Consider the following 251,874-nt stretch of genomic DNA (forward strand, 5'->3'; position numbering starts at 1 on the left):
CTGGAAAAACAACCCTCATTTTATGAACCAATCCTTTCCTAAAGAAGGAAACTAAGGCCCAAGGTCACCCAGAGTTAACTGTCTAGGGCTCCCCGCCCAGCCCCCTTACTGCCCTCGTACATCGCCGTCTTCTCCTCTATAAGCTGTTATAAATACTATTGTGAGAAAAGGGGTGGAAAGGCAGGCTGCGTGGATTATTAGCCGTAGCCTCAGGAGAAATAACTTATTTGGTTGTTACCGGAAAACCTAGATTTAAAACAGGAGACAGACAGCTGATGAGAAACACATGTGCGTCTTGGATCTGCCATACACCTGTTAGTCTTGCATTTGTTATTTGCAAAAAACGGCTGCTTCGGCACATGTGAAAAGTTTTACATCACATTTGTGGGAGAAAGTAAACATGGGCAAAATATTTCGTTCAGTTACTCTCCTTAGAACAAGGTGCTTTGTGCACATGGTCCAAGTTGGAAAATTGCCCACTCGGAAATATTCTTTATCTCACTTACGATAAGCAAAATAAACAAACCCTCAAAAAGAACTAAAGAAAAAGCTCTCCCCCGAGCATAATCTAGTCCTGCCTCTTTTAATTTCTAGATGTATATATACAGTTATCTTTTGATCAAGGATTGTACAAAAATAATGTTTTGCATGGATCAGGTTATTTAAGAAAACTGGAAAGCACTCACCTACTCTTTATTTTTGTGTTTTTTAATATTTTAAAGGTTTTTTCCCCATCATTAACCCCTCTAAGCCCTCTTCCCCCATCAGTTGTCCAAGCCCATCAGTTTGTGTTTTTTTTGTCTTTTTTTGCCCAAACCCTCCACCCCCCTAATCACCTTCCCCAGTTGTTTGCCTGCCCTCTATCTGCCAGTCTGTCTCTATTTTGGGAGTTCAGATTGTTCATTAAATTCCACCTAAGGTCCAGCCAGAGTGAGTCAGTGGTTGAGTGTGGACCAATGAACCAGCAGGTCATGGTCCGATTCCCTCTGGGCACATGCCAGAGTCGTGGGCTCCATAGTAGGGGGCATGCAGGAGGCAGCCGATCAATGATTCTCATCATTGATGTTTCTCTCCCTCTCCCTAAAATCAATAACATTTTTTAAAAATTGCACATATGGGTGAAATCATATGCTACTTGTCTTTCTCTGAATTATTTCACTTACCGGTAGCATAAAGTTCTCCAGGTCCATCCATGCTATTGCAAAGGGTGACATTTCCTTCCTTTTTACAACACAGTTGTATTCCATTGTGTAAGTTTACCACAGCTTTTTTATCCACTCAATCTACTGATGGAATACTTGGTCTATTTCCAAATCTTGGCTATGGTAAATAACACTGCAATGAATATAGGGGTACATATATTCTTTTGAATTAGTGTTTCCGGTTTCTTTGGATAAATTCCCTGAAGTGGAATCACTGGGTTAAACGGCAGTTCCATATTTAATTTTTTTCAGTTAACTCCATACTGCTTTCTACAGTGAGTCCACCAATTTACATCTAACCAAAAATTCCCTTTTCTCTCACTTGTTTGTTGATTTATTGATAGCCATTCTGATAGGTGTGAAGTGATATCTCATAGGTTTAATTTGGATTTTTTGGTGATTAGAGACAGCATTTTTCATACATCTATTGGCAATCTGCAGATTCTCTTAAGTGTCTATTCAAGTCTTTTGCCCATTTTTTTTAAATTGGATTGTTTTTGTGGTGTTGAGTTTCATAAGTTCATTAATTTTGGATAGTAACCCCTTATCAGACATATCGTTACCTACTTTTTTTAAACTAAGAAGAAACAAGCTTGGCTGGTGTGGCTCAGTGGTTGAGCATCAACCCAGGAGCCAAGAGGTCACTGGCTCAATCCCAGTTAGGGCACATGCTTGGGTTGTGGGCTCAATCCCCAGTAGGGGGCAGGCAAGAGGCAGCCAATCAATGTTCCTCTCTCATCTATGTTTCTATTTCTCTATCCCTCTCGAATGAAAAAATAATATACACATGAGGATGCACATGAACACACACATAGTTTTATTCCACATTTAACATACAGCAGGTCCTTGAGTAATGTTAGAATGAAAATGTTTTTGTCATATGTCATAGGAACTTAACTCTTGTTTATATCAGTTAACCTGTGGTAAGACTGGTTATACGTTGTTGCTTTTAAAGTTGAAGAACCTGCCCTAGCCAGTACCACTTGGTTGAGCTTTGTCCTGTGCACCAAAAGGTCACCAGTTCTACTCCAGGTCAGGGTACATGCCCAGGTTTCCGGTCCAGTGGGGGTGTTTACAAGGGGCAACCAATCAATGTTTATCTCATATTGATGTGTTTCTCTCCCTCTCCCTTTTTCTAAAATCAATAAAAACATATTTAAAGTTGCAGAACCTATCCACAACATTGAGGACTTGCTGATATACAACAAATGCTTGTCATGGTAAAGATCAACTCTGAACAGAATCTTGAAAATTATAGCAGCCTCTCTTAATAGGTAGATACTGTAGTTCACCTGGCCAACTTTCTGCTTTAAAGAAGAGATATTTGAAATGTTACCCAAAAGTGGGGCTCAAGGTAAATCCTCTTGTTGTAATATCCTTGGAGATATATCCCTTAAATTATTTAGATAGAGCACTGGCCTCACTATTCTGAGAGGACAAGATCTTTTGTGTTTGGAATGTCCTTGAATAAACTCTAATCTTTTAGCAAGGTGGTCCTCAAAGATTAGGGAGAGGAATGGCTAGGCCCATGACTTGCTCTTGCCATGGAAGTGGCTGGGAAGATAGTTTCAGGACCTTGAGGGCAGAGCATACCCAGGCAATCTTGCCAGTGAGGGAGTGGCCGTCTCCTTCCTTGCCAGACAAGCAAAGGGATCACAGAAGGAAGCCATGGGCAGGTCAGCTACCACAACTGCACAGGACCAGTCTTCAACAGCGACACCATGTGGTGGCAAGGAGCAGCAACAGGAACGCGCTGGGCAGATTCCTGAAGTGAAAGCAGCTGTGCGTTTAGACACAAACCCCTTAAAAGTGGGCAATTTATTTTAGTTCTTTCTGGCACCGGAGTTTAGGGATTTTAATTTGTCCCAAAGTTGCTGAAGCCAAATCATGATAAAACATTCTGCTTTCCTTTATACCCCAACACACAAAAAGTCTACTTGTAGGGAAAAAAATTGGTTTTATACATGGGAAGAAACAATATAAATTCACAACTTACAGATAACGGTTAGCTCTATCACTCATTTCTTTAAAAAGTTTATATGGATATCCAGTCAAAACTAACATGGTGTCTTCTTTGAAATGCTCTCTAAACTGATTTCTAAGTAGACCACAGGACTGTATCCTGTCTTGAAATGTTCTTGCAGGGTTCTGTCAAATGGAAGAGGGAAAGAGAGATGGAAAAAATTATTCAAAAACTTCAACTTTCCTCGTGGCTTAGTCTCCTCCTCCTCTGCCTCCTAGAAGGAGAGGTGGGCAATATAAAGAAGAGGAAATTACTGGACTTTGGCCAATAATGTATGTGAGCACTCCAGTAATTAATAGGAAAAACAAATGTAAGCAAATCTACCACCCCACTTTGACCCATATGTTAGCTCTGAGTTTAACAGTCTGGTGGACGTTTTAAAGAAACATTTTCTCATATTAACTCATTCAACCATATCAATGATCTCAGAAGTACCTACAGATGGGTTTCAGAGTTCTGCTTGGCTTTGCAGCAAGTCCTGTTTACTGTAAAACTGAAACCAATTTCAACTGTTTTTGAAAAGCCCTGATATGTCATTGCTTTTAGAAAGGGCTTCAAAGATAGAGGGGAGAACTCAACTTTTTCAAATAATATATTTTTATTGATTTCAGAGAGGAAGGAAGAGGGAGAGAGAGATAGAAACATCAATGATAAGAAAATCATTGATTGGCTGCCTCCTGCATGCTCCCACTGGGGATCGAGCCTGCTACCCGGTTAAGTGCTCCAATTGGGAATCGAACCGTGACCTCTTGGTTCATAGGTTGATGCTCAATCACTGAACCACACCAGCTTGGCAGAGAACTCAATTTTATTGTGCCTCCAAGTAGGGGTATATAAAGATGAACAAAGCCTGCTTCTGAGGATCTAGTTTTGAAGCCAAGCACTGGAATCGGGTTGGGGTCCATTAACACAATATTCTAATTGTACTGTCCAAAAAAGGGCAGCAGGAGTACCAAGGTGGGAAAAAGCCCTTCTGGAAAGGTGTTTGATAGGGAGGCATTTCAACTGAGAGCACTCATACCCTCTGACCCAGTGTTTCCAAAGGAAGCAACCAGATACAAATGTGTATGTTCAAGAGTGTTCACAGAAGCATCATTTATAAGAAGAGTGGAAGCAACTTAAGTATTGGGAATATATAACCACACTTGGGGTCAATTCGTGAAAATGGAAAGATTATGTATTAGGAGAGACCACAGGATTTTACAACTCCAACTGGGGTAGTAGTCTTGTCTTATGGATGTGTATGCATATGCAGAAATTTATCAAGCTGTATGCTATTGTATAAACTTGGAAAATAAAGAACATATAGTTTTAGATGGAGAAATAGTAGCTAATCTAGCCATTAGAAACCAGTACTAAAAATCCAATTTCATATTAAGTGATAAAATGCAACATACACTATATACTTTACCTTAATTTTAGTTTTATTAAATATATATATAATAATAAAAGTATAATATGCTAATTAGACCAGATAGCCTAATGACTTTCCGGACATCCTTCAGGATGAAGCTGTGGCTGCGAGGGCCGAGCCCCTTGCACAAATTTCGTGCATCGGGCCTGTAGTATGTGTGGTGTGTGTGTGTGTGTGTGTGTGTGTGTGTGTGTGTGTATGTTGCATAGGAAAAATATTGGAAGGAAAGAAACCAAAATATTCACAGTAATTGTCTCTGACAGAACTACACAGGTGATTTTTCTTCTGACACATTTTTGTTGTTAATCCTCACCTAAGGGTATTTTTTCCATTGCTTTTTCAGAGAGTGAAAGGGAGGGAGGGGAAGACAGAAAGAGAAAGATGTGAGAGAGCTACATTGCCTGGTTGCCTCCAACCCATCTCTCGGGGGGAGGGGGTTGGAATCCACCTGAGACCCTTTGATGCATGGGCCAACGCTCTCATCACTGAGCCACTAGCCAGGGCTCTTCTGACACTATTGCCTGCAGTTCCACATTTTCTAAAATGAACATGTGGTGCCTCCTGGTCATCTCGTCCAGTACCAGGGTTATTCTGACCTCTAGCAGTCTCTAATTCTCACCTTCTGACTCAGGTAATGCTAATCTCAAGTGTGCTCATTTTCTCCCAATTCCTGAAGATGGATTTGCTACCAGGATGACTGATGAATGTCTATCTAAGTCCTAACAGTTTGTGTTTTCCCTACTACCCCAGTTTTGTATTACTAAGAATAATAACTACAGGGAGTAACATTTATTGAGTATCTACTACGTGTCAGGTTCTCTGTTAAGGGCTTTACATGAGGACCCTGATGAAACCCTCCTTCACAGTCTTTGTTCTTCCAACTTTGAGTGAATGTTGGATGTTTTGCAACAGAAATATCACTGATGAGCACGTGCTAGCCCAGACACCCTGAGGTGTCCCGTCACACGCAGGGCATGCAGCTGGAAAGTGGGAGAAGTTCACAACTTCCAGAAATGTTTCCAAAGGAACATTTTGGGAACTGGCTCTGGTGCCCAGGCTTTGGGACAGGCCACAGCAGTGAAGACCTACTGTGTGCTGGGCACATGCCACCTGGCTTGCACCAGGAATGAAGGGGCCATAAAGCAAGGAACTGGCAGCCTAAAGGCTGGAAAAGGCAAGGAATTCTGATTCTTCACTACAGCCTTCAGAAGGATCCAGCTCTGCCATCCCTTGATTGCAGCCCAGTGACACCCATTTTACTAGATTTCGGGGTTCCAAACTGATGAGGGTAAATTCATGCTGTGTTAAACTGTGAAGTTGGTGGCCATTTGTTACAGCTGAAACTAAGCAGGTCCTTAACTAAAAAGGCATATCCCTTCTCCTTTATATGTAGTGTTGCCCAGTTAGGGCTTTCTGCAATGAAATGTACTTGAACTGTAGCTACTCTGACTGAGAGATGGGGTTTTAGTTTTAGTTAATTGAGATGGAAACCAAAATAGCCACACATGGCTTATGGATGAAATAGGCTAGTAACCCAGGACAAGTGGAATAGGGAAACAGAGTTTGCAGCCATCTAGTAAAGTGGACGAGGGTATAAGGGGGGATAAATAAAGGGCAAAAAAAGAGCCTTGGCCAGTGTGTTCAGTGGTTAGAGCATCGACCCATATATTGAAGGGTTGCAGGTTCAAGATTCTTGGGCAAGGATACACACCTGAGTTGCAGGTTCCATCCCTGGCTCCGGTCAGGGTGCATGGGGGAGGCAACTGGATGGATGTGTTTCTCTCATACACGTTCTCCCCTCTGCCCTCCTCTCCCCTCTTTTCTACCTCCCACTAGCTCTAAATATACTGGGGTGAGAACAACAAAAACAGTACGTGGTTTGCATTTCTCCTCCCCAATCAGAGGGTAAATAGCTTAAATCACTTTACCCAGGGAGACAGCAGAAACCCAATTAATGCCAATTGTGCCAACCACACCAAGGATGAAATTAAGGGAATAAATCTCATTCTGGCACATCAACATAAAACTGATGACTATTCTATTGATCCTCTCCTAAACTTCCAGCTTTTAAAAACCTTCAAAACAAAGTTCCCAGGTTGTGTTCCCCCTCCCAGGAGCATGCCCAAGCTCAAGACTCTCCAATCCCCTCTTCTTTCCCCACAGTCCTGCATCTCCTAAACTCTAAGAGACCCCAGGAGACTCCCAACCAGGGAGCAGTGGGCAGTGGCAGCTCATCTGGGCAAATCCCCAGAACCTGACCCCAAGATCCCATTTTTCTCTGACTTCTTAGTGAGCCAAAGTAGCCCAGTCTGAGCTCATTTTCTCACTTACACTCCCTCTCCTGTTGCTTCTTCTTTCTTGCTTCACCGTCCCCAGTTTTAATAAAGGTCTGTAGTCCTGGCTTGTGTGGTTCAGTGAGTTGGAGCATCTGCCCACATACCAAAAGGTGGTGGGTTCAATTCCCAGTCAGGGCACATACCCAGGTTTTGGGTTCGATCCCTGGTTGGGGTGTATGCAGGAGGCAACTGATCAATGTTCCTCACATTGATGTCCCTTCCTCCCTCCCTCCCTCCTTTTCTCTCTAAAAATCCATTAAAAAAGAAAATACTTGTCCTCTAAAAAGTTACCTGGACTTATATTATGAAACCTTTTCTGAACGAAATCAAGAACCTGCACACTACCAGCCAGCCTTAGGCAGACCATGGGAACCAGCAGCATGGACAATCCCTGGGAGCTGGTTAGACATACAGAATCACAACTCTGCCTCCAACTTGCTAAGTCAACCCATACTTCACCAAGACCGCCAGGGAATTCATGGGGTCATTAAAGTCAGACGCCAGGGTGGAAGCCACCATCCAATCCACACAAATACTTTACTATGGAACATCAGGAGGCAAATTCCTTTGTTAGCAGTTCTCAGGGTTAGTTTTTTGGACCACATGGAGTTTTAAAAAACTGTAATGCCTCGAAGCCTACTATTGGCCAAGGAGATGAACTAACAGCTGCTGAATAGGTCAGAACCTTGGCCATCTGTTATAGACTGAATATGTCCTCTCAAAACTCATATGCTGGGAGTCCTAACACCCAATGGACTGTACTTGGAGACAGAGCCTTTAAAAGGGTAACTAAGGTTAAATGAGGTCATCAGAGTGGGCCCTGATCCAACATCGCTGGTACCCTCTTAACAGAAACACCAGGAAAACACACACACAGGCAGAGGAAGGACACATAAGGACACAGTGAGAAGGTAGCTGTTTACAAACTGAGGAGCGAGGCCTCACCTTAAACCTGCTGGCTCCTGGATCTTGTACTTTCAGCCTCCAGATGTGAAAAAATAAATGTCTTGTGTAAGCCACTGAATCGGTGACATCTGGTTATGGCAGCCCCAGCTGCCTAAGACATTGTCTCATTTAAGCCTCATAAAACCCTGTCAAGAGTGTCTTTTAATAAAAGTAATGACATCGATGAAAATAATACCACTTATTGAGCACCTGTCCCACGTCAGGCAGGTTAGAGGCACATGTCAAAGCTTCCTCCTTCACTGTCCCATATCACAGATGAGGATGTGGAGGTGCAGAGAGGCCAGTCGATGCTGCACTCTGTAAAGGACAGAATCCATTCTGTCTAGGCCAGGCCTCCATCTGTGGTAGGCAGGCAGATGTGAGCAGAGCAAGGGCGATGGGCCAGGTTAAAAAGGTCACCAGGGTAAAAAGCAAAAGCTTAGCGAAGGACAACTGTAGGGTGGGACCTCGTCCTCAGGGTGACATTTTCTCCCCTGGCATAACTCTGATCTTTCCTCCCTATAGTTCAGCTCCAGGCCCAGAAACACAGCAAACCCAGACAGTAACACCACCGCTGACCACAGGACCAGATGCATCGAATAATGACCCCTGCCCTGGCACCAACCAATCAGTGGAGACCCGGGCCCTGAAAGGACACACCTGGAAAACTGCTGAATATTCTACTGAGATCTTCCCCTGGAACCTCCCCTAAAATCTCCACCCTTAAAACCCTTAGGAATGAGGACTCGTACACAGTACACAGTCCCTCCGGGAGCACACCCACACCTTTCCCTTCCCCTTCCCTCCCAGGCACAGCACCTTTGCCTTCCTCACTTCTAAGCTCCAAGGGCCTTCTTTGCCTTTATCACTTGTTTCCTCAGCCCATTTCTTCCCGGAATTACTTTGTGTACCTCTAAGATTTTCTAAATGTTCTCTTATAGCTTGAGTCTTGGCTCTGAATTCTTTCCTAGCCAGAACTCAAGTACAGAGGTTGCTGAAGCCAGGTCTGGTCCAACCACACTGGTATTAACACAGTGGTTCTCAACCTTTCTAATGCCTTGACCCTTCAATACAGTTCCTCATGTTGTGGTGACCCCCAACCATAAAATTATTTTTGTTGCTACTTCATAACTGCAATTTTGCTAGTTATGAATCGTAATGTAAATATCTGTGTTTTCCAATGGTCTTAGGTAACCCTGCTAGCAGTTCTCAACCTGTGGGTTCTCAGGTGTCCTGACCAGGAATCGAACCTTTGACCTCTTGATTCATAGGTCAATGCCCAACCACTGAGCAACACCGGCCGGACCTTTTAAACTGTCTATTCCAGGGGTTGGTAAACCAATCTGTAAAGGGTCAATAGTAAATGTTCAGCTTTGCAAGCTAGATAGTCTCTGACCCGTGGATGAGAAAGGGCCCACATACTAAACATGCAAGCTCCAGGGAAGCCTTCATGGTGGGCATTTACAAGCTCAGACACTGAAATTAACCACATAGGATGGTCTGAAATGCAAATTAAATCTTTAGGTTAACTGAAGATTTAATCTTTTATAGTCTTTCTGCATCTAAGATAACATACCTTTGGAATTTCCTTTTTCCAGGCACATCAAGACAGAATCTCCCAACAGAGCAGGAGATAACAGAGCCTCTCATTATTATTGTTATAGTTATTGATATAACTACCCGATACCCACCTATGTAAAAGTGTGTCCATTCCTTTCACTTTTTAGTCAATCCCAGAGATTCACCTCCCAACCCCCACATCCAGCTTTGCTTTCTCTCACCTCCCTCATCTATCACTAATGAATTTCATGGAATCCCCTTACATCTTCTCCTTTGATTCTAATGTATAAAATAAGATGCAAAAGAGCCATTCTCTAGAACATTTCTTCAATCCTCTGAGCTTTTGTTTCCCAGCAGTTGTCATCAGTTTGGTTTAAACTCATAAAAAAATTCTTGCAGAATCCGGTTTGGTTCAGTGGATAGAGCGTCAGCCTGTGGACTGAAGGGTCCCAGGTTCGATTCCGGTCAAGGGCACATCTCCAGTAGGGGGTGTGCAAGAGACAGCTGATGGATGTTTCTCTCTCATCGATGTTTCTAACCCTCTGTCGCGCTCTCTTCCTCTCTGTGAAAAATCAATAAATATATTTTTAAAATTTAAAAAAAAAACAAAGTTTTTCTCTTTTTTTAAAAGAGAAAACTTATTTTAAAAAAATTCTTACAGGTTTGGACATTTCTTCTGCTGACACTCACAAGGGCTCAGTTATGCCCTTGCAGCTCCAAAGCAGCCATTGATGATACATTAATGGCAGCATTCCAATAAAACTTTATTTATGAACAAAGAAACTTTGATTTCCTTTCATTTTCTTAAATTCCCTTCCAACCATTTACAAAAGTAAAAAACATCCTTTCTTATGGGCCGTGAAAAGGTAGGTGGTGGGCCACTCCTGGGCAGCTGTTTGCTGACATCTGGTAGAAGTCAAAAAGCCACATAGGTGGAGGTGGAAGAGGACACAGGAGGGATAAATGGTGATGGAAGAAATAAAAGAAAAATAAAGCAAGCCAAGAGCCACACACTGAACTAATTCTTGCCATTCTTCTATTGAAAAACATGGACTTTGAATTTCTGATTTGCTACACACACTTTTGCTTGATTTCTCATCCAGGAACACTTGCCAGTACCAAACTCTTACTTCAGGGATGCTCAAGTGCCAGAGAGGGGCTAAAAGCAGGTTCAGGGCTTTCCTCTGCATAATAATGAAAGTAAGTGAAGGGAATGGTGAAAACCCCCAAATCAAATTTACATTTAAAAAAATAACATGCTTTTGGTTTATTCACAAATACCTTACGTCTTTCATCAACACAGGAAAACATCAGGAGGTTTGTCAATATTTCATAAACTTAAATTTGATTAAGGAAATAATGAAATGGTTGAAATGAAAAGAAAATGCTTCACTAATGAGTTTCTGGCTTTTTAGATCTAAACACTTCAGAGGAGAGCCAATCTCATTATCACACTGAGCTGCTGCTCAGAAGAATCACAGGAGTCCAGGAGGGACCTCTTTCCTAGCTAATGAAAGACATAAAACCGGGTTTTGGTCTATTAACCACATCACCTGAAAATGGCTGGCTCGAGTTCCAGCAAGGCTGAAAGACATGTTTGCAAATGTCTTTATTAAAATCTAGATCACAAGGCACGCAAATGATTCCACCTGAGTGGCACTGGAGGAAAGGGGCACCTTGATTCTCCATCATCCCCATGATCAGGGGCTGGCAAATCTGTCCTATAAAGGGGCCAGATACCCAGCATTTTCAGCTCTGTGGGCCAGATGATCTGTCAGCAACTCTCCCATTGTAGCAGGAAAACAGACAAAATAGCCATAGACAACACATTCTCAAAGAGGGGTGGCTGAATGCCAATAAAACTTTATTTATAAAAAGCAGCAGCAGGACTTGGTGATTTCCAGTTTGTACTCTAGAGCAGCTGTAACTGAAATACAATGAGAAACTCACACAGAGGAACATGTTCCATTGTTAAGATGGTAAGGGTGGAGGAAGCAAAAGGTTTCCTTTCTATCAGTCCAGAAAATATGAAGTGATGCAGAAACGAAAAGCAGAGCGGAACTGCCTAACCCACTATCAGAACTATGTGGTATATACCGACAGGCAGAGGAAAGCACTGGAAAGGGAATGGGAAGACGGGAAAAGATTTTCCACGCTGGAAATTGTTTCCAAATTTTAAAATTGTTGTGATCGCCCTCTCATGGTGCAGGTCTAGACTGAACGAATGAATGTAGGCAAGAGATAAAATGCGGCAGTGAGGAAACTCACGGTATCGAGGGTTTACCAGGTGTCAGGCATTCAGTCAAGCACTCAGCCCAAATGCAAGTGCACGAAACCTTCCAACAAATCCAGGTAGGTAAGACTTTTAAGCCCCTTTTAGAGATATGGAAACTGAGGCTTAGGGAGGAGAAGCAATCAGCTAAGGTCTCCCCAGCAAGGAATGGAGATGGGATTTGAATCCATACCTAAATGACACTGAACATGAGCACTTAAATGCTATGGGATCCTATGATCCAAAATCCAAACTCTGATAAGCTTTGATGCCAGTGAGGGTTCTTTTTTTAAATATATTTTTTTATTAATTTCAGAGAGGAAGGGAGGCGGAGAGACAGAAACATCCATGAGAATCATTGATCAGCTGCCTCCTGCACGTCCTCTAGTGGGGATGAGCCTGCAACCTGGGGATGTGCCCTTGACCAGGAATTGAACCTGGTACCACAGGCTGACACTCTATCCACTGAGCCAAACCAGCTAAGGTTCTTGAAAAGCTTCCTAAAGATGCATGATATGCGATTTAAAAAACACACACATACAGCCCCCTTACTCTTTGAGATCAATAAATATATTTTTAAAAAGGGAACATCATTTCTTTTTGAAAGGCTCCAAAATAAATCCTAAGTGTTTTCCACAGCCTAATTCTAAACGACTCAAGCTGGGAAAGCAACTTCTTATTTAAAAAATGTGTAACAAAATGTCCTTGTAGGAAATGAGCTTTATTTTCAATGCTATTTAGTTCGAAAAGCCTGATTGTTTGCTTTTTCCTCCCACCCACAACAAACAAACAAACACCTATGGGATGCAATTACTGACCACCAGCGTTTCATTTTGGCAATTAAATCAGGACTTTCTTTTAAAGAAGCTTCTATACAAAATGCTCAAAGGAAGCTCACTGTTGTTCCAACCTTGAAATCACCCATTTGAAAAACAGACCCCCAAACCCCAAGCTTTCAGAACTAGGTCCCAACATGACCACACAAATCACTCTCACTCTAAAAATTGTACAATTAACGGTCCTTTTAACAGAGGGCTTTCAAGGCAAGGCATAATTTCTCATAAGACACCTGCCTGCCCCTGTCAGCTCTTCTGCACATTTCTCCCGTAGGAACCAATAAGACTTCACCCTTAAAGTCCCAGGGACGATAGCTACACTGATGGCCAAGCAGCGCCTGCTGGGACAGAGGAGGAACTGAACGCAGACCAGCAACAATGAATTTGCTATTCACCGAGTCTAATAAAGAGGCTGCATCAAACTTAAAAGCCAACCTTTCTGGGTCAGATCCTTGGAAATAAATGACTTCTAAAAATGTGTAATTCAAACCAAAAGGGATGGTTATTAAAAATAAACCAAGAAATAGCCAATAGAAACGTTTCTAATGAAAGCTTACTGGAAGAGGGATTCTGATCCAATAACACTACCCAGACATGTTCTCTTTTCTATAAGGAAGGCAAAGTGATCACAGCCCCTTACATAAACCCCCGAAACTCCTTAAGTAGACAACATTTCAATGCAGAGGCCATATGAAAATATCTTTTTAAAAACAACAGCGATGTGGCCAGGAAACCAAGTGTATCTTGGTGAACGTTTTTTTCACCCACCACAAGCTTGGGCTTTCTGGGAAGGTCACCGGTTTTCCAGTCAAAAACATTCTTGAAGTTGTCAGGAACAGAGGGAGGCTTGGCATCTGAGGTGTGTTGCTGGTTCAGTAACTGGAGCTCACGAGCCGAATAGCCTGGAAGATTCAGAGGGCAGAAATGTCCGTGAGAATGGGAAGCTGTCACTCTGAAAACAGTTTTAGAAAATACTTTATGTTGCTTTTAAGATTATTTTATATCATTTTCTGATCTTATAAGTAACTCTTCTGTTACACAACACTGTGAACACTACCGAACTATACACTTAAGAGAAAATGTAACTTTAAAGAATTATCCACTTCATACAAATTTGCAACATTTTATTTTCACATATTCTCCATTATTGCAAGTCAGTGGTAACTTTCATATCAAAAAGACCTTTGAATAAACAAATGATTACAGTTAACTCTGTTCACGGAAGAAAATCTGGAATGGGAAAGGCCTGGAAACTGTAATAAATATTTCTGAAGTTTGGGAATGGGTATGTAGGTTACAACACAGGCCTACTGGGGGAAAAAAGATACATGTTAAAAAGATATATGGCCCAGCGGTAGCATGTTTGGCTCAGTGGATACAACATTGGCCTGTGGACCGAAGGGTCCCAGGTTCGATTCTGGTCAAGGTATATACCTTGGTTGCAGGCTCCTCCCCAATTTGGGCCCTGGTCGGGGTGCATGCAGGAGGCAACCAATCAATGTATTTCTCTCACATCAATATTTCTCTTTCTCTTTCCCTCCCTCTAAGAAAATCAATGGAAAAATATTCTCAGGTAAGGATTAAAAAAAAACAACCTAAGTATGTGAACTAAAAAAATCAGTTAAAAAATAAAAAATATATAGCCCAGCCGGCATGGCTCAGTGGTTGAGCATCAACCTATGAACCAGAAGATCACAGTTGATTCCCAGTCAGGGCACATGCAGGGTTGCAGGCTCCATCCCCAGTGTGGGGCGTGCAGGAGGCAGCCAATAAATGATTCTCATCATTGATGTTTCTATCTCTCTCTCTCTCTCCCCATTACTCTCTGAAATCAATAAAAATATTATACACACACACACACACGTGTGTGTGTGTGTATATAACATTTACATATATGTACACTTATGTGTATGTATATAACATTTATATATATGCACACATATGTGTATGTATGTATATATGTGTGTATATATATATGAATTCTCTGTATAATCTTTACAACATTTTTATAAACCTAAATTTTTTCCAAAATAAAAAGATTATTAAAAACAAAACAATGGTAGTTTAGAAACAATTGGATTGCCACATACCAAAGAATAAAGTTGGATCTCTATCCACACCACATACAAAAATTAACTCAAACTGGACATAGGCCTAATTATAAAATTAAAACTATAAAATTCTTAGTGACAAAAGAAAAAAAGATACTGGACTTCATCAAAACTAAAAATTTTTGTGCTTCAAATGATACCATCAAGAAATTGAAAAGACAACCCAAAAAATTGGGAAAATACTTGCAAATCATGTATCTGATAAGGGACTGGTAGCTAGAATATAAAAAGAACTTATGGTACAACTTAGTGAAACCCAATTTAAAAATGAGCAAAAGGCTCCTGAGGGAGGTGGCGAACTGGAAAAGAACGCTATGACAGTCTCGGGCACATTCTGAGAGCACAAGGTAGTGGGGTGCTGCCTGCCCACCCCTAAGTGCCACACTGCTCCTCAACCACACGAACATCTTGCCACCTAACCATGTTGGTGCCAAGTCCCACATCTGGTACTTTATTTTGCAACTGAAAAAGATGAAGAAATCTACAGGGGAAATTGTTCACTGTAGGCAGGTGTTTGAAAACCCTCTCTTGGGGGGGGGGGGGGGGAGAACGGCGACTGGCATCTGGCTGAGTTAAAAATCCCACAGTGGTACCCACGACATGTACCAAGAGCACCAGCACCGTCACCCAGCGCTACTGAGACATGGGAACCCAGCACTGTGCCCAAACCCACCCACTCAATCCAGATCGTGAAGATGGAGATCATGGCCAGCAAGTGCTGCCAACCAGCAGTCAAGGACTCCAAGACCAAGTTCCCTCTGCCCCATCAGGTCCTTCCTTGCCAGCACAGTCACGCTTCACAACTGAGAGGTCCAACACCTTCATATAATTCTTCTTTAAAAAAAAAAAAAAATCCTCACCTATTTGATTTTACTGATTTTAGAGAGAGAAGAAGGGGAAGAGAGAAAAAGAAACAACTCTGTGAGAGAGAAACATTGACTGGTTGCCTCCCCTATATGCCCCAACCAGGGAGTGAAACCGAAACCTAGGTGTGTGCCCTGACCTGGAATTGAACTCACGACCTTTTGGTGTACAGGACAATGCTCCAACCAACTGAGCCACCTGGCCAGGGCCCAACACCTCCTTTTACATGCAGGCCTCCTTGTCCCCTCTCCCCTGGGAAAACCAGGTTGCTCAGGAGGAAAAACAAAGGATCTCAACAGACAGCTCTCCAGAGATACACAGATGGCCAATCGCTAAAGAGATGCTCAACGTCATTACCCATCAGGAAGTGCAAACCAACCTTCACATCTACTAGGATGGTCATAATAAAAAAGTCCGACCATAACAAGCCTCGGCGAGGAGGTGGGGAAATTGAAACCATCACACACTGCTGGTGGGAATGTAAATCGCTGCAGCTACTTTGTAAAATAGCCTGGCGTTTCCTCAAAAGGATTAATACAGAGTTACGAGTTACTGTATAACCCAGCAATTTCACTCATGAGTATATACCAGAGAACTGAAAACAAATGTTCGTGCCAGCATTATTCATAATAGCCAAAAAATGGAAACATCCAAATATCCACCAACTGATGAGTGAATGAACAAACTGTGGCATATCCATACAATAACCTATTATTCAGCCATAGAAAGGAATGAAGTCTTGATTCACATACAACATTGAAGAAACCAGAAGACATTATGCTCGTGAAAAAAGCCAGACACAAAAGGCCACATATTATAGGATTCCATTTATATAAAATATCAATAACAGACAATTAACAAAATAAACTGTTGAACAGAGTGGATCCAGAAACATGGAAGCATGGAACAGAGTGCAGAATCTGAGGAAAGGTGGGGAAGGGTAGGTGGGTGGGAGGTAATCAACCAAAGACCTTGTATGTATAGATGCATAACCTATGGACACAGACAATAGGATGGTGAAGGCCTGGAGTGGGAGGCAAGGGAGGGGTTGGAGGGAGACAACAGGGAGGGGGGAGGGGACATGTAATACTTTCGACAATAAAGATTTAAAAAAAACAGACAAATCGGTAGAGACATAAAGTATATCAGTGGGTACCAGAGGCTGGGGAGAAGAAAGAACGGGAGCGACTCCTTAATGGGTATGGAGTGTCCCTTTGGGGTTGCTGAACTTATTCTAGAATGAGACCATAGTGATGGTTGCACAACTTTGTGAATGCACTAAAAAATCTTGAACTGTGAAAACCAACTTCCACTTTTTACTTATTTATCTTTCCCTGTGGTTTGACACCTTCATTTTCTTCTTATCTTCCTTCCAATATTTTGTTATGAAGATTTCAAAAAAGAGTAAAAAAAAAAACAGTTCAGTGAACACCCACATACACACCACTTACATCTGCAATTAATACTCTGCTTTATTGTGCATCAATCTATTCGTCTGTCTACCTTACTTTTGATGGGTTTCAAAATAAGATGCAGATATCAGTACCTTGGTCCCTAAAAATTCAGGCACCTTTGTCCACATTTAAAGTTTTCCACGACTTTTTAAAATTTCCAAAGTAACCCAGTTCAAACAATACAGAAGTGGGTGCATGGAATAGCAAATCATCCCTCTGATCCTGCTACAGTCACAACCATAGAAAAGTCTGGAGCAGATTCTTACAACTCCCTTGCTGGAAGTATTTCCATCACAGACTTCAGCATGCACTCAACATTTATTCAATGTTTACTGGGTGCAAGTCACAACTGAAGCCAGAGTATGCATGCAGGTGACATAAGCCTTCTTTACCCTCAAAACATTTCCCCAGTGTAGACAGACCCTTCTAGCACATTATCACTGATGACATCGTGACAGCTGGTCACATGGGTGTCCTTTAAGTTACCTGATTCTCCCCCCTTTCTTGGACATTTAGGTGATTTCCAGTGTTTAATATCCTGGGAAAGCCAGTCACTGTCTCCCTGACACCTCATTCTGGAGGGAATCTTCCCTCACCCGTGACCCCTGCAGGAAGAACTGGTCTAGGTCAGGGTTCAGCACACTCTGTAAAAGGCCACACAGTAAGCAGTTCAGGCTTTGTGGGTCCAGGCAGTCTGTCACAAATGTGGGCATGGCTGTGCGACAATAAAACTTCATTCATGAAACAGGGAGCATGATCCATGAGCTGTTTGCTAACCCCTGACCTCAGTTGTTAGGCTAGAATCAGGAACCTCCAACCCAACTAGAACTGAATGACCTACATAGGTCAACTAGACTTTGCTCCCAGGAAATGAAATCAGGACACTGGGCTACTGACTAGCTTGCCTTGAGCTGAGCTGCGAGATCACGGAGCCTAAGGCTAAACCTTCTGCTCACTGTCAGATGAGTGAAGGATGCTAGCCAGACAAGAGAGGACAATAAAGCCAATGACAGAAAAGAACAGAATGATAAAAACACACCAAGTTCTTCCCTGCCCCAGGACCTTTGTTCATGCTGCTCCTAGTGCTGAACCCTACCATGTCTCTCCCTAGCTCCGCAAATTGGACTTCCTGTTGCTCATGATTTATTTATTTTTTACCAATTTTATTTTCACTTTTATTGATTTTAGAGAGAGAATAAGGGAGAGAGAAACACTGACTTGTTCTACCCATCTATGCATTCATTGGTTGACTCCTATACTTGCCTTGACTGGGGATCGAACACGCAACCTTGGAGTATCAGAATGATGCTATAACCAGCTGAGCTACCTGGCCAGGTCCCTGTGTTCTTGATTTAAACAGCATACTATCAAAGAGCCTCTTCCTGACTACCTTCTCCAGTGCTCTTTTCCCATGAGTCCTAGTTACACCTCCTGTACCCTCTGCAAATTCCTTCTCTCTTCAGGAGCCTCTCTGTACCTGAGCAGGCCTCATCCAAGCCTCTCTGTATATCTATCAAGGTCCTCATTCTGGGCTCTAAAATCTTTCCTAGTGGCACAGGGAGCCCCCCTGATCCTCCGATCCCCTAAGTCAGGGGCGGGGAAACTTTTTTCTGCCAAGGGCCATTTGGATATTTATAACATAATTCAAGGGCCATACAAAATTATCAATTTAAAAACTTTGTTATTGAACAAAGCCATGACCATTCATTTACATATGCCCATGGCTGCTCTCCTGTTTCAATTATTCTGCTTTTGGCAAACATTTAATTAACTCATCGCTAATGCCTTGGCAGGCCCAGACGAGATGATTTTGGGGCCCTTATCTGGCCCACGGGCCAGACATTCCCCACCCCTGCCTAAGTTCTAGAAACATCTCCTGAAAGTCATCAGCGATGAGGAACTTCAAATTCAGCATTTCAATCAGTCATTCTCTTCTTTGGGGGAAACATACAACATGGGCCCAGGATGGCCTAGAACTACAGATTCTTCTACTGTTTGAATCCTGAGTCTGTTTACTCTGCGTCTCCCAATTCATTGAGAGCAGTATTAGACTTACAGCCTGAGGCTGGGAGGAAAACCAAACATACTGGATTTTTTTAGCCTAGGAAGAAAATAAAGAAGGGCATAAAAACAAACAAAAGCTTCTTTAAGTGAACAAAAACAGAAGTCAAGTCTGAATAGACACTTCTGCTGGGTTTCAGTAGGCAGGAGCAGAAGCCAGAAGCACACTGGCTGTCCGACCACATTTTCACCTTGACAGATGCCAGATGTACACTAAGCACAGCAGAGCTGGCAAGAGTGAGCAGGCCACAGGCTCAGGGAAAGCATCTCCTGGCAGCTCCCGGTGACACAGCAGGCACCGCCAGGACTTGGAGAATGCCACATTTCAACCCAATCTCCAGCCTGGACCATGGGGACATAGCTTAAACCTGTTTTCTCCCTAGCTTGGAGAGTTCTTATCTTGAAAGCAGAAAGCATGACACCAAAGCATAGACTGAGCCCAGCTGGTGTGACCGAGCATCGACCTATGAACCAGGAGGTCAAGGTTTGATTCCGAGTCAGGGCACATGCCCAGGTTGCCAGCTCAATCCCAGTGTGGGGCATGCAGGAGACAGCTAAGCAAGTATTCTCTCATTACTTAATGTCTGTCTCTGTCTCTCTCTGTCTCTCTGTCTCTCTCTGTCTCTCACCCTCCCCCCTCCCTTCTTCTCTAATATCAATAAAAATTTATTTTTTAAAAACAAGTATAGACTGAGATGACAGAGAATGACCATCAGGCGGGTCATTTTGGAGAATGCTGCAGAGGATGACAATGAAAGAGACAGGCAGGCCAGACTTACACGATCATGCAGAACATCATGAAAACATTCCACAGGGCGATGAAGATTCGGAAGTACCTGAGGCTCAATAGGAATTCCCGGATGTTGTCACCTGGAAAGTCAGAAAGCATGTTTACAAGCACTGCTAACATTTCTGCTGTCACAGCTGCAGGTGCTTGTGCAGTTTCTGCCCACCCCAAGCCCCCTGCCCTCATGCTCCACAGTGGCAGCTGTTTTTCCTTTGGGTCTCTTCTGCTCCCTAACCCTCAGCACTCAGGCTGCTACTGACCAATCTCCCAGCCTCTGATTGGTCAGGAAAGAGTAAGTGACCCATGTATAGTCCAATGAGAGTCAGCCCTGGGACATCCAGAAAACAAAACAGACTATTGTTTTCTGCCGGGCTTCCTGGCTGGGCTGAAAGATAATAGCAGAGTCCTCTAGGACAGGCATTGGCAATGTAGGCTCAGGAACTGAAACCAGCCCCTGCCACCTGTTTCTGTGTGACCTAGGAGACAATGTTTTTCATATTTCTTAATGGTTAAAATGAAAAAGTAATAGAGTATTTGGTGAGATAGAAAACTTACATGAAATTCAAATTTCAGTGTCAAAAAATAAAGTTTTATTAAACAAAGCCATGACCATTCATTTACATATTGCCCATGGCTGCTCTCCTGTTTCAATGGCAGAGTGGAATTGTTGCACCAGAGATGGCATGGCCTGCAAAGCCAAGAACATTTATAATCTGGCCCTTTACAGAAAAATATGCCAAGCCCTGCTCTAGGGTCATCTTTGCCCACACATGCCAGCCTGATAGTAAAACCACCTAAAAGGGAAAAGAGAGCTAGAGACAGCTACATGCTGGGGGGGGAGGGGGGGGCCCTGCTTTGAGTCCTACATCAAGGGTGCCTGAAGACAATTCTATCCTTGAGTGTTTCACTTTGCTTTAACCACTCTGAGATGGGATTTTAGGGTTTGCAACGAAAAGCATACTAATTTGGGCAAGTATAACAGCAGTTCTGCTTTGGTGACAAGTTACCCTAGTTCCCTCTATTGCCAAAAAACAGAAACCACTCCAAGAGGAGGCCATTTGGTACATTAAGATTCCAGAGACCTGTGTTCCAGAACCTTCCTCTTGGGTTTTGAGTCATTTTCCCCTACCTACCCCCAACCCCAGCCTCCGGAATGAAATTAACTGGTCCAGGTTAGCAGACCTACAGGGGTGCTACCCAAAGTGTCATCTAGAGATCACAGCTCTCTGGTGAGTACAAAATTCTGGGGAGGAGCTCTTTTCGCAGCAACCCAGGACAACAGTCACCTGTTAGTGGTACTGCTGTGCCATCCTAGTGCATGATCAGCACAGTCTTGTTGGCCAGTATTACCCACCACATGTAGTTGGCCGTGTGTGGCACAGCCTATATGACTTAGCATGGGCTTCAATGGTCAGAGACGGGTCTGTCCAAAGGATGTCTGAGTGGCACTGCTTGGCAAGGCCCTTCTCTAAACTGAGGATCATGTAAATGGGCTCTCCTGCCATCAACACATGCTGATTAAGGCCACTGGCTCCAGGCAGGAGCCTAGTGTGAGAGACACAGGGAAGAACAGACAGGTGTCCCTAAGGAGCTGGCGGGGGGGGGGGGGGGGGGGGGGGGGACCCACAAATACTAAACAAGCACCCAGCAGGAAAGAGCTAAATACATGGAGTCTCTTCTCTGGTGCTTAAGGTCAAGTATGAGGGGTAGAAATTATCCAGATGACAAAATACATATAAAGAAAAATAATAACTGTAGGGAGTTATGAGTGCTAACCTATGCACGGAGAACTGCCAGGAAAAAGAAGTGGGTGACAAGTGGGCAAGAGGAACATCACATCCTTGTGCCCCTGCCTCTTTCTCTCTCCCTCTCTCCCTCTCTCTCTCTCTCTCTCTCTCTCTCTCTCTCTCTCTCACACACACACACACACACAGGCAAAAAACGGAGACACACACACACACACACACACACACACAGGCAGAAAACGGGTAGGACCTGAGAAAGAACTGTCCTCTCTGGACCAATTCCCGAGTCCAGAAAGGAGGCTTTACCTGTGCTAGGCTCCCTGGACTCCTCCCCAAAGCCATGCGTATCCTTCTTTTTCCTACAAAGAGAAGCAGTCAGTGTCCACTTTCGATAGGCTCCAAGGACCGCTCAGTCCCTGGCATCGGGGCCACACTCAGCTCTATCGCTGACTTGCAGTGAGACATCGGCGGTTCATTGACCCTCTCTAGGCGCCCACCTGCCCCACCAATTATAGCCACCGACCAAGTGGAGAAGGTAACCCGTGGATACAGGTTAGGACTAAGAGTTTCCTGGGGGGTGGTCTTGGGGTTTTCGGGGTGGAGCAGAGGGATGCCCGGAGAACGGAGAGCCAAGATTTCAAGCCGCGGTGGCGCCAAAAATCACAGGGGCAAGGACCAGGCTGCAAACCGGTTCAGAGGGTTGGCTGGGACTTGGGTGCAGGGCCTGCGGCGCGGGGCTGGCTCACGCTCGCGGGGGCGGGCTACGGGTGCCCGGGTGGAGCAGCGGTACTTCGCGGCCTACTCACAGTTTAAAGTTGAGCACCGCTCCGGCGTTCATCAGCAGGGTTCTGCGGAGGAAGAATGCAGTTACCTAGGCCGCCCCCAACCCTGTCGGGCTCTACTTCCCCGGCCTCTAGTCCCCTTAATTACCCAAAGAGCAGGATGTCTCCGATCATCTTCGCGGCCGCAGCGTCCGACAGAACCGGAAGCGGAAGTCTAGGGAGGGCGGGGAGAGGAACACGAGACGACCAATTGTGAAGCAGCGCTGGCGAGGGCTGAGCCAATCGAAGGCCAAGGCGGGCAGGGTCCCGCCCTTGGCAGGCCCGCCCCTCTCAGGGAAGAGGAAGCGCCCGTACCAGCTGGAGAGGGCGGAGCGCGGCGGAGAGGGGCAGGGCTGCCGTGTGACGCCATCTGCGGGCGGGGCCACCTGGGATGGGATTAGGTCACTCGGGAGGCGTGCCGCACAGGGGGGACCCGCGCGCTGGGCACTCGGCTCCCGGCTTTATCTTCTGGAACGGAATCTCGGATGGGGCTTCTGGAGAAACGGCGCCAAGACCACGGAGCAGCACAGAGAAATGGGTCCTGACGCAGTGGGCTGTGCTGGCACGGACTCCCCGACTGACTGGGGAGGGTCCTCCCGGGCCCCATGAGAGACGCGGATCCCCACTACCTGTGGCGGGGGATCCCTCCTGAGCGGTCCTTTGGAGGACGGAGGTCCCTGTGTGGGACGGAGGGCATAATGTACGGAGTCACATGGAAGCTGCATAGAGGACGAAGTCCTGACTACAGGGACCCTCTGAGGCACCGGGGAATGGGGTTCTCCACTGATCAGGCCCCACGAGGGTTGGAGGTCCCGACCCGAGGGCGCCACAGAGGACGTGGGTCCTCATCAGCACCACCTGGACGCGGTTCTGACGGGTCCGTCCCACCTAGGTGGGCTCCGTGCGTGAGGGACCCCTCTCCCCGAATGGACCGCTCCCCTGCCCAGCTCTACAGAGACCAGCACCCGCCTCGCTGGGCTGAATGGAGTGGTGAAGGCTCAGAGGAGGGACAGATTGGGGACACCTGACCGGCCGGGCTGCCTGGGCCAGGACGGCCCGGGTCAGCTGTCGCCCCTCCTTTCGGATTGGGGGCGGTGCCTGGCGGGGTGGGCGGGCCCGGCAGCGGGAGAGGGGGGGCCGCAGTGGCGGGTTCGTGGGCGGCGGGACGCACCGGGCCGGGGGCTGGGGTGGGACCCGGCGTGCGCCATGGAGCTGCTGTCGGCGCTGAGCCTGGGCGAGCTGGCGCTCAGCTTCTCCCGGGTGCCGCTCTTCCCCGTCTTCGACCTCAGCTACTTCATCGTCTCCATCCTCTACCTCAAGTATGAGCCAGGTGAGCGCGGCGGAGGCTGGAGGGGGCTGGCGGCGGGGCGGGGGCCAGAAGGGGCAGTGAGTCCGGGGTCGTGGCGGGGGACGGGAGCCGGGAGCCGGGTTCGGGAGCGCAGGCAGGCGCTGGGATCACGGGGTTCTCCCATACCGGGTGGGAGAACCGTGGAGAAACGGGAGGGAGGATGAGGAGGTGTTAGGGCTGGGGAGGGGCAGAGATGGGGGCAGGAGGGAAGTTCGGAGGAACAGGTGTTGGGAGTTTGCAGGAGAGAGGTCGGGGCAGGGTCTAGTAGGGCAGGGTCGCATGAAGTTGGGTCAGGGGCGCAGTCGTGGTGAGGGGGCCGTGGGGTGGGCGCTGCGGGCTAGGCCAGATGTCTTGGCCGCCCGCAGCGGTGACCTCCCTCCTTGCCCTTGGCTCGGGAGCCGGAGCGGCAGCTGAGTGTCTATATTAGGGCCGGTCGTGCCGGGGTCAGTTTCAGAGAAAGTGACACCGGTGCCCCCTCCCCGCTGCCGCTCTGGGGCTCCCTGCCCTGCCTGCCCCCCAGGGAGGCTGCGCTGGATCTCTGCTCCCTGCGGAATTCTCCCAGCTCCGGCCCTCATCCTTCCCACAGACTGAGCGCCCCCGGCCCTGGGGTGGGGTAATTTGGGGTCAGCCTTCTCCCACCAGCTCCAGCCCATGGAGAATTGCAGAGGGGAAGACCCAGCTTCTCATATTTAAACATACATACACACACACACACACACACACACACACACACACACCATTTTTGAAATGAGGATAAATGGCCTCCACAGAATGTGTTCTATTTTTATCCAAGGCTCAGGGACTAGTTATTGTTCTCCTAGTATTTTAATTATTTTGGTTACACCGGCAAACTAAATGGACGGTGGAATTTAGCTTTAGAAAAAGGATTAATCACCCAAAACTTTGTGACCCTTTCTCCCAATTAGATGTAAATTGCCCCATAGTCTCTCTTGGAATGGAAATAGTGTGGGGTTTTTTTTTTGTTTTTTTTTTGGTTTTTTTTTTAATGATAAAAATAGGTGCTCCTGTTTATTTTAAAATCAAGCCGAAAAGCACAAAGGAAAAAAGAGGGAATTACAGTTGATGTGGTGGCCACCCTTCCAGACCTCCCTTCTCTGCACTTATAACCCTCAGTTATGAACGTAAACCCCCCCACAATCTTATGCAAAGAGTGTCGCACTCTGCTTGCCAAATGTTTTTGTTCCGTTTTATTGTTGCCAGTCCAAAGGCCAGAGACTATTTTTTTAAAAGCTTTTCTATAGAGTAGTTACTTTGAAAGCAAAATAAGCTTTGTGTTGTCATAGCATGACCACGGGACTGTATTTCCTAAATAGGACTGAATTCCTGGAGGCTCAAGCCAGTCTCAAGGTGAGTACAGAACCCAGCACACCTAAGGGAATCTCAGAAATGTAGGACACAGGTGTCTGGAGGAAAGGGGGTCTCCAAGTTGGCTGGGAGGATGCAGGAGGAGTCAGGACATTCCTACTGGAGTCACAGTGTAAGTCGTCTGAACTATGAAGGTTGAAGTTTGAAGGTTCCTGAAGGTTGAGAGGGTCCAATGGTTCTCAGCTCTAGCTGCACCTTTGAGCTTCCTGGGGGCTCTCAAACCCTCCAATTGACTCAGAAGATCTGGGAGGGGCTCTGTATCCTCCTGTTTGAAGTTCCCCTCCCCCAGTGATTGCTGTCTACTGTCAAGGTTGAGAACACATACCCCTCCCCCAGTACAACTTCCTCCTTTGGTAACTGGGGAAATAGGAAAGGGGCGAAGCTAATTTACATACGCCATGAGCCTCTTGTCCTATGGCTGGTAGATGCTGGTGCTGCTTCCCCTTGGAAAAGCAAGGTGTTGGACTTTGCTGTTAGTCTTACCCCCTTCCCTCATGATCCCCGTCCCCGATTTGGTGGTTCTGCTGAGCCTTTGTAAAGAGCTCTCCTCAGAATCCATGTACAGTTTGCAGGAGCAGGTTAGAATTTGCAGAATCCCTTCAGAAATTAAGAATCTCCAGACAGTGACACCAGAACATGAAACTGAATGCAGGTCCTCTGAGCACCAGGTCCTGGGCAATTGCAGAGGGAGCGCTCTCAAAGATGAGAGCTGGCCACCTTTAAGGAAACAATCTCCAAATCGGGAGTGGTTCTGCCTCTAGCACAGGCTGCTCTTAGTCTCCATGAGCTTCAGTTTGTTCATCTGTGAAATGGGTGCATTGGTAAAATAATCCTGGACTCCCTTTCCCAGCTGTTGTAGGATCTATTGAGAACTTTGCCAATGGCAGGGTCTAAGGCACTGGAAAAAGGTACTTACAGTTGTTTTTGAGGCGGTGAGGGAATGGGTTTCTGGGGTGCAGGCATTTTCTGGGTCAGGCTTTCCTGAGAATGAAGATGAAGCTGGCAGTGTGGTCCTCAAGTGAACAGCATCTGTGTCCCCTGGGAGCTGGTTTAGAAATGCAGAATGCCAGGCGCACCTCTGACCCAGACATGCATTTGAATAAGATCTCCTTAAGCACACTAACGTTTGAGAAGTGATAGGAACTGTAAGAGGCTGGAGCTCCTTTTTTTAAAAAAAAAAAAAAAAAAAAAAAAGGTTTTGTTTTGTTTTTTATTGACTTCAAAGAGAGGAAGGGAGAAGGAGAAAGAGATAGAAGCATTAATGATGAGAGAGAATCATTGCTCAGCTGCCTTCTACATGCCTCCACTGGGGTAGGGCATGTGTCTTGACTCGGAATTGAACTGTGACCTCTTGGTTCATAGGCCAACACTTAACCACTGAGCAACACTGGCTTGACTGAGGCTCCTTATTAAACCAAGACTTGCTTCCTTGGGCTGGGGGTGTGGGCAATGTTAAAATATGTACCACTCCCTTAGGGCATGCTTGTGAGTCCCAGAAAGGTGTGTCCCCGTCTGGACCCCTGTACCTATGACTGTGGCCTTGTTGGGGAACAGGTCTTTGCAGATTTAACATGAGTTCATGCTGGAGGAGGTGGTCCCTAACCCAGTAGCAGGCGTTTTATTAATAATTTAATTAAAAAAAAAAATATATATATATATATATATATATATATATATATATACACACAGAAAAAAAATAAAATAAAAATAAAAATCATCTAGGCAGCATCTTACCATCATTTAAATCAGAATCTCTGGGGGTAACACCAGCATCAGTATTTTACTTTCTATAGAGCAGTTACTTATCACACCATTTAAATATTTTTTAAAATGTATTTTTCAGTTATTATATTAGTTTCGGGTGTTTTAAGGTTCCCCACATGAGACCTGGGTCCCTCCACCAATTTTCCCACCCTCGGCACTATTGATGGTGAGAACCAGACCATTCTCTGAAGTGAGGGCAGTTCTGTATTTCAGGGTGTTTTACAGCATCCCTGGCCTCTGCCCACTAGCTGCTGATCTTTTTTTTTTTTTTTTTTAATTTATTGATTTTTTACAAAGAGGAAGAGAGTTAAAAACATCGATGAGAGAGAAACATCGATCAGCTGCCTCCTGCACACCGCCCACTCTATGGGACCTCTCAGTCCGCAGGCCAACACTCTATTCACTGAGCCAAACCGGTCAGGGCACTGCTGATCATTTTACTGCCTCCATAGTTCTATCCACTGTGACAACCAACACTGTCCCCATATATTGCCAATGTCCCAGATATTTGCTCTCAGTTGAGAACCATTGATCTAGACCGAATCTCAACCTCCAGTGCTATCGAGGACCAGGCAGGTGACAGATGGGAAGCAATAAACCAGCTGTGAGGACCGAGCCCAGGTGAGATCCAGCCAGGCCCTTCTCCACCTGGTTGGGGCTGGAACCATCAGAACTGGTTTTTCCAGGGAAGCTGGAAATGTGATTTGGCTATTGGAACACTTTTTTTTTCTTCTTGTTTTCTTTTATTTAAAGTAATAGACTATTTCTAGAGCCATTTTAGATCTAGATAAAAATTAATCTGAAATGACAGTTTCTATATATTACTGACCACCCCCATCACATACACATAGCCTTTCCCACCATCTGCATTCTCCACCAGAGTGGTACATTTGTTACAATTAATAAACCAACATAATTACCAACATTGTTATTATCATGTAATTATTATCGTAGGTTGACAACATTGTTATCAATCAGTCTATAGTTTACATTAGGAGTCTTTGGTGGTGTACATTTATGAATTTTGGCAAATGTATAAGGACATGTACTCACCATTATAGTATCTTACGGAATCGTTTTACTGCCTTAAAAATCCCCTGTGTTCCACCTATTCATTACACTCCCCTACCCTCATCCTGGAACCCCCACCAATCTCTGATCTTTTTTCTTTTTTAAATATGTTTTTGTTGATTTCAGAGAAAGGAAGGGAGAGGGAGAGAGCGATAGAAACATCAATGATGAGAATCATTGCTCGGCTGCCTCCTGCACGTCCCCTACTGGGGATGGAGCCAAATCTCGGGCATTTGCCCTGACTGAGAATCGAACAGTGACCTTCTGGTTCATGGGTTGATGCTCAACCTCTAAGCCACACCAGCCAGGTCTTTTTACTGTCTCCATAGTTCTACCTTCCCCAGATTGTTAGACTCGTGCAATCTGTATCCTTTTCAGACTGGCTTCTTTCACTCAGTAATATGTATTTAGGGTTCCTCCACATCTTTTTGTGGCTTGATAGGTCATTTCTTTTTACTGTTAAATAATATTCCATGGTATGGATATACTACAGTTTAGTTATTAAATTATTGAAGGACATCTTGGCTACAGTTTGAACATTTAAAAAATTCTGTGTAGGTACCAAGCCAGTGTGGCTCAGTGGTTGAGCATCAACCCATGAACCAGGAGATTGAAGTTCCATTCCTCATCAGGGCACATGCTCAGGTTTCAGGCTCAATCCCCAGTAGGGGGCATGCAGGAGGCAGCCAAGCAATGGTTCTCTCTCATCATTGATGTTTTTCTCTCTCTTTCTCCCTCTCCTTTCCTCTTTCTGAACTCAATAAAAGCATATTTAAAAAAACAATTCTGCGTGAGCTAAGAGAACACTTTCTTGATCTCTGGTTTGAATTGTAAGCTTTTTGAGTGCAGAGGGGTTGCTCATCTCCAACCTTGCAAGGCAGGGACTACCAACTCCTATAAGAAAGGAAACTGAGGCAGAGAGCTTTGCTCGAAGGCTCTAAAAAAGAGGATTTAGAGTTGCTGAGAGATTCTGTCAGTATTCTTCATATGTTTAAATATATATTTTATTGATTTTTTACAGAGAGGAAGGGAGAGAGATAGAGAGCTAGAAACGTCGATGAGAGAGAAACATCGACCAGCTGCCTCTTGCACACCCCCTACCGGGGATGTGCCCGCAACCAAGGTACATGCCCTTGACCGGAATCAAACCCGGGACCTTTCAGTCTGCAGACTGATGGTCTACCACTGAGCCAAACCGGTTTTGGCAATATTCTTCATATGTTTAGACCTCAGAATAAATAGCACCAATGAGGGGCAGTGCTGAAAATGCCCGGGGGACCTGCTAGCACTTCCCTGCCATGGGACTGTCATGGAGCCCATCAGGGAGACCTGACCGGGTCTCCTCCTCCCTCTAAGGCAGAGCTGATTTTTATAAATCCGTCCACTAGAATTTCCACCCACAGGTACTCTCCATTTCAGTTCAGTTCCAGGAATAACTCACGTAGTTACTAGGCACTAAGCAATTCTTCTCCTCCTCCCAGGCACACTGGGGTGACCAACTCAGCCAGGTTTGCCCAAGATAAGGATCCAAAGTCCCATGTCCCCGGAACTCTTAGGTCCCAGGCAAACTGGGATAACCTAAACAAATTGAAGCCAGGAGAGGGGAGAACTCTGGTGGCAAACCTGGGGTTGAAACCTATACTTTGCTGCTTCTGGGTGCTATCCCCAAACCAAGGAGTGTGGCAAAGGGAAGGACAAGGGTCTTCAGGGCAGGTTGTCTCCATCAGCCTCAGTCTTCTCATCTGTAGCAATGGGAAGACTGTTCCTGTCCTTCCAGATTGCCAGGAGGGTATTGATAATGATAAGAAACATGATGATTATAATGCACACTGCATTGATTAATCAATACATCTCCAGGAATGGGGCACTCTCATTCTCTCTATCTCTCTATCTCTCTTTTTGTTAATCCTCACCCAAGAACATGCTTAGAGAGAGGGAGGGAGGGAGGGAGGGAGGGAGAGAGAGAGAGAGAGAGAGAGAGAGAGAGAGAGAGAGAGAATATTCATGGGAGAGAGAAATATCTATTGGTTGTCTTCCATACGCTCCCCAACTAGGGATCAAACCCGAAAACCAGGTATGTGCACTGACTAGGACTCAAACTTGCAACCTTTCTGTGCACAGAACGAAGGCTCAATCAAATGAACCTCCTCAACAGATTGGGGAGGGAGCAGTCATTTGCTCAAGGCCATGCCTGAGTGAGCAGCAGAGTAAAAACCCAGGCATGTGACTTTATTTTAATTAGGACTCACCGTGGTACAAACATGGAACCTGCTTTACTCCTGCGAAACCCAGGTCCTCACCCCTACTCCCCAGTCTCAGTCCCTGGGGTAGCCCAGAGGGCACCCAAAAGACCCTGGGAAGAATTCAACCGGGGGGGGGGGGGCTATTTTTAAACGCAGAGGTATCCATTTCTGCAAAACATGGGTGCCTCACCTGACGTGGTCCCTGCAGGCCCCACCAGCTGCTCTGAAGGATTAGCGCTCAGCTGGCAGGGTTTTAAATAGACACTCCCGAGAAGAGAACTCTGCTTTCTTAAATCCTATAACTAAATCCTTAACTACTGAGACTTTGGGATACTCTGGCAGGGAAACGGTGCATATGGTGCAAGTAACTACATGGTGGGATTGAGGAGGGAAAATTTGGTTCCAATCATCATTAGGAGTTGAGCAAAGAAGGGATTAAGGGGTGGCACCTGACAGAAGGAAAGGGACACACAGAGAAAAAATAGTTTGTCCAAGACCACATGGTTAGTTGGTGAGGATGGCAAAGAGGAAGGGGAGGGTGCTGATGACTTACTCTAAGACATCTTTTATTAGGCATGCTTTCTCATAAAATGTAGTGCATGCAAGGGAATGGTTAAATAACTTGTGATCTAGTTCTATGATGGAACATTATACAATGGTAAAAAATGAATATTACTTTTAAAAATATTGTGCTCAGTGAAAAAGACACATGCAAAAGGCCATGTCATATACAAGGGTAGGCAAAAGCAGATTTACATTGCTAATGCAAATAAACAATACAATGATTGATAAATAACAGTACAAGAATAAACTGTTTTGTGTACTAATATCTCTAAACCTACTTTGCCCACCTCTGTATTTCCATCTATACATGTAATATATAACTTTTAGGACACTTTCATCACCCCAAAAGGAAGTCCCATTGCTACTAGCTGCCACTCCCCATAACCCCGCCCCCAGCCCCTGCCAAGCACTAATTTGCTTTCTGTCTCTATGGATTTGCCTGCTCTGGACATCTATTTATATAAACAGGGAATATGCTAATTAGCTGGGCATCACAACCTCAGGAGGAGGCCTAGGGGAGGCTAGGTGGGGGTGGGCCAGAGTGGAGACACAACACACAGGAGTGCCTGCCCCCACCCCAGCAGACACAACAAACAGTTGGTGATACACAGGTCTGGCACAGGTCTCGCACCTCCCTCTTCCCCCCTCCCCCCCCCCCCCCCCCCCAGCCCAGGAGTGCCTCCTCATGCGATTTCAATCCCACCCTGGGCCTCTAGTTTCATATAAATGTTATCATACAATATATGGTCTTGTGGCTTTTTGTGTCTGGCTACTTTCACTTAGCATGTTTTGAAGACTTATCTATGTTGTAGTATCTATCAAGACTTCATTCCTGCCAATGTGCCCAGTGGTTAGAGCATTGGCCTGCACACCGAAGGGTTGAAGATTTGATTCCCGGTCAAAGGGCACGTCACATACCTGCATTGCTGGTTCAGTCACCAGGCGATCAGGACGAGTGCAGGAGGCAGCCAATCAATGTGTCTCACATCAGTGTTTCTCTCTCTCCCCCACCCACCCCCCAAAAAAACTTCATTCCTTTTTTAAAATTAATTTATTTTCCAATTACAGTTGACATACAATATTATATTACTTTCATGTGTACAATATGGTGACTAGACATTTATCTACCTTGCAAAGTAATCACTCCAATAAGAACTTCATTTCTTTTCAAGGCTGAATAATGTTCCATCGTATGGGTATGTCACATTTTGTATCTATATATCATTTGATGGACACTGAGGATGTTTCCACCTTTTGATGATTATGCTGCTATGAATATGGACTTCAAAAAAAATGTTTTTATTGATGTTTAGAGAGAGGAAGAGAGAGGGAGAGAAATATCAATGTGAGAAACATTGATCAGCTGCCTCCTGCACATCCCCTACTGAGGATCAAGGCCACAACCTGGGCTTGTGTCCTAACCAGGAATCGAACTGGTGACCTTTTGGCGCCCGGGACAATACTCAACCAACTGAGCCACTCTGACTGGGCAATATATCTTTCCGAGGTCCACAGTTGAATTCACACACCTTCTCTGTGTCTGTCTGGAATATTATTGAGCCTTAAAAAGAAAGGAAATCCTGACACATGCTACAACATGGATGAACCTTGAGGACATGAAATAAGCCAGTCACAGAAAAAGCCAAATACTTTACGATCCCCCTTTGTCCCCCGGCCTCCCAGGAGCAGTGGAGCTGGCCCGGCGCCACCCCGTGGCCTCCTGGCTGTGCGCCATGCTGCACTGCTTCGGCAGTTACATCCTGGCTGACCTGCTCCTCGGGGAGCCCGTGATCGACTACTTCAGCAACAACTCCAGCGTCCTGCTGGCCTCCGCCGTCTGGTAAGCATTGCCAGGCTGGCAGGGGGTGGGAGAGCAGAGCTGGAGGATCGGGGTGACCCATTCACCAGAGAGGTGGGAGGCTGGAGGGACTGGGATCCAACAGCACAACCTCCACAGTGGCCCTGCAGGCACTGCTCTGTTGCTCAGCTGTGTCCTGAGCCGGGCACTCAAGAAGGACACAACCTCACCTCCCAGGGCCCCCAGAATCTCTCCCCTGATGCGTGGCATTCTCTCCCCGAAGGTACCTGATCTTCTTCTGTCCCCTGGACCTCTTTTACAAGTGTGTCTGCTTCCTACCCGTGAAACTCATCTTCGTGGCCATGAAGGAGGTGGTGAGAGTCCGAAAGATCGCCGTGGGCATCCACCACGCCCATCACCACTACCACCACGGGTGGTTCGTCATGATTGCCACTGGCTGGGTCAAAGGTAAACAGGCCATAATGATGACAACCGAAAACCACCCAGTTGAGAACCCTGGTCCAATGGCACATGTTGGGCAGCCAGGCTGAGGGGTATCAGGACTGCTGCAGAGGTCCAAGCTCCCCATTAGCCCACACCTTTATTTTTATTTTTTTTTAATATATTTTTATTGATTTTGTACAGAGAGGAAGGGAGAGAGATAGAGAGCTAGAAACATCGATGAGAGAGATCAGCTGCCTCCTGCACACCCCCTACCGGGGATGTGCCCACAACCAAGGTACATGCCCTTGATCGGAATCGAACCTGGGATCTTTCAGTCCCCAAGCCGGTCTCAGCTAGCTCATACCTTTAGAGCAAATAAGAAGATTCTTCCAGAAATTGAACTGTCAAAGGTAAATCGGACAAGGATGAAACCATGACAGCTGATCCCCAGAGCAGGGTTTCTCAGTGGTGGCACTGCTGACATTTGATGCTGGGTCATTCTCTGTGGTGGGGGCCATCCTATGAATGGCCAGGGGTTGAGCGGCATCCCTGGCCCCCACCCACCAATAGCACCCCCTCCCCAGTTATGACAACCAAAAATGCATCTAGACATGGCCAAATGCCTCCTCGGGGACAAAGTCACATCAGTTGTGAGCCCCTGGTGCAGAGGTGCAGGTCAGGAACCCCAGCTCACAGCCACTCCTGGAGAGGATTTTTTTTTTTAAGTATATTTTATTGATATTTTTACAGAGAGGAAGGGAGAGGGGAGAGGGTTAGAAATATATATAGAGAAACATCAATCAGCTGCCTCCCACACACTTCCTACTGGGGATGTGCTGCAACCATGGTACATGCCCTTGACCGGAATCAAACCTGGGACCCTTTAGTCCACAGGCTGATGCTCTATCCACTGAGCCAAACCGGTTAGGAGAGTGTATTCTTCCTGGAAATGTAACCATTGTGTCTCCACAAAGCCAGTACTAATTCCCCGGGGATGTAGCGTGCCTCCCCGGGGGCACGTGGTTTGAGAAAGATGGAGAGTCAGGGTCCTGAGGAGAGAGGCTCTGTGAAGGGGGCCCCTGGAAGCCTCCTGCGCAGCTCAGGGTCCTGGATTGGAAGCCTCAGGGCAGACGGCCCAGATGGGTCCAAGCCTTTCAGGTGGGGTATTAGCTCGATTCCTTCATGCTTGTTTTGTTCCAAATGTGCTGCTGTGTGACCTTCCACACGACTCTGCCCGCTCTGAGCATGTTCCTCACCTGCAACTGATCCTCAACACCCAGGCTCCGTGTCCCCTAGAGAGGACTCCGGGAGCGGGGAGCCTGCTTCCTGGGGAAGGCAGCCAAGAAGGAAGCTGGGGCGGCGGGTTCGCTCAGAAGCACCCTGTTTCGCAGGCTCTGGGGTTGCCCTCATGTCCAACTTTGAGCAGCTGCTCCGAGGGGTCTGGAAGCCAGAGGCCAACGAGATCTTGCACATGTCCTTGTGAGTACCCCATCCTCCCCACCCGCCCGTTCCTCCTGTGCCCCCTGGACCTGACCCTGGATTGGATAATCCTGGTAACTCGGAAGTCTAGCTCCTGGTTCTGCCTTCCAAAAGCTTCCTGAGGACACGTCTGGGGCTACCCGGAGAGGGAACCACAACTCTGCCTAGGGGACAGGGGCAGGCAGAGATGCAGGGAAATCAGATATTCAATTTGGGTTTTGAAGAGTGAATAGGAGTTTTCTGGCAAAAAAAAAAAAAAAAAGGAGCCTCTGATTCAGAGGCCTTCACTTCTGCCAAGTCAGAAAAACAATTCTGCCTGGCTCTGCAGGGTAGGCGTGCACAGGCGGGTGGGGAGCGTGGGACACGGAGTGTGGGAATGCGGCTGGAGCTCCGTGGGGAATGGGGGGCAGGGCCGGCCTGCAGCATCCAGGACCCACCCCAGAATTCACACTGCATTTGGCCTAATGCATTTTTTAAAAAGACCTCACAGGGTCAGGCTAGTTCAATTTTCTCCCAATCTACAATAAGTAAGACTATAGCTATTAAAATATGACAAAACTAAAAAGCTTACCCAGAGACCAATGGAAATTGCCTGCTGTTTTACACTTTGGAGAATGTGGCTTTATCTCGTTTCATCTCCACGAGAAATCTGTTCCCGCCTCAGTTCCCTGACAGAGAAATAGGGCCCAGACGGTTGCATCGCCTGCTACTAAGCAGGCAAGTGGCTTCCCCTCTCGGATTCTCATCAGCTGAGGGGAGGATTCCATGTTGTCACAGACACAACCCCCTGGCCCTGGCTCCCGGTGAGCGCTTTGGCCAGATCACTGTGAGGCACAGGCAGTGAGTGACAGTCATCAGGAGCAGAAGTCGTGGGTCTGTCTCTTACAACAAGTTAAAATCTGAGAAACCTGGCCTGCCAGGAAGAAAAAGAAAGCTAAGAAAAGGGTTGGTTGTAACCCCACATCCTGGGGAGTGTGCTGTTTGGGGGTCCCTGACACCACCCTCGGGTTTGATGATGCCCTGGGACTCACAGAACTCAGCAAAGCCCTTTTGCCCGGGGTGACAGTTTGTTACAGGATACAGATGAAAATGAGCAAAGCTAGGTGCACGTGGGGCAGCACCCAGGGGAGACCGGGCTGAGCCTCTGGCTGCCCCTCTCAGCGGAGCCATGTGGACGGCACCTGTGTGACTCTGTGCACCGAATAGTCACAGCGAACTTCCCAACCTCGTGTCCCGGGATTTACTGGGGCTCCGTGACCCAGACATAGCTGACCACCTGCATGTCCAACCTCAGTCTCCAGCTCCCCTAAAAGTTGAGCTGATACCACATGGCCCAAGATCCCCAATGAAATCACACCCTTACTCTCTGGTGTGACCCAAAGTCCCCAAGGAAACCCCCCAGGCTCCAGAGACAAAGGCCAGATGCTCTCTGAGTCAAGTTAACCCTTTACTGCACAGACACCACCTCCTCAGCGCCATTTCACACTCAGCCAAGGGGAGCTGGGGCCGGCTGGGGCAGGCAGGAAGGGGGTCTGGGGCAGAGGTCCAGAGGCCTGAGCCGGGCCATGCCTCCCAGTAACCACGGCTGTCCCCTCCAGCCCCACCAAGGCCAGCCTGTACGGAGCTATCCTCTTCACTCTCCAGCAGACCCGCTGGCTCCCGGTGTCCAAAGCCAGTCTCATCTTTATCTTCACCATGTTCATGGTGTCCTGTAAGGTAAGCCTTCCTGTCCTGACCCACACCCACCTGCCCTTTCCCGTCCAAGAAAGGAGAACCCTAAGTGGGGATGGAGGCCGGGACCTTGCCCGTAGGTCTGTGCATGGAGAGGGGTCTGAGAAGAGCCAGCAGGTGGGCTCGGGAGTGAGGGAACAAGTCTTGCCCAGCCGAGGAAAAGCTGAGGGAGACAGGAGTGTGCAGGAGTGTGGAGAGCAGAGGGACAGGTACCCTCAGGGAAGGTCCCCTCAGGAGGCTGGGCTACACCAAGAATGGTGCTGGTCTGATCATCAGGCCTTGAGTTGGGGTCTCCCCACCCTGCAGGAGGAGTTTTGAGGGGCCACATTCTCCTCCCTCCCTGTGGAGCTGGTACGGAGGTACAAAGGCCTGAGCCGTCAAAAGAGAATCAGTGACTCCAGGCTGGGAGCCCAGGTGTGGGAGTCCTTCTGGGGAGGGAGGGACCAGCTGTCCCCGGAGCCCAGCATTGTCTTGGTTTTAGCATAAGGTGACCAGACGTCGACAGTCCCGATTTCTAACAATTTGTCCCGCGTCCCGATTTTTGGAAAGTCCCGATTTTTGAAAAGAATCTTTTAAATATTTTGGACTTTTTAAAAATGCCGTGGGATGCGGGACAAATTGTTAAAAATCGGGACCGTCCCGCCAAAAGCAGGAGGTCTGGACACCTTATTTTAGCACCAAAAGTTCCTCAGTCCCGGACAGTTGGTCACCCTCCTGAGGGTGAGGGGTTATGCAGCCAGAGGGCTGGGCGTGGCCTACCTCTGACCTTGATTTGGCTCATCTTCTCTTCCCCACCCCCTTGGCTTTCTCTCTCCATCTCTCTCTGTCTCTGCTGTCCCCTGTCCCCCTGCCACCCCTCCTCAGGTGTTCCTGACAGCCACCCACTCCCACAGCTCCCCTTTCGATGTCCTGGAGGGCTATGTCTGTCCCGTGCTGTTTGGGACGGCCTTGGCGGGTGACCATCACCATGACAACCACGGTGGGGCCCACGGAGGGGCCCACGGTGGCAGTGGGCCCGGCTCCCCGCACGCCGCCATGGCCGCCAAGTCCAAGGAGGAGCTGAGTGAGGGCTCCAGGAAGAAGAAAACCAAGAAGGCAGATTAGTGCAGTGGCCCACGGGGCTTGTGGGGTGCGGGGGAGAAGACCCAGACCCAGAACCTTCAGAGTCCGGGGTGGGGGAGGTGTCCTGGGCTCATTTGTCCCCTCTCCAGGCCTCACCTTCCCTGTCCGCAAACTGGGGCCCTTAGCCCACCCTCTGGGGCTGCTGTGAGGGGTTAGATGAGATATGGGGTAAAGGGCGTTTGTAGGAATGGGGTTTCTCTCTGTGGAACCCCTGTCGAGCCAGATTTGGGGGGAGGGGTGTGAGGCACAGAATCATGGCAGTGGCTCCAGAAACACTGGCAGTTATGCTCTTGGCTCTATTATTTCCTTCTAAAATTATGTTTTGACTGTATTTCAAGCATCATTGAGACATTTATTTGACGGACGATTCCTGAGTACCTTCTGCGAGACAGCTGCTGTGATTGCCACATCTTGCTGACTCCTCCTGGGCATCCCGGGGTGAGGGGCCTCCTTCTCTGAGCCTTGCGCTCCCCATCTGTGGAATGGGGGCCCCTGGCCCTGCTCTGCACAAGAGCTGATGTGAGGCTGGACGTGAACCAGCCCTCTGTGCTCAGAAGCATCGTGCAGTCAGGGGGGCCATGGCGGGGTTCCCTGTGCTTGAGAACTGCTTTGTGCTTTAGATCGTTTGTGTCTGTGGGGTGGACACCCCCACAAGGTACCTGGCAGGAAGGAGGCCTTCAGCAGACACATCTGGGCCGGACTTGAGGACGCGGGAGGGTGGGAAAGGCTTGTTCTGACCTTTGGCTTCGGGCTACCCCCAAACCAAAGACATCCAGCTGGCTGAGCGGGGGGTCCCAGGGCCCAGCTATGCCCAGGGGGCCCTGGAAGCATCAGGCCTTCCTCGTGCCGGCCCATTGCTGGTCATTCAGTCACTCAACAAACACATTTCCGCCTACTCTGCCAAGCCTCGTGCTGTTGCTGGGCAGGCTGGGACTTGCTTCTGGGTGAATGAGGAGGATGGTAGCTGAAGGCCCTTCCCAGCCGCCTTCATCTAATCCTAGGTCACCAGGAGGTCTGAGAGAGCTGGGTAGATTGAGTATGGCCATTCGCGGGTGGGAGTTTGGGCCCAGGCCAGCCAGAGGCTGCCCTCTGCACACGGGTGCTCAGTGTGCTCAGGGCATTAGCCTGCAGCTGCTTCCAGGTTGTCTTGGAGTTATTGGGGTCCCAGGTGTTGCCCAGCTGCTGGGAAAGTGCCTTGATCTGGTGACACCTGGGAGTGGGGTGGGTCTTAAGACTGTAAGGCCCTGAATTCACCCTCTTGCATGTCCATCAAGGCTCGGCATGAAGGTTCAGCAAATAAATCTGTTGTGAGAGAATCCTGTTGGCTTGTGTGATTCATTCCTGATTTTTTCTCAGAGATGCTCAGAGTTTCCTGGGGAAGGAGGCTCATGGCAGCTCCTGATCACCAGTGGGACATAGTGGCTGTGGGTGAGGTCTGGGTTCAAATTTTTGCTCTGCCACCAACAGGTCATGGGCCTCCCCTTTTCCAAGCCCGTTTGCTTTTTGGAAAAAGGGGGAGATGATTATCATTGTCCTTCAGAGATAGGTGGGATTAATTGGAGCGTTTGGGATTTGCAATTAAGAGTCTGTGCAAGGCCGAGACCGGTTTGGCTCATTGGATACAGCATCGGCTTGGGGACTGAAGGGTCCCGGGTTCGATTCCGGTCAGGGGCATGTACCTTGGTTGCGGGCATATCCCCAGTAGGGGGTGTGCAAGAGGCAGCTGATCGATGACTCTCTCTCATCGATGTTTCTAGCTCTCTATCTCTCTCCCTTCCTCTCTGTACAAAATCAATAAAATATATATATATTTTTTTAAAAAGAGTCTGTGCAAGGTTCTGTTAATAGAAAAAGACAAGCCACAGACTGGGAGGAAATCTTTGAAAATTATATATCTGATAAAGAATTGTATCCGGAATATATAAAGAATTCTCAACACTCAAATAAAAATAAATAAATAAAAACAGCCCAATTTTAAAATGGGCAAAGGACTTGAATGGGCACTTTGCCATGAAGAATATAGAAATAAGCACACAAAGAGACACTCAACATCCGTGGCCATCGGAGAAATGGGCGGGAGGTACCACTTCACACTCATGCGGACGGCTAACCATAAGACTGACCCTGCCAAGTGCTGGGGAGGATGTGGAGCAACTGGGACTCATACACTGCCGACAGCGTAGCCCCTTTGGAAGGCAGTTGGGCAGTTTCTTAAGAAGTTAAAAGTGCACTTATCATACGACCCTGCATTCCACTCTTGGGTATTCGCCCAAGAGAAGTGCAATGCACACAAAAGTTCATCATAGCTTTTTAAAAAATTGTTGACAATATTACAGATGTCCCCCATTTTCCCCTTTGCCCCCCTCCACCCACCCCCTGCCCCACATAAGGCCGTCCTCACACTATTGTTTATGTCCATGGGCTATGCATATATTCATATATGTTCTTTGGTTAATCTCTTACAGTCCCTCCCACCCCATTCTCTCTGAGAGCTGTCAGTCTGTTCCATGCATCCATGTCCCGGATTTGTTTTGTTCATCACTTTGTTTTGTTCACTAGATTCCACATATAAGTGAGATCTTGTGCTATTTGTCTTTCTATGACTGGCTTATTTCACTTACCTAGCGTAATACTCTCCAGGTCCCTCCATGCTGTCGCAAAGGGTAAAAGATCCTTCTTTTTTATAGGCACATAGTATTCTTTTGTGGAAATGTGCCACAGCTTTTTTTTTTTTTTTTTTTTTTTTTAATATATTGACTTTTTACAGACAGGAAGAGAGAGGGATAGAGAGCTAGAAACATCGATGAGAGAGAAACATCGATCAGCTGCCTCCTGCACACACCACATTGGGGATGTGCCCGAAACCAAGGTACATGCCCTTGACCTGGGACTCTTCAGTCCACAGGCCAATGCTCTATCCACTGAGCCAAACCAGTTTCGGCTGTACCACAGCTTTTTTTTTTTTTTTTTTAATATATATTTTATTGATTTTGTACAGAGAGGAAGGGAGAGAGATAGAGAGTTAGAAACATCGATGAGAGAGAGTCATCCATTAGCTGCCTCTTGCACACCCCCTACTGGGGATATGCCCGCAACCAAGGTACATGCCCTTGACCGGAATCGAACCCGGGACCTTTCAGTCCCCAAGCCGACACTCTATCCATTGAGCCAAACCGGTTTCGGCTGTACCACAGCTTTTTAATCCACTCATCTACTGATGGGCATGCTTAGTTATTGTAAATAACACTGCTATGAACATAGGGGTGCATATATTCTTTCTGAATGGTGTTTCTGGATTCTTAGGATGTATTCCCAGAAGTGGGATCACTGGGTCAAATGGCAGTTCCATTTTTTTGAGGAAACTCCATACTGTTTTTCATAGTGAATGAAAACACCAGTCTGCATTCCCACCAGCAGTGCACCAGGGTTTTGTTAATAATAGCCCCAAGCTGGAAACAAACAAAATGCCCCCAAAAGGTGAATGGATAAATTATTGGACCATCCAAGGGATTGTTGCTCAGCAATAAAATAGAACCAAATGGAATAGCATGAATGAGCTACATATGCCTTGTGATGGGTAAATAAAAGTCATCCAAAAATAATGCATATTGTCTGAGTCCCTTGATATAAAGTTCTAGAAATAGAAAGCTGATTGATGGGTGCTTGGGGAGAGAAGGGGCGGTGGGTGGGAGGGATGGCAAGAAAGCACAAGGGGTCTGAGCGATGGATGTCTTCACCATTGAGTGTGTGGTAATGAGAAGGAAAACCCCTATTTGTAACAAACTGCTGTTTGGAATTTTCTGCTCTTAGATGGCCTCTTATTCTAAAATGTTGCTTTCTAGTGTGCTTTAGCCTGTTTGAATAATGATGAAGATAAACTTAGCTGTATGACCTTGTAGGCCAGAGACTAGATATGCCCATAATCTCAATGCCATGCCAAGTGCATTTTTTAATTGGATAGAACTGTATTGTTTTCAAGGCCACCATCTCGATAACCACTAAATGCACAAAGGTCTGGCTCTTTAATAAAAAGGGAAGTTCTGCTGTAGCCTTGCTTAGAATTTGAATTCATTTTCTCTAGGCTCATGGCGCGATGAATAAAGTGAGTCTCTCCAAACTCTCCTCCTGCATTGTTTGATTGTTTGGGAACTCTGTAACAGTAATGGCTTCACAGGTCTATATTCCTCACAATTTATCAAATTGTTTACTTACTAATATGAACACTTTAGTATATGTCTATGGCACCTCAATCAGGCTGTAAAAAAAAGTATTCAGTAAGAAAAACACACACATTTAAAATTAGGCAAAATATTTGAAAAGATAATTCACCAAAGAAAATGTATGGATGGCAGGTCATCACAAGAAAAACACATTAAAAGCACAATGAAATGCCACTGCATATCCATCATGGGCTGAATTATGTTAGCCTCAACATTTATATGTTAAAGTCCTAAACTCTAGTATCTCGGACTGTAACCATATTTAGAGATGGGGTCTTCAAAGACGTGATTAGATTACAATGAGGTCTTTAGGGTGGACCCTAATTCAATATGACTAGTGACCTTATAAGAGGAAGAAACGAGGACACAGACACTCGCAGAGGAAAGACCAGGGGAGGACACGGAGAAGATGGGTGTCTGTGGGCTGTGGAGAGAGGTCACAGAATAAACCAACCCTGCCAGCACCTCGATCGTGGGCTTCCAGCTGCCAGAACAGTCAGAAAATACATTTCCGTGGGTTAAGCCACTCAGGGCTTTGTTATGGCAGCCCTAGCAAATCAATACACTATTGCTCAGAAAGAATAAAGTAAAAATAACTCACAATACCAGGTGCTGCTAAACATTTGGAGCCTCTGGGACACTCACTCAGTGCTGGTGGGAAACAGCTAGGCAGTTTCCTATGAAATTAAACATCACTTATCATACGAGACAGCGATCCCATTCCTAAGCGAAGCGCACACTCGTGTTCACACAAGAAACGTTGAAAGCAAGCTGATTACGGTAATCCCCGAGAGCTGGACACATCCCCGGTGTCCATCAGCTGGTGAGAGGTGAACATTATACAGCGACCCCATCACACAATGAATACTACCCCGAGATGAAAAAGGAAGAAACTTCTGACACACGCAGCAAAGTGGAAGAATCTCGAGTGCATTTGCTAAGGGAAACATGAAGGACCCTCGTCCTGCGTGGTTCAGGGTTCGGGCTCTGGAACAGGGGCCGCACGCAAATGAAAGAGACAGACAAGAGATAATAATTTGGAGATGTTGGGGGACCAGGCGGGAGCCCAGCTCAAGAGGAAGGACTCTGCCAGGGCTCCGAACTCGCAATCCTTTTATTCCATTTGGGATCCACCTTTAGCCCTCAGGCAGGCAATTTCCAGTAACTGGCAGACTATCTTATCAGGAAGGATTTACATGACTGTCTGGTGGGGACGTTGCTTCAGCTACCAACGTCTGGACTAAACGGTCCTGACCTTTGCCAGACCTCAAGGGTCACTAGCCTTCCAGGATCCCTGTCCACACCTCTCTACTAGTCAAGACCATAGGCGGCTTCCCTCAGGGAAAGAGGCCAGGTTCACTGTACCTGTGCACTCCCATTACAGGGATTTTAGGAAAGGCAAAATTAGAGGCATGGAAAACAGGTCAGTGGGTGCCTGGGGCGGGGGTGGAAGGGGAGATGGTCTGGAGATAGTCAGTGGGTTGTGAGAACAAACAAGTCATCTTTTCTGTCAAAGAACGGTTTAGACAGACGCCATTTTGGACTACGTGAATTGGCAGCCGCCATGCTGGCCACATGGCTTGCTGTTCCCTGAGGGCTACCATGGTGAAACAGCAAAGGCCAACCCCTCCCTTTGAATTAGCCAAACTCAAAAGACTGTGCACCTGAGCTCCAATCAAGAGCAAAGGACAGGTCACGTGCGTCAGGGATTATAAAGCCAAGCAGCCCGCCTGTATGCTTGCCTTCCAGACCGTGTGTGTGTGTGTGTGTGTGTGTGTGTGTGTGTGTGTGTGTGTGTGTGCGTGTGCGCGCGCGCGCGCGCGCGCGCGCGCGCGCGCGCTTCTACGTAGAAGTAAATATGTTTGCGTTGCTGCCTGGCTCCCCCCTGACTTGGCGGGGGGCAAGGGGAGGGGGAGTTGCCTTATTTATAACAGGGTGGAAATGAGAAGGAAAACCCCTATTTTGTAACAAACTGCTATTTGGAATTTTCTGCTCTTAGATGGCCTCTTATTCTAAAATGTTGCTTTCTAGCTGAAACTGGTTTGGCTCAATGGATAGAGCGTTGGCTTGGGGACTGAAGGGTCCCGGGTTCGATTCCGGTCAAGGGCATGTACCTTGGTTGCGGGCATATCCCCAGTAGGGGGTGTAGAAGAGGCAGCTGATCAATGACTCTCATCGATGTTTCTAACTCTCTATCTCTCTCCCTTCCTCTCTGTAAAAAATCAATAAAATATATTTAAAAAATAAAAAATAAATAAAATAAAATGTTGCTTTCTAGTCTGCTTTAGCCTGTTTGAAGATAAACTTAGCTATCTGACCTTGAAGGCCAGAGACTAGATATGCCCATAATCTCAATGCCGTGCCAGGTGCATTTTTTAATTGGATAGAACTGTATTGTTTTCAAGGCCACCATCTCGATAACCACTAAATGCCCATAGGGCTGACTCTTTAATAAAAAGGGAAGTTCTGCTTGTAACCTTGCTTAGAATTTGAATTCATTTTCTCTAAGCCCATTGCACGATGAATAAAGTGAGTCTCCAAACTCTCCTCCTGCGTTGTTTGATTGTTCAGGAACTCTGTAACAGAATGGGGCCAGGGCGTTTGGGAAGGTTGACGGAACTGTTCTGTATCTCGATGTGGTGGGGAATCCATAACCATATTTTTATCAAAACTCATAGAACCGTGCGCTGAGAATTCTACTTTCATCGGCTGACTCAGTCAACAGAGCCAAATATTAACAGTACAACGACTGAAATTCCTTTTGAGAGCCAATTTTTTTTTAAACTTAAACTTCTTCTAACGCCTCTTCTTCAAAATAGACTCGCCCAGGCCGTGGGTGTTCTGTGGAAGAGCCATACTCAAGGGGCCAAAGAGCTGCATGTGGCTCGCAGGCCGCAGTTTGCCGACCACGGATCTACAACAGAAAGGATAAAGCAGAATAGGCCCTAGAAGCTTCCCAGACCAGTTCACATCCTGGCTTTTCACCTGCGAGGTGTGTGGCCAGGGGCGAGGGACTCCCCTCTCCGCTCCTCAGTCTCCCCTGAGGCTGACTAGCAGGAGCGGCTTCCAGCCTTTGGCCCCGGAGAGAGGTCCGGATTGGATTACAAAAGCCACTCTGAGCGTCCAGACGCTTCTGCTTGGCCTCATCCAGCACCTGGCGGGTGTTGACCAGCCACCCGGCTCCCTCCTTCCAGCACGAATGTTCTGAGACCTCATCTTATGAGAGGACAGGCTGTACCAAAATAGCCTCCCGGCCTATTTTGGGAAGAGGGTGGGCGAGCGGCTGGGTGAGCGGCTGGCAGGCCGGTTGGGGATGATTGGTGGGGCAGGCTGACCCCGCGGCCCCGTGCAGGTGTGAGAACTCGGACGGCCGCCTCTCAAGTCCAGCCTAATTTTAGCTGCAGGACTCACACTCAGTAGCTGCTTTGATCATTAGCTGAGAGAAATGATCTTTCATTATTGTTGTAAAATACACAACATAAAATTCACCACCGTAACCATTTCTAAGGATCCACAGTTCGGCGGTGTTAAGTACATTCGCATTGTTGCACAGCCATCCCCACTGCCCAGTGCCAGAACTCTTTCGTCTTGCAAAACTGAAACTCCTTACATTAAACACCAACCTCCCTCACCCTCCCCACCCTCCCCCAGCCCCTGGCACCCACCCTTCCCCTGTCTGTGTCTGTGAACTATTCCAGGAACTTCACGGGAACAAGTGGAATCACACAGTATTTATCCCTTTGTGGCTGACTTATTTCACTCAAGCTGCCTCCATGTTGCTGTATGTGTCAGACCTGCCTTCCCTTTGAAGGCGGAATGACGTTCCATTGTGTGGAGACACACATTTTATTTATCCCTTCGCCTGTCCAGGGACACTTGGGTTGCTTCTACCTTTCAGATGCTGTGACTAACGCTGTGGTGTATGCAAGTGTCTATTGGAGACCCTCACAGTTCGTTGGGATAGATACCGAAAAGGGACATTTCTGAATCATTTGCTAATTCTTTGTTTAAACTTTTGAAGACCCACATCCCATCACTTTTGCTGTTGTGTTCTATTCCTTAGGACCGTGGTTGGCAAACTGTGGCTCGTGAGCCACATGCAGCACTTTGGCCCCTCGAGTGTGGCTCTTCCACAAAATACCACGGCCTACGCGAGTCTATTTGGAAGAGGTGTCATTAGAAGAAGTTTAAGTTTAAAAAGTTTGGCTCTCAAAAGAAATTTCAATCGTTGTCCTGTTGATATTTGGCTCTGTTGACTAATGAGTTTGCCGACCACTACCTTAGGAGCAAATCCCAGGTCCCCTACACTCAAGGGTAAGGGTTATACAAAGGTGTGGTACGGGGTTCACAGGGACCACATTAGAAAGTACCCACCATGCCTCATAAGCAAATCCAAACCACAGCTGACCGTAGAAATTTCTATTAAGTGCTTGCAACATGCCAAGCCCATAAGCATGTATTTTACAAACAGTATGTCTTAGAGGTGGGTTATTTTATGGGGGGAAAAATTAGGCTCAGTGGAGAAGCAACTTGGAGAGCTGATAGTGGGGCAGAATTAAAATCCAAAATCTTATTCCAAAGCTCATGCTTTGCCCTTTGCACTTCACTTCTCTGAGTCTCTTTAGGGAAGCCAGAGACACACACGAGGGCAGAGGTTACCAGAGGCTCAGCCGCTGAGCAGGTGCTCAGCAAAGGTGAGAGGCCACCACCCAATAGTTACCCCAGATGTGGGTGGTGAGAGCTGTGTTTACCTTGGACTTTCTGGTTGGTACCTGCCTGGAGGCTTCTGGAAAAAAAAAAAAATCCCAGCTCAATTAGTGGAGGAAATTAACACCTAATTGAGCCCATAGATGCCAACGGGGAGATCAAAGTAAAAGGCACAAAGGCAGGATGCTGGCAGGCCTGAGCGTGAGTTCTGGTTTTGCTCCGAACTTGCCCAGTGACCCTGGATGAACCCCTCCTTGTCAAATGAAAAATGCTGCACGAGGTCAAGGACAGGACGGCCTGAGGGCCAAATCCCGCCCCCCACCGGTGTTTGTAAATAACGTTTTGTTGGCACACAGCCATACCCATGTGTTTACATATTGTCTGTGGCTTCTTTCAGCCTATAATAATAGAATTGAGTCATCAAAACAGAGACTGTCTGACCTGCACAGCTTAAAATGTTAATGGTGGCTTTTTGTAGAAAAAGTTTGCCAATCCCTGGACTGGATGATTTTTTTTTTTTTTTTTTAATTTATTGATTTCAGAGAAGAAGGGAAGGGAGAGAGAGACAGAAACATCAGTGATGAGAGAGAATTACTGATCAGCTACCTCCTGCATGACCCACAATGGGGATCGAGCCCGAAACCCCGGCATGGAACCTGAACGTAATTGAACCGTAACCTGGTTCATAGGTCGACACTCAACCACTGAGCCTCGCCGGGCTGGACTGGATGATTTTTAAGATTCTTTTTGTTGGCAGCGGTGGAAATGGCACCAGGTTTTAGACCAGTGGGGTCAGACTGGACCTGGGTTCAGCAACCTTGGTACTTGAGATCTGGCTAGGAAAGAATCCTACATAATAAAAGCCTAATATGCAAAATGACCAAACGGCAGAATGACCAGTGGAACAACCAGTTGCTATGACATGCACTGACCACCAGGGGGGCATATGCTCAACACAGGAATTGCCCCAAGCCCGCAGGCCCCAGGCCAGCCAAGGTGGGTGCCAGTGGGGGCCCCCCTGATTGCCCCACTGGTCTCCCTGCAGATCAGCCCTGATTGCTGGCCAGGCCTAGGGACCCTACCCATGCACAAATTTCGTGCACCGGGCCTCTAGTTCAAACTGTAAGAGAACGTTTATTTAGAAAATCACAGAGGTAGAAGAAGTAATTTGTAGAAGAAACGGGCTGAGGAAACAAGTTGTAGAGGCAAAGGAAGAGCCCTTGGAGCTTAGAAGTGAGGAAGGTAAAGTGACGCGCCTGGTGGGAGGGGGAAGGGAAAGGTCTGGTGTGCTCCCAGGAGGAAGCGGGTACTGGGTTCTCAGTCCTAAGGGTTTTTAGGGTAGAGATTTTAAAATATACGTACTTTTTTTTTTATTATTATTATTACTTTCAGAGAGGGAGGGAGAGGGAGCGATAGAAACATCAATGATGAGAATCATTGATTGGCTGCCTCCTGCATGCACCCACTGGAGATGGAGCCTGCAACCTGGGCATGTGCTCTTGACTGGAATGGAGCCCAGGACCCTTCAGTCCGCAGGCTGACGCTCTATTCATTGAGCCACACCAGCTAGGAAAAGGGTGGAGATTTTAGGAGAGGTTCCAGGGGGAAATCTCAGTAGAATATTCAGCCGTTTTCAAGGTGTGTCCTTCCAGGGCCCGGGTCTCCACTGATGGGTTGGTCGGCGCCAGGGCAGGGGTCATCATTCAATGCAGCTGGTCCTGAGGTCAGCGGTGGTGTCACTTGTCTGGGTTTGTTGCTCTTCTGGACCTGGAGCTGAAATACAACTTGAGTCCTGGATGGTATTTCTAGGGAGGAAAGGTCAGGGGTCCAAAGCGCATGACCAGCCATATGTGAGGGGAGGGAAGGTCGCCTGAGGACAAGGCCCCACCCTACGGTTGCCGTTTGCTAGGCGCCCGGGGCTTTCCACACAGTGGCCTCTGCACCTGGCCCCGTGTCCTTGCTCTGATTGTGCCTACCTAACTGCCTACCCCACTTTCAACCCTAAACATAGGATGATTCACAGAAGCAATGAACAGGGCAAATAACTAGGCAAAGCCAAGAGCGCTGTATCTGACTCAGTGCCACATTACAAATGTGTGTCTCACCATCCCTCAAGTCCATGTCTCCTCTCTACAGACAGACCTTCACCGGTCAGGTGTCTTAGTCCCTTCAGGCCGCTGTAACCAATCATCATAGATCGGTGGCTCAAACACCAGGCCTTTCTGAGTTGGGGAGGCTGGGGAGTTCAAGATCAAGGCACCGGCAGATCCGGGGCCTGGTGAGGGTTCTCTTCCTGGTTTGCTGAGCACTGTGCTCTCCTTGTAACCTCACAGGGGGGAGAGCAGAGCGAGATGTTTCATCGCCTCGTCATATTATAAGAGCACCCATCATGAGGGCCCTGCTCATGATCTAATCAAAACACTAATCACTTCCCAAAGGCCCATCTCCAAACACTATCATGTTGGGAGTTAAGATTTTTTAAAAATATATATATTCTTATTAAATTCAGTGAGGAAGGGTGAGAGAGAGAGAGAGAGAGAGAGAGAGAGAGAGAGAGAGAGAGAGAGAGAAACACCTGTGATGAGAGAGAATCATGGATCGGCTGCCTCCTGCACACCCCCTACTGGAGATTGAGTCCATAACCCAGGCATATGCCCTTAACCGGGAATCCAACCTGGGACCCTTCAGTCCGCAGGTCGATGCTCTATCTACTGAGCCAAACCAGCTAGGGCGGGAGTTAGGATTTTAACGTGTGAATGTGAGGGGACACAAACATTGAGCCTACGTGATCAGAGCAGACATAATTCATTCAACAAACACTTGCCGAGGCTTACTGTGTCTGCCCAGGGCTGCGCCCTCGGGAGCCAGAGAGGCGAAGGCCTGTGCTTTGCTGTAGGAGAGCCTGAGTGAGGGAAGGGGGGGGTGCGGAGAGAAAGGGGTCTCAGAGGGGGTGTGGAGTTAAGGAGAGCTTCTTGGCGGAGAGAGATTTGTCCAGGGAGGATTGGGAGAGGTCTTGGAGAATATTCCAGATGAAGAGCGCAGTGTGGACACAAGCTGGGAGGGGTGACTATTTGGAAAACAGGAGGCAGAGATCGTCAGGACCCATCTAGAGGCTGCCTTCCACACCCCTGAAGACTGTACGGCTCTAGGTGGCACCTAACCACCCCAGCCTCAGTTTCCCCATCTGTGCTCCAATCTGAGCCGCAATCACTGCTTCTCATCGTAACTGAGGACTGCCTAACACGTAGCTGGGGAGGGTCCCGCTTCTAACCCATCAGTCTGACCATCTCCGGCGTTGGCTTCAAAGCCCTCCAGAATGTTTCAGCATCTTCTTTTTAAATATATTTTATTGATTTTCTACAGAGAGGAAGAGAGAGGGATAGAGAGTTAGAAACATTGATCAACTGCCTCCTGCACACCCCCTACTGGAGATGTGCCCGCACATGCCCTTGACAGGAATCGAACCTGGGACCTTTCGGACCGCAGGCTGACACTCTATCCACTGAGTCAAACTGGTTTCGGCTGTTTCAGCATCTTCTAACGAAAAAAACAAACAAACATTAAAAACAATGATGCCCGTTGACAAGGAGAATGAACAAATTGCTCTATAATTATATAAGAGAATACCATCTATTCTAATAAAAGGGTAATATGCTAATTAGACTGGACGTCTTCTAGATGACCATCCAGACATCCTTTCTGACAAAGCCGGGCCTGGACGAAGCTGCCTGCCCCACGGTCCTAAGTGCCAGTGCCTGCAGCTGCTGCCCACAAGACGGAGTAGCCATTCACCCACGGTCCCCTGCGACTGCAGCGGCCCGGGGGAAGCTGGCCCAGGTCTGGGTGCCTGTGGCTAGCTAGAGGGAGGGAAGCGTGGGTCCCGGGTGCAGGTCCGAGGGAGAGGTGGTAAGGGACAATCAGGTCAGCAGAGGAGCAGTTAGGGACGATCAGGCAGGCAGGCAGGCAGAGGTGGTTAGGGGTGATCAGGCAGGCAAGCAGAAGGGTTAGGGGTGATCTGGCAGTCAGGCAGGCAGGCAGGCAAGCAGTTAGGAGCCAGCAGTCCTGGATTGCGGAGGCAGTCAGATATCCCCCGTGGGGTCTTGGATTGGAAAGGGAGCAGGCTGGGCTGAGGGAACTACCCCCCGCCCCCCACCTCCCCTACCTCCGTGCACAATTTTTGGGCACCAGGCCTCTAGTACAGCATTGAAAATGAGCAAACTATAGCATGGACAACCTTGAGTACAAAAAGCAAGTTGTGTCAGAATATCTACAGTATGGTTCCCCTTTATATAAAAGCCCAAAACACACAAACTTAACGATATAGTTTTGGAATACATATTTATGCAGTAAAAGCATCACACAAACTAAAAGAATGATGAACCCAATTTTCTCTTTTTTTAAAAATATGTTTTTATTGACTTTTTAGAAAAAGAGGAAAGGAGAGGGGGAGAGAGAGAAACATTAATAAAAGAAAAATTTGTGCAATTAAAATGTCAGTGTTCAGGAACAATGTTATTGGCACATATTCACACTCATTCCTTTATGCCTTTTCTATGGCTGCTTTTGAGCTACAGTGAAAGAGTTGAATAACTGAGCCAGACACTGATTTGAAAAACTGAAAATATTTGCTTTCTGGTCCTTTATGGAAAAAGAAGGCCATGTGGTGGTGGAGGCAAAGACTGGAGTGATGTGTTTCCATGCCAAGGATTGACAGCTATCACCAGAGGACCTGTAGCCTTTTTTCAGACTTCCGCCTTCCAGAACCATGACAGAACACATCTGCGTTGTTTTAAGCCCCTCCGTTGGTGGTACTTTGTTATGGCATTCCCATGAAACTAATGCATCACCCAAATATCCTGAATGGACAGAGACTGCTACATGAAATGGAGAGAACTTTTAAAAATATGCACATTTTTAACTTGCAGATAAATCCCATTTTAAAGTAATATTTTAAAAAAATCCAAGCAATGCAAAATATCCACGATGAGCAAAATAAAAAAAAAATATCCACGATGAGCAAAATAAAAATAAAAACAGGTTCCAGTTCTGGTTTCCATATCCCCTCACTTGCCTCGCTGTATTCAAAATCGTGACATCTCATTTATTGTAAATATTTTCTTCATTGATTTGAATTTTTTAAATATATCTTATTGATTTTTACAGAGAGGAAGGGAGAGGGATAGAAAGCTAGAAACATCGATAAGAGAGAAACATCGATCAGCACATGCCCTTGACTGGAATCGAACCTGAGACCTTTCAGTCCGCAGGCCCATGCTCTATCCACTGAGCCAAACCAGTTTGGGCTGATGATTTTTTTTTAAAATTCATTAAAAGAATTATCCTTTTACCACAATTTAAAATTTGAAGAGAGGTTATTTATCTTTATTGCTGGTTTTGGGGGGGAGTGTTTCTCCCCCGCCCATCCCCCATGCCAATGTCTCAGCTGCCTCCCCCTCCTACACCCTGGTGTTATAGCTGCTTCTGCCCATTCACGAGACAGTTTCTGTGCTGGCCCCCAGGGGGCACTGCTACCCTGCTCATGCTCCTCGCAGGCACCTCGAGGCTGAGACTGCGGTTCCGTTTCTGAACCTCTCCCTGCCTGGATTTCTCCTCCGTAAGGTGGGGACGGTAACATTGGGCGTTTGGGGATGGCAGAGGCATGGAAAGCCCCTGGGCTTAGCACCTATCAACACAGACTAACCATGACCGTTCCCTGAGAACACAGATGGAAGAATAGTTCACACTTTCACTATGGAGAATGTCATACATAAAATAGGCAAAATCATAGAAGGAGGCCCGGGTCCCAGCCCTGATCGCCATCACCCCCTAGCCAACCTCACCCCATCCTCCTTGCCACCTGGGATTATTTCTAAGCAAATCTCAGTCGTTCTATATACCTTATCACTCTATAAATATTTTTGTTATATGTCTCCAAAAGATAGATTCTTTTATAACCTAAAAATACCATAATCACTTAGAATAGAATTCTCTAACACCCATAGATCCCAAGATGGCCAACAAATAGGTTGAACTCTCCATTCAGCTTGGGGAAAATATTATTATTATTATTTATTGAACTCAGAGAGGAAGGGAGCAGGAAAGAGAGATAAAAACATCAATGATGAGAGAGAATCACTCACCGGCTGCCTCCTGCATGTCCTCCACTGGAGATCGAGCCCATAACCCAGGCACATGCCCCTGCCCGGAATCAAACCCAGAACCTTTCAGTCCGCAGGCCAACGCTCTATCCACTGAGCCAAACCGGCTAGGGCTTGGGCAACTTATTGAATTTCTCTGGAGCTGATTTTCATCATGAGTAAACCAGAATAGCAAACTGAAGTCCCCAGGTCGTGGTAGTAGTGGAGAGCATGTATATTTGCACCTGAAATTTAAAAGTTACCCAACATGTGGCAACATGATTATAGTAACATGAGTACATAACAGATGGAGCAGTGGTTGTCACCCTGGGCATGGAGGTGGGACTCTGCCGCCCAGGGAACAGGGAGCAATGTTGGGAGTGGTGGTACTACGTGCATCTAGTGGGGGAGAGGTCAGGACACTGGCCAACATACCCGCCCCGCCCCGCCCCCCCCCCCCCCCACACACACACACACAGGAGGATGAACTGGCCCCAAATGTCAGCAGTGCCAAGGAAACGCTGCTCTAGAGACTTCGGTTTTATTAACACCTGCTGGAACGTGGATCCCCGAGGTGTGGGTTCTGGACTCTGCCACTTGCTGAGCGAGTCTGGTGATAATAGTAATTAATCACGGCCAACATTTGGAGGGCCTTTTGCATGACGCAGGAGTAGCGCTAGGCCCCCTATCCATGTGCATTTCATCCTCTTACCAACTCGGGAGGTGGCTGAGAAGTCTCGCGATCAGAGTGGCCCACACAGGGCTCGCTCTCTCTCTCTCTCTCTCTCTCTCTCTCTCTCTCTCTCGACCTCATTTCTTCATCCGTGGTGCAGGGTCACAGTATTTGCCTCTTGGGTTGTGTGTGGACTGCTGATAGCCAAGGCCAACCGGCTGACCCCTCACGGGCCCTCTGCAGAAGCATCTGCTCTGTTGACTGCATTCGCCTGGCACACAACAGTTAACTGCCAATCCTGGCTACTTGCCCGGCTAAGCCAGGGCCTGAGAACCACATAATTTCTCTCATTCTCCCAGTTGCTGGGGGAATTGGCAGCGAGAGACCTGGGAAATACCTAAGACAAAAAGTGACTGGGATTGCCAGGGACTTGCCTTCCCATCAGTGCTGAGCCCCAGAAAACTTTATTTTCCAACCTCCTTCCCTAGAGGATTGCAGATCGGCCCTCCCGCCACCAGCAGCAGGAGGGAGAGGGAGCTGCAGCCCCAGGACACCCGGGAGGCAGTTGTGGCAGGTCCTCCCCAGGAAAGGCCAGTCCTGCTCCGTGGTCTGCAGAGGAAACGGGAGCTGAGGAGGATGGGTAGCGGTGGGTGAGCCTGCTGGTGTGACCATGATTCACGGAGCACCTACTATGGTCCAGGAACGCCAGTCTTGTCTGAGAAGGTCCTTCACTGGTAGAAGTCACATTCGAGCAGGAGAGACGGCCAGTAAACAAGCAAAGAAGAAGCCCCAGCTGGGGGTGAGTACCATGCAGAGGATTAAAATAGGGTGATGGCGTTAGAGAGACTGGGAGGTCATTGAGTAATGGAAGGGTGAAGGAGGGCCTCTCAGGAGGTGGCATTTAAGCTGAAATGTGGAAGTCATGAAAGGATGAAGAATGGGGTATTTGTGGCATGTGCAAAGGCCCTGAGGTCAAAATAAATCAGCTATGTTAGACCAGGGGTGCTTAACCAGGCATTGTTACAGCGAGCCTAGTCAACATTGGGAATGTCTGGAGATAGTTGGTGTTTTGGGGTTTTTTTTAAATCTCACCATAGGATATGTTTTTATTGATTTTATTTTATTTTTATTTTATTTTTTTAAAGTTGAGGCCAATTTCCTTTTTTAAATTTATATATATATATATATATATATATATATATATATATATATATTATTTTTTATTTATTTTTTTTCTTACAGAGAGAAAGGAAGAGGGATAGAGAGCTAGAAACATCGATGAGAGAGAAACATCGATCAGCTGTCTCCTGCACACGCCCTCCTGGGGATGTGCCCGCAACCAAGGTACATGCCCTTGACCGGAATCGAACCTGGGACCCTTCAGTCTGCAGGCCAACGCTCTACCACTGAGCCAAACCGGCTTTGGTCAGAGCTGTTTTATTTAGAAGAGGCCTGCTGGAGCTCTGAAAGACAACCAAGAATGCATCCTGCCTGTTATTTACTAACATTTAAATGGAAATGAGATATTCCTAATGGCCAGCATTAAGGTGTATAGCAACTTGTGCAGATGGTCCCTGACTTAGGATGGTCTGACAGAGAAACTGTTGACTTTGCGATGGTGGGAGCGTGCTATGCGTTCAGTAGACGTCCGACTTCGAATCCTGAATGTTGATCCTTTTCTGGGCCCAGGATGTGTGGGGCGGACTCTCTCTTGGTGCTGGGCCATGGCGGGGGCCAGCTCCCAGTCGGCCATGGGGTCATGAGGGTGGACAACAGATACTCTACAGTGTGGCATTAAGTGCATTTTTGACTTACAATACGTTCAACGTGTAATGTATTTATTGGGATGTAACCCCATCGTTAAGGCGAGGAGCATCCGTATCATAAAAAGTAAGTTTCCCTTCCGATCCAGGCCTCGAAACTCCCTGTTAATCCACATCCTTTCACTTTAACAAACCATAATTACGAGGAAAACAGCCTTTTCTGAATCCCGTGAGTCCTTTTAGTGAATCCCTGGTACCGAGGTGGTCTTGGGGGCCCCAGAGCAGCAGGGTCTTTCCTGGGTGGACAAGGCAGGGAAGGGAAGTTGAGGCAGAGAAGGAAGAGGTACGGAAAAGCTCACACTGCTCGGTGGAACTGATGCTACCGTTTCTTGAGTGCCCGCAGGTAAAGTGGGGACTTTACTTGCCGTCCCCAAGTGCCTGGTGCACATGCTATTGGTCACGGGTGTTTGGCATTCATCTTGACCTTCAGGCACATCACGCTTCCTCATGCGCTGTCCCCGAGGGGGTGCCTCGCCGTTCACCCCCAGCCCACCCTGAGTGGGCCTCACTCCCGTTTCACAGACCACGCGGCTGATGTCCTGGGAGAGAGGCCACTTGCTTGAATCCTCCGGGAGGTGGTGGAGGAGACGAGGAGACGGCACTCCCGCAGGGCCGTGGACGCAGAGGTGCGGCTCCCTTCTGTCTGTGCTTTGCTAATATTGGCAGGAGGGTGGGTGGGCAGGCCTTAGATCTCCAGGGCATTTCCAGTGAGGTCTAATCCTGAGAAGGTCTTGCCCTGGCCACACAGCCTGTGTTTTTTTTATTATGTTTTTCCTCGCTTTATTGTGATGTAATCAACACATACTATTGTTTAAGTTTGTGGACTTGATGCACTTTTATGTCACAAAATGGTTACCGTCGTAGATTATCTAATGCCTTTATCACATAGTTACCATTTGTGTGTGTGTGTGTGTGTGTGTGTGTATGTGTGTATGGTGAGATTTAAGATCCACTCTCTTAGCAAGTTTCAAGAATATAATACAGAGAGAAACCAAGATGGCGGCATAGGGTAGACACCTGAATGCAGCCTACCACAACAAATTTGAATTTAGAACTGAAAAACAGGGGAAACATCACCCTGAAGCACTGGACGGCTGGCTGAGAGGAGGCTCTACCATCTGGGAAGGAGAAAGAAGGCACGCTGAACCTCAGGAACTGTGAAGGTGCGGAGAACTGTGCGCGAGAAAAGGTGGCTGCAGAGTTCACTGCCAGCTTGCTTGTGGAGAGCGGAGAGGGCGGGCTGAGTTCGCTACTGGCTTACGGAGAGGGCGGACAGCTAATGCGTGGCTAGCTTTCTTGTTTGGGAGGAAAACAGAACCACCCTATTGCGCTGATAGACCCCCAGACAGGGAGAGGCCAGACTGTTGGGCAGTGGGCAGAGATCTCTCGGAGGTGTGTGAAGCCAGCAGCCATTACTGCGGGACCCAGAAACCAGACTCTCCTAGGAAGGGGCTGACTAAAGCTTGTCTGCACCACCTGAAACTCCGCCCCATTCAAACAGAGCACAGAAGCCCTTCCAGTGGCTAGCTTTCTCATTTGTAGCGAATGGGACTCTCCTAGGGAGTGACAGACAGGAATCTAAAGCTTGTCTGCGCCTATACCAAAGAGGTGCACACACCTGCAACCAATTGTGCAGGATTCAACAAAGCTTGTCTGTGCCACCCCGAGACTCCGCCCCATTCAAGCAGAATACAGAAACCCTCCTAGCTGAGACACTTCTGATCCTCATAGCCAATTGGCTTGGAGATCAACGCTTTCCAGTGATACCAGCAACAAGCAAGGCTTAACAACAAGACTGCACACACAGCCCACAAAGGGCTACACCAAGACTGTCCACCTCAGGTAACCGGGAGGCTGACTCACTGAACCATATTGGACACCTTAGCACACAAAGCCACCCTACCAACTCAAGGAAGCTGTGAAAATGCCGAGACAAGGAAACAGATCACAAACAAAAGAAATGGAGGAAAAGAAGCGACTGGATATAGAGTTCAAAACCACACTTTTTCAAGAATTTCCTAGGAAAGGTTGATAAGACCTTTGAGGAGATGAAAAGGGATCAACAAGAACTAATAAGGGATCAAAAAGAAATAATAAGGGATCAACAAGAAATAAAGAATACATTGTCTGAAATAAAAAAATATTATACAGAGTCCTAAAATCGGAATGGAAGATCGCAAGAATCAAGTCAAAGATTTGGAACATAAAGAGCCAGAAGACACTCCTCCACAGAAGCAAGAAGACAAGAGAATCCAGAAAGTTGAAGATAATGTAAGAAACCTCTGGGACAACTTCAAAATTATGGGGGTCCCAGAAGATGAGAGAGAGCAAGATATCGAAAATATACTGAAAGAAATAGTGACAGAAAACTTCCCCCACCTGGTGAAAGAATTAGACTTACAAGTCCAGGAAGCACACAGAACTCCAAACAAAAGAAATCCAAAGAAGACCACACCAAGACACATCATAATTAAAATTCTAAGAGCAAAAGACAAAGAGATAATATTAAAAGCAGCAAGAGAAAAACAGGTAGTTACCTATAAAGGAGCACCCATAAGATTGTCGGCTGATTTCTCAACAGAAACCATACAGGCCAGATGGGAATGGCAAGAAATATTCAAGGTGATGAATAGCAAGAACCTACAGCCAAAAATAATCTACCCAGCAAAGCTATCACTCAGAATCAAAGGCCAGATAAAGAGCTTCACTAATAAAAAAAGCTAAAGGGGTTCATCACCACCAAACCAGAATTATATGAATTGCTGAAGTAAATAAAGATAAAAACTATGAACAACAAATACATAAATATCAACAAGTGAATCTAAAAACCAAGGGAATTTAAAAAAAATCTGATGAACAATATTAACTGGTGAATATAATAGAATTAGAGGTATGGAAGGGGAGTGAACTGACGATTCTCAGGGAAAAGGGGAGAGGGGGTGTGGGAAGAGACTGAACATAAACTGTGCACCTATGGATGAGGACAATGGGGTGTGGGGAAAGGGCAGAGGGTGGGGTGGGAACCTGGTGGAGGGGAGCAATGTAGGGGGAGGGAAATGAGGAACATTTGTAATAATATGAACAATAAAGATTTATTTTAAAAAAAAGAATATAATACGGCATCGTTAACTATGATCGCCATTCTGTACATCAGAAATTCAGGACTTAGTCATCTGTTTTTGTGTGTGTGTGTGTTTATTTATTTATTTAATAGAACTTATTCATCTTATAATTGAAAATTTATAACGTTTGACCAACGTCTCCCTATTCCCTTCACCTCCCCTCCTCTCTGTTTCTTTGAGTTTGGCCCATTTAGAGTTTACAGGTAAGCTAAGGAGTTTACCTGTAAACTAAGCGTGAGTTTACCCGGAACTAAATTTGTTTGTCTTTTCTCTGTCTGACTTATTTTGCCTAGCACAGTGGTCGGGCAAACTCTTTAGTCAACAGAACCAAATATCAACAGTACAACGATTGATGCCGAAACCGGTTTGGTTCAATGGATAGAGCGTCGTCTTGGGGACTGAGGGACCCGGGTTCGATTCCGGTCAAGGGCATGTACCTTGGTTGCGGGCATATCCCCAGTGGGGGGTGTGCAAGAGGCAGCTGATCGATGACTCTCTCTCATCGATGTTTCTAACTCTCTATCTCTCTCCCTTCCTCTCTGTACAAAATCAATAAAATAAACAAACAAACAAACAAAAAAAAAAAACAGTACAACGATTGAAATTCCTTTTGAGAGCCAAATTCTTTAAACTTAAACTTCTTCTAATGCCACTTCTTCAAAGTAGACTCGCCCAGGCCATGGTATTTTGTGGAAGAGCCACACTCAAGGGGCCAAAGAGCCGCATGTGGCCCTCGAGCCGTGGTTTGCCTACCAGGGGCCTGGCACAATGCCCTCGAGGTCTATCCGTGTTGCTGGGAGGGGAGTTTTTTGCTTACCGGTATTTCCAGTTGGACCTGGGCAGAGTCCTAACTGCCCCTGGAGACTTGCTAACCTCCCTTCTTATCAAAGACAGCTGGCCTCAGCTGCAGGCCTCCTGCAGGCGATGAGATGGGATGAGTTTATTTAAATCGCTTTCTCAGCTGAAACCGGTTTGGTTCAGTGGCTAGACCGTCGGCCTGCGGACTGAAAGGTCCCAGGTTCGATTCCGGTCAAGGGCATGTACCTTGGTTGCAGGCACATCCCCAGTAGGGAGTGTGCAAGAGGCAGCTGATCGGTGTTTCTCTCTCACCAATGACTCTAACTTTCTATCCCTCTCTCTTCTTCTCTGTAAAAAAAATCAATAAAATATATATTTTTTTAAAAATTGCTTTCTCAGTGGCACCCCACACCGAATTCTCTGTGGCAGTGCTGCCCTGGGCCCTGCAGGAGGCTCAGCAGCATCCCTGGGCTCCGCCCACCAGGTGCCAATAGCTCCCTCTCCCCAGTCATGACAACCAAAGCTGTGGCCATTGCAAGTGTTCCCTGGGGAGAATAACGTCCCCAGTGGAGACCTGCTGGTTTAAATAGTACGCCAGGTGCTTGGACATTTGCTGCAGGGAATGGTGAGCGCAGGACCGGGCGGGGAGTTCCTCTGAGTGTTGTTCATCCTTTGGGCTTCCCCGGCCAGGGCTGGGCACAGCTCCCAGCATCCTACAGCCTCCCTCCGCACACCTGGGCCCAAGCTCAACTTTCTCGGAGCCCCGAGGGACCGGTGTTGGAGAGGCTGGCTGGTCCCTGGGCCCCAGTGCCAAGCGCCAGGAAACCACAGTTGCTGTGGCGACTGCTGAGCTCTTAGGGCGAGAACCTGGTTGGTTGAGGGGCAAAAGGCTCCCGTGCCTGGAGGAGCCAACATCCAGAGGCCTTGGCTGAGAGGTCACGATCCAGTGTCCACCCATCGGCGTTAGCAGGCCACGCCGAGCCTCAGGGAGCAGTTGGTTCGGTTCCCCAGGGGCACCACAAGTCACAGGGGGGGCCTTGGAGGGTGAGACAGACACACCCCACTCCGATGGCCCTGCCGGGCTGGCCTCCCGGGAAGGCCACTCGGCCACTGGTGTGAGGTGTCCCAGACCCAGTCCCTGTGCCGGGGAGAGAGCATCCAGGGGGGTGGACAGCATGAGCGCGGGCCCCCTCAGCCCAGGCACCCGCCGGCGGCTCCTCCAGGGTCAGGCAGGCCCCCTCCCAGAACCTCCATCCAACACTGTGGCCATCTTCATCAGCTCCACGGTCTCAGGTAAGGGGCGGGCAGGGAGTGGGTTTTCGAGGCCAGGGGCACGCTTGGTGGTGCCATGGCAATGGGCATGGCTCACAGTGTCCCCTAAGAGACCTGGATGTGAAGGCAGCCGGCCAGTGACCCATGTGGGGAGCGTCCCAGACCCTCTGTTTCTTCTTCTTTTTTTTTCTTCTTTTTTTTTTTTAAATAAATAATTGTTTTAAAAAATAGCAGAAACTGGTTTGGCTCAGTGGATAGAGCATCGGCCTGCGGACTGAAAGGTCCCAGTGTGCAAGAGGCAGCTGATCTATGTTTTTCTCCCATTGATGTTTCTAGCTCTCTATCTCTCTCTCTTCCTCTCTGTAAAAAAATCAATAAAATATAGTATTTTTATTTAAAAAAAATATATATATATATATAATTGATTTTTTTACAGAGAGGAAGGGAGAAGGATAGAGAGTTAGAAACATTGATGGGCGAGAAACATTGATCAGCTGCCTCCTGCACACCCACTACTGGGGATGTTCCCGCAACCAAGGTACATGCCCTTGACCGGAATCGAACCTGGGACCCTTCAGTCCGCAGGCCGAAGCTCTATCCACTGAGCCAAACCGGTAGGGCTATGTTTCTTTGATAATCCAGGCTGGGAACCTGACTTGACAGAGTTGCTATGAGTGGCAAACGATATTGCAACTAACATTTCTGGTGAATGCACGGTGCACTAGGCTTAAAGAGTGCCAGTGTCTTCCCACATGACTGACTGCTCACCTCCCCAGCTTCATCTCATACGATCCCCTCCTCACCCGTGTGTTGCAGATCCTGGAGCCCATGAAGCCCTAGGCCCCAAAAGCTGTAGTTACTAAATTTATGTGTCTGTTTAATGCCTGGCTTTCCCCACTAGGCTATGAGCTTCGCCAGGGCAAAAGCTATATTGAGCGGTGTTCTGGAAATGTTTAATAACCTGATCTTCAAACATTTTAAAGGAAAACAACAAAAAAACAACAATACGTAAAACACCTGGTTTGCACTGTCTGCCAGTTTCTGTGGTGTAAGCCCTCCACCATGGTCCATTTCAAGCTGCCGTGTGACTTCACAAACATGGAGTGGGAAGAACTGGGCAGTGGTTCACACACACACACACACACACACACACACACACAAACACACACACACACACACACACATAAACACACATACACACACATACATATACACACATACACACACACACACACACACACACACACACAAACACACAGTCACCATCCTCTAGTATTTTCCTGCCACAGAGGCAATAGCAGTAAACAGACTCAGGAGCAGAGCTCCCAGCCAATGTGGTAAGATGGTTTGGAAGCCGTGACCTTTGAGTACTTGAGATCTCTGCTTTCGTTATATTGTATTCCATTACAAGTTCAGATCATTTCATTTTTCATAATGGCTATGTCAACAACCACTGGCTCGCAGAATTCCTGAGGATTTAGCCATCAGCTCTCCCACGCCAGCAGGGGCCCGGGCTGGCGGACTGCATTATTTATGTATGTCTCATTCTCTGTTGTGCCCCTGATCTGAGCAGTGTCTAGATCTAAAGAAACTTCCCAGTTGGTGTTTTATGGACAAATGTAAATAGCCTGTGGGATCTATAAAACCAGCATGGGAAGGCGAGGAGGTGGGACAAGATAGGCATTGAGGCCAGCTCCTGTGGCAGGACCTGGGCAGCTCCTTTGTACCAGTGGCTTTGGGAGGCCTTTTATTTTATTTATTTAGTTAGTTATTTAGTTAATTAGTTATTTAGTTGTTTTTTGTTAACCCTCACCAGAGGATATTTTTCCATTGATCTTTTAGAGCAGTGATTCTCAACCTTTCTAATGCCTCAACCCTTTAATACAGCTCCTCATGTTGTGGGGACCCCAACCATAATATTATTTTTGTTGCTACTTTATAACTAATTTTGCTACTGCTATGAATCGTAATGTAAACATCTGTGTTTTCCAATGGTCTTAGACAACCCTGCTAGCGGTTCTCAACCTGTGGGTCACAAAATTACAAAGAAAACCCACCAGTAGCAAAATTACAGCTATGAAGTAGCAACGAAAATAATTTTATGGTTGGGGGTCACCACCACATGAGGAACCGTATTAAAGGTCTCGGCATTAGAAAGGTTGAGAACCACTGTTTTAGAGAGAGTGAAAGAGAGACGGAAAACAGAGAAAAACATCGATGTGAGAGAACCACATTGATTGGTTGCCTGCCTCCATGCGCCCCAACCAGGGCCTTGGGCCAGAGAGGTGCCTGCAACCAAGGTACATGCCCTTGACTGGAATCGAACCCGGGACCCTTTGATCCACAGGCCGGTGCTCTATCGACTGAGCCAAACCAGCCAGGGCTAGGAGGCCTTTGAAAGACACTAATGTGACCTCCTCCTGGCCATGTGGAGAAAACAAAACCTATGTTGCACTCCATAGTTTAACTTGTAGACAGTGGTTCTACCAACCTTTATTGAGTGCCTGGGCTGAGTGCTGAGAAATCGGGAATGGCCGTGACGAAAAGAACTTTTTCTACTTTTGGGAGCTGGCAGCCCAGAAGAACAGAGGGGGAAACTGAGGCTAGCCTGACACCTGGCATTAGGCCGCACCGCGAAGTCAGTGATGGAGAGGGTCTTAGAATCCATCCAGGCTTACGCTGAGTAGGGCTGCCAGATTTAGCAAAAACAAACAAATAAGCAAAACACAAAACCAGGCTACCCAATTTAATCTCATTTCAGATAAACCACGAATAATCGTTTTCTGTAAGTCTATCCCTTATGGTAACACATGGTTTGTTGTTTACCTCACATGCAAATGGAACTGGTACCCAGATATTGCATGGAACAGGGCACACCTATGCTAACAGATTATTTGCTGCTTCTCTGAAGTGTGAATCGAACAGGGTTTATTAGAAATGCAAATCTGTCCAAATGGTGTGTGGACTGGGCTATAGGTATGCTGCCACGTTATTCACTGTTCATCTGAAATGCATGTTCTCATGAGCATCCTATAGTTTACCTGGCAACCCTAACCGAGGGCAGCTCCCCACCGGAGCTAAGGGTTTCCTGGGATGTGGGATGCTGAGTGCTGACAGCTGGGAAGTCCCAGGCCATCCAGGAGGCGTGTCTCCTTAGATTTACCTCCTGTATGTGTATCTTTAAAAAAAAAAAAAAATTAAAAAAAAAAAAAAATATATATATATATATATATATATATATATATATATATATATAATTGATTTTTTACAGAGAGAAAGGGAGAGAGATAGAGAGCTAGAAACATTGATGAGAGAGAAACATCGACCAGCTGCCTCTTGCACACCCCCAACTGGGGATGTGCCCGCAACCAATGTACATGCCCTTGACCGGAATGGAACCTGGGACCCGTCAGTCCCCAAGCCGATGCTCTATCCATTGAGCCAAACCGGTTTCGGCTGTATGTGCATCTTTTGATGTCCCCTCAAGGGCCTCCGCCTGGGTGGGAGGGGATGGAGCTAAAACCAGAGCCACGGACCAGGACAGAGCTCTGGGTTCTTCCATCCAGGACCGTCCGTGTCGCCCCTTGCAGATATGGACGCGGAGAGAGAAGCTCTGCAGACGACCGCATACCCCGAAGTGCAGACCTTCTGCCAAAAGCACGGCCTGATGTTTGAGGTAATCACCACCTGCCTCAGTTTCCTCTGCCTGGGGAGAGGGAACCGGGGTGTGCCGCCTGGGCGGTCCCCCCGGGCTCTGTGCTCCGTGTCACTCTTTCCTGTTGAGTCTTGAAATGCATCGTGGATTTTGAACAGGAGACTCGCATTTTCTTTTTGCAGCAGACCCTGCAAATTCTGTCGCTGGTCCTGGCCACGGGCCCGGGAGATACAAGTCTTTAGAAAAGGCAGGTGGAGGGATGATGGCTGCGCGGTGGGCAACACAGTGCTAGGAGCGGAAGCCTGGAGACCCTGCTCCTCAGACGCAGCACTTGTGTGCTGTTTTCCCTGCCCTCCTGGCCCTGCCTGCCCTGGGGCAGCTTGAAGACTGCGGGATACGCAGGGTGGGTGCTAAGTGGGATGTGCCTTTTTCCGGAGTGCTGGACACAGTCGCTACTGGCCCCAAACAGAGTCCCCTACAGCTCACACCAACCTCGGGGTAACAGGGGGTGAGTGGGGAGTCACTGCCTGCACGTTTGATGTGGAAACCGACAAACCATCTTTGGGGTCTCAGCTCTCACGGGTGCTGCCTCCCTGCCACTTATGACAGCAATTCAGCACCTCAAAGCCCCTGGATTATAAAACCAGCGGCCATCAATATATTCATAAGAAAGAAGCAGTGCTGGAAATTCGACTTCCTGCCATTGAGACACAGCTCCTTGGCAGAGGCACGGGAAAGGAACATCTACACGTTGAGAACGGATGAGACGCCAGTGTTCATCCCTTAAGGTCTACACGGGCGCTCGCCGTGTGGCGCGCACTGTAGACAGTCTCGCTCGGAGACAGGGACAATGGCCCACCGAGAGGAAGGCTCCTGCCAAGGCGGATAGCTGATCCTCTTTCTTCCTGCCTGCCTTCCTCCAGGCACACTCAGCACTGTGGTCCTTTCACCCCGTGCTGTCTCCTGCATTAGGAATGGATGTGTCTTTCCCTCGGGGGCAAAATAATTTGAGGAGGTGGGGGCTATTCTGAGTCCGTCCTCCCCGCCTCCTCATCCCAGCCTCCCAGGGGCCAGCCGCGCTCCTTGGCCGGGGGCCCTCCTCCGGCTCGCAGGCAGAAATGGACCGCAGGCGTGCGGTTGCCAAGGCGATGTGGCCACGTCTGATGTGGGCCAAAGGGAACACCCTCCTTCGCAAAGAGAGCTCTGCGAACCAGTGTGGACCTGCCCGTGCTCTAAAAGAAACAGCTTGAAAATGCTCAGGGTCTTTAAAAAATATATTTTTTAAAAATGTTTTTAAGTAAACTACTTTGGGATTGAGATTGACGGGAAGCTTGTGTGTGACACAGAGTTCCCATATATCTTGCACCCAGTTTTTTTTCCCTGAATGTGAACAATAGCAGGTGCATTTGTACAACCAAGAAATGGGCACTGGCACATTGTTATTAACCAGCCTCCTGATGTTACCCAGATGTCACCACTTCTCTCTGGTCTCTAGCCCTCCCCCCCACCCCCCCTCCTCCCGGAGCCTCAGGTGCATTTATTTATTTATTTATTTATTTTTATAAATATATTTTATTGATTTTTTTACAGAGAGGAAGAGAGGGGGAATAGAGAGCTAGAAACGTCGATGAGAGAGAAACATCGACCAGCTGCCTCTTGCACACCCCCTACCAGGGACGTGCCCGCAACCAAGGTACATGCCCTTGACCGGAATCGAACCCGGGACCTTTCAGTCCGCAGACCGACGCTCTACCACTGAGCTAAACCGGTTTCGGCCTCAGGTGTATTTAGATGTCAGGTCTCCCCAGTCCCCTCCAGTTTGGGATGACTCCTTGGCCTTCCCGTGTTGCTCATGACCTTGGCAGTCTCGGGGAGGACTGTCCTGGCATCCTGCAGGAGGCCCCCGATCTGGACCTGCCTGATCTTTCTCTCATGATTACTCTGGGCGTTCGTTCACGTTCGTTTAATCCAGACATCCCCCTTCGGGGAGAAGCTGTCAAAAAGTATTGAAAGAACCGTCCTGCCTTTGCTAGAGGTAACGGAAACGCCACCCATCCCGCCACATTCCTGACGCACCCACACTTGTCATCTCCAGGTGGTCGACCTGCGGTGGGGAATCCAGCACACGCAGGCCACGGACCACATGACCACGGAGCTCTGCTTGGAGGAGCTCGATCGGTGTCGGAAAACCTCCCTAGGCCCCGCTTTCGTTGTAAGTCTTTTGGGAGAGATGGGGTCCCTCTTACGTCTCTTCTAGCCCAGGGACACAGCCCCTGCTTCCCAGCCACATCCAGGCGTGGACGCGGGTGGCATTTCTGCTGTCACACCCTGTCTCCATAGCCTGTCTGTGGCAGACATTGCTAATCATTCGCAGCACGTTTTCTGCAGAGCTAGCTGAGATCCAGACATTAACAGTCAGGTGGAAGCAGCAGGTAAGTTAGAGAGCGGAGTGTTGAAATCCAAAGGGATCTTCCGATTGGCTCTGGACTTTCCATGAGCTTTCCCACCCCATCTACTTTATTAATTTATATTTTAAGTCTTCATTGTTGAAAGTATTACCTATGTCCCTTTTCCTCCCCACTGACCTCTTCTAACCTGCCTCCACCCCCAGCCCCAGGCCTTCACCCCCCTATTGTCTGTGACCACGGGTTATGCATGTATGCATACAAGTTCTCTGATTGATCTCTTCCCACCCACCCACCCTCACCTGCTTTCCCTCTGAGATTCTGTCCCATGCGTCTATATCTCTGGACCTATTTTGCTCATCCACTTAGTTTGTTCATTAGAGTCCACATATGAGTGAGATCATGTGATACTTGTCTTTCTCTGACTGGCTTATTTCGCTTCCCATAATACTCTCCATTGCTGTTGCAAATGGTAGGAGTTCTTTCTTTTTTTAATAGCTGGATAGTATTCCATTGTGTAGATGTACCACAGCTTTTTTATCCACTCACCTGCTGATGACCACGTGGGCTGTTTCCAAGTCTTAGCTATGGTAAATTGTGCTGCTATGAACATAGGGGTGCATACATTCTTTCTGATTGGTGTTTCTGATTTCTAAGGATATATTCCTAGAAGTGGGATCACTGGGTCAGAAGGGAATTTTCTTTTTAATTTTTTAAGGAAAGTCCTGTTTTACACAGTGGCCACACCAGTGTGCATCCCCACCAGCAATGCGCAATACTTCTTATAATCATCCTTTAATTGAAAAAAGTGCCAAAACTGCCCTATATGGTTGGTTGTGGGTTTGTTCTCTGGTTGGAGCACATTTGGGAGGCAACCAACTGATGTTTCTCTCTGTCTCTCTCTCTCTCCCTTCCTCTCTCTCTAAAATTAATAAACATATTCTAGGTTGAGGATTTAAAAAAAGAATACTAAAAACTAAAATAATTATTGAAAAGTATCCCAACTCTGAAAATGCCTTACCTGTTTAAAAAAGTAAATAAGTTTAAAAATACTATTTTTAATATATTTTATTGATTTTTTACAGAGAAGAACGGAGAGGGATAGAGAGTTAGAAACATCGATGAGAGAGAAACATCGACCAGCTGCCTCCTGCACACTCCCTACTGGGGATGTGCCTGCAACCAAGGTACATGCCCTCGACCGGAATCAAACCTAGGACCCTTCAGTCCACAGGCCGACACTCTATCCACTGAGTCAAACCAGTTAGGGCTAAAAATATCTTATAAATATAGAGAATAAAAGAGACCAAAATATTTTTTCTAAACAAATGCCTTAACATTTATAAACTCCAACTAAAAACCCCAAAGAACCTGTGAGGCTCTCCAGTGAGGATTAGAGAAAAAGAACAGTAAAGGGGGGGAAGCCAAGAAAGTATTGTCACCCCACACCCCTTCATCACTAAGAAGCTTCGAGCAGCTACCAAATACTCTGAACCTCTCCTGGAGGTTTGTACGTAGAATGTAGGAGAATATGGCCCCATTTTAAAAGCTCTTTTCTAGGGAAATAAAGAGAACTAGGTGAAAACTTTGGCCTTAGAATGGCCTGTCCCATGCAGTAGTCATGAGCCACATGTGGTGATTTAAACTTAAGTTATTTAAAATCAGGCGGAAGTACAATTTCAGTTCCTCAGTCCTCCAACCCACACCGGGATGGCAAGGAGCCACCTCACAGGTGAGAACACTTCCAGTGGTGCAGAAAGAGCTGCCCAAGAGAGCAGGCCTCCCTCCAAGAAACAAGGTGTGTGAGACATTGTTTTGTCTATACAACTAGAGGCCCAGGGCATGAAATTCGTGCACTGGTAGGGTCCCCTTGTAGTTGCTAACCGGGGCCTCCCTCCCCTTCCCCGGCGGGCCCTGCCCCCTGGTCGAACTCCCAGACAAACTCTTTGCATTCTACACTTTTATTATATAGGATGGCACTTGGGTTCACTCTTTTGCTGTATACTTTTCTTGGCACCACCTTTTTGTCCCCTTTTCTCTCTGTCCCCCTCCAGCTTTATTGAGATACTAGTGGCCCAGTGCATGAAATTCGTGTACAGGAGGTGTGTGTTCCTCCGCCCGGCCTGCACCCTCTCCAATCTGGGACATCCCTCTCACAACCGGGACTGCTGGCTCCTAACAGCTCACCTGCCTGCCTGCCTGATCGCCCCTAACCACTCTGCCTACCAGCCTTCTTGCCCCCAACTGCCCCCCTCCCCAGCCTGATCACCCGCAACTGTTCCCCACTCCTGGCCTGATTGCCCCTAACCGCCTCTGCCTCAGCCCCATCACCATGGCTTTGTCTGGAAGGTCTCCCAGTCTAATTAGCACATTACCCTTTTATTAGTATAGGTAACTGATATACAGCATTGTATACCGTATGTTTAAGGTGTACAGCATAATGACTTGACTTACCATATATTCCGGCATATAAGAAGACCCCCTAATTTTACAGTTAAAACATAGGTTTGGGTCTATATTTGCTGTATAAGACTACCCCCCCCCCCCACACACACACACACACACACACTTCAAAGAAAAGACTTACTTTGCCGTCAAGGTCTGCAGGTAATTTTTGTGCAATTTTGGTCTTTTGCCCCCGATTTTCAGTTGACTTTTTTCGTTTCAAGAGTCGTCTTATACGTCGGAAAATACATACATATACCGTGAAGTGATTACTACAATAAGTTTCACTAATATCTATCGTTTCATATAGATACAAATAAACTAAGCAAAGAGAAGGATTCCCCCCCCCCCCCCCCCTGTAATGAGAGCTCTCAGGATCAGCTTTCAGCTCTCCCATGTAATGTACAGCCGCCATATTGTACGTTACATCCCAAGGACTTACTCATCTTGTAACTGGATGCTTTTACCTTTCGAACCACTCTGTTTTCGTTACTGTTGCTTTAAAATACCACCTAACATCTGGAAAGCTCCACACTCTGGCTTGCGTATCTCCTCCACAAATAATGTTTCCCCCACCTTCTCATTTAGCTTTCCAAAGGAGTCTGGTGACTGATCATTTCGTTACGTTTCAAAGAAAAAAAAAAAATTGCTAAAGGGAGAAGGGAGGGGGGGGAGGAACTCCAGGGGGAATTCGACTTTGCAACCCGAACCGTAGGCAGTGAAAAGCACAACACAGTTTCCAGGAGACCCGGGAACCGGAGGCCGGTCTCTGAGCTTCTCCCAGGCCCCGCGGCCCAGGGACCTCGCACCTCCTTCCAGAGGGGCTGTGTGGGCCGGCCCGGGGGAGGGCCTCTGCCCACGGCCTGCTTTCCTGCTGTGCCAGGCACTGCCCCTCTATCGCCCCAGAGCCACAGCTTCATCCTCTTTCACGGCTCTGATCTGGCAGGGGGCTCTCCATGGGAAGCAGAGCTGTGTGTGTGTGTTGGGGGGGGGGGCGAGTGGGGGAGGCTTCTCTCTGGTAAATAAGTCATTAGGCGACGTGGCATGGGACTCTCCTCAGGCTCTTCTCGAGGCCCTAGGTCTCTTGGGGCACCAGAAGCTCCAGAGTCTCCAGACAGTTGCTCCTGATAGCTTGATGTCATTCTTTGCAGCTCTTCCCACTCCCCTTGCTTTAGTTCCACTGACCCCAGTATTTAATAAAAAAAAAAAAAAAAAAAAAAATTTTTTTAACCATCTGTCTTCTTCCTAAGATCTCTGGTCTGTGGTTTGCTGGTGACACCTTTCTTAACTTCCCTTGTCCCTCCAAGTCTGAAACCAAGGTGTCAGCAGGGCTGTGCACCTGCCTGCATTTCTCAGGGAGAGTTTTTTCTTTGCTTTGCCGGCTTCTGGGGGCTCCAGGCGTCCTTGGCTTGTGGTTGCATCAGTCCAATCTCTAGCTTTGTTGTCATGTCATCTTTTCCACTTTTGTTTGTGTCAAATCTCCCTCTGCCTGTCTCTTAGCAAAGACTAGAGCAGCGGTCACCAACCTCACTGGTGGTCCCTGAGGTCCGAAAGGTTGGTGACCGCTGGACTAGAGACCTGGTGCATGGATTCATGCACTGGTGGAGTCCCTCGGCCTGGCCTGTGGGGATCCGGCTGAAACCTGCTCGCCAACATCCCCCGAGGGGTCCCAGATTGCGAGAGGGTGTTCCTCCAGTGATGCATCCCGGAATTGGGCTCCCTCCTCTCTGGTTCTGGGTGTGTTACCTGACAACTGCAGCTGCCAAGTCACTGCAACTTGGCAACTCCCAAGTGAGCTCCTGCTCCCTGGTGGTCAGTGTGCATCATAGCTACCGGTTGGATGGTCAGATGGTCAGACAGTCACATAGGCTTTTATATATATAGATTCTCAGGATTGCATTTAGGGCCCATCTAACATAATTGCATCAGCAAAGACTTTGGTATTAGTGAGGGGTCTCCAGAGAAACAGAACCAATGAAATAGATAGATAAATGGATGGATAGATAGATATAGATGATAGATAGATAGGTAGATAGATAGATAGATAGATAGATAGATAGATAAGAGATTTGTTATAGAAATTGGTCCACATGATTATGGAGGCCGAGAAGTTCCACCATATGTCATCTGCCAGCAGGAGACCCAGGAAAGCTGGTGGTGTAATTCAGCCTGTGTTGGGGCCTAAGGATTGAGGGGCTGATGGTGTAAATCCCATCTGAGTCTGAATACCTGAGAACCCATGTCCAACAACAGAAGACAGATATCTCAGCTCAAGCACGGAGGAAGTGTGCCCTTTCTCCTCTTTGTTCCAGGGGCCCTTCGTGGACTGGATGTGGCCCACCAGCATTGGGGACCATCTACTTTACTCAGCCCGCCTCCTCCAATGCTAACTCTTCCAGAGACACCTTCACAGGCACACACAGAAACCACGCTTGACCAGCTAACTATCTGGGCATCCCTTAGCTCAGTCACACTGACACATAAAATCAACATCACAACCTTCTTTTGGTTAAAGGTACATTCACAGGGTCCAGGGATTAGGACCAGATATCTTTTGGAGGAGGGGCTGCTATTCAACTGGCACAGAGGGCTTCCCAAGCAAAAGATGCTCAATCAGATTCCAAATATACCTACTCTGCACACAGGTGCGATCTCTGCCTGCACTAATTATTTAAAAAGAATATATATATATATATATTGATGTTAGAGAAGAAGGGAGAGGGAGAGAGAGATAGAAACGTCAATGATGATAGAGAATCACTGATCAGCTGCCTCCTTCACACCCCCTACTGGGGATGGAGCCTGCAACCCAGGCATATGTCCTTAGTTGGAATCAAACCCAGGACCCTTCAGTCCGCAGGCCAATGCTCTATCCACTGAGCCAAAACTGCTAGGGCTGCCTGCACTTCTTAATGTGATTTTCTCCATGGCACTAGAGCCAGACACATGTTTAGGAGCTCTGCGTGCCTCACCAACGGTCATAGAGCTAAGTGCCAGAGCTGAGATTGGAGCCCGCGCCCCTCTCTCTTACCCTCTCTCTGCCAGGCCCTCCTCGGTGACCAGTACGGCCCCTGTCCAGTCCCCACGCTGGTCGAGGAGGAGGAATGGGAGGCCCTGAAGGCCCAGCTGACCGCCAGGCCGGGTGACCTGGAGCTGGTGGCTCAGCACTTCCGGAGGGACGAGAACGCCGTGCCCCCCAGCTACGTGCTGCAGGCCCCGGGCCCCGGGGACGCCCGTGGGCCGGAGGAGGCCACCCTGACCTCGGTGCTGCGCTGTGGAGCCCAGGAGGCCAGCAGGCTGGGCCTCATCACCCAGGAGCAGTGGCATCGCTACCAGCGGTCAGGTAAGGACGTGAGGCTCCCCGGGACCCGTGGGAAATGCCCGTGGGATCAGAATTCGCATAGAGGGTTGTCCAAACGCCACGATCCGCGTGTCCATGGATGCCGAACCAGCCCAGCTCCCCGGTCCTGAGAAAGGTCATTTTACAGATGACCCAGGAGCGTTCAGCCGAGGTCCAGTGAAATCTGGGTCTCTCGGGATCCTCCTCTCCTCCTCCGGCTCCATCGCTTCTCCCAGGGAGGCTCCTGGCTCTGGGGGACAGGTTCTAAGACAACCACCAGCCCTGTTGGCCTTGGACCAGGAGGCACCGGGGAGGCAGGACTGTTAGGGCCAAACCCAGGACAATCCTGGGGAAACGGAACGCCCGAGTTAGACCTGCTGAGAGCTCAGGCCTCTGGCCTTCCAGCACCTGCCTCAGAGTGGAAACTGAGGCCCCGGGAGGAGGGGGTCTCACCTGTCCCCGGGGGAGAGTAGGGATCAGACCCTGTGACTGCTGTATCCATCACCTGCTCCCGCCTGGCCCCTCAGCTCTTACCCCACCCTCCACCCACGTCACCCTCCACTCCAGATATCAGAAAGATGTTTTTCTAAACATGCAGCATCATCAGTTCCCTTCCCCACCACTTGCTGCCAGCAAGAAACAGGTTCCTGTTGCTTGTGGGTTAGTAATACATCAGTTTGTGGGTTTTTAGTATGTCAATTTATATTACCAAACATTACATGTAGGAATTTATATTACTCAAACTATTAAACATATGAATTTATATTACTAAAACTATGAGATATATGAATTCATTTATCTGCATATTCAATATGTTAATTTATATTATAAGTATACGAGGGGCCCAGTGCATGAATTCGTGCACCTTGTTAGGAACTGTGGGCTGGCGAGGCTGCGGTGGGCACAGCAGTGGGTCTCCAGCCATTATCCATGCCCCCGCCCAGTCCCTCCCACTGTGGTTCCTTGTTCTCTGTCTGCTGGCAGCTCCACTCCCACCACCGTCCTCCCACGTGCTGACAGAGCCTGGCCCTGCTTTCACCCACTGACTGTCAGTGGGTGCAAACAGGGCCAGTGCTGTCAGTGGGTGTGAGCAAGGCCAGTGCTGTCAGTGCTGCCCCAATCGCCCCTCAGGAGCAGGGGGAGGTGGAGAAGCCCTCAGAGGTGATCGGGGCCTGCAGCTGCTTGCACCTGCTGACAGTGCTGAGTAATTGGTGCATGTGCTGGGCACCAGCAGTGGGTGTGAGCAGTGGCTCCAGTGCTGGCAGCTGGTGCGAGTGCCGAGTGGGATCATGGAGTGTGGGAGCAAAGAATTTTCTGTAACCATCAGAGGCTCACCCTGATGACAGCAAATTCATGCACCAGTGGAGTCCCTTAGTCTGGCCTGCGGGATTGGGCTGAACCCAGTTCTCCAACATCCCCTGAGGGGTACTGAATTGTGAGAGGGTACAGGCCAGGCCAAGGGACCCCACAAGTCCACAATAGGGGCTAGGGTGGAACACGGGAGGTTGGCCAGCTGGGGAGGGACTGCAGGAGGGCTCCAGGGCATGTCTGGCCCATCTCGCTCAGTCCCAGGTTGAATGGTGAATAGGTGGGACACTTAGCATATTATGCTTTTATTAGATAGGATGATTGATTAGATTCCCTATACTGCTATTTTGTGACTACCAACCAGGCATTCTTTAACCAGTGTCCACCAAAGGTAACAGCTTGCAAAACTAGAGTACAATATTACTACCAAGATGTGGACATAGTTATAATCCAGAGAGAGCACTACTTTTAAAGGTACACACTTGGCGTGTGTGTGTGTGTGTGTGTGTGTGTGTGTGTGTATGCAGCTAGCCCATGCATGTGTATTTCATTCCATGCAGTTTTATCACCTGTGTAGCTTATAGTAACCACCACAGTCAATACATAGGCCTGTTTTCTTACTGGAAGGATCCCTCCTGCTACCCCTTCAGAGGCACACTTAGCCCTCCCAACACCCAGCCCTTGGCAACCACGAACCCATCTCCATCTCTATGATTTGATTTCAACATGTTATAAAAGATGGAGTTGTGCAGTCTGTAATCTTTTGCTTGGCTTTGTTCCATCAGTATAATGTCCTCAGCTTTCCACAGTATTAGTTCATAGAAAATCCTCAAAACAAGCCATCACGATTGGACTAGGGTGTCCATGTTACAGGGAGGAAGCAGATTCAGAGAGGTACAGTGCTTTGCACAAGGTCACCCAGCTTGAAAATGGTCTTGGATTGGTTCATGCCGAAATGTGTTCAAGAAGAACCCCATTTGGGGACTGTTAGTTGCCTTCAAGCCTGTTCACGGGGCTGAGGCGAGTGTGGGGTCACTCCACGGAGGACTTTTGAGTGGCTCTTGTCGTTGGCTCGGAGAGTAAGTCCCGTCTCCAAGGGGCTGGCTCACTGAGCCGCAGAGAGCTAGGAGCCTCTGCTGAATGCAGGGGAGCTTCAAAAATAACTTCTTAGGTCTGATTGCTATTTCCAAACAATGGCTCCTAAGAATTCAACCTGGCCCTTCGGTTCTGCAAAATAAGGGTTCTCGGGGCAGCTGCTATCTGCTCTGGGACAAGGGTCCAGCAAAGGATGGCCCGAGGACCAAGTCCAGCCCATCATGTGATTTTTTAATTTTAATTTTTATTTTTTAAAAATATATTTTATTGATTTTTTTTACAGAGAGGAAGAGAGACGGATAGAGAGTCAGAAATATCAATGAGAGAGAAACATTGATCAGCTGCCTCTTGCACACCCCTACTGGGGATGTGCCCGCAACCAAGGTACATGCCCTTGACCGGAATCGAACCTGGGACCCTTCAGGCCACAGGCTGACGCTCTATCCACTGAGCCATACCGGTTTCGGCCCATCATTTGATTTTTTAAAATAAAGTTTTATTGGCACATACTCGAGAGCATTCATTTGTCTAAGGTTATGCCATAGCACTTGGGCGCATGTTGAACTTCACTACCCCCACCTCCCACGTGTGTCTCCCCAGTGTCCCCACTCTGGCCAGCGGATAACATGCTTTCTCCCTTTCTCCTCTACCTTTGCAGTCATCGAGTGGGAGATAGAGCGGGGCCTGCTGAGCCTGACAGATGGGGAGCAGGGGGCCACCGTCTTCCTGAGGGAGATCCAAGACCTGAACCGACACATCCTGGAAGACTGTGCCCTGAAGATGGTGGACCGGCTCGCCGACGGCTGCCTGGACACGGACGCCCAGCACCTTCTCAGCAGCCTCAAGGGGCGCATCGCCGATAGGCAGCCGGGCGTCCTCAGGGCCCACCGCCTGCCTTGGAGCCGCGACCTGGTGAACCCCAAAAACAAGGCTCACGCCCGGTACCTGCAGGAGCTGGGGGAGCAGTTCGTGGCCAGGGCCAACCACCAGGTGCTGGAGCGCCTCCGGGAGCTGGAGGCGGGCCGGCGGGACCTGGCCTGGCTCTACCAGGAGATCCGCCACCACCTGGGGCTGAGCGCCGAGGCCACCGGGACCTTCTGCGGGCGCCAAGAGCTCCTGGCCCGGGTGGGCCGGCGTCTCCGGCAGAGCGACAGTCACCCCCACACGCCCCTGGTGCTCTTCGGCCCCCCGGGCATCGGGAAGACGGCGCTGATGTGCAAGCTGGCCGAGCAGGTGCCGGGGCTGCTGGGCTGCAAGACGGTGACTGTCCTGCGGCTCCTGGGGACTTCCCAGATGAGCCGCGACGCCCACGGCCTGCTGCGGAGCCTCTGCTTCCAGGTGTGCCTGGCCTACGGGCTGCCCCTGCCCCCCGCCCAGGTCCTGGAGGCCCACGCCAGGGTGGTCCAGTTCTTCCACACCCTCCTGCACACCGTCTCCCGCCGCAACTTCGAGTCCCTGGTGATCCTGCTGGACTCGGTGGAGGATGTGGACGCCACCCGTCGCCGGAGGAGGGTCCCCTGGCTGCCTCCCAGGTGCCCCCCCAGGGTCCACCTCATCGTCTCGGCCTGCTCGGGGCAGCCGGGCGTCTTGGACGCCGTGCAGCGGACTGTCAGGGACCCGCAGTCCTTCTGGGAGGTGGAGCCCCTCTCCAGCAGCCAAGGGCAAGAGATGGTCCGGCTGCTGCTGGCGGCCTCCAGGAGGACCCTGAGCCCAGGGCAGCGGGATCTGCTCTGGGCCGGCCTCCCGGAGTGCGGGCACCCCGGGCAGCTGAGGCTGGCCTTCGAGGAGGCCCGGAAGTGGGCGTCCTTCACCGTGCCCGCCCCGCTGGCCTCCACTGCCGAGGACATGCTGCACGAGCTGTGCGCCCGCCTGGAGCAGACGCACGGGCAGCTGCTGGTGGCCCGTGTGCTGGGCTACCTCGTGTCTTCCCGGTAAGTCTCAGTCCCCCGCCCCCCCACCATTAAAAACACACACCTGAATTAATATTATGTTTTATGCTAGTAACTAGAGCTCATGTACAAGAAAAATAGACAACATGCCAAAACCGGTTTGGCTCAGTGGATAGAGCGTCGGCCTGAAAGGTCCTGGGTTCCATTCCGGTCAAGGGCATGTACCTTGGTTGCAGTTGCATCCCCAGTGGGGATTGTGCAAGAGGCAGCTGATCGATGTTTCTCTCTCATCAATGTTTCTAACTCTCTATCCCTCTCCCTTTCTCTCTGTAAAAAATCAATAAAATATATTTTTTTAAAAAGAAAAATATAAAACATGCCACATAAAAGATCCTCTCTTTAAAAAAAAATATATATATATATATATATATATATATATAAATATATATTTAATATATTTTTATTGATTTTTTACAGAGAGAAAGGAAGAGAGATAGAGAGCCAGAAACGCCGACGAGAGAGAAACATCGACCAGCTGCCTCCTGCACACCCTCCACTGGGGATGTGCCCACAACCAATGTACATGCCCTTGACCGGAATCGAACCCGGGACCCTTCAGTCCGCAGGCCGACGCTCCACCACTGAGCCAAACCAGCTTCGGCTATATATATATATATATAAACCTCAAGCAAAAACCTTGCACAGACCTGAGGGAGTTTGACAGCAGTTTATAATATTAATCTGACCTTTATTATTGTTGTTACTCTTTTCAATATTTCCTTGTTCCAGATCATATATTTTTTTCTTTTCCAGCCACCCCCATTCTCCTCCTCTTTGGCACCCATCAGCTTGTTCTCTGTATCTATGGGTCTGTTTCTGTTTCGTTTTGCCTATTTATTTGTTTAGTGTTTTAGATTCCACATATAAGTAAAATCATACGGTATTTGTTGTTGTCTGACTTATTTCACTTAATGGACAACCCTCTAGGTCATCCAGGTTGTCACAAATGGCAAGATTTCATTCTTTTTTATGACAGAGTAATATTCCACTATATATATATATGCCATATTATTATGATCTCTGAATGCATAATAATCTGGCCACTCAGTGTATATCCTATATAATAAAAGGCTAATATGCAAATTGTCCCCTTGACCAGGAGTTGGACCATCAGGCAGGCCAGCCAACCACCCATGTCCCCTCCCCCTGTCCAGGCTGGCCGGACTCCACCCATGCATGAATTCATGCACTGAGGCTTTAATATATATATGAAATGTGTAGGGTCCCTAGCAGCTGCCGGCTGGGACCTCCCTCCTTTCCCTCAGCTGGCCCCGCCCCCTGGTCAAACTCCCGGACAAACTCCCAGTCGCAGGGACAATTTGCATACTGTGCTTTTATTATATAGGATACCATCTCTTCTTTATCCATTCACTTTGTGATGGCTATTATAAATAATGATGCAATGAACATTGGGGTACATATGTCTTTTCCAATGAGTGCTTTGGATTTCTTCAGATAAATACCCAGAGGTGGAATTGCTGGCTCCATATGGTAGCTTTATTTTTAATTTTTTGAGGAACCTTCATGCTGTTTTCCACAGTGGCTGCCAATTTACAACCTCACCAACAGTGCACAAGGGTTCCCTTTTCTCTATGTTTAACTCTCTTTATTTTATTTTAACTTATTTATTTATTTGTTTATTTATTTATTTACCAGTGACCCTATTCATGCACATTAAAAGGGGATTGGTTGGAGAAAATATTTGAATATTGCTATTTACCCTTTCTCTATAATAGAAGTGTCAGAGATGAATGAAAATTAGTAAAATGTATATGAAAATCTCCCTCCCGAGGTGTGCCGTGGGACCCAAAGTCAAGTCCCCTTCCATCCACGTGCTCCTCAAAATTGTGCGTGAACCAAAACCGCTCCCCCTCCCCCCCCCTCCCCCCCCCCCCGCCTCCCCGCCCCTGCATTGGGCTAGATACAGACCCAGCTGGTCCCACCCTTGTCGAGCCCTGGGGGTCGGGGGCGGCGCAGCCTCAAGTCCCCTGGCCCAGTGCTGGGTCAGGAGGGCGTGGCCTGAGGTCTCCCAGCCCAGGGCGGGGTGGGGGTTTTCCTTGAGGTCCCCCATCAAGCCCCCTGGGTGTGGGGCATGCCTGAGGTCCCCAGCCTGGTGTGAGGGTGGGGGGCATGGCCTGAGGCCCTCTGTCAAGCCCCTCGGGGGTGAGGAGGTGCCGCACAGTCTCAGGTCCCTGCTCGTTAAGGCTCGTTAAGGGAAGTTGGCCTCCTTTGTGGGTGCAGTCATTTTGTGTTACAGAAACTCCCAGCCTCCACTGTGGGTGCTGCCATCTTTGTGACGGAGTGATGGTCAATTTGCATATTCCCTCTTTATTACATAGTATTTTGTTAATCCTTACTCAAGGATATTTTTCCCATTGATTTTATTTTAGAGAAATTGGAAGGGAATGAGTGGGGTGGGCGGAGAGAGAGAGAGAGGGGGTCAGATTGGTTGGCTGCCTCCCGCACAGTGCACCCGAACAATGCTGGGCTTTGAAGAGAAGTTTGTTCTCGGGCAGTGCTGGAGCCCCGCAGTCTGAAATGGAGGCGTCCGCGGGGCCGCGCTCAGGTGCCAGAGGAGAACCTGCCCTAGGCCTTCCTTGGGCTCCTTAGCGCCACTCCAGCCTCTGTGCACGTTGTCTCCTGGCCTCTCCCTGTGTGCATCTCTGTCTGAATTTCCTTCTTCTTGTAAGGACACTGCTCGTTAGATGAGGGCCCACCTTAATCCAGGATGACCTCATCTTAACCCCATCACGTCCCCGAAGACCGTTGTCAGACAAGGTCCCATGGACAGGTTCCAGGTTGGCGCTTATTTGGGGGAAACACTATTCCACCCACAATGATTCATGTATCGTCAAGTTCACTCTTTTAAAGTGTCCATTTCGCCCTGGCCAGTGTGGCTCTGAGAAGGCTCAAAAAGGCTAATCCCAACGTAACTCTGATATTTGGGGGCTAGTGGTCTGAATCCATGCCTGCAAGCTCAGTGTACATTCTTGATAACTTATAATTGTCACTACCTCCTTCCCAGATACTGGTCATGCAGAACCTGTTATAGAGGCCGTAAAACAGTGAACAGTGCACTGCCCTGGAGGGAGGGTTATTAACGCTGGCACCAGGCCAGACCATCAGATATGGCCCAGAGCCCCCAACACCTGGGGGCCTTCTTGCAAGGCCAGTGAAAAGGACAGAAATGGTCAATTTGCAAGACAAAGACCACAGGGAGATATAAAGAGAAGCCCCATGCGTGTTTCCGCACTCAGATTTGGAGAGTTATTCCCTGAGTCCGCAGGCATATTAAACAGTGTCCCTCCTCTTCTGTAAAGCATCGCTTGGTTTGTCTTTGGTTTTCTGCTCAGGCATTGTCTTGCACACTGAAAGGTTGCTGGTTCGATTCCCGGTCAGGGCACATGCCCAGAGTTGAAGGTTCACTCCCCAAGAGGAAGCCAACTGATGCTTCGCTCTCACATCCATGTTTCTCTCTCTCCATCTCCTCTTCCTCTCAGTCTAAAAAAAAATCAATAAAAATATTTTTTGAAAAGAAATGATAAAGTGTACATTTCAGTGGCATTTTGTACATCTCCAGTGTTTGGCAACCACTACCCACCTCCAGAACATCTCATCACCCCCGAAGGAAACCCCATCTGCATTAGCAACGCCCCCCCATTCTCCCTCCCCGGTTCCTGATACCCACGGATCTGCTTTCTGTCTCTATGCAGACAGAAATATAAGATGTATTTTGTAAAATTTTTACTTTGAAATACTTTCAAAGTACAGACTAACGGAAGAACTCCCACAGTGCAAAGAATTCCCCTCCATCAGGTTGTCTCAGCTTTGGTGCTACTGACATTTGGGGCCAGTTCTTTGCAGTGTGTGTGGGCCTCCTGTGCCCAGTAGGGTGGTAAAGAGCATCCCTTGCCTCCACCTCACAAGATGCCATCCTCATCAGGGCAACCAAAAATGTCTCAGGGCGCTGCCAAGTGTCCCCCGCAGGCAGAGCCGGCTCTAATTGACAACGACTGCCAAATGCCCTTCCTCCAGAATCACCAATTGGCCACATTAGCTTTCTTTCCCTCCCTCCTTCTCTTTCTCCCCACCCCCCTTTTCAGTATGTGTTTATTGATTTCAGAGAGGAAGGAAGTGGAAGAGAGAAATAGAAACATCAGTGATGCCGAAACTGGTTTGGCTCAGTGGATAGAGCGTCGGCCTGCAGACTGAAAGGTCCTGGGTTCGATTCCAGTCAAGGGCATGTACCTTAGTTGCGGGCACATCCCCAGTAGGGGGTGTGTAAGAGGCAGCTGGTCGATGATTCTCTCTCATCAATGTTTCTAACTCTCTATCCCTCTCTCTTCCTCTCTGTAAAAAAAAATCAATAAAATATATTTTTTTTTAAAAAAAGAAAAGAAAAAAGAAACACCAGTGATGAGAGAGAATCTTTGTTTGGCTGCCTCCTGCATGCCCTGCCCTAGGGACCATGCCCACAACCCCGGCTTGCGCCCTGACCAGAATCGAACCATGACCTCCTAGTTCATAGGTCAACACTCAACCATTGAGCCATGCAGGCCAAGCTCTTCCTCTCATTTGTTTATCAATGTTTTCTTTCATATTCTCTTTCTATCTGTCTGTTTATCTATCATGATAGATATTTTCTTTCTATTTTTCTATTCTATTTTTCTACTGATCTATCATCTATTTTTCACTATTTTTCTTTTATTTATAATCCTTCCTATTTATCTATCTCTCTCTCTCTTTATCTACCTACCTAATCTCTGTCTTAATATCTACCTATTTAAACACACACTTAGTTTTCCCCTGAACCATTTGAGAGTTTATTACAGGCATCACTCCTCTTTACCCTTAAATATGTCACATTTTCCCTAAGAACAAGGACAGCCAGTATCCCACGACACCACAGGACAATGACAAAACTTAGGAAATGTGTCACCGATGCAATTATATTATTTAATACACAGTTTATGGTTAAAACTTGCCAATTGTCACAAAAATGTCCTGTAGAGCTGCCAATTCAGAACCACACATTGCATTTAATTATCATCTCTTCTGTCTCCTATAATCCGGAACATTCTGTTTGTGCTGTTTTGAAGAGCATGGACCGCATTCCTCAATTTTTAATGGGTATATGTATCCTGGACCTGCTTTTGAATAACGGGTCTGGTGCAGCAGGTCTGGGGTAGGGTCTGGGACCCAGGTATCACTCCTTCGATGCTACTGGTCCAGGGAGCACAGCTTGAGGTGGGGGGGGGCAGGTGTGTGAGGAGATTGTAGGTCCTTCCACCTGATGTTTGGTCTGATGTTTCCTTGTGATCACATCCAGGTTAAACCCGAGTGATGCTTGGCCCTTTTTGGGTACAATTTCCCACCCCCCCCAACCCCCCCACTGTAAATGTGCAATGTTTCCCTTTATAATTACTAAACAATTTGTGTGGAGATTTCAGGGGGAAAAAAAAGAATCTCCTTAAAGCAAACCTCTCTGGCCCAGCCGATGTGGCTCAGTGTCTGAGCATCGACTTATAAACTAAGAGGTCACTGGTTCAATTCCCAGTCAGGGCACATGTCCAGGTTGCAGGCTTGATCCACAGTAGTGGGTATGTAGGAGGCAGCCGATCCATGATTCTCTCTAATCATTGATGCTTCTATCTCTCTCTTCCTTTCCTTCCTCTATGAAATCAATTTAAAAAAAAAAACTACACTAATAAAAGAGTAAGATGCAAATTGGCCGTACCTTCACAATGCCCACCAGCCAATCAGTAGTGAGTATGCAAATTAATCCCAAAAAAAGATGGTGGGTTAATTTGCATACGCAGGCTCTTAGTGGCAGGGGCGGGGCAAGATGCTTGCAACGATTCAGGCATTCCATACTGCCCCTGCCACTCCAGGCCTCTAGGAAGGCAAAAAGGTGGCTCTGGCCAGAGCAAAGGCGGTGCCTGCAGCCAGGGGAAGGAAGGCCCATTCTTGCATGAATCTTCGTGCATCGGGCCTCTGGTATGTGTGTGTGTATATATATATATATATATATATATATATATATATAGCAAACTTCTCTGAAGAATCAACCTCAAACCTGTCTCTACATCTAATTATAGGCTTGTGGCATGGGAGTCAGCAAAATTGTAACAGAAAAATTTAATTCTATTGTGTTCATAGAGTTTAAAGAGATGAAGTTTGCCCAGCCCAGAGAACGTTTTGGGGCTGCAAACTGGTGAAGCTGGGTCAGGATGGTCAGGAGGGATTGCTCAGAGATGCCAGGTGTGGACAGGGAGTCCGAAAAAATGAGCAGGAGCTAGAAGCGTGTTCATCTCACGCACCCAGCAGCCCAGCTGAGCCCCCGCCCCCAGGAGGGAGGGATGGAGACCAATTGGCAGACACAACAGGCAATAGAGCTTTAGCTTAATGGAACATTCGAGCCCATCAGCAGGGATGCTTAGCAATCCAATTTTGTCTCTTCTCCATTTTAGGGCAGTTTTTCTCTTCCCCACCTTTGTCTTTTACCACAAATCATGCAAGATGGGCGGAGAGCAGGGAGGGGGTATTGTTTGTTGTTTAGTTGGTTTGCCAGGAACAGAATACCTTTCACACTAACGCTTACTATAAGGGCTTTATGCCGAGGCTGTGGGAAGCGCTCGGGAACCCAGGGCCACTCCAAAGCCAACTCCAGGGGGCATACCCCAGATTTCGCCAGTAGTACCCCAGAGTGGAGGCCTGGCATGGACTCTACAATGATAGACGGGGCAATGTTCCGGAATAAAGGGTTTGGGCCATTAGGCTCCTGCACTGCTGTCTTTATGGAGGAAGCAGGTTGTCATGGAAACAGGCAAGCCACAGGAACCAGGGCAGCTTTTCATCCCCTCTCCCTCCGGATCCGCTCCCTCCTCACACCAGCTTTTGTGCGCGCCCCTTCCTTCCCCCTCCCCAGACCTCCAGCTTGCCACAAGCTTCCGTGGGCATCCCGAGCTCCCGTTTCAGGGGCCTGACGCCATCGTCCTGGCTCCGCCTGGAATCCTGCTCGCAAAATCCGGGGAGACAGAGATCAATGGGCCTTTCTGGCTCTACATCTGATGCAATCAGTGGAGCAGAGGGGCCTCGCAGAGGGCAGGACTGCCCCTCCTGTGGGTGCAGAAGGCGGCTGAAGGTTGGACTTGAGTGCCTCCAGCTCGGTGAACATACGCTGTTTAGCTGTTTACGGATGGAGTCATTAGGGTGACGGTGGAACCAGGAGTGTGTTCGCCTCACAGCATCCAGCCGCCCAGCTGAGCGCCCGCCCCCAGGACGGATCTGAGTTGGAGCAGATCTGAGTTGTTCTAGGCCAGCGCCCCAACCCCCAGGGAACACCTGGCAATGCGTGGAGACATTTCATTGTCATAACTGGGAAGGGGGGTGCTACTGACATCTAATGGGGGGAGATCAGGGATGCTGCTCAGGACCCCCCACTCGCCCCCAGGGAGTGATGAAGCCCCAAATGTCAGCAGTGCTGAGTGTGAGAAAGTCTGCCTTAGCCTGAGAGACCCTTCTCTCTCTCCCTCTCTCTCTCTCTCTCTCTCTCTCTCTCTCTCTCTCTCTCTCTCTCTCTCTCCTCCTCCTCCTCCTCCTCCTCCTCCTCCTCCTCCTCCTCTTCCTCCTCCTCCTCCTCCTCCTCCTTCCCCGTCTCTCTCTGTCTCCCGTTGATACCCACCTTGTCATACATCAAAAAATTCTGAGTAGGCCACCTCTCTTTGTGAAGAATGTGGCCAGTGTTTTCATCAAAATGAAGACTCTTAGGTTTGATGGACCCTAACAAAGACTTTGCTCAGCATAACAGAATTAAAAAATATATATCCACATGAGCTTCTAAGTGAGGTGCAAGCAGAAGCTGCCTCCCTCAAAGCTCTCACGCACGCTCGCTCGCAGGTGTTAGAAAGTCCATTCAGATCAGCACCAAAACTTCAGACGATCGCCCCTTTTAAAGCCACTCCCTCTCTTAGTCAGGCTTTCTCGGGCCAAAAGTATGGGGTAGACTGGGGTGGACATAGTTGGTTTCTGCATTATTTTCCCAAGTTACCTCCGCTCTCCCTCCCTATGCTCCCCTGGGGAGAGGATGGTGGGAGGTCTTGTAGCTGTGTGGATGCAGAAGGAAAGGTCAGGAAAGCTCCTAGGACCAGGTGGTGGGTACAGAGGGAACCAGGCGTTGGTGCCCACAGGCCTGGGCACGTCCAGATGCGGATCCTCAGGGTGACGGGCAGGCACTGTGCAGTGAGCTGGCCATGCCCCTCTATCCCTTGGCGTCTGCCTCCTCCACGTGCGGGAGACACAGGTGTCTGCACCCCTGTTCTCCTCCACCTTCAACCTCCACAGGCCGCGCGGGCAAGACCAAGTCACTAGTCACACATTTCCTTCCAGTCTTTCTTCTTTTATGCCCAGGAGCTCTAAGACTTGGCATCCGTAGCTGATGAGATGCCCCTCGTTTTTTTTTTTTGTTTTTTTTTGTGTGTGTGTGTTTGGTTTTTGTTGTTTGTTGTTGTTGTTGTTTGCCTCTCAAACACCACAAGGCACAGTTTACATGCCTCTTCCTACAGGAAGCCTTCCAGGTTTTCCTTCCTGTCCGATCCTTCCTCCCTGCAGGCACGGGCTCTCGGAGGCTGAGCTGAAGGACGTCCTGTCCTTGGATGATGAGGTCCTGCAGGCCGTGTACCAGGACTGGACCCCGCCCAGCAAGGAGCTGCTGCGTTTCCCACCGCTGCTGTGGGTGAGGCTTCGCCGGGACCTGGGGACCTGCCTGGCCCGGCGGCCTGCAGACGGCTTCACGCTCCTGGCCGTCGCCCACAGGTAGGCCCAGCGCAGAGGCCACGCCGTCTGCGTGCCCAAGGGCAAGGGCTCGCCGACCGGGCTCCTCCTTGGTCCGGACCCTTGTCTCTCCCCATCCCCAGGAGTCACATCCACTTGGTCCAGCATTCAAGGGTTTCTGCGCCCCGACTCTCACACAACCAGCTTGTTTTCTAGGAGGAAAAATTCACATTTAAAATTCACCGTTTTAGCTGAAAGCGGTTTGGCTCAGTGGATAGAGCCTCAGCCTGCGGACTGAAAGGTCCCGGGTTTGATTCCGGTCAAGGGCATGGTACAAGGGCATGTACCTTGGTTGCGGGCATATCCCCAGTAGGGGGTGTGCAAAAGGCAGTGGATCAATGATTCTCTCTCATTGATGTTTCTAACTCTCCATTCCTCTCTCTTCCTCTCTGTAAAAAATCAATAAAATAAAATAAATTTAAAAATTCACCGTTTTAAAGTGTACACCTCAGTGGCACTTCGTACATTCACAGTGTTTGCAACCATCCCTCTAAGGAGTTCCAGGACGTTTTCATCACCTGAAAGGAGACCCGGGTCCCAGGAGCAGTCACTCCCATCTCCCCCATGACCCCTGGCAACCTCTAACCTGCTTTCTGTCGCTGCCCATCTGCCTGTCCGGGACATTTTATACCGATGGGGTCAGCATGTGGCCTTTTGAGTCTGGCTTCTCTCACTCAGCATCATGCTTTCGAGATTCGTCCACGTTATAGCACGTGTCGAAGCTTCGTTCCTCTTTGTGATTGCAGGGATGCGTCCCTGTTCATTTACCTGTTCACCCGCTGATGGATAGTTGGGTTGTTTCCGCCTTTGGCGAGTGTGAACAGTGCTGCTGTGCACTTGTGTGTCCAAGTTTTTCCATTCCCTTGGTATATACTCAGAATATATATACACATATGTACTGTACATAATTCCAGGAATAGAATTGCTAGGTCATTCAATAACTTATTTTTTTTTAATTTAATTTATTTATTTTTAAAATATATTTTATTGATTTTTTTACAGAGAGGAAGGGAGAGAGATAGAGAGCTAGAAACATTGATGGGAGAGAAACATCGACCAGCTGCCTCTTGCACACCCCCTACCGGGGATGTGCCCGCAACCAAGGTACATGCCCTTGACCGGAATCAAACCTGGGACCTTTCAGTCCGCAGACCGATGCTCTACCACTGAGCCAAACCGGTTTTGGCACAATAACTTATTTTATGCTTAACATGAGGAGCCCAAAGGTGTTGTATGGTTTATTTTAATAAATTTATTTGAGGTTGGGGGAGGGAAGATGGGCCGATTAAGAGATAAATGTTAAGTAGCAAATAGGACAGGCGGTCAGAAGACTTAGTGAGCATCTGGATGTGATTTAGAATGCACTTGCATTTGGGAACTGTCTCCTGGAAGGCCAATGGCCAGCTCTGAGCTTGCCGGGTCCCCAGGCCCACCTGCCCCTGTCCCCTCTCTGCAGACAGCTGGCTGAAGTGGTCCGGGAACGCTACCTCTCAGGGCCTGAGAAAGCCACGAGGCACGGACTCTTGGCTGACTACTTCCTGGGAGCCTGGAGCCAGGGCATCAAGAAGCTCATCACCCTGCCCCTGGTGGGGAAGCCCCTGAACCTGGACCGCAAGGTGAGGTGTCCGCACCCCTGTTCTCCTGCACCTTCAGCCTCCACCCGGCTGCGCGGGCAAGACCAAGTCACTAGTCACACATTTCCTTCCAGTCTTTCTTCTTTTATGTCCAGGAGCTCTAAGACTTGGCATCCTTAGCTGATGTGCTGTCCTCTCATTTTTTTTATATTTTTTATTTTTTTGCCTCTCAAACACCTCAAGGCACAGCTTACATGCCTCTTCCTACAGGAAGCCTTCCAGGTTTTTTCCCCCTTCTCAATTACTTGGTCTTTTGCTTTGTGTTCCCTTCACTTTGAGGCAGAACGTATATGATTTTAAAACAATTTTTGAAACGATTTTTGAAATCATTTTGGATTTACAGAGGAGTTGCAAATTGAATACAGAAATTTCCCCTGGGCTCTTCTGTCCATTCCCCCCAACATTAACATTTTCCATAACTGTAGCCCATTGATGGTAACCAGTAAATACACTTGCAAGTCTTCTGGTGTCATAGATTTTTCTTCTTCTTTGTCCCCATGATGGACACACAGGAGGCCAGAGACAGGGCCAGGCCTGCTGGTCTCTCGACGCTGCCCTTTCTCCTCCCTCAGGACTCACAGGTCCTCTCCCTTGTGCCCAGAACCACTGCAGGCTGTCGCATCCTTTCCCTCTGGGACGTGGTCTGTACTCCTTCCTGGCCTCCCAGCCTCAGGACCTCCTGCTCCAGTCCATCCTCCCAAGGAATGCTTCTGACAATGCATGCTGGTCATGCCTCTCCTCTAACACCTCCCATGGCCCCCAGGGCCCTCTGTGTCCTGTCCCACCTCCCCAGCCTGATAGTCATGATCTTCTGCCCACAAACTCCCCACTCTCTTTCCCACCATGATCACCCCCTGTGCCTTATTATTCAGCCCTCCCCAAACTCTCATCCTGCGCTCTCTCACCTGTGGACGGTTGCACATGCCATGCCTTGCCCAGGAATCCCGTTGTTTGCCTTCACATTTCACCAGACAGACTCCTACTTATCCTCTGAGGCTCTGCTGTAATGGCCCCCTGGATTCCAGGAACCCCACATCCCTCCCTCTGCCCCAGCCCAACGTGTGGTGGGTCTAGGGCATCTCTGCCTGGAATTGTGTCCCCATCCCCCGTCCCCCCCGCTCCCTGCATCCCATAGTGCCCGGCCTGGCCTGCCACCCCCTCCTCCCCTGCAGGTGGCCCCCCAGCCGTTGTGGTTCTCGGACTCGGTTGCAAACCTGCGGAAGCTGAAGGAGTTGCCCTACCACCTGCTCCACTCGGGCCGCCTCGGGGAGCTGAAGCAGGAGGTGCTGGGTGAGCCCTGGGCAGGTCCCGACCCTCCACCCTGCTACCCCTTTCAAGAGCCTGGGAGAGAGAGGGGCAAGAGTCAATGTCCTTGGCTTCTCTTAGGCACTGGATCTCACCTGGTGACACTTGGCAATGTCTGGAGATATTTTGGTTGTCAAGACTCGGGGAGGGGGTGCTATTGGCATTGAGTGCTGGTTAGTAGTGCAGAGGGCGAGAAAGTCAGCCTTAGAATGAGAGCGACCCTGTCTATCAATATAGCAATTGTCTCTATCTGTTTACCTTCCATCTTTCTATCATGTCTATTCCTCAGTCATATCTACCTGTCGTATCTGTCTATCATTTCTATCTCTATCTCTCATTCATGTCTTTCTATCATCTTTCTATCTATCTATCCATCTATTATCTACCCATCCATCTTTCTTTTTGTCTATTTATTATCTACTAGAGGCCCGATGCATGACATTTGTGCACTGGAGGGGGGTCCCTCAGTTTGGCCTGCGCCCTCTCAAGAGTGCTCCCGCCACCGCCGTCGCTGTGCTTGCCAGCATAAGCCCGGCATCTGGCTGGGCAGCACTCCCCCTGTGGGAGCGCACTGATCACCTGGAGGCAACTCCTGTGTTGAGCATCTGCCCCCCTGGTGGTCAGTGCATGTCATAGCCATTTCCCCGTTCAGTCCATTTGCATATTAGCCTTTTATTATATAGAATTATTATATAGGATTATCTCTATCTCTAATTACCATCTATATTTGTCTGTCGTTTCTATCTCTATCTATGTCATCTTTATGTCTTTCCATCTGTCATCTATCTATTCATCAATTTTCTGTCTATCCATCTATTTGTCTATTCTATGTATCTATATATGTATACATATATCTGTGTATCTATGTATCTATGCATGTATGTATCTCTATCTACCACTCATTTATTCCTGTGATTCTCAACCAGGGTGACTCAGCCCCCCAGGGAACACTTGCCAATGTTTATGTTTTTTATCATCGTGACTCAGGGGGAAGGTACTGGCCTCTGGCGGGTGGAGACCAGGGACCCTGCTCCACAGGACTGCCTGGCAGAGAACCACCAGGCCCCAGACACAGGGCAAGAGTGCGAAGCCCTGGGAGCCCTCCTCGCAGGAGGAACTGCTCCTCACAGCCGTTCCCCCCGCAGGCAGCATGAGCTGGATTTGCTGCCGAGGCGTCTCCGGGGGCATGGAGAGCCTGCTGGAAGATTTTGACCTGTGTGCCCCTCACCTGGACTGCCCTGAGGTGGGCCTGGTCCGAGAAGCCCTCCAGCTGTGCCGCCCGGCCGTGGAGCTCCGGGGCCTGGGTGAGTCGGGGGAGCCGCCCTGAACTGACCACTAGAAGCCCACTCCTCACTGAGCCACCTGCTGGATGCTTACTACCCAGCATTCCTTTCCTGTCCACACCTTGGGCTTTCTCCTAGTACAGTCTCTAGAACCTTAACTTGAACCCGGGAGAGTTTTGGAGGGAAAACTACCCCTCACCCCGGCCCAGCACCATTTCTAGAAAGGACCAGATAGGGCCGAAACCGGTTTGGCTCAGTGGTAGAGCGTCGGTCTGTGGATTAAAAGATCCCAGGTTTGATTCCGGTCAGGGGCATGTATATGTTGGTTGCGGGCACATCCCCGGTAGGGGGTGTGCAAGAGACAGCTGGTCGATGTTCCTCTCCCATTGATATTTCTAGCTCTCTATCCCTCTCCCTGCCTCTCTGTAAAAAATCAATAAAATATATTTAAAAAAAAAAAAAAAAAGAAAGAAAGAAAGAAAGAAAGGACCAGATAGGTGATAGTTCAGGTAAAATCAAGGAAAGGAGACCAACACTTTATATAGCAAGAGAGAAAACACATCCCCACAGATTTAAAGAGTTATAGTTGATTTCAGAGAGGGAGAGGGAAATGATCGGTATTTCTCTAACCAAGACTTGCTGGGTGTCTTCAAGGTTCTAGGCACTAAGGACACAGCAATGAACGAAACAACATTATTCCTGTTTCCGGGAAGCTCCAGGGCTAGGGTAGTGGGGGTGGCTGGGCCCTGAACAAACACACAGAGAAATGCCAGACTGCAGCTGCGGTCAGGCCTGAGCATGGGGACTGTGCGGCTGGAGGGATGGACTGGAGAATGCTCTTTCTCAGGAGTGACCTTTGAGCTGAGATGAGAATGGATGATTGGCAGGAGAAAGGGGAGGGGAAGGAAGTGTTCCAGGCAGAGGCCCGAAGGCTGGAAACCATCTTGTGCCCTTTAAGCAGGGGCAAAGGTACCTGGATAAGAGGCAGGAGAGGATGATGGGCAAAAGGGGGCGTGCTTGACCCGGAAAAGCAGAGCCCCTCCCTTTAACTGGAGCCCCCTCTGTTGCAGAGAGGAGCATCCTATACACAGAAATCCTGGCCAGACTCCATTTTTTCGCTACCTCACATCCGGCACTGGTGGGAGAGCTGTGCCAACAGGCCCAGTGCTGGTTCCGGGACTGCCCACACCCTGTGCTGGTGCCTCTCAGAGGATTCCTCCCGCCCCCAGGAGGACCCCTCCGGGCCACCCTCACTGGCTGTCACAAAGGTGGGTCTCCCCCATGTAGCAAAAGTCCTACCAGCCCCCTCAGCCCCGGCTTGCCCTGGAACAGTGGAGGGTAGTTGTTTCAGGCTCCTCTCCGGGGCTCCCCTCTGCCAGTCTGGAGGCCCCGAGGGTGTGTCCAGTGAGGATGTGGACGGTTGTGTGTCCAGTGAGGATGTGGACCACCTGATGTGTGGCTCTGGACAGGGACTGAGCCTGCCCGTGCCTCCTTTCCCCTGTCTGGGAAGTGAGGACCCATTAGAGGACCGCATGGCTGAGGACTGTACGTGGGAGCTGAGGGCCTCACTGTTGTCTTCCGTGGGCTGCAGGCATCACTGCTATGGCGTGGAGCCTGGAAGAGAGGCTGCTGGTGGTTGGCACCCAGGAGGGCCTCGTGGCTGTGTGGGACATGGAAGAGCATCAGGTGGTCCACATCCTCACTGGACACACAGACTGCCCTCGCTGTCTCATGCTGACTTGCTCTGTGTGGCCCACAGGGACCGTAGATTACTGGTGTCAAGACTGCTAATGAGCCCAGAGTGAGGGGATGCCATCTGCCTCGGGGCTTCAGTCTCTAAGAATTGAGTGTCCATCCTACAGGGGGTGTCTGCAATTTGCAGGCTGAGCTAGTAAGTCTGGAAGCTAAGGGCTGGTGCCTGACTGGCCCCAGAGATGCTGATGGAACGTGTAGATTCCCTGGGGCACCAGAATGTCAGTGACATTCATTTGTCATCCATTTGTCCATGTGTTCTTCCTTCCTTCTCTGTCCTTTCTTTCCTCCCTCCCTCCCCCCTTCCTCTCTACCTTTTTCCTTCCTTCCCTCCTCCCTCCCTCCCTCCCTTCCTTCCTTCCTTCCTTCCTTCCTTCCTTCCTTCCTTCCTTCCTTCCTCCTTCTTTCCTTCCTTCCTTCCTTCTTGCCTCCTTCCTTCCATCCATCTATTCATCTATTCATCAACCTATCTTCCCTTTCTTCCATTCATATATCTATCTATCTGTCTTATCCATCCTTCCATCAATTATCCATCCATCCCCCCACCCCCTTTCTACATTTCTTCCTTCCTTCCATCCAACCACCACCACCATCCATACTTCCATTAGTTACCTTCCTTCCATCCCTCTATCCACACCACTTATCTTTCTATTTCTCTCACCTGGCCATCTTCCATCCACTCACTTACCCTTCACCCATCCATACACTCAGCCGTTCACCAGTTTGCCTATCCACCTATCAATTGACTCATCGGTCTATCCATTTAATACCTATCTATTCACTCACCTACTCATCTAACCAGTCGTCCATCCATCCATCCATCCACCAGCCCACCGCCATTCATCCATTCCTTTTTCTGCTCACTCACAATCTCTTGCATTAATTAGGAGGCCACTAAATGCAATCAGCTTGTGGTTCAAATGTCAGTTATTGCAACTCAGAACATTTCTATGCCACATTGCCTTGTATGAGAAAGCTATATTCCCAAGGCATAATGCTTCCAAAATAGAAATTCTAAGCAACATTAAGTACAATTAATGGAACAATTGGTTTAGGAACAGCCATTATAATGCTGTATTGAGAAGGATTCTGAGACTGAATCTGGTTTAATGGAAAACACTGTGCATTTGTTAGGATACAGTTGAAATGTTGTAACAAAGGCCAAAATAATAGCTGCTTAAATGAAATAAAATAGTTCATTTTTTCCCCCTCACATTACAGCCCAGTGTTCCCTAGGGAGCAGAATTGCCCCTGGGTGGGAACCGCTGAATTAGAGAGACACTTATGGCCAAGTTATGGTTTAGTCCCTAAGAGCAACATAAACATGACAGCCGAGATCTGAATCTGGTGTCTGACAGCTCTGGCTTCGAAGTCCTGGCTCTGCTGCTTCCTAGGTGTGTGGCTCTGGACCTCCGTTCCCCTGTCTGGGAAGTGAGGACCCATTAGAGGACCGCATGGCTGAGGACTGTACGTGGGAGCTGAGGGCCTCACTGTTGTCTTCCATGGCTGCAGGCATCACTGCTATGGCGTGGAGCCTGGAAGAGAGGCTGCTGGTGGTTGGCACCCAGGAGGGCCTCGTGGCTGTGTGGGACATGGAAGAGCATCAGGTGGTCCACATCCTCGCTGGACACACAGGTGAGGCTCAGGGGGTGGCTCAGGATCACCTTCTTCCTGGTGCCCCCCATCCATCCGTCTGTCCCCAGGTGCCCTGCACCACCAATTCACTTCTCTGTATCAAAAGCCTGGCTTTGATCCTGCCTCTGTGAGTTATCACCACACAACACCCCAGAACATAGTAGCTTCAGAAAATAGCTGTTTACTTAGCTCACCTTCTGTGGATAGACAAGCCAGGCTGGACCGAGCTGGGCAGCTGTCTGGTCTGAGCCAGGCGTGCTCATGCACCTGCGATCAGTTAGTGAGGCACCTGGGAGCCGACTGGTCCAGGATGTTCTCAGCTGAGACAACTCAGTGGTGCTCCACGAGGTCTCTCATCCTCCAGCAGGCAAGCCGGGGCAGAGGCAGGGTCTCTGAAGGGCAAGCACCAGGTCTCTTAAGGCCCGGCACTGTCCTTGGAACTGGCACCCTGTCCCATTCTGCTGGCCAGAGGAAGTCACAAGAACAATCCAGAATCAATGAGCAGGGAAATCAATCAACAGTCCAAAATCAATGAGCAGAAAAATAGGCTTTATATCTCTCTTTTTAATATATATATATATATATATATATATATATATATATATACACACACATATATATTTATATATATATTATTGTGTGTGTGTGTGTGTGTGTGTGTGTGTGTGTGTTTTTTTACATAGAGGAAGGGAGAGGGATAGAGAGCTAGAAACATCGATGAGAGAGAAACATCAATCACCTGCCTCCCGCACACCCCCTACTGGGGATGTGCCCGCGACCAAGGTACATGCCCTTGACCGGAATCGAACTTGGGACCCTTGAGTCCTCAGGCAGACACACTTACCCGCTGAGCCAAACCGGTTAGGACTAGGCTTTATCTCTTGATGGGAGGAGTAGAGCCACAGTTCCGGGGCCTGAGCTGAAGAATGGATCGACCAGGGTGGATAAAGCACTGTGGATATCTATACAATTTGTCTAGCACAGTCAAGTTTTTATTTCTGCAGAGTCCCATCACCGCTTATCATTCGTTCATTGATCAATGATTGACTGTCTGCTTCCACCAGGCCCTGTTCTAGAGGCTGGAGAGGGACAGACCAGGGCTCAGGCCAGGGGGACAGGGGTAAGGCACACGCTTTGGACGTACCGTTAAAGGGGTACCCGGCCCGCGCTCCGTTGGTTGGAGCACCGTCCTGTACACCACAAGGCTGCAGGTTTGCTTCCCTTCCTCAAGGGGGTTTGGTTTTATAGAGTCATATCCCGCTTAACGGAAAGAATCTGTTCTGGGACGTGCGTCGTTGGGCAATTTCATCCTCGTGGGAGCATCATGGTGTACAACTGGCAGTGTCACACCAGCAGCATCACAAACACAGGAGTGAGGCATTGCCCTACAATGGCTACAAGGTCACACGAGGCCACAGGGATTTTTCAGCTCCATTGCAATCTTATGGGACCACCATCGTATGCAGTTGTTGACCGAAATGTCATTATGTGACATCGTTATAAAAGCTTTTTGCAACCATGTTTGTTTGTTTTCAGTTAACATCATATATTTTACCTTTTTCCATATCGTGTATATATCTCCAATTCATGTTAACAGTAATATAGTGTTATCTATGGGGATATATTCTAAAGCATTGCTATTGATAAAACTGTTGCTTGAAAATACCCAAATTGCAACAAATAAAAATCACCCACTATCTTGTTGGAATTTAAATGGTAAAGACCTAAAACTCCCTTCCTTTAGTCTCTCCCCTTTCCATTTCCTCCAGGAAGTGGTCAATGTTTACAGTTTGTCATATACCAATAGCGAATTTTCTCCAGGCTTATGCTAACATAACTCTCTATAGGCTCATATACTTTGAGTTTTTGTCAAAAATCAGATCATGCTATTTTGTATACTGTGCTGCAACTTGCTTTGATCGTAATATAATGTAACAGTATTTTGTAGTGATTGAGAGCTTGGACTCTGGGCTCAAATAGTGGCTCCATTACTTATTGACCAGATGGCTTTGGACAGGTTACTCTATTCTGCTGAGTCTCAGTTTACACACCTGTATAGTAGGATAATAGTCATATCTCACACTGTTGTTACAAGGATTAAAGGAATTTAATGCATGTAAACCACTTACAACTATGCTTGGCACATAGAAGCACTAAGTGTTGGCTATTAAAATAATTATGATTATCATGGTCAACTGATTTATATATATATATATATATATATATTTTTTTTTTTTAAATATATTTTTATTGATTTTTTACAGAGAGGAAGGGAGGGAGATAGAGAGCTAGAAACGTTGATGAGAGAGAGACACGGACCAGCTGCCTCTTGCACACCCCCTACTGGGGATGTGCCCGCAACCAACGTATACATGCCCCTGACCGGAATCGAACCTGGGGCCTTTCAGTCCGCAGACCGACGCTCTACCACTGAGCCAAACCGGTTTTGGCTATATATATATATATATATATATATATATATATATATATTTTTTTTTTAATGCCTGCATAATATCCTACCTAATAATAGACAAACATGTAAAATTGACCGTACCTTCGCTAAGCCACCAGCCAATCAGGAGTGATATGCAAATTAATCCAACAAAGATGGCATTGGTTTGCATACACAGGTGCTGAGTGACTGGGGCAGGACATAGGCTTTCTGCCCCAACCCCGGCCTCTCAGGCCTCTGGGCAGCGTGGGAAGGTGGGGCTGGAGCAGAAAGAGGCAGCTCCGGGGCCTGAGCAGAAAGAGGCTGGAGCAGAGTGGAAAGATGGTGCCAGCAGCCAGGGAAAGGCAAGCCCATTCTAGCATGAATCTTTGTGCATCGGGCTTCTAGTCTTCATATAAAACAATGATACAATTAAAGTTCTTTTATACTCTTTATTTCTGTAAGAAATTTCTAGAAGTGGAATTTTGAAGTCAAATGTATGCACACTTTCTCTTTATTCTTCTTTTTCTTAGCTACTTATTTTGAAATACTTATAGACTCGCAAAAGTTTGCCAACTAATGTGGTACAGAGCTCCTGTGTACCCTTTATTCACCTAAGTGACAACACCTTACATAATTATAGTATATTATCAAAACCAAGAGATTGCACATTTTAACTTTTAATAAATGGCACCAAATTACCTTCTTACAAATATATATCAACTTAAACTCCCGTTAGCCAGGTAGGAGAATAACTGATTTTTTTTTTTTATAGTTAATTTTATTTATTTATTTTTATTTTTTTTAAATAAATTTTTATTGTTCATATTATTACAAATGTTCCTTTCCCCCCCTTCTCACCCCACCCTCTGCCCTTTCCCCACCCCCCATTGTCCTCATCCATAGGTGCACAATTTATGTTCAGTCTCTTCCCACATCTCCCTCTCCCCTTTTCCCCGAGAATCATCAGTTCACTCCCCTTCCATACCTCTGATTCTATTATATTCAACAGTTAATATTGTTCCTCAGATTTTTTTTTAGTTTCCTTGGTTTTTAGATTCACTTGTTGATAGTTACGTATTTGTTGTTCATAATTTTTATCTTTATTTACTTTCTCTTCTGAAAGAACCCCCTTCAGCAATTCATATAATTCTGGTTTGGTGGTGATGAACTCCTTTAGCTTTTTTTTATTAGTGAAGCTCTTTATCTGACCTTCGAATCTGAGTGATAGCTTTGCTGGATAGATTATCTTTGGCTGTAGGTTCTTACTATTCATCACCTTGAATATTTCTTGCCATTCCCATCTGGCATGCATGGTTTCTGTTGAGAAATCAGCTGACAATCGTATAGGTGTTCCTTTATAGGTAACTACCTGCTTAGCTCTTGCTGCTTTTAATATTCTCTCTTTGTCTTTTGCTCTTGGAATCTTAATTATGATTTGTCTTGGTGTGGTCCTCTTTGGATTCCTCTTATTTGGAGTTCTGTGTGCTTCCTGGACTTGTAAGTCCAATTCTTTCCCCAGGTGGGGGAAGTTTTCTGTCACTATTTCTTTCAGTATGTTTTCGATATCTTGCTCTCTTTCATCTTCTGGGACCCCCATAATTCTGATGTTGGATAGTTTGAAGTTGTCCCAGAGGTTTCTTACATCATCTTCAATTTTCTGGATTCTCTTGCCTTCTAGCTTCTGCAGAGGAGTGTCTTCTGGCTCTTTATGTTCCAAATCTTTGACTTGATTCTTGCGATCTTCTATTCTGTTTTTAGGACTCTGTATAATATTTTTTATTTCAGACAATGTATTCTTTATTTCTTGTTGATCCCTTATCATTTCTTGTTGATCCCTTTTCATATCCTCATAGGTCTCATTTATTTTATCGGCCTTTTCTAGGAGACTCTTGAAAAACCTTATAAGTGTGGTTTTGAACTCTATATCCAGTCGCTTTTTGTCCTCCATTTCTTTCGTTAGTGATCTATTTGGTTTAGGCATTTTCGCAGGCAGCTTTCCTGATGGGGCGGGGTTTCAGGGTGGAGCCTACAGCCTTGGCTTCCATCAGCCCCGCCCTATGCAACTCCTGAGACTCAGGGTCCTTCAGTACTTGTTGCAAGCACCTCTGAGAGAAAGGTGCCCTCGATTTTCGCCTGCTGCCAAACTGTCTATGCTCTCCCCCAATGAGCCCGGTATTGGGGTTCAGTTCAGTTTGAAGTGGAGTTGGAGGTGGCGTTCAGAGCAGTCTGGAGCCCCTGTCTCCTTCCCGTCAGGGCAATCCCGCGGCACAGACGGCTGGCCCTTCTCTGCGCTCACTGTGCGCGCCTCTGGGACCTCCTCTCGCCGTTCCCTGGGGTTCCGCCTTACAGCCCAGCTCCCTATGGGTGAGCCTGGGTCCCCAGGGTCTGGCCTAGAATTGGGGTTCAGAGCAGTTGGAGCTGGGCCCAGCACAATCGGAGCTTTTCTCTGCTTCCCGCTTGGGAACGCCAGCCAGGCACTCGGCCTCCCTCCTCTCCTGCTCCGTCCTCTCCGCGCGCCGCGTGTCTCCGTACCTTAGGCTTTTACAGCTCCTCCGCGCTTCCTTCTGGTTTTCTCCTTGCTTCTTGTTGTAGGATTTCCAGTCAGTCGACTTTCCTGTAGTTCTGGGTAATGTCCATTTTATATTTTAGTTGTATTTTATTGAAATTGTTGTGTGCGGCTGCGGCTAGTTGCCTACCCGAGCAGCCATCTTGGATTCTCTCGAGAATAACTGATTTTTTAATGTCTTTGCCTGCACTCCAGTGATCAATCCATAAAATTTTTGCCAATATGATGGATAATAATAGTATTAGTATTTCATCTTGCATTTTTTGTGGTAACTATGAGGTTGAGCATCATTTCATAATGCTTATTGTCTACTGTAGTGTGTCTGTCAATTTCCTGTTTCTATTCCTTGTCCAATTTGTGAGTAGGTTATTTGTGTTTTTCTTGCTTATTTGTAAGAACTTCTTGTTTATTAAGGAGAGTCTCCATTTATCTGTTACATACTGCAAATATTTCCTTCCAGTCTGTCATATGCCTTTCAGTTACATTTTACCTCCTGAAGTTTTACTTTTTTTATGTAATCCAATTGGTTAATTTTTCCCTCGTTTTGTCTTCAAAATTTCATGTTTTGCTTAGAAAACAACTCTCCAAAATTATACCGCCTATAATTTTTCCTTGCTTTTCTTACACTCCCTGGATGATGCAGAACTTTTATTTAATTCAATAATCTCTGTTTATTACAGACTCAACATCTGGGCAGTTGATTTAATCCCAAGCAATTGTTACACTCTCACGTTAGCTTTGCCACATTGCATTATTTCTGATTTGGTACGTTCAATCCTATCCATCTTTTCTTTGGTAAGCCAGGGAATTTCCAAGCCAACAGGCATTTTGGTGGTTGGAAGGTCAAACTGTCCCCAGCTAATACCATCTCCCCCCCTGGCCTGCTGCAGGAGAGGTGAGGTGTGTGACAGTGTTTGCCAGAGGGACACAGGCCATCTCCGCCTCCAAGGACCGCAGCCTGCGCTTGTGGAACTTACTCTCTGGCCAGGAGAAGTTCACCATTTGGGATGGAGGCTCAAGAGATCCCGCTGTACCTCAGAGCCTTCACGTGGACGAAGCAAAGAAGGTTGTGTATTCAGCATCTGGCTCCAAGGTAATCATGGTGGCTGATAAAAATTTAGTCACATGTGGCTTGCATTATATTTTTACTGGGTAGTGCAGGCTTAAATATTAGAGAAGTGTTGGTTGATTTCAAAACTGATTATAGAAATCGTCTTTGTTATCAGCAGAAGTTTGCAGTTTTATAAAGCTACTAGAGGCCTGTTGCACGATATTTGTGCAAGAATAGGCCTTCCTTACCCTGGCTTCGCACCCGGCCGCCTGAGAGCCTGCAAATCCCTGCTCCTGGAGGAGCTCCTCTCCTGTAGTTCCCTCTGCCACCCCTCCTCCTGCTCATAGCAGGTGTCCTGGCCGCTGCCCGCCTGCATATGTAAATCAACCCACCATCTTTGTTGGGTTAATTTGCATATTCATTCCTGATTGGCTGTGGGAGTAGCGAAGGTATGGCCAATTTACATGTTTGTCTATCATTAGGTAAGATTTTCATTGGCTCATACCCTTAAACATTCTTCAAAAAGAGGATCTTAGTGATTTCATAGGATTCCATCGCCTGGCTTCACTATAGTTTATTTAATCCTTTACTGTCGGACATACAGGTTGTGTCCAGTGGAGCTTCAAATAAATGAGATAACTTTCCTTATGCATATATTTTTGTGTGTATCTCTCCTTTGTTCTCTAACATAAACCCTAGAAGTAAAATTATGGGCAAATGTTTACTATTTAAATGGTTACTGCTGATAAAAAGATACTTTTTTGTGAGGTTAAACAGGAAAACTTCTTTAATCAATAATTACTTGTAATGGACATATATATGTCAATGCATATGGAATGCCTGACTTTTGTTCTATTATTAAACCTTTTTATTTTGCAGCAATTTTAGATTTATGCAAAAGTTTTAAGATGTTATTAAAACTTTTAAGAGTTTTAATAAAAAACTTTTAAAGCTTATAAAAGTTTACATCATAGATAACTACATTTGTGAAAACTAAGAAATCAATGTTGATAACTTCCATCAACCTAATTCCAGGCTTTATTTGGGGTTTATCAAATTCCACAGATGGCCTTCTGCTCTTCCAGGATCCGATGCAGGATACCTCTCTCGGACCACCTATGTTTGGGACTAGCAGAGCGTTCAAAAAATAAAATGCATCAACTATGAAAAAGAGCAGGTCTTGCGTTTGACTCTGGAAAACCTGCAGCCTAGGTGTCCTGCTGAGTTTTCTCTTCGTTGTCATCCTTCTGTTAGGTCAACGCTTGGAATCTGGAAACTGCGGAGCTGGTTTTCCACATCCGGGGGGATGCCTCGGACCCCTGGATCTGCACGGCAGCGCTGGCTTCCCGGGCCACGCTGCTGACCGTGTCGGAAGGCCGTGTGGTCAGCCTCTGGAGCTCAGCCACAGGGAAAGAGCAGGGGAAACAGCGCTTGTCCAGCGTCAAAGAAGAAACACCTACCTGTGGGGTCTCCGTGCAGAAACCAGGACACGTGGTCGTTGGGTTCAGCAAGGGCTCCATCTCTTTGGTAAGCAGCTTTAGTGAACACTAGAGGCCCAGAGCAGTGATTCTCTCATCACTGATGATTCTAGTCCTCTCTCCCTCTCTTCCTCTCTGAAACCAATAAAAATACATTCTTAAAAAATGTTTACTTAAGCCCTAGCCGGTTTGGCTCAGTGGATAGAGCGTCGGCTTGGGGACTGAAAGGTCCCGGGTTCGATTCCGGTCAAGGGCATGTATCTTGGTTGCGGGCATATCCCCAATAGGAGGTGTGCAAGAGGCAGCTGATCGATGACTCTCTCTCATCGATGTTTCTAACTCTCTATCTCTCTCCCTTCCTCTCTGTACAAAATCAATCAAATATATTTTTAAAAAATGTTTACTTAAGCCCTAGCAGGTTTGGCTCAATGGATAGAGTTGGCCTGTGAACCTAGGGGTCTCAGGTTTGATTCTGGTCAGGGAACGATCCCCAGTAGGAGGCAGCCAATCGATGATTCACTCTCATCATTGATATTTCTATCTCTCTCTCCCTCTCCCTTCCGCTCTCTGAAATCAATAAAAATATATTTTTCAAGTTTACTTAAAAAAATCATGTGTTTAAAAATATCAGCAGTGACATCCATAAAGAAATTCACTTTCTCCTACACCTGCTAAATAAACGTTGAACAAATTCTTTTAAATTCCTGGCTTGGATTGGTGCAAAGGACTCCCTTTCCTGGGCTGCCCACGTGTCCTGTTCCCTCTCGCCCCAACAGATAATGATCGTGATGCTTTTGGCACACAGGCTGATGGCAGCCAGCTGCTCAAAACCCAGGGGCTGGATTGGGGCTGAGAATCAGGGTGAATGAATGAATCTCACTCTTAGATTTGATCAAAATCGGCTCATTTTTGCAACTTGGGAATGCGGAGAACAGTGCTTCCTTTCTCTGGCTCGGCCTTGTGTTTTGATATTTGAAATTGCCAGACCTCCTCCAGGGCTGAAAACAAATGCTAGAATGTTCTCTGGGTCCCTGAGTTTGTTGCAACAACAAACAATAATAATGTCAACAATAATAATACCTGCCACTTTGGAAGAGCTGACTATGTGCCTGGGGGTGGGGATGAGGGGACCGTTCTACACATTCTCAGCCCAGAATAGCCCTGTGTGGCAGTCGTGGTTTCATCACCCATTCCACAGACGAGGAAACTGAGGCACCCCGGGTTTAAGGAATTTGCTCAGGATCCCATTGCTGGTCACAGCCCTGCGTCAAGCTCTTGACCCTGAACCCTTAAGCCCATGGGAATGCTTGATGGGAATATTTGACTTTGTGCAGGTTTCCCCTGAAGGAGACAGCCTGCTGGGGACGCTTCCGGAAGCTGTGGGGTTCCTGGTCATCTCTGAAGATGAGTCCCTTCTCGCCGCAGGTAGCGTTGCACTCACTGGGGAGTGGTGAGGAGGCGGCTCTGGATCTGGTTGGAAGAGGGGCTGGGGGAAAAGGCAGAGTCCTAGGCCAGCGATCAGCAAACTTTTTGCAAAGGGCCACGTGGTACACATTTTTGGCTTTGTGGGCCCGAAGGAATCTGTTTAGAACCCTGCCCTGTAATGCAAAGGCCGGAGTAGCAATGAGCCAATAACTCTTTATAGATTCTGAAATTTGCATCTCATATTATTTTCATGTGTCATAAAATAGTCATCTTGTTCTGAGTTTTTTCAACCATTGGAAAAAATGGGCCATACAAAAAATAGGTGGCCAGTTCAGGCCCACGGGCTGTCTTTTGCAAACCCTTGTTCCCGGCAAATCTCCTAACCTTCCTGAGTTTGTGGTTCATTATCTCTGAAATGGGAGCAGACAGTCACAGGGACAGAGCGGGGCTGGGTGAGGGGATGGTGAGCCTCCTGCATTCCCCACACAACTCCTGCTTTTAGGGGCTCCAGGCTAGCAGGGAAGATGGACACACAGGTTGGCATAAGAAAGACAAGAATCAGGGGCCATGGAGTGTGTAACAGGGTTTCCTTCTTTAGTTCGTAGCAATCAAGGAAGGCTTCCTAGTGGAGGTGACTAACAGATGATCGAGAGCCTGATTTTTTTTTTAAGGTCTTCCCCCCACCCCCCTCACCCCCCAGATTAGTTTTAGGTTCACAACCAAATTGAGCAGAAGAGACAGAGATTCCCCGTATGTCCCCCCCCAACACACTCCCACACGTGCATGTGACACTATCCACATCTCCCACAGAGTGATGCATGTTGATAACCAACAACCCACCATAGACACACCACCCAAAGCCCACAGTCTACATTCGTGTTCACTCCTGGTTTTGTACATGGTACGGGTTTGGACAAATGTAGAATGACATGCATCCTTCATCGCAGTCTCACACAGAGTGTTTTCACGGCCCTACAACCGGCCTGGTTTTTGCAAAGCCGTTTCCAGGGGCTACCGCCCCTGTAGGTCAGTGCTGCCCGGTACTGGGAAACATGGAGGTGAGCCGTGTCTCTAATTGCCAATGTCCTCATGACCTTATGTCAAAAGGTAAAGAGAAGCAGGTGGCCTTCGTGTGGATAACGCCATATTTAACCCAGCACATCCAAAAATTCAATATGAGATCAACCTAAAAAATCATTCATGGTATACTTCACATCATTTTTAAAATTCCTGTGTGGCGTTTCCAAATCTAGTGTGTGTTTGATTCTCATACTTACCTCCGTTCAAACCACTAACAGCGCCAGTGTGACCCTGTTGGGGAGCGCAGGGCTGACAGGTGAACACGTGCCCTCTGAGGTCAGGTGATAGGTGACAGATTGGCATGTACCCTCTGTCCTGTCTCCAAAAGGATCTCAGGGGGCTTCAGCATGGGTAGCATGTGGCACAGGAAATAGGAGTGAAAGGAAAAAGAAAAACTAAGACAGAGTCAGGACCGAGGCCACAGACACTGTGGAGCTCGGTGACCTAAACACTGGTTACAGATCACCGGCCAGTGTGGCTCAGTGGTTGTGCCTCAGTCTGTGCTCTGAGAGGCTGCTGGCTCGATTTCTGGTCAGGGCACATGCCTGGGTTTCGGGTTTGATCCCTGGTTGGGGAGCGTACCGAAGGCAATAGATCAATGTTTCTATCTCACATAAATCTCTCTCCCTCTTTTCTTCCTCTCCCCAGCACTCTCTTTCCTTCCCTTCCTCTCTCTAAGCACATCCAAAAAATAGCCCACAAACCACCAACCCCCCTTCCAAAATAAAACTTGTCATAGTTGGGTTTCAAGTGTGGCTCTTTCCAGCAGCCAATGAGAAGAAGGAGCCCTGACAGTTTCACCATTCTCATGTGTGTGTGTGTGTTTGTTTTTCTTTCTTAAAATATATTTTTATTGATTTTCTGAGAACAAGGGAGAGAGAGAAAGAGATAGACACATCAATGATGAGAGAGAATCATTGATTGGCTGCCCCCTGCATCCCCGTACTGGGGATCGAGCCCATAACCCAGGCTTGTGCCCTTGACCGGAATTGAATCCAGGACCCTTCAGTCGGCAGGCAGACGCTCCATCCACTGAGCCAAACCAGCAAGGCGCCCATCCACAGTTTTGAGGGCTAACCTGTTGGTTAGGAGACGTAGTCCTCATTTGCCTACGTCCCTGCTAGGGGTTTTCTCAAACACCACATTCTCCTAGACCGTATGTGAGCACGTGAGCAAGTCCCCTTGGGCAGCGTTGCCAGATAAAATACAGAACTCCCAGCCGAAACCGGTTTGGCTAGGTGGATAGAGCATAGGCCTGTGGACTGAAAGGACCAGTAGGGGGTGTGCAAAAGGCAGCTGATCAATGATTCGCTCTCATCGATGTTTCTAACTCTCTATTCCTCTCTATAAAAAAAAAAAAATTCAATCAAATATATATTTTTTAAATAAAATAAAATAAAAAATAAATAAAAGGGATAACAAGGCCAAAGCCTAGTGGTCGTCCTCCCACTAGAGGTGGGCTCCCGCCTGGCCCACAAAAAATAAAAATAAAAAATAAAATAAAATAATTAAATTAAATTAAAAAATGTAGAACTCCCAGTTGACTTTCAGATGAACAGCAGATCAAAATGTTAGTACAAGGATATTCCACACAACGTGTAGGATATACTTAGGTACCAATAAAATGTTCCCTTGTTCATCTGAAACTCAATGTAACTGTGTGGGAGATGGTTGTCTCCCGCACCCCCCCCCCCCCCTTCACCGCGCTCCAGCCTGCCTGGCCTCCACGCTGCTCCTCGGACACACCGGCCTGTCCAGCTCCCGGCGGTCCGTCCCTGCGGTTCCCCCTCCCGTGCCTGCGCTTCCTCATTCCTCTGGAGTCAGCTCAGGGCCGGAGGTAGCAGACTACCAGCAAATGCGGTGGCTTCACACAGGAGGAATGTCTTCTCTGGCCGTTTTGGAAGCCAGAAGTCGGAAATTACAGTGCTGGCCCCTCCTCAGGCTCCCGAGAAGAATCCTTTTCTGCCTCTTCCAGCTTCTGCCCTGGGATTCCTTGACTTGTGGCCACATCCCAGCCTCTGCCTCCACCTTCACAGTCTTCTCTGCCACGTTTCTGTGTGACATTTCCTCACCGCACCCATCCCCTGACCACACTGCCCTTATCAGAAACCATAGTCTTTGTATTTTCCTTCCTCCTTTCTTTTCTTTCTTCCTTCCTCTCTCCCTTCTTCCCTTCCTCCGTCCCTCTTTTTCTTCTTCAGAACAATTTACTCTGTGCCCAGCTTTGTGTTGCATTCTGGGATACCATGAGCAGCGCAGATAAGCAGCCCCAGTCCTCAGAAAACACATTGTCTTCTCATCATAAATATCTTTCCTGTTTTTCTGTGAGATCGTTGATCACGGTCAACTCCAACCCCCTTCTCCCAATGGTAGGCTCTGTGAGGACGGGGCTGTGTCCATCTTGCTCACCATTGTATTCCTTCCCCTGGCACATAGTAGGTGCTCAAAAAACGTGGTTGACTCAGTTGAATTACTCAAGCTCCTCCAGAGACCAAAGGCTTTTCCCCTTACCCTGCCATTTCAGGCTTTGGAAGATCCGTGCGGATATTCTTGGCCAACTCACAGGGGTTTCAGCGATTCATGGCCACTGACCTTGAACACGAGGACACAGTGGAGGCGGCTGCTTTTGGTCCTGAGAACAATGTGATTGTCACTGGGTCCCGGGACGCGCTCATTCAGGTGAGGGGGAGCCCTGGGACCTGTCATCCTCACCCCTGACTCTGAAATAACTAGTTCGATTTTTTTTTTTTTAAGTGACTTTGACTTTCAAAATATAGAAACCCACAGAAAATTAGGGCAGGCAAAACAGGGCAGGTCATTGGAAGATAAGGGGTGGGTGTGTCTTAGGACCCAGGGACAGACCTGGGGGAATTACCAAAACATTCAGAAGAAGAGATAACATTCCCAGGAAACCTGAAAGACGAGGAGGACTTTGGCCTGTAGAGTGGAGCCCGGTCTGGGGGAGGGAGGGAAGTTCCTGTTAAACTCAGAGTTCTCAAGGCTGGTTCTCCATCTTCTGATCTCACCACATCTTTACATTCTTAAAGATTTTTGAGATTACCTTCCCCCCTCCCCCCCCCCCCGCAAGAGTTTCTGTTTAGTGAGTTCTATCAGTTTGATCTCTATATTTTTAATAGCTGATTTATTTTGAAATAATTTTAGTATTTAAAGAAGAGTTATGTCTAAGAGAGTCCCCAAATATTTATCTACTCTTCACTCAGCTTGCCCCAACTTTCACATATCATATTATCTTGGTCCCTTTATCAAAACCAAGAAAGTAACATTGGAATAATACTCTTAACTGATCTGCAGATTTTGTTCCAATTTTACCAACTTTCCCATAAATGTTTTTTTTAATTTAAAAACATATTTTTATTGATTTCAGAGAGGAGGGGAGAAGGAGAGAAAGATAGAAACATCAATGATGAGAATCATTGATCTGCCTCCTGCATGCCCCTACTGGGAACCAAGCCCACAACCCAGGGAATGTGCCCTGACCGGGAATGAACCATGACCTCCTGATTCAGAGGTCGATGCTCAACCACTGAGCCACACCAGCCAGGCCAGCTGTACTTCTTTTCTATTCCAGGACCTAACTCAGAATCCCACATTGCCTTTAGATCTTATTGGCAATTACCATATTAAAAATTAAAAATAAGGAAATCCAAAAGTACTTATCCATTAATTCAGTAACATGAAATGTCAACATAATATCTTACTCTTATGAAAATAATTCCATTTTCTGAAACAAACCAAATAACTTACCAGAAGAGTGTCATTATTTCACACTTTGGCAAGTCTCTTTGACATCTGACTTAACAGAAAACTATTGGACTCTCCTACTTGATTCTGCATACTCCTATCTGTTATAATATCACATGTCCCATAACTCTGGAAAACTCCACTGTTTGCTCGTAAGAGGAAGAGAATGGAATAAGCAATCATATCTTAGAATTGTTATGAAAATAGTCTTGCTTTTGCAGAAAAGGCGGGGGGGTGGGGGGGGGTACCCTTCAGGGGTTCCCTGGAACACACTTTGAGAACTGTCATGATGGTAGCCTGGTGAGATGTAGGGACGCCACCCCAAAGGCCTTTGAACCTCAGCCTAAGAATTCATCTTAGTTGGACAAATGAACTTAAGCATATTTTCAAGCTATTGCTGCATAAGGAAGAAGTCAGCTCTGCCGCTCTGCTCTCCATCCTCAGGTGTGGAGTCTGTCAGAACAGGGGACCCTGCTGGACATCCTGGAAGGCGTGGGGGCCCCCGCGAGCCTGCTGGCCCAGGGTGGGGCTCTGGCGGCATCCGCTTCCCAGCAGTCCTCATCCTTCAAAGTCTGGGATCTCACTTACACTCAGAAGCCGCGAACCCCTGCCCCATTTCTGGACCGCACTGGCCTCACTGCCGTGTCACACAATGGAAGCTACGTTTACTTCCCCAAAATCGGGGACAAAAGCAAAGTCACCATTTGGGATTTGGCTGAAGGTGTGTATAAGCACGGTCAGTGTGTGAGGGTAAGCACTGGAGTCCTGTCTTAGTCTCTTTGGGCCGCTATAACAGAATTGCTATCAATTGGGATAGTGGAAACGGAAACTTGCAGAGCCAACGGAAGCTTATGGATGATGAAAACTGTGGAATAAGCATTTCTATGATCCATTCCTTTTTTTCTTTTTTTAATTGATTTCAGAGGGGGAGAGAGATAGAAACATCAATGATGAGAGAGAATCATGGATTGGCTGCCTCCTACGCACCCCACATGGGGTTTCCAGCCCAAAACCCAGGCATGTACCTTGACTGGGAATCAAACCATGACCTCCTGGATCATAGGCTGATGCTCAACCACTGAACCACACCCACCAGGCTATGATCCATTCTTAAATTTTTTTTTTTTTTTTTTTTTGTTAATCCTCTACCTAGGATATTTTTCCATTGATTTTTAGAGAATGGAAGCGGGGTTGGAGGGAGAGATACAAGAGAGAAACATAGATGTGAGAGAGACCTATCGATTGGTTGCTGTTACGCCCAGACTTTGTGATCCCCAAGGACCACCAGGGAGCCGAGTCCGATGCAATAAACAAAAGAGCCTCTTCCATGCTAGCACGCCAACAGCATGGCGGAAGAGAGAGCGAACTTCGCCAAGCCCTGGGGTTTTACTCCGGTGGTGATGTCACTGCTTCGGCTGACCCTGATTGGTTGGGTGAGGGCTAGGGTTCAGTTACAAAACGGAGGATAGCTCCGCCCTGCCCCACAGTGGAGTCAGGAGTTTTATCCTCGCCCCGCCCTGCCCTCTCAGTTGCCTCTAGCACATAACCTACCAGGGCTGGGAATCGAACCTACAATCCAGGTAAGAGTCCTTGACTGGAATGGAACCCAGAACCCTTCAGTCTGCAAGCCGATGCTCTACCCACTGAGCCACATGGGCTAAGGTTATGATCCATTCTTGATGCAGGCTTAAACAACAGACATTTATTCCTCCCCGTTCTGGAGTCTGGGAGTCCAAAACCCAGTGTTGGCAGACCCAGGATTCCGTGAGGGTTCTCCTCCTGGTTTGCAGACGGCCATCGTCTCACTGGACCTTCACGTGATAGAGAGCAAAGAGAGAGCACGTTCTCACGTCTCCTCTTAAAGGGGCCCTCATCCTACTGTGACCTAATCCCCTAATCACCTCCCAAGGACCCACCCTCAGGACCTACTCTCCTCCCAATGACCCCACCTCCGAATACCATTCGGGTTGGGATTTCAACCTAAGAATTTGGGAGGGTCACAGACATTCAGTCCATATCACCCCCTATTACAGTAAAATTGTAAGTGGCTGGTAGGAATTTGGTTTTTTAAATTTCTGGCACAGGGCCATTGATAACCGGTTGTCAGTCTCTGTTTTAGTCCAGATTCCAGGGAAAGCAGGGCATGTGATGGGGAGATTTGTCCAAGTGGTGTGTATAAAGGGGAGCTCCCAGGAGAAGCCCGGGAGGTGGTGAGGAAGCAGGCAGGGCCGGGGGGAGGGGCTGAATAAGAACAGGGGGTTCAGTCTGGTCCCACGGGGAGCTCGAGAGCATAAATTGCACCTCAGAGTTTTCCCATTCAAAGCAGGGGGGCCAGCATTTTGAACCCCATATTAGGCGGTCATTGGCCTGATGCCACCCTTGGGGGTGGGGTGGGCATAGCCCCCAGGCATTTCCAGATGAAGGTTCCCTTCTTAGGGGCAGTGGGAACCTCGGGTCTGGGTGAACTGGCCAGTAAAAGGAGTCTGGGTGTTTTACCAACAGTATCTGCTCCCACTGTGTGAATAGAAATATAACTTCCTGTTTATGACAAAACAATGTAAGAAAAGAAATTAATTCTAAAGTTCCTGCATTCACTGATTTGACAGATGTTGTGTGGTGCCAGGCATTGGAGGGTGAGTCAGACAGATTCTCGAGTGCTTGCCTGCTAGTTTCGGGGCAAAACCAGAGGAAAAAGGAACGGACTGTGCTGGGGGATTAGATAGCAGTCCGCCCTCGGGCCAATTCCAGACAGACCCACTGGTTTATATATTGCCTGTGGCTGTTTGGGGGACACAATGGTTGCCACAGAAAGCATACAGTCTGCAATGCCCAAGTATTTATTCTTTAGCCTTTACAGAAGTTTGTAAAGGAAACATTTGGGATGAGGTCAAAGAGGTCATGTGAGAGGAGTGGGAAGTCACTGGTGGTATGCACAACAGTGAGACGGTGAAATTTTATTTTCTTTTTGATTAATCCTCACCCAAGGATGTTTTTCCATTGATTTTTAGAGAACAGGAAGGGAGAGAGAAAAAGAAACAGAGAAACATCAAGGTGAAACACATAGATTGGTTGCCTCCTGCCCACACTCTGACTAGGGCCAGGAATTAAACCTGCAACCCAGGTACATGCCCTTGACTGGGAATTGAACCTATGACTCTTCAGTCCACAGGCTCTAACCACTTAGCAACACCAGCCAGGGCGATATGATGTAATTTTCTTTTCTTTTTAAAAAATTTTTTTCAAATATATTTTTATTGATTTCAGGAAGGAAGGGAAAGGGAGAAAGAGATAAAAACAGAGATGAGAGAGAATCGTTGATCGGCTGCCTCTTGCTGCCCTCTAGGTTGGGGATCGAGCCCACAACCTGGGCATGTGCCCTGACCAGGAATCGAACGTGACCTCCTGGTTCATAGGTTGGTGCTCAACCACTACATGGGCTGGGCATAACTTTCATTTTTAAATCCTTGGATGGTTTTGTGGCAGGAGTGGAAGCAGAGAAACTTGCAGAAGCCACGTTGAAGCGTCATGTCTAATGAAAGCATTAAAAAATTGGGGGGAGGGAAAAACATGGAATGAGCATTCCTGATGTGGTCTCCTCCCCGTGGCAGGTGCAGAGCAAGACGCCCTGGACACCTCCAACGAGGTCAGGTGCCTGGAGGTGGCCGAGCAGGCCAAGCTGCTGTTCACGGGCCTGGTTTCCGGCACCGTCCTCGTGTTCCCGCTGGACTCCCGGCAGGACGTGATGTGCATCCCGCCTCCGGAGGCCCGGAAAGCTGTCAGCTGCATGGCCCTGAGCAAGGGCGAGGAGCGCCTGGCCATCGCCTACGACAGCATCGTCCTGGTGCTGGACATTAACCCCGGGGACCCCTGTCCGGTCATCGACGGGCCAACCTACACCTTCTACACCCAGCTGCCCGCCACCATAGCCAGCGTGGCTGTGCTGGCCGACTGCCGCGTGCTGTACGGCATGACCAACGGCGACCTCTTCCTCTACGCCTGTGCGCGCTCCCAAGTGTTCCCCCTGGAGGCCCACGGGAGCCGGGTCACCTGCGTGGAGGTCAGCCACCAGGAGCAGCTGGCGGTGAGCGGGTCCGAGGAAGCCCTGCTGTGTCTCTGGGACCTGGACGTGTGCAAGTGGAAGTTCGAGATGAGCTGCACGGTACGCGGCCACGCCGGGTCCTGGTGTTAGAAAGCGAGTGACCGGGGTCCTTTGTTAAGGGCACACACCATGGGTATCGACCAAGGTCGGGACTAGGGTAAGAAAAGTGAGGCACTTGCCTTGGGAGGAGAGTGTATTGTTTATTTAAAAAAAAAAAAAAATATATATATATATTATTGATTTTTCACAGAGAGGAAGGGAGAGGGAGAGAGAGTGAGAAACATCGATGAGAGAGAAACACCAATCAGCTGCCTCCTGCACACCTCCCACTGGGGATGTGCCCGCAACCAAGGCACATGCCCCTAACCGGAATCAAGCCTGGGACCCTTGAGTCCGCAGGCCGATGCTCTATCCACTGAGCCAAACCGGTCAGGGCGAGAGTAGCATTTATTAAGTGTGCACACCACTGGTTAAGGTCAAATAAGTCCTGTGGAGTAGCATTCTAGGCAGAAGGAACAGTAGCTGCAAAAGCTCTGAAAAGGGAAACCAGTGACTCCTTTATATACAAAGTACTGCCTATCTCAAGGAGCTATTATAATTTTTTATTAATATTATGAAGAACTATATTATATATTTACTAGAAGCCCGATGCATGAAATGCATGCAATAGTGGACACCTCCTTCCCCCTGCCAGCACCAGTTTCCCTCTGGCACCCGGGACCGGGCTTACCTCTGGCCACCTGTAGGCACCAGGGACCCAGCCTTCCCTCACAGCCCTGGCTTCTTCCAGAAGGACATCCAGAAGGACGTCCTATCTAATTAGCATATTATGCTTTTATTATTGTAGATATATTCATATTATATACATATTTTATAAAAATGTACATATTAAAATATTCTCTAATTTATCCCTCACAATGATCTTGTACCATTGGGGTTATTATTTCAGTTCTTCAGTTGGGTAACAAAGGCTGTACCTTAGGTTGCAAGATGTAAAAATTGTTAAATACAGGGAGATGACCTTGTATTAAGTGAGCAGAGTATAAATAGTTTTATCTTAAAAAACTTTGTCCCTCCTGATTTATTTTTATGAAGCCACTATGAGGCTGGGATGTAAGTAATATTTTGTCTTGTTGAGACGGGAAATGTCACTTTTGCAGTTACGGGTAAACACACTAGCTTTCTGGGTTTTTTTTTTTGTTTTTTGTTTTTGTTTTTGTTTTTTAAAAACAACAACAACAATTTATTTTTGGAATGATTTTTTTTTTCATTTTTAAAAATATGTATTTTATTGATTTTTTACAGAGAGGAAAGGAGAGAGATAGTTAGAAACATCCATGAGAGAGAATCATCCATCAGCTGCCTCTTGCACACCCCTTACTGGGGATGTGCCCGCAACCAAGGTACATGCCCTTGACCAGAATTGAACCCAGGATCTTTCAGTCCACAGGCCGATGCTCTATCCACTGAGCCAAACCGGTCCCGGCAATTTCTGGAATGATTTTAGAATGACAGAAAAGTTTACAGATAGTACAAAGGTTCCCATTTACTCAACCTTCTCCTAGATTCCCCTGATGTTAGTGCCTTATGTAAAAAGAATGTGTTTGTCAAAATTAAGAAATTAACATGTTAATCATATTTTACTAACTAAACTATCAACTTTATTGGGACTGTACGTTTTTGACAAATTCCCCTTTTTTCATTCCAGGATCCAGTCCAAGAGCCCATATTGCATTTACACAGAGCTTTTAATTAAAGTCAATTATAGCTAACACTTGTCTAACTGAGGCCATTTAAGAATCAAATCCTAGAATTCCTGCTCTCTAATGCAAAGTATCTCTAAGACGCACAATCTAGTGCCAGTGAAGGCATACTTTGATCCTGGAAATATCAATACCACCTGTTTCGCCAGGTTTTCACTGGATCCATCCTCCATGGGTGCTTACAGCCTTGCTTCTTACACACATGCCTTGGGGCTGGTGTCCTGTGTATCTTCCAGTCTGAAATCAAGATCACATTGTCTTTTTCAACAGAACTCTTACTGCCCAGGAGTCCAATGTGCTTGCTTCTCCAAGGATGACAAGTATGTGTACGCGGGCCTGAGGGATCGCTCCATAATTGTCTGGAGTGTGCTGGACGGTGAGTCATTTTACTTTGAGAACAGGACTGAGCTTAGATCTGGGGAAGAAAGCCCTGTTCTGGGCCGTGGGCATTAGAGGCCCTGTTCTGGCCTCCTCTAGCTGGTTCTCTCCCAGGTCTCTATAGACCAAGGTGACTGGCCTACCTGGAGCTACAGCTCCTTGTCTAGACCCATGCTCCAGTTACTTGGAACTCACCCTCCCCATCTGGCCTGGAGTCCTCTTTAGGGCCTACACAGGCCTCTTCCCCAGGTCCATCCTTCTGAGGGTGGGCCGTGAAACCAATGTGCATACCTCTAGGCTCAGGGGATAGCCATGAGGTGTGTGCAGGGAATCTGGATATGTGAGGCCCCTAGGAGTTTAGGATCGAGCTGGGAGTGGGAAGAGAAGGGAACTGAGCCACAAACAGCTGGAGGTTGACTCTCCCACACCACTGCCTTCCAGCATGGAACTGCAGAGACTGAGAATTCTCAACCTAAACCTGACCTTCCAAAGGTATATCCATCAATGTAGGAGGATAGTACATATTTCATTTAATATTTATTAGCTGCATCTGCAACATTTACATATTGTGTCTTATAGGATATGAGCGTTGATTCATTCTCTTGCACCAGGCCCTGTAAAAGTTAGGAGCAGCCTAACTATTGAAAACCCCATAACTCTTGGTTCAATATTACACTAGGGGAATATTAATAAGAGTCAACTCTTCTTTTGTTCTGGGTACTGTCACTGAGCCATTTAATTTTCTCAACAGTCACCCTCATTTTACAGAGTAAAAGCTGATACTCTGAGAGATGGGGTGACTTTTCCAAGGATACACAGTGAATTTGGAGCTGGTCTGCCTGCTCCCCATGCTCACCTTTTTCACCTTCATTCACTGTTTTCTATAGACAGTGGCTGAAGGGTAAGTTGACATTGCCATTTGACAAATGAAGAAGCTCAGAGAGGTTAAAAAACTATCCCAAGATCACAAACCAAGTAAGTGGCTGGATGAACATTAGGTAGAGTCAAATACATTATAATAGAATACATTGCAATCCAATACATGTAATCCAATACATTGTAATCTAATACATTGTAGTCTATTATAGTGTAGCAAAGATACCTGGAAAATGACACATGGCTCCAAAGCTGAGGTCTGTGAATTGTGGCCTTAAAAGCCCATCCTGGGCAGGTTCAGAATTTCTCTTCCTATTCTTCCTTCAATAAAATAATAATAATAATATTCACTGAGATCACTCTGGGATGAAACTGATACAGCACATAGTTTCAGCTATAATTCTCATATTTCAGATGAAGCAAGAGGGACTCCAAGACATTAGATGTCATGCTTGACCAAGTAAAGAGCATAGCAGATATTTGATTTTATGCAACCAACTCTTGAACATGTGAAATTGAATCTCTATGGCCCTGATTTTCTCATTTATGCTTCCCTGACCTCCACCCCTACCCCCACCCCCCACAGGCACCCTGCTGGCCAGCCAATTTGTCCATGCCATAGTGAACAGAATCATCCCAACCTCCAATGGCTTCATTGCCCCCACCAGACATGGCTATCTCATCCGTGAACGATTCCAGTGCCCTTCATCAAGAACCTCACAACAGGACCCTCTCAAGAACTTCAAGAAGGCAGTGTGGATGGTCAAATCAAGGCAGAGAGAAGAGTTGGCTGCTGCTGCAGGAGCACTGCAGGACTCAGGATTAGGGGGTGCACAGAGAAATGAATGCAAATCAAACAAACGCTCACAAGTCTGCCTGATAGTGTAGAACCACCTGTGGGGGCATGAGGCTCCAATCTAGCTAAAGTGAAGAAAATAATATATTGACGTATAGCTGGACACAAGGCCTCATATCATGTGATCCAGACCTTGCTTCTCAATACCTTTCCATTCCTGTATCCTTGTTGTGGGCTCTATTTGCAGACCCACCCTCCTTAGATTAGCAACATGGTAGCCAATTCAATAGAAAAGAGAGCTTCCCTTCCCCTACAGTTTGAACTAAAATCCTGGCCTTGATTCTATTGATCCCAGTTGGCGCATCTGTCCATTCTGGAACCAATCAATTGTCTAAGCGAATGCAGCACTGTGATAAACCATACTGACCCACTGACCCAACTGCCCATTTGGGCTGTGCATGGAATCAATACCATCCAGCTATGTGGACAGAATGGAAGAAACTGGGGTACTGATACCAGACAAAGTGGGGATGGATGGATGGATGGATGGATGTGAGACTGATCAACCTGAAGATGTGGATGGTCTGACCCTTATCACAGCCCATACTTCAGGAAGGTCATGAGTTTTTGCGTCCATTTTACAGGTAAGGTAACTGAGCCTCGCTGTGATTTGCTTAAATTAATAGCCCTAGGTGCATGAGCTCTAAGAACCAGGAGCCTTTCTGTACCATCCTTCTTGTCCCATCTGGCTCCAATTTTAGTCTCACAAGTACAACTACCTATTCCATAGGGGCCAGAGAAAAATCTTAATGATTATCATGCATCTGGGTGAGGAGCTGAAAGTGGAGACAATGGGAACATGGAGGACGCATGCTCAGTCTAGGGTGGGCATGGGCACCACTGTACCTCAGAATCTCCACGAGGAAAGCAGTCTGCTTTTGCCAGAGCTTTCTGTTGTCAGCCAAACCAGAAGTCTGGACTTTTAGGCAAAATATTCCAATTTTTAAAAAGTTGGTAATTGCTTCAAATTTACAGCTCCAGACACATTCAGCCTATGTTTCTCTAATTCATAAGCTGACTTCATGACCCAAGCTGGCGTTAAAACAATACACTCGTTAGAATTCTTCCATCTTTACTCTCTAACTCCCAAACTTTGAGGATAAAAATGCTTTTTAAAAAAAAAAAAAAATCTTTAGTCGGGACCGGTTTGGCTCAATGGATAGAGCGTCGGCTTGGGGACTGAAGGGTCCCGGGTTCGATTCCGGTCAAGGACATGTACCTTGGTCGCAGGCATATCCCCAGTAAGGGGTGTGCAAGAGGCAGCTGATCGATGACTCTCTCTCATCGATGTTTCTGACTCTCTATCTCTCTCCCATCCTCTCTGTACAAAATCAATAAAAATATTAAAAAAAGAAAAATCTTTAAAACCGGAGGCTCTTAGAAGCAGATGGAAAAAGCTGCCAATACCTCCCTGTGCGAGTTCAACAGTCCAACTGCTTCCATTCCACTCACGCAGCTCTGGCTTCTGTGTCTGCAGTTTTCGGAAAGACCCACGTGGTTCTGGGGCTTTTGTTGAAGAATAGGAGAGTCCAAATCTGTAAGGTGCTATTCCTTCTTCCTTCTGCGATAGGCAGAATTTCACAAAAAGTAAACTTAGAAAAACAGAAGCTTTTGAACTGGATGTGACTTTACTGACTATCGTGTTTAGTTGTTTCCAAGGAGGGCTCTGGCAGTTCTGCATATAGCATCAAATTCCATTTAAAAAATTTTAAACTGTAATTATGAAATGCATGCTCAGATGCATTTGGGCAGCAGGTTTTTAAGGTGTTGGAGATAACTACCTTAGGATTCTCCTGCCATCTCCGTTTAACTTAGATTGTGGGGGAGAGGGAGGGAGGGGAGGAGGCATCTTGAAAAATTAATTACTCTTTGCCACCAGCTCTCTGTCAGTCAGGAAACAAAGTGGATGTGTGACAAAGTAAGATTTCTGGCTTAACACGTATGTGTCCATCTCGACAGCTTCAGTGAGAATTGATTGCTCTGTGAGTAAATATTAAATTGAACATAGAAAAGGAATTTTTAGCCGAGACCGGTTTTGCTCAGTGGATAGAGCGTCGCCCTGCGGACTGAAGGGTCCCAGGTTCGATTCCGGTCAAGGGCATGTACCTTGGCTGTCGGCACATCCCCAGTAGTGGGTGTGCAAGAGGCAGCACATCGATGATTCTCTCATCGATGTTTCTAACTCTCTATCCCTCTCTCTTCCTCTCTGTAAAAAATCAATAAAATATATTTAAAAAAGCCGAAACCGGTTTGGCTCAGTGGTAGAGCGTCGGTCTGCGGACTGAAGGGTCCCAGGTTCGATTCTGGTCTGAGGCATGTACATTGGTTACAGGCACATCCCCGGTGGGTGGTGTGCAGGAGGCAGCTGATCGATGTTTCTCTCTCATCGATGTTTCTAGCTCTCTATCTCTCTCCCTTGCTCTCTGTAAAAAATCAATAAAATATATATATTAAAATATATATATATATATATATATATATATATATATATATATATATATAAAAGGAATTTTTAACCGAAACCGGTTTGGCTCAGTGGATAGAGCGTCAGCCTGGGGACTGAAGGGTCCCGGGTTCGATTCCGGTCAAGGGTATGTACCTTGGTTTCGGGCATATCCCCAGTAAAAGGGTGTGCAAGAGGCAGCTGGTTGATGACTCTCTCTCATCAATGTTTCTAACTCTCTATCTCTCTCCTTTCCTCTCTGTAAAATATCAATGAAATATATATATTAAAAAAAGATTTAATAAAAAGGAATTTTTACTAATAAAATGCTGTTACGAATTGTTGCTCATATTGGAGGCTCTGCAGTGCGTTTTCGCTTGAGAAAGAGTTTGGTTGCTGTGAATGTGTGACAAGCCCTGTACGTGGAGGAGTGACTTACCTAGGGTCTCCCAGCTGTGGCGGAGTCGGGAGGGGAGTGGGGTTATAAAAATCCTCACGTTGTTCTCTGATGCTAAGTAGGACCATGTAATGTATCAATCCAAACAGGGACACTTTTTGGGAGTAAAAAAGGGATGCTTTTACCAATTACTCCCCAACTACCAAATTAAACTGGATTGTCCCAAGACTATTGAAATCTACAACGCGTCTAGCTGTAGCAAAAGTTAATTTGTTAAATTCTAGTGACTTTTAAAACTTGAGCTATAAGTGACATGTGACATATTAATTTCAGGTGTATAACATATGATTCATTATATGTATATATTGCAAAGTGATCATCACAGTAAGTCTAGTTAACATCCATCACTGCAGTTATAATTACTTCTGTTTGTTTGTTTGTTTCTATTGTTGATATTTTGTCTTAATTGCTTTTGTTGTTTTGTTTTGTTTACTGAGGTATAATTTACCTATAACATCACATTAGTTTCAACATAACGATTTGATGTTACAAAATTGCCACCACAATAAGATTACCACACAAAGTTACAAAACTTCTTTTCCTGTGATGAGAAATTTTAAGATCTATCCTCTTAACAACTTTCAAAATATATGCTACAGTATTGTTAACTATAGTCATCAAGTTGGACATTACAGCCCCAGGAAGTATTTATTTTATAACTGGAAGTTTATGACCATATTTATGCATCTCACCCACCCCTTATCCCTCCACCTTTGGCAACTACCACTCTGTTCTCTATGAATGTAGTATTTTAAAATTTATTTTTTAAAATATATTTTATTGATTTTTTTACAGAGAGGAAAGGAGAGGGATAGAAGGTTAGAAACATTGATGAGAGCCGAAACCAGTTTGGCTCAGTGGAGTGTCGGTCTGCGGACTGAAAGGTCCCAGGTTCAATTTCAGTCAAGGGCATGTACATTGGCAGCTGGTCCATGTTTCTCTCTCATCGATGTTTCTAGCTCTCTATCCCTCTCCTTTCCTCTCTGTAAAAAAATCAATAATATATATATATATATATATATATATATATATATATATATATATATATAACATTGATGAGAGAGAAACATCCATCAGCTGCCTCCTGCACACCCCCTACTGGGGATGTGCCCACAACCAAGATACATGCCCTTGACCAGAATCGAACCTGGGACCCTTCAGTCTGCAGACTGCCGCTCTATCCACTGAGCCAAACCAGTTAGGGCTTAAAATTTATTTTAAATTTTACTTTATTTTCAAAGCCAAAAGACTATTTGCTTATCTCAACTTGAAAAATGTTCAAAGTTATAGCAGAGTTGCAATATTCAGAGAATGAACATACATTTACTCACCATTTTGAGATTCAACCATTGTTCTTCACTCTCAATTTCCTGCTAAATCCATTTCAAAGTGAGGAGAGTGAGTAAGGCACTCATCGGAGGCACAACATTTAAAGCGGCACCAAAAAACTCAGCAATCAAGATAAATAATATTTTATTACCATGTTTTAAAAAAATTAATATGAATTTTAAAACGCATGATGAATAAAATATCAGCATTTTAATTTTATTTTTAACATGTTTTTATTGATTTCAGAGAAAGAAAGGGAAAGGGAAAGAGAGATAGAAATATCAATGATGAGAGAATCATTGATTGGCTGCCTCCTGCATGCTCCCTACTGGGGATTGAACCTGCAACCTAGGCATGTGACCTCCTTGCTCATGGGTTGATGCTCAACCACTAAGCAACACTGGCCAGGCACTATCAGCATTTTATATAAAAATGGAATTTGACCCCACACTTGCACAAACTTGCCTAGCCCTAGTGACATCAAGACACATTACCTGTAAATACTTCAGGACAAACCTCTTAGGAATAAGGTCATTCTCCTACATAACCACACACACACACACACACACACACACACACACATACCCCTATGAAAACTAATAATCATTATTTAACATCTTTGAATAGGCATCCCTAATTTTCCTAATTAGCCCTAAAACATATGTTTTAGCTGTTCCTTTCCAACTGGGACCCAATAAAGAGTAGTGCATGCAGTGTATTTAGTTGTTTTGTCTCTTTAGTCTCTTATATTCTAGAGCTGGAGTCAGCAAACCACAGCCCGTGAGCCTGTCAACTATTTTTGTGAATAAAGTTTTATTGGAACATGGCCATGTGTATCATTTACTTATTGCCTGAAGCAACTTCCATGCTACAGTGACATAAAATGTATGACCCCAAAGCCAAAGATATTCGCCATCTGGCCCTTTACAGGAAAGTGTGCCAAACCTGATCTTAGACTTGATTAGACTCAGGGTAAATACTTTTAAAAATAGACTTTTTTTTTTAGAGTAGTTTTAGGTTCATAGTAAAATTGGGATTATAAGGTACAGAGAGATTTCCCATATGCCCCTGCCCCCACACATGCATAATTCCCCCCATGATCAGTATCCCCCACCACAGTGATAAAATTGATAAACATACAATGACACATCATTATCACAGGATAAACATTTTTGACAAGATTACTTTATAGGAGTATTAGTTATTTATTCTATATAATAAAGGGCTAATATGCAAATAGACAAAATGGCGGAACAACCAACCAACCAGTTGCTATGATGTGCACTGACCACCAGGGGAACATGGTGGGTGTTGGCAGCAAAGAGGGGAACATGGTGGGCAGTGGCCATGGTGGGGATGGTGGCGCAGGTGAGTGGAGGTGCCAGACCAAGGCTGGGCACCAGTCACTGTCATCAGGGCAAGCCTCTGGTGGTTACTAAAAATTCTTTGCTCCCACGTGCCACAGTACCACCTGGCGTTCACACCTGCTGCTGGCGGTGGCTCCGTTTACACCCACAGCTGGTGCTAGAGTTGCTGCTCACACCCACTGCCGGCGCACCTGAGGGCTTGTCCACCTCCCCCTGCTCCTGAGGGGTTATCAGGGCAGCAGATGCTGCTCACATCCTTTGAAGGTACCAGACCTGCTTGAACCCACTGCTGGTACCAGCCCCAATCACTTTGCACTGTCAGAAGGTGTGAGCAGGCCCGGCGCCATCAGTGCATGGAAGCAGTGGCGTTGAGAACGGGGACTGCGGGCAGAAAGGGGACCGGGGGCAGGAAGGATGGGCAGAGACCTGCCCATGTGCCCACCGCAGCCTCACGGCCCACAGTTCATTTCAAGGTACACGAATTCGTGCACTGGGCCCCTAGTTGCTGTATAACAAGTTACCACAAATTTGGGTAGCAGCTGAAAATAACAGCCATTTATTACCTCACAGTTCCTATAGGTCAGGAATCTGGGCGCACTATGGTTGGGTGGTCTGTGCAGGTCTCTGTGGGAGCTCATTGAGAAGCCTAGAGCCCTCTTTCTTCTACACTCCATCAGGCTGTTGGCTGCATTGAGCTCCTCGTACCTCTAGGCCTGGGACCTCAGCTCTGAGAGGCTGCCCTCTCCCTAGGCAGTTCACAGGCTGGTTTCTCCTTCTAGGCCAGCAGGGACGCGTCTGTTTGCTGCTTTAAGACTCTGCCTCTAGACTGTCTTTTACGGGGTGCCCCTGATTAGATCGGGCCCACTCAACATAATCTCCCTTCTGATGAGCTCACCACCAACTCATTTGAGACAGTAAATACACCTGCAAAATCCCTTAGCCTTTGGCATAACCTAATCTCGGGAGTGGCATGCGTTGTCCTCCCAGGTCCCACTCACACTCCAGGATGGCGGATTCGGCAGGTACCAGGGTGCGCACAGTAGGGCTGAGAATCCCGGTGCCCATCTTGGAATTCTGCCACAACATGTGATTCTGGACGTTAGAGATTTGGATCATAAAGTCTGCCACCTGGGAAGGCGTAGGTTAAAAGCAGGACCTTCTGGTCTTGTCTTCTTAACCTCACCAAAATATTGTCTAAGAAAAGACCTACTTAAGAAGACTCACCTTCGTGTTAAACTTTACAAAATGTAAAGACATTTGTACTCCAAAGCTGGTCTATCTAAACTGTCAACGCTAAGGTTTTCACCTTACTCTGTGTTGATGAAAATGGTAAAGAAAAATATTTAGCTTGGAAACTTGTTATGCTTTATAAAAATGACAAGATGTATGCGTACCATTTGTCCACATGTTGGCACACGCACATAAACACACACATACAGGTTCTGCAATAGCATGGCGGGGGGGGGGGGGGGGGGCGGGCCCGTGGGGCAGGAAATACTGCTGTGACCATTATGGGAAAATACCTCCTCCTACCCAGGGCACTTAACCTAGCCTAGTGGGGGGTTGAGGTTGAGGAAGGCTTCCTGGAGGAGGTGGCATTCTAGCTGAGTTCTGAAGGATGTGTATGCATGCACCAACACACACACTCACACACACACACACACACACACACACACACCCCTAAGGTGGAACTGGCCTGTGGTGGCCTATTCTCCGAGTGAGTGAGAGCTTCCTCTGACCATATGCCATCTAGGAAAAGAACGGAAAATGAAGAGATCCTTAAAATGTGAATAGAATCGTAGTTCGAGGACTCTGTCGGCATGTCAGAAGCTTACACACGCCTGGTTCTCCAAGACAGTGACTGATAGATTGCCAGGTGGCGTTGGTATAAAGGGGCTTTCGGGACAGCTGGTGGCCCAGGCCACCTTAGCTGCTGTTCCTGCAGGAACGTGCTGAAACCATGCAGAATTCCTTTCTGGGCTGGGAGCCATGGGCTGCTTCCACCCAGCAGCACTACATCCTCTGTGTTTTACCTTCTAAATATGGCTCCCTTCCACCCCACCCCCCTCCACCTTCACCGCTCCCACCCAGGTCTAAGCCACCATCATCCTTTGCCTGAGGCAGGGGTGGGGAACCTTTTTTTCTGCCAAGGGGCATTTGGGTATTTTTAACATAATTCTCAGGCCCTAAACTGGTTTGGCTCAGTGGATAGAGCGTCAGCCTGCGGACTGAAAGGTCCCGTGTTTGATTCTGGTCAAGGATATGTACCTTGGTTGCGGGCACATCCCCAGTGGGAGGGTGTGCAAGAGGCAGCTGATTGATGATTCTGTCTCATCGATGTTTCTAACTCTCTATCCCTCTCTCTTCCTCTCTGTAAAAAAATCAATAAAATATATATATATATATTTTTAAAAATCAACTTACAAATTGGCCTGCTATAGTTGGTCAAACATTTAATTAATTTACCCCTGATGCCTCAGGCAAAGGATGATGGTGGCTTAGACCTGGGTGGGAGCAGTGAAGGTGGAGGGGGGTGGGGTGGAAGGGAGCCTTATAGAGCCCTCAGGCCTGGTGTTCCCCACCCCTGGCTAAAGGATGGAGCAGCTTCTTTGCATTCTCCCTCGAGTCCCCTCCAATCACTTCCTATGGGAACCCCTTTCACGTCCCGCGTGGTTCAGGGTCCCGGTTCAGGGTTTGAGTTCTGGAGAAGGGCCGCACACAAATAGAAGAGAGACTAGAAGAAATTTAATTTGGCGATATGGGGGGCCAGGCGGGAGGCCACCTCTAGTGGGAAGACTGCCGCTAGGCTCTGGCCTTGCCATCCCTTTCATGGAGACTATGGGATACACCTATTATCCTTAAGCAGATTTGGGAGACACCCATAGCCCTTAGGCAGGTAAGAAATGGATTATCATATCAGTAAGGATTTACATGATTACAAGATGGGGAAGTTGCCTCAGTTACCATTGTCTCATTAGAGAGGGAGAGGTAAGCTTCAGGTTGACCAGCTTTTGTAGTGAGACAATGGTCAGTTTCTGGCAACTTCCCTGTAGAGCAGCCAGAGTCCTTTGCTTCCAAATTCAAAGCTGCTCAAACACCTCTTTGCATAAAATCCACCCACAATTTCTACCAGTGTGAAATGCCAAGGCCAAAGTTCTTAACTCATCCCATCAGGGTAAGTGGCTGCCCCCTCCCGCCTCTCCACACTATCCTGCAGTCCCAAAACATCGGTCCTTTTCCTTTTCCATTTTCAGTTCAAATGTGCCGCACTTCTTCCCAGCTCAGGGCTCTGCACAGCTGTGCCCTCTGACCTTCATGGTGAACGCCTACAATTCAGGGGTCCTCAAACTTTTTAAAGTGGGGGCCAGATCACGGTCCCTCAGAGAGCTGGAGGGCCGGACTATATGAACTACTAATTCCTACTGTAACACCTCGGCTGCGCTCACTGCCCAAAAAACCTGGCGGGCAGGATCAGACTCCTCTGCGGGCCGCATGTGGCCCGCAGGCCGTAGTTTGAAGACCCCTGGTACATCTTCAGAACTCAGCTAGCCTGCCACTTCCTCTGGGAAGCCTTCTCCACCCCTTACTCCCCTTGGTTAAGTCCAGGGGATCTTTTCCCCAAATGGCAACATTTCTGAAATATAGTGGCAACCATACTTGGGTAAAAACTGCTGTTTGAATTTTAACCCTGCTAAGTCTGGCCCCTGCATTTGATTAAAACACTGGGTACTTACTCAGCTTCCAGGTGGAGACCTGGAGGCTAAGGCAATTTTCCCTTGCCCGGGACCAGGCCCACAGGAGATTGATTCCCACTGACTCAGGAGCTTCAGGGATAGAAACTGTAGATAGCCTTTAGAGTCTAACCGCTGAGCTCTGCTTCTGTGTTATCGCTATTGCAAGACAGGGCCACATTCCAATGTCCAGCAGGATGTGACTGGGAACCAACCCTTCGGGCTGTCCCCAGTCTTTAGAATTTAGTCTTTAGGATTTAGAATTTAGAACAAAGGAAAATTCCTGTGGTTTGAACCTTTAAAAGGGACTGCCTACTCCTGAAACGTCATTTGGAGTCCACCTGCGTGTGGTGCTCTTGTGGCTGTCCTGCCCAGTCAATAAATCCTTGCCTGCTTTTTTAAAATTAATTAATCAGCCTCCGGTGGTCTTATTTTGAACCCAGGGTTCGACCCCACAACAATTTCCTGTCCCCGGTGCTACTGCAGACCCTGGCCACTCCCCAGCTTCTAGAATCTGTTTGCTCTCAACTTGAATCTGAGAGGGATTTTGTTATAGCCACTATGGAGAGGCTGCAATGGAAATGAACCCATGTGATTTGAAAGACCAGATCAGAAAAGGAGATATTGCAGTGTGCCACACGGCTTCCTGCTGGCTCAGTCGCTCCTCTCCTCTGTGGGGGAGCTCTGGCCGCATGCAGAGGCCACAAGCAGATGCTCCTAGCAGCAGCCCCCGCGGACAGCTAGCGGCAACTGGCAGACAGGCGAGTGAATAAACCTTCAGAGGATTCCAGCGCCAGCCTTCCAGCTACCCACCCGACACCACACCTGCCCAAATTGCCATTACTGGAGAACAAAATGAACGTTGTCATTTTACATCTCTAACTCTTCAAGAAATGGGGTGGTTTATCACACAGCCACAGTAACTGGGATATAATAACTTATATTTGTACCTTCCCTTCGAAGTATCTGTTACAGTTGAAATTTTACATGTGTGTGTGATTGTTTGATTCCTATCCTTGAAAGATTATTTTTATTTTTCATTCCTGGCACCTACACCCCTTACCAATGTATTCTCAGCTTTCCCACCCCTCTTCACATATAAAAAGAGATGTCATTTGGTCATTGATTGTATGCTCACTCATTTGATAAACGCTCACGGATGGTGCTCTGTGTCAGGAATTTATGATGAAGCATGAAAAGATGATGTCTATAAGGGACTGTGGGAGGGCAGAGAAGGGGTCAGTTTGATTGTGTTTTGGAGGATGCAGAGGTGCTCTCTGGGTAATGAAGAGACAGAACGCAGCTTCTGGCAAGGGAGATGATATGTGCCGATGACTGAGGCCAGGAAGCAGGCAGCCATCAGCAGGCGGTCCTGCACAGATTGAGCATGGATGAAAAATTCTTCAGGAAATGGTTCTTAAGGGCCAGGTTCTGTTGGCCTTCAATGCTGTGGGTAAATGCTTAGAATTCAACTCCCACAAAAAAAATAAATTAAAAAAATATAAAGACTTTGAAGGTTTGGAAGCAGCTGTAGAACTATCCCAGTTCTTAATAGCACCAGGACTGGGAAAACTGGTTAAGTGGCTCCTGAACTGGTGCAGTGGGGACATAATGGAATCAGGACTAGGGGAATGAAGATAGGAGGGGAGGGACTATGGCAAAAGACACTTAGCAAAAATTCACCGCCTAGGAGGTGTTAGGCTGCTGTGTCACAGTGTTACATCAGCTCTAGAAAGCAGGGGTTCACCAACATTTTCTTAGTAAATATGTCAGGCTCTGCAAACCTCAGGATCTGTCTCACCCACGCATCCTACTGCTGTAGCGCAAAGGCAGCCAGAGATGATGGGCCACCGGGCGGGGGAGCGTGCATGTGTTCCAACAAACCACAGACATTGCAATAGGAATTTCAGACCATTTGCCCCCCCATCCAAGACTGAAATATCATGGCTGACAAGTACACGTAAGGAACTGTTTGACATTGAAATTGGGTCTCAAAAGAACTGGTGGCCCAGAAAGAAACTCACTACAGACTGATTCATATGCCTTTCAGCATAACGATTATTGCTTGTCTCATTTTTGATTCTTATAAGTATATTTCCAGTAGGACATGATCTCACTCATCTAGGGGAAATGATAAACAACATAGACTGATGAACAAGAACAGATCCAGAGATAAGGAGCCATGGGTCAGACTGTTGGACCTCAAAGGGAGGGTGGGGATAAAAGGGAGAGACCAACAAAGGACTTATGTGCACACATATGAGCCTAACCAGTGGTCAAGGACAATAGGGGAGTAGGGCATGAGTGGGGGGGGGGGGGGGGGGGGAGAGGATTAGAATGGGGGGGGGGGTTGAGGACAAATATGAACCTTAATCAATAAAGAAATTTAAAAAAATAAATTTCAGGCCCTAGCTGGTTTGGCTCAATGGAAAGAGCGTCAGCCTGAAGACTGAAGGGTCCAACATAGGATTCTGGCCAAGGGAACATGCCTGGGTTGCTGGCTCAGTCCCCAGTGGGGGGCGTGCAGTAGGCAGCCGGTCAATGATTCTCATCATTGATATTTCTATCTCTCTCTCCTTCTTCCTTCTTCTCTAAAATCAATAAAATCTATTTTTTTAAAAAATAGGAATTTCAGGATTTTCACGTGTCGCGAAGTAGTCTTCTCTTCTGGCCTTTTCCCAACTTTCACAAAATGGAAATATCATTCTGAACTTGCTTGTGAAGTCGGGCAAAAGCAGGTGGCAGGGTTGGTTTGCCCACCAGCGCTGCAGAAGGCGTTACACAGTCCTTACGTTTCAGGGTAAGAGCTTCCACCCCAGGCCCTCCGGAGCCCCGCCCTCCCCGGCGCACAGGCCACGCCCCCCGGGCGGGGCGGCGCATGCGCGTCCTGCCCACGGGCGGGGGCGGGGCGGACCGCGGCTCTGGCTTCCAACATGGCGCACGCTGGCGGCTGCGGCGGCTCCGGGGGCCGGGGGCTGAGTGGCGCCCGCTGGGGTCGCTCGGGCTCGGGGGGCCACGAGAAGCTGCCGGTGCACGTGAGTGGCGCCCTATTCCTCCCTCGGGAACCCCGTCGTCCGGCCCCGCGCCCCCCAGCCTGGGCCCCGCCCGGCCCCACCTCGGCCCCTCCTCCGTGCGGCCCGGGACCCCGGACCCCTGTCCTCTCACCTTGGCCCCCCGCGGTGGCCGGCCCGTCCCCCTCCCCGCCGGAGACTTGCACCTCCAGTTTCCTCCACTGACCCGGGCCCGTGGGGATCCTCCCCCGCCCCTTCCCTTTCCTCGCAGGTGGAGGACGCCCTCACCTACCTGGACCAGGTGAAGATCCGCTTCGGCAGCGACCCCGCCACGTACAACGGCTTCCTGGAAATTATGAAGGAGTTCAAAAGCCAAAGGTACCTGCGGGGGGGCCCTCCCCACCCCGGGGGACCCCTCCCCACCCCGGGGGACCCCTCCCCACCCTGGGGGACCCCTCCCCACCCCGGGGGGGGCCGCGGTCGGGCTGGGCGGGTGGACGTGCCCCAGCTGCGTGACCTTGCACAGGTTGTCGAACCTCTGGAAGCCTCAGTTTCTTCGGAAAACGAGAGTGTAGAGTCTTCCTTTTGTGGAGCTGTTATGGGGGTTCCGGGGAGGAGGGCAAGTATGGGTGTGAGGCGAGAGAGGCGAGTCCGACCAGTGGAGAGTCTGTCTTCAAAATGTTGGATTTTTAAAAATATATATATTTTATTGATTTTTTTACAGAGAGGAAAGGAGAGGGATAGAGAGTTAGAAACATCGATAAGAGAGAAACATTGATTCAGCTGCCTCTTGCACACCCCCCATTGGGGATGTACCCGCAACCAAGGTACGGGCCTTTGACCGGAATCGAACCTGGGATCCTTGAATCCGAAGGCCCATACTCTATCCACTGAGCCAGACTGGTTAGGGCTGGATTTTTTTTTTTTTTTTATGAATTTTGTTCATCCAGGACTTTAAAAAATATTTTTAAAGCACTGCATTAAAATGTTATCTTTTTAAAAAATATATATTTTATTGATTTTGTACAGAGAGGAAGGGAGAGAGAGAGAGAGTTAGAAACATCGATGAGAGTGAGTCATCGATCAGTTGCCTCTTGCACACCCCCTACTGGGGATATGCCTGCAACCAAGGTACATGCCCTTGACCAGAATCGAACCCGGGTCCCTTCAGTCCCCAAGCCAACGCTCTATCCATTGAGCTAAACCGGTTTTGGCTAAAATGTTATGTTGATTATTGAATGTTTTGGCACTTTCTCCCTCCTCACTGCCCCCCACCCCCAAATCTTGTCCCCAAGGTGAGTGTCTCACTTACACATCCCCCTAGTCCCAGGCCTGCTAAGAAGTTATGCACATAAAATGCTTAGTAAGGTTCCTAGCATTTTATTTTATTTTATTTTATTTTTCTCATTTTTTTAATTAAGGTATTATATGTGTACATATACCAATCCCCACCCCACCCCCATCCTGGCATTTAAGGAGGCGTTTAAAACACATTAGCTGTGTTTGTAGGCGCAGAATCAGGAGGGTTAGAGGTCCGTAGGCGACCTCAGGCGACCTCACAATCATGCCCTCGTGTGACAGGAGGCTCGCTGCGGCTTAGGGGACAGTGCAGGACTAGAACTTGGGTCCTCTGAGACTTAGGTTCTCCATGATCACATTCCTACCATGCTGCTTCTCCCTCTGAGGAAATATGGCAGGGTCTGGTTTTTTGGACGAGCACTCTGCCAAGGCCTTGACCCCAGCTGCAGCCATGAGGGGAGACCCCCTCCCCCCCCTCGAATTTTTAAGCAGTTCCCGTACTGGTAGGGCCCTTGGTATTTATGCATTGTAATCAGCTGCTGGGATCAACTGCTATGTCATAGTTGATCTCCAAGTCATTTAAAATAAGGGAATGCATCTCATCTCATCATTTAGAGGGCTTCAAGTCCAGGACTCACAGTCACCTGATATTTTTGGCACTGAGTTACAGGTGCTTGGAGTGTTTGGGGGAGCTGTGCTGGGTGACTGTTCTGTGGTTCTCTCCAGGGGCGCAGGGAGCCCAGGCCTGGCTGCCCTAGAAGTACATCACCGTCAGAGACTTCCCCCAGTCACATTTTGGGGTGCTTTGTGGTCAGTGAGAAGCTGGTCACATGGCACTGTCATGGAGTCTAGAATAGATTTTACTTCGGTTTCCCAAGACGCTTTTGCCCACTCCTGATCTTTATTCCAGCATCGATACTCCTGGAGTCATCCGACGAGTCTCACAGCTCTTCCACGAACACCCTGACCTCATTGTTGGATTCAACGCTTTCCTTCCCCTGGGGTACAGAATCGACATTCCCAAGAATGGCAAGCTAAACATTCAGTCGCCTCTGTCCAGCCAGGTATGCTGCTGCAGTGGTTTGAGTGATCTGGGCCTTAACGCAGCCTTCACTGGTCCTCGGGGACTCAGGTCGGACGCGTGTCTGGTGTATTGTGTTGCCGGAAAACCAGTACAGTCTTTTTCTAGACGTGCTATCCTAGCACAAATCTAAATAGGGAGAAACACCTATACAGGCAGCCTCTGCTTCCCAGATCGGTCGTTTGGAGGAGCTGTGCTTGTGAATGTCAGGGGGCATTGTCTTGTACTGTTTTATGCCCGGTCATAATAACCTCATAATAACCTCATCCTCTGTGGCCGAACTCTTGCCCTGGGGCCTTCCCGGTGAGGGCACTAGGCAGGTCATGCTTGTACTTGGGCATGTGATCACTCCGATCACCCTTGGTGCCACCCATAAAATGAAGCCGTTGGGATGTGGGTGTTAATGGCCATTGTTATACTCACCAGCAGAGCCACTGGCTCAGCTCAGGCTTGTGGCTTTGGTCTCTTCTCTCGAGGACAGCTTGCTGTCTCCTTTATCTGGAATCCGAAAGCCTATTTGAGCCTTACTTTTATAAGGTCATTATTGTTTTCCCCACCTCGGCCCTGGTGCAATATAAGGTATAATGTTTAGCTGCGAGTGGCGGGGGTGGGGGGTGACCAGAGCAGTGAGGGTGCTTAGTAGTTAGTGTCCCTGACTCTACCCACCAGGTCCTCACCCAGTGGAGGCAGTCAGAAATGTCACCAGACATTGCCAGGTGTCTCATGAGGGTAAAATTGCCCCTGATGAGTACCACTGGTCTAAGTGAACCTGCTCTTACAACCTCCTCCATCTCTGTCCCCGGGGTTTTAATGGGGAAGGTAAAAATCCACTGTAGGGAAGCATCTTGCAGGTTTCTCCTCTGATGAGAGTGTCCTATTAAAGGAGGGAGTCAGGTTTGAAAGGAGACAGTGAGAGGCCTTCATAAGGCAAGCTCCACCTTCAGTGTGTTGTCTCAGTAAAGCTGAGGAGCACATCTCAGTTTGAAAAAGGAACTTGGAAGCCTGTGGCTGCTGAATTCCAAAGAGCTTCCATTTCGCATTTTCGAATGGAGCTGCAGATCCAGATGTGGGACTCGTGCCTCCAGACAGCAAAAGCCTTGGCAGGATTCATCTCTGTGAAATAGTCACAGCTGGGGAGGAAACCAGCTCGCTGGCATAGTGTGCACGGAGCACTTGGTGCGTCTGAAGTGCCCTGTAAACTCGGGGTGTCGTTACCATCATTTGCTAAGAAAGAGCAGGATGGAAGTTCTGAATTGTGCTCACTCTACGGACACGGCCTTTCTCGGTCTCTGCCTGTGGGAGTCCCTCTGCTCTGGGCTGGATCTCCACGTGAACTGCCCGGTGGTGGCCCTGCCCAAACTAGCCCGGGGCCCCTGCTGGTACACACTCCAGGGAGGGCTCTGGTAGAGGAAACAGACCAGACCAGTCTGTCTCCCCCTGGCTCCCTTAGGTGACGAAGGTTCATTAACTCGAAGGAAGGCGGGAGAGAACTTAGTTAACAGCCACTAAAGGGCTTTATAGTCTTGTTTCAGCCGGAAGAAGCCACATCCAGGGCCTGCTCCCTCAGCTGGAGAGGTGCGTTCTGGAACATACCAGCCCACACAGCTTCAGTCAGCGGTTAGGACCAGCAGGGTTTTCAGCCTCCTTTGTTAGTGCCCTCAATGCCAGGCACAAATGGCACGCTTGCTGGCTTCCTGGAGTCCTTTGAGAGGCTAGAATAGCTGGAGATCATTCCACGGCTTCCTATACACAGTGCCCTGGTGACTTTTTAAAAATTGGTTTTTATAGTCTCACTGTTTTGAAGTACAGCTCTATTCTTTTCATTTTTCACTTTTTCATGAGTCCTGTCAACTACAGACAAGGAGAGAGTAGCTCTGAGAGGTGCTGAGGAAGAAAAGTAAGGGTGCTCCAGCCTCTGGGGAGCCCTTCGCGTGGGTTTCTCAGCCTTGGCACCGTGGCCTTTGGGGCTGGATCATTCTTTCTCTTGGAGGCGTCCTGTGCTCTGCAAGGCACCGAACAGCCTCTGTTCTCCACCCACCCGATGCCGGTAGCACTCCCTCCTCCGGTATGACAACTTAAAAGCGTCTCCAGACATTGCCAAGTGTTCCCTGAGGGGCAGAAGCACCCCAGCTGAGAACACTAGTCTGTAGAGGAGGACTGACGGACGTGGGCCATGGTGAGGGAAGCATGGCCGGAGGAGGGCCGGGGACCACGGTGGGAAGAACGTCCCCTTGCTGGGGCCACAGCCTGCTGAGTCGGCACTATTTTGGATCCAGTCATCTGGGCCTCAGTTGTTACCTCACCTCTGCAGTCCCTCCACTGTCACCTCCAAGTCATTCTCGCACCACATTTGTTTGTATATTTCAGAGTAGCAAAGGCAGGAAAAAAATTTAAAAGCCACTGTTTCTTGTTGATTTGCCTTCCCTGGAAAACTGGGAGTCCTGATCAGGCATGACCCTCGCCTGTCTTGGTCATGACTGTGTCCTCCGTTTGGCACATGTTGTCGGGGGAGAAACTATGTCAGTGGGTCCCCTTGAGGGCAGATCCTGTCATCTCGGAGCTGACTTTATGCTTGGCTGGGATGGTGGCCAGCTGGGACAGAGATAAACAAACAGATAAACCTTTAGGTGCCGCTTGTAAGAAAGTGGCCCTATTGCCTTCAAAGGGAAGCCTGCTTTCCTCTTTCTGGGGAGAGTCGTTTGGAAGTTCAGTCTCTTTCACTCACAGAGTAAGTATAGACATCTCTGTGTCAGGCCCTGAGGTTTATTGGAAGTTCTAGCTCTTGAGGTGCTTGCAGAGTTGAAGTGAGAACTGTTGCCATACAGATATGACGTACTCACAGTGGCTCACTCCAGGGGGAGTGGAAGGGGATGTGGCACTTGAAAATGCCCCCTCGGAGTGGCGTCGTGGGGAGCTTTGGGTGAATGCACAGCCTTCTGTAAAGCAAACCCTGACCCCAAGGCTGTTCCCCTCCCTGTCCTTCCATCTTCCACTGGGAGGTAATTAGCAGGAACACCCCAGAGTGTCTTAGAATGAATTCACTGCCCAGGAGAAGTGGCGTTTAGAATTGTGGCTGCTCTGGATCTGCTGTGTGTCTGCTTTCCTTAGCTCAGACTTTCTGGAGTTGCCTCTGCACCCACTGTTACCAGCTGAATTGTGTCCCCTTCCCAAATTCATACATTGAAGGCCTAACCCTCAGTGTGTTAGAATGGGACTATATTTGGAGATAGGTTTTTACAGAGATCATGATCCCTAATCCAATCTAACTGATATCCGGAGGAAATCTGGGCCCAGAGAGAGACCCAGGGTTGGGTGCACACAGAGAGACAGCCATGTGAGGACACCATGGGAAGGCGGCCATCTACAAGCCAAGAGGCCTCAGGAGAAACCAGCCTCCACATCTCTGAGGAATAAGTTCCTGTAATTGAAGGTGTCCAGTCTGTGGTATTTTGTTCTGGCATCTCCAGCAGATTGGTACACCCACCCAGCTGATGGGCAGGCAGTGTGCCCAGCAGTCCTCATCCCACTCCAGGGCCTTCTTGGCCAGGGGTTGGTGCAGGTGGGCTGCTGGGCGCCCAGGTGGTGGAAACAGTAGAAGTTTGTTCCTTCACCTGTTCATCTGATCATTCCCCAGCAGTGGGGGGAGGTTACTCTGTCCCAAGTTCTGTTCCAGGCATCGGGGATGTAGTTGTGAACAAAATAGAATCTCTGTCTTCTCTGTCTTCATGATGTTTGCCATCTGGTCAGGGTGGGCAGACGACAAAATAAGTACAATATGTTACAGTAAGAGGAAAACAGCCAGAAAGGGGCTCAGAGTGCTGGAAGACGGGGGCATTTTAGTTGGGCACAGGATGGTTCCAGAAGACTTCTTGGGAAACAGCCTCTGCTTGCTGGGGATCTGCAGCATACCGAGGGTCACTCCTGACGGCCCAGCTCCTGTCAGTGGCCGAGAGAGGCTGTCATAACCACATGCAAAATTCCAGTTAAGAAACACAAATATCGCCGTGGGCGTGGGTCCTGTCCCACTAAGAACTAGGATTCTGAGTGCACAGGAGAGAGACGTGTGTCTTTTTTATTTGTATTGATGGGAAAGCACACAAATGAAGAGCATGCTTGATGACTGGACAGGGCCCATCTCTTCTCTCAAGTGACTTGCCCTGGGCTAACACCAACAGTCCCGCAGTTCCATGTAGCCTGGACAGGGGGCCCCCTTATCTGCAGGGCCCCAGTTTTATACCTGCTAAGAGTAGGTGCTTTACAGCTGAAAACAATCTTGCTGAAATGGGCTGGCAAAAAGTGTAGGAAGATTTCTTTTATAAAGAGGCCAAAACTCCACTCTGAAAATGATTCAGCAATCCACATTTTATACATTTCTTGCAAATGCTAAGTTTTTAAAGTGTAGAGTGTTTCTGAAACCTTCGTGTTCTCTGTCTGAATCAGTTGGAAGGGATCAGGCCAAGTTCATCAGACTTACCCAGGAGAGCACAGACCACAGCAGGCCCAGGAGGAGCCACCTGCTTGTTCTGTGGGGCCCCCCATCGCATTCCTCCCTCCAGGCCTGCAGGCGGCACCTTTATTCTGCCTCTGATTGAAATACTTGGCTTTGTGCGAGGTTTTGTCTTTTCTCATACAGATAGTGGTGTTTGTCTGGCGTTTGTCACTATGTTTTTGGTGTCAGGCTGACAGTCACTGTCATATTGTTGTCAGGAGAATTCGCACAACCACAGCGACTGTACTGAGAACTACAAACAACAGCTGCTGTACAAAGAGGACAAGCCCCAGGTGCCCTTGGAGTCGGATTCTGTGGAGTTCAACAACGCGATCAGCTATGTGAACAAGATTAAGACCCGCTTTCTGGACCACCCTGAGATCTACAGGTCATTCCTGGAGATCCTGCACACTTATCAGGTAAGAGCCTCCCTCAGGCCACACCTCCCTGCGGCTCTTCCTGGTGCAATCCAATGTCGGGTGCATTTTCTTGTCTGAATTCATGGAATCCTGTAAAAATCTGATAAGTTCTTGTTTTTGCATTAATTTTTTTACTGTGATAAAATGTAGATAATGTAAAACTTAGCATTTTAACCATGTTTAAGTGTCCAGTTCAGTGGCATTAAGTACATTCACATTGTTGTGCAGCCATCACTACTATCCTGCTCCAAAACTCTTTTCACCTTGTAAAATGGAAACTGTCCCTATTAAACACTAACTCCCCGTCCCCTTTTCCAGCCATGGCACCCACCCTTCTTTCTGTCTCAATGAATTTTTTGACTCCTCTAGGGACCTCATATAGTGGGATCATACGGTAATTGTCCTTTTGTGAATGGCTTATCTCACTCAGCACGTGTTGTAGCATGTGTCTGAATTTCTGTTTTAAGGCTGAATAATACTCCATTGTGTTGATGGAACAGATTTTGTTTATCCATTCATCTCTTGATGGACATTTGAATTGCTTCTAAACTTTGGCTGCTTTGAACATGGTGTACAAATACTTATTGGAGTTTGGTTTAGTTATGTTTTTAATGCACTCCTTGAGGCAGCTCTGTACCCAAGGAAACATACATCAGAAGGATTAAAAAATAACCTAAGGGGTGCTCTTGTTATAGGATGACTTCATTATTGTTTAGACCACACAGTTTTTATTTCTGCTGATTACAGCTGTGCAGGCACTGAGGCAACAGAGGTGAATGGTTGCTGCTGCTTAGGAGTTCAGTCTAGAAGTGGGAGAAACTTGAGATGTTTAGGGTGGAAAAGAGGGGACATGCAAAGAAGTATGTCAGGGTTAGTGGTTGCCAACCATGTAAAGGTCAAGAGAAGATACTCAGGTTGAATCTTGGCATATGGGCCAGACCCATGAGGTACAGATAAAGGATGGAATCTCTGTGTTGGGAACAGCTGATGCGAAGGCCGAGGGGTCAGAAGGAGACTTAACAGGAAGCACAGGCAGGCCAGTGCTGAGAGACATCTGTGTCATGCAAGGGCTTGGGCATCATCCTCTTCCAGACATGGTGTTTCTGACACCTTTTATTTTCCTAAGCAGCAGAACCCACTTTAAAAAAACGAAATCTTCTGCACAACCTTGATAAGTGAGTTAAATAAGTGGGATTCTCTTTAGCATAAGTGTGTACGGTCAGATAAATTGTTCCCTGAAAACCTAGCGGAGTGTTTTGATGCAACAAACTTTTGCTAGTGGTGCTGGCGGTGTGCATGGCCCATCTGGCTCATGTCTAGTAGGTAGTGCTTGTGCAGCAGTAAGAACTTGCTTCTCACAGATGAGCAATTGCAGTGGCAGCTGTCAGCATTGGATCTGGGGTGTGGGGGCAGTGATGTTCGGGAACATAGAACCTTATGGGTCCTTCACAGCTTCCATGAGGTCATAGTTTAGGGGCTGGAAGAACCATTATAGAGAGGAGACTGGGAGGTGTCTGTTCTGTTGATGGTAATGAGGCAGAGAAGTTAGACTTACTTATCTAAGCTTATATTGACGGGACACAGACTCATTCAGAGAAGACTCAATGGTGAAGGTACAGCTTGGTGTCCTCCAGCCAGAGCCTCTGGGAGTTGGTGCCTGGGACTCATCCCAGTTATGACTCCACATCTGGCCCAGCACCTGCATTTCAAACAAGCCTCCTGGTGATCCAGACCCGAGGCTGTCTGTTTCTTCAGGAGGAGCCAGGAGCCTGAGTTTTTGTGTGAGTTATCTTGATTTTAGAACATTGGCTTGGATTTTTTTTTTTTAATATATTTTATTGATTTTTTACAGAGAGGAGGGGAGAGTGATAGAGAGCTAGAAACATCAATGAAAGGGAAACATCGATCTGCTGCCTCTTGCACACCCCCTACTGGGGATGTGCCTGCAGCCAAGGTACATGCCTTTGCCCGGAATCGAACCTGGGACCTTTGAGTTTACAGGCCGACGCTCTATCCACTGAGCCAAACTGGTTTTGGCTGGCTTGGATTTTTAAAAGACACTGAGGCCCACAGCAAGCAGTTCTGGGTAAATTTAGCCGTGTGTTCCTGGGTTTTATGTCTGTTAGGTCTTTGTTCAGATCTTAGCTCTGCCACCTGAGCCCTTTCCCTCACCTGCCTGAACCTCAGGTTCTAATCTGTCAAATGGCTGTAACACTGGTGGTGCTGACCCCTGGATTAAATGCAGCTTTACTAAGGTCCTCGATGCACAGTGCTTGCCTAGGGTCAGCTGAGGAGAGCTGGCTCCATTATCCAGCTGCATACAGATGTCCCATGTGTACTTGGATGAACACAGCCAGTTCTGCCCTATGTGACACGTGACATCCTAGCAGTGACCTTGCTCTGGAAATTGCACGCGCCACAGGGCTTATGGGAAAACAGGGTCAGGACACAACACTGGGAAACTGTTAGTGACATGTTAAAGAAGGCACCTACTAAAAATGGTAACTTCATTGTAAACATTAAATGGCTAAGAATGACATAAATACCACAGCACTTCTGGCACTTGACCTTGAAAGGACTTGTGGTTCATTTGTGGGTGTGGGAAGGTTGCAGCCGGTGGGTCACTGTGAGATGCTGGGAGGTTTCCTGAAATGGGACAGACATTGTAACTCCCGATGGGGATGGGGATGGGGATGGCTGGTCGCTCCTGACAGGTATGGCAGATTGCTCCTAACAGGTGTTGAAGGAGGGCAGTTAGATTCCCACACTACTCAGTGCAATTTTCTGCTCTTACCCAGGGCTTCTCACATAAGCAATCATAAAATCCACGCTGCACTCAGATGATTCCTTAGTACATGTCAAGCTCAAACAGATGCGCTTCCAAAACAAATGTTAGAACAGAACTGACCAAGTCTGGGAACATCTCTGTGTCCCTAAGTCAGGGTGTGCATCCATAACGTGGTCATAGATAGCACCACGCTTCCCTGTGCCAGTCTTCCTTTCCACCTTGTGGTTCTCACATCCTCGTTGGAAAAACCAGTCCTTTTCATCTTTGTCGATCCAATGAGCGAAGTGGCACTGTTTGACGGTTTTCTTTAAACGTCACCCAGTTTGGTCATTGTTTCATGTGTATAGAGGTGACTTAATTCTCTGAACTGAGTGGTCTTTGCCCATTTCCCCTTTGTCTTTAAAGTGTCCTGGTGGCTTTGGTGGGGGACAAGGCAGTTATTTTCCACTCTTCAATAGGTGCTACCGATGCAGGATTGAAAGCTCGCTTCCCTCAGGTGCAGCAGGCCGGGCGGAAGGGAGACATGGGCTCGTTCCCCTTGTAGCTGTGGAGTAGGCATGCTGATGGGAATGTCCTTCACTCTGGGAGGGCCCCGGCCTTAACACCTCTTACTTGGTCATATTCTCAGGTGTAAAGTTGAAAGGAACTTATTTTTAACTAGAGGCCCAGTGCATGAAATTCATGCACTGGAGGGGAGGGGTGTCCCTCAGCCCAGCCTGCACCCTCTCCAATCTGAGACCCCTCAGAATCGGGCCTAAACCAGCCGTCAGACATCCCTCTCACAATCCCAGACTGCTGGCTCCCAACCACTCACCTGCCTGCCAGTTGATCACCCCCTAACTGCTCCCCTGCTGGCCTAATTGCCCCCAACTGCCTTCACTCGTTGGCCTGGTGCCCCCAACTGCCCTCCCCTGCAGTCGTGGTCTCCCCTCCCCCCTCGACTGCGCTCCCCAGAAGGCCTGGTGCCCCCCAACTGCCCTCCCTTGCAGGTCTGGTCCCCCCCAATTGTCCTCCTGTGCCCACCTGATTGCCCCCAACTGCCCTCCCCTGCCGGCCCCGTGCCCCCGCAACTGCCCTCCCCTGTTGGCCTGATCGCCCACAACTATCTTCCCCTGCCAACCATCTTGTGGCAGCCATCTTTGATTACATGGGGGAGGCCATCTTGTGTGAGGGTGTGAGGGTCAATTTGCGTATTATCTCTTTATTATATAGGATATCCAACTTGGGTTTTGCTCTCAGCTTCCTGCCCTCCCAACCCAGGTCCCTGCCGGTCTTTATATAGTTACTTTGAGCTCTGAGTCAGGCCATCAAGTATTGGTGACTCTGGTGAACCGTTTGGTGGCCCTTCTCTTTACCTTCTTTCCTTAAAGGCCCAGCACTAGTTCCACATTCCCTGCCCAGCAAAACATGCTCCCTTACCCTTGGGCGGGCTGAGACCATGTCCCTGTCCATATCCCCTCCACTCTCCTAGCACAGGCCCCATCCAGGGCCAGGGCTCAGGCTGTGCTGTGGAACGGGGTTCGGACACAAGCACATACGACTGTTCTCCAGGCAGGGGAGCCCGATACGGGGCACCCCAAGGTGGGCCCCTCTGTAGTCCTTCTGTCTTCTCCACGGTGGGATGCCTGAATGTCACAGCCTAAGTACCTGGTTCCTTGGCTAAAAACTCATTTTTCTTTCCCAACAATTGGCAGAAAGAGCAGCTGGGCACAAAGAGCCGACCCTTCCGAGGCATGTCTGAAGAGGAGGTGTTCACCGAGGTGGCAAACCTCTTCCGGGGCCAGGAGGACCTGCTCTCAGAGTTTGGACAGTTCCTGCCTGAAGCCAAGCGGTCCCTGGTGAGTATACAGAGCACCCACCCTGCCCAGAGGCACCTTCTCAGCCAGGGCCCCATGCCTCAGTGCAGCTCCCAGAGCCACGCCAGGCTGTCCAACCCCCAGGACATACTGGCTTCCCACAGGAGCCGCACAGACTCCCAGGGAGGCTCCCATCACAGGCTCCTCCTCCACCTCCACGTCAAGTGGGAGTACGGCTTCTCAGTGTGGACAGTGCCAGACGGCAAGGGCTGCTTTGGTAGGTGGAGATCAGGGGAGGGGACCTTGTATTCCTCCTGACCTTCAGTCCTATGACAAGGACCGCAGAGCCACCTGCCTTGTAACCAGGGCTCTGTGGGTAATTTTTCCATTGAATTTTTTAGAGTGGGAGGGAGGGAGGAGGAGAGAGAAAGAAACATTGATGTGAGAGAGACACATCAATTGGTTGCCTCTTGGGCGTGTAAGACGTGGGAGCTGGGGATTGAACCTGGAACCTAGGTATATGCCCTTGACTGGGAATCAAACCCACAGCCCTGTGGTTCGCAGGCCGATGCTCTAACCGCTGAGCCCAGCCAGGGCTGGACCGTACTCTATGCTTTAGTTGACACTTGAGTCATTTCTACTTTTTGGCTGTTGTGAGTATACATGTGTGTCGAAGGATTTGTTTGAGTCCCTGTTTTCAATTCCTTGGGGTCTATACCTAGAAGTGGAATTGCTGAGTCTTGTTGCAACTCTGTGTTTTGGAAGAACTGCCCAACTGTTTTCCATAAGCAGCCACACCATTTTATGTTCTCACTAACAATTTCTCCCCATCACCAACACTTGGCAATATATATATTATTGATTTCAGAGAGAGAGAGAGAGAAATATCAATGATGAGAATGAGAGAATCATTGATCAGCTGCCTCCTGCATGTCCCACACTGGGGATCAAGCCCGCAATCAAGGCACAATCTGCCTTGACCGGGAATCAAGTTGTGACCTGGTTCATAAGTCGATGCTCAACCACTAAGCCACATGGCCAGGCTCCTTTATTTTTTTTTTTTATTTTTTTATTTTTTAAAAATATATATTTTATTGATTTTTTACAGAGTGGAAGGGAGAGAGATAGAGAGCTAGAAATGTCGATGACAGAGAAACATCGACCAGCTGCCTCTTGCACACCCCTTACTGGTGATGTGCCTGCAACCAATGTACATGCCCTTGACCAGAATCGAACCTGGGACCTTTCAGTCCGCAGACCGACGCTCTACTACTGAGCCAAACTGTACTTCGGCTCCTTTTTTTTTTTTTTTAATTATAGCCTTCATGGTTGGTGTGAAATGGCATCTCATTGCGGTTTTTATTTTTATTTCTGTGCTGGCTAATGATATTGTACTTTTTTTTTCATGTACTTAGTGGCCATTTGTATCTTCTTTGGAGAAATGTGCATTCAAGTCTGTTGCCCATATTTTAGTTTGTCTCTTTGTTGTTGAGTTGTAAGAATTCTTTATATATTCTGAACACTAGATCCTCATTAGATACTTTTCTACATTCTGCATGTTGTCTTTTTTTTTTTTTTAGTGTCTTTTGATGCACATAAGCTTAAAGTTTGATCGAGTCCAATTACCTATTTTTTATTTTGTTGCTCATGCTTTTAGTTTCAAATCTAAGAATCTATTGCCAAATCTCCTGAATTCAGGAAGGCTTCTCCATGTGTTATCTTCTAATAGTTTTAGCTGTTATACTTAGGTTGTTGATCCCTTTTGAGTTAGTATTTAAATAGAGTGTGAGGTAATGGTCCAACTTCATTCTTTTGCATGTGGAGATCCAGTCACCCCAGCACCATTTGTTGAAGAAACTATTCTTCTGTTCCCATTGAATGGTCGTGGTACCCTTGTTGAAAACCAGTTGGCCATGATTGTATGAGTTTATTTATTGACTCCCTATTCTAATTCATTAATCTCCATGTCTTCCCTTATGCCAGCACCACACTGTCCTGTTTCCTGTAGCTTTGTAGTAAGTTTGAAAGCCAGAAATATGAGTCCTCCTGTTTTGTTCTTTTCTAAGAATGTTTTGGCTATTTGGGGCCCCTTGTAATTTCGTAGAAATTTGAAGATCAGCTTTTCCATTTCTATGAAAAGGGCCTTTGGGATCTTGATAAGGATCGCAATGAATCTTTCGACTGCTTTGGGAAGTATTGCCATCTTAACAATACTAAGCCTTCCAATCCATGAACATGAGGCATTTTTCCATCTATTTAAATTCTCTTTAATCTTTTCAGCAATGTTTTATAGTTTTTCTTTTTCTTTTAATATATTTTATTGATTTTTTACAGAGAGGAAGAGAGAGGGATAGAGAGTTAGAAACATCGATGAGAGAGAATCTTGCGCAACCCACACTGGGGATGTGCCTGCAACCAAAGTACATGCCCTTGACCGGAATCGAACCCGGGACCTTTCAGTCTGCAGGCCGACGCTCTATCCACTGAGCCAAACCGGTTTCGGCAATGTTTTACAGTTTTCAATGTACATGTCTTACACTGCCCTGGTTAAACTTATTCCTAAGTATTATTATTTTTATGCTAATGGAAAGGAAATTTTCTTAATTGCATTTTTGATCATTGCTAGCATATAGAAACACCACTGATTTCTGTGTGTTGATTTTGTAGCCTGTAGTTTTTCTGAATTCATTTATTAGCTTTGTTTCTGTGCATTTGCTAGGATTTTGTGTGTATTAGATCATGTCACCTAATATAGTTTCCCTTCTTCCTTTTCAATTCAGTCCCCCCCCCCCCTTTTTTTTTTTTCCTAATTGTCCTGGTAGAACCTCCAGTTCTTGGTGGGAGCAAACATTTTTGTCTTGTTCATGATCTTGGAGTAAAAGATTTAAGTCTTTCACCATTGAGTGTGCCATGAGCTGTGGATTTTTCATAAATGCCCTTTATTGGATTGAGAAAGTTCCCTTCTCTTCCTAGTTTGTTGACTTCCACTTCCTCTTTACATTTTTCCTCTCTGTCCTGATGATGACTTGGAGTGTGAACACAGAAGTAACACTTACACTTCACACTTCATCACCGCCTCTCGTGGTTTCTGCTTCTGAATGAAGATACTGTGAAGGTGGTCTCAAAGGGAGGCGATCAGGGGCAGCCGAAGTCTGGGTTTGGATGCCCTGGAGACTCTTGGTCCAGTCAGGCAGACTTCCTGTACGTGAGCTGGGGCTTGTCTCACGTGCCCACCTTCTTCCCCCTGCCCATGTCACTGTCTCCAGTACTCTTAGTGATATCCCTAAGCAAGGGTGCCACCAGGAAATACTTCCTGACTCCAAGTTGGAGAAGCTCTGCGCCTATCAGTGGGGCTGATATTAAGTGCTGGAGCTTCAGCCCATCCTTTCAACCTGCTTGGAGCATCCTCCCCGAACCCTGTGAACACAGCCTGGACCAGGGCACTTCTTGGCCTCCTCAGGTGCTGTAGGTGGGCTTGAGCCAGTGCCTCCTGGGCCTTGTTTCCTTCCTGCCTCCTGCTTAGATGGGGACTTGACAAGCTGTTGTTCCTCAAGTGCCTTCTGCAAGGCCCAGCATGTGCTCAGTGCTCCATCTTTCTTTCCTCGGCAAAAGTCCCTCTGCTTCCTTCTGCATCCCTGGTAGTTCAAGCTGCATCCTGTCATACTCTGAAGCTCCATCTTGCCCCCTTGTATGCTTTGTAGACCCCTTGGGTCTCATCCTCTTGGATCTGGGCCTTGCATCTCAGCCTTGGCAGCTTTTTCCTTGAATCCCATCTTCTCAGGGAGATGGGCACCTGCCTTGACCAGAGATAGTGGGTGCAGTGCCTGGAGCAGCAAGGGCTCATGATTGTACACCTTGGTCTAGTCTCATCTTGTCACCTTCTTGCTGTGAGAGCCTGGCAGGTCACTTTGGGAGCCTGTAGAAAGTGACCCTCTCTTCCTGGGCCAGTTGGAAAAATCCTTAGGGATGAGCCTGGGTCTTTGCTACTGAACCACCCTGGTAGTCGGTATAGTGGGTGGAGAATGCTGTCCATTGGGGTTATGGGGGCATTGCACAAGAGACAGTAGGTAATTGATAAAATTGTCTGTCTATACTGTTTGTTCCAACTCTTAGCAATTTTTGGGCAAGGGTGGTCTTAGTTCTGATGAAATTTCATCTTGTTGATGATTCTTCAAGCATTGGTGGATGGCCAGTGAGTGGAGCCTCTTGCCCTCTGATGGATGTGGTCGCAGCACCCCCTGGTGGGCACGACTGGAAATTTACAAAATTGGCATTTCCCCCAGAAAACTGCCTGCCCACGTTTTCTTTAAATGGCATTGTTATCAATTCAGCAGTATTTTAGAGTATGCTAGGGGATTAGAGCTACCTTATATATTTAGAAAAATTGAATCAATGTTTAAATTGTTAAAAACACCCATGTACTGGTACAATTTGTTATATAAAGTGATCTTTATATTATGATACTTTATATTAATGCTAGAGGTCCAGTGCACAAAATTTGTGCACGGGGGTAGGGTATCCCCTCAGCCCAGCCTGCACCCTTTCCAATCTGGGACTGTCGGACATCCCTCTCACAATCCTGGACTGCTGGCTCCTAATTGCTCACCTGCCTGCCTGGTCACCCCTACTTGCCTCTGCATGCCAGCCTGATCGCCCCCAACTGCTCCCTCCCTGCCGACCTGATTGCTCCTAACTGCCCCTCCCCTGCCACTGGCCTGGTCACCCCCAACTGTCCCACCCCCACCCCACCCCCCACCAACCTGGCCATCCCTCACGACCCTCCCACCGGTCTGGTGGCCCCACATCGCCTGCTGTTCAGTTGTTTGGTCGTCTCACACTGACCCCCTGCTGGCCTGGTCGCCCCACGCAGCCTACTGTTCAGTTGTTCAGCCTACTTTTGGGTCGTCCCTCACTAACCTCCAACCACACTTCCCAATCCCTCCACCCCCGCCAGCCTGGTTGTAGGCAGCCATTTGTGAGGGTGTGACAGTCAATTTGCATATTACCTCTTTATTATATAGTATTTGGATTTCTATTTAAATTTCAGGAAAAAGAAACCAAGATGAAATTCTATGTTATCCTAATTAAATCTGACTGTTTGGCCTAGGTCAGAGTTGGCAGATGTTTTCCTGTGAAGGCCAGGTATCTTGGGCTTTGCAGGCCAGGCATCCTGTGCTGCAAAGACTCAGTTCCATTGCTTTTCAGAGAAAAAGCAGCAGGTAGGGAGGGAGAGAACTGGAGAGAGAGGGGAGGGCCGGGGAAAGCATCGATGTGAGAGAGACACATCGACTGGCTGCATCCCACACGCACCCTGACCAGGGCTGGGGAGTGAACCCACAACCCAAGTATGAGGTACATGTCCTTGACCTCTGGAGGTGAACCCATGACCCTTTGGTGCTAAGGGCAGTGCTCTAACCTTTGAGAACATTGGCTAGGGCTATCTTTTTTTTTTTCACAATGGCATCCTGTTTATTTTGCTTAGATTTTTTTTTTTCTTTTCTGTTTTACATAGCAGTGTATCATGTACACTGGTCCCAGGCAGAGTCACACAGATGCAGAGCTCACTCTAACCTGGAAGGTGCTGCTGTTTCATTTGGGTACATGCAGCATGACATGCTCAGGCTTCGGGCATGTGGTGTCTCCTTGTCCAGGTCCCATGGTGGGTGGGAATGACAACGTGGTGGGTGACTTGGAGTTTCTCCCCAGCCTCCCACATCCTGCAGGAAAGCTGCAGTCTGTCCACCTTCCTCCACCCACCCCAGCTTTCCGGCACGTTCACATCGATGCAAGTTCTGACTAGATTCTCCCAGATGTGTTTTTTGTAAATGTTGCTAACACTTGGGAGAAACATCCCTAACCTGTTCATTGATGGCTGGTGTGGAGCCCGAGAGTACCAGCGAAGTGCTGACATGCTCATTCATAGGAAAGAATACACATTGGGCTGGAAACCCACCCCGCCCTGCCCCGCCCCGGCCTAGTGACCTGGAGGCTGGCAACTGCTTCCTCTTGCTGCTGAGGCTCTGTGCGTGCCAGTCCCCTTCTGAATGCACGTGAACACCAGACCCTCATTATCAGTGGTCCATGGGTGAGCCCTATACACCCAGGCCCAGCTCCAGTGTTCCCCTATGGCCTCCCTCGCCTGTCAGGACCCAGCCTCCTTCATGGCCTTCTGTGAGCCTTCTCCCAGCCTCATGGTATTTGTCACACTGTCATGATCTGGGTACACGGGTCTCTCCCCAAAGCATCTCAAGAGTTGGGATCACCTCACATGTGGACAGAGCTCCTGGCCCATGGCAGACAGTGCTCTCTGGAGCCAGGGGCCGAGCTGAAGGCTGTTCCAGGCACTCAGACAAATGGAGAACCAGCAGTGATGGGCCCAGCCGTGTCCCTCCAAGGCTAACCACCTCCTGTGTGTGTGTCCTTAGTTCACAGGAAATGGGCCCTGCGAAATGAACAGTGTCCAGAAGAGTGAGCACGAGAAGAACCTGGAACACAGCAAAAAGCGCTCCCGGCCCTCTCTCTTCCGTCCTGTGTCAGCACCGGCCAAGGTAATCGCCAGCCTTCGGTGTGGATGTACGTGTGTGTGGGCACACGGCAGCCTTGCCTTCTCTGCACGTGAACTGGGGAGCAGCATTCGCAGGCCCCAAGCAAGCAGGCCTGAGCAAGAGGCTGAGTCTGGTCCCTGGTCTGGCTGAAATGCACTGGGGAAGTCAGCTCACCTCCAAGGGTACTGCCCATCTATTTCCCAGGATCACAGATTGTGAGGAGTGTCACCTCCTCCTCGAGAAGCCAGATGGAATGCTCACTCTGCTCCTTGTCACCATCGTGGCTGTGATGGGCGGGGGCCCAGGTCGGTCCCTGCACCGGGTGCTCCGCTGAGGGATGGAAGGGGCTGAGGTCTAGCTCCTGTCGCAATCATCACCCGTGACAGTGATTTTCTCATTCCATCATTGTTTGTGCATCTACTAGGTGACTTCTCTTTACTCCATTTATTTAGTTACCTATGTCAATATGAACTCCGGGTTATAATCTGTAACAGTTTATCTTGATGCCCAATCTGTCTCAAAATTGATCAGTGCAGCCCTTTTGGGGTGACTCCTGTGTCCCCTTGACATGTCTCCATCATTCTTCAGGCATCGGAAGATGGTTTTGTGGCCTCAGGAGTGCAGCCAAGTTTAGGTCCTAGTCAAGCTTAGAGACAAAAACCTTCCAGAGACTTAAAACCTGGGCCTCTGGGATCCCAGCAGTGCTGTCGTCTTCCTGTCCCTGGGAAGATCACAGCCATGGCTCACAGGGTATAACGGGCAGGGCAGGGTTTCTGATATTGTATCCAGGGTTATAGCCCTCTTGCTATTCCAACTTCATGGTGTTTCTGCCTGTTTTCAAAAGCCCTAAACCACATGTGTCAAACACAAGGCCCGCGGGCCAAATCCAGCCCGCCAGGCCTTGCAATGTGGCCCGCCCCGCGCTGTCATCACTGCACTCCGCTGTCAGTTTATGATATTGTCAGTTTATGACTGTTCAGTAAACCATTCGGGCCCGCGATTTAGGCTGGATTTTAGATTTTGGCCCCTTCTCTGATTGAGTTCGACACCCCTACCCTAAACTGTGGAGACTTAGATCTCAGATTATGGGTGGGGCAGTCCCATGACCTTCACCCTTCACTAGGCCGTGGAGGTGAGTGGGTCTGAGACGGTCATCCACAGGGGTCCTGGGCAGACCTCATCCAGCACCCAGTGACAGTTTGTCAGCAGAACCCAGTGCTGGCCGTGCCGGCTGACAAAGATGGATGCTCAGCACTGACACACGAATTTCCCTCCACAGAAGAAAATGAAGCTGCGTGGTACCAAGGACCTGTCCATCGCTGCCGTGGGGAAGTACGGGACTCTGCAGGAGTTCTCCTTCTTTGACAAGGTGACTGGTGGGACTCGGGTGTGCAGAGCGGGAGCTTCTGGGAAGGGAGCAGGGGAGGAGGGGAGCTCTTGCGTGGGTCTGGGAGGAGGGCCTGGCACCAGCTTTCACAGTGGAAGGGAGTGTGGGCCATCATTGAACTGATGGCAGGTGGTGCACTGTGGGCATCAGAGCTCGGGCCGAGCCAGGTTTGAGAACACACATCCCCAGCTGTGTGACTTGTAAAGCAGAGCTCATGCTGGGGCTCCCACGGGGTCGGTGGCCTGAACAGCGAGATGGCCCGTGCTGTCTGAACTGTGAATGCTCAAGGAGAGCGTTGCCGTGCAGACCACGGCCAGTCACTTTAGAGCAAGCCTGTGTTGGTGACTTGGTGTACCTAGTGATGGCTAAGCCAAGTTGGCACAGGGGCCGGGCCCGCAAAGCCTCCTGACGTACTCTCCCTGCAGGTGCGCAGGGTCCTGAAGAGCCAGGAGGTCTATGAGAACTTCCTTCGCTGCATCGCACTCTTCAACCAGGAGCTCGTGTCCGGCTCCGAGCTCCTCCAGCTCGTCAGCCCGTTTTTAGGGTGAGCAACACTGCGCCAGGCGCTCCACACGTAAACTCTGTCCACCTGTCTTTGGGCTGTTGTTTTGAAAGATGATATGTACTTTTTTTATACTGTCTTTAAGTGGAGATTGTTGTGGAGATTGTTGTAGACTCACCGGCAGTAGTGAGAAAGAACACAGACCCTAGTTCTGGTTCTCCACAACCAGGGTGGTGACACTCCGGCAACCCACCCATCTGTGCAGGTTTCCCTAGTTCTAGTTTGCACGAGTGTGCGTGCGTACATTCTATCACCTGGGAAGGAAGTGCGTCTCACTACAGTCATGATACTCAATGGCTCCAGAACCACAAAACCTTTGATATCCAAGCCTGTGTCCCTCTTGCTTCCTGCTTCAGTCCCTGCCACAGGTCCCTGGCAACCACCTCTGTGCTCCATCTCTAACACCTACACAACAAAAGTGTTATATAAATGGAATCAGGATCAGCTTTTCCACCCTGGAGATTCAATGTAGGCTTTTAAATTCTAACAATCAGAAATTGCAGGAAGAATGAAAGACTGACTGGCATCCCGGCCACCCAAAGAGAAACACTGTTAATGACCAGCTTCCAGCACATCCTGCTCAGTGTGTGGGCTGCAGCCCCAGGCTCGGGCAGCAGCTGGGAAGGTGGGGATGTTCTAGGACAGCGGTTGCCAACCTTTCGGACCTCACAGACCACCGGCTGGCAACCACGGTTCGTGCACAGTGAGCTTTAGGGAGGGGAGCTGGCCAGGTCCCGGCGTTGCCTCCCCTCACCAGCCCGTCATGTTGGGCAGGTTTCTTAGCCAGTCTGACCTCAGTTTCAGAAAGCTCCATGTGGGCTCTGCGCGTAAGTCCCTTCAAATAGAATCCATAATATGGTGAGTGTGTGTTATATACAACTGTATTTGTGACCTATTTAGCCCCAAAGAAAACCCCAGGGGAGGAGCCTGCCTGGCTGTTACGGCAGGATCACGGTGCCAGCTGTCATAGTGACTGCACTCATGAGGTGGCCTTTGACACTCATTTAAACATAAATCCAGGTGACACGGGTGGATTGCACGAAAACCTTCCCATCGATGAGCATGGCGGTTACATTTTGACTCAGGAGAATGTATCCATAGAGGGTGTTCCTAGGAGCGTCTCCCCACTGGGGGAGAAAGACTCCAGAACAGAGCTTGGCAGACTGATCTTTAAGGGCCAGGACTAGGACTACCCAACTCTGGCATTGTGCAAAAGAAGCCACAAGCAGTGTGTCAGGATGGACGTCACTGTGCCAGTAAAACTTGATCTACAAAGACAGGTGTGGGCAGGTTGGTCGACCCTGGCCTCTTCCAGTCAAGGAGCATTGTACCCAGCTTCTGCCAGTCTAGGCTGTCTTTTCCAGAGTGTTTCAAGGCCTCCTCAAGTGGGGGGCCTGACTGGCGACAAAGTTTTGGGGGACAGATTCACTCCCAAGTGGGGACTTATGCCTCTCCTCCCTGAGTTTGCATTCTGACCATCTTTAACCACAGATGTCTTTGTGGAGCCATTCTGAAAACTCTAGATCCCTCCCAGAAAGCCCTGGGGGTGCCAACTTACCATTTGTTTTTAATTCTGAAGGAAATTTCCTGAACTTTTTGCACAATTCAAGTCCTTCCTGGGGGTGAAGGAACTATCATTCGCCCCGCCCATGAGCGACAGATCTGGGGATGGAATAAGCCGGGAAATCGACTATTCATCTTGCAAGCGGATTGGATCCAGCTATCGGGCGCTCCCCAAAACTTATCAGCAGCCCAGGTGCAGTGGGAGGACGGCCATCTGCAAGGAGGTAGCTCCCTGGGGCTTACGTTGGCTTGTGTGGTGCATGTTCTCCTCCTCCCCCCCAGAAAAAACAAACAAACAAAAAACACACCCATCATTATCATATATCAGATGAAAGACTGAATGTCAGCCCCCTAAATGTTGAGTAGGGGATGTTCAGGGATGTGGCAAAACAAAATACCTGAGCAGAGGTGAGTTTCCTGCCCTGTTGGCAGTTTTGGTAAGCCATGGAGCCCACGGCACCAGCATAGGGTTGGCACTTCCATCATTTGCTGAGCCTGCTCTGTCCTGGGTTCACTGCCCTCAGGATGTTTTTGTTTAGTGTGACAATTGAATGCTTCTTCAGGGTTAGAGGACAGGCTGTTACTGTATATCCAGAATTCAAGAGTGCCTGCTGGGTTCCAGGGATCAGCAAGGAACTGCCTGTGGGCCAAATCCCAGGCCAAAGCTGGTCCATTGGTTGTGTTTGTCAATCAAATTTTATTGTCACACAGCTACGCCCATTGATTTGCATATTGCCTGTGACTACTTTACTAAGACTAAAGCAGAATTGAGTAGTCCCCACAAAACTTGAAATATTTATTATCTGGCTTTTAAATATATATACTTAAAATATTTTTATTGATTTCAGAGAGGAAGGGAGAGGGGGAGAGAGAGATAGAAACATCAGTGATGAGAGAGAATCACCAATCAGCTGCCTCCTGCATGCCTCCTACTGGGGATTGAGCCTGAAATTTGAGCACATGCCCTTGACTAGAATTGAACCTGGGACCGTTCAGCCCACAGGCCCAGTCTCTCTCCACTGAGCCAAAACAGCAAGGGCTTTAATATATATTTTTCTTGATTTTAGAGAGGAAAAGAGATGGGGAAAGAGAAATATCAATTTTGAGTGAGAATCATCGATCGGCTGCCTCCCACTCTGGGGATTGAGCCCACAACCCAGGCATGTGCCCTGACCCGGAATTGAACTGGGACCTCCCAATTCATAGGTCAATGCTCAACCACCGAGCCACACTGGCCAGGCTCATTTTTACAATTATTGAGGTAGATTTCCATGTCTCAGGTGGCTGGGAAATCACTGACAGTTTTTGATCCTAGTAAGCATCTGGCCGAAACGAGATGGGAGCCCAGGCATGTGATGCCTGCTTTGTGGCGTAGACAGATCCATGGAATGAGTCCATGGTTAGGTTAGAAGCTCTGATTCATAAGTGTATCGTGCTGAGGGCTTTGCCCTGAGAAGATGGACTTCCTGGAGGGGTAGTTCTCATTGGCATGTATGTGCATGACAGGTCCCTCCCTCTCTGATCTTCTTCCTATCCTGACTGGTTCAGGGTCGGTGGCTGCTTGGCACTTGCTTACACTTTTTAAAATTCTACTTGTGCACTTGGCAGTGGGGCGGGGGTGGGGGGTGAAGTCCCTTAGCCTGGCCTGCGCCCTCTCGCAGTCTGGGAACCCTCGGGAGCCCTCGGGATGTCTGACTTCCGCCACCAATGCACTTGCCAGTTGTGAGCCAGCTTCTGGCTGAGCGGTGCTTCCCCTGTGGGAGCGCACTGACCACCAGGGGACAGCTCCTGTGTTGAGTGTCTGATGGTCAGTGTGTATCGTAGCCACCAGTCGTTCTGCCGTTTGGTCGATTTGCGTATTAGCCTTTTATCATCTAGGATGAGTTGAGGAGCCAGTCCAGCGGGAGTATGCATTATCTGCCTTTTTACAGAGAAAGTTTGCCAACCCCTGAAATACTATGATGGGTTCACCTGACCACATTTACTGTTTGTATGATAAGGGAATTTCCTGTAAAATCAAGGTGATATTACTTCTTATATTTCCTACACTGAACAGTACAGTAAACAGTTCTGGCAGCCAGGGCTTGTTGCCTGGGGTAACAGCATTTTCTCTTGATGCAGGTGCTGAACGACACCTGGGTCTCGTTCCCGTCTTGGTCAGAGGACTCCACCTTTGTCAGCTCTAAGAAGACACCCTACGAGGAACAGCTGCACCGCTGTGAGGACGAGCGTTTTGAGGTGTGTATGCTGGTGCGGTGGGCCCTCGGGTGGCCCTGAGTCTGGCCAGGATGGTGGGGACATGGAGTGTGCCTTGTCCCCCATGCTCCATGGCACTGCCCTCGCTCTCCCCTGCTCATCTCCCTCCATCCTGGGATGTATTCCGACCCTTCTTAACCTCCCCACCCACCCCACCCCCGTCTCCTCTTGAGTGTCAGGGATGCCAGCACTTTCCAACAGGGCAGGCCCTCACAGATCTCTTCTGCCTTGCTTTCCTTCGGGCCGGCTAGGCAATGTATTTGAATTTAATTTCTTTAATTAAAGTTAAGTTAGCTTGCCTGGCCAGTGTGGCTCAGTGGTTGAGTGTTGACCCAGGAGCCGAGAGGTTGTGGGTTCAATTCCTGGTCAGGGCACATGCGGGTTTTGGGCTCAATCCCTTGTGGGGGTTGTACAAGAGGCAGCTGATCGATGGTGTTGCTATCTCATCGATGTTTCTATCTCTCTGACCCTATCCCTTCCTCTTTCTCTAAAAATCAATAAAAACACATTTTAAAAATTAAGTTAGCTTAAGGTAATTTTTTGAAAATTTTGCTGACATGCAGCAATCAGGTTCCCTTCCCCCGTGGTAACAGCTTATAAGTCGCTGTCACAATACTATATCGAGGTCAGTGACATTGGCACATTTGCCCCCTTAGGCTGTATTTCTGTGTGCATATGTGGCATGCATGTATTGAATTGTACATACATGTGTGTTCAGCTCTGCGTGTTCCTGTATTCACCACCACAGCCAAGATACTGAGCGGCTCCTTACCCCCAGGACCCTTCCTTCTGCCCTTTATGTCTGAACACCTCCCTGCCAGCCCCGCCCAGCTTCGACCCCTGGCAACACTGACCTGTCCCTTTATCTCTCACTGTGGCACAAAGAATCACGTGGTATGTGATTGGCTCCCCCTGCACATGCCCTGAGAGACTTCCAGGGGCTGAGGGCACCACGGTCTGTTCCCTTTTTTGCCAAGCAGAGCTTGCTCTCTGTGCCTGTACAGGGAGTCGGCCAGCAGTGAATGGCCTGTGGTTCTCATCCCTCAGCACCAGGTCCTGCACTTGTGCCTCCCCTGACGATCCCAGCCAGTAATCAGCCTCACTTGCTCAGGGCCCCACCTTCTAATGCCTGTCACACCCCTCAGACATGCAGCTTGTTAGCTCCGTCCAACCATCCCTTCTGCCAGGCCAGGCTCTTCCCCAGGGCCCCACTGACCCCTGCCCGCCTTCCTCTCCATAGTTAGACGTCGTCCTGGAGACCAACCTGGCCACCATCCGAGTGTTAGAAAGCGTGCAGAAGAAGCTGTCCCGGATGGCGCCAGAAGACCAGGATAAGTTCCGGCTGGACGACTGTCTGGGGGGCACGTCGGAGGTGATCCAGCGTCGCGCCATCCACCGCATCTACGGGGACAAGGCTCCTGAGATCATCGAGAGCCTCAAGAAAAACCCTGTCACTGCTGTCCCGGTCGTTCTCAAAAGGTTCCCTCAGCTCGGGCCCCTGGGCGCTCATTAGTGTCGGTCACAGGTGTCATCACAAGGGGGGGGGCGCGTGGGGGGAGAGACCCCTAGGGCCTCAGGCTGCCTTCCTGAGAGTCTCATTCTTCCTTCGTCTTCCTGGTCTCCTCCCGGGAGGAAAGCACGGTTAACACCTGTCCTAGTCCTTCGGCCACCACACACACAATTAGGGCGAAACATGAAGAGTGCAACCTGTCTCACAGCTTGCCTTGTATTTAGCATTGTGTCTTAGGAACTCTCCGTGATAGTCAGGTATTAAGTGCTGCCCCGTTGGGTGCTGTGCTTGGCCCTGGGGTTGCAGAGCTGAGTGAAACCCACACAGTCCCTTCCCTCATGGGGTTCACAGTTGAGCCAACAGCTACATGGAGTATGGTCAGGGGCAGAAGCCAGGACAGGGAGGAGGTTGGTTCTGTGGCAGCATGTTTCAGAAACCATAAAACGGTCCTCATTGGTCCTCCAGGACCATGGCTCCCTCCTTTATTCAGTACAGACAAGCCCGGAGCTGGTTGTCCCACATGGCTAGTCTGTGGGTGGAAGACAGGCTGGTCCTGGTGCAGGGGTGACTCAGGCGGTGTCACAGGCTGTGCCCGTGCTGTCCTTGTGCTGAGCCCCTCTGGCCCCCACAGGCTGAAGGCCAAGGAGGAGGAGTGGCGGGAGGCCCAGCAGGGCTTCAACAAGATCTGGCGGGAGCAGTATGAGAAGGCATACCTCAAGTCCCTGGACCACCAGGCAGTGAACTTCAAGCAGAACGACACCAAGGCCCTTCGCTCCAAGAGCTTGCTCAACGAGATTGAGAGCGTCTATGACGAGGTGAGGCCCTCCTGTTTCCCAGTGGGGAGGCGGGATGGTGGCATTGCCCTCTCGGCTGTGTAGGGGTGAGGGTGGAGGTTTCCGTAGCACAGACAAGGGAGGACCGGGCTCTTCCCTCCTCCCTCCCCTCGTGGGCCTTGATGGCCTTCCTTCAGATGCCTGGTGCCAGCAGCTTTCCTTTCTGCATAGCCAGTGGGTACCAGATGGCACTTGAACCCCCAGAAGGAACATCCTATAGAACCCCTGCTCACAGACCATCCTATGCAGAACTGTTATCCAAATTTCAGTTTCCTCAGTGAGGAGTCGGGCACAAAAAGTCACAGGAGACCAGAGCTCTGGCCCTAGGGCTTCACCTCCAGCAGCTGCACCGTGTCCTCTTGCCAGTCTTGGACCGTCTAGGCTCATGCACCCCGAACCACATAACTGAGGCAGGGCTGGGCTCTCAGGCTGTGAGAATCTGACCTGTGAAAAACGCATGTAGGAAGCGGCCTGGCCGGGAGATGGAGGCCCCTGGGGGGGAGCGGGGGGGTGGGGGGGGGCCGGCTCTCAGGGAGGTTGCCAGCTGAGCCCAGGAGACGGGGACAGAGCAGCATTGATGGCTGAGCACTTGCCTGGGCAGAGTCATTTACTCCCTTTTCACATAAGCAGCAAGCCCTTCAGCCTCCCTCCCCAGGGGCACCCTCCCCCCTGCAGCGCCCAGCCCCTAGCCCCAGGCCCTACTCTTCAGCTTGTCTGCCCTCCTCACTTGAGGAAGGACCTTAAAGCCTGCGACCTCTCCCCACCAACTGGGTCTACGGTACTTTGTCAACTGGGGGTGATGATGTAGCCCAACAGACCCACCACTGACCACTGAGTTCTTGGCTCTTCCCTTGAGGGCAGAGGGGAAGGGGGTATTAGCTCATGAGGACCAGGGCACAGAGGGCCCATCTCTTTTTCGTGCCAGTCACTAGTTCTGTTTGAGGAACAGCCTGTGCCTCCTCCCTCCCCCTGTCCTGCCCTCAGGAGGCTCTACCCTCAGGGATGCATCCATACTCAGTTTCTCCAAGAACCTAGACGTCCCCCGTCCCCCACATGCCCAGGCAGTCTGGAGGAAGTAGTCACTGTCTAGGTTTTCTGGAAGAAAGATTAGCTAAAGACTGAGGAGAGGGCTGAACCCAGAAGCGTGGTTCTCCAGGGAGAAAGAGTAAACAGGCTCAGGCAAAGGTCCTGCACTCCTGAAGCATCAGAGGAGGCTGCAGGACTGCATGCCAGGGGCTGGAGTTCTCTGCTGACCGGTGTGGTTGGACCTGGTGGGGGTGATACAGCTGGCCGTTCTCCTCTCGCCATATTGCTCTAAACTGGGTGAGGAGAGTAGTTGGAGTGGCCAGGTAGGAGGCCTGCGCAGCAGGGTGATAGGAGAACTGTGGAGGGACTGGTGTGTGTGTGTGTGTGGTGGGGGGGGGGGGGGGGCAGAGGCAGGGTATGCGCCAGGTGTGAAAGGCTGCAGGAGAGGAGGCTGACATGTAAGTAGTCCCAGGTCTTCGTGGTCTAGCTGAGCATCCATGAATGAATGATGGTGGGCAGAGAGGCCCAGGGTCTACCCTCAGCCAGCCTCACCCCATGGAGAGCTTGGACTGGGCACCTCGGGTCAGCTGGAATTTGGTAACCAGGGCACTGCTGCAGGCATTGGTGGTGGGAGGGAGGTTGGCCCTGTTCGGATCCTGGCGCTGAGCAGTGTGACACTGTTAAAGCTGAGGGTGTAAATCTTGGGTTCTCTTAGCGGGTTTCTCCTGCCTGACATTCTCCCTGTTCCCAGCACCAGGAGCAACACTCGGAGGGCCGCAGCGCCCCCTCCAGTGAACCACACCTCATCTTCGTGTACGAGGACAGGCAGATCCTGGAGGATGCGGCCGCTCTCATCAGCTACTACGTGAAGCGGCAGCCAGCCATCCAGAAGGAGGACCAGGGCACCATCCACCAGCTGGTGCACCAGTTTGTGCCCAGCCTCTTCTTCTCCCAGCACCTGGACCTAGGGGCATCTGAGGACTCCGCTGACGAGGGCCGGGGGAGCCCCCAGGGGCAGAGTGCGGAACCTGGTGACCGGAAGAAGCCAGCGCCGGGGCCACAGAGCAGCCCCCCGGTGGAGAAGGGGCCCGCCGGCGAGGGCTCCACCCCTGAGCAACAGCCACCGCCGCCACCTCCACCGCCACTGCCGCCGCCATTACCACCGCCGCCACAGCAGCCCATGGATGACGTCTACAGCCTCTTCTTCGCCAACAACAACTGGTACTTCTTCCTGCGCCTCCACCAGACCCTGTGCTCCCGGCTGCTGAAGATCTACCGCCAGGCGCAGAAGCAGCTCCTGGAGTACCGGACGGAGAAGGAGAGGGAGAAGCTGCTCTGCGAGGGCCGGCGGGAAAAGGGCAATGACCCCGCCATGGAGCTGCGGCTGAAGCAGCCCAGTGAGTCCCCCGCCCCTGTCAGAGCCCACGGATGAGAAGGGTTTCAGCTCACAGCTTATGATCAGAAATGTCCCCTTGTGTTTTTTCCTGGCTTTTCATTTTGAAATAATCACAATATCTCAAATGAGAAGTCACAAAAATAATAGTCTCGAACACCCTTCCTATTCCTAGCCTCCCCAAGCAGTAGCACCGCTTCTGGCCGTGGTGCTGTGGTAGGAGCAGGGAACGGGCATCTCCTGGCCAGGCCATGTCATGCCTGCCTCCTGAGCTGGGCCCCGGGCAGCCACTGCCACTCAAGCTTCCGTCCTGGAGTCGGGCCAACATTAAGAAGCCCGAGCGTGGGAGGCGGGAGCGTGGCTGCTTGATTCCATGGAGATTCGGGATTCTCCTTGTGGTTGCAGCCCTGTGACCTGTCTCCGCCCACCCTTAGGTGAGGTGGAGCTGGAGGAATACTACCCGGCCTTCCTGGATATGGTGCGTAGCCTGCTGGATGGCAGCATCGACCCCACGCAGTATGAGGACACACTGCGCGAGATGTTCACCATCCACGCCTACGTCGGCTTCACCATGGACAAGCTGGTGCAGAGCATCGCGCGCCAGGTGAGCGGGCGCAGGGTGGGCAGCGAGGAGAGTGACAGGAGGCCTGGCACATGGGGCGACAGCACCTCCTCAAGACTCTGCCAGTCCCCAGCTTTGAAAACGTGCCCTCCTATCACTCATGCTGTGTGGTTGGTCCCATGCCAGCTTCTTTCCTTTTTTTTTAACCAGTGTAGAATTCACATAACACAATGTTAATAACCGTTTTATTTTATTTATTTTATATTTTATTTACTAGAGGCCTGGTGCATGAATTCATGCACCAGTGGGGTTCCTTGGTCTAGCCTGCGAGATTGGACAAAACCAGCTCTCTGACATCTCTCGAGGGTTCCTGGATTGCGAGAAGGCCTAGGCCAGGCCAAGGGACCCCACCAGTGCACTATCCGGGCCGGGGAGGGATGCGGGAGGTTGGTCATTCAGGGAGGGACAGTGGGAGAGCTCCAGGGCATGTTCCTGTCTAGCTCAGCAGCAAGTTAACCTATCAGTCGGAGCATCTGCCCCCTAGTGGTCAGTGCACGTCATAGAGACTGGTTAACCAGTTGACTGTCTGCCCCCTAGTGGTCAGTACACATTATAGCAAGTGGTTGAGCGGCCTTAGCATATCATTAGCATACTAGAGGCCCAGTGCATGAAAATTCATGCACTGGAGCGGGGGTCCCTTAGCCCGGTCTGCCCCCTCTCACAATCTGGGAGCCGGAGGCAACCTAGCTATCAGGAAGGCAATGCCCCATCACACCTCTGCTGCTGCCACTGCTGTCAGTGCAAGCCTCAGTCTTGCCTGAGCCTCGGGCTGGCCCTGGGCGGCTGGGCAGCCACCATCCACAGCTTGCCTGTACCTTGGGCCAGCCCTGGTGTGCTGAGGGGACTGGGGGACTCCAGAGGCAGGCGCACAGAGCTGAAGGGACTGGGCGCCACCATCTGTGGCTGTGGGTGCCGCCATCTTTGAGGGCGTGGTAGTCAATTAGCATATTCCCTCTTTATTAGATAGGATTACACTTTGGTTGAACAGAGGACTGGACACTTAGCATTTAGGTTTTTATTATATAGGGTTTTTAAATTGAATTTAGAGAGAGAAGAGGAGGTAGGGATAGAGAAATAGAAACATCAATGAGAAGCATTGATCAGCTGCCTCCTGCACGTCCCTCACTGGGGGTCAAGCCCAAAACCTGGACAGTGCTGTGATTGGAAATTGAGCAAGTGACTTCTCAGTTCATGGGTCGATGGTCAACCGCTGAGCCACACTGGCAGGGCACGTTAGCCATTTTAAAGTGAATAATTCAATAGCATTTAGTACATTGACAGTGTTATACAGTCTTCACCTTTGTCTAGTTCCAGAACATTTCTATCACCCCAAAAAGAAGCCCTGTGCCCGTTAGCAGTCACTCTCCTTTCCCCTTTGCCAGCTCCTGACTACCACCAATCTGCTTTCTGTCTCTGTGTTTACCCATTCTGGTATTTCATATACATGGAATCATACAATATGTGGTCTGACTTCTATTACCGGGCAAGATGTTTTCAAGGTTCATCCACATTGTATCATGTCAGTGCTTCTTTCCTCTTCATGGCTGAGTAATATTCCATTGCAGACTGGACCACATTGTGTTCATTCATTCATTCATTCATCCATGGGTGGGCACCTGCCTTGCTGCCACCTTTTGGCAGTTGTGGGTAATACTTGTGAACATGAATTTGAGTCCCTGCTAACAAACGTTTTGTGAGGGTAACTTGGCAGTGTGTAAAGAATTGTGGACCACTTGTAGGGGCGTGGGGCGGCTATCAGTGACGTTCCTCAGCATTCAGTATCACTTTTAGTAGCAAAACACCGGCAATAGAAATGTCAAGGAGAGGAAATGAGTCATAAAATATAAACAAAGCCCCAGACAGGTTGGTGTGTTCCTGGGACATGTGTCCTGCTGGTGGTGTTCTTCAGCTTGACCTTTGTTTCCTGATTACCAACTAAGACTGTTCACTTCAAGTGGAAGAGAAGCCAGTAAAATCTCCCACCCACATACAGTCATTGGGAACATTCTAGAAAAGCCATTTCCTTCGAGGTTATGAAAATTTCTCATTGAAATACACACACAGAAAAGTGCCCCAATCCTAAGTGGGTGGCTCGGAGGGTCTTCACATGTGGCTGCCCTCACTCACTACCCCTCCCAGCTACTCCTCACCATGGGCACCCACTGCCCTGATTTCTGATGCTGAGATAGAGTTCCTGTCTTGAACTGTGTTTAAATCAGTGGTTCTCAACCTTTCTAATGCCGTGACCCTTTAATACAGGTCCTCTTGTGCTGATTCCCAACCATAAAATTATTTTCGTTGCTACTTCATAACTGTAATTTTGCTACTGTTCATAATGTAAATATCTGTCTTTTCCGATGGTCTTAGGCGACCCTGCTAGCGGTTCTCAGCCTGTAGGTCTCGACCTACAGATTGAGAACCGCTGCTGTAGAGCAGCAGTTCACCCCTGGGGCAGGTTCACTTCACCCCAGAGCTGTGGCTTCATCAGCCCCCACCAGAAATGCCTGGGCCAGATTGCTCACCGGCCTCTCCCATGCTGACACCTGTAACTTACTTAGAGGGGACACAGCCACACCCTTTGCCTTCATTATTATTAGCATTTCTTGTTTTCAGTAACAGCAGCCACTATTTGGGGGAACTTTCCATGGGCCAGGCACCATATTAGATCCGAGACACTTGGGGCAGAACCCAAGGCCCTGCTACAGCTCGTGGTGGCAGGGCCGACTCACAGCTCCATCTGACCCTGTGCCTCAGCTGTCTCCGTTATTCATTTCTTCTTAAACCTTAAGGTTTTAAATGTTTGTAGGAATTCATTGTGTGTATTGCTGAAAATTTAGGGAAAATAACCTCCCTCCATCCCACCACTCTCAGATATTACGATCCCCATTTTGGAACATTTTCTTTTGCATTTATTCCATATGTTTCTCAAACCCAAGCAGGGTTTGCTGGTCTGGTCTAGTTTGAACTGGTCTGCTTGGCTCTGGACTGGTCCGCTCTTATCTGTTGTAGTCTGATCTGGGCTAGGTTTTCTGCTCTGGTCTGCTCTGCACCCTGTGCCAAGGTACTCGCTCTGCATGGTCCATCTGATCCTGGCCTTCACCCCATTTCATGGACTTGACCACGTCGTCTTTGGGTGAGGTGGGGACTGCAGCAGGCGGTGTGCTGGAAACTGCTCCCCCTGCTGACGGGCACACGCTCCAGGCACCCACCCGCTCTCCTCCCCGCCAGCTGCACCACCTCGTGAGTGACGATATCTGCCTGAAGGTGGTGGAGCTCTACCTGAACGAGAAGAAGCGGGGCGCCGCCGGGGGCAACCTGTCCTCCCGCTGCGTCCGCGCCGCCAGGGAGACCAGCTACCAGTGGAAGGCCGAGCGCTGCATGGCTGATGAGAACTGCTTCAAGGTGAGAGATAGCCGTGCTCTGGCCCATGTGAGACAGGGGAGCACGGGGAATGCCCCAAACAGGAGGGGCCGGCCATTGTGCTCTGGCCTGGGGGCAGGATTGCCTGAACTGGGCCTCTGGATGCTGGTCCTGGCCTCAGGGCACCACGGGCCCATGAGGTGGGTACCGGCCCATGATCCCTGGAGGAAGGGTCTGGCCCAGAGGCTGGCAAAGGTGGCTAATGGATGAGCTGTGACCTCCTCCTGTGTCGGCTTAGACTGTTCTGTGGCCTCAGGCATTGTCCCCCACCTTCCCCAGGTGATGTTCCTTCAGCGCAAAGGGCAGGTGATTATGACCATTGAGCTCCTGGACACCGAGGAAGCGCAGTCAGAAGACCCTGTGGAGGTCCAGGTGAGGACGACGGCCCTGTGCTCTGCCTTGTGCACACTCTGGGGCCAGGGGAAGCCATGGTCAGCATCGTGGAGTTCCCACCCCAAGAGCCACGTGCACAAGCACAGGCCCCGTGCTCTCTGGGAGCCCGAGGGAGGGCCAGAGTTGCAGACAACCCCTCAGGAGTCCGGGTGTGTCCTAGAAAGGACCCTGGGTCCTGAGTCCTCCCACATGCTGTAGACACCAAGCCATCCCAGTTGAGCCTGCAGCCGCCATGGTCACCCAAGCGTGTGACCTCTGCACTCTGCATAAAGCTCAGGGCTCCAGGTCACTAGCCTTAATCACCAGGAGAACATCCGCCTGGCCACACTCTGAGTCACACATTCCACTAGACAAGACGCTTCCCCTCTGTTTGTTTTCTGCTCTGTTTTTTTTTTTTTTTTTTTTTTTTTTAATATATTTTATTGATTTTTGTACAGAGAGGAAAGGAGAGAGACAGAGAGCTAGAAACATCGATGAGAGAGAGTCATCGATCAGCTGCCTCTTGCACACCCCCCACTGGGGATATGCCCGCAACCAAGGTACATGCCCTTGACCGGAATCGAACCGGGGGCCCTTCAGTCCCCAAGCCGATGCTCTATCCATTGAGCCAAACCGGTCCCGGCTGTTTTCTGCTCTTACAAGGACCCCAGGCATTAGGTTAGGGCCCACCTTCCTCCAGTGTGACCTCACCTCACCTTGATTACTCTGTTTCCAAATGAGATCACATTAACTGGTACCAGGGGCCAGGGCTTAGACATGTCTTTTTTGGGGACACAATTCAACTCACAATAGTGAACAGCTTGTCCCAGTTTACCTGGGACATTCCTGGTTTTATCACCAAAGATTCCACATTCCAGGAATTGCTTGTTCTCAGAGAAACCACAGCGATTGGTCCCCTGACACGTAGCTGTGTCAGACCTTTTCTGGAGTCAAGCAGTACAAATAAGTAAGGACGTCGAAAGGAATCCTACTTCAAAAAGGTGCCTTTTTGACCTGAGTCAGTCAGCAGGATCTGGAGCATCCTGTCCGCTCAGGAGCTTTGTGTCTGCAGACATGGGCAGGTGCAGTGACACTCGGCGCCCTCACTCCAGGGCCGGTAAGCCCAAGCCTCCTTCCCAGAGCTGGGGGCACTCACCGCGGCTGCAAGGGCTCCCCTCCCAGCCTGCCTCTGGACTCCCTCACAGAGGAAGCTCTGAGACAGTGAGGTGGAGGCCTGCATACCTCACACCTTCCAGAAGTTTCCAGCAAATGTGGTTTTATTAAGCTCATGTCTGGAGGAGCCTCTGGCTTTAACAGGGCGGTGAGCAGATGGTCACTGGACACCACCATGCCCCACTGGACCTAGGTGGCCCCTCCCAGCCCCACCCCCTGCTCTCTCCCACCTGTGACCTGCTCTTTCCTTCTTTACTGCTGCTCGCGTCCCGATGTCCATCTGATCTTGATTCCTCCATAAGGGGGTCCCCGTCCCCTGTGTGAACTAGATGAATAGGTTGTCACACAGAAGGGACTTCTCAACTTAACCCCAAAAATGCCATAAAGTGTCTCGTAGCTGGTATGAATGTCCCGCCCCAGCTGCAGTCTGGTTTCCATCACACATCATGGTCTTCAACAGCCACCATCCCCCTAACGCATGCCCAGGAGCCCTGAGCTCAGGGTCCTGGCTGAGGAGCCCTTACGCAGGAGGTCACGCCATGTCTCCTGTCCCCCCAGCACCTGGCTCGGTACATGGAGCAGTACGTGGGGACCGAGGGTGCGTCCAGCTCCCCCACCGAGGGCTTCCTCCTGAAGCCCGTGTTCCTGCAGAGGTGAGAGGAGCCACAGAGGCCCTGTGTCTTTACCTGAGGCCAAAGACGGTTTCCTTCGTCTGGGGACACTCCTTGGGCACCTGATGTACGAGGTGTGCTGTGCCCTCCTGAGGTCTGGGGGGAGCAGAGCAGTCCTGCTGTCATCTCCGGAGAGGGGGCTGCCCTACCTGTGGGAACAGAGGTGCTGGGAGGAGGGGGTGAGTCCCTGGAGGGAGAAGCTCCCGGAAATGGCAGCCATCAGGCCAGGGACGGGAGTGCCAGCGTCATTAGACCCTGGACCTGAGGCAGGCAGGGCCAGATCTCAGGCCAAGTTGAGACAATGGACTAAGATCAGTGGGGACTATTGGTTGGTGTTGAGGTTTGTGGGGACCCATTGCCAGGTGGGAGCCAGCCTGGGGGTGGGGTCCCAGGCCCACTGATAGGAGGGAGATGGGACCAAGTCTGGGAGGGTGGGGGTGGGGAAGGGGTCCTGGGTGAGGGGCTCCATGTCGGAGGCACATAGGAAACAAGCGAGAGGAGCCGACAGGGCTGGCCAGGCAGCTCCTCCTGGGGCCCCGAGCACCCTGGGTGACGGGTTGGTTTTCTCTGGATTAAAGGGTCTGGGTCGTGTTTTTTTGCCTCTCTTGAATCTCCCTTACCCTTGGGAAATCCAGCCACGGATTTCCTAATCTGCAAATCCTCCTGTGACCCTCAGGAACCTCAAGAAATTCCACAGGTGGCAATGTGAGCAGGTGCGGGCACTGCGTGGCGAGGCCAAGAGCTCCTGGAAGCGGTTGGTGGGGGTGGAGAGCGCCTGCAACATGGACTGCCGCTTCAAGCTCAGCTCCCACAAGATGATGTTCACTGTCAGCTCCGAGGACTGCATGTACCGCCGGGGGACCCTTGGCCGAGCCAAACAGGTACGCCTCCCACCCCGCCCGGGACCCGGGGCCTCGCCCACGGCCGCGTATCAGCGCCCAGGCTCCCGTCCCACAGCCAGCTGGGCGCCCGGTCTCTTGACTCCACTCCACCCACCTGACAGGTACAGCCCCTGGTTCTGCTGCGGCACCACCAGCACTTTGAGGAATGGCACAGCCGCTGGCTGGAGGACAACGTGACTGTGGAGGCAGCTGGCCTGGTGCAGGACTGGCTGATGGGCGAAGAGGATGAGGACATGGTGCCCTGCAAGACACTCTGCGAGACGGCCCACGTGCACGGCCTGCCTGTGACCCGCTACCGCGTGCAGTACAGCCGCCGCCCTGCCTCCCCCTGATGCACCTGAGCAGCCATCGCAACACAGTTCGGTGTGGTTGCTTTCTCAGGCCTGGGTGTCGTCAGCATTTTTATGAACCACCCGAGGGAAGGGAGCATTCCCCAGCCTTGCTGCTCCAGGCTGCCGCTCCAGAGAAGGGTTGTGTCAGCTTGCAGCCCTGTGCTGCCATCACTCAGCTCCTCAGCCTCCTTTGGGCCAGTCCTGTGCCAAACCTGAACCCCCTGCGCTTGAACTTGGGGCTCAGTCCCCAGCAGAAACGGGAGGATCCACCCACTGCCTGAGGAGCAAGCAGTTGTGTTCACTCACCTGCCAGGCACTCACATCGCATGTGCCAAATCTCTGGGCAGGGCTGCGCTGGTTGTTATGTGCACAGGGCACCTGGGAAAGCCAGTGACCAGCCATGTGAGGGCACATGTTTGGGAGGGGCCGACATTCGAGAGCTCCCAGCATAAAAGGAGTTGGGCAGTGCCCAGATCTGACTGGGCATCAGCTTGGCCACGCCAGTGCTCGGATCCTCGTTGTTTTATAAGCCGAACTGTTAGGTGTGGTGTGGGCAGGGCATCCGAATGGCCCAGAAGACCCCACTGGGAAGAAGACTCGCCAAACCCTGCATTGATCCAGCAGCCGGACTCTGGGTCTGTGAGGGGCAGGGCTCGGCCCCCAGTGAGTGGCCATGGGGGGCTCCAGGATGGATTGTGTACCAAGACGGACATCCTAGAAAGACAGGTGCACACACCTATTTATTCCTTTGCGCGCGCTCAGTGGTGGTAACTTCTCCAACAACCACGTCCCAAGGCTTCTAGGGAGTGGGAGCCTCTTCATGCCCACCCGACACCGCTGTTCCTGCCGTTGCCACTAGGTATTGGGGGGCGGGGGGAGCTGGGGCGACTGTTCTGCAGAGGCGACCGTGGCTTTCTGGGCCAAGAATGCCAAGCAATTCAGGCTGGGGACCAGCTCCTTAAAACTGCACACGAGCAGCCCGGGCCGGGCCTCTGGCAACATCATACTGAGCGGGACCCACTGACAGGCGGGCCGGAAGCAGTCCCCGTGCAGCTCTGCCCCGCCGCCTCGCCTCCCGCTGAGCTGTGCCAAACCCGCGGCTCCCGCGGTGGAGGCGTGTTCTAGAAGTTGCCTGTGGAACTCGAGGTTGGCGAAGCCTTTGACTCTGGGCCCAGGCTTGCTTACCCTCCTGGGGTCTCCCTGCCCTGTTCCCTCCAGTGTAACCCAGGCACTTTGTCTGAACCCTGTTTTGTAAGAAGGGGACTCACCGAACTCCGGCACCAGCCCCGTGAGGCCGCCCTGTGCCTCGCGGGCGCCTGGGTGTTTGCCAAACCCCTGATCCCCTCCCCTGCATGCTTCTAAGGAGCTCTCTCTGGTTTTTGAAGATTTCTCTTCTGGGGCTTGAACTTCCTTTGCAGCTGTTTTGAATGTAGTTTCCTTTTCTATTTATTTGCACATTAAAGTGAACAATTAAATATTGACCTGAAGCTGTGAGCCTCCATCCGTTATTTCCGGTTAGCGAATCCCAGGGCGGCTTTTCCCGCCCAGTGAGTTCAGGCAGCGGGACCACAGTGTCTGCACCTGCGCACAGGGGTCCCGGACCTCCCAGGTAATTTCCCACGGCGGTTCTCCACCTCATACCAGAGCATTTTCTAGAACATTCCAGTTCAGTTTCTATGTTCAGTAGAAATGTGAAGTGTTGCCTTCTAATGTTGCGCTTGCAAAAACCAGTTACAGCACCCAGTGTCTGAGTTTTCTCTGCCCTTGTGCGTCTGATGCCAAGTCCCGAGGCTCATGGGAGGCAAATGGGACATCTGCCCCACAAAACCACCCTCCATACTCTACCTCTGGGGCCACCCCCTTCCACCTCTCCCTTCTTCCCCATCACTGTCCTCTGAACATCTCTAGGAGCCCTCCCACCTGCTGGCTCCCCTTCAAGGATCAGGGGAGCCCCCACCTCTCTCAGGGGGGCCTTTCAGCTGGCACCTCTTGCACTGCCGCCAGGGAACTGGCTGTGCCCTCTAGCTGCACCATGTACCTGCCTCCCCTCAGCCATGCCCAGTGCCCACCTCCAGACCCCACCTGTCAGGTTCCTGAGCCCAGTTGGCACCGCCCTGCCCACCTGGCCAATCCTCTCCCAGGAGTTGTCCACGCCCTGATTGGCTGTTGCTGCCTCCCAGGGGGCCCTCCACCCACGTGGGGCCCCTCATGGTCCCCGCCTCCCCCTCCAGAATGTCGGTAGCGGGCAGCTTGGAGAAGGAGGCTTGTACTAGCTTGGATTCTGGCACCCACCATTCCATTTCTGTCCCTGGATCTGACTAGGAACCTCGGATATGTGGAAGCATGCAGTGTATGTCCTTTTGTGTCTGGCTTATAATGTCCTCAAGGTTTATCCATGTAGCATGTGTGTGTCCTTTTGTGCCTGGCTTACAATGTCCTCAGGTTTATCCTTGTAGCATGTGTCAGAATTTCCTTCCGTTTTGAAGCTACCTTTCTGCCTTTTTAAAAACGTAAGTTTTTATGGAAAGTGACATATGTACAGAAAATCCCGATAGTACAACGAAGGAGTAGGGGCCCAAGCCCCTCTCCCCAAAGGCAGCTGCCCCTGTGCTCCAGCCCTCAGGACCCTGGGGTTCGGGGTGCCACCCTCAGGGCGGAATCCCAGGGCCAGGGGCCATAGCAGCAGGAGCACCCACATGCATCGGGGCCAGTGCCAGCACCGGCTGCTCTGGGCGTCAGCCAGCTGGCCTTGGGCTTCCTTCTGCTGGACCCCCACCCCCAGCTTCCTGCGTGGAGGCGGGGGAGCGGACACCTGTGCCACTGGTCACCCAGTTGGGACAGGACAGCAGCTGACTCCTCCGTTTGGGGTCCCTTCTTTCAGCCGGCACAGGTTGTCTCCATGGGGGCTGTCAGTGAGCAACCCCTTCCCTCCCTCCCTCTCCCCCACCCCCGCCTTCCTGGTAATAGCCCCTGTACAGATACCTTCCTGCGCGCACGTGTCTGCCATAAATTCCAGGACACGGAACTCCTGAGTCAGACCACCCTCCTGGGGCTCCCCATCTGCCCTGGCCCAGTGTCCCGCCCCAGCATCCCCAGCACAAGATCCCCGGAGGGTGGCAGGGTCCCCATCCTGGTTTTCCTGAGCTGAGGGCATCAGTTGTGCGCTGTCCGGAGACGGAGGCATGGCCTGAGTGTGTTACTGGTGGGAGCCACTCCGAATGGGAGAGCTGGCTGGGACGCTGCCCAGCGCGGGTGCTCCAGGCCTCAGTCCCCCTCACCGGGCTGGGGGCAGGGACTCGGCATCTCAGCCTCTGGCCACGTCCAAACTGCTCAGTCACTTCCTGCGGGTCTGTGTCCCTGAGCGTGATGAGATTAGGGTTGCTGTGCCAAGACACACCACATCTGACCCCTCTGTCACCTCCCACTGCCCCTTGGGGTCCTACTTCCAGACCCAGGCCCACGGCCCAGTGCTGACCACACAGAACCGAGGCCCCTGAGTTCCAGCCCCCCAGGCAGGCCTGCTGGAGGCTTCTCTAGGCCCTCGAGGGGGATGGGGGTGGGGGTTCGGGTGCGGGAGAGAGGAATGCCCTCCCTCTGAGCCTCCGTTTCTTCATCGGCACAGTGGCCCCCATCAGAATTTAGGAACGTGGGGGGCAGAGGAAGGAGGGCCCCTGGGCAGTGGCTCCGGCGTCCCGACCTGGGCTGGCCTGCTGCCTCCCGCGGGCTCAGATGTGGACGTGTGTGTCCATCCCTCCCAAGCACTCCTGGGGCCCAGGCTGAGGTGGGGCCAGGGCAGGAGAAAAGACGCTTCGAGAACTAAGGACAGACATCACCCAGAGGTGGCTGTGCCAGGCTCCCCTGTCAGGGCCGCCGGACAACGGGGCTCACGCTCCTCGGCACTCCCCCGCAGACCCAGCTCGCAAGGCGCCTTCTCCTCTCGGCACCTCACTCTGCCCGTGCCCAGGGGGTCGTGCTGGGTAGTGGGAGAGGAGGAGAGAAGGCAGGGCAGACCTCACAGAGGCCCCCGGGGGCTTGGGCGCATGTGGGGGGACAGGGGGTTCACCTGCTCTGACCTATGACCTGAAAGGCAGGACTCTGGTCTTGCCCACCAGAAAGAGAGAGAGACGAGGTTTCAGGAAGGGCTCCTGATGCAGGCAGGACGTGACCTGGAGGCCTGGGCTGCTGTGAGAACAGCAGCTGTGACTGGCCAGCAGGAAGTGACCACTTGGCCCCACAGGCTTCCTGGTCTGGCCAGGGGCTGCTGCCGCCTGAGACTTCCTCCCGTCTTACTGGCCCAGCACTCGAACCCCGTGAGGCACCTCTGCCAGACACTGTGGCCCAAAGGAGCCACCAGGCCACTCAGGTCATCCGCGGGCCTCCCCCGGGCCGGCTGGGGGCAGGGGCTGGGTTATCTCACTGGGCCCTGCCCGCTCCCCGGCCTCCACTCAGGAAGCTGGGGGTGGGGGTCCAGCAGATAGGAAGCCCGAGGCCAGCTGGCTGACGCCCAGAGCAGCCAGCGCCCGGCCCCAATAGCATGTGGGCGCTCCTGCTGCTGTGGCCCCTGGCCCTGGGGTCCCGCCTGGAGGGCGGCACCCCGACTCCCAGTGTCTACGATGAAGAATGGAGCACAGGGAGAGGAGACGGTGAGTGACACCGTGTGTGTGCTGCCGTGGGACTGCGGGGGGCGCATCAGAGATGGGCGGAAGGACACGGGACCGGGGCGCCCTCCAGCTCAGCCCTGAGCCCACGGGGAAAGGGTTTTTCCGTGTCCAACTCTGTCCCACGGACGTGGGGGCTCCTGCGAGCTGGGGCCTGGGCTGCAGCCCCTCGGGGGGCGGAGGGGGCCACCACCCAGCAGGAGGGCTGGTTGAGAGGCAGGAGATGACGCCTCCATCCCTGTTCCCTCCCCCAGGTGTCCAGCGGGGACCTTGGACCACGCCCCGGGGACCAGCAGGATGCCTACCTCGCTCCTTCCCCGGCCGGCTCTGTCCCAACGGCAGCAACACTCTGGAGCTTCCGGAAAGCTCGCAGGCGCTGCTGCTGGGCTGGGTGGCCACGGGGCTGGTGCCCGCTCTCTACGGGCTGGCCCTGCTGGTGGGGCTGCCCGCCAACGGCCTGGCCCTGTGGGTGCTGGCCACGCGCGTGCCCCGGCTGCCGTCCACGCTGCTGCTCATGAACCTGGCGGCCGCCGACCTGCTGCTGGCCCTGACCCTGCCGCCCCGCATCACCTACCACCTCCGGGGCCAGCGCTGGCCCTTCGGCGAGGCCGCCTGCCGCCTGGACACGGCGGCGCTCTACGGCCACATGTACTGTTCCATGCTGCTGCTGGCCGCCATCAGCCTGGACCGCTACCTGGCCGTGGTGCACCCACTGCGGGCCCGCGCCCTGCGAGGCCGGTGCCTGGCCACCGGGCTCTGCACCGCGGCCTGGCTGGTGGCGGCCGCCCTGGTGCTGCCCCTGGGGCTGCGGCAGCAGACCTTCGGGCTGCCGAGATCGGATCACGTGCTGTGCCACGACGCGCTGCCCCTGGACGCCCAGGCCTCCTACTGGCGGCCCACCTTCATCTGCCTGGCCGTGGTGGGCTGCCTCCTGCCCCTGCTAGCCATGCTGCTCTGCTACGGGGCTACCCTGTGCTCGCTGGCCACCGAAGGCCAGCGCTACTGCCACGCGCTGAGGCTGACGGCGCTGGTGCTGGCCTCGGCCCTGGCCTTCTTCGCGCCCAGCAACGTGCTGCTGCTGCTGCACTACTCGGACCCGGGCCCGGAGGACTGGGGGAACCTGTACGCCGCCTACATGCTCAGCCTGGCGTTCAGCACCCTCAACAGCTGCGTGGACCCCTTCATCTACTACTACGTGTCGACCGAATTCAGGGACAAGGTGCGGGAAGCGTTGCTCTGCTGGGTGCCGGTCTCCACCACGGTCTCCAAGGAGAGGGGCAGCCCGGCGACGGGCACCAGGTCCTCATCGCTCGTCTGACGGCCCCTCCCCTCAGGAGGCAGAGCAACGAGGAGGGCTTGTCCTGGGTTGAATGGCTCTCCCGCCAAATTCGTGTCCCTCGGGAACCTCTAATGAGCTCGTATGGAAATAGGTTCTATGCAGGTGTCATTAGTTGAGATGAGGTCACATTGGAGTAGGATCGGCTAATCTATATATATAAAAGGCTAATATGCTAAGTGCCCGACCATCGGACTGGTCCCTATGATGTGCACTGACCATCAAGGGGCAGACGCTCAACACAGGAGCTGCTGTGACGCAAACAGAGAAACAGCACCACTGATCTGACGCCCACAAAGCAACATTCAGCTTCCCCCAAGTGAGACACAGGCCCTGCCACCACCCCAGAGCGACAGCCCACCAAATCACAGCCAATGCTGCCGAGACCCCATGATGCAAAATGTGTCCCACAGCCCAGCACAGCCGTGGGCTCCAGGTAATGATATCATGTAGCAACACCCAGCTTCCTCTCTCTAGCAACTAGCCTCCTTGCAGTTTCTTCAACCCAGAAACACGACTTGCTTTATAGCCAGGTGGAAACATTTTCCACTTTAATCAAATGTCTGTGAAGCGTTTTTCCATGCCTCATCTCATTTGATCCTCACAGAAGTCCTGGAGTAGGTAGATAGGAGACTCAGTGGAATCCTATTTTTTCATTAGCCGGAAAACAGAGATGTAGAAAGCTTAGAAATATGGCCTGACTGAATAGAAGTAAGAAATGGTGGACCTTCAAAATGACTTCAGGTTTTCTTGTTGCATAGAAGATAGTCAAACACTGCTGCAGTTAAATATTTTACCTTTTTTTCTCCCTGCGTGATCTACAGTAATAATGTGCTTCGTGTTGATATTGCTGTGTTGCTGAGGCCCAGTGCACAAAACTTCATGCATTCAGGGGGCCCCTCAACCAGGCCTGCACCCTCTGGCAGTTCGGGACCCCTCGGGGGGTGTCTACCTGCTGGCTTAGGCCTGCTCCCTGAGGAATCAGGCCTAACTTGGCAGACATCCCTCTGGCAGCCTGGGAGCCCTCAAGGGATGTCCAACTAATGGCTTAGGCCCCCTGGTTCCTACCACCACTGCTGTGCTGGCCAGCCATGAGCCGGCTTCTGGCTGAGTGATGCTCCCCCTGTGAAAGTGCACTGACCACCAGGGAGCACACCCTACACTGTCCCCTGGTGGTCACTGCACATCATAGCAACCAGTCGTTCCTGGTCATTCTGCTGTTAGGGTCAATTTGCATATTAACCTTTTATTATATAGGAAAAGGCTAAGTTGACTTGTGCATGCACAATACATATAAAGCTCTTGCTGGCGCCAATTGCATGAGTGTGTTTCTGTTGCTGTCAATCGTGAATTTGGTTGACACTTTTATTATACAGAGAGGGCGAATAGTGATATTAAAATATTTCTTCTAATTAATTTCCTTTTAATGTGCACGAATTCGTGCACCGGGCCACTGGTGTTCTTATAAGAAGACACAGAGACACAGGGGGAAAGGCTGTGTGACCATGGAGTCAGAGATGGTGGCCACATGCTAAGCACAAGGGTTGCTGGCAGCCACCAAACCTGGGAGAGCAGCCTGGGAGGGACCCTCCCTCAGGCCCACAACCTGATATTAAACTTCCGGCCTCCAGGATTGAGATAATAAACGTCTGTTGTTGTAAGCCATCTGGTTTGTGGTACTTGGTTACAGCAGCCCCAGGAAACCAAAAGGGGAAATGCAGGTTCCCTGGCCCACCGGCTGTTCTGTGTCCAGGTGGGGACGAGACAGGCTGATGGAGCCCTGGACCCGCCCGAGAACCCCTCCAGAAGGTTCAGACCCTCCCACCCCCATGGCCCAGGCGGGGGAACCTGCTTAGAGGTTCTTGTTCTCAGAAGCCCAGCTTCCCGTTCCAGGGTTCAGGGTGTCTCCTGAGCAATCGCTGTGGAAACCCCCACTCTGCTTGCAGCCCATCCTTGGGAGCCGCAGGCTCAGTCTCCTGCTGTCCCTCTCCCCTTTAACCTGACCTCTGCTTTCTCTTCTCATTTGGGATTAACTCCCCGCCCACCGGACGGGGGGGAGGGGGAGGGGGGGAGGACGGAACTTAAGGGGGAAGGCTGTGCACCTGGGGGCAGGGGGCTTCAGACCCCCACCCCCCAGCTGTTCTGAACTGAGTGGGAGGAGGCGCCACACGGGGAAAGGCAGCAGCCACCGAGGCATCAGCTGTGGGGTTAGCAAGCCCCTAGGGCACGGGGTTGGGGTCATTCCTGGGTTCACATTGGGCCTGTGTCTCTGGTCTGGAGGAAAGGAGCTGGTGAGGGGGCAGCCCGGGGACACACACACACACACACACACACACACACATTCTGGGGAAGTGTCAGGTCACCAGGAGCCTGGTGCGATGAAGTTTGTTTTCTAGGATGTTACCACTGGGGGCATCCGGTGGGGGTCCTAGGAACTCTCTATCGGTGTCATTTCTTACAAAAGCTCGGGAATCTTGGGGTGCTGGTGTGCAGCGCCCTCCTCCCCACCTGCTCTGGAAGGCTGGGCTGTGGGTGAAGGAACAGAGGCCCGGGGACCAGATGGGAACTGGGCCTCAAACTTTGGGGGCTACCCCCGCCCCCCCCCCCCAAGGCAAAAGGCTGCCAGTGACCGTGGAAACGAGCTTTTATTATACCAGCAGCCTCTGATGAGTGAAACACGGGCTCGTCTAGAGAATCGTCCCTTGTGGATGGAGGGAGGGGGGCGGGCAGGGACCTGGGACATTGCCGGTGCTGCACCACAGAGGCCTCACGGGGCAGCCACCTCGGGCCCCGGAGGGACTCTGTGCTGCTCTGAGGGTTGGTCTGAAATAAATACCACGTGGGGTGGGAGGGGGTTACGGGAAGGAATCAGAGCCCAGTGGAGTCCCGGCAGGAAGGTCTGAGCTTGCAGCTTCAGCGGGTCGTGGAGCTGGGCACCCCTCCCTGGGGCTGTGGAGGGGGTGGTCCCCCAGGTGGGGTGCCAGGGGACATGGAGTTCAGGGGTGAGGCCTTGACAGCAGTAAGATCTAAGTGCATCTGCCCAAGACTAAACCCCCGGGGCAAGACTGGCGGAGTGCGGGGGCTGCGTCCATCCCGGTACAAGCCCGGTCTGGACAGGTGCTGGGCCGCCGGGCTCCCCAAAGGGAGGCCAGGTTTCACACTTTGGAGAAAGGCAGCTGTTCATTTCGAAGATGCCAGAGAGAGCTCGGACACGTCCTTGGTTAATCCAGTCCTGTCTTCCCGGAAGCAGCCCTCCCCCCTGGAGCAGAAGGTCCCGCTGCGGGAGCTGCTCTGGTCCGCGGAAAGGGGGCGTCGGCCCTGGGGGGAGGCTGGGGGCCCAGAGCTCCCGCTGCAGCTGTGGCGTTGGGGGTCGACGGGCCTCCGGCCACCGCCCATGGCCTCCCTCCCATGGCGGCGGGGGCTGGCCCCCGGAGGCCCGGCATCCACGGGGCAGTCAGGTCTCTGCGCTGGGTTTAGAGGGTTCATGGGAGGCGGGCACCTGGGCCGGCCCACCAGCCACAGGCCATCAGGGAGTGCTGCAGCCAGCGGCCTCCTTCCCGCAGGCGGACAGGAATAGGAAGCAGCCAGATCCGGTCCTGCTCTGAGCATCAGGAGGAGAAGCCGCTCTGACTGGTGGGGAGAGAAGGAGAAAAAGGTTGTGGGCTGCCAGGCCCTGTGAGCTCTTCCCTGACAGGCCTCCTCCGCAGGCCTCCGCCTCCACAGGCCTCCGCAGGCCTCCGCCTCCACAGGCCTCCTCAGGCCTCCACCACCACAGGCCTCCGCCTCCCCGGCCTTCACCTCCACAGGCCTCTGCCTCCTCAGGCCTCCACCACCACAGGCCTCCCCCGGCCTCCACCACCATAGGCCTCCGCCTCCCCGGCCTTCACCACCACAGGCCTCCGCCTCCCCAGGCCTCCCCAGGCCTCCACCTCCCCGGCCTTCACCTCCACAGGCCTCCACCTCCCCAGACTTCACCTCCACAGGCCTCCACCTCCCCAGACTTCACCTCCACAGGCCTCCGCCTCCCCAGGCCTCCACCTCCCCAGGCCTCCACCTCCCAGGCCTCCACCTCCCCAGGCCTCCGCCTCCCCAGGCCTCCACCTCCCAGGCCTCCACCTCCCCAGGCCTCCGCCTCCCCAGGCCTCCACCTCCCAGGCCTCCACCTCCCCAGGCTTCCGCCTCCCCAGGCCTCCACCTCCCCAGGCCTCCACCTCCCAGGCCTCAGCCTCCCCAGGCCTCCGCCTCCCCAGGCCTCCACCTCCCAGGCCTCCGCCTCCCCAGGCCTCCCCAGGCCTCCACCTCCCCGGCCTTCACCTCCACAGGCCTCCGCCTCCTCAGGCCTTTGCCTCCCCAGGCCTCCCCCGGCCTCCACCACCACAGGCCTCCGCCTTCCCAGGCCTCTACCTCCGCAGGCTTCGGCCTTCCCAGGCCTCCACCTCCCCAGGCCTCCACCTCCCCAGGCCTCCACCTCCCAGGCCTCAGCCTCCCCAGGCCTCCGCCTCCCCAGGCCTCCACCTCCCCAGGCCTCCACCTCCCCGGCCTCCACCTCCACAGGCCTCCGCCTCCCCAGGCCTCCACCTCCCCGGCCTCCACCTCCACAGGCCTCCACCTCCCCAGGCCTCCACCTCCCCAGGCCTGCATCTCCACAGGCCTCCGCCTCCCCAGGCCTCCACCTCCCCGGCCTCCACCTCCACAGGCCTCCGCCTCCCCAGGCCTCCACCTCCCCGGCCTCCACCTCCACAGGCCTCCACCTCCCCAGGCCTCCACCTCCCCAGGCCTGCATCTCCACAGGCCTCCGCCTCCCCAGGCCTCCACCTCCCTGGCCTCCACCTCCCAGGCCTCCACCTCCCAGGCCTCCACCTCCCAGGCCTCAGCCTCCCCGGCCTCCACCTCCCCAGGCCTCAGCCTCCCCGGCCTCCACCTCCCCAGGCCTGCATCTCCACAGGCCTCCGCCTCCCCGGCCTCCGCTTCCACCTCCCAGGCCTCTGCCTCCCCGGCCTCCGCCTCCCCAGGCCTCCATCTCCACAGGCCTGCACCTGGCTCAGCGGCTGCCCAGCCCACTGAGGCAGCAGCACATCACCTAGCAGTGTTTCCCAAACTTTTGACATATGTGAACCCCTTCTATAATTTTCGTAACGCCGAGTACCCCTCGTACTCATGAGAATGTAGAATTAGGCGCAGCTAAGCACGGTGCAGTGCATATCCCCACCAAACTCCGGTGCAACGCGTACCCCCACCAAACTCTTCCCGGACCCCTGGGGGTACGCGTACCACCCTTTGGGAAACACTGACCTCGGGGGCCCAGCCCCGCAGGCCCCTACCCACCCTACTGGGCCACAGTGATGGGACAGGCCTCCTCCTCCCGCAAATCAAAACACTATCTGGGGGCCTCAACGCAGCGGTGAAGAGGAACTATTGATACACAAAAACCACACGATGGATTGAAAGGGAGCTCTGCAGGGTGAGAAAGCCAATCTCAAACGGGTGCACACTCTACAGCTCCGCTGACATGGCCTTCCTGAGATGGCAAAGTCAGAGGGAGAATCGATGAGTGGCTGAGGAGGGGGGGTGGGGGCAGTGACGAGGGTGGCTACAAAACTGGAGTCCTTGAGGCGCCAGCTGCTCTGTGTCTTGACTGGGGTTGTAGTTACACAAATCTACATATGAGGAAACCATGCAGGCTCGATTGCAAATGAGCACACGTGAAAGTGGTAACAGAGGAATAAGATGGGTGGGTTGGCCCTGGCCAGGTGATTCAGTTGGTTGGAGCATCACCGGCACACCAAAAGGTTTTGGGTTCAATTCTCAGTCAGGGCACATAGCTAGGTTGCAAGTTTGATCCCTGGTTGGAGTGTGTGCAGGAGGCAACTGATCCATGTTCCTCTCTCACATTGACATTCCTCTCCCTCTCTTTTCCTCTCTCTCTAAAAAATCAATACAAACACTTTTTAAAAAGTTGAACAAAGCCCTGACCAGTTTGGCTCAGTGGATAGAGTGTCGGCCTGCGGACTAAAGGGTCTCAGGTTCGATTCCGGTCAAGGGCATGTACCTTGGTTGCAGGCGTGTCTCCAATAGGGGGCGTGCAGGAGGCAGCTAATGGATATTTCTAACTCTATCCCTCTCCCTTCCTCTCTGAAAAAAATCAATAAAATCTTAAAAAATAAAAGTTGAACAAAAAAATCTCCTCTCCAAAATAAAAGTGAAAGCAGAGCCCTGGGAGGCGCTGGAGAGAGCTGGCAGACCCGAAGGGGGTGCCCACATGGGAGAATTAATGTACAGGTGGCAGCTGCAGCCTGGAGGATGGGTGAGGACAAAAAACAGGGACAGCCAAAACTGGTTTGGCTCAGTGGATAGAGCGTCGGTCTGCAGACTGAAAGGTTCCAGGTTCAATTCCCGTCAAGGGCATGTACGTGGTTGCGGGCACATCCCTGGTAGGGGGTGTTGCAAGAGGCAGCTGGTCGATGTTTCTCTTTCATCGATGTTTCTAGCTCTCTGTCCCTCTACCTTCCTCTCTGTAAAAAAATCAATAAAATATGTTTAAAAAACAAAACAAAACAAAAAAAAACAGAGACACACAACTTCAAGGGTGATACATTTTTGCCAAAGTGGTACCACATTCACCCCAGAATACGGAAAGGTTTAAGGAGGTATATGGTACTCCCCCGCCGGCCCCAGAGCTACCGCTAACAAAAATAAGGCTAAAAGGACACTCGCTGAATGAACATGGAATTCTAAAGAAACATTCAATTGATCCAGAAGGGAGCATGAAGGGAGGAACAGATGGGACAGAACAAAAACACTCCCGCAGGAGCCCTAAGCCAGCCTTCTCATCGCTCTCGGGAACGCGCGAGGATGAGCCCCCGCAGCCCTGCAACTCCGGTGGGTGCTGCTGACAGAAAAGCGTTCTTGCTGGCTCTGCTGCGTGGGGTCAGCAGCCGCCTTTGCCGCCGGTACGGGGCGGCTAGACTCCCTGCCAGGAAGCCGGGGCTCAGAGACAGAGCCTGAGCAGCAGCCCCAAGCCCCTGGCACCTCACTCAGCCACTGAGTCTGCTGTAAGTCACCCCCGAAAGATAGGCCCCCTCCAGGACGTCTGCTCAGAAGCCCCGCCCAGCCTCACCCACCGGGCTGTCTGTCTGACCACTTCTCCTGGGTGACAGAGGCTCTCTCCCTGACCAAACTCCACTCAGGCTCCTCCCGGCTTTTTCAACGAGTTCTCTGGTTTGGGACTGCTGTGTTCATCTCAGTTCTGTCCAATTTCAATAATCCACTTAGTCTGTTTAGCCAGGATCCCCACCGTCACATCCGATCACCCTCACACCTCATCAGGTTCCTCCCCCAGCCCCATCCAGACCCCCACACCCCCGCCGGGATAATGCCTGATAACGCGGCCTGCCCTCAGCAAGAATCCTGTGAGGTTGGTTTAGCCAGATTCCCCCTTGCCCCTGCTGTTTCCTCTTAGTATCTTCCATCCATGGACCCGCCACCCTGCTCCCTGGCTACAAATCCCCACTTCTTGTATTATGAGTTGGGTCTAATCTCTCTCCCCACTGCAAGACTCCCTCTACCTATCTTGATAATCCCCCCTTACATAGAGCCTTCCTTGTGTCGTGAATATTTTCTTTATCTTTTGGAATACTTTTTTTTTAAAATTTATTTTAGAGAGAAGGAGAAGGAGAGAGAGAAGCATCAATGACCCGCTGCCTCCTGCACGCCCCCCACTGGGGATGGAGCCGCAACCCAGGCATGTGCCCTGACCCCTGACTGGGAATGGAACCGGTGACCTCCCGCTCCACCCACTGAGCCACGCCAGCCGGGCACGAATGTTTTCTTGGACAGTGGTCCCAGGCCCAGGGGGTCCCAGGGACAGGTCTGTCCTGGTCTAGCCTCCCGTGGAGGGCTCGCTCAGCCTCACCCTGCACACAGGCTGTTCTCTGTGCACTGGGTGCACATGGGTGGGGGAGACAGGAAACCCCAGGAGGCTGACCCTCCATTGTCACCCCATCTCTGCCTGGATCCAGGGCTAGGGGGGGAGGTTGGGGGCAGACCCAGCTCTCACCTGTCCTCCGCCTCCCCCTCCAAGTCCATGGCCTCGGGGCTGACTGACAGGGGCCCGGAGTCCAGGGGGACGGGGCCATCGTTGTAGTTATAGGCAGAGGCTGGCGTCGGCTGCTCTGGAAAGAAGGGCACTTAGTAGGTACAGGGTGCTGGAGGGGGACTGATGGCAGACAGCCCAGAGGGCAGGAGAGATGCATGGCCCAGAGCAACAGACGGGGTGAGAGGTCATGGAATGGGGAAGGGACCCGGAGGTCAGAGATGGGGAGATGCAGACAGGGTTGGAGGGAGGAGACTTAGCAAGACTGGGAAGGAGATGCAGAGGCCCAGAGGCTAAGGAAGGGGGACGGGGAGGACAGGAAGCCAAAGGAACCGGTGGGGGGGAGGGGCACAAATAAGGGGGAAAGTTGAACGGAAGGGGGAGAGACACAGGAGGGAGAGACATAGACCTATGTGGTGGGGGAGGGCGGGAAGTGAGGGACAAAGTAGTAGGAAGCCTGGAAATGAAGAGGGGAAATAAGTGGGAGGAGGGGGACTCAGACATGTGTGTGTGGGGGGGGGAGGGGGGTAGAGGGAAGGGGGCTCAGACAAGCAGGAACAGGGAAAGAGAGGTCCTCGCCAGAGGTGGAAGCAAAGGCTACTCAGCCAGGCAGAGACAGAGAAGGGAGGGGAGGGGAGGGAAAAGCAGAGAATAAGAGTAAGTGGTGCAAGACACAATGGAGGAGGTGGTGGGGAGGAGGGGCAGATGCTGGGGAGGAGGAGGAGGAGCTGGGGAGGAGGGGTAGATGCTGGGGAGGAGGGGGAGGAGCCGGGGAGGAGGGGCAGATGCTGGGGAGGAGGGGTAGATGCTGGGGAGGAGGAGGAGGAGCTGGGGAGGAGGGGCAGGAGCCGGGGAGCAGGGGGAGGAGCTGAGGAGGAGGGGGAGGAGCTGAGGAGGAGGGGGAGGTGCTGGGGAGGAAGGGCAGATGCTGGGGAGGAGAGGCAGATGCTGGGGAGGAGGGGGAGGTACTGGGGAGAAGGGGGAGAAGCTGGGGAGGAGGGGAGGAGCTGGAGAGGAGGGGGAGGAGCTGGGGAGGAGGGGCAGATGCTGGAGAGGAGGGGGAGGAGCTGGGGAGGAGGGGCAGATGCTGGGGAGGAGGGGGAGCAGCTGGGGAGGAGGGGGAGGAACTGGGGAGGAGGGGGAGGTGATACGGAGAAGGCGCGGTGCTGGGAGGAGGAGATGGAGAGAGGAGAGCTGACAGGGATGGGTGAGGCACTCCTGGGCGGGCAGGGTCCCCGAGGCCGGGTGCACGGGGGTCCTCACCGAGGGCGCAGCGGGTGGGTGGCGCGGGCTCCAGCCTCCGGCCCTGGCGGCAGGCGGCCTCCCGCAGGCGGCAGGCGCTGGCGTAGACCGCGCCGTCGGAGCCGCACACCGGCTCCCCGCGGGCGCCGCAGTCCCGGGCGCAGTCGCAGCGCGCGACGGTCGCCTCCTCCTTCGGGTCCGCCGCGGGGCCTCGCTCGCCGGGAGACCAGCCTGGGGGACGGGGCAGAGTGGGCAGGGCCAGGGCATCCCAATCCTCACAGCCCGCGTCTCCCACCGACGGGCCTGGATCGGGGGCGGGTCCCTGGGGCGGGGCCACCCTCCAGGCCCTGGGACCGGTGCACTGCGTTACTGGGAGCCTCTGGGCCATGACCTAGAGCACATGTGTCAAACACAAGGCCCGCGGGCCAAATCCAGCCCACCAGGCCTTGCAATGTGGCCCGCACCGCGCTGTCATCATTGCACTCCGCTGTCAGTTTATGACATTGTCAGTTTATGACTGTTCAGTAAACCATTCGGCCCGCGATTTAGGCTGGATTTTAGATTTTGGCCCCTTCTCTGATTGAGTTCGACACCCCTAACCTAGAGTAATCTCGTCCAAGTATTTGCATAGTACTTACTAAAATAAATTTTAAAATTTAGAAGGTTTACATGAAAAGCATTTCAAGAAGTTTGGAAAACCAGCCGAAACCAGTGTGGGTCAGTGGATAGAGCGTTGGTCTGCGAACTGAAAGGTCCCAGGTTCGATTCTGGTCAAGGGCATGTGCCTTGGTTTCGGACACATCCCCAGTAGGGGGAGGGGGGTGCAGGAGGCAGCTGATCGATGTTTCTCTCTCATGATGTTTCTAAAAAGTTTGGAAAACCAAAGGCCCCAGGGACCTCCAGCCCCGCCCAGACCCTTACTTGGCCGCTCTGACCGCACACCCTCTCCACCCAGCCCGGACTTCACCGGGCCCCTCCCCGCTCAGCCCAGAACTGGCGCCATTGACAAGGCTGGGGTGCTCCGGCCTCACCACACGGACCCCCGTCTGCCAGACCAGCCCCCTCCTCCCTCCCCCCCCTCCCCCCCCCCTCCCCCCCCGCACTCACCGGGGCCCGGGGCCGCGGAGCGCTCCACCTCGTTGCAGGCGGGCCCCGCGCACAGCTCCTGGGCCAGCGGGCTGCGCGCGCTCACGTTGTAGAAGCGCGTGGCCTCGAAGGCTGCGGGGCAAGGGGGAGGGTGACCATGGGCTGGGGTGCCGGTGAGGGGCGGGCTGGGGCAGCTGGGGTGACGGTGAGCAGCAGAGCTGGGGGACCTGGGTGCGGGGAAGCAGCAGAGGGGCCTACCGGGCTCGTAGTAGTCGTACACGGAGACGGGCAGCGCGGCCGTCCTGCCCACCACGTGCTGGCGGAGCGCCCGGAACCGCACGCAGGTCAGGCACTGGCTGGGGATCTGCGGGCAGCGGGCGGGCGGGCGGCTCAGGCTCGGCTGGGCCCACTCAGCCCAGGGCCTGAGCTCCCGCCTCCATGCTCTTGGGCACCCCAAAGCGTGGGCCCAGACTAGCTGATGTTGGGGTACCCCGGAGGAGGGAAACAGGAACCTGGTCCCATTTCAGCCTCCTGGGAAATAAATCTCAGCTCCCCAGTCCCCCTCACTGTGTGTGACATTTAGTTCCTTCTCAAGGTCCTGTGGCACCACCTCTGTCTAGTCCCAGAGCACTCATCACCCTAAAGGAGACCCTGTCCCATAGCAGTCACTCCCCATCCTCCCCTGCCCTGTGCCCCTCCCTCATGCCCCGGCAGCCGCCGCTCTGCTTCCTGCCTCTATGGACCTGCCTGTTCTGCACATCCTATATGATCCTATACAATAAAAGCATAATATGCTAAGTGTCCGACCGATGCACCAGTTGCTATAATGCACACTGACCACCAGGGGGCAGATGCTCCGACTGGTAGGTTAGCTTGCTGCTGGGGTCTGGCCAATCAGGACTGGGCAAGAGGGCCAGACACACCCTCGTTCCCTCCCCAGCCGGCCCCAATTGGGACTAGTCAAGATGGCCCCGATCGCCTGCCAGGCCCAGAGACTCCAGCCATGCATGAATTCGTGCACCGGGCCTCTAGTCTCATATACATGGGATCACACACTGTGTGGTTTTCTGTGTCTGTCCTCTCTTAGCACACTTTTGAGGTGCATCCACATTGTAGCCTGTGTCAGTGCTTCATTCCTTTTTGTGGCTGGTTACTTTATTCCATCCACCACAACTCTCCCCACCAGCACCAGCTGGCTGGGGCACACCATCAGCTGCACCAGCTGGGCCTGAATTTACTCTCCCAGGTTCTTTCTCCTGGGATGAGGTGGAGGAATCACACCGATCATGACCGCTGTGCCCTCGCCAATGTGGGTACTCGGGAGGCCTCTGCCCACCGCCCAGCTGGCAGTACCTCGTCAAAGTAGAAGAGAACTCTGCGTCCAGCCACCTCGTACCTCTTCAGTGCCACGTGCTGGCCCAGGAGCAGCTGGTGAGGAGGCCAGAGGTCAGGGTTCCCCCAGCCCTCTGCCTGCAACGCCTGCTTCCTCCCCCATCGCTTTGGGGCCCACTGGTCAGTGGGAGACAGGCCTGGGGGAGCTGGGGCCCCAGAGGCTGGGGGACAGGGTCCAGGGGATGACCATTAGCGGTCCCCAGGCCCTGCGGACGCCCCAGCCCAGGAGCGGGCACCCAAGGCGGCCCTGTCCAGTCCCCTAGCGGTGCCCCGCCTCCTCTTCCTGCAGCCTCTTCACACCCAGCTGCAGCCCCGGCCAGTCTCCCTGTGGTCCCTGGGGACCTGGCTGAGCCCTGTCACCAGCTCCCGCCTCACCCGCACCATTCAACACCCTCCCCCAGGCCCCCTGCCCGGCCTGGGGCCCTTTTCAGTTTGTTTGTTTGTTTGTTTGTTTGTTTTTATTGATTTCAGAGAGGAAGAGAGAGGGAGAGAGAGAGAGAAACATCAATGATGAGAGAATCATTAATCGGCCGCCTCCTGCACGCCCCACACTGGGGATCAAGCTCTCAACCAAGGCATGTGCTCTTAAGGGGAAGTCATGAGCCACTCCTGCCCCAGAGCCTCTGAGCTGGTCTCCTCCTTCCTCTTGTACGCCTTCCAGTCCCCTGATCACCCCATCCCTACACTGTAACCAACTTGGGCCCAGGCGAGACAGTCCCCCACTTTGTGCACTCCCTCCCCCCCAAAGAGGGCATGAAACTGGTCTCTCTTAAAGCTGAAGCCCTCCACCGCATGGGCGGCCCAGTGGGAGACTCACCCGATGGGAGAGCCCCCCTCTTCCCACTGGCCCCTTTGTCCAGAAAGTGGGGGTGCGGGGAAACCATCAGCCAACACATTTTACCAAGTGCTGGGAACTGGCACTCCGGGCAGGACCACCCACCAGGGACCCCCGGGCCTCTGCCCGCCAGAGCCGCCTCACCTGCTCCAGGCTCTGCTCGTCTGCCCGCAAGCCCGACAGCAAGGGCACCTCCAGGACGGCCATGTTGGAGGACCCTGCGTGCAGCCACCTTCCGATCAGAGGAGAACAGGCTCAGTGCAAGGCCCCCGGTGGGATTCACGGCCCCCTCCGCCCCCACCGCCCGTCCTGCCCCGTCCTCACTGGCAGGCCCTCTGCACACACACGGTTTGCTGATCATCCGTCTGCCCATTTCACAGCTGAGACACTGAGGCCAGGGAGAGGGCCTTGCTGAGGGCTCGGGGCCCGAGGGAAACCCCGTCACTCCCGGCGCCAGACCTCCTGTCCCCTTCTTTGCCATGGGAGGCGGCCATTGGCCTCTGGGGCCTGCTCCCTGTGCTGGGTGTTGGTGACAGGAGGGAGGCTGACATTCGGAGAGAAGCTGCAGGCTGCGGGTGCGAGGGGACGGAGCGGCCACCACCCCCGGGAGGGTCGGGAGGCTCCCTGAGGATTGGGGCCTGAGCAGCCCATACCCAGGTGGCACACAGAGTGGGTTCTAACACTGGCAGGCTGGGGAGGGCCCGGGACAGGGCAGGTGCCACCGTTTGGGCTCTCAAATCACGGGTGTGTGTAGCCAGCGCCATCGCTGGGCGGGGCTGGCCTGACCCGGCACAGGGCTGGGCCTCACCTGGTGCACACCTCCAGGGTCACCCGGTACTCCTGGTGGTGCAGGTCGGCCGCCGGGTCGTCCTCGTCGGCGGAGGGGGCCGGGGCTGGGGCTGGGGCCGGGGGCCGCTCAGCCTCGGGCTCCTGGACACTCACCAGCAGCTGGAAGGACGGCTTGGCCACCGGGTCTGGCACATTGTAGGTGACGTCAATCTGGGGTGGTGAGGAGACCGGTCTTAGGGCTCAGGGAGTGTGGGGGGGGGGGGGGAGGAGGGGGAGACAGGGACAGGCGGGAGAGGCCAGGCTGCCGATGACAGTGACATCAGCAGCGGTTCCGGGGACTACGGTGACTCCATTTAAACAGACCATCATCCCGTTTTCACAGGCCTCAAGCCAGGTCTGCCCGCCTCCGGGACCCTCTCTCTGCCTCCGCGGAGACCACTGTGCCATCTGGGCTCCCATTCTAGAGATGGGAAGGCTGAGGCTGCGAAGGGCTCCAGGCACACTTGCCTTCTCACCGCTCTCCAGAGCCCGTGAGGCCCTCCTTCCCCCGCCCAGAGCTCAGCTAACCCTCAGGACCTGGCGACAGAGGGCCATAGGGAGGGCCAGGGGGAAGCCAGGCAAATGGGTCTTTCTGGAGGGACCGATACCCCCCAGAAAGAAGACACGTGGTCACTGTCATTGGGCCCTGCCCTGGGCGGGGTGGGCTGCATACGGGGCGCTGACGGTCTGTCCTGGGGTCCCTCTCACATACCCACCCTGCATGCCGAGCTCAGAGCCCTGGCCCGCCCCTCCAGGGCCCCGGGTCCCAGGTGCCGCTGTGAGCACCCTCACCTGCAGCAGGCAGCAGCCCTCTCCCTTGGCGCTCACAAACAGCCCGGTGGGGAGGCTGGGGATCTGGGGAGAGACGGCTCCGTGATCCCCCTGCAGACACACACGGGCGGGCGGGCGGGCGGGCGGGAGGGCGGGCAGCGGCCCCCACGCCCAGCCCCGGGCCCCTCACCTCTGCCGTCTGCAGAAGCCTCCTGTTGGCCCTGTGCAGCGCGAAGGTCTCCTGGTAGTCCAGGTTGGTGGAGGCCAGGGAGATGGTGAGGTTGACGCTGCCGGCGTAGGACAGGATGGCGTACTCTGCCAGGGCCTGCAGGGCCACGCAGGTGTCCTGGGGACGAAGGGGAGGCGGCCCTCAGCGCCGGGTCCGGGCTGGCCCGCGGCCCCTCGGCTCCCCGGCGCCCCCTGCTGGACGGCGCTGACCCAGCCCAGACCCGAGCCCCTGCCCTGGGCCGCCGCCCGGCTCGCCTGCGTGGAGGAGAAGCCGCCCAGGGCGTTCCGCTGCTGCGACAGCCACTTCACCACGGGCAGGGCGGCGGCCACGTCGCCCAGGAGCGTGTAGGTGAGCAGGCCGTAGGCCGTCATCTCCACCTCCGCCGAGACCACTGCAACGGGAGAGGCGAGAGGCGGCTGGGCCCCGGGCCCCCAGGACCGGCGCCCGGGCCCATGGCGGGCGGCGGGGAGGGCGGGCGGTACCTGCCGGTGAGACCCCGTCGCTGAAGCTCAGGAAGCTGTCCTTGGCCGCGTCCTGGGACCCCGCCAGGCTCCAGTGGGTGACCCCGTCTGCAAGGCCAGGGCGGTGAGGGCCATGCATCCTGGCATCCCGAGGTGGGCATCAAGGCACGTGGTCTCCAAAGAGACCGGAAGACTGGGCGCCGTGGGGGGAGGGTGCCCGGCAGAGATGCTGGGACAGGAAGGGCCTTGGGGCTGTCTCAGATCGGCAACTACGTGACAGGCCCAGCCTTCCTGTACCCCTGGCAGCATCACTAACCAGTGGGCCTCCCTCCTGGCTGAGCCCTGACGTGTCCCATGAAGTCACTCCCCGCTGGCAAAGGCTCCTTCCCTGTGAGCTGACAAAGGCCCTCAAACCCTGAGAAAACCAGCCACCCGCTCCCCATCCTGAACATTTTGTCCCAAACAGACACCCAGCCGCCAGCTGGCTGCTTCCAGAGTCTTGCTTTCTAACTTTTTCCCCCTTAAAGAGTGAAAACAACTGTTCAGATGATGTCTGAGTCAGAAAAGCCAGAATGGAAGCTAAGTCCCAGTGGCTGCTGGGAATATGGGAGAAGCAGGAGTGGGGGCAGTGTAGGGGGAGGGGACTCGTGTGGGGCCATTCCCAGAGGTCACAGGTCAGTCAGTGACAGGCACTCCGGGGACACAATGGGGAGTCGCATTGTAGTTGGGGAGACTGACACCCTGAAGGCAGAAAGGCTGCCTGGAGCTCACCCGGTGGGTGATGGGGGCGGGGTGAGGACCAGCACCCTGCCAGGGGTGATTTAAGGAGGCCTGGGGGACCCTCTGCTGGGGACCTTCCCTGGTGGGGGCTGGGGGCCAGTGCTCCCTGTTTCCTGGGGGAAGACAGTGATGCTCAGGCACAATCCACAGCATCGAATGGCACCGCCAGGAGGTGCAATAACAAGTGAGCAACCCAGCAAACAAAACGGGGCGAGCAAAGGATGCTCCTCACTCCCACGGTTGTTTCCCGGGCATCGTGAGCAGCCCCACACGGTGGCCACAGGGGCGGCAGGTGTGGGACACCTACCCTGCGTGACGGCCAGGCTGCGCAGCCTCCGCAGGGCCCCGGGGGCCGCCGGGCTGCGGAGCAGGGTCAGCGCGTAGGCGGTCAGGGCGCTGGTGTAGGGGTCCGAGGCCAGGGCCACGCTGGACTCCAGGAAGTGCTGGGCTCTGGCGATGGCACCCCTCTCCTCCTGGAGGGGGGGGTGGAAGGGGGTGGAAAGTGCAGTCCTGAGAGATCATTCTGCCCCCACACGCCCCACCCCCCACGCAGCACCCCCACCTGGTGCCAGGGGAGGGTCTGGGTGGCTTTTAAGTTGGGGCCAGCATTTTCCAGATGAAGTCTGAGCAGATCAGCCCAGGGAGGCTCTGGGGACACAGGCAGAGCGCTGGCCGCCCCACCCACCTCCCCTCATCCCCGAGCTGGCTCCTGAGACCCACCGCTCGGCTTTTCCCGTCTTCAAGGCCTCGAATTACCAGTCGCCTCCTCCAGCGAGCCCACCTCACCCCAGTGTGAGGGGCTGGGGGACGGACACCCAGCTTATCGCCCAGGGATGGGCGAGGTTCAGGGAAACTGCCCCCCAAACAATGGCTCGGTGGGAAAATGAGGGATGGAGAGCGTACGAGAATTTAGCACATGAGCCATGTGTCCCCGTGGGCACCAGGGGGCGCCATGGAGTTAAGCTGACTCTGCTTTAGTGTGAAGGTGGCAGGAGGCAGGCTCTCCAGGACAGAGCGTGGGAGCTGCTGCGAGGGGGTGGTGTCGGGGTGCAGCCTGTACCGTCCCGGGCAGGTGCCAGGGACGATGGCACACAGAGAGGGGACCCAGACCCCGGGCCCGGCCCGCTCAGGCCTGCAGGGCAAACCGCTCGCTCATTCCTCCCGCCGGCCTCTCAGGCCCCGGTGCTCACCTCCGAGGCCGCATCCGTCTCCAGAAGCGCAGCCACCACGTAGGCCGTCAGCGGAACCGTGCCGTGGACCCCGCCCTGCAAGAGGACTCGGCCTCACTCCGAGCCTGAGGGGCCGCCCTCCCCGCACAGCGGCACTGGGCACCGGGAGCAGGCAGGGCGGCTCACCTGGATGTCCTTGTTCAGGATGCTGCCTACGGCTGGGAAGGAGCCGTCCGCCTGCTGCTGCCGCACGATCCAGCCCTTGGCGGCCGCCAGCTCCCGGGGGTCGATGAAGATGAAACTCCGCGCCTGGGAGAAGGACTTCAGCACAAAGGCCGTGAGCCTGAAACAGGACCCGAGGAGCCGGGAGTTACAGAACGGCCGCCTCCCGGTGCCCGCTGAGGGGCTGGGGGATGCTCCCCAATCACCCTGAGCCTCCACCTCCTCCTCTGTCAGGCAGGCGAGTTCAGTCTGCCCCTCCAGGGCCGCGGAGGGCACCCAGAGGAGTGTGCGGGCACCCAGCTGGCCCAGGGGTGGAGCCCAGGCTCCTTGCCAGACCCTCTCTCTAGCACCCACGCCTCCTACACACTGGTCCAGTCCCACCTTCCCCTGCCATGTGCATCCATGGCACAACTAAGAAAGTGGCCCGGCACAAAGGAGCGCCCCCTACAGGAACAAGTGAACAAACGAATGAATGAATGAATGAATGAACGAATGAATGAACATGCAATGAATGCGTGGATACACAGGAAACCTTCTGTAACTGATCCTGAGTTTTAAGGCTTGAAGGCTGGATCCTGCTAGTCAAGTATTTAGGGAGAAGCACTAAGACAGGTGTCGGCAACCTGCGGCTCCGGAGCCACATACGGCTCTTTTTGTTAAGTGAAAAAATCCTTTTTCTGCACGATCCGGTATATAGCATTAAGGTAAGAAACAATATATGCAGTGTTATATTTGTTTTAAATGTCGCAATGGTTTTGCGGCTCCCAGGTGTGTTTTTTTTCCTTCGAAAACAGGTCCAAGTGGCTCTTTATGTCTTAAAGGTTGCCGACCCCTGCGAGATTGTCCGTCCGATGGACACCCAGCTCTGTGCTGAGCACGCCCACCCACATCCTTGGTCGGCAAACTCATCAGTCCACAGAGCCAAATATCAACAGGACAACGATTGAAATTTCTTTGGAGAGCCCCGTTTTTTAAACTTAAACTTCTTCTAAATAGACTCGCCCAGGCCGTGGTATTTAGTGGAAGAGCCACACTCAAGGGGCCAAAGAGCCGCATGTGGCTCGTGAGCCACAGTTCGACGACCACGGGTCGAACTATCCCATGGTTTCTCGGATCCCGGTCCTGGGTGTATCCTGAGGAAACAGGCTCAGAGAGGCTGGGCATCCTGCCTAAGGCCACACAGCTCACAAGAGACACAGCCCGTTTTCCCAGCTCCAGGGGAGGCTGCTGCCGCCGCCTGTGCTCCCTGCAGCCTCATCAGAAAGGCTCTTCCCAGGAGGGAGGAGGGAGAAGCCTCGGAGCCTCACGCCACCACCCCAGGGCACCTGGTCTCGCCTGCTCTGCGTGCGTGTCCACGGCGGGAGGGTGCGTAAACGGTCACGGCTCTCTGTTTCTCACCGGCAGAGGCTCGGGGCTGCTGGGGCTTGGCCAGCTTTTGAAGAACGCATCAATGGCTTTGGCCATCGGGGGGTGGAGTTGCCGTGGCCTTGCACCAAGGGCCACAAAACTGGGGCAGCAGACAGACGGCTGGGGGCTGGGAGGGTGGGCAGGCCACCAGGCGCGGCGGGCCTTCCGGAGCCACGGGAGTGGCACTGTCACCAGGGCTCAGCCGGGCGTGTCCCACTCCCCCGGCCCCGGGCACTGCGGCTGTGCCGTGGCCGCGGCTGTGCGGTGGCCGAGGTCGGCTGAAGGACAGGGCGGTCTCCACACCCACAGCCGCTGCCGGTGCCGCCGGGCTGTGCTGTGGGAGGAGGGCCCTGGGGACCGTAGGGGGTGCCCTACAGTGTCTGTGAGCCCCAAGTGGCCGAGGCAAACCCACAAACTGTCGTGGCCTGAGGGTCCTAGGGAACAAGACCCAGGTGTGCTCAGCTCACACCAGGCCTGCCCTGGCCACCCCAAAAGTCAGAGGGGGCCCCTTGCCAGGGAAACCGGATGCCAGGCCACGCCTCCCGAGCACTCCGACCCAGACCTCTCCAGCCACCCCTTCCTGCTCGGGGTCCCCATCCTCAGGACCAGTGGGCCCGAAGGAGGCCCAGAGCGCCCGGGCCTGTTCCCAAAAGGCCAGAGAAGGGGGCTCCGGGTCCCAGGGGCTGAGGCCACCCCCCCCCCCCCCCCCCCCCGCACCCAGGGCCAGGCAGAGTCTCCACCTCCCAGGCAGGCTCCTTGTCACCCTGGGGTCAGGCCCCGAGTCCTGGCCTCGCGGTGCTGGGCGATGGCCTCTGTGGCAGCGCTGGGCGTGGGACTCACCACATGCTCCCCGAGGCGTCCCGCTCCCCGAAAGCACTGTAGGAGCCATCCCGGCGTCTGTAGGTCAGCTGCCGCTGGTAGCCTGCGGGGTGGGGTGAGCAGAGGTGCTGGCATCCGTGCTGAACGGCCTGGCCCCGGCCGGCCGGCCCACATCCCAGCCTGGGAGCCACAACCCATGCCACAGCCACACCTGGGGTCCGCGAAACTGCCCCTGGCACAGCAGGGCTGGCTAATGAGCACCATCTCGAGGCGACGCCCTCTGTCCCCTGGGGTGGGGACTGCTCCACCCGATGGAGGCGCCACAGGGACCAGAGCAGGAGAGCAATGGGGGGCAGGAGGGAGGGAGGGGGGAGGTCAGGCAACTACGGGGCCTCCGAGCTGGGCAGTTGGTCTTTTTTTTTTTTTTTTACAGAGAGGAAAAGAGAGGGATAGAGAGTTAGAAACATCGATGAGAGAGAAGAGAGAATCATCAATCAGCTGCCTCCTGCACACCCCTTACTGGGGATGTGCTCGCAACCAAGGTACATGCCCTTGACCAGAATTGAACCTGGGACCTTTCAGTCCACAGGCCAATGCTCTATCCACTGAGCCAAACCGGTCTCGGCTGGGCATTTGGTCTTGTTGTGAGGCCAGCAGGGGGCATGGGTGGGCAGTGCAAGCCTTGAACGCGATTACAAGCTGAACAGGTCATGAGACGCAGAAAGTCCACTCCAGCGATATTCAGACGTGTCTTTACGCAGCCCAGGACCGGGGCAGTGCGTGGCAGCACCATCCTGGAAGTCCCGAGCGGGGACTGCCCCAGTGCCCATCAACACACACATCGGGTCCCTCTACACAGCGATGGGAGGCGACAGGACCCAGCGTCCCCAGCGCAGGGGCCACTCTTGCACACACAGCGCAGGGCGGGCACACGCTGGGGGTGCCGTAGTCAGAGCGCCAAGAGCAGAAGCTTGTCTGTGCTACTGAGGCAGGAAAGTAAACCGGATCCAACTCCGACGTTTTATACGCCTTCCATTTTTCTATTCTAAATGTGTTTTATAATATTTCTAGAGGCCCGGTGCACAAAATTTGTGCATTGGGGGTTGGGGGGCCCGGCAGGAAGAATGTATCCCTCAGCCCAGCCTGCACCCTCTCCAATCTGGGACCCATTTAGGCCTGATCCCAGTAGATCCAACTGCCCTCCCCTGCAGATCTGATTGCCCCCAACTGCCCTCCCTTGCAGGCCTGGTCCCTCCCAACTTCCCTCCCCTGCAGGCCATCTTGTTGCGGCCATCTTGTATCCACAGGGGGGCGGTCATCTTTGACCTCACGGGGGCGGCCATCTTTGTGTGTTGGAGTGATGGTCAATTTGCATATTACCTCTTTATTAGGTAGGATTATATTGCTCTTGTTGGTTAAAAAAAATCTACATTTTTAAAAGATGCCGTTCCTTCCCCCACAGCTGACTACCAGCACTCAGAGCCGTGACCTCACAGGTGTGGCCCCAGCTCCTGCTGACAGTGGCCCATCAGGCCACCCGGAGTGGCCTCATTCACCCACTTCCTTTCCTCCCCCCATCTACTGTGCCTGGCCTGTGGGCCGCCCCAGCAGTCATGGCTGCCTTCCTCCCCGCCCCCTCCACCTCAGCAGATCCCCCAGTACCTTGGACCAGGTAATCAGTAGTCTCCCTCTCCACTTCGGGGCTGAGCTGCCGGGTTTTCTGAAGATACTTCAGGACGAAGACGTTGGGCGCAAAGTGGATCATGTTTTGCTCTCCGCAGCCAGAGGGCAGCCGCAGGAGGCTGCTGAGGTGGTTCAGGGTGGGCCCCATGACGTCTCCTGGGGAGAAGGGAAAGAGGGCGGGCTGGAGGCCGGCCTTGCCCAGGGTCCTCTCTGTCTTTGGGAAGCTTTGCAGAGGTGGGAGCCCACCTCTGGCCTCACAGTGGCCACCCCCATCTCTGAATGCAGGCGCTGCCATTTGAAACTGGACTGCACACTGTCCAGGCAGCCCACCTGGCCTACCAGCTCTGGTGGCCACCTCATACACACCTCCCTTAGCTTGAACTCAAGTGTTCTTTCTCTGCCTTTTCATTGTGCTAAATGCTTTTTGCTTTTTGGCTTTTTAAACAGGTACATTCAAGGCTATGAATTTCCCTCAAAGTATGATTTTGCTGCACCTCACAAATGATAATGCATCAATACAGCCATTTAGAATTTAGAATTCTAAATCATTCTAAATATTTTTTCCAACCTTTTAATAAAAAATGTGATTTTTTTTCTCCCTAATCATGAGTATTTGGATTTTTTAAAAATTTATTTTATAGAGAGAGAGGAAAGGAGAGAGAGAGCTAGAGAAACATCAACTTATTGTTCCACTGATTTATGCATTCATTGGTTGATTCTTTTTTTAAAATATGCTTTTACTGTTTTCAGAGAGAGGAAGAGAGATAGAAACATCAATGATGAGAAAGAATCATTGATCAGCTCCCTGATGCATGTTCCCTATTGGGGATCGAGCCTGAAGCCCAGGTATGTGCCCTGACCAGGATTGAATCATGACCTCCTGGTTCATAGTTCAACGTTCAACCACTGAGCCACACCAGCCAGTATGTGCCCTGACTGATGGAACCCACAGCTTTGGCTTCTGGGGATGCTGCTCTAACCAGCTGTGCCACACGGCCAGGGCAGCATTAGATTTTTAATGGAAGTTTCCATACATGGGTGGCTTTGTTGGTGCATTTTTTACATATTTTTTCTTTTATGTCTGGTCCTTATTCTCATCCCTTCAACACTGTGTCTTCCTCTTCTTGGCCTCTCTGTCCCCCAAATTGCTGATGGGCCCTCCAGAATTCCACTGTCCCCTGACCGCACCTCCTCTCCTTCCTTGGCCTTTCCTCCTCCCATTGGGGGGCGGGGGGGGCTTCCTGGCTACTCTCTCGTCGACCCCCCCTGAGTTCCCCACTTCTCTGCCCTCTGCCCTATTGTGCTGACAGCACTGGCACACGGGGCCAGCCTTCTCCTCCTCTCCACCTCGGCCCACTTGCCTCCTCCCCAGTGCCCTTCACCCCCATTCGAGCCACTAACCGCCCACCCCCCTCAGCCACCTCTAACTTAACCTTGTACTTCAGAAACCATCAACTCCAGTATCTTCTGATCCAGCCACAACCACCAGCTTCCCTGAGCCCCAGGGCTTCCACTCTCTGATGTCAGAGACCTGAGACCCCTCCATCAGGTCTGTCTGCCCCTCCTGGCCTCTCCCCCTCCCCACCCTTCCAGCTCCCAACATGTGCTGCTCCCCACTTCCCTGCCTGAGCTACAGAGGACACTCCACGGCCCTAGAGACCCCTGGTCCCAGCCTCTCGCCCCTGTCCAGCCAACGTCCTCGATGCCTGCCCTCCCACAGGACCCCTCTCCCCACCCTGCACCTGGCTGGTTTCAGCCGGCCGTCTGGCCTTCTTTGCACATCACCCAGCTCCATTGCCCACTGGAGTCTCTCACCTGCCCCTTGGGCCCGCCCTGCACGGGGCTTGGACCGGGAAGGTTAGGCCTGCCTTCTCGGCCAGACAAGGAGCGCCTCACGGGTAGGGGTGGGGTCATCTCTGGGGCTGTCCCCAGAGCCCCGCACGGAGAAGACTCTAGAAACTACTTGTCAGGAGAGGGGGGGAGGGTGTGGCCACAGGTTCCCAGCAAAGCCCAGTGGGACCTGCGCCTGAGGAAGGACCACAGCCCGCCCGCCCGGCCAGGCTGCGGAGCAGACACACCGATGAGCGAGGCGGCCGCCCGCGCGGAGCCGGGGATGGCGCCGTGCGGGACGCCCAGGGTGAAGGCCTCGCTATAGCTCTCGTCCGCCTCCATCTTCCTCCAGACGCGGAACTCGCCCGCGGAGCCCCAGCCCGTGGAGAAGCCGAGGAACTGGACGTCGGGGGCCTTGGGGAGGGCGCAGGCCACGATGACAGACTCGTTGGAGGGCTCTGGGCCATAGCCGACCTGGAAAAGGGAGGCCGAGGCCGCTCGAGGCTGGAAGGAAGCTCCGGCAGCAGTGACACTGGCTACGGGGCCAAGGTCAGGGGCACCAGAGGTTCTCCTATCCACTGAATGGCCAGCAGAGACGCAGCATGGCATCTCCAGGCGCCCTGGAACCCCTGGGCCTTTGCACACGCTGTTCCCTCTGCCAGGAACATCCTTCACTCTGGTTTGCCCAGGTGGCCATATCCCTCCTCCAGGAAGCTGTGCCAGCTGTTCCTTTCCTACGGCCCCTCTCCTTGGACCAGAAAGTACTCTGAGCCCCCTTTTCACACCCACTTTCCTTCTCCCTAACCGCCCCCACCACCACCACCACCACCACTCAGCTCCCAGGTCCCCAGGCACTCTCTCTGCCATAGCTCTCACAACGCCAGGGAGACTGTGAGCAACGTGAGGTGCCGCCCTGTGTCTATCCTCCCTCCTCCCCGTCCCTCCTCAGAGCCAGACACAGAGCAGGAAGCCGTCCATGTCAAAGAGCCACGAGGGTCCCGCGCCCGGCCAGCCCAGCCCCGCCCAGCCCCGCCCCGCCCCGCCCAGCCCAGCCCCGCCCAGCCCCGCCCCGCCCAGCCCCGCCGTGCCTGGATGAGCCCGCCGCGCCAGCTGATCCAGAACGTCCGGAACTCATCCCAGGAGAGGATCCTGGCTGTGGGGGCACTGGCCACGGGCTCGCCCATCTTGCCGGTGGAGATCCAGGACCTGGTGTTCTGGTGTCCCCCCAGGACGACCTCGATCATGCCCGCCGAGTCCCGGGGCCCGGGCGCCAGGGCCACGCGGGCGTCGTTGTGGGCCCGCACGGCCAGGTCGAGGCGAGTGAGGCGCGGCGGCCGCCGCACGTACTGGAACTCGTACTTGTTGGGCGTGGAGATGTGGACCCTCTCTGGAGGGAGGAGAGGAAGAGGGGCCTTGTGGGTGGCCCGAAGGCCCCGCCTCCCCGGGCCTGCTCCTGGCGCTGGGCACGGGGACCAGGCGGGGTGGGTCTCACTGCGGCTCAGCCAGCAGCTGCAGAGGCGTGGCTGCTGCTGGCTAACGGCGGCCTGTCCAGGAGCACAGGAAGGAAGTGCTCCCGGGGGCGCTTCCTACAGAGATGCCCAAGACCTGTGCGCTGGGGACTGAAAATGCTGCTGACACTAACGAGGACCCAAGTCAGTGGGGGGCCTGATACGTTCGTGGGTCTGAAGACAGTATTTCGAGATATTAACCTACAGATGTGATATCCATCCCAACAAAATCCCAGCAGGGTTGCAAAGCTGATTCTACATGGAAATGCAAGACCTAGAAGAAGCAAAACAACTTTGAGGCGAGTGCGATAAGGAACCACCAGACGAAGGAACCGCTGAGCTAAAGCCAGCCCCAAAACAACTTTGATAAGAAAGAATCAAGGTGGAGGACTCGTCCCATATGACACTGAGACTCTAAAGCTACAGGAATAGCCCGGCTGGTGTGGCTCAGTGGTTGACCATTGTCCTGTGAACCAGGAAGTCATGGTTTGATTCCCGGTCAGGGCACATACCTGGGTTGCAATCCCCTCCCCGGGTAGGGGGCAGGCAGGAGGCAGCGGATCAATGATTCTTTCATCATTGTCAATAAAATAAAATAAAAATCAACATTTTTATTGATTTCAGAGAGGAAGGGAGAGAGAGATAGAAACATCAATGATGAGAGAAAATCATTGATCAGCTGCCTCCTGCAGGGGCATGTGCAACCTGGGCATGTGCCCTTAACCAGAATCGAGCCTGGGACCTTTCAGTCCACAGGCTGATGCTCTTATCCACTGAGCCAAACCAGCTAGGGCAAAAAATATATATATATTTTTTAATTCTCAAAAAATAAATAAATAAAGCTACAGGAATCACAACAGTGTAGCTTTGCTGTCAACATAGGCAAATCCCCAATGGAACAGAACAGGGAGTCCAGAAATGGACACACACATGTATAAACTGACTCAACAAAGCTATGAAGGCAATCGCACAGAGAAAGAAAAGTCTTTTCAAGAAATGGTGCTAGAGTTCTGGCCGGTAGCTCAGTGGGTTAGAGCGTCACCCAGATATGCCAACGTTGTGGGTTCAATCCCTGGTCAGAGCATATGCAAAAATCAACCAATGATTCCATCAATTTATTCCATCAATAAATTTATTTATTCCATCAATTCCATTTATTTATTCCATCAATAAATGGAACAACAAATAGGTTTCTCTCTCTCTCCTTCTCCCCCCCCCCCCCCCCGCCTCCTTCTCCCTAAGAAAGAAAGGAGAAAAGAAAGGGTGCTGGCTATCCAGATGCAGAAAAATTAACTTCGATCCATATCTTGATGGTCTCCAAAAATTAACCAAAATGGGTCATAGCCATTTTATAAATGTCAAACCTAAAACTGTAAAGCTTTGAAAAGAAAATGTAGGATTTGGCAAAGATTTCTTAGATGCAACAACAACAACAAAAATCCCCAAAAAGAAAAACTGATAAATTGGACCTCATCAAAAAACAAACAAACAAACAAAAAACGCCTGCTCTCCGAAAGACACGAATAAGAGAATGGAAAGACAAGCCCCGGAGTGGGAGGCACAGCCCTGGCGAGCATAGGACCGTTAGGGACTGGTACTCAGAATACATCTTCCCGCCAAACGCCTGGGCAACGGGAAGGTCTTTCACTGAGGGCTGGAATCACCCAAGGACCCAGACCCTCAGCTCCGTCTCCTGCAAAGCCCCCCGGTGACTGCCCGGAGCCCAGCCCGGCCCGAGCTCCAGGCTGGTCGGCTTCTCAGGCAGGATCAGGACAGACTGCCCCCGGGCAGCCCAGGCTCACCAGCATCTCCCTCACTCCGCCACGGCGGAGGAGTGGCCCTTCTCCGGCCGCTCCACCCACGGGGCACCCTCTGCTCCATTTCCTGTTCACGGGCAGGCATAACGCTAACTTAAGGGGAGTCGACCCCAGACCCCACCTTCCGGAACTCACTTTAATTTCCCACGTCCTCCTCTGCTGCGCCAAGGTCTGGTCTCCCCAATTCCTCAGTGTCACTCAGTACCCCTTCCCCGGACCCCGGGCTCTGCTCCTGCCCACCGTCACGCCTCTCGTTGGCATCTACAGTCCGCAATGGTGTACACTCACTTCCTGTGCCCCAGTGCCCAGCCCTCACCCCAGCCTATGGTTGTCCCAGACAGAACATCCCGGTTCTCTGCTGCTGGGTCCTCAGCCCCAGCAGGGTGGGTGCCGCTTACAGGCTGGAGAGCTGCAACCCTGCAGGGGGAAGAGCCAGAGCTGCAGGGGGGGCCTGGGACTCACCGTTGGGACAGAAGAAAGCGCTGTAGGTGTACGAGCGGGGAGCTCCTTCGGGCTGAAACGGAGAAACGGGGAAAACCGTGTCAGGTGGCAGTCAGGGTGCAACTGCCCTCCCAGGGCAGCGGCTCCAGCTCTGGACACTGCAGGGTGATGCCAACTTCACAGCGACACTGGGCTGCCCACCTCCCGGGCGCAGGTAGGGAAACTGAGGCTCCACTCCCTTCCCTGGGCTCTAATCAAACTCACCAACCAATGCTGGACTTGTCATGCTCCCCGCACCCTCACTTGCCCTCCTGGCCATCCTCTTCCACCGGCTCCCAGCCAGCGGCCCTCTCAGGGTGGGGACCGCTCTGACTTGAAGGCCGCCATGCCCTAAGGCCCCACCGATGTCCTTCAGCACCCAGAAGGGGGTGCCTGTGTCTGCCAGGGACAGGGTCTCCACCCCCCCCCGCCCCCCGTCTGTCCCAAGCATCCCCCGTCTCCTGTCTCTTCCACCCGTGCTCCTGCTCTGCGCACCCCCCCCCCCCACCCAGACATCTCCCAAGAGGCAGAAGACAGCTTGACAGGAGGCACCAGAACTGAACCCAACAGCATGCCCCTCAGGGTTTGGTGTGACCAGCACAGCCCCGTGGGACTCTCAACACCTTTTATTCCACAAAACTAGTAAGTGGGGGCCACTTTCCCAGAGAATCCCAGGCCGATTGGCCTCGGCCTGCTCTGTGCCAGGGAGAGGGGCCAGATGCTGCAGTCTCCTGGCAAGGAAGCCCCTCGCCTGCCCCAAGGCCCCAAGGGCCCCAGGCCCCTGCGGAAAGAAACCAGGGGATTCCTAGGGATCGGCGCCCGGCCAAGTGCCCTGGGCGAGGGTGTGGGCTCACCTCGACGACCACGCTGCGTGTGAGGTGGTCCCGCCCGGCGGGGACCCTCCTGTCGGCGTAGCTCTCCTCCGCGTGTCTGCTGGGCTTCCCGTCCCGGCAGCAGCTGGTCTCTCCGTAAGCCAGGACTTTGGCTGCAGAGAGTGTGTGCTCAGAGCTGCTCTGGGAGCAGGGAGCTGTCCTGTCCCCCTTGGGGGCATATATGCACATGTATGTGTGTGCGTGCACGCACACGTGAAAGCTGCACGTTGTGTGTGCACATATGCCCTTATGTCTCTGCATGCATGTGTGTGCATTTGTACATGCATGCGAGCACACGTGTGTGCTACAGTGGTTTGGCACCTTAAGAACCGGCTCTAGCAGGTAAGGCCTCAAGCCCCACCCTCGGGGACCGCCTCCCCCATGTGCAGACTATTCCCTCCGGCCTGCCTCCCCAGCTGCTGTCCTGCCCTTCAGGGCGGGCCCTCCTCCCGGGGCGGCCTGGAGGGGGTGCCAGAGAACAGGGCCTTCCTCACCGGTGATGTTGCTGAGCCCCAGGTCGCCGAAGGCCAGGACCACCCAGAGAGGCACCGTCTCCCCGGGGGCCACGCACATCTTCCTGGTCAGGTGGCGCCTGCTAGGATGCCCCACAAACCGGGTGCCCTTGGGAATGGAGATCTTCACGTACACCTGCGGGGGGGCGGCTCATGGTGCCCGGTGTGTGCGGCTCCCAGCACACCCCCTCCCACCGCCGCCGCCCTCGGCCTGCCAGCCCTCCCCGAAAGCCGTGCCCTCCCGGGAAGCCCCCTTCCCAGTGCTAACCAGAACCCACACTCGCAGTGTCCTGCGGGGAGCCCCTTGCCCCTCTGCTCCCGCCTCCACGGGTCTGGCTCCCCCTCAGACCAAGACCAGTTCAAGGGCAACCTCCCCACAGCCACCCTGGGGCGTCGAATGGCGAGCCACTCCCCGTGCAGGCCCCGCAGAGCAGTGCTCTGAGGCTCTCTCCGACCACCGGGGTCTAAGCATCATATAGCTCCGCGTGTGCACGCGTGTGCATGCATGTGCACCACGTGTCTCTGTGGACACGTGTCCCTATAACCCCAAGTCTAGGACGGGCTCTTGGCCCCACATCTGTTTGTCCAGCCAGCATATATGAGTGCCTCGTGGGGGCAGGAGCTAAAGAACGAGAACTGAACCCTTGAAACAGAGAAACGGGGAAAACCGTGTGGGGTGGCAGTCAGGAGAGGGTGCAACTGCCCTCCCAGGGCAGCGGCTCCAGCTCTGGACACTGCAGGGTGATGCCAACTTCACAGCGACACTGGGCTGCCCACCTCCCAGGCGCAGGTAGGGAAACTGAGGCTCCCGCTTCCTTTCCTGGGCTCTAGTCAAACTCACCAACCAATGCTGGACTTGTCATGCTCCCCACACCCCCCTCCTGGCCACCCTCTTCCACCGGGCTCACGTTCCTTGAGCCTGTGGAGGTGAGTGGGCCCGGGCTGAGCGCCCACACCCAGTTTACAGATGGGAACTCTGAGGCGGAGTGAGCTAAAGCCCAGAGGGTCCTCAGAGGAACGTGAGACCACGCCCCACCCCCCAGCAGCCCCGGGCCCCTCAGGTCACACGTTCCAACCACTCCCTTGACAGAGATCCAGGTTTTTCAGGAAAAGCCAGAGATCTGTGTGGGAGGAGCAACGTCTCAGTTTCCAGCGTGTCTCCAGGATGAGGCTGCGGCTCTTGTTGCCTACAGCTCACAGCGCCTGCTGTCGTGTGAAATAAGCCAGAGCTCGGGGCCGCTGTGCACAGGGGCAGGGCCTGGAGAGGGCCGGCTGGCCGGCTGAGGCTGGCACCTGCGGCCGGAACTCCGGGCCACCCTGCAGAGAGTGGCAGGCTTGCTCCGAGCTGGACCCTGACCCTGTGCCCCGCTCACCTCTCCGCCCCAGCCTCAGTTTCCAATCGCCGCCCCTGAGAGCTGCCCCGAACCACTGGGCGCCCTCCTGCCTCCCTTCCTCTCTCCCTCCAGCTGGCATCCAGGCTGAGATGGGGCTCAGAGACCACAGGGTCGGGGAGGATGGTCTCCCCAAGCTGCACCGAATCTGGCTCCCCCCCCCCAAACACCCCTTCCCCACTGTGCCCCTACCAAATCTTGGCCCTCAAGGGTCCCTCCACCTCACCTGCCGTCCTCCCCGTCACCAGGTTCTGAAATCCCCCAGACCCCAAGGTCAGCCTCCTCCAGGGGAGCTGCTATGGGTTGAACTGTGTCCTCCCCCAAAAAGATACGTTGAAGTCCTAACCCCCATGACCTGTAAATGTGACCTTATTGGAAATAGGGTCGTCGGAGGATTACAATGAGATCTTAGTGTGGACCCTAATCCAATAAGATGGGGGTCCTTCCTTATAAAATGTGGACACAGACATTCACAGGGGGAAGGTGGCCCCGTGAAGACAGGGCAGAGATGGGAACGATGCAGCCACAAGCAAAAGGGACACAAGGGTTGTGGCAGCCACCAGAGGCCGGGAGAGCCGTGCCAGAGGCCAATTCCCGCATGTCAGCTGGGCTGAATCATCTGGGAATGGCTAAGGGCATTTCCCCAAACCTGAAAAGGACGCATAAATGATTGCTTGCTGCCAGGCAGCTGAGGGCATCTTAATCTACATCAGTGTTTCCCAAACTTCTCTCATGATGAGAATCACCTGGTGGAGTTGTTAAAACACAGATTCCTGAATCCCAACTAAGAAGTGCTAAACTAGAATTTTTGGGAACATATAGGTAAAATTGCATACCTAACTTAGTGCTCTGTATATAACATCTGTCTTAGAGCACTAGTTAAGTATACAATTTTACCTATATGTTCCCAAAAATTCTAGTTTAGCACTTCTTAGTTGGGATTCAGGAATCTGTGTTTTAACAACTCCACCAGGTGATTCTCATCATGAGAGAAGTTTGGGAAACACTGATCTACACGTTATTGCCTCCTACTGGCCAAACACCTGAGCAGCTGAAGGCAGTTCCCCAGTCTGACAATGGGTTCTGTACCTTGCCTTAGGACAAATTGTGTTAATAAAAAGCAAGGGGTCCTGAGGCTAGGAGAACTTAGTTTCTTTAGCTAAGTCTTCTCTGACTCCCCATAATGCCTTCCAAAATGATGTTTCGTCTTCGGACTCTTATTTAATTTACGTGCAGCGCCTTCTCCAGGTTCCTGAACCCTTCTTGATGCTGGATCAAGACCACCGGCATTAGAGCCATGCAACACTCCCCCTCAGAGCCTCCAGAACGAGCCAACTCTGCCCACACCTTGACCTTGGACTCTGGCCTCCGGAACTGTGAGAGGATAAATTTCTATTGGTTTAAGTCACCCAGTTTGAGCTATTTTGTTATGGCTGCTACAAGAAACTGATACAGAAGCCTTTTCCATTTCCTCCAAGAGGGAACTGTGGCCCCCACTGCACCCAGCCCCCTGCCCCAGACGGGTGTATGAATGTCAGTGTCCAGAAATAAAGATCGATGTGCAGCTGTGCCTGTTCACGTACACATCGTCTGCGATGGCTTTCCTGCTGCGACAGAGACCAATATGCATGATCAGGCCCTTTGCAGAGGAAGTGCGCCGACCCCCCTGCTCCAAGCAGGTCAGGAGTCAGGCCAGGGGGCTCCAGGGCATCTGCACCCCCTCCCCCCATGCCAGGCACACATCCCACCCAGCCCCGCCCTGGCTTAGGCAGCTCCTGTCTCTGCCTCCTCCACAACACAGATGCTGTCCACTCCGGACTCCATCCCGTTTCCCTATGTCACAGATGCCATTCCCACGGCCCCAGGATGACCCCACTTCCCCTACCGCCCCAATACCACAGATGCTCACCCCACAGCCTCCTCAGGATGGCCCCACCTCTCCCCTGCTTTCCTGATAGCAAAGATGCTATGCCCCCTCCACCATCCCCCGGAGGACACCCCCCCCCCCCACACACACACACACGTTCTAATGTCATGGATGCTGGCCCTGCAGCAGGAGGGCTGTGGGGCCGGCTCGGTACCTCTGTGCAGGTGCCCATGTAGTTGTAGATGCTGAGCGGGACCTTGACCTGCTCCCCGCGGACCACCTGGGCGGGCAGCGTGAAGTCCACAAAGAAGGGCTTGAAGGTGGTCAGCGAGGAGGGCGCGGCGATGCCCAGGCCCCAGGCCGAGGACAGGCCCACTGCCTCGCCCACCCAGCCGGTGATGGAGTCGGGGGCCTGCACGCTGAGCGTCTCCTCGCCGGACGGGTCACTGCGGAAAGACGGACAGCCTGTGGGCCCTCTCCGGGGCCACGCTGCCGCGGCGAGGTGGGAGCAGAGGACCCCAGCCACACGGCCTGAGCCCGGGGAGGCACCCCCGGCAGCTGGGACACCGTGAGCGTGTGACAGCAGAGGGCCGCCCCTCTGCCCTGGCTCGCCGTGCTCAGAAATGTGAGCCGAAACCGGTTTGGCTCAGTGGATAGAGCGGACTGGGGGGTCCTGGGTTTGATTCCAATCGACGGCATGTGCCTTGGTTTCAGGCACATCCCCAGTGGGCGGTGTGCAGGAGGCGGCTGATTGATGTTTCTCTCTCATCGATGTTTCTCTCTGTCTCTCTCCCTTCCTCTCTGTAAAAAAATTAATAATATATATATATTATCTCAAGATGAGAGCCCACAGGGACACAGAACACGGGTTCAGAGGTACAAACTTCAGTAGGGCATGCTCCACCCACTTTACGGGAGAAGATGCTGAATCGAGGGAACCACTCCCTTAGGGCATGCTTGTGAGTCCCAGAAAGGTGTGTCCCCGTCTGGACCCCTGTACCTATGACTGTGGCCTTGTTGGGGAACAGGTCTTTGCAGATTTAACATGAGTCCATGCTGGAGGAGGTGGTCCCTAACCCAATAGCAGGCGTTCTTAAAAGAAGAGGGAGTTCTGATCCAGAGGGGGAAGGCCAGGGGAAGACAAGGCAGACACAGAGGCAGGGGGCCGTGGGGAGACAGGGGCAGACATTGAGGTGATGTGGCCACAAGCCAAGGCCACCTAGAGCCCCCAGAAGCTGGAAGAGACCGTGAAGGATCCTCCCCGGAACCTCCGGAGGGAGCTCAGCCCGGCAGACACCGAGCTCTCGGACTTCTGGCCGCCAGAACCAGGAGAGAACAAACCTCTGTTGTTTTAGGTCCCCCGGCTCGTGATCACATGTTACTGCAGACCCAGGAAACTGATACAGTAACCCCCCCCCCCCCCACAAAAGAAGGAAGAAAGAACATGAAGAGGCTTAGCAACAATTTTTAAATGGATCACATGAAACAATATTTCCGGCATATGTAAAATATACACTGAGTGGCCAGATTATTATGAAATCTGGATGCATAATTACCTGGCCACTCCATATATATCCTATATAATAAAAGGCTAATATGCAAATTGTCCCCTCGACCAGGAGTTCGACCAGCAGGCAGGCCGGCCAACCGCCCATGTCCCTTCCCCTTGGCCAGGCTGACCGGACCCCACGCATGGACGGATTCATGCACCAGGCCTCTAATACACACACACACACACACACACACACACACACACACACACACTGAGTGGCCAGCTTATCATGCGTTCAGAGATCATCATAATCTGGCCACTCCGTGTATAATTCATATGAACTACGCCTCTGACATGGTACCAGGAGGTTTTAAATTACACATCTGGCAGCACTGCTCGAACCCACGCCAGATCCTCCCGCCCCCGCCCAGGGCACTCTGACAGCTCTAGGATGGCTCTGGGGACAAACCCTATTGTCTCCTCTGCAGTTCCAGGATGTCCTTTTGCCATTGGCCTCGGCCTTTGGTGCAAAAGCGCTCGTTGGAAAACAAGACCTTTACCCCGAGGAGCCTAAGAATGGAAGCCGGAACCGACCCTGGGCTGGCAGGGGCCAGGCTGCTAACCCTCATCTGCCCATCCGCCTCTGTCCACTTCCGGAGCCTGACCAGGTGGGCCTCACGGGGCAGCCAGACACCCCAGCCCACAGCGTGCAGAGACCACACTGCCCGGCAGGCCCCTCAGTGCCTGCGTACCTATCGCCCCCTTCTGTGAGGGTCCCTCGATGCCGCCCCCTCCACAGCTCAGGCCCAGCCTCTTCCCAGCTGGCAGGACTTCCATAGCATAGTAGGGTCACAGCCAACAGAGCAGGAGGGGACACCTCAAATCTCACGTCTCAAACCCCTGGCTGCAACCCTAGGTGGCCCTCCGCATCCCCCACCCCAGCCCATGCTGCCATCACCCCCACACCCCGCTCCACTAGGCCCTCCCAGCTCACTCCAGCCTGCTCTGGTCCGTGCTGGTCCTGCCACCCGGACACCTTCCCTTTCTTGTTTGTCCATCTTGGGGGGCTCAGCGTAGGCTCCCACCGCTCTGGGCGCCTCTCCAGCTTCTCCAGAAAGTCTCCTCTTCTGCCTCTGGAGCCCCGTGCCCAGCCCGCCACGAGAGCACGAAGCTTCGGTGGGACTGGTGCCAGGAATGGTACCTCGTCATCCCTTGTCTCAGTAGCATTCCTGGTACCAGACGCATCCCCTAGCGCCCAGGAAGCAGATGCACCATTGAATGCTGATGGCCAGACAGCCCATCTGAAGTCTGAGGTCCCAGAGCAAAATGCAATCATCTGGATCTATTCTGACCGGGAATTGAGCCTTCCCACGATGGGCACACACACATCTGTGGACGCAGCCTGAGGAACCCTGGCGGCGAGCTAGGTTCTGTGCCTCGTGGCACCTCGTGCCTAGAAGGACCTGGCTCGGGAGGCGGCCCCCCAATGGCCCGGGGTTTTCAGGCCACCACCACCTTCTGCTAGCGCCATGGCGTCTCATACGGAGCACTGCGAGAAAAAAGCCCAAGGCAGGCGGCAGCAATCTGCCAGGGCCTGCTGCTTCAAGAACTAAGAGGAGAGCCAAAACCAGTTTGGCTCAGTGGATAGAGCGTCGGCCTGCGGACTGAAGGGTCCCAGGTTCGATTCCGGTCAAGGGCATGTACCTTGGTTGCGGGCACATCCCCAGTGGGGCGTGTGCAGGAGGCAGCTGATTGATGACTCTCTCTCATCGATGTTTCTAACTCTCTATCCCTCTCTCTTCCTCTCTAAAAAAATCAATAAAATATATTTTTTTAAAAAGAACCAAGAGGAGGAAAACGTGGGGAGGAAATGTGCTGAGAAAAGCAGCCTGCATGCTGGGCAGGAGTCCGAGTCCCCCGAGGCGGGAGGAGGAGGTGGATGGGGTCCAGTTCCTGATCCCGGGAACTGTAACCGTTTTCATGAGCTCATTATGCAAAGGGGGCGGATAGAGTTACCCCCAGAGGGCGCCGTGGGAGGCACAGAGCCCTCATGTTTTCAATGTCCTGGGCAGAGGCTGCAGCAGGATTCAGGGCTGGCTTCGCGGCTTTGGGCTTTGTGTTTTAGAAAAAGACGCCCCGGTTCTCCCTCCCTCAGATGTGGGTGTTGAGCGGCAGGCGAATCCCCTGGGAACCGTCTGCACCTGGTGAAGGCCCCGCGGGGCCCACAGGGCGGGCGGCCAAGGCAGGGAGCTTCCTGTACCTGATATTGAGGCAGCGCCAGACCCAGGTCTCCGGGAAGAAGGTCCTCCTCCTCTTCTCTGCTCTATGGGAGGGAAAAAAGTAATTAACGTTCCATGGTCCTAACTTAATTGATCCCTGGCAGGTTAGCATTCTACTCCATCAGGACCTAACATGTTAATTTGCTTATCAGTTGGCATTGTACTCCATTAGGACATAGGATGCTAATTCTCTGACTCGGCAGGGTTAACGTTCTACTTGATCAGGCCCAGAGGTGAGGCATCAAAGGCTTGGCAGAGTCGCCTTCCAATGAGAGTGCTTTAGAAGGTAAGAAGGGCCGCAGGGACCACCCCAAACCTCCCCTTGGGGTTGCCCTGTTTTTCTGCACCATCACAGGAGCTCTTCCCCGCCCCCAACCACTTCCATTCGGCCACACGGGTCAGTCCTCAGAAGCCTCACACTCCCCCTTCCCTGGGGGCTGTCCCTTCACTTACAAATAATACGAAGCCCCACTCGAAATTTAGCAAAAATGGCTCAGAGTTTTAAAAATGGTCACATTCTTTCGACCTGCCATACCTCTCCTAGGAATGCACCCGGGAAATAGCCACAAACACCTGTGCCAAGACAGGCCGATGGAGCATGTTCCTGGCTGCCCTGTGAGAATCAGCCAACAGCTGGAATCTCCATCAGCAGGGGGCTGCTTAGTCACATGACACTACATTCACACAGCAGAATAGTATATGTCAGTGAAAAAGAGGGAGGCACTAGTAAGCATATACTGTATGTACTGACAGGGACTGTCTCCAAGACGTATTGTTGACCTGAAAAAGGGAGGTACATCGGAGGGAGGGTAGGAAAGGTGGGGAAAGGGGAGAGAGATCAACCAAAGGACTTGTATGCATGCATATGGGCCTAGCCTGTGGACAGCAGGGGGGTGGGGGCATACGTGGGGAGGGGCTTGGGATGGGAATGGGGGGATGAGGACAAATATGTGATACTTCAATCAATAAAGAAATTTAAAAAAAAATAAAATAAAATAAGAAGATAAATTGAAGGGAAAAAAAGGAGGTACAAAACAGTATTATAGTTTTTTTACATTTATGTGGGGTTTTTTTTTTTAACCTTATATATGCACCCAAAAATTCTAGAAGGGTATCTAAAAAATTATTGGCCATGGTTGTCTCTAAGGAGGGAATATGAGACTCTGGAGATGAGAGACTTCTGCTTCGGGGTATAACCTTTCATACTGTTTGAAAAAAATTTAACCACATGCACTCGGTTAAAAAAATATCTGTCTTCGGATTAAGAATGTTATCCAGCCCTGACCAGTTCGACTCAATGGATAGAGTGTCGGCCTGCGGACTGAAAGGTCCCAAGTTCAATTCCGGTCAAGGGCATGTACCTTGGTTGCAGGCACATCCCCAGTAGGAAGTGTGCAGGAGGCAGCTGATCAATGTTTCTCTCTCATCTCATCAGTGTTTCTAACTCTCTATCCCTCTCCCTTCCTCTCTGTAAAAATAAATAAATAAATAAATAAATAAATAAATAATAATAATAATAATATATATATATATATATATATATATATATATATATTAATTTATTTTTTTAAAGAATGCTATCCAATTAGGAAAAGGCACAGACACCTGCTTTTTAAGGCATTTCCTGTGTCTGATGCATTAGGTTTGTGGTTTGGGGTTTCAGAAGGCTGCTTCCAGGCCAAGCTCTGGCAGCCCCCAGGGCAGTGGCTGACGGGTGGAGCCTGCGGGGCCAGCATTCACCTCCCTCACACAAACCACGTCCCAGAAATGCCTCTGAGTGCATCCACATGGACACGGCCACTGGAGGAGCCTGGTCTGCCACACCCTGATTTGGAATTTGGAAGCTAAGATCCTCGTGGGCCTGCCCTACTCCTGCTAAATGACTGGCCCAGCCAGGAAGAACCCAGGGGATCCAGGCACCCGGGAGCCACGGCAGAGGGGGCTGGCGGATTGGGAAGGCTCTCGGTTTAGGCAGAGAAAGCCTGAAAGGTGACGAGGGCTTTCATGGGTAAGCCCATCAGGGTGGAAGGCCCTCTGGTCCATTTCTGGTTCAGAAAAAGGCCCGAGGAGCCAGGGGCCCATCCTCAGGGTCTCTGAGAGACCCAGACACGGAGGGACAACTGACTACATCGACCCCATTCCTGGCCCCCTTTGGCTGTGTGCCCCCTCTCAGAGGAATGGATGGGAAAGAGGACATCCAAGGCTTGTCTCCCCCTCCTCCTGTCTCAGCTCATATGCCCTTAAGTCCAGAGAGTGGGGAGGCAAAGTCTTCAGGGCATCCTTCCTCTTCCCAAGCTGCTGGCTAAGAGCCGTGATTGCGAAGCTGGTGGCAGAAGCAGAGGAATGAAGAGAGTGGGAGAAAAAAGAGGTAGGCAATAGGAGAGCAGAAGGGAGGGGACAAAGGGGGAAACAGGCGAGAAGAGAAAACCTCACCTCCTGTAAAACAAAGGTTTCCATAACTCCAGGGACAAAGCCACAAATCTGAGGAGGATAGATGAATGCCTCTCTCTCAATAATTGGTAAGTTAGCAAGTAAACAAACAAAAGGTGAGTAAGGATATGGAGGATCTGGATACCGCCATCAGTAGGTTTGACTAAAAGTATGCATAGTGAGCCCTGTACCCAATGACAGGGGTTAGGAGAGTCAAATAGACATGAGCATTTACAAACACTGGCAATAGAGTCAGTCTCCAAAATAAAAACCAGACAATTGATATACAGACCATGCTCACTGGATATGATGCACACATGAAACAAATTTACAAAACACATTTAAAAAGCACTTGAAAAGTTTAAAAACTTCTGGACAATTCACAGCTCAGAAAGGGAATAGTCTGAGCTATCAATGGAAACATGTACAGAACAACTCAGGTGCAGCCAAAGCAGTACTCCAAGGGAAATTCATAGCCTTCAAAAGGCTTAAACATTTAGAGTTAAAATAAGAAAGACTGAAAAGTAATTCTTTGCTTTCAACTTGAGATGGTAGAGATTTGAAGAGGAAGGAGAAAGAGAAAGAAAAAGAAGCAGGGGGAAAAAAAAGGGTAATATAATTTTCTAAGCAGAATCTCTGGGAGGTGGGGGATCAAGCCCCAGCTTCCCACCCTGTTCTGATCCTTCTCCCCTCATGGACTTTCCTCTCTCTACAACCCCAACCCATGCACTGGGATGTGGCTAAAAACGGGGAAGGGTAGAGCTGAATGCTCAGTGCCCAGCCCACTAGGTAAGTGGTGATTTTGTCCCCAAGAGGACAATGAATGATGCCTGAAGACGTTTTTGCTTGTCACAAATGGGGGAAATCCATGCTACGGGCATCTGATGGGTGGAGGCCAGGGATGCTACTCAACACCCTACAGTGCATGGATGGGCCTCATCACAAAGAATGATCTGGCCCCAGCCTTTTTATTGGTTAGTTTTTCCTTTTCGTTTTTGGCCACAGCCTTAGATGCCAACAGGGTGACGTTAGAAAGCCCTGCCGAGGCAGCGGCAGTTACCTGGGAGGTTGCCTGGAGGACGCCATGGCCATCAGGCTCCCGGTGTGGGGCTGGAAGGTGTGGACAGCCTCGTCGGTGTACAGGCCACCATCCTGCCGGTGGTTCAGGCTCACCAGGTCAGTCATCACCACCAGTCCTGTTTCCTAGACAACAGACAGCATCCAGACCCACCGTGGGGACCTGGATGTCACATCCCCAAACAGTTCTCATCACCCTGAGGCCCTGACCCAACACTGCTTCTGTGCCGTGGCCCTGCAGCGTGCTTGGTGGCATGGGCTAAGGGGTCATGGCAGCCAGTGACCATCAGGACAGAACAGAGGGAAGGCCAATACTTCTGTGGCTCGGACACAACAGTCCCTATGTCGTATGATTCCATTGACATGCAATGTCCAGAGCCGGCAAACCCACAGAGACAGAGAGCTGATGGGTGGTTGTCAGGAATCATACATGATGGGGAAGGGGAAATGGGGAGTGATGGCTGATGGGGGTGGGGTTTCCTTTCGGGGTGATGGGAATGTTCTGGTACTAGAGAGAGACAGTGGTTGCGTAGCATTGCAAATACACTCAATGCCAATGAACTGTTCACTTTAAAATGGTTAACTTTGCGGAAACCGGTTTGGCTCAGTGGAGAGAGCATTGGCCTGCGGACTGGAAGGTCCCAGGTTCGATTCCGGTCAAGGGCATGTACCTTGGTTGCGGGCACATCCCCAGTAGGAGGTGTGCAGGAGGCAGCTGATTGATGATTCTCTCTCATAAATGTTTCTAACTCTCTATCCCTCTCTCTTCTCTCTGTGAAAAATCAATAAAATATATTTAAAAATAAAATAAAATAAAATAAAATAGTTAACTTTCCTATTGTGTGACTTTCACACACACACACACACACACACACACACACGCAAAATCAACTGTTGTAGTGCCTGATCTGACCAAGGACCAGTGGCTGTTACAGTTATCTTCATCGCTCTGCTAATTATTGGGGACAACTGGATTGAGGGAAGCCCCATCCTGGACCGGCTGACTCTGCTTTGTGCATAGAAATGTAAACCTGCTCCTCTGACTCAGAAACAGCGCCTCCAAATTCCCAACGTTTTCAGGACTCAGGGGGTCAAATGGCCCGGCATCCAACAAGCATGCAATTGAAACGTCACTTGTTCCAACGTAGATATATAGGTATGGAGAGAGATGGAATAAGGATATTCTAGCTAATATAGCAAAATAAGTCGTTTGTTCAAATATACTATATATGTTTTATATATGTAATTTTTAAGATAAAATTTTAAAACTATTAGAGCAAAAAGTTAACTGGTAGGTATACAGGGGTTTATAAATTTGTTCAACTTTTCCATATGTATGAAAAATTCCATAGTAAGCCGAAACCGGTTTGGCTCAGTGGATAGAGCATCGGCCTGCAGACTGAAGGGTCCCAGGTTCGATTCCGGTCAAGGGCGTGTACCTTGGTTGTGGGCACATCCCCAGTAGGAGGTGTGCAGGAGGCAGCTGATCATTGATTCTCTCTGATTGATGTTTCTAACTCTCTATCCTTCTCTCTTCCTCTCTGTAAAAAATCAATAAAAAAATATATATTAAAAAAAAATTCCATAGTAAAAACGGTGTGTGTGTGTGTGTGTGGGAGGGGTGGGGGGGGGGAGCAGGGCAGGAGGGTGCCTTTTTAAATCTGGGAAGAAAAGCCCCTTCCGATGGGACATGCGGTCGAGGGGAGACCCTCGGCATGTAAGGGGGCCTCCCAGCCTGACCTAGACTGACAGACCTAGACTGACACTTGTGCACATGGCGGCTGCCGGCACCAGCCCCGCCCTTGTAGCCAGGAAGGAGAGGGGTGGACGGGAGCTACAGCTGCCATTGCACGTGAACCCACCGCCTGAGGACACAGCCACCTCCTCCCCACGCGAAGGTTGTCCTTCCAGCAGAGCCCCTGAGCATCACTGCTCCCTGTCAAGTTCAAGGTGTCGGTCGTGCTGAAAACAGTTCTGCTCTCATCTGCCTTGCACACTGGGGGCATGTGTGTGTGTGTGTGTGTGTGTGTGTGTGTGTGTGTGTGGGAGTCCGCTTACAAACTCTCCCTGGGGAGGATCGCAAACAAGTTCTGCAGCAATGAGTTTGGGAGCCTCCACCCTCCCCCAACTCTGTGTCCCCAAGACCCTTTGTTTCCAGACGAGAAGCGCACAGAAGTGGTTCCAAGACCACCCCCTTACGGCGAAGGCGAACCCCGAGTCCTTGGTGACGCCCCAGAGCCACGGGGAGACGAAGGAGCGCCTGCGGCGGCGGGCGGCCGGCCCGGCCCACCAGACGGGCCAGTCCTCCCAGGACACCCTGAAGGCATCAGACGCGTCGTAACCTTCCAGCTCCCGGAACACCTGCGGGCAAGGGGAGCGGGGAGCGGTCAGCTAAGGTTTCTGTTCGGCCCAAACGGGCCCTCCTGGGTCTGCTATTAACAATAATACAAACGGCCGGAACCCGTTTGGCTCGGCGGATAGAGAGTCGGCCTGCGGACTGAAAGGTCCCGAGTTCAATTCTGGTAAAGGGCACGTACCTAGGTTGCGGGCACATCCCCAGTAGGGGGTGTGCAAGGGGCAGCTGATGGATGTTTCTCTCTCATCGATGTTTCTATCTCTCTCCCTTCCTCTCTGTAAAAAATCAATAAAATATATTTAAAAATAAATTAATACAAACGGAGCCATTTTAAAACGGAGCCGGAGCAGCCATGCCAGAGGAACAGTTTTGCACGACTTATGCCTCCAACGCTTGGCATGTTAAATCCGGGCAAAATGACCTGTGGACGGGCCTAAAGCAATATTGTGCCCCGAAGAACTGTTTGCAAATGTAACAAGAAAGCAGTCGTTATAACTACCAGGCTTAGGACTACTAGACTGAAAAAATGTAAAAACTGCCTAGAATTGTGGAAACTGCGGCTCAGTGGATAGAGCATCGGCCTGTGGACTGAAGGGTCCCAGGTTTGATTCCGGTCAAGGGCACATCCCGGTGAGGGGTGTGCAGGAGGCAGCTGATCAATGTTTCTCTCTCATCGATGTTTCTAACTCTCTATCCCTCTTCCTTCCTCTGTAAAAAAATTAATAAAATATACATATATATTTTTAAAAACTGTCTAGAATGAGCATCACTACGTTATATTATCTGCACCAACAGAAATGCCTTCCTCCTACAAATGTAATGACTCCCCCTCCCTGTCTCATAAACACCCTTTGCCTCTATCTCCTAACCGGACACTCATTGGCTTCTACCTCAATCAGTGAGTCCCTAATGGCTCTTCAAACTTTTTAAAGTGGGGGCCAGATCACGGTCCCTCAGAGAGCTGGAGGGCCGGACTATATGAACTACTAATCCCTACTGTAACACCTTGGCTGCGCTCACTGCCCAAAAAACCTGGCGGGCAGGATCAGACTCCCCTGGGGGCTGCATGTGGCCCGCGGGCCGTAGTTTGAAGACCCCTGACTAGAATAAATGCTTGTTGCCTCTCACTTTGAAATTCCTCTTATCTTTAGGTTGGAAGTGGCATTGGCCCATTTTAAAGATGGGCAGACGGAGGCCGGAGAGGTGAGACCCGGACAAAGCCACACCGAAAAGGCCTTCTGAATTGGACTCCAAGATCTTTCAACTGCACAGAGGTAGCGACCAGGAGTGGGTTCACTGAGAAATGAGCCCCGTGGAGAGAGAGTATGTGGATTCACAGCAGCTTTTCACTTGCCGGAAAACAAGAGGAGGCGTAGGAAGCCGGCACTCACCTGGGCGGGAGTCAGCCGGAAACCAGACCTCAGCAGGTAGATGCTCTTATCCACCACAGCCACACACGCGCAGCTGCCCGGGGCAGCCTTGACCCGCACGTCCACCACCTCCCCGGGCTGGGTCTCGTTCACGGAATACGTCAGCGAAACCTGGACCGAGACACAGCAGGGAAATCAGGAGCCTGGCCCAGACCTCCCAAGCCACCCGCTTGCCCTCTCCCGCTGCCCAGAAGCATCGGTCCTGGCGAGCCCAGCCAGGACGCTGACCTTGCCATCCAGTAAGGACACAGGGGAAGGCGGAGTGACAGGAACTGAGCTGGTGCAACTGAGACATTCTGTGCACAGGAGGGGAGGGCGGGCCTGGGGGCGGGCGCTGGCCGAGGGCATGCTGCAGCCCGTTTGGAAGGGGCAGGGAGAGGGCAGGCTGAGCCTGCTGGTGGGGCGAAAGCGGGGTCCCTTAGGTCGGAGCCCAGGGGGGTCAGAGAGCAGCTTTCCCTGTGTGTGCTGAACGCAAACCCCCACCTGGGTGACTTCTGGAGAAGCTCCAGCTAAAATGCAACTTACGTGCTTGGTGTTCCCAAAGGCAGGGAATACAAGTGCTGCTTGTGACGCCACCACTTGGCAGCTGTGCACCGCCCAGCCCGCACTGACACCCTGGGGCTCCCCGGCCTGGACGGCGATTGCACCTCCCCCGGCCCACTACCCCGTCAGATCCCGATGGTCTACCTGGTTTTCAAAAAAAGTCTCCACAGTGAACTGGAGGCTGTCGGCGACCCCTTCTCCGTTCTCCCTGACGTAGAAGACCAGCAGGCGGCTGAGGGGGACCATGCTGGGGGTCACGGCCAGGTGGAGAGAGGTCGTGCATACACTGAGCTCCGCTGCTGGGGCTGGAGGGGGCTCTAGGACAAGGCGAAGGTGGGAGAGGCAGCATTCCGCCCGGGACCCCCATGCCCGGCTGCACAGGACAGGGAGGGCCTCACTCAGGCCCAGTGCTCCGGGAGGGAAGATGCTAGAGCCTCAAGCCGGCCAGCAGCTCTCACCCAGGGTTATCTACCCATTCCATCCATCCAACCATTCATCCAACCATTCATCCATCATGCTTTCCACTTACCTTCCATCATTCATCCATCATGCTTTCCACTTAGATGCTGCCCTCTAGGGGCCATTCAGCGATCTCTAAGGACATTTGTGGTTGTCACTACTTGGAGGTGCCACTGGCATCTGGTGAGGTGCGGGGGAGAGGGGGGGTGGCATACTGATCAACACCCTGCAGTGCACAGGGCACAGAATGACCTGCCCTAAACACCAGCAGGGCCAAGGGAGAGAGGTGACTTAGCACGAGAGAGGAGACCCTGTCTTCCTGTCTATGAATCTATGCATCTATCTACCCATGAGTCTGTCTGTCTATCTATCAATCTGCCTATCAATATCTATTTAACTATCTACCAATCCGCAAATCAATTTGTCTGTCTGCCTGTCTATCTATAAATCATCTACCCATAAATCTATGCATCTACCCATGAATCAACCTACCCATGAGTCAGTCAGTCTGTCTAGCTGGCTATTTGGGTATCTATCCATCCATCCATCCATCCATCCATCCATTCATCCAACCATTTATCCATCATGCTTTCCTCTTCCTTCCTCCCTCCCTCCCTTCCTTCCTCCCTTCCTCCCTTCTTTCCTTTCTTCTTTCCGTCTGTCCTTCTATTCATCCATCCATTCCTCCATCATCTGTCTGTCTGTCTGTCCATCTATCTCAGGGATTCTCACCCAAGGTGGCTTTCCTCCCCAGGGACATTGGTGATGTCTGGGACTGCCAGGCTGTCACCCTGCGTGTGGATGGGTTGGTACTGACATCTGCTGGGTGGAGACCAGAGATGTTGTTTCACACCCTGTGGTGCCCAGGACATCCCACCACGGAGGATGACTTGCCCTCACGTTTCCATGGTCCCCACGGTGGAGATCCTGCTTCGGGCAAAAGGGCTGTGGGAAGGAGGAAGACCCTGGGGCAGAGGTGGGGCTCATGAGGAGCACATGGAGTCAAGGAGAAGAAATAAAAACAGGACTCCTAGGAGCGGCAACAGCCTGGGCAAAGGCTGAAGGGGCTGGCAGAGGCACCATAGCAGAGTGTGGGTCGGTGCAGGCCCCGCCTACTGCCCCTGCCCCTGCCCCTGTCCCATACTGATCAACCCCCCTGCAGTGCACCGGACACAGAATGGTCCATCCTAAACACCAGCAGGGCCAAGCATGAGAAAGTGACTTAGCACGAGAGAGGAGACCCTGTCTTCCTGTCTGTCTATGAATCTATGCATCTATCTGCCCATAAGTCAGTCTATCTATCTATCTATCATCTATCTAACAATCCACAAATCAATTTGTCTGTCTGCCTCTTTATCTATAAATCTATCTATGCATGAATCTATGTATTCATAGGAATGGGTGGGTGAATAGAAGGACAGACAGATGGATGTATGGATGGAAGGTAGGAAGGTAAGTGGAAAGCATGATGGATGAATGGTTGGATGAATGGTTGGATGGATGGAATGGGTAGATAACCAAACAGCCAGCTAGACAGTAAGGACACACAGTAAGGACCTCTCCCCCTGGGGCAGCTGGCCACCCTGCCATCCTGGCCCCAGCCCTGCTTCACCAGGGACACGTGTCCTGCACCCCAAGGCAGGCTCGCCTCTTGGCTGTGTCTGGCTTGCCCCCTCTTTCCGGGGCACCTGTCCCAGTCTCCTCGGCTGAGAAGGAGGGACAGGCCCCCCCGCCTGCCGCCAGCTCACCTGTCTCCGAAAGGTGTGTTAAGCGAATCGGCTTCTCCGGGGCTGCCCGCCTGCTCCTCTGCTGGGAGACGTGGGCGGGCTGCTGGCCCGAGAGCACGATGTTGCCCCGAGCAGCCACCTCGTAGTGCAGGGTGACATTGCAGGGACACGTGGACGTCACGGAAAAACGGGCTTCTTCCCCGACCTGCGGGAAACACACAGCGTGGCGGCCCTGCCGGTGCCCACGCCTGGCACCACCGCCACAGCCCACCCTGGGAGACAGCCACTCCGGGGCGACGGGGGCTGGGAAGGCTAAGGGAGGAGTGCTGGCCTTAGGGCCGGTCACCTGTGTCCTGTCCTGGCTGTGGCCATGTCCCCGACAGCCTCACTGCTGCCCTACAAACGGGCTCTCGTGCACATGAAATGCCACCCTGAGCTCTCCACGAGGTGTCGTGTAGAAGAGAACTTAACACGGTCCAAACAGAGGTCTGGCCTCTGCCCTCAGCTCCTAACAGGTGGTCTCCAAGCCCCTGAGGTGTCCTGCCGAATACGTGTCTTTGTTTACTTACGGTCCTGGGCCACACAGTTAAGGTGGCGCCATGTTCTAAGTTTCACCTGTGGAGGGGCTGGGACTGAGGCCAGCCATGCAGTGGCCAGCTGTGTCTGTGGAACTGACCCCAATAACAACTCTGGGCACGGAGGCCCAGATGAGCGTCCTAGTGGGCAGTACCCCATGCTTGTGGTCGTACATTTTTGCTGGGAAAGTAACACAGTCCGTGACTCCATGGGGAGAGGACGATGGAAGCTCACCTTCAGAACGTTCCTGGACTCTTGCCTCTTTCTGGGCTGATTTTGCTTGTTTGTTTAATATATTTTATTGACTTTTTACAGAGCGGAAGGGAGAGGGATAGAGAGCTAGAAACATCGATGAGAGAGAAACATCAACCAGCTGCCTCCTGCACACCCCCTACTGGGGATTTGCCTGCAACCCAGGTACATGCCTTTGACCGGAATCGAACCTGGAACCCTTCAGTCCACATGCCGACGCTCTATCCACTGAGCCAAACTGGCTTCGGCTCTGGGCTGATTTTAATCTATGTCTTTCACTGTCATAAATCATAACTATGAGCATAACAGCCTGCAGTGAGTCTGTGAATTCCTCCTTGAAATTAGAAAACCCGAGGATAGTCTGGGGACCCCCAAACTCTGCAACTGGTGTCAGGAGAGAGGGTGGTCTTGGGACCTTCCCCTAACTGTGCAGGTGCCAGTGCTGGCAGTGGGCTGGCCCTTCTCATCGAGCACGGGCATTCATTCCGAGGAGCACCCCATGGCTGGAGGGATGGGGACTCCCACACCAGCATCAGCATTGGCCCTGCGGGGGCGGGGCAGGTCCCTGGAGGCACGGGAGCGAGCACTTACCTGCAGGGGGTGGGAGGGGGGCTGCAGCTGCAGGTAGCACTGGCTCGGGGAGTACCAGCTGCTGAGAGACAGGTAGCTGGGCAGGTACTGGGTCCCCACAGGCTTTCCATTGAGTGCCGTCACCTTGGTCTGAGGAGGAGAGGGTGCTGGGTCAAGGCCTGGGTGCCTGGGGTAAGAAGGGAATCTTGGGGATGCGTCTGCCTGTCCAGCCAGGTAGCAAGACCCTCGCAGGCTCCATTTCCCTTTGGGGAACCCCTTCCCCGATTCTTAGTCAGGGGTGTGTAGTGTGGCTAGCCTGCTCGTCCCAGCTCTGTGGGAAACACGCGTCCAAGACTGACCACAGCGTGTTGGGGGTTGGCTGGGGGGGGACAGGTTGCCCACCTGGCCACTGGGAGACAGTTCCACCACATATTAGGGAACGCCGCCTCCCCCAAACCTCCCCCCCAGACTTGCCAGCAGCCAGGCGGCTTCTCAAAGGGAACCTCCTGCACGGGAAGTGAACACCGGGGAGAGGGCAGTCAGGGGAGGGCCCGTGTGCTGGACAGCGTCCCAGGGAATCTGGACCAGCCCCGCCTGCAGCTCCTGGCCCTTCTCCTGCCTGCCCCAGGTCCGGGTGGCCACACCACTATTGCTCCTCGCGGATCTGCACCTTTCCTGGATGCTGAAAGAATGTGGCTAGCACAAGGGAGACGTCAGAGGGGGCAGTTTCAGATCTATGTGTGGTGCAATAGACAATCTTGTAACGTAGAAACCTACATGTTCATGTTGATCAATGTTACTCTAAACAATTTGATAAAATAAAAGTACTCATCTGTGATAAAGAACAAAGACGCTGGCAGCCTCGGTCCAGCTCTGGGAGGTAGCCCCTAGCCCCCGGGATCATCCCGAGTGCTGTGAGCTTGTTATTCGTGGTGGACCCTGATAACGTGTGCCAACGAGACGGCTCAGGATGAGAACAGCCACACCAGGAAGACCAACCATGTGATCAGAGGGCTGGGGATCTGAGTCACGTGATATCAGCCTGACCTCCAGGAGGGGGCATAGCTGGAGACTTAGTTCAGTCTTAGGGCCCATGATTCAATCAGTGGCACCTAAATAATGAGACCCCAATACAATCTGTGGACACCAAAGTGTAAGTGAGTGTGCTGGTTGGCTGTTCTTTGTGTCTGTCATTATAGGTGGGTGAGCCAGGGTCCCCACTCCACCGGGATGGCACAAGAAGCTTCGAATTTGGGACCCTCTCTGCTCTTGCCCTTCGATCTCTCTCTTTGCTTTATCCTGACTTTTTTTTAATCTATGATAATAAAAGTGTAATATCTAATTAGACAGGGTCCCGGGTGCCTGCCGGTGGCCAGAGGGAAGCCGTGCCGGCAGCTGGGGGAAGGAAGGCCTACCCTTGCACGAATTTCATGCGCCAGGCCTCTAGTTCTACTAGTTCTACTGTAATAAAACTGTAATGGCCAAAGGTACGAACTTCCAGTTACAAACTAAGTAGGTCCTGGGGGTGTAATGTGCAGCATGGTGACTATAGTTAAAAACTGTGTATTGTATATTAAAAGCTGCTGAGAGATTAGATCTTACAAGTTCTTATCACAAGAAAAAAAACTGAAGGTGTGTGTGGGGATGGATGTTAGCTAGACTTACTGTAGTGGTCATTTCATAATGTGTATACACACACACACACACACACACATACACTGAGTGGCCAGATTATTATGTGTTCAGAGATCATAACAATCTGGCCACTCAGTGTATATCCTATATTATAAAAGGCTAATATGCAAATTGTCTCCTCGACCAGGAATTCGATCAGCAGGCAGGCCAACTGCCCATGTCCCCTCCCCCTGATCAGACTGGCTGGACCTCACATGTAATATATAACACGAATTCATGCAACGGGCCTCTAATTTTATACACACACACACACACACACACACACACACAGAGTGGCCAGTGGCCAGATTATCATGAATTCAGAGATCATAATAATCTGGCCACTCAGTGTGTTTATTCTCAGCTACCCCCTGTCCTCACCCTCCCAGTGTCCAGGGGTGGTCACAGAGCCGGGATTCCCTCTTCCATCACTCCTGCTCTTACCTCCTCTAACCATCAGACACCAAGTCCTACTGATTCTACCTCAACAGCTCCAGGCTCGGTGCCCTCTCATCATCAGCTCTCATGTGCCCACCTGGGGTGCCCCCGCCACCTCCCACTATGGGCACTGGAGCAGTTGCAGGGGGTCAAAATTCAAATCACTCTGTCCACTATGGGCACTGGAGCAGTTGCAGGGGGTCAAAATTCAAATCACTCTGTCCCCTGACACTCCCTTCTGGGTAAGCCCCCAGCATCCCTGGGAGGTGGGGTTACCCCCTTGGCTCCCTCCTCCGTATCTTTTTGAAATGGCTCAGCCCGGCTGGGTACTTGCAGGACCCAGTTGCACTATGATGGTCCTCTGGGCTTCTGTCTGTATTGTCCCACCTCCCTCCTTGCCCTGGGACAGCCGAGCTATCTGTTCCCACGCTGGTTCCCCATCAGACTGAACTCCCTCGGGGGAGGGGAGGAGGCATCCCTCGCCCACTGAGCCCATGCCTGCTGGCTGAAAGACAAGGGTCCAGGGACTCACCCACCTCCAGCCACACATGCTGGGCGGATGTAGGGATGGAGGGGATTTCAAACTCCACAAGCCCTCCCCGGGATATGGACTCCGTGGTGTAGATGTTGTCCTTTGGGGTCAGCTCCGCCCTGATCTGGACCGTCACCCCCTCGGCCGGGCTGCCATCTGGGTAGGACAGCTCCACCTGGAAGGGGCCACCAAAGCGTCACCATGGTTCGGGTACGAGGGCGGCAACACTCCCCCGAGTGATCCAGACGTGGCCCGATTCCCACGGGAACCCCGGCCACCTTCTTCGCAGAAACAGACAAGCGGGTGTTAAAATTCACAAGGAATCAATCGCAGAAGGCTCCAAGGAGCCAAAGCAATCCTGATGAAGAACAAAGGACGACTCCCACACGGCCATTCAAAAGGCACTTCAAAGCTACACTAATCCAGAGAGTGGTGCTGGCATAAGGATAGACGTGGAGACCGAGGGGGACAGGACGGAGTCTAGAAACAAGCCCACATATCTGCTGCGGCCAAAGGACCTTAGATGGGGTGCCCAGAGCGTTCAGGGAGGAGAAGTATAGTTTCTTCAACAAATGGTGCTCGGACCACTGGATCTCTACGTGCAAAAGAATAAAGCAGGACCCTTCCCTCCCATCTATACTAATAAAAGGGTAATATGCTAATTAGACTGGACATCTTCTGGATATCCACTGGACGTCCTTTCGGACAAAGCCACAGTGGTGGGGGCCGAGGCAGAGGCAGTTAGGGGTGACCAGGCCAGATGGTAAGAACAGTTAGGGATGACCAGGCAGGCAGTTAGGGGCAACTGGGCTGGCAGAGGAGAGCAGTTAGGGATGACCAGGCTGGTAGGGGAGAGCAATTAGGGGGATCAGGCCAGCAGTGGAAATCAGCTAGGGGTGACTGGGCCAGCAGGGGAGAGCAGTTAGGGGGATCAGGCAGGCAGAGAAGTTAGGGGCGATCAGGCAAGCAGGCAGGTGAGTGGTTACAGCCAGCAGTCCCGGATTGCGAGAGGGATGTCTGACTGCCCCCGAGAGGTCCCGGTTGGAGAGGGTACAGGCTGGGCTGAGGGACCTCGCCCACCCCCCATGCACAACTTTTGTGCACCGAGCCTCTAGTCCTATGTAAAAAATGGGTCACAGACCTAAATGTAAGCGTTAAAACTACAAAATGCTTAGAAGCAAACAGGAAAAAACCTCATGACCTTGGACTTGGCAAAGCAGGCACACGATGCCAATGAGCAGGTGCCCGCCGTTAGCCTCAGGCCGCGTCAGAGTACCAACAGGGTGGGCACTGCTAGGACCGTTCCTCGTGACCCCCTGGCTGCACTCACTCCGGAGGGCAGAACACGGGACGAGAATGAGGGGTGCAGGAGACGTGGATGTTGTGAAAGACACAGGGGGCCCTGGGCAGCCCTGGAGCAGCCCTTCAGCGGGGCAGGGATTTGGTGCTTGGGCCTGTGTGATTCCCATTAACACCTCTGCTCCTGAACCCAGGTGGTGGTGAGTCAATTCTCAGCTGTCCATGAAATGCCCCCCTTTTCCTGAATGGACACCCCAATCCCCTCTGGCATGCATGTTCTGACCATGCATGTGGGACTTTAGCTCCTCCTCCAGCCGGGACCCTGCAGTCAAGGGGCCTGTGTCTCCGTGCCTGGGACATGGTGGCAGAGATCCTGGCACAAAGAGAGAAGGGAGGTCCCAACGTGGAGCAAGAGGGGGACCTGGTGTGAGGACAGACCCCCACGAACCTGTGGGTGGCTCTGGAAGGCAAGAGGGCACAGGGGTAGGGGTGGTGGGTAGAGAGAGGGGTCAGGGATAGGCCAGGTGACATCGGGCCCAGCTGGCTTTGCTACCCCAGCTGCAATTGGTGTTTCAGAGGCTCTCAGACAGCAGCGGGGGTGGAGGCAGGGCAGGGTCCATGACCTCAGATGGCGCCCCCTGCTGGCCCAGCGCTTACCATGCCCGCGTAGGACAGACCCGGCTTGAACTGCTTCCTGGTGACCTTGGAGTACCGGATGTCCACCAGCTGCTTCTGGACGGGGGTGGAATCGTCGAAGGCCACCTGCTGGCTCCCATCCGGCGTGGTCACCGTGGCCCAGATGCTGACCGTGCCCCGGAAGTGCTCGGGGATGTCCGCGGGGATCATGTCCCTCACGCAGATGGTGAAGTCCCGGGAGCCGTGGATCTGGAGGCAGTAGACCAACAGGCTGTGCTCGCTCAGGGCTAGAGTGGCTTCGAGGGAGGACTCGCAAGCACACATCTCAAGGAGGGGACTCTCCAGCCCCCTGCAGGGCCAGGGTGTCCCTGTCTGCTCTGCTGGGCAGCAGGTGAGGCAGTGGCCCTCCGGCAAGACGGCAGGGCAGGGATCTGATCCCGGGCAGCCCCCCTCTGGTGTACTCACTCCCCTCCTGCTCCAGGGGCACAGACCGGCCCCCAGTCAACCCTTATCTTAGGGACCACCAGGGCCTGGCCATTCACATTCAGAAACATCTGTGGGTTAACGACTCAATATTGAGAGATTTATGGAGGCCCCCAGCGGGCAGCCTCCAGGGAGAACAAAGGGGACGGAGAGAAGCTTTGGGTGGGGGTGGGGACCACGATCACAGTGCACTTGAGTGGGTGCCGACAGGGTGCAGTGGTGGAGGACCCCAGGAAGGCACGGACGCTCCAGGATGTGTGCGGAGGGACACAGGTACACGCACAGACAAAGTGAAAACCAGATTACAGAACGTGGCATACCCCGGAACAGGAAACCTTGCAGCCACTTTGAGAAAACAGTCTGGAATGTCTCCAACGGCTACACACACAGTCGCCATTGAGAGAGGGAACAGACACACAGACCTTGGACAGTCCATGCAGGACAGTGGTGGGCAAACCGCGAGCCACATGCGGCTCTTTGGCCCCTTGAGTGTGGCTCTTCCACAAAATACCACATGTGGGCATGCACGAATGTACAATGAGATTAAAACTTCATGGCCCAAGTGCAGCAACTGGTTTTCGGCCCGGGCGAGTCTATTTTGAAGAAGTGGTTCTGATGCCGAGCCACACTTAAGGTGACGCCCCCATCACACCTCTGCTGCTGCCACTGCCGGCAGTGTAAGCCTCAGCCAGTCCTGGTTATCTGAGCCTTGAGCGGCCTGGGTGGCTGGGGGGCTGAAGGGACTGGCAGACTCTGAAGACAGGTGTGCAGAGCGGCCGGGCCTGCCTGCCACCCCAGCAGGGCTGAGGGAACTGGGCACCACCATCTTGGGGCTGTGGGCGTTGCCATCTTTGAGGGTGTGGCAGTTAATTAGAATATTCCCTTTTTATTAGATAGGATGTCCAAAACAAGCAAATCCATAACATAGAAAGTGGAGTAGTGTTTGCCAGGGGCTGGAAACGGACCAGAATTAACTGTAAAAGGACATGAGCAGTTTGGGAGGCTTGGTTGAGCTATTCTAAAACTAGATAGTGGTGATGGGTGCATAACTCTGTGATTACACTAAAAACCACTGAACTGACTCGCAGTGTGGGTATTTGAATTGGGTGGAACATGTATCATATCTCAACAAAACTTTTTTTTGTTGTTGTTGTGTGTGTTTTGTGTGTGTGTGTGTGTGTGTGTGTGTGTGTTTTGTTTTTTTAATTTACATACAGTCCTAACCGGTTTGACTCAGCAGATAGAGCATCGACCTGCGGACAGAAAGGGCCCCGGGTTCGATTCCAGTTAAGGGCATGTACCTTGGTTGCAGGCACATCCCCAGTAGGGGGTGTGCAGGAGGCAGCTGATCAATGATTCTCTCTCATCGATGTTTCTAACTCTCTATCCCTCTCCCTTCCTCTCTGTAAAAAATCAATAAAATATATATATTTTTTAAAAAGACTATAGTTTCAAAATATTTTTTAAAAAATTTACATACAATATCCTGGGAGGAAACACATCCAAATATCAATAATGGTTGTGTCGGACTGTTGGAGGACAAGTTAGGATTATTTCCTTCCTCTTTAAGAATGTTCTAGAGTCTCCCTGTTCAGCCCACAAGAATTTTAAGGTGAGGGACATCCCCACCGTATACTGTCTTGGAAATCCAAGTAAAACGGATGACAACAGCTGTAGCTGAGGCTGAGGCGGACCCTGTGGGAAGGGACCCCCTGGGGGGACAGCAGGAGGTCCCGCTCCTCACCTTCATGGTTCTGAGGACGGGGCACCCCACCTCCTGGCTGTAGTATCCTACGCCGTTCACAGTCATGTTGATGGTTAAGGTCCCAGAGACGGGCTTCCCGAAGGTATACCTGGAACCATAGGACGAGGGCAGCGGATTCACAAGCAGCAGTGTGGTCACTAGTGCAGCCGGACTAGGGGGCAGCTGTCCCAGGCTGCCTAGTGACTCTTAGTGTAAGGTGACCTAGTCACCTAGTGACTCTTAGTGTAAGGTGACCAGACGGGACAGTCCCGATTTTTAACAATTTTAAAAATTAGAACTGTTGCCGAAACCGGTTTGGCTCAGTGGTAGAGCGTTGGTCTACGAACTGAAAGGTCCCAGGTTCGATTCCGGTCAAGGGCATGTGCATTGGCTGCAGGCACATCCCCGGTTGGGGGTGTGCAGGAGGCAGCTGGTCGATGTTTCTCTCTCATCAACGTTTCTAGCTCTCTATCTCTCTCCCTTCCTCTCTGTAAAAAATCAATAAAATATATTAAAAAAAAAAATCAGGACTGTCCTGCCAAAAACGGGACGTCTGGTCACCTTATCTTAGCGGGAAGTGCTCAAGGATGTGTGCCACGATCGTGTCCTTCACACAGGGATGCTTCCCCGCCCTCCACCCCAACCTTACAGCCCTTCCTGCCGCCCTGAGTCAGGACAGAGAACCTCAGGGCCCCGCAGCCTCATGTTCGACAGAAAAAGAGACCGAGGGTCAGAGAGGAACCCTGGGCCAGGATGTGGGGGACAAGCACTGGGGCTGGTGACCACTGGAGCACGAGGAGCCTGGTCCTCGGTGCCCTAACGAGCTCAGCTGAGGACGAGGGGCTTGACTTCTCTGAGCTTCCGCCTCCCCACCCCGAGATCGGGAATAAAACTCCCATCTCAGGGATGTTAGTGGAATGTAATTGCATGTCATGCCTGATGCAGAGGGGACACCTGCTTACCAGGGCACAGAGCAAAATGGGAGATTGTAGTGATAAAAAACAAAACAAAAACAATGCCAGCCGAAACTGGTTTGGCTCAGTGGATAGAGCGTCAGCCTGCAGACTGAAAGGTCCCAGGTTCGATTCCGGTCAGGGGCATGTACCTTGGTTGCAGGCACATCCCCAGTAGGGGGTGGGCAAGAGGCAGCTGATTGATGTTTCTAACTTTCTATCTCTCTCTTCCTCTCTGTAAAAAATAAATAAATAATAATAATAATAAAAGATTATTAAAACAAACAAACAAACAAAAAAAAAACAATGCCAGCTACTTCAACCATTTTCTAAACTGGAGAACGTGTGTGTGTCCAGCACACCCATCCTTGGGCTTTGACCCACACACGGCTCAGAGAGCAGCCTGAGGCAGGCCACCACCTCCAGCAGGCAGCAGGGCTGGGCGGGACCAGGGGCCTCGAAGGAGCCCCAGAAAGGGACAGTGTCTCTTGATGACCTCTGGTCAGCCCCGCACTTCAGCCTGGGTCAAAGGCCTGGCCATTAAGGGGGCAGCTCCCTCTGGAAGCCACTCTCGGGCCAGCCCACAGCTGTGGGGCTGCCGAGGGGAAGGGGGAGCAGAGCCTTTGGGGGAGGAGACACACCTGGGGAAGGGTACACCCAAGGGGGAGGGGTCCAGTTGGGGAAGGGTGCCCCCTTAGGGGAGGGGATGTTCCAAAGAGGAGGAGCATGTCTGTGGGGGCGGGCATGCCTGTGGGGGGACCCCCTTCTCACCTGGCCTGCACGGTGCCCGTCTCGCAGGCGTCCACATCCCGGATGTAGCGGGGCGGGTCAATAAGGAGCTCGAACTTGGGCAGTGCTGAAGGGAGAGAGCAGAGAGGAGGGAAGTGGGTACCCCCACCTCAGAAGAGTCCTGGGGCATCAGAGGGATGGCGGCCGCCACCGCACGCTTACACTGTTAGAACCCATGCCCCCCTCTGCTGAGCACTGGCAGCTGTCTGGGGTTTGCCAGCCACATCCATTTCCTGTCTTTGGGGGACCAGCACCCTGTTTCCCTCAGGGGTCCACGTGCTTTGAGTACAGCAAACCCCATCCCATCCCTGGGGTGTGCCAGTGGCTCCTGGACCAACTAGGGGCACCCTGAGGTGCTTGTGACTGTGATTTGCCCCTATGACTCAGCCCCGGGAGGACCCAGCCACCGGGCACCCCGTGCAGCTCACAACTCGGGGAGGAGGGACCGATACCCGGGAGCCGCAAAGGAAACTCGGTCCCACCAGCTTGTTATGTGAGCCAAGCCGAGCTGATAAATGCCTTTTCTTTGGCCCTGGATGGTGTGCTCAGTGGTTAGTGTCTGTCTATGCACTGAAGAGTCACAGGTTCAATTCTCAGTCAAGGGCACATACCAGGGTTGTAGGTTTAATACCCCCAACCCCCACCCTGGGCATGCTGGGGCATGTGAGGGAGGCAACCAATTAATGTGTCTCTCTCACATCAATGTCTCTCTCCCTCCCTCCCTCCTTCCCTTCTCCCTTCCACTCCCTCTAAAAATCAATGGAGAAAATATCCTCCAGTGAGGCTTCACAAAAATAAAAATAAAATAAATTCCTTTTCTATTGCTTCCTGAATATTCACTAGGGTTCTGTTGCTTATAACCCACACCCTGACCTCTACGGCTTTTCCTCCAGGATCTTCCTTGTTATAAAAAAAAAAAAAAAAATGTTTATATTGATATTAGAGAGAGGAAGGGAGAGGGAGGGAGAGAGAGAACATCGATGAGAGACATCCATCGGCTGCCTCTTGTATGCCCCCACTGGGGACTGGGCCTGCAACCCAGGCATGTACCCTGACCGGGAATGGAACCGGGGACCTCTTGGTTCATGGGTCGATGCTCAACCACTGAGCCACACCAGCTGGACCAGGAGCTTCCTCTTAAAAGGAGAAGCCCTTGACCATGTAGGGGAGATGTTAGCACAGAAGCAGAGTAACTGGCTCTGGCATGTTCACTCCCTAGCTCTTGTCACTTGAGCACTTTCCTTAATGGCTCTCTCGGCCTCAGTTTCCCCACCTGTAAAGTGGAGATGCCTCGCAGGGTCAGCACAAGGATAAAATAACCGGAGGAAAAGACGGGCTTAAAAGGGAAGGAAATTCTGACACATGCTACAGTGTGGATGAACTGGAGGACACTCTGAGAGAAAGAGCTGGGCCCAACCGGACAAATACAGTGCGATCCCACGTTCAGAAGGTCCCTGGGGGAGTCAGATTCACGGAGACAGAAAGTAGATGGGCAGGCTGGGGCGGGGGGGGGGGGGGGGGGGGGGGGGGCGGCGCGGAGGGGAGAGAAGGGGGTGTGTACCAGGCTCGGGAGGGGAAATAGGGAGTTAGTGTTTCATGGGGCAGAGTTTCAGTCTGGGAAGATAAAAAAAAGGTCTGGAGATGGATGGTGGTGCTATTTGCACAACAATGCAAACGCAGTTAATGCCACTGAGTTGTCCACTTTTTAGAAATGGTTCACATGGTAATTTTATGTTTCTTATATTTTACCACTATTTTTTAGAAAAGGCCTAACAGCTGGCTAGTGTTGCTCAGTGGTTGAGGATCAGACCAGTGCACCAAGAGGTTGCTGGTTCGATTACTGAGCAAGGCACGTGCTCAGGTGCAGGCTCGGTCCCCAGGAAGGGGTGTACAGGAGGCAGCCAGTGGATGGATATTTCTCTCATTGGTGTTTCTATCTCTTCCTCCCTTCTCTCTCTCCCTTCCTCTCTCTCTAAAAATAAATAAAAACATATTTTTTAAAAAGAAACTAGAAACATGACCAAGGCCAGCCTTCCACACGGTGCCTGGCCCACCCGACCCTCGATGCACGGGTCTCCTGCTGTCCTCCCCTCACCATCTGTGTCATCCCTGATCAGTGGATTCTCCCAGATCTGAAGTCCTAGGACCCGAGATGCCCCGCTTACCATACTTCTGAACTTCAAAGGACCTGTTGTACACGTGGCCTTGCATTTCAACAAAAATGAGCCATTCTCCCAGCACCGGCTGGTCGGACAGGGGGAACGTCATGTTGGTGATGCCTGTGTCGAGAGAGACACCCCGAATCCTGGGGCAGGTGCGTGTGCAGAGAGCTCGCTGGGCCGGGGGAGGAGGAGGCGGGGGGTGGGGGGGTGGGGTCAGGGCAGAGGCACGCTGGGAACCCTGTGCCTCCCCCTACCCCAAGGAGCCCCTGGGGAAGCCAGAGGGGGTGTGAGGCTGGGGGGGGGGGTGTCCCCCAGCAGGATAACCACCCCTGACAGCTGGGAGAGCAGGGAGACTGCATCTTGGGCTCCTGGGAGAGTCCCGCCGCCGAGGCGAGGGGCAGGCCGGGAGCTGGGGGAGCCAGGAGCAGCGCGCCCAGCTCTCCTCTCTGCTCCCCCGAGGCGTTCCTCTGGCGAGGAGCTCGCACGCACCCTGTCCCTGCTCTGCAGCCCTCAGAACCGGGAAGGGTGGACATGGGGAGCGGTCAGGGCCGCCCAGGGGGCTTGGAGGCATGGCACCACGCCAACCACTGAGGCCCGCACCTGCTGGAGGCCCCGCACTCCACGCCCGGCTCAGAGGCTCCTGGAGCCCCGAAGCCCCCCAGCAGGACTCCGGGTCGGTCACACGTGCACATTTCCCGGCTGAGGTAGCCCCCCCAAATGTCACCTATCGCCTCCCCTGTTTCGGGGCTCCACCTCCCTTAGGGTCAGAGCTAAAAGGGCGAGGTCAGTTGTCACAGAGAAAGGAAAAGAATGCCAGCTTCTCAGCCAGAGCAGAGCCTCTGAAGCCTAGTTTGAGAAGAGACACTTGGTGCTGGGTGGGTGCTGGGTAGGTGCTGGGTGTGTGCTGAGTGGGGGGTGATGGGTGGGTGCTCGGTAGGGGGTGATGGGTGGGAGGCCTTCAGTGGGAGGAAGGTTGGGGTGCTGACAAATGAGGCCCCGATGTCCCAGAAAGGAGCCCAGTTACTGGCGGGTGTGCCCGCCGGATCCCGGCACAGAGGAGCATGGGCGGAGGGTCCTGGGCAGCCCACGTGCTGCTTCCCTGAAGGATCACCGCATCTGCCACCCTGAGCTGCAGCCCCAAGCCCAGAAGGAGGAAGGGGAGGGGCGGGAGGAGACTCACCACAGCAGACCGGCTCCAGGTGCCTCCACTCCATCATCCTCGAGCCCCGGGGGTCCTGCGGGGCACACAGGCGCTCAGGCCGCGGGCACGTGCCCCTCTGGCCCTCTCTCAGGCAGGACGGCACGAGGGGCAGGCCCCGCCTTAGCCGTTCACACGGGAGCAAAGCAGAGAGAGTGGGGGACACAGAGGGCCTTGTCCGAGGACAAGGGGGTGCCAGGGGACGGGCGGGCCTGTCTCACCATTCAGGGGCGACCGTTTAGGAATGTGGGTGCAGTCTACCAAGAGACAGTCGGACACACGATGGCCTGCCCCACAGTGGACCCAGGGACCAGGATTAACTGAGGTCCCCTCCTTGCGTGGCACTGGGCAGGGGGGGAGCGGTGGGTGGGCAGTGGGCGCAGACAGACCAGGCCTTGCTGAGAGCAGGCTAACCAGGCCCAGTCCAGCCGGGCAGGGCAGGCCACTCACCAGGATGTAGGCTTCCAGCTGCAACACAGACAGAGGGAGGCAGTGAGCTACCCGCCCCCCCCAAACCCCAGCCCTCCATGCACGTTTTGTCGTCATCCACGCGTGGCCTGGTCCCCGAGGCACCCACAGCTGCTGTCATGGGTTGAACGGCACCTCCCATCCCACCAAATTCCTAGGTGGACATCCTAGCCTCTGGTTCCTCAGAATGACTGCACTTCACAGAGATAACGGTACTTCATAGAGATAATCCGCTTAAGATGAGGCCGTTAGAATAGGGCCTCATCAAATAGGGTGATGTCCTTATAAGAAGGGGTGATCTACCCTGGCCTGGTGTGGCTCAGCCGTTGAGCACTGACCCAGGAACCAAGAGGTCACTGGTTCAGTTCCCGGTCAGGTCAGAATACATGCCCAGGTTTCGGGCTTGATCCCCCAGTAGGGGGAGTGCAGGAGGCAGCTGATCGACGCTCTCATCGATGTTTCTATCACTCTCCCTTTCTCTCTCTCTAAAGATCAATAAAAACATGTTAGAAGAAGAAGGAGGAGGAGAAGGAGAAGAAGGAGAAGGAGGAGGGGGAGAAGGAGAAAAAGGGCACCCACCAGCGTTCTTTTGTTAATATAGATTTTTATTGATTTCAGAGAGGAAGGGAGAGGGCGAGAGAGCTAGAAGCATCAATAATGAGAGAGAATCATCGATCAGCTGCCTCCCGCACACCCTCACCAGGGATCCAGCCCACAACCCAGGCATGTGCCTTTGACCAGAATCGAGCCTGGGACCCTTCAGTCCGCGGGCCGAAGCTCTATCCACTGAGCCAAACCAGCAAAGGGCCCCACCAGCATTCGCCCCTCCTTCTGTCCCACAGACCTCCCGGGGCCTCCCAGGAGAAGTGGAGGCCCAGGGAGGGGCTGAAATTGGAGGTGAAGACGGTAAGAGGACAGAGGAGAAAGGCCAGTTGCTGCCGGTGGCCCCGGCCAGGGTGTCTCAGGGGGTGGTCCGGGCACACGGTTTAGAAGCAAATCTCACCTTCTCACTGATAGGCCTCAGGTCTGGGGTGACGGTGAAGACGCTGATGAGCACTGGGAGAAAGCAGAGAGACGTGTAGCAGCTCCAGGCCACGGCCAGCCCTCCCCCCGACCCCCGCCCGCTCCGGCGCCCTCCACCCCCGCCCGCTCCGGCGCCCACCACCCCCGCCCGCTCCGGCGCCCACCACCCCCTCCCGCTCCGGAGCCCACCACCCCCGCCCGCTCCGGCGCCCACCACCCCCGCCCGCTCCGGCCCCCTCCACCCCCGCCCGCTCCGGCCCCCTCCACCCCCGCCCGCTCCGGCGCCCAGCACCCCCGCCCGCTCCGGCGCCCACCACCCCCGCCCGCTCCGGAGCCCACCACCCCCGCCCGCTCCGGCGCCCAGCACCCCCGCCCGCTCCGGCGCCCTCCACCCCCGCCCGCTCTGGCCCCCTCCACCCCCGCCCGCTCCGGCGCCCAGCACCCCCGCCCGCTCTGGCCCCCTCCACCCCCGCCCGCTCCGGCGCCCAGCACCCCCGCCCGCTCCGGCGCCCACCACCCCCGCCCGCTCCGGCGCCCTCCACCCCCGCCCGCTCCGGCGCCCACCTCGGTGCCGGGGCCTGTACACCGGCTTGTCGGTCTGGATGAACACGGAGGCTCCCCGGGCATCCAGGGTCACGGAGGTCTGGTTGTGGAAGAGGGGGCCCCCCTCCTGCCGGCTCCGGCCCCACACCTTCAGGAGGGCCTGGCCCCGGAGCCCCGTGGGCACCTGCGTGCAGAGCGTGGAGCATTGGAAACGGGTGGCGCTCTGTAGGGACCTCGGTGCTGGGAAAGCCGCGGGGAGGCCTAGGGTGGGAGTGTCGCCTGTGGTGACTGTGCCCCCCAGAGGACGCTTGGCAGTTTATGGAGGCATTTTTGGGGCGTCACAGGTGGAGGTAGGGCATCTAGAGACTCCCAAAAGGGTCCTGGATCCATCGCAGTTAGAACAGCTCCGGGTGAGCATTTCTCAGCTTGGGTTAGGGGTGGGGGAGGATTCTGTGGCCCCACCCCCACCCCCACCCCAGAGGACACTGGCCGTGTCTGGAGACATTTCTAGTTGCCATAACTGAGGGTGCTACTGGCCTCTAGTGGGTTAAGACCCACTGGCCCCCCTCCCAGAATTCCACAGGCCTTCACCGGTCTCCCTAGCATGTACCCTGGGAAGAGCGCCTCCTGGTGTGCGGTGGTAGGGGCCGCACATGACCTTAGCCCCTGTCCGGGCTGCCCTATGTCCCGGAGCAGCAAACTGCTGCCATCTGGGGCCAGTTTGCTCTCTGGGGTGGGGAGGTTCTGGGCACCTGGGGTGTTGATGTGCGGTTATATTTTCTTTCTAATAAACGTTAAAAGCCGGGCTAGTGTCAATGCCCTCTCGATGCCAGGAGCAACCGCCCCACCGCCGCTGTGACACCCATAAGTGTCTCCAGTCATTGCCACGTGTCACAGAGGGAAGGCGTGAACTTCCCTCCGGAGAAAGGCTCCCCAGAAGGAGGGGATGTAACCGACCTCCAACCTCCGACCTCCGACCTCCGTGCCACAGCGCGAATGACACATCCGCCCACCTCAGACTGCATTCTGATCGCTGGCATGGGGCACATTACAATTAAGAATGACTCTCAATCATAACCATTATTATTTGTCTCATTTTCGATTCTTGTAAGTATATTTCCAGTAGGACATGATCTCACTCATCTAGGGGAAATGGTGAACAACACCGACTGATGAACAAGAACAGACCCAGAGATAAGGAGCCATGGGTCAGACTGTTGGACCTCAGAGGGAGGGTGGGGATAAAAGGGAGAGATCAACCAAAGGACTTGTGTGCACACATATGAGCCTAACCAGGGGTCAAGGACAATAGGGGGTGGGGGCATGAGTGGGGAAGGGTGGGGGATGGGAATAGGAGGGTGAGGACAAATACCTTAATAAAGAAATTTTTAAAAAGTTAAATAAAAATTATGACAACAACAAAAAAGAACGACTCTCAAATTAGTCCATTCATTCAGGGACTTCTCTGAGCATCTGATAACAGTTAAGGACTAGCTAACTCAGTCAACGCCTACAATTTCAGGGCTTACAAACCCCTAGAAATCAAGGACTCCGGTTTAAAAACCCACCTCAGAGAATTACCTATGGTGTCGTTTGGTATGTAAAATAATTTGTAAATAACAATAGTCAATGCCAACAAGGCTGTGGGAAACTTGGTCTCTAATGTATGGTGAGCGGTGCTGTGGACGGGCAATGCTGTATCTTCTACCACCAGGCCAGGTAGCTCAGGTGGTTAGAGCATCATCCCAATGTACAAAGGTTGCAGGTTCGATCCCCAGTCAGGACACATACAAGAAGCAACCAAGGAGTGCATACAGGGGTGGGACCACAAACCGATGTTTCTCTCTCTCTCTCTCGCTTCCTCTCTCTCTAAGTTCAATCAATTAATCAATCGTTTAAAAAACTAAAATAAAACAAAGCAGGACCGAGCAAGAGGCCTAGATCCTGACAGGTAACTCCTTTTCAGAGTGTTTAGCCAAAAGCAGACATCCGGCACGCGGATAACAGCTTTACACACAAAGATGCTGGCAACCTTTGGATTACAGTATCTAAACCCTAAAAGCGATTTTTAAAAATCTAAATATGTACAAGGCGAGAGCTTCGTAAATTACTACAGTTGACCTTTGAACACTGGAATTGCAGATTTTTTTCAATAAATATTGGCCTTTCATATCTGTGGGTTTTGCATCTGTGGATTCAGCCCACCACTGGGTGAAAACAAAATTTTTGATCTGGGGTTGGAAATCCACGGATGCAAAAGGTTGACTGACTGTATGCATTATTCTATGCCATATATATATATATATATATATATATATATATATATATATACCCAGCGACCGGAATGGCAGAACAACCAGAATGACCAGTGGCTCTGATGTGCACTGTGGCAGCCAACCAGCAGGATCCAGGCCTGATCGGCCCCACCCTCCCACCCCGATCCAGGTTGGGGCTGGCTGGCCAACCACCCAAAGCACTTCCCCCCAGCCAGCCCGGCCAAATGGGCTTCCATTGGGGCAGGCCGCTGGACCCCACCAGTGCATGAATTAGTGCACCATGCCTCTAGTTTTATATAAAGGACCTTAGCACCCTCAGATTCTGGAATCTGGGGCAAGTCCTGGAACTAATTCTTTTTGAATACCGAGGGAATGACTGTAGTTAAGTTTTGGGGGAGTCAAAAGTTATACATGGATTTTCCATTGCACGGGGTGGTGTGTGTGTGTGGCATTGATAACCCCCTCATTGTTCAAGGATCAACTGTACATAAAAGGGATGCAATAAGATGCTGTTTACAACAGGATGCAGAATATAATTACAGAGACTTTGAAACATGGACGTATGTTTGTACAATGTGTTTAGAGAAAACAGCAGGAAACACTATGGTGTATGCCCTTTAATTGCAACTATGAAAAAAATGTGCCCACGTGGACAAGGATTTGCAGGAAAAGTGAAAAAGTGAAAAGTATAGGGGAGGGGATTATGGGTGACTTCTCCTCTTCTAAAATTTTTCCTCATCCATCATTGTTTTTCTGTGATTTTTCTCAAAATACATACAACATTTCTTGTCCCATCCAATTCGATTCTTTATTTCCAAGGCGGGGGGTTATGATTTTTTAAAAGCTCATAGCTTACCTTGAGTTTGACTGTCCCTTTATCTAAAAAATGGAAATAAAACGAACACGGTTAAACCAGAAGCTGTGTTTTCCTGCCCAAGCTCCCCGGCCTGCAGCCTTACAAACAGGGGTTTCTCACGCCAGAGGGATTTTCTGTGAACAAGCATGTACCCTGGGTCACACTGGGCTGGCTGGGCTGGGCTGGGCTGGGCTGGGCTTGCCAAACTGGCGAGAGTTGAAGGCCGGAGGGGATGGACAAAGCTGAGCTATTCAGGGGAAAGTTGGCCGGCCTGCATACTTGATTCACTTCACCCCTGGCCTCTGCCCAAGGTAAGCTGTGAGGGGAGCAAAGAGAAACTCCGGGGAAGAGGAACAAGAGAAAGAAGAAGAGACGGAGGTTCCCAGTGGACCTTACTCGGGTGAATCTGACTGGTCTCCCATCGCCTCTCTCTTCTACCCAAACGAAGCCATTTGCTCTCAGGACTTACTGGCCTTCAGGGCTTATTTAGACATCTACTGTTTCTGCCTCCGAGAATGAATCCCCTACCCTCACCCCCATTCCAACAGTTCCTTGCTAGCCAAACCCTGATTTCCTTGTAGGAACCACCGGACCAGCTCCCAGCCCATGTCATTTGGTGGAGCTCTGTGCAAATCTCTGCCCTTCTCACAGGGATGGGCTCAGGGTTGAGCGCATGATGGCTCAGGATAGGCCAACCAGCACAGGCCGCGCCTCTGGCAACAGGAACTGGGTCTGAGTTGAGTCTATGACCCCAGATGCACCACTCAGAGGGAATCCTGGGAACCCCACCGCCTCTTCCTCTGAGCTCTGAGGAGACAGGGGCCCACCCGGGAGTGTGGCCGGGAGATGGCCAGTAATGTCCATGGACGCTTCTAGTTCTGAGAGGCCCTAAACCTCTGTCGCTGAAGCCAACCTGAGCGGGGTTTGGGGCTGGCCAGGGAGAGGAATAGGGGCTGCCTGCACTCCTCCTGCCCACCCAACCCCTTCTCCTAGTTTCCACCCCTGGTCGGCCTCCCATGTCCCCCCGGAGGACGGGGGCTGCCCCACTAGAGTCCCAGCCCATCTCTGTCTCTGTGGCTGCGGCATGCCCATGCTCCGTGTGAGGAACGAGTCGCCTGCACGACCAGCCTGGGGGCCCCTGAGGCAGGGCCAGGAGGCCCGCACTGTGCTCTCCGCAGTTTACCAAGGCAACTGGGAAAGGCTGGCCAGGGGCCTAAGCTCCATCGGGCTGTGAGCCCCAGTCTGGGTCCAGCACCACACGGGGGTGAGGTGGGGGGAGGGGGTCAAAGCTCAGAAAAAGGTCTGCTGTGGCCCCCATCCCACCTCTGGCCAAAGCTGGCATGAAGGGGTGCCTGACTCCATCCATATCTGCACCCACAGGGCCTGGACTCGGATTTCCCATTCTGGGCAGGCGGCTGCCCCTCTGGGGCCTTACTCTCTTCGTCTGAGAAATGGGCAGAACTCACCCCGCCCTCCCTCGCTCCCTGCCAGGGCTCCAGGGAGGTGGGATGGGAGGAAGCAAAGCAGTGCCCACCCTGCCGAAGCTCTGCAGGCCAGCAACTGGCTCCCCCGTGCAAGGGGAGAGGAAGCCGCCATCAGACACCCCGGGGACCTACCCAGGATGGCTCCCTGGCTCCACGCCACCGCCTCGCCCTGGACCACCAGCTGAGCCTGGACCGTGACTTCCCCCGGGGAGCTGAAGATGGTCACGCTGACGACTTCCTCCACCCCCGAGCGGAAGACGGAGGGCGCCGTGATCAAATAGCCCCTGAGGGAGAGGAGAGCCGTGGTGAAGGCCAAGGGCTGTCTGACCCACCCCTGGCCTCACTGCCACCCCGGCAGGGTCAGGGTGCACCCCAGGCTGACGCCCACCTGTTCCTGGCCATCCCCTGAGAGCACGGCCACCGGATGCTCCTGCATTCCCCTCAAACTGTGAGCTCCTGAAAACCATGGACCGGCCTGGTCACCTTAGTCGCCCTCGTTGGGAAAGAATCTGGCCTCTCTGAGTCTGCCCAGTGCCACACACCCCAGCGATCTCTGCGTTCTGGCCTCTGGCCTTTCCTCCGCCATTGGACGCTCGCACGTGCCACACGCACAGTCTGAAGTACTCTTCCTGCAGCGAATGGGCAGGACTCGACTTCCTCCTCACAGCCAGTGTGAGCTTCTTCCATTCACAGAATCAGAAATCAAGTCCTGGAGCGGCCGAGTCACGTGCCCGGATCGGTGAGGCACCAGGATTTGAACCCAGACGGTCAGGCTCCGGAACGCAGCGGAAAGAAGCAAGGAGCCTCCCACAGAATTGATTTTTAAGAACGAACCCCTAAAGCCAAACTGAGAATGACCCAACACAGGAAAAGCTTCTTGCACAATGGAATCAACACATCTCTCTCTTTTTAAAGATCCTCAGCTTGACACTCCTGACAGGAGAGCTGGTCTGGCAGAAGGAGAAAGAACGAGTACCGGATCACACAGCCAGAGAGGAGAGGGCCCTGGGTGCCTTCGTGGCCTGAGTCCCAGGTCTCCCCACCCGAGCTCCTGCCTCCTCACATTCTGCAGCTTTCCACTGGAAATCACAAAGGTTCGTCCATAACCGCGGGGCCTGTTCACAGGGCAGCAACAAGTGCCAAGAGCACCAGCAGCGAAGACAGCACAACTCCAACTGAGCAGAACTATGGACACGAGAAAGAAACAGGCAAAAGGGGAAACTCTGGGCTAGGTATTTCCCCAAATCCTCTCTGAGACAACCCGACACCCACATGCAAAAAGATGAATTCAATGTGGGTCAGACGCTAAATGTAAAACTATAAAAGCTCTAGAAGAAAACATAGGAGAAAGGCTCTGTGAACTTGTGTTAGGCAAAGATTCCACGAATAAGATACTAAAAGTACAATCCCAATGCATCAAAGAAAGCACTGATAAACTGGACTTCATTACAACTTCATGAAAAGTTTGGCACATGGGTTCCTGCAGCACCAGCCCCAGGAGACCTCTGTGCTCTGTCTGGCTCAAACAACGACCAGAGTTCACGCACCCTGAACTCCTACATGTGCTGTTCCATTGCAGGACTGACCACAGCCTGCAGGGGTCTCGGGGACTTACCCTCTACTGTGTGACTCCAGCACTAATGAGAGTGGCCAGAGACCCTAACTGTGATGGTGCACTGGCCAGATCCAGCAGTGACTGAAATAGTGACCATGGGGTCCCATATTCCGTCCGACTCCAGCACCAACAAGCGCCTGCCTGCTGGGTTCCTGAGGGCAGTGCTTGGCTCCAGCCATGCACTGAGCGTGCGTTGTAACTGTACCTTCTGGAGCATGCAATGACCCTGGGTTTCATGGATGTCCAGATCCAGCACTGACCTGCATGTGTACTGACCACGGATCATACGTATTCCTTCCAACCCCAGCCCTCCACAGAGCACGCAGTGATGCCGGGAATGGACATGTACCATCTCGCACAGGAAGACCCTTGCTTCGTATGTGATGTGTAGTGTCCGGCTCCCGCACCGACAAGAGGGTGCCAATACCCTGAGCTCACCCTAACCGGTTTGGCTCAGTGAATAGAGCGTCGGCCTGTGGACTGAAGGGTCCCAAGGGTCAAGGGCAAGTAAGTACCTTGGTTGCAGGCACATCCCCAGTAGGGAGTGTGCAGGAGGCAGCTGATGGATGTTTCTAACTCTCTATCCTTCTCCCTTCCTCTCTGTAAAAAAAAAAAAAAAAAATCAATAAAAAATATTTTTTAAAAAGAATGGGTCTTCTTTAAACAGAATAAAACATTCATGGTTGACAGAGCATGATTTGTGTTTCTCACAATTCTAGCTGGTCCCCAATATTCTAGTTCTACCCCTAAAGTTATGAATTATGCTTCTATAGGCATTCAAGTACAAGTTTAAAAAAAAAAAAAAAAGGCACTGAGCTCCCTGTGCGGTGCTGGCCTCGGTGCATAGTGCACGCAATGATCCAGGGCACACAGTCCCCGGAGGCCACCCACGGAGGGCCACCACCTAGCACTGACTCAGGCGCAGGGACCCTGAACTCCTGTGGGTCCTGTCTCGCTGCTGCCCTGGAATGTGGCCTCGTTTAGGACAGAGTCTTTCCGTCCAGCTCCCGGCTGAGCCCTGTGCTGGGTGTGGAGGAGCATCTGGGAAATGCACAGTCCACGTGTTTGTCTTCCTCGGTCGCCTTTAGAGCCCTCATCCAGATCTGAGTTCGCGTCTGCACCCAAAGGCCCCGCGGACCCAATGGGACCTGGTGCATGTCCCTGTTTGCCAGGAGCCGCGGCTGGAGGTGTGCTCACCAGCCGATCACTGTCAGCCCTGGCATTGGAGCCCACGCTGGCCTCTCACTCTTTAGACCTAAAAAAGGTGGTGCTTGGTAAAGTGTCACTGATTTGAATGAGGCGTGTGGCCCGCTGGCCGTGAGTTTGACATGTTTGGGTAGACGGTGTTGGCCTTGCAGATCCATGCTGCTATTCTGGGGCTAGAGATTTCTCGTGAAAAAAAAAAAAAAAAAAAAAAAGCCAACAACATGGGACAGGATCCGAGGCTTTTCCTAAAACTCGATCACCCTTCAGGACGGTGGGCCGAAGCCTGGAGGCCAGCTAATCTTGAACCCCAAGTCAGTAGTAACCCCCCAGCATGGGGGTTCTGTCTCACTCAACAGCGGTAAGATCCCAGGGCGAATGGAGCCAAACACTGTCTCAAACTCTTCAGCAAAGGGGCTCTGACTTGGTCCTTCTGAGGCAGGTCTCTCTTTAGGGCTGTGTCATGCTGTGTTGGGGGCCGATCTGTAGGCAGCAGCATCCCTAGACCTTTCAACAGCATCCCTAGCCCCTACCCAGGAGGTTCCAGCAGCACTGGAGGTGCCAACCCCAAAATGCCCCTGGACAATGCTGAATGACCCCAAGGGGGCCCAGATCGCCCTCTGGCTGAGAACTGATATTTAAAAGGTGTCCGTCAGCACAAAAGTGTGCGGGATTCCAACTTCACAAGGTCCAGGGGAGGAAATCCCATGCTCCAAGCACAGTGTGCCGTCTTACTTTTCAAACTGTGATTTCAACCATTCAACCAGAAAAACAAAAAACAAAAAACAAAAAAAAACAAAACTGTGATTTCAAACTGTGCCTTCCCCACCCCCTCGGCCCCCAGAGACCTGATTCTGGGACCTCCTGAGGGAAGGCTGCTTGCAAAGCACCTCAGAAAAGGCCGAGCTGGGGCCGCTGGAGGCAGCCCCCCTGAACCCACAGCCTTGCAGGGCTCCCCGAAGCTGGCAGGACTGGAAACACTCCCTGCGGAGCCAGCTCCTGGGAACGTCTCCGAACTCACCTCCTCCGGTCAGCCCCCAGAAGCTCGGGGAGTGAACTCCAGGAAAAATGTGGAAGCCAAACGAACACGCCCTCCCCCACCACCACGCCCTGCCCAGGAAAACGAACTTTCTCCCACTTCTCAGCCAAAAGCCAACCAACCTCTCACCTTCCTGCCAGGGCCAGCCTGAAATCGCCACCCCAGACAACAGCCGCGGACACCCAAAGGGGAGCAGTGAGGTGGGTGGGCTTGCACCCTAACTCTGGGGCGCCCCTATACCCCCGGGAGGCCACTCCTGAAGTCTCAGGGGGCCCCCTTTCCCAGCCGGACCCGTAAGAATTGGGGGAAGGGAAGCTAGGTCCCACTAGCGCGGGGCTGTGTGGCCCTGGCCGGGTCGCTATACCTCTCTGAGCCCATCTGAGACCCCCACCCGGGAAGGTGGCCAGCCCCCCTGTGCCCGGCCAGCCCCCCCACCTGCCCGGCCAGCCCCCTCCCCCTGTGCCCGGCCAGCCCCCTCCCCCCGTGCCCGGCCAGCCCCCGCTGTGCCCGGGGTACTCACGGGCGGGCGGCGAGCGCACTGTTCCTCGGCGACAGGAACAGCAGGAGCCCGAGCAGCGGCCCGAGCAGGGCGCCCCGCATTTTGGGGCTCCGCGGAGACCCCGCACCCGGGGAGGGGGCCGGGACGGGGTTGGAGCCAAGCCAGGGTCCGAGCGACCCTGCCCCCGCCGCGCCGTCGGGGACCCTTTGTTCGCAGCCCCCGCGCCGCCGTGCGCCCGGCGCCATGCGCCCTCTCCGCGCCCGGCCAGGCTGGGCAGCGGGACCGGCCCCCGCGCCCCGCCCCCGCCCCGCCCCTGAGCTCATCCCCTCCACCGGCTCCCCCACCGCCTCCCGGGGCCCGCCCCTGGCCCGGATGCACCCCCAGACCCGGCCCAGCCCCTTTCCCCCCTCCACCCCCCGCCAACGGTCCCCCATTCCTCCTCCCCAGCCTGGCCCAAGATCCTCCCCCCCAAACCCACTCCCTCCTTGGACTGTACCCCCATCCACCCTGCCGGGCCCGGTGGACCCGTCCCCGCCCCTGCACAGGGTGCTGCTTCTCGGTGCCCTGGTCATCCCCAACTCTGCTGGGCCCGCCGTGTCCTCCCAAACTCCCCCTTTCCCCACTCCCTCCATCCCCCACCTGGAGGCTGAGGGGCAGAGTCCTTTGGAGAAGCTAAGGCTGGCTGCAGGGCCCGCCTTCAGACCCAGGTCCCTGGCTGCCTGTCCTCACGGCTGCCCTGGCAGCTCACAGCGTCTGCAAACCCCCTGGGCCCGGCCCGTCCCTCCTCAGTCTGCTTTCCCCTCTGCACACAGCGGGGGTGGGGGGTGGGTGGGGGCAGCACCCCTTCCTCTGAGGGCAGGGTGTCCCCTCCTGCGCCTCCCAGTGTTCCCGCTCAAAGGTGGTCCCTCTGGTGGGGAACCGCCTTTCATGTTCCAGTCCTCTCCCCACTCCCTCCAGGATCGCCCACCCCAGCTGGCCTGGGGCCTCTTTAGTGTTTAAGGGGACCAAGGTCAAACTTGGGGCTGCCCCGAGGCTGCCTGGAGGGCCCAGCCTCGTTCACCCTAGTTCCTCCTGCACCCTGCGCTGACCGCAGTGCCTGCTTTGGTTCAAACTCCACCCCTCCATCCTCCTCCAGCGCCTGCCCGACTCCTGCTCTTTCCCAGAAGCCTCTCTGCTCCCAGGCGCGGTGGGCTCTCCGGTCAGCCCCCTGCCCCCATGCCCGGCTCCCCCATAGGCTTTGGACCAAGCCCTGGGCTGGCAGTGGGGACCTCGGGACGCACGGCATCTGCCATAGGGATGATGGCGGGGGCAGTGCAGGGACTGGCCTGGAGAAGGGACTAGCAGGGGCAGTGATGGTGCTGAGACCAGAAGAGGTGTCAGCCTACAAGCACAGTCCGCACGGCCACCAGCCGGGGTCTTCTGGTCGAACCCTCATAGCACACGTCAGCCAGCCCCTCCAGGGACCCCCAAACCAGAGGGGAAGCAGGGCAGGCCTGTGTGCAGGAGGAGCAGCTGTGGGGTGTGACACTCGCTGCCTGGGAGGGCACAGCTACCCTGTCACTTGAGGAGCTGCCAGTGACATTAATGAAGTTAAAGCGTCATGTGACCTCTGACTCCGCTGACAGGAAAAGGCTGTGACCAAGGTGCCTCAGCCAAGCAGCTACCTCGTTAGGGCCAGTGAATAACCAGAAGCAGCCAGTATGACCATCCCTGGGACAAGGGACAAACAGATGAAGGGGTGCCTTGGGTGAGCCCACAAGGCAGGGGAGGAAAGTGAGGTGCAGAGAGACGGGAAGGGGGTGGCCAGAAACATGGAGAAGCGGACAGGGGGGTAATTGCAACAAGACCCAAGGGCTTTCACCCCCTGTGGTCTGGGAGCAGGGCCAGGTGCTGAGGGGGGGGGGGCTGTCCTCACGCAGGGGGGCTCCCTGCCCCCTGTGTCCCCCAGCAAGTGAGGACTAGAGCTGCTGACTCGGTGGAGGAGCAGAGACCTCTGCACACAGCCGGTGAGAGCCCACTCCCAGGGCTGTGTGGGAGGCTCCTCCTCTGGCCGGATCGGATCTCAGCAAAGGGCACAACAGGGCCATGTCTCCCGAGGACCTCAGGGTGTCCAGGAAAGAGCAGCCGCCAGCAGGGACTGCTGTTGGGGAGAAGGAGGCAAAGCTGCTGAGAATCTCCCGGGGCGGGAAAGCGCCTCCGGGCCCCTTCAATGATGGAGAGAAATCCAGGCGGACCGCCCAGCACTCTCCCTGGTGCACGTGAAAGGAACAGGCATTCGCCCTCCTCGCAATGGATGTAATGTGTTGGTGCGTGTGTGTGTGTGTGTGTGTGTGTGTGCATGCGTGTGTGTATACACCATACATGTGTTCTTGGTCCAGTAGAAGCCTGGGAGGAAGAGCACGGGATGAAATTTGCTGTAACAGCCAAAACTGGTTTGGCTCAATGGATAGAGCGTCGGCCTGCGGACTGAAAGGTCCTGGGTTCGATTCCGGTCAAGGGCATGTACCTTGGTTGCAGGCACATCCCCAGTAGGGGGTGTGCAAGAGGCAGCTGATCGATGATTCGCATCGATGTTTCTAACTCTATCCTTCTGTCTTCCTCTCTATAAAAAAAAATCAATAAAAATATATTTAAAAAAAGAAAGAAATTTGCTGTAACAAATTACCATAAGTTTGAAGGCTTAAACCCGTGGTCGGCAAACTACATGCGACTCTTTGGCCCTTTGAGTGTGGCTCTTCCACAAAATACCACGGCCTGGGCGAGTCTATTTTGAAGAAGTGGCGTTGGAAGAAGTTTAAGTTTAAAAAACTTGGCTCTCAAAAGAAATTTCAATCGCTGTCCTGTTGATATTTGGCTCTGTGGACTAATGAGTTTGCCGGCCACTGCCTTAGGCTGCCACGGGGGGCCCCCTCCGTTTGTTCACTGGAGGCTCCATGGGATGAGAGCAGGGGCCAGCTCTGATGGCCCAAGGGCCAGCGCTCATGTGTGACGGATGAGAAAACAGAGGCCCAGAGGGCTCAGCCCTGGACGGGAGCCTTGGCTGCTATGTGTTCTGGGCAAACAGGCTGGAAATAAAAGCGCCACAGTGAACGGCCCGGCCTGCCTCGGCTCCCCCAGCCAATTCTGTCCTGGGGAAGATGCCAGCTCGGGGTCAGGAATGTTTCGGACACACCCTAGGCCAGGAGGGACTGAAGAGGCACCAGGCTGCTCACAGCTCCAAACATACGTACAGAGGGGGCCTGGGAGGGGCCTGGGAGGGGCTCCCACCTCTGCTCCCAACAGTGAATCCACCTGGCCCTGCGGGGACTGGGTCTGCAAAAGGCAGAGCCTGGGATGGCGCCCGGTCAACTGCATGTCCAACCCAACGGAGGTGGACAGTCCCCAGGGGAGGCAGACAGGCATAGACAGCCCCCAGGGAAGGCGGACAAGTGTGGCTGGCCTCCAGGTGAGCTGGCCAGGTGTAGACAGACCCAGGGGAGGGAGGTGAGTACAGACAGCCCTGGGTGAGGTGTCCAGGTACAGACAGCCCCAGATGAAGTGGGCAGGTGTTTACAGAACTCCAGGTGGGGTGGACAGGTGTAGGCGAACCCCAGATAAGGTGGACCAGTGTAGAAGCCCACAGGTGAGGTGACCACTTCCTTTCTTTCCTTCTCACATCCCATGTCTATGGGTACCATCCAGCAGGTGAATCAGGCTGCCTGGCCCTCATCTGCTCACAATATTTAGGAAAATCAGTTCTAGCAGGTGAGTTCTGGAACCTCTGGCAGTAGGACTCACATCACAGGGCGCCAGTCGGGGCTAGGACCCGATGCAAAGCCAGCCTTGAACCCAGGGATTAGCTGATGGTCCATACAGGACACCTCTTCCCATAGTGCAGTGGGGGCTTCCCAGGTGTGACGCTGGGGCCAGGCAGTCGACGCAGGAGGGACCCGTTCCCTCGCACGGCTTTGTAGGAGGAGGCGTTTCGTTGCTCCTTTGTGCAAACCATCTAAGACTTCCTCCTGGCTCCCTAGGCCAGTGGTCGGCAAACTCATTAGTCTCAACAGAGCCAAATATCAATAGTACGATTGAAATTTCTTTGAAGAGCCAAGTTTGTTTTGTTTTGTTTTTTAACTTAAACTATATAGGTAGGTACATTGTTATTAACTTAATTAGGGTACTCCTAAGCTGGCTTTTGCTAAAAACTCAAGGGGCCAAAGAGCTGCATGTGGCTCATGAGCCACAGTTTGCCAACCACTGCTCTAGGCTACATCCTGCCGGACCCTGGACGTTTGGCCTCCCATTGCTCTGTGAGCCAGGTGGCTCACTCCCACCCCCACCCCCATCCCCAGCTCAGTCCCACCCCCACCCCCACCCTCACTCCCACCCCTACCCCTACCCCCAGCCCAGCCCTGCTCACTTGGGCTTTAGTTCTGGGAGCAGACCTCAGGCCTTGCCAACCCTCTTCCTCTACGATGGCACTATTCATCCACTCCCTCTCTCTCTCTCTCTCTCTCTCTCTCTCTCTCTCTCTCTCTCTTTCTTTCTTTTGTAAAATAAAATTTACTTCCCATAAAGTTCACCCACTTAAAATGTACAATTCAACAGTTTTTAGTGTACTTACAGAGAGTTTTGCAACCAACCCCACAACCTAATTCTAGAACATTTCTATCACCCCCTAAGGAGATCCCGTCCACATGAGCAGTCACTCTCCATCCCCCCTCCCCCAGCGCCTGGCAACCACTAATCCCCTCTCTGTCCCCACGGACCTGTCCGTCCTGTCCGTTTCATATGGATGGAATCATGCGTCATGCGGGCTTTTGGGACTCGCCCGGTTCACTCAGCATGATGTTTGCAAGGCTCATTCCAGAGGCACTCTTCCCAGCTTATCACACTTGGTGGAGAAAAGCAGCATGTTTCTGCTGAGGACAAGGCAGGGCCTTAAAGTCCCCGAGGTGAGAAAGACCAATAACAACGACAACAGCATCCTATATAATAAAAGGCTGATATGCAAATTGTCCCCTTGACCAGGGGTACAACAGGGATTCGACCAGGGGGCGGGGGCAGCTGGCCCACCGCCTGCAGCCCCTCCCTCTGGCCAGCCTGGCCGATCAGCCCTAATCAGAGTAGGCCAGCCGGACCCCACTTATGCACAAATTTGTGCATGGGGCCTCTAGTCTATATATATAAAAACCTAAGCCACTTTTGGCCATTCGATCAGTAGTTATGACACACACTAACCACCAGGGGGCAGAAACTAAATGCATAGGCATGGAACATGGAAGTGGGGAGAAGGAGGGAGAGAAGAGATTAACCAAAGATCTTATATGCATACTATCGTAGAGGCCCAGTACGTGGATTCATGCACCAGTGGGGTCCCTCAGCCTGGCCTGCAGGGATAGGGCAGAAAATGGCTCTCTGATATCCTTCGAGGGGTTCTGGATTTTGAGAGGGTGCAGGCCAGGCCAAGGGACCTCTAGTCAATAATAATAACAGTTGACCTTTACAGAGCGATCACCATGCGCTTGGTAGGAATTGTGTGGTGTTTTCTTTTTTCTCATAACCACTTTGAGACACTCACAGGGTACCCAGTGATGGAGCTGTGATCTCTCCCCTCCCCTCCCTTGCCCACAACCTCCAGCAATGATCCTCCCTTCTGCCCCTGGCTTTGCACTGTCAACCCGGAAGGCTGTTTCCAGCAGCCTTTGCATGGCCGGTTCCTTCCTAGTGGGGGGATGGCTGGCAGCCCCCCTGCATCTGGAATTGGGGAAGCATTGCCCAAAATGGCAGCCTTGGGACTGGTAACCAGGCAAAGATTTTGGCCTCAACTGAAATGTTCTAACCCCCCATCCCCAAATAAAGTAGATAAATAAGGCACTGTTATTCAGTCTGATGTACTAATCTCCAAAATGTTTTTAAATCCTCTGTTGGTATCGGTGCACAAACTAATCTTTGCATTTCATGTTGCAATATAAGTCATCCACTAACTGTTTAGTAAGCCAGATTGTGTAACTGAGGTCCCAATTTAGATCTATGATCCTTCTCTCCAGAGTCAGTCTCTAAGAGGAAAAAACCCTCTTCTTGACCATGAATAAGCCATAAATGATCTACTTTATAATAATATGAAGATTAGCTTACTGCTATAAAGTTTTTATCAGTAAAAAACCTAAGTGCTGCCCTGACCAGTTTGGCTCAGTGGATGGAGCATCGGCCTGAGGACTGAAGGGTTCCGAGTTCGATTCCGGTCAAGGGCATGTACCTTGGCTGCTGGCACATTCCCAGTAGGGGCTGTGCAGGAGGCAGCTGATCGATGTTTCTCTCTCATGATGTTTCTAGCTCTCTATCCCTCTCCCTTCCTCTCTGTGAAAAATCAATAATATATATATACCAAACAATTAAGTACTATTAACACCGTGGGGGAAGAAGCTGGCTTCTGACGTGTGCTGAAGAGTGTCCCCCTCCCCAGATGTAAGTCCAAGTCTTAATCCCCGCCCGGAACCTGTGAATGTGGCCTTTGTTGGAAATAGGGTCTTTGGTCCCCAGGGCTCATGGTTCACCTGGATGCCTCCCTGTCAGATGCGATGCAGGGAGGCGTGAGATGAAAGACATTTGGGGCGGAGTGGAAGGGGGAGGGGGTGTGTGAAAAAGAATCACAGGAAAGAGCCCAGAATGAAACCCCTCAGATACCTTCTTTCCAGTGTGTGTTCCTCCAGCCCCTGGATCGCAGGCCTGTAGAAAGCACAGCACATAAAGGTTCTTATCTTGCTATTTGAGGGACACAAGTCATTTTCATGTCTTTAAGAAATACTCTGCTTCGTCACTGCAGAATAATTGAAAGTGCTTTTGCTCAGCCACGGCCCTGGTCCCCCTGGGAACTCCACGTATCTGCCCCCCACCCTGACGCCAGCACATGGACGTGTTCCCAGCAGCCTCGTGTCCCCATGCCCCCGGAGGCCGCTCCGGGAGGCCCTGCAGACGCCGCTGTGTGACTGCATGAATCGCTGGCCCGCGGCCAGGTCAGCTCTGGGCCCAGAGGCCACCGGCTTCTAACTCTTCGGGGGGGGGAACTGAGCGGTGCTGACAGGAAAATATGTGTTTGGTTTGTAAGTGAAGCTAAGTCCCCGTGGACGTGATGGAAGAGACAGCAAGATGGAAACCCGTGTGGTCACGATGTTGGCAGCGCTCCCGACTTGGCTTTGCTCGGCAGCAGGGCGGGCGCCGTCCTCGGGGGCCCTGCGGAGAGCTGATGGACGTGACCTGCGACCCTCTCGCCTTCTGAAATCATCAAGCATCTGCTGAATGAGCTGTTTGGGAGAGGGTCCCGGGCCAAGGTCGTGGAGGGAGCGGGGTGTGGGGTGGGGGGTGGATGAGGCCCTGTGCACCAGGAACACACATGAGTCATTTCTAATCAATCAGAAAGAGGAAGAGAGACCAAATGCAGTTAATGAATGCTCGAATGCCCTGCTGTGATGAAACACTTTCAGGAGCGGGGCTGGGCCGCTGTGAAGCCTTGGAGACGCCTGAAGCGTCCATCAGGAGAATGGCCACGTAAATACAGCAAACTCTGCGCGGTAAGATAGCGGGCAACTCACAAGAGAAGCACAGGAGCCGTATATGCCGACATGAAACATACATGGTAGATTGTTATATGATAGATTGTTATATGAAGCTGTTGCAAAAATAGTCAGTATTAGCCTCCTTTGGCTGCTGTAACAAATTACCACCTACCTGGTGGCTCAAAACAGCACAAATGTATCCTCTTACAGTTCTGGAAGCCAGAAATCGCACCCCAGTGCTCCTGGGCTAAAGTCAAGGTGTTAGCAGGGTTGGCTCCTTCTGGAGGCTTCCAGGGAGAGACAGTGTCCTTGCCTCCGTGTCAGAGGCTGCCTGAGTTCCTTGGCCCATGACCCCTTCCATCCTGTATCCTTCCCGCCTCTTGCTTCCATCGTCACATCTATGACTTCTGTGTGAAACTGCCCTCTGCTTCCCCTTCGGAGGGACACTTGGGATTGCACGTAGGACCCACCTGCAAATACAAGGTAACCTCCCCATCATCTCAAGATCCTTAATGTAATCGTGTCTGCAAAGCTCCTTTTCCATAAACATGGCATTGAAAGGTCGGTCTGACCCCCGAGGCAGCGGCTAAGTGACCAGCGGCCAGGGTGCACATGCAGCTTGGAGACGCCGGACAAGGGGCTGACTTACATCCCAGGAGGACAGCGCAGGAGGACGGGACTTCATCACACTACTCAGAAGAGTATGCACTTGAAAACTTAATGTTTATTTTTTTGAATTTTCCATTTAATATTTTCAGACCACGCTTGACCAGGGAAAAAGTGAATCCTTGGAAAGCAAAACCGCGGGGGCGGAGAGAACTACTGTCCAGGGAGAGTCCCGGCAGGGAGAGGGCAGCATCCTCGAGGAGTCTTAGTTTGCCCCAATGTTAAAAGTGAGAGGAATAAACATCACATGATCGCACTCATTTATGGGATATAATGAACAACATAAACTGATGAACAAAAACAGATCCAGCCAAGACCGGTTTGGCTCAATGGATAGAGCGTCGGCTTGGGGACTGAAGGGTCCCGGGTTCAATTCCGGTCAAGGGCACGTACCTTGGTTGTGGGCATGTCCCCAGTAGGGGGTGTGCAAGTCCCCAGTAGGGGACTTGATCGATGATTCTCTCATCGATGTTTCTAACTATCTCTCACCCTTCCTCTCTGTACAGAATCAATAAAATATATTTAAAAAAAAAAAAAAAAAAACACACACACACACAAAAAAAACAAAAAACAGATCCAGAGCCGAAACCGGTTTGGCTCAATGGATAGAGCGTCAGCCTGCGGACTGAAAGGTCCTGGGTTTGATTCCAGTCAAGGGCATGTACCTTGGTTGCGGGCACATCCCTAGTAGGGGGTGTGCAAGAGGCAGCTGATAGATGATTCTCTCTCATCGATGTTTCTAACTCTCTATCTCTTCCTCTCTGTAAAAAAATCAATAAAATATATGTTTAAAAAAAAACAAAAACAAAAAAACAGATCCAGAGACAAAGAAGCATTGATCAGACTCTCAGACCTCAGAGAGAAGGTAGGAGACGGTGGGGGTGAGGGGGAGAGATCAACCAAAGGACTTGTATGCATGCATATAAGCCTAACCAATGGACACAGACAACAGAGGGGTGGGGGCATGAGTGGGGGAGTTTGGGGAGGTATAATAGGGGGGATAAGGACACCTATGTAATACCTTAATCAATAAAGAAATTATAGTGTGAAAAGAAAAAGTGAGAGGAAAACTAAATGACTCTTTCCCAGGGGGTCCCCACCACAGCCTTGCCTTTCGGCGCTGGGAGGCAGAAGAGAGCCACAAAGGGAGAGGAACGATGGAGGGCGCCCGGGTCCCTCGTGGTGGGGGCGGGCTGGGCACAGGCATTTGCACACACAAACCAGATCCCATGGGGGCCCAGCAAGGGCGCCCAGCCTGCTCCAGGTCCACAGTGAAGGTGGTAATTTGTTACAGCAGCCAAAGGAGGCTAATACTGACTATTTTTGCAACAGCTTCATATAACAATCTACCATATAACAATCTATCATATAACAATCTATCATGCATGTTTCATTTACAGCTCCTTTGCTTCTCTTGTGAGTTGCCTGCTATCTTACTGCACAGACTTTGCCATATTTACTTGGCTGTGCTTGTGGTGCAGGCAAATGCTCTACACGGCCCAGGGTCAGAGGTTCACTGAGCTAATCCTCGCACATCGGGGTCTCTTCGATCACCAGTAAGGGGGCTTCCGGAGCTGCCTGCAACCCAGTCAGTTTCAATTAGCGAGAGGCAGGAATGCTGGCTGGGGCTGGAGCCAGGGACGAGTTTCTCTGCAGGAGAGGAGGCTGCGCCTGAGCCACCCGGGAGCGGCCAGAGAGAGGGGTCCCGGGCCTTGTGGTCAGTGGGGGCTGCCAGGTGATCTAGTAACACCATCCTCTCTAGCTGATCCCATCACTCAGAGGCTATGTTTCAGAAGGCCAGACCGAGAAAGGAGAGCAAGCACTGCACCGTTTCACTTAGATGAGGCCCCTAGAACGGGCAACTCCATAGCGACAGCAAACAGGATGGAGGTTACCATGGCTGGGGGAGGGGGAGGAGGGAGTGAGGGCTTAAAGAGCAGGGAGTTTTTGTCAAGGAAGATGAACAACGTGGGTATGGATGGCGGTGATGGTTACACAACAGCGTGAGTGCATTGAACGCCGCCTACGGTACACTGAGAGATGGCACACACGGTAAACAGTATGCAGCGTCTGCCGTCCTGCAAACTGGGCGCTCGGGCAGAGAAGCAGCTTCCTCGGAAGTGGCTGTCGCTGTCCCTGTCTGTAGGGGATGCGTGTGAGGTGGCGCCGTCCCTGGAGCACAGGCTCTTGCTCCACAGCCCCCCACCCTCTCCCGGCTTCACCGGCATCCCTCAGCGTCCAGTGGAGTCTGTGGTTTGCCGGCGCGTACCTTATCCTGGTCCCCTGAAGTGGCAGGTGCTCGGAGGTGTCTGAACCTGACTTTATGAGAGGTGGCCTGGTCCAGATCCAGGTCCGGATCGTTCCTCCTTGTTCTGATGGTGGTCCGGCCCAGCTCTAACTGGCCATGACAAGGCATCTCCATGCAGGGTCCTTTCTTCCCCAAGTCATCCTGGGCACCTGCTCGTCGAGGCCACAGCTCCCGCCTGGAAGTGAGGCCGCCTGGGGGAGTTTGAAATGTACGTTTTGTCCAAACTCACTAGACCATCTTAGGCCAGAGGAAACCCCCAGCGATGCAGCGAGGGAGGCAAGGGCGGTCCCTGAAGCCAATCACAGCACCTCCTGTTCCCGGGGACGCCCCTCCTGGACCCCAGGGCCACTGCGCCACACAGCTTCAACCAACAGAAATGTGCTCTCCCTCGCTCTGCAGGCGGGGGGTCTGAAGGCAGGGTGTCAGCAGGGCCATGCTCCCTCTGGAGGCTCTAGGGAGGGCCCTTCTTGCCTCTTCCAGCTGCTGGCGGCTCCCAGCATTTAAAAAAATAATAATAATTTATTGGGTTTTTTTACAGGGAGGAAGGGAGAGGGATAGAGAGTTAGAAACATTGATGAGAGAGAAACATCGATCAGCTGCTTCCTGCACACCCCCTATTGGGGATGTGCCCGCAACCAAGGCGCATGCACTTGACCGGAATCGAACCCGAGACTCTTCAGTCTGCAGGCCGAGACGCTCTATCCACCGAGCCAAACTAGTTAGGGTGCTCCCAGCATTCCCTGACTGATGGCCACATCACCCCCATCTCTGCCTCTATCGTCATGCGGCCTCCTCCTCTCCTCTCGGTCTCACATCTCCCTCTGCCTTTCTCTTACAAGGACACTTGTCATTGGATGTAGGGCCCACCTGGATAACGCAGGATGAGCTCATCTCAAGATCCTTCACTTAATTGCATCTGCAAAGACCTTTTTTTCCAAATGAGGTCGCATTACAATTCCGGGGATCCATGTGATGTAACTTGCGGGGGCAGGGGTGGGAGGGTTGGGGGGCAGGGAGGAGAGTGGGGGACACCAGTCCCTCCACTGCAGCCTTTAAGCACATTCTCTTTGAAGACCCGCCTGAGCTCTATCAGTTTTCTGGGCAAATCTTCCCTTTGTCTCTGGTCCAGATTGTGCCCCAAACAGGCCCAGCCTCCTCACCATGCGGGATTCTCCTGGGAGACCAACAACCTCAGGATCACAGCCTCCACCACAGATAACCAACGCTCAAATGTTCCACGTGGTCCTAACCGGTTTGGCTCAGTGGATAGAACGTCGGCCTGCGGACTGAAGGGTCCCAGGTTCGATTCCCAAGGTCAAGGGCATGTACCTTGGTTGCAGGCACATCCCCAGTGGGAGATGTGCAGGAGGCAGCTGATGGATGTTTCTCTCTCATCAAGGTTTCTAACTCTCTCTCCCTCTCCCTTCCTCTCTGTAAAAAATCAATAAAATATATTTTTAAAAATGTTTCATATGACATCGCTGGACAATCGGGGAGAGGCCAGGCGACCGTCCAGAGTGCAGAGCTGAGCAGTCCCAGGAGAGCTGGGACTCACACCTGCCCTGAGCGATGCTGCTGCAGCACCAAAATATGAAACAGGGTGTGTGACGCCATTAGAAGCTCTGACACTCTAGCCCAGTGGTCAGCAAACTCATTAGTCCACAGAGCCAAATATCAACAGTACAATGATTGAAATTTCTTTTGAGAGCCAAATTTTTTAAACGTAAACTTCTTCTAACGCCACTTCTTCAAAATAGACTAGCCCAGGCCGTGGTATTTTGTGGAAGAACCACACTTAAAGGGCCAAAGAGCCACATGTGGCTCTCGAGACGCAGTTTGCTGACCACTGCTCTAGGATACTTGACTCAAAAAGATGCCCACAGAGACCCGTTTGGCTCCGTGGATAGAGCATCGGCCTTGGGACTGAAGGGTCCCAGGTTTGATTCTGGTCAAGGCCATGGGACCTTGGTTGCAGGCACATCCCCAGTAGGGGGTGTGCAAGAGGCAGCAGATCCATGATTCTCTCTCATCGATGTTTCTAACTCTCTATTCCTCTCTCTTGGTCTCTGTAAAAAAAAATCAATAAAATATATATATATATTTTTTTTGACTCAGTGGTAGAGTGTCGGTCTGTGGACTGAAAGGTCCCGGGTTCGATTCTGGTCAAGGGCATGTACATTGGTTGCGGGCACATACCCAGAGGGGGGTGTGCAGGAGGCAGCTGGTCGATGTTTCTCTCTCATCAACATTTCTAGCTCTCTATCTCTCTCTCTTTCTCTGTAAAAAATCAATAAAATATATTAAAAAAAAAAAAAAAAGATGCCCACAACCTGGCCGGCGTGACTCCGTTGGTGGGAGCGTGGACCCATACACCAAAAGGTGGCAGGTTTGATTCCCAGTCAGGGCACATACCCCGGCTCTCAGGTTGATCCTCAGTCGGGGCAAGTGTGGGGGGCAACCAATCGATGTGTCTCTCTCACACAGATGATTCTCTTTCTCTCTCCCCTCCCCCTTCCACTCTCTCTCCCTTCCTTTCTCTAAAAATCAATAAAATAATAAAATTGGGGGGGGGGGAGATGCCCACAATACTGCAGATGAAAGGGAATCAAGTTATAAATGTACAATTCCACTCTGCTCTGTGTGAAATTCTATTGGAA

General features: G+C 51.7%; 6 protein-coding genes across 9 annotated transcripts; 4 read left to right on the forward strand and 2 right to left on the reverse strand.

Annotated features, from left to right (window-relative positions):
- Positions 1-11,315: 11,315 nt before the first annotated feature.
- SMIM7 (small integral membrane protein 7) lies at positions 11,316-22,630 on the reverse strand (the record flags this gene model as incomplete). 2 transcript variants are annotated; one of them, XM_084886072.1, is made up of 5 exons in its annotated part: positions 22,541-22,627; positions 22,417-22,458; positions 21,917-21,969; positions 19,858-19,948; positions 11,316-13,490 (listed from the first exon to the last, which is right to left on the reverse strand). In XM_084886072.1, exons 1-5 carry the CDS (start codon positions 22,564-22,566, stop codon positions 13,475-13,477), a joined length of 228 nt encoding a protein of 75 aa, XP_084742198.1. In that variant the 5' UTR covers positions 22,567-22,627. The 2 variants fall into 2 exon arrangements, with proteins under 2 accessions (XP_084742198.1, XP_084742199.1); XM_084886073.1 differs by lacking the exon at positions 11,316-13,490 and having other exon boundaries at positions 19,854-19,948; positions 22,541-22,630.
- Positions 22,631-23,557: 927 nt separating this feature from the next.
- Positions 23,558-39,659, forward strand: TMEM38A (transmembrane protein 38A). Its single transcript, XM_084883945.1, has 7 exons — positions 23,558-23,761; positions 32,491-32,647; positions 32,889-33,073; positions 34,441-34,528; positions 36,127-36,244; positions 37,124-38,976; positions 39,217-39,659. The coding sequence occupies exons 1-6, from the start codon at positions 23,638-23,640 to the stop codon at positions 37,361-37,363; spliced, it is 912 nt and encodes a 303-aa protein (XP_084740071.1). The 5' UTR covers positions 23,558-23,637; the 3' UTR covers positions 37,364-38,976; positions 39,217-39,659.
- A 23,869-nt stretch (positions 39,660-63,528) lies between these two features.
- On the forward strand, positions 63,529-115,883 carry NWD1 (NACHT and WD repeat domain containing 1). The gene is made up of 18 exons (XM_084886075.1): positions 63,529-63,809; positions 65,884-66,000; positions 71,684-71,981; positions 75,040-76,312; positions 84,941-85,144; positions 86,619-86,778; positions 87,969-88,086; positions 89,247-89,405; positions 90,455-90,652; positions 92,649-92,771; positions 98,662-98,864; positions 100,077-100,349; positions 101,635-101,725; positions 105,330-105,484; positions 107,012-107,288; positions 110,176-110,726; positions 112,700-112,805; positions 114,270-115,883. Exons 1-18 carry the CDS (start codon positions 63,726-63,728, stop codon positions 114,569-114,571), a joined length of 4,692 nt encoding a protein of 1,563 aa, XP_084742201.1. The 5' UTR covers positions 63,529-63,725; the 3' UTR covers positions 114,572-115,883.
- A 10,885-nt stretch (positions 115,884-126,768) lies between these two features.
- Positions 126,769-164,803, forward strand: SIN3B (SIN3 transcription regulator family member B). 2 transcript variants are annotated; one of them, XM_084885841.1, is made up of 19 exons: positions 126,769-126,901; positions 127,149-127,255; positions 129,087-129,240; positions 133,965-134,165; positions 138,648-138,791; positions 145,175-145,297; positions 146,574-146,663; positions 147,107-147,225; positions 148,823-149,030; positions 150,928-151,044; positions 152,303-152,541; positions 153,204-153,387; positions 155,183-155,828; positions 156,259-156,428; positions 159,675-159,848; positions 160,146-160,238; positions 161,970-162,064; positions 162,759-162,963; positions 163,086-164,803. In XM_084885841.1, exons 1-19 carry the CDS (start codon positions 126,800-126,802, stop codon positions 163,314-163,316), a joined length of 3,402 nt encoding a protein of 1,133 aa, XP_084741967.1. In that variant the 5' UTR covers positions 126,769-126,799; the 3' UTR covers positions 163,317-164,803. The 2 variants fall into 2 exon arrangements, with proteins under 2 accessions (XP_084741967.1, XP_084741968.1); XM_084885842.1 differs by having other exon boundaries at positions 133,968-134,165.
- Positions 164,804-167,797: 2,994 nt separating this feature from the next.
- Positions 167,798-171,147, forward strand: F2RL3 (F2R like thrombin or trypsin receptor 3). Its single transcript, XM_084883262.1, has 2 exons — positions 167,798-167,959; positions 168,229-171,147. The coding sequence occupies exons 1-2, from the start codon at positions 167,851-167,853 to the stop codon at positions 169,290-169,292; spliced, it is 1,173 nt and encodes a 390-aa protein (XP_084739388.1). The 5' UTR covers positions 167,798-167,850; the 3' UTR covers positions 169,293-171,147.
- A 789-nt stretch (positions 171,148-171,936) lies between these two features.
- Positions 171,937-238,972, reverse strand: CPAMD8 (C3 and PZP like alpha-2-macroglobulin domain containing 8). 2 transcript variants are annotated; one of them, XR_014795168.1, is made up of 42 exons: positions 238,730-238,972; positions 234,485-234,636; positions 232,869-232,891; positions 229,758-229,920; positions 229,174-229,226; positions 228,153-228,170; positions 227,685-227,739; positions 226,508-226,621; positions 224,325-224,409; positions 222,601-222,709; positions 220,395-220,622; positions 218,443-218,613; positions 215,816-215,944; positions 214,418-214,601; positions 212,355-212,527; positions 211,629-211,778; positions 210,081-210,242; positions 207,865-208,007; positions 204,356-204,418; positions 200,818-201,049; positions 197,328-197,481; positions 196,816-196,946; positions 195,944-195,995; positions 193,245-193,543; positions 192,405-192,630; positions 190,306-190,482; positions 188,665-188,746; positions 186,382-186,538; positions 186,217-186,291; positions 185,334-185,499; positions 184,268-184,354; positions 184,040-184,176; positions 183,747-183,902; positions 183,578-183,640; positions 182,766-182,956; positions 182,102-182,189; positions 181,084-181,158; positions 179,989-180,094; positions 179,752-179,862; positions 178,666-178,875; positions 177,367-177,476; positions 171,937-172,940 (listed from the first exon to the last, which is right to left on the reverse strand). XR_014795168.1 is itself a non-coding variant. In XM_084885805.1 (42 exons), the coding sequence occupies exons 1-42, from the start codon at positions 238,951-238,953 to the stop codon at positions 172,919-172,921; spliced, it is 5,511 nt and encodes a 1,836-aa protein (XP_084741931.1). In that variant the 5' UTR covers positions 238,954-238,972; the 3' UTR covers positions 171,937-172,918. The 2 variants fall into 2 exon arrangements, 1 of the variants encoding a protein (XP_084741931.1); XM_084885805.1 differs by having other exon boundaries at positions 177,367-177,481.
- Between the last annotated feature and the right edge of the window lie 12,902 nt (positions 238,973-251,874).

Source organism: Pipistrellus hanaki (genome assembly GCF_964339955.1).
Source record: "Pipistrellus hanaki genome assembly, chromosome: 5".
Lineage (NCBI taxonomy): Eukaryota > Metazoa > Chordata > Mammalia > Chiroptera > Vespertilionidae > Pipistrellus > Pipistrellus hanaki.

Coding starts and splice junctions, on each gene's coding strand:
- TMEM38A (XM_084883945.1), top strand. CDS start 23,638: ATGGAGCTGCTGTCGGCGCTGAGCCTGGGCGAGCTGGCGCTCAGCTTC. Junction 34,529..36,126: donor GAGATCTTGCACATGTCCTT/GTGAGTACCCCA, acceptor TGTCCCCTCCAG/CCCCACCAAGGCCAGCCTGT. Junction 36,245..37,123: donor TGTTCATGGTGTCCTGTAAG/GTAAGCCTTCCT, acceptor ACCCCTCCTCAG/GTGTTCCTGACAGCCACCCA.
- NWD1 (XM_084886075.1), top strand. CDS start 63,726: ATGGACGCGGAGAGAGAAGCTCTGCAGACGACCGCATACCCCGAAGTG. Junction 86,779..87,968: donor CCCTGAACCTGGACCGCAAG/GTGAGGTGTCCG, acceptor CCTCCCCTGCAG/GTGGCCCCCCAGCCGTTGTG. Junction 110,727..112,699: donor AGTTCGAGATGAGCTGCACG/GTACGCGGCCAC, acceptor CTTTTTCAACAG/AACTCTTACTGCCCAGGAGT.
- SIN3B (XM_084885841.1), top strand. CDS start 126,800: ATGGCGCACGCTGGCGGCTGCGGCGGCTCCGGGGGCCGGGGGCTGAGT. Junction 153,388..155,182: donor TTGAGAGCGTCTATGACGAG/GTGAGGCCCTCC, acceptor CCCTGTTCCCAG/CACCAGGAGCAACACTCGGA. Junction 156,429..159,674: donor TGCAGAGCATCGCGCGCCAG/GTGAGCGGGCGC, acceptor CCTCCCCGCCAG/CTGCACCACCTCGTGAGTGA.
- F2RL3 (XM_084883262.1), top strand. CDS start 167,851: ATGTGGGCGCTCCTGCTGCTGTGGCCCCTGGCCCTGGGGTCCCGCCTG. Junction 167,960..168,228: donor GAGCACAGGGAGAGGAGACG/GTGAGTGACACC, acceptor TCCCTCCCCCAG/GTGTCCAGCGGGGACCTTGG.
- CPAMD8 (XM_084885805.1), bottom strand. CDS start 238,953: ATGGCGCCGGGCGCACGGCGGCGCGGGGGCTGCGAACAAAGGGTCCCC. Junction 226,622..227,684: donor CCTGGAGCCGGTCTGCTGTG/GTGAGTCTCCTC, acceptor CTCTCGACACAG/GCATCACCAACATGACGTTC. Junction 204,419..207,864: donor TCCTCCAGGCAACCTCCCAG/GTAACTGCCGCT, acceptor TCCCTCCCATAG/AGCAGAGAAGAGGAGGAGGA.